General features: G+C 44.7%; 12 protein-coding genes and 2 long non-coding RNA genes across 20 annotated transcripts in view; 9 read left to right on the forward strand and 5 right to left on the reverse strand.

The window, feature by feature from the left end:
* Positions 1–5,907: 5,907 nt before the first annotated feature.
* LOC130250742 (cell surface glycoprotein CD200 receptor 1-B-like) lies at positions 5,908–10,438 on the reverse strand. Its single transcript, XM_056486771.1, has 5 exons — positions 10,213–10,438; positions 8,741–9,046; positions 7,355–7,609; positions 6,616–6,715; positions 5,908–6,441 (listed from the first exon to the last, which is right to left on the reverse strand). Exons 1-5 carry the CDS (start codon positions 10,349–10,351, stop codon positions 6,432–6,434), a joined length of 810 nt encoding a protein of 269 aa, XP_056342746.1. The 5' UTR covers positions 10,352–10,438; the 3' UTR covers positions 5,908–6,431.
* Positions 10,439–16,426: 5,988 nt separating this feature from the next.
* On the forward strand, positions 16,427–22,356 carry GTPBP8 (GTP binding protein 8 (putative)). Of its 4 annotated transcripts, none has more exons than XM_056486812.1 (7): positions 16,427–17,831; positions 18,221–18,319; positions 18,789–18,919; positions 19,245–19,344; positions 19,766–19,884; positions 20,326–20,449; positions 21,041–22,356. In XM_056486812.1, exons 1-6 carry the CDS (start codon positions 17,430–17,432, stop codon positions 20,408–20,410), a joined length of 936 nt encoding a protein of 311 aa, XP_056342787.1. In that variant the 5' UTR covers positions 16,427–17,429; the 3' UTR covers positions 20,411–20,449; positions 21,041–22,356. The 4 variants fall into 4 exon arrangements, with proteins under 4 accessions (XP_056342787.1, XP_056342778.1, XP_056342807.1 ...); XM_056486803.1 differs by having other exon boundaries at positions 16,428–17,831; positions 21,038–22,356; XM_056486832.1 differs by having other exon boundaries at positions 17,568–17,910.
* A 591-nt stretch (positions 22,357–22,947) lies between these two features.
* LOC130250790 (uncharacterized) lies at positions 22,948–23,586 on the reverse strand. Its single transcript, XR_008840046.1, has 2 exons — positions 23,284–23,586; positions 22,948–23,198 (listed from the first exon to the last, which is right to left on the reverse strand). It is a non-coding gene; the product is annotated as an uncharacterized LOC130250790 (long non-coding RNA).
* Positions 23,587–23,623: 37 nt separating this feature from the next.
* Positions 23,624–25,966, forward strand: TAF13 (TATA-box binding protein associated factor 13). Its single transcript, XM_056486845.1, has 4 exons — positions 23,624–23,735; positions 23,873–23,951; positions 24,390–24,487; positions 25,314–25,966. Exons 1-4 carry the CDS (start codon positions 23,709–23,711, stop codon positions 25,482–25,484), a joined length of 375 nt encoding a protein of 124 aa, XP_056342820.1. The 5' UTR covers positions 23,624–23,708; the 3' UTR covers positions 25,485–25,966.
* A 368-nt stretch (positions 25,967–26,334) lies between these two features.
* NEPRO (nucleolus and neural progenitor protein) lies at positions 26,335–32,177 on the reverse strand. Its single transcript, XM_056486792.1, has 9 exons — positions 32,034–32,177; positions 31,590–31,744; positions 30,753–30,829; positions 30,514–30,645; positions 30,088–30,165; positions 28,876–29,237; positions 28,120–28,181; positions 27,401–27,651; positions 26,335–26,955 (listed from the first exon to the last, which is right to left on the reverse strand). The coding sequence occupies exons 1-9, from the start codon at positions 32,143–32,145 to the stop codon at positions 26,559–26,561; spliced, it is 1,626 nt and encodes a 541-aa protein (XP_056342767.1). The 5' UTR covers positions 32,146–32,177; the 3' UTR covers positions 26,335–26,558.
* Positions 28,194–30,165, forward strand: LOC130250793 (uncharacterized). Its single transcript, XR_008840048.1, has 2 exons — positions 28,194–28,387; positions 30,038–30,165. It is a non-coding gene; the product is annotated as an uncharacterized LOC130250793 (long non-coding RNA).
* A 1,212-nt stretch (positions 32,178–33,389) lies between the features above and the next one.
* Positions 33,390–50,804, forward strand: LOC130250750 (protein spire homolog 1-like). Its single transcript, XM_056486783.1, has 16 exons — positions 33,390–33,630; positions 34,415–34,446; positions 34,892–35,056; positions 35,800–35,925; positions 36,210–36,275; positions 39,097–39,258; positions 41,580–41,648; positions 42,109–42,235; positions 42,674–42,798; positions 44,458–44,521; positions 45,077–45,228; positions 46,318–46,449; positions 47,776–47,840; positions 48,687–48,714; positions 49,113–49,255; positions 50,396–50,804. The coding sequence occupies exons 1-16, from the start codon at positions 33,390–33,392 to the stop codon at positions 50,565–50,567; spliced, it is 1,869 nt and encodes a 622-aa protein (XP_056342758.1). The 3' UTR covers positions 50,568–50,804.
* A 63,356-nt stretch (positions 50,805–114,160) lies between these two features.
* Positions 114,161–168,305, forward strand: BOC (BOC cell adhesion associated, oncogene regulated). 2 transcript variants are annotated; one of them, XM_056485324.1, is made up of 19 exons: positions 114,161–114,624; positions 145,242–145,403; positions 145,772–146,050; positions 153,768–153,914; positions 154,208–154,351; positions 154,767–155,060; positions 155,843–156,115; positions 156,656–156,954; positions 159,616–159,775; positions 160,348–160,458; positions 161,666–161,872; positions 162,696–162,877; positions 164,003–164,108; positions 164,297–164,419; positions 165,066–165,287; positions 165,658–165,884; positions 166,463–166,542; positions 167,100–167,293; positions 167,617–168,305. In XM_056485324.1, the coding sequence occupies exons 2-19, from the start codon at positions 145,319–145,321 to the stop codon at positions 167,799–167,801; spliced, it is 3,318 nt and encodes a 1,105-aa protein (XP_056341299.1). In that variant the 5' UTR covers positions 114,161–114,624; positions 145,242–145,318; the 3' UTR covers positions 167,802–168,305. The 2 variants fall into 2 exon arrangements, with proteins under 2 accessions (XP_056341299.1, XP_056341290.1); XM_056485315.1 differs by having other exon boundaries at positions 114,162–114,624; positions 159,613–159,775.
* A 1,042-nt stretch (positions 168,306–169,347) lies between these two features.
* CFAP44 (cilia and flagella associated protein 44) lies at positions 169,348–211,619 on the reverse strand. Of its 2 annotated transcripts, none has more exons than XM_056485297.1 (34): positions 211,494–211,619; positions 206,789–206,854; positions 204,534–204,711; positions 203,355–203,517; positions 202,246–202,348; positions 201,737–201,953; positions 200,276–200,390; positions 199,614–199,778; positions 198,456–198,611; positions 197,795–197,842; positions 196,302–196,401; positions 194,973–195,067; positions 193,158–193,364; positions 192,127–192,237; positions 190,337–190,486; positions 188,354–188,572; positions 187,769–187,911; positions 186,622–186,892; positions 184,630–184,685; positions 184,042–184,204; positions 183,586–183,716; positions 182,432–182,649; positions 181,859–182,024; positions 180,395–180,572; positions 178,855–179,325; positions 177,359–177,562; positions 176,766–176,961; positions 175,684–175,794; positions 174,079–174,209; positions 172,798–172,914; positions 172,003–172,204; positions 171,152–171,312; positions 170,278–170,412; positions 169,348–169,773 (listed from the first exon to the last, which is right to left on the reverse strand). In XM_056485297.1, exons 2-34 carry the CDS (start codon positions 206,829–206,831, stop codon positions 169,678–169,680), a joined length of 5,220 nt encoding a protein of 1,739 aa, XP_056341272.1. In that variant the 5' UTR covers positions 206,832–206,854; positions 211,494–211,619; the 3' UTR covers positions 169,348–169,677. The 2 variants fall into 2 exon arrangements, 1 of the variants encoding a protein (XP_056341272.1); XR_008839883.1 differs by having other exon boundaries at positions 169,685–169,773; positions 170,278–170,434.
* A 778-nt stretch (positions 211,620–212,397) lies between these two features.
* Positions 212,398–229,464, forward strand: ILDR1 (immunoglobulin like domain containing receptor 1). Its single transcript, XM_056485339.1, has 8 exons — positions 212,398–212,487; positions 214,834–215,004; positions 216,976–217,125; positions 217,745–217,864; positions 218,011–218,157; positions 222,234–222,365; positions 223,374–224,179; positions 225,321–229,464. The coding sequence occupies exons 1-8, from the start codon at positions 212,433–212,435 to the stop codon at positions 225,360–225,362; spliced, it is 1,623 nt and encodes a 540-aa protein (XP_056341314.1). The 5' UTR covers positions 212,398–212,432; the 3' UTR covers positions 225,363–229,464.
* A 1,549-nt stretch (positions 229,465–231,013) lies between these two features.
* On the forward strand, positions 231,014–234,374 carry LOC130255358 (apovitellenin-1-like). The gene is made up of 5 exons (XM_056495931.1): positions 231,014–231,263; positions 232,696–232,793; positions 233,164–233,323; positions 233,935–234,064; positions 234,166–234,374. Exons 1-4 carry the CDS (start codon positions 231,202–231,204, stop codon positions 234,032–234,034), a joined length of 420 nt encoding a protein of 139 aa, XP_056351906.1. The 5' UTR covers positions 231,014–231,201; the 3' UTR covers positions 234,035–234,064; positions 234,166–234,374.
* Positions 234,375–246,671: 12,297 nt separating this feature from the next.
* GPR15 (G protein-coupled receptor 15) lies at positions 246,672–248,936 on the reverse strand. Its single transcript, XM_056489797.1, has one exon. It carries the CDS (start codon positions 248,934–248,936, stop codon positions 247,836–247,838), a length of 1,101 nt encoding a protein of 366 aa, XP_056345772.1. The 3' UTR covers positions 246,672–247,835.
* Positions 248,937–256,214: 7,278 nt separating this feature from the next.
* On the forward strand, positions 256,215–264,299 carry CLDND1 (claudin domain containing 1). 2 transcript variants are annotated; one of them, XM_056490597.1, is made up of 6 exons: positions 256,215–256,272; positions 256,657–256,834; positions 260,659–260,957; positions 262,165–262,272; positions 262,658–262,795; positions 262,891–264,299. In XM_056490597.1, exons 3-6 carry the CDS (start codon positions 260,669–260,671, stop codon positions 263,109–263,111), a joined length of 756 nt encoding a protein of 251 aa, XP_056346572.1. In that variant the 5' UTR covers positions 256,215–256,272; positions 256,657–256,834; positions 260,659–260,668; the 3' UTR covers positions 263,112–264,299. The 2 variants fall into 2 exon arrangements, with proteins under 2 accessions (XP_056346572.1, XP_056346578.1); XM_056490603.1 differs by having other exon boundaries at positions 256,675–256,834.
* Positions 264,300–281,338: 17,039 nt separating this feature from the next.
* The window catches only part of LOC130252739 (phospholipase A2-like), a 12,452-nt gene continuing 11,719 nt past the window's right edge, over positions 281,339–282,071 (forward strand). Inside the window, exon 1 of the mRNA XM_056490614.1 lies at positions 281,339–282,071. This exon is cut by the window's right edge and continues 763 nt beyond it. The gene's annotated coding sequence lies outside the window, so the exon portion shown is untranslated.

Consider the following 282,071-nt stretch of genomic DNA (forward strand, 5'->3'; position numbering starts at 1 on the left):
CTGTATCCATCCTATCTACAAGCACTCACTCATGATTCTGCACAGGACTTGCATAAAGGCCTACTTGTGAAAAAAACATGATGTAGTTTCACCAGACTAAAAGGCTTTTCCTCCCACTCATGTTTCAGGGTGCTCTTTTCTAGATTAAAGCTTTTTAGCCTCTCCTTTCTAATCAAATCCCTTTCCAAAGTGACAAATTTCACTTAGCAGAAGGTCCTGAAGACACTGCTATGACTTCCATTAGGCCCACTGCATCAAAGATAAGGGTCCATGGTTTAAGATGAGATGCTCTGTAACCCAACCTAAGTTTAGCCTTGCTACAGATTTCAGACTTCTATTGAGCAGGTAATTGCATGCACCTTTCTAACTATAATCCTATGCATATTAGAAGTGCTATTGTGTGAGTAAACATGCTGAAGATGAAGAGGTGCATGCCTAGCAAGGTATTGCTAACTTAGGATAGATAGAACAGAGCTCTCTGGAGAGCTCACACACTGAAAATATGGGGGTGGATTTTTCATCATCATCTGATGGACAGATACACTGAGCAAAACTTAACCTGTGGTCACAGATTTTCTGCCTTGCAAATAAGCATGTGTGGCAAGGGAAGACTTGAAACCTACTGATCTCTGTTTTGGTAATGGAAAGTTAGTAGCAATAGCTCGTTTTCTCAGAAGAAGCTCCACCCACTCCTTGTTCACTTTGTACCATTAGTGTGAACATACTACATACTACATCAAGAACATGATAGGAAAAAATAGCAAAGAAAGTAATATGTTAAATGCACATTATTAAAGATTTGAAAATTAGGCAGTTAGAAGCAGTAGGAAAAGGTCCAAACATTGCATAGCATATATTCATTATCTTACAGTCGTTAATTATTCACAATGCGGCAGTGTACACAAACTACAGGGAAAGACTATGCAGAAAGAAATAACGAGGGACTTTGTTATTTTGACCATCTGTGGCTGGGCCTTCACTGGAGTGACCTGCAGCTGAGACAAACTGTGTCTGTAAGAGAAAAGAAAGTGCAGGGAAAACAGCTTTATTTGGTGATAGCCTTTCACTTGCTTGACACAGATACCATGCTGGAACTTGGAGTAGTGTCTTCTCCTGGTCTGAGGTGCACTCTCTTTCTTCCTCAAGAAAGTTCAAGAATGGATTACCTGCAAATGGGCAAAGCTCCAAAGTCTGTTTGTGATCCTGCAGTGTCCAGGTGTGATGCTGAGCCTCGCTGTCCTCAAGAGAAGCGAAACGTGGCTGGCTTTGTAGAAGGGAGCAGCTGAAATAGATGCTCCTGCTTTCTTTCCTCTCATGCTCTGGCTGGATACCCCCACCTGCAGTGATGATGTTACTGCTTCAGTCTCAGCCTAGCAGGGAAGGACTAGAGCAACTTGTCTGTGGCACTTGGGATATTTTGACCCAGACTAGTGATGGCTCCTAGCTGTGCCAGGTTGCTTGGACTCAAAGTTGGATGAAATGTCCAGTACAAGTACACTTTTAATGAGGTGTGTCCTGACAGTGTGTGCAATCTCAACTGATTCAAATCAGTTGAGTGCCTTCCATTGTGCTAGGTTTGTTTTCCTATGGAAACTTAACTCACCAGAGCCACTACAATATGTTTCTTTTATTTCTGCAAATAAGGGTGATGTAAAGGCTAGATTTGAAAAAGAAATGAAAGCAAATATCCAATTAAAATAAACTCCAAGATTCTAGATTTACATGGCAATTTCATTTGTCTCAAGTCTCAGGCTGTACATTCTTCAGAGCATTATTAGAAATGACTGTAACATAAGGAGTCATTCACCCAGGACTGCATTCACCAATGCCAAATGCTACATGAGTACAATATTTTGCAGTTGACATAAAGAATAATTAAGCATCGGGTGAATGTGGGGGAGAAATTGTCTTCTTTTCAACTCCAACAGTTTCTCTGCTTCAAAAGTGGACTGAAAATTCTATTTCTCTTATATTTGCATAGGAATACACTCCAGATTTTGGAGAATTTTTTTTTATCTCATTATTTATCTCTTGGTGCATGAGACCACATAGACTGGCCAATGTTCTTTCTCGTGTGTTTGTTACATGTAAAACCAAGGCAACAGTTCTAAAATACACTATCTATTCTTTAATCTCTACCTTATGTGTCAGACAAATAACAACACTTATCTTCAAGTGCAGACAGAGAATTAAACTGAGCCAAAACAGCACTTGACTCATCGTGGGGACTTTTTTTTGTGCATTTTTTTATTGTTCGTAGACTTCAGGAAAAACTCAAAAATCTTTCTAAATGTTGAATCTGAATATTTAATTCTAAGGCATTTTTGGTTGAAGCAAATTTAGTCAATTAGCAAATTAGCAAATTCAGAAATTCAATATCCATCACAGAGGTATTTCCAGCTCTGCATTTGTACATCAATGTCATTGTGCACTTATTGTGCCCACACTTTTCCAGCTTGTCCATAGGAAGGTTGTAAGGGATCATCCCAAAAGTCTTTAGGTCAAGGCATACAACATTCCCTGCTCTCCCTGCTGCACAGAGCAGGTCCAGTCACTGTCTTGGTTACACAGTCACTGCTCAAGCCCATGCTATCACTAGTGAGAGTGTGACACTGTGAAACACCAAAAAACCCTCACAGAAGTGAACTCAGTTAATTTTCTGGAGTGCACAATTTCTCGCACTTAAAATGTGCTCCTTGTCTTCCTCAGAAAACACTTTTATTTTTCTGTATGGTATCCAAACCTGGTTTGCCTTGTTGAAGGCATGTGACTTGGTCTGTCTCACTGCACAGGGGCCCCAAGCAGCCACTTGGATCTGCAGTCTGCTCCAGAACAACCTCCTTTCCTCAACTTTAAATGTCAGTAAAAAGCACAGTTTAATGCACATTGCTCTGAGCAGTTTCAGTTATGAGATTTTCATATTAAGAATCTTTGCCTACCTGTTTTTCTTGGTTTTTTGAGGAATATTTCATTATGAGTGCTCAAACAAAGAGAAATCATCAGTTTACATCAGGCCAAAAAAGTCACATAAGAGCAACTGGCATGTATGGATATGTAGTTGGAGACTTCTAGATTTGGGGCTTCTTGTTTTCCTAAAAAAAGATGAACATTCTCCTAAGCTGCTCCCTGCCACCTCAAAAACAAACCCCTGTGACATTCACTCCTTTTTCCCCATTTCTTTCACGAGTGGATGAAGACAGGTCATTGTAATACTTTCTCTGCTGCCAGTTTGCAGTGTGACCTGGTGACAAGGAAATCTGAGGAGCAACTGGCCCTGACTGTCCTTCTGGAAGACTTCCAATTCTTGGAGAACACATATCATTACATTGCAATATCATTTCATTATAGCTCCTGCAGTGAATTTTCTTCCCTTACTTTTCCACCAAGCTGCTGATTAGCAGCCTGTTCCTGATGCAAGTGTCCAACAGCAGTGGGGACAACAATGCTGATAAGCAATTGGAGTGCAATGCCCTGACCTCCAGCTCTGACAGCTCCTTGCTCCCAAACAGGTCTCACAGGGCCATGGATGAAATAGCAAGGGGCATCACTCTTGCCAACAACACTAAATTTTTTAGAACTTTTTTCCTTTAATTGGTATTAGGTGGTTTTGGCTAGTTTTTTTGGGTTTGATTTGGGTTTTTGTTTTATTTTGATTTGGAGTTTTGTTTCTTTTTGAGGAAGACAATAGCTTAATACTGCCATATGTAAAGAAAAGAAACAAAAAGGCAAGTACCACAAAAAAATGCATGAAATTTTTTTCTGTTGCTGTGATTTAACCCTGGCCAGCAACTAAGCCTCCTGACAGCCAGTTGCTTATTGACTACTTCCCCAGGTGGGATTGAGCAGAGAATTGGAAGTGTAAAATTGAGAAAATTAGTTAGTTGAGAAGAAGAGAGTTTAATAGTAAAACAAAGTTGCATGTATAGAAAAGCAAAACAAGGAATTCATTCACTACCTTCTATCAGCAGGCAGGTGTTCAGCCATCTCCAGAAAAGCAGGAATCCATCAGGCATAACAGTGGCTTGGGAAGACAAATGCCACAATGCCAAATGTCACCCAGGGTGTGCTGCATGCTGATTTACAGCTGAAGAGCAGTCATGGCTACAAACTCAATCTAGCACATTCCAACCAAATTTGTCCTCATCATTTAGTGAACACACCAGCAAGGTCTGGTGTTCAGTGAGAAGAAGGAAAGATGCTCTTGTCTGCTCTGGGAGTTGGCCAGGGTCCTGTGATGAAACTCTGACTCCAGAATGCTCAGATTGTTGTATGCTCCCTCCTGCAGAAGGATCTAGGATGGCTTTGAGAGCAAATAGAGCAAAGAATAGAGGTAAGGCTGATTACAGAACCCTGTAGACTCTGGTGTGTGAATCCGACCTCTTTTACCCTTATAGAGGAAAGAGAGATCCTGAGCTGTTTGAATAGAAACTCTAACAAAAGCTGTCAGATATTTTTCCTTCTGGCTGGAGACCTGACCAATCTGAAGAAAAGCTAAAGAAACACAGGAGGGGAGCTCACAAAGAATGTGTGCTGAGCACCGTGGACACTGGTGGCTGTGGTGGACCTAGGTTACATCTTTGTTGGTATCTCTGAAACTGTGACTTGCCCTGGAGCCTGTGAAGAGAGGGCAGGGATATGAGGTCCCTTTGTATGCAGAACACGTTGTGAGAGCCAAGCAGAGCTGCGACTCTGCGGACAGTGGGACTGCAGAGCGAGCCTGCAAGCAGAGAAGCTCTGAGCACAGAGGTTTGCAGGGGCAGGTGCTCAGAGCTGCTCAGCTGCTGCACAGAGGAGATGGAGCTGAGCACAAATTGTGGGCACGCAGCTGATGAGAACTGTGGAAACTCAGACACCAGGAAAGATACAAGTATCAGCTAAAGTCCCTGTGGTTTTCTGCTTGCTGGCCTCCAGGTAGTCAGGTTACCATAAATAATTAGCAGTATTTTTTTTTTTAGCTTCTGAATTGTTTATGCTTCTAGCTCTTATCTCTGGGTGCATTCACATTCTGCAGTGTGTGAGCCCTGCAGAATGCAGACTCTGCTGTGACCAAACAGCTCCATGTGTCATCAGATGGACAGAATGGAACTGGGTCTGCAAATGTGAAAGGAGCAGTTTCATGGTGCTGTGCCAGCAGAGTAACTGTCTGCATCCTGCTGGTGTCCTGCAGAAACCTCCTCAGGCAGAGATTTCCACCAGTTTATTGGCTGCACCAGGAAAGGATGAGAAGCAGCAGGGCAGAGGTAGAAAAGCTGCACAGGAGAGGGAGTGCAGTGACACAGCATTCCCTCTGAGCTATAAAGATGGGTAACTGCTGCATAGGTTAATGTGCTGACACTGAAAAGCAAGATTTTTTGATCCCTGAGGTTTAGACGAGGATTTTGGCCCTGACTCCTTCAGTAGCTGATTCACATGTGAAATGAGGCTCACAAAGCTTGAGAGATGGGGTCAGGCCTGGGTAGAAGCAGTGAAAGAACAACAAAGATCTAGGTCATGTTCCAGCTTGGACTTCTCTGGTCTCTGCCCTCTCCTCCTCCTTGCACTTGTCATGCAAACTAACTCAGCCTTAGACAAGTATTCTTCCATGGTTCAGAAGCTTAGCAAGGCACTGTCATCAGGTGAACAATGACACTCAAGGGGAGTAAGATGTAAGATGTATTTAAAGAAATTAACATTCAAGAGCTGTGTTTTGTGGGCTGCAGCTCTCTGGATTATGCAAAGAGATAAATCAGTGTGAGCCTTAGATTTTAGGATTGGAATAATCAAGCAGCACAGAAATAACTACTTAAGCTCAAAAATATTCTCTCTTTTTTTTTTTCTTTTTTTTTTTTTTTGTTTTGTTTTGTTTTGTTTTGTTTTGTTTTTTATTTTGTTTTTGTTTTTGTAGCTGGTGGTGAAACACTTAAAAATTTTTATAGCAAAAATGAGAATTGCTCAAATTTATCTTCAGTCCTGTGTGGTCATCCTGGGAAGATTGCTGCTCAATTATTACACATAAACTTTTTTTTTTTTTTTTAATTTCTTTTATACTAGAAGACATGCTACTTCAATAGCAAAATACAATGTACCTGAAATGGAATGACCTCATTTTATACAACATGAGTTAATTTCCAATTGTATATATGTTAGATTTGACCTTATACAAAAAGACTGGTACTTGCATGTGTGATAACAGCACCTGTAGTTGCACTTGAGAGAGAATGGAAGACAGAGCTGACAGGGTTGGGGAGGATCCAGCTTGCATGCTGTGCTTCTACACAATTACACTGGCTGCACTGCACTGCACTGCACTGCACTGCTTCCTTCTTCTAAAAGCTCTGGTACTGCCGAGTTCTTGCTGCAGGCCACATCACTGACACATAAGAGGACTTTCTTTCATTTCTGTTCAAGTCCAGATGCTCTGCAGGTGGAAGCTTTCTTGGTTTGCAGAAGTTTCACATTGTCCTAGGAAACAAGGCACCAACATTGTCTGAGGACAAACCTCCATGAACATATGTAGGACTGATGGGTTTGTGACAGACTGAGATGACCATGCTTGACATGAATTAGTACCAGAAGTCCTTCTAAGATTCTCTGGACTGGCCAAAGGGGTTTGTGTGTATTGCTTCCCATACATACCTATTAAAGAAGGTGTAGAGCTGAAAAGCAGCCATCAAGAAGAGGAGGGTTGTAAGGCTGGTGAAGCTGATGACACAGTGAAGAAAGCATTCACTCTTCTCTAAAGAGAAACAGATGCTGTTTTAGGTACATCTCACAGACCCTGTTTCTCTTGTGCCTCTGTCAGGATGGCATCTCCTGGACAATGCCCTCTGTGTGCTGTACTTCAGAGAATGACCTAAGGCAGCTGGAATATAGTGCCAGACACGTAACTGGGAAGAAACAATGTCCTTGATGGAGGAAGTTTGTCTTTTGCTGTATGGCCACTTCTGCCCACAGCATTGCATGTGCATCCCAGCAAATCTCAGCTCTGATTCTCTTCCAGCTGAGTATTTCAGCCAATTACCTATGGTGGCACACAACATCAACTTTAGCTTCACTCCCAGCTTTCAGTCTTCCTGTCACAACTCATGTGGAACCAAACAATTAGCAACATGTAATGGCACCACTGGATTACAATACACAGATCTGCGTGATCGTACCATTGACAGCTTTGTGTGTCATGACCTTTTGAATTAATCTCACCTTTCCATTCAGCCCTGGAGGTGGGTGGCAAATCCACTGCATTCATCTCCTTTCCTACAGTTTCACAAAGGGCTTTACAGTTCTGACAGCACTTGGCTGCAATCCTGCCAGCGCAGGTGAGTGAGCAAAGGGCTGAATAGGGCTCTGAACACCAAACACACAAAGGGAAGCTCACCTGAGGAGCAGCAGGCTATGGACTGGCTCCAGTTCCCAGCTGGGTGGGACACCATGCAGGTGGTCACATTGGTCACATTGGTGCTGCATGCTGTGAACCTGCTGAGAACAGTCACTGTCCCGTTGTCGTGGTGCTCCTCCTGTGCAGTGGAGCTGCTCTCTGGGCCCCACGAGAGCTGAGCCGGCGGCTTCCCCGCCGCTGCCTCGCACACGGGGCTGCCCTGCTGGTCACAGTACAGGCTCAGCCTCGGGGGGGCTGCAAAGCACCAGCAAGGGGAGACACACACGTCAGTCTGGCACAGCTGGGCTGGGCTGCTCATGTTCTCCACCCAAAATGAACCCAGTGAGGAGAGGAGAATAAGTTTGGAGGTGCTATCCCATCCCATCCCATCCCATCCCATCCCATCCCATCCCATCCCATCCCATCCCATCCCATCCCATCCCATCCCATCCCATCCCAGTAACGTGGGCCCAAAGCACAAGAGACCAAGAACAGGTCTCTTTTTCCCTTTTGCACAATTCTCCCCCACACTGGTGAGCCTTATCACAGCCATTCACATCCTCTGTGTGTACACGGGAAATTGCTTCACAACTGTCATCTCTAACTAGTGGGAAATGAAACAAGAAAGAAGAGTTTTGGAAAATAAAGAGAAGTGATATGACAGCTATTACCAATGAAATGCTGAGTTTATCCCAGCAAGAATTACAGAATTATTGACAGTTGAGAGAAAGAGTTGGGGACTACTGACTAGTGATCAGAACCTGAATTTACTGTGAGCTACATATGCGTATATACCATTTTTTTAGGAAGACTGGTAATTTTTTTCCTACATTCATTGCATTAAACATCATACCAACAAACTTAACATTTCTACTTGATTCAATCTTCTTTTCTGTTGCCAGTCTTGATCCAATCTTCTTGTAATGTTCAAAGCTCTGATCGTTCTTGCCAAGGCATCTTGGTTATCAAACTGCATATGCCAATTAAATCCACGTACTCTCTGTCTTAGCTCCCATACAGAATGGCTTAGGTTAAGGGAATTTTAAGCGACCTCAAAGATCCTCTAGTTCCAGCCTCACTGCCATGGTCAGGGTCACATTCTACCACCCAGGTTGCTCAGAGACTCATCCAGCCTTGCCTTTAAAACTTCAAGCATCCACAGCTTCTTTGGGCAAACCATTCCAGTGCCTTACCACCCTCACAGTGCAGAATTTCTTTCAAATATCTAATCTAAATGTACTCTCCTTCACTTAAAAAAAAAAAAAAGAAAAGAAAATTCCACTTCTTACTGCACACTTCCCCTGCTGCACTGGGAGAGGAGCTTTGTATGTCCAGGCCCAGACATGGTCCTTTGGATAACTGTAAAATGAGTAAGGAGTGCCTTACCCAGCACGGTCAGATTGTACATCCTGTGGAAATTCCCATCTGTTGATGCCACATTGCAGAAGTAAATTCCCTCCTGGGCTATTTCCACGTGCTGTATCTCAAGGGCAGGAACCAGACCAGCTCTGAATGTCAAGTTGATGTTGTCACTGCAGTTTTTTCTATGTGTCATATTTGTATCAATCCTGTATCGCAAGGTGCAAGGGTCTCCAACCTTAGGGGCTATTTTCCATATTAGCATACTTATTTGTCCTTTGATAAGGCAGGTGAGAACTGAACTGTCACCCACAGTCATCACTATCTTGTTCCCTGAATGAGAGAAAGATCAAGAAGAACATGTGAGACAGTGCCCAGGGATGTCACTCACGGCCTTGTAGGTCTGGTCTATAGTTCACAAAGAAATGTCTCCACTGGGACATTGGCCAGCATGAGGCCATGCCAAGAGCTGTGATTCTCTCCTTAGGCAGGAATACATCTCCAGTTTCATGGCTGTTTACACATGCACTGAGCCTTATTTTCACTCCCTCCCTCTGATAGGTCCTCTCCCTGGGGCAGTGGATAAAGAACATGACTGGCAAGCAGACTCTGAATGAGCTGCAGAGCCCATCTCTCTGTGGAGACCTCTCAGGTTGCCTTTTCCCTCAGCATCACTGCTGAAGTATGCTGAAGTATCACAGCAGAAGTATGAAAGACTGAAAACATTCACCCACTTTTGTTCTGGACATAAGCCACCCTTTTAGTGGAGTCTAGCACAAGGTGACAATTTCTGCCCTGACGCTCCAAAGTTCTAGGAATCAATTTCCCTGATTATAGTGGCGACAGATGAAATAGTTGAGGAGTACAGGGCATTTCACTGGAGAGAAAACATTCCTATTTGCTGTTAGATGCAGAGATCCTCAAGACACTCAAGATCACTGCTTTGTGACCTGTTCCACCTGTGCCAACAAAAGCAAACTAGAAAAACCACCAGGAATTTCCATAATTAATGTAGAGTAAGGAGGGAAAGGATTATAGCTGTATTCTCAGATCCCATATTTTTGGAATTTACTCTTTTAACTCTTACTGAAACTTTCATTTTGAACCTAGTGTCTTAAAATCTCATTATACTTCACTTGTCAGGACAAGTCACTGAGACCTAAGAGTAGAGCTTGACAGGGTGATCACAGTGATCATAAAACCTCTCATCAGTCATTAATAAAAATCATTAACAGTTTTCATCACAGCATTGAAAAGTCCAAGTTCAGCACCTCATAGCTTGACAACTGAAAAACTGAAAAGATCTATTTGCAGCAAGAAATGTTTTGATTTGCAGGTTATTGGTTTTGCAGCCAAAAGTCCCTTCAGCAATTTGTAAAGATCCCTTCTACCAGACTTTTCTTTCCCAAAGAAGGGTGGATTACATACCACTCTGATACCCTGCCTTTTCCTCCCCTGCCCTTAATAGAGAGGTGATGCCAAACTATCATCAGAAGTACCTGTAGCTCCTTTGACTGCAGTGATGGTGAGAAGGACAATGGTGCAAATGCCCATCCTGACAACTTTCAAAGTAGCTCTTGCTTTCATGGGTGAGAAGGATTTCTTGCACCCTCCATCTTGCTGTGAGGTCCCCAACATTCCCTGACAGTGCTCCTGAAGAGTCACTGCTCTTTCTCTGCTCCTGAGAGCCCCACAGTGCAGTTACGAAGAGCTGGTTCCTCTTCGCAGCATGAGGCTTTCTCTGATGAGAATTGGTGAGGAGAGAGGAAGTGGTGTTTATATCCGCTCTCTGTCCAGTGGCCTTCCGGCCCACTGTCCCCAGTGTTACTCTGAGAAGACAAAGTCTACAGCAGAACTTGAACAAAACCTAACCAGTGGGATTTTTCATGTTTGGCTTGGATCTCGCTGCTAACAAAATCTTTAACACGAGGCTCCCATCTGCATTTGGCAGGATTATTGGCACAGATCAATTATGACATTTGGCAGCTCAAGCTAGAGATCTCAAAAGAATCCCCTGGGCAATTATATCCTTACAATCTGATTCCCCATCCCTCACATGACAGTATGGACCTGCAGCAATATTAGGGTCTGGCATCTTCTCACTCTTCTCGCTCTCTTTTCATTACCAAGTGGTTGCTACATGGTCACCTTCATATCCTCCTAGATTGGTGTCAGTGGGGATTTGGGTTGGCCCCATAGTCTTGTTGTAATATGGTGGTTACTGTTCATAGCACAGAATCATGGAAGCAGGTTGGAAAATACCTCCAATATCATTGAGTCCATCCTGTGACTGATCACCACCTTGTCAGCTACACCATGGTACTGACTACCATGTCCAGTGGTTTCTTCACCACCTCCAGGGACAGTGACTTCACCACCTCCAGGGACAGTGCAATTCAACGTCTAATCACCCTTCCTGTGAAGAAATTCTTCATGATGTCCAACCTGAACCTCCTGTGGCACAGCTTGAAGCTATGTCCTCTTGTCCTGTGGCTTGTTGCATGGGAGAAGAGGCCAATCTCCACCTGGCTACACCCTCCTTTCACATAGTTAAAGACAGTGAAAAGGTCACCTCACAGAATTTTCTTCTCCAGGCTAAACAACCCCAGCTCCTTCAGCCACTCCTCACAGGACTTACTCTCCAGACCTTTCACCAGCTTTGCTGCCCTGCTCTGGACACACTCCAGCACCTTATCCATGGGCTGGCCACTCTTGCTATTAATATTAAAGTAATATTTAAGCTCCTAGGTTTAATAAATATTCAGATTATTATCTCCAAGTTTCACTACAATCCATCTTTGATTTACACAACATATTTGTATAGCTCAGATAAAGCTCAGTTTGCAGCTAACAACTCTAAATGTTTATTTCAAGCAAACGCGTATTTCAAATAACATAAAATTTTCAACCCTCGCAGTAAGAATTTTATCACTGGGAATTAGGGGAAGGATATTTTAGTTAACCACTTAAAGGTTGCTCAACATATTAAAAGCAAAATCTCTTGAAAAAAATTCCTCATTCTGCCTACTCTGTCCTTCCACACATATGTAACAGACAAAGACATTTTCTCTAAAAGGCACTGGCAATCACTTCTCCCCTACAGAGAGGGAGGGTAGCTGGTATGATGCACATATATATTACAGCTCCTTTCCTCTTGTCCTGGTTTGAAGGACAGGTGTCTGTCAATAAAGGCAGAAGCTTCTCTTTGAAATGGAGAATGTAAACCCCCTCCCTCCAAATTATTATAAATTTGAAATTAAGGGGCAAAGATATGGGAATTAGGAATAACAGTTCTTTACTAGGAAAATTAAAATAGAAATACAGTATTACAAAGAACAATCCCAAAACACTGACAGAGTCAGAATACAACATGACACCCTGTTAGTCAGGGTGTTGGTAGCAGTCCCATTAAATGGTGGCTGCATCCTCCTGCAGTGGCAGATGTGGTTCAGCTGAAGCAGTGCTTCTGTAGAAGGTGCAGTTTTCTCCAAAGGTCCAGTGATGATGTGGAAAGGTCTGGCTTTCCTCTGGAATCCAGTGGAAAGAAGGTATCTTTCTGTCCAAAAATCTCAGTTTTTTATCTAGGTATGAAAGGCTTGGCTCCTTCCCCTGGCTGGAGCATCTCCCAGTGGGATGATGTAATTTTATCAGTCATACAGTGGGACTGAATGGGCCAGCAGCAGATGATATCTTCCTAGAGGGGAGGATGGGTTGTGGAAAAGATAAAGATGACTACCCCAGCTGGTTTTAAAGATGGCCCATTAGCAGATGGTATGTGCCACTGAGATAAGGGTCACTGCCCCACCCAGCTTCAACAGATGGTGATAGAATACACATTTCTGGTCACATCCTGTATTGCAACCCAAGACACCTCTTAAAACAGTACAGTTACAGTTAGGCCAAGGCTGGTTTTTTCTGCACCACTGTTTTGTTTCTCAGTATATTCTGGTCCTATATTCCCCCACATACAAACACAAGTGAGCATTGAGCTGGGGGATTTTGTGTACAGACAGAAGAGTGGCTTAATTTATGCAAGATCATTAAAGGCCTTTTCCTAAACTACTATTGTCCGTCTTCCCATGTGATTAAAACTACTGCCTTATACCAGTAAAGACACCTTTCCTAGATGTTAGATGAACTTCCTTGGAAATTAATATACTGAATTTAATTTAATCAGGAAAATATTCACCTCCCCACACTCTGAAGCCACCAAGCTGAAATGAATTGATGATTATTTGACTGTTCTAAGAATAGAACTCTCCCCTACAACTACAATCAAAGCCGATGTATGTATTCAAGTGGCTGTGTGAAATGTGGTTGCAAGGGCTTCCATTTTGTGATCATATAGATGCAAGACACCCATGACAGCACTCATGACTACTGGCAGGCAGACAACCATTACCTCCTTGACCCCACTCTTCACCCAAATAGTGGGTGCTGTTTAACTGAGGGGAGACACAGCATCCATAAATGACTCCAAGAAAATGCTGGATGAGTCCAAAGAGAAAGTCAGACAACCTCTGTTTACACTTCTTATGAAAAGACAACAGCAGCAATATAATGAAACCTTCAACTCTGATGTCTTGTTGCTTCAGTTATACTTTCTAAAAAGTCATTGTGTCAATCTCAGATAGCAACCTGCACCTAGGTCAACACAGCTTCAGCTTCAGTGCTGTGTGGTTTAGCAGTGAAGTACAACAACCATTACCCACGTTTCAAGGCAGGTCCAAGATGCAAAGATCACATAAAGATCCCTGTGGTATGACATACCACAGTTTCAACCATAGAGTCTGTGGGTAAGGTAGTTCAGAACTGACTGGCAGAGGCAGTATGGAATAATGGTCCAACTCATGAAAATCAGAGGATTTCAGGGTTCTAATCACTGGAGGTTTGATCGGGAGCAACAGACCCTGGCACCTGGAGAATGTAGGGTCATTTTAGAAACTAAGGTAGGAAAACTGATAAAGGAACAGAATTTCTTACAGTATGGGATGCAACCTAGTCCAGTTACTTTGGGGAAAGAAGGTTTGGGGTCTGGGGCTTTTTGCTAAAGATTCTGCCTCATCTCTGATATTCAAAGTGACGGCTGGAAAATTCTGTTCCTATTTCTTTAATTAGCCTTTTGGGATTTAAGTCTCTGGATACAGTCTGGCCACAAAACAGCAACTTGCTGCATGACTGTGGACAGGGGAAAGGTTGCTCATGGGTGATTTGGCAAGGCGAGGACTGGTGGGAGTTTTTTGGTTTTGAAAGCCCAAACTCTCAGTCCAACACTAAAACTGAAGGCAGACAGCATGTCAGGATTGTGTCAAGAGGACCACTCCTGTGCCCCAGGCAGCAGATCCAAGCAGCTGTGCTGCTGGACCTGGTTGCTCTCCAGCCACAGCCCTGGAGCTCGTTTCAAGTGTCCTTTGGTGTTAGATTGTTTCTGTCTCAGGTCAGAAGGCTTCTGTGTTCTGAGACTCTGTTTTAATTGAATTCATAGCTCACAATCACCATAAACAACTGCATGACATCCTGTTTCCTTTATGTTATTTCTGGTTCTGGATGTACATCACACCTCCAGCAGATTGACTTAGCCTCCCCCTGCACTCCCCATAACAGACTTAACAACTTCTGGTTTTAACTACCCTCCTGGACATTTCAGAGCAAGCTGCCAATGGTCATTAGAGGTTCAGCCCCAAGAAAGCAGGGTTTTGCAAAGGTTGGCTTCATGCTGCTGTTGCTGCTGATGTTTCTGCTGCTACGAGGGTTTTTGTGAGGACTCATATTATAGCTGCATTTTCTTTTCCATCTCCTGTCCAAAGCAAGCAACAGCATTCATGCTGAAAAGTTCTTTTTCTTTTTACTTAACAGTCAAAAACCCCAAAACATTTAACTTTCAGAGATGTTAATAGGTTTTTTTTTTCCTAGCATTGATGTAAGTTTAGGTCCAGGAGAAAAAAAACTCATCACATTTAACACAGATATTGAAAAGGGAATTTCAGTTCTGTAAAACCAGTGGAAACAACTCTTCAGCTGGGATTAGCAGTGTTAGCTGCCACATGAACAATAATGATTCTTTCAATACTTTACTATTTGAACCTTTAAAAAAACCTTTTCCACTAATGTGAATGGTGAGTATTTTAAATTTTTTAGCTATTTTTTTTGTAATGTCTCAGAATAACCAGCCCTTGAGACATCTGTGGCCTTGAATTCCTTCTTGGGACTAGAGACATTTCTCCCTCCCCCCAGTCACATAGTTTATATAGAGGAAAATGTAGAGCTTCTTAGCATTTTATACAAATAATTTAGCCTTTAAAATTCCATACCCTAATAACTCTAGTTCCTAAACCACCTTCTAGGTGAAAAGAAGATAAGATGCACTTTAAGGGGAAGCACAGTTTCAGAAACAGTCAGTAGTGCTGTTAATGTCACAAAAGAAAACAGGCAGGCTGGTGCATTCACCCTGTCCTTTCCAGCATGCTTCCTGGTGACAATATTTGGTTCAAGTTTCTCTTGGTGGAAATGAAACTCAAGACCTCCGCTGCTTTTGGTTCATAGGACCTGAACCAACCATCCCAAATGCACCTCACTACTCTCCCAGAGCTCCATCTCCAGCTGGTCTCACAGCTACTCTTCTCACACAGATATCCGAAAGGAATGATGGTTTGACCTGTCTCACAATGCTGGGATAGACAAGATCAGACCAGACAAGACAACTGGGGTTGCCACTTCCTTCCAGCTCCATGCTCTTGACTATTGTTTGGGATTTAGGTCAGTGTCAATGGTTACAGATCTCCCTTTCAAACTCCAGAGGAATGATTGTCAGAGTTTTTAATGTGGACTAAATTACTTTTGTAGTAATTCCCTAACATTTGAACTACATAACCAGCAACTGAAAAGAGACATCTGCTGCCACAGACATGAGGCATAGGCAATGTCAGTGTGAATGCCTGATGTTTGGCAACAACAAGCACAATAGAAAGCAGTCTTTCAGGGCAGATACAAAGCAGGCTTAAATGTTGGTAATTTACCAGCTCTGTACACAGTAACCTGCCATTTTCCATCTCCATATGGTCTGCCCCAGAGAATCCAGACTGTAGTTTGGTCCAAGAAAAAAAAAACACCTTCTACTGAAATGTACAGTTCCAGTCTCCAGGTTTTAGATGTGGTTTCACTGGATGCCCTTGTTTATCCCACGCTCTGCTACAATTAGAAGTATTCAAAAGGCCCTATACCACCTTAATTTGTTCCTGCTACCTATGTAGTCACATTAAAAAAAAAGACTTAGTTAGTAGCTGGGAGCCTGGCCAGAGAACTGGACCCCTCTGTTCCCATCATCACACCTGCAGTTGCAGTGTTAAATGGGCTGACCAGTTTCTCTGCTGCCTTCCCTCCTGTGTCTGGCTGGCTGTTCTGGGTGTAATGTGCTGCAGAACGTGTGCCTGGCAGGGGTAACTACTGCAGGGTAATTTGAAGCAGGCAAGTCTGCTGCCTGCAGCTGTGAGCTGTGTGGGACTCTGAGGCAAAAGTAGCTAAAAAACTTCAGGGGTCTTCCTACTATAGTGTGAATACAGGTGCCAACAGTTTTGTGGTTGGTTTGGGTTTATTTTATTCAAAATAAAACTGACCTCTACGTAGTTCTCCTTGAAGAAATGGATTTTTTTTTCCCTTGAAATTACTTAATTTTTTTTACTTATCATACAAGCACTTGGAAAACTGGCTGCAGCTGGGAGGTGGATGGTGCTATAGGACAGGGCCCCTAAATACGGCATCAGCACATAGAGCCCTCAGCAGCTCCACAGTGTGGCTGGGCTTGGACTGAGAACACATAAGAAGACAGAGCTGAAGAGATGATAAAAAACTGGGAGGACCTGTTGACTCGCTCAGAGGCAGAGGCCCTGCAGAGAGGCCTTGATAAATTAAAGGACCTGGGTAATCACCAACAGTATGAAATTCAACAAGGGAAACTGCTGGATTCTGCACCTGGGATGGGGCAGCCCTGGATGTAGAGACAGACTAGGGAATGAGATGCTGGAAAGCAGCACCATGGAAAGGGACCTGGGGGTCCTGGTGGATGGAAAGTTGAACCTGAGTCAGCAGTGCCCTGGAGCCAGGAGGGCCAGCCCTGTCCTGGGGGCATCAGGCACAGCATGACAGCCAGGCAAGGGAGGGGATTGTCCTGCTCTGCTCTGAGCTGGGGCAGCCTCACCTTGAATATTGTGCATAGTTTTGGTCACAACATAGAAAGGATATAAAGCTATTAGAGAGTGTACAAAGTAGGGTAACGAAGATGGAGAATGGCCCTGAGGGGGAGCCGTGTGAGGAGGGGCTGAGGGCACTTGGTCTGTTCAGCCTGGAGGAGACTGAGGGGAGAGCTCAGTGCAGCCCAGAACTTCCTCATGAGGGTGAGAGGAGGCACAGGTATGATCTCTTCTCTGTGGTGACCAGTGACAGGAATAGAGGGAATGGCCTGAAGCTGTGTCAGGGGAGGTTTAGGTTGGATATTAGGAACAGGTTCTGCCCCCAGAGGGTGGCTGGACACTGCATCAGGTTCGCCGGGGAAGCGCTCACAGCACCGAGCCTGGCAGAGTTCACAAAGCGTTTGGACAACACTCTCAGGAACATGGTGTGATTCTTGGAGCGCCCTGTGCAGAGCCAGGAGTCGGATTTGACGATCCTTGTGTGTCCTTTCCAACTCGGCGCATTCTGTGATTCTATAAGCAGCCAGGCCATGGGAGCACCTGCGGCTCTGGGCAGTCGATGCGGACAGCAGGCGAACACGCCGTTCCGGTCCCCGGCAGCCCCGGGCTGGGTGGGGGCAAACCAGGGCACCGCCCCGCTATCCCTCCCCGCTGTCCCGCCCCGCTGTCCCGCCCGCCGCCTTCCGGGGCCGGCCGGACCCGCCTGCAGCCGCCGGGATGCTGCTGCTGCGGGCGGGCGGTGCCGCGGGCCGGGCCCTGCCGCCGCTGGCCGCCCTGTCGCAGGTGCTGCGGCTGGAGCGGAGCCGCCGCACCGCCATCGTGTTCCCGCTGCAGAAGCTGGAGCGGTACCTGGCTCCCGGCACCGACACGGCGCGGTTCCGCCTCTTCCAGCCCGGGCTGGCCGCGCTGCAGCGCGCCGAGGCGCTCTTCAGGTCCGACCGCGGGCACCCCATCGACTACGTGAGCTCCGCCGTGCGCATGGAGCACGCCCCGCCGCTGGCCCCGCCCGAGGTCAGGCGGCGCTGCCCTCGGCCGGGACCGGGCTGAGCTGCGGGGTGAAGGGTGGTGGTGTGCTTGTGCAGCTGTCAGAGCGCTGCGCCATATGTGGGGCACTTACTACTGCTTTTTAAAAAGTCGTTTATTTGTTGTTGCTCCCTGTTGTGCATCTCTGCCGCCTGCCATGTCCGTGGCACAGGACGCCGCTGTCCCCGGCCACTGGCAGCACGGGCTGGGAAATGACCAGGGCTGGGAAATGACCTGGGCTGGCTGCAGAGAGAGGTGGGCAGGTGCAGATGTGCCCTCTCTGCCTCTCCCCTTGTAGGTGTGCTTCATCGGCCGAAGCAATGTGGGGAAATCATCTTTAATCCGGGCCTTGTTTTCACTGGCTCCAGAAGTGGAAGTTAGGGTGTCAAAAACTCCGGTGAGTGACGTTTTTAACTTCCCTCCCTTTGGGTCATAAGCTGGTACCAGTCCAGAGGATAGGGTTGAGAAGGGTGGGAGGGAACAAGCTCTTCAGTAGCCTGAAATGATAGAAAGTGTCAGCTCTGCTGACCATCTTCTTGGCTGGCCTTGGCCTTGCTCTAGTCCAGGAAGAGGCATAAGGAGCCCTAGCTCTTCAGGAAGACAAAGGAGCTGCATAACCTGAGCAGGTGTGCTTTAAAGCCATTTGAGAAGAACCAAGCTCAGAGATCCATTAAGGTATTTTTAGTTTGTTTTATAGATAGAGCAATGTAGGATTGCTACATGGGTAGGCAGAAACTTGGCACTTTAAAGTGTTCAGGGGGGTCAGAGGTCTGGTATAGAGATGTTTTGTAGAGTATCTCCTAGTACACTGCTTAAAGCAGCTGTTTTAACAACCACCCCTGTCCTTGTCTAAATCCTCTCTTCAGGGCCACACAAAGAAGATTAATTTCTTCAAAGTAGGGAAGTACTTTACTCTGGTGGATATGCCAGGATATGGCTATCGTGCCCCGCGGGACTTTGTTGAGATGGTGGAGGCCTATCTGCAGGAACGGCGCAAGTAAGGGACCTACCTGTACCTCACACACAGGGACAGCCAGCCAGAACCCCTATACAGTGCTATGGAAAGGGGAGAAAATGCAGAGGGGTAGCTCCTTCCGTCCATTAGTTCTGACATAATTTTCCTGGAAGCTTCTGCAGTGTCACTTATTCATGCTCAGGCAGATCAAAACAGCTCTTTGCTGACCCTCAGTTTTCATGCATGTCTTTTCTTGGCTCTTTCCTATCCCCAGACCCTGTGTTACTTGTTTTTGCTTATGAATTTGGAAGTAGCAGAGCAGGCATGAAATAATAGTAACAATTACTGTTGCTTGTATTTCTGGCAGCTTGAAGAGGACTTTCCTATTAGTTGATGGTGTAGTTGGACTCCAGAAAACAGATCACATTGCAATAGAGATGCTGGAAGAATTTGGGATTCCTTATGTGGTAGGTAATGCTTCATTCTTGGGTTGGTTATAAGGTACAGGTAATCTGTAAAGATGTGTATCCTCCACCTGAGCTATGCAAGTTGACCTACCTAAGCAGTAACCCCACACCCTTTATTGTTAATAAAATATGTTTGTAATGTGTTGAGGGAGACAAGTGGGATTTAAGAGGGACTTTTGTGTAGTTTATTAAATAGATTTTTTTTTTTCAGTGCTCAGCTTGAGCAGCTTGAAAAGGCCTACTCCTTATGCAAGTCATAGAAGTGTTTTGGTGAACTGTGTTAGACAATTTTTCCCCCTAGATATGATCAGAGCTTTCAGACTGCTTTGTAAGATGGTCTAGGACTCTTACAGATGTTCCAGGTTAACAGCAAAATAATCTAACTTTCTTCTTTTAATCCTTCCTTTCTGGATCCATGGAGATGGTGTTAACGAAAATTGACAGAGCTTCCAGGGGAGTATTGTTAAAGAACGTACTGGAGATCCAGGAGTTTGTAAAGGAGAGCACTCAGGGATGCTTTCCTCAGCTGTTCTTGGTCAGGTAAAGCTCCTCTCCACTGCTGCTGTTTCCTTTCTGGTGATGAATTCAGTAGGGCAAGATACCTAAAACAAGTCTGTCTGCTCTAGAGGCAGCACCTCTCTGTTCCCCAAGGATAGAGGGTGGGCTCTAATGGGAGAATGTCCCTTTCCTTCTTCCCCCTTCTCTGCAAGTGAGTGAAGTTTGTTTCCAAGGGTGCTTCTTCCTTTGGCCTTTCTCAGAGTGGAGCAGCAGTCCCTGTGCTGCACAGTTGGGCTTTACCATTTTATTTGGAGTTCTGGTAACAGTAAGAGCTGTAATTGTTCGATTACAAAGCCAAAGTGCAGGCTCTTCCCAAAATGGACTGTGGGACATGTAATTGAACACAGCCAGTGGCTGTTTGCCTTTATTACTACAAGACACAGCAATATCTGGCACTGAGCATCTATGCCTCTGTTTCCACAGTTCTGTGGAGTTCTCAGGGGTTCACTTGCTCAGGTGTTTTGTAGCCCATGTTACTGGAAACCTGCCCAATGTTGAGGACAGCTGAAAAAACCTGTTGATCTGCTTGGCTCATGAAGAACAAAAGGTACCAAAACCAGAGGTCTGGGGGTTTTGTTGTAAATAACCCAAGTTACTACATGGTGTTTTTGAATAAATTAGTATTTATAAAGCTGAATTTTTTCTTTATTAAGTTCATCAGTTCAGGAAGTTTGCAGTGTGAATTAATCCAGGTTATTATACAACTGTTTCATAAAACCTACATGATTGTGCTAAGGAGAAAAGAAGTAGGGAACCTCCATAGAGAAGGGAAGTTTTAATACATAATTTCCTCTCCCTACACTGAAATGTTCAAAAATCTATTACTCCATGCCTAATCTCTGATATATTTAGGATACTAGTGACAGTCTAGTAATATCATTAATAAAGAGGCATTTAATCTAGGAAAGAAAAACTACAGCCCTAACATTAAGCAAACTGTATTGACCAGTTGACTGATACACAGAGGTTTACTTCTCTCAGCTGGGGTTAGGGTTAGGATAGCAGAGGCCAAAAACTACCTCCTGTGCAACCTACCTGCTCATGCAGAGTGGAAATAGCCAACCTGTTATCTGTGAAGGTGTGTTTGTTGTCTTGTATATTTTACTTTTCTAACTCTTCTCTGTCCTGTGTTCAGTAGGTGCAGCAGGATAGCATGCCTTGCTTGCAGACTTGAGTTGTCCCTGTTTGCCAAGGATGAAGGAAAGAACACATCTTTAAAGGGATCTGCTTTTCTATGAGTGTTGGCTTGAAACAGTGGAATAAAAGACTGACATCTAGAGGAGCCCTGTCCTGCACACTGTCACAAGTCAGTGCTGCAGCAATGTTCCGAGATCCAGCATGAATTTCTGCAGCTCCAGTTGGATGCATTGCCAGATCCGAGGCATGCCATCCATGATCTGTATCAGCTCTACCCTGGCAGCTGAAGCACAACACTGATGTGTCCTGTACGCCTTAGGGGAACTGCATCCCACAGCAGCTGTGTTTGTGTAAGAGCACCTGAAATTGTCCAGTTACAAGGCACAACTGGACAAAAGGACAGTCATCAATAGCAGCACTCATACAGGAGAACTTAGTCTGAAGCTGTGAAGTGCCTGTGTCAAACCCTGACACTCAGTCTTGGTTGTGTCTCGGCCAAATGTGATTATGCAGTTGTCAAAGTTACTTGCATTAAGTGTTTAAACCTCAAGAAGGGAAAGTTCTTTCCTAAACCACTCTGACAGTGTAAAAGGACTAGAAATATCACTTTCTTGCACTATGCAATTTCTTGTAACACACTAGACATGAGACAAGATATATTTTCAGCATACATGTAAGAAAAGGAGTGATTCTCTAGCTTCTGCTAGAAGCTTACACCTTCTGCTGTAATTCCGTTAATATTTTATCTCTAATCCCCAAATGCTGCAGGGCAAAACAGCCCAAGGGATGCACGATCCCAGAAATGCAATACTAGCTGTACAAAAGAAACAAGTGAAAGTGAACACTTCAGGAAGGATCTTCCAAAAGCATCAATCTTATCAAGGCTGTAATTTTTAGGGCCTCAGCCTTGACTAAAGAGTCTGAAAATAACCCTGAATATGTTAAAAAGTGCAGTTCTGGTTTTAGTCACTCTTCAGAACAAAAACTCCTTACATTACATTACCACCCCTTACAGTGCTAGGAAGTCTTTTATTAACCACTTAAACACATTAAATATGTCTAGTTAATTCATTTGTATAAACAAACTGGATGTGTGTGCATGGAACATTAGGTACCATCTTCAGAAGCAGCTTTACCTCTGGATACATACTGGTTTTATTCAGAAGTGCTTGAAATACTGGAAGAACTCCTGCATTTTGCTCAGCCATTTGCAAGAGAGAACACTACAGGTTTGATTCTTGAGTGTGACAGTGCCCCTGTGATAAAACAGTAAATAAAATCAAGTCTCTCCCTAAACAGTAAAACTTAACACTTACAGGCTTTGGGTAAGCAGGTGTCTTGACACACTACTGGGCTTTTTTTTGCCAGGTTCTTAAGGAACTGAGTTGCAGAGTGAGGAGCTGCACTTTCTCAGTCCAGGGACATGAAAGATCTCCCTTTCTTTCACCCTCATTGATGAGTGGTGGGTGGACCTGGCTGCATACTGATACAGTAGAGCTAATTTCAGTTTTAAATTCAAATGTCTTTAGTTGTTTGCAGTGTATAAGCTTGACTAAAGGCTCCTGTCATCACCTGGTAAAGCTTTCCCTCTTCTACAACTGTTATTTACAGAAATGATGTTGAGTATTAGCTTCCACGGAAAAGGATTTCACCTTGTGCATCTTCCTTGGTCTTCCAGCAGTACCTTCTCCATTTTCTTCCTCTACTGTGTCTGGTCTGGTTAGTCACCATAACCCTGACACTACAAAGGCAGTATTTTTGCAACAGTGTCCAAAATTAGGACATTGCTGTCTGGACAGGTGCACTAGTAGATCAGTAAAAACTGGTTGAATAATTGAGCTCAGTGGATAGAAGCGAATGGGTCATACTCCAGTTGCATGGCAGCTACAAGTAGAACACAGCAAGGAATATGTCCAGCTTAACATCTTTGTGAGTAACCTGGAGGAGGAGGTGCATTGCTGTCAAACGTCCCTGGGGCACCAAACTGGGGGGGAAACAGTGCACATGTCTCAAGGGCAGGGCTGGAGGAAAGGGGATGACAGCAACTGTATCAAATACAACACTGTATCAAATAGGAGCACCGCCCCTACAAAGGCAAGCAGAGGGCTTGTCCAGAAGGGTGGAAACCTCATAGCAGCCTTCCAATATGTGAAGGGGACCTAAAGAGAAGCCAGAGAGAGCCTCATCAGGAGCTGTAGCGATGGGACAAGGGGGATTGGGTACAAACTGAAAGAGGAGACTTACCTTGGGCAACCTGGTCTAGTGGGAGGTGTCCGTGTCCATGGCAGGGGGGTTGGGAATAGATGATCTTTAAGGGCCATAGTTCCAACTCCTTTACATTCTATGATTCTGTGCCCCTGCCAACCGAACAAACCGACTGTGAAGAGACACCCTTTCTGACCTCGTGGCTGACCCTCTTTCGAGCAGGGGGGTTAACAGACACGTCCCGAGCTCGCTTTCAAACCACGCTATCCCGATCTGACACCCCAACAATGAGCGCAGTATCCAGGTTTGAGCACCACCGGATCCACGCCGCAGCCGCCGGGCCGTGGCCTCCGGACGGGCAGGCCCGGCAGCCCCGCCCAGCGCGGCCGTGCCGCCCGGCGCAGCTCGGCGGGGCCGCGGGGCGGGGCCGCGCCGCAGAGGCTGTTCCGGGCCGCCGCGCAGCCATGGCGGATGAGGAGGAAGACGTGCCGGTGAGTGCCGGAGGGGCTGCCCTGCCCGGGGATGCAGAGCCCAGCCGCAGGCGGGGGCCCGGCGGGAAGGGGCCGGCAGGGAGGGGCCGGGGCCAGCCGGAACTGACCGCGGTCTCCCCTCCGCTTTGCCCGTGTAGTTCGAAGAGGACGCGGATGATGCCGGCGGGGGCCTGGACGGCGGGCAGGGCAGGAGGAAGCGGCTGTTCTCCAAAGAGCGTAAGTTGGGCCGGGTCACTCAGCTGAAACCCCGAGCTGACAGCTATGGGGTCCCAAAACTCACTTCTTCTTAGCAAAACAGTGCCTTGGCTGCAGTTATAGTAATCTGCCACGTAGACTCCCTCAAAAATACTGCTAGTGCATCCTCTGAACCTAGCTGTGCCCAAAGTCAGCTGCGCTGTCACTGTGCAGTGCTTTGCCGTCTAAATGCATATTCAGAGAGCCTGTCTTCAGACGTGCGTTTCTGTGTGTACAGCTCCTGTCCCTGCAGGGCTTTTGTTGCCTTCTGTTTATTTTCTGTCTTTCCTTAATAATTGTCCTGCCTGACAGACGAGAGTGCCATCCTGGTGCGGGAATGTGCAGGCTGGTGAGCTTTAACTAGATGTGTGCAGCACTGAATGGATGAAAGAAGCCTCATGCTGGTGTCTCTTTGTGCAGTAAGGTGCATGATGTATGGATTCGGGGATGACCAGAACCCTTACACAGAATCCGTGGACATTCTTGAGGACCTGGTAATAGAGTTTATCACTGAAATGGTAAGTCAGCTCTAGATGGCATGATCAAAACATCCGCACCAGAAATTTAGTTTTCTGAAGATTAATACCTCTGACTCAAATACTGCATTATCCCACGGCCCCAAATTCATGGCATTAGTAGGAGAAACATAAACTTGGATTTTTTTTTCCAAGATTAAAACAAAATTTATGCATCTTGCTCCATGTCGATTTAGGACACTGAAGTCTTTAAGCAGCAGATTATTGTAGGAGGGGAAACAACCACCAATTTTGGGGTTCATTGCAGCATCACAGAAGATAGATCACGCAGCTGACAGAAGATAAGGCTCAGATTTGAAAGTCTGTCAGATTTTTGTGTTTGCCAGTATCTGTACATGGATGGGAACTTAGGTCTGCTCTACAAAAGAAATACATTCTTGGGCCTGAGGCCATTTCTCTTCCAGACCTGGATACTGTTTCTAATTATCCAAACATCCCCCTTTCTTTTGAAAGGCTGGTCTTTCAAAATGCCCTACACTGCCCTCTGATATGGTTAATTCACATTGCTTCAAAGTTGTGCCTAACCTTCAGCCATTCTGCAGGCTGGGTGTCCTGTGTGTAATGTGGCCTTAGTTTTGATACCATTATGTGATATATGTATAGTGGTTATGTTCGGGGTGTAAGTAGCTTGGGACAGCAGAGTATGTCCATGGCTTACTGGGAATTTCCCTGACTAGGATGACGGTGCCCAGAACCTGCAATTGCTTACTTTTTTACTAGAAAATGTCAGGAAATTAAGTGGAATTGAGAGCTTAAAAAAACACCATGGCGAAGGGAACGCTGCTGACTTTTTTTTCCCCTCTAACAGACACACAAGGCCATGTCCATCGGGCGGCAGGGTCGGGTACAGGTTGAGGACATTGTGTTTCTAATACGCAAGGACCCCCGGAAGTTTGCCAGAGTTAAAGACCTCCTAACTATGAATGAAGAACTGAAACGAGCCAGAAAGGCTTTTGATGAAGCAAACTACGGGTCTTGATTCTGTACACAAGCTGCACTGGGGCATTTTTTGGGCACTTGCTGCTCAGTCAGAAGGAAGATTGTGTGTGGTTTGTAAGGGTTTTTCAGGATGGAGGTCACTGCTGGGATGTCTGCTCTCACTCCCAGCCTTTTCTGAGAAAAAGTCAAGCAGCTGAAATGTTACCTGATTGTATGTGGTATACTTAGGTATTTTTATACCATTTTATGAAATGAAGAAAAGAGCTCTAAAAATTCCTGCAATGGTAGGAGTCTGTTTGAAGTAGGCCTGTGTTGAATCAGATGGCTCGAGGGCTGATGATTCATGATTCTCTAAAATTGTTTCAGTTGTCACTGGGTATTCCTGTGACAGGAAACCCAGAAAATGGATCTTAGTTATCTGTATAAAGACCTTAAGCCCAAACTAGTATCAAAGTTGTGCTCTTTGCTCTGTTTATGCTTTTTGAATAAAATGTAAGTTTGTGTCCATGTTTCATAACTAAATGCACACTGATCAGCTCATACCAGGTGGGCAGTACAGGGTTTCTGTTGCAGGCCACAGCTGTACTTTTCCCTACTTCTGTAACAGCTCAGGGGAAGTAGGTTCAGTTAACTTCTCTTTTCAGAACAAGCATAACAAATGCTAAAACAGCAGTAATACTGCACATCAAGGCTGTCCCCTCTACAAGTAGCACAGAAGGAAGGGTGTAAGACTTGGAAAAGTGTTGGCAAGTCTTTTATCCAAAGCAGCAATAAATGATCAGCTGCAGCCTTTCTGCCATGGATGGCAATTATTTGCACTGGATTTGACAGCAGCATTTAACATGTGGTCAGGCAATAGAGAGGGGATGCTGAGTAAGGGTAAGTCACTGTTCCTGGACAAGACTACTCTGTTATTTATAACACCCATAAAAATACAAAAATCAGCCATTAAAAAAAAATCTGGTTTACAAAAACATAATAAAATGGTTGTTACTTTCTTAACAGAACTCAGGATGTGAGTTACTGAAACACCATTAGGGTTCAGAGGGGTTTACTTGCAAAACAAAACAAGAAACTAAAATGACTTGACACGTTTCCTCCTTCAAGTCCAGGGTCAGACACCTATTGCTGCAAAAATAGAATCAATATCTGTGTTCTCAGCAGCTTCTTTCCACACTGGGCCAGGGCTTCCCTCCAGCAGCAGCTGCTTAAGGGTCCCTGTTGTGCATTGTCTGACATGTCCTGTATCAGTGCTGGAATGTTCTTCCTGACTCAGAGACCCATCCTGGTAAGCCGGGAGGATGAGTGATGCATGGTTCTCACAGACCCCAAAAAGCTCAGGAGGCTTCTGCCCACCAGTCTTTAGAGCTGTCTTCAAGAGTTGCGATGATCTGATCCTCCTTCGGCAGAACCATGCCCTGAGCTGCTGCCTTGGCCAGCGCGTGTGCTGTGACCCGTACAGGAGGTATTTACGCACAGATGTTTTGACACAGCGCAGCTTTTTCTTCAAGCTTAAGAGGAGAAATGTGCACAAAACAACTTTATCAGCTGCTGAAGTGTGACTTCGTTTGGAGAGATTTCCTTATTACCCGTCTCTATAATTTTCCTTATTGTACCAAGGAAACAACAGCACCTTGTACAATAGTAGCCAAGTCTGAATAAAGACAACCCTTGCCTCATACAGTTGTTACCATAAAACATGCAGATGATTTAAGTTGCATTTTCATCTTCCCTCCTAAGTATTGTACATTTGTTAGCCTTTTAAATCCTCCTTAAATCACAACTGACTGAAGCTAAACAGAATGCCCATGGTCAGAGCACCCAGTAACCTGAACTAGTGATCCAGAGTTTTAAAAGAATAACTTAGACCACTGTGTTTCACTATACTATAGCAAAATACCTAATATTAAAATACAATGTGTTAGACTCAGAAATCCCACACCCATGCAAAACTACCTCCATCCTTGAGCCTCCACATGGTGCAGCCGATTGCTTTTCAACAACTTGTTACGCAGAAAATAAGCTTCTGATTTGAATTTGTTGTTTTTGCACCACAGAATAGCTTTTCTGAGTGCCTCTGACAGCTCCCCAAATGATGCAGCTGTTTGGACCATCTGTACAAGATATCCAGTGTGCTGTGATTTTGCTATTCGAGATGAAAGTGGTGATGATTTTGCTTTAAAAGATGTTGATGCAATGCTTAGACCCTGAAACAAACAGTAACAGAAACAGTGTTTCAAAAAGATGATGTGTGTGATCCTTTCTGCTGGAAGGGAGCAGAACACAGGGATTTTTGTGAGAACATTCCATATTTTCTAAGGGAAAAAGCAAAGAGCAGTCTTATTTTGTGGAATACAAAAAGAAGGGGCCGATATTTAGAATTTGTATTTCGCTTGACAAGCCATCAAATGCCCATATTCCTAAGCAGAAATAAGTATTGACTGATTTTCTGTGCAAACCTTCCACACTAGCCTGAGTTGTTAAACAAGCAAAAATAAGGCAGGAAAAGGGGACATTTTCAATCAGGGATATCATTTTTCAAGTGTTAGTCCTAAAATACAAAAAAACCTATTGTGTAAAAAATCCCCTAACTAGTCTTTAAAATACAAAAAAAACCTACTGTGTAAAAAAACCCCTAATCACCAACCTAACATGTAAAACAATACCATACAAACCTCTTGTGTTGGATGTCTGGCTGGCCTAAGCAAGCTCTTCACATCAAACCCTGGGTGCTTCCCTACAGAGAAAGAGGAGAGCTCCCATTACAACACTGGGATAGTTTATTTCTTTGCACAGAGATGCCACAGAGCTCACAGCAGGCTCACACCTATACTCAACATTTCCAGGCAAACTCAAGGGGACTACACTCGTCATGCATTGCAGCTGGCAAGGAATGAAGAGCATGCAGAAGTTTACAGATGGCTACAAAGGAGAACTTAATAGGTAAAAGCTTTCATACAAACATGTGGATGACTGCAGTCACTGGCTATAGCCCTGAGTGCAAAGGAATATTTGGGCACAGTTCGGAATCAGCAAGCACAGGATATTTCCTATGCATCCTGTACCTACAGCCTTACCTACTCTCTTAAGGACTGCAAACAGTGCCCATAGCTTCTTAGCTATGCAGAAGCAGGAAAGTACAAATAACTATTTTCAGGGCCTGTATACTGCATTCATTACCTGCTTCTCTCCAGGCTGTATCCTGTTTAAAAGAAACCACCCCTCCCCAACCACACCCCCCAAAATCATGATACTGACATTATCTACAGCTTTATAAAGGCAAGGGCACATGCAGCATTCTCTTCTTTCAAGGGCAGGGAGCTTATACTAGAACCACACTGTGCGTTAGTAGAAGTGCTTAGCCCTGTTGGACAGAAGTTGCAGTGAGTTTGTGAGATGTCAGAAACCATTACATTGGCACAAGGCTTTACCTCTCCTGGCCGTGGGCACCACAACTGCCTCTCCAATGTCCATGGCGCACGGGATGCTATGGTTTTTAACAGCACTTGTACAGGTCGCAGATTTTCTCTTTTTCCCAACCTTTGACACTGCCTCTGGCATTGCTGGGAAGAGCTTCTTCATCCAGCTGGTAGATTTTTTTGTTGTAAGCATTTTAGCCTTTTGCTTCTTTGCTTCAGAAGATATGTTAGCTCCAAGGAAGTCACCGATATCAGAAGGGAAGGTAAACCCCTTGATATAAGGGGTCTGTTGGGTCTCAGATACCAGATGAAGCACTGTCGACAAGGCACTGTACAAGGACATGAGGGTCTCTAATACACACCTGTACTGAATCCTGCAGACAGGGGAGAAAAACCAATGGAGTCTCCTCGAGCAAAACATGGTGCTCACTGAACAACTACCTTCAACTCAGCTGCTCTTTCCCTGTTTCCCCTTAGTACAAATTTACCTTTTTACACTCCATTGCCCTGCTTTCCTTAAGTGTGAGCTTTAAGGAACTGTTCCAGATCAGAATGCAGGAATAACTTAACTAGTAAATTCTGATCAAGAGCTCCTCCGCTTCTGTAGAGTTTTGCTGAGTGCCACACTGGACCCATCAGGTTCTTGGCTCACATCCAAGGTGCCATGAGGTCTTCCCACAAAAGCACCCTGCACCAACTCAGGCCTGATGCCGTAAAATTGGCTGCAGTAAGTTTCCTGGAGTTACAAGATTTCTTATGCCAAAGAAAGTTGTTCTAACAATGTTGTTACTCCTTCAGCTACAGACAGCAGGTATTCTCCCAGAATGTGAGATACCAGAGCACCAATTTCCCTGGAGAAATCAGCAGTATAATAGAACATGCTTATCCCAGCCTTTCCATTTCTGCATGAGGCAGGACTTAGTCCTCACTGCACAGAGTACCAAGTGTTAGTGGCACACTAATACTGTGATTTCATAAGAGGTACATACAGTTTGCTAAGATCCAAGAACAAAGCCTTCCATAAGAGCGTGTAAGAAGTCTCTCTCCACTTGTACAACTCTGCAGGTGCTAGAATCAAGTCGAAAGGCATGGAGGGACCCTCCCTTCTCCTACTCCCAACTGAATAAAACTTCCTTAACAGTGAGGCCTAATTACAAGCTCTTCTCCCTGACAGGCACATCAAACAGACAGACACAAACAAGACAGACTTTTGAACACACAAACCAGAGCCGGCTCAGGAGCCCTAAAGCCACAGTATTCAGGAGTATGAATTCCTTGGAGCAGAGGTGTTTAACGGACAAGCTGAAGATTACAGCAGTTAAGGTTAAAAAAATAAACACCATGTAATGAGACTTGCTGAACACACCAACCAGAGGCAATTCACAAGGCAATATCCTGGAATAATCTGGGAGATGAGTATCCAAACTTTGGACTGCTCAAGGCCAGAACAGCTGCCAGCCAAACAGCCTGAGGTTCCTACATAGTAACTTGAAAAGAAGGTGTTTGGCTGTCAAAGAAACTTCAAGTTGCACATATGAATTGCACTGTTGAGTCCATCAGCAATACAGGGCCTACACAAGACCTAGTTTTGGTCTCATAAGGTGCTACTGGTGAACTCTAAGAATGTTTTTTGTGGTGAAAAAAGGATACACAAAAGCTTTACAGCAACAGTCCAGTAGACGCAGTATGAGCTTGCAGCCTCCCAATACCTTCAAAGCCACCGTTTCCAACATAGGCTGGCTGGGAACCAAGCACTCTGCATGGGCTTTGGATGCATTGTTCCTGTGTTGATAGAGGGATGAAGAGTTGGTTATGATCTAGCATCCTCTTCCTTCAGCTCTGCAGATTGAGTTAATGGATAGTACAAGATATGGGACCATGACACTTACTTGGGAATCAGTTGTACCACAGTTTCCAGACAGCCCACCAGATTCATTTTCCATAGGCGCTTCAAGCATTGCTCTACCTAGGAGAAAATTCCTTTGACTGGTATTTATAGAGACTGAGTGTCCTGGTCTAAGAACTGTCACTATATTAAATGACACCTCTTTATCAGTTTAACAGCCTACACTGCAGGCTTGTGTGATGGGATGTTCTGGGACATTTCTGTATCTGCACTATGATGAAAAACATCCCTTCATCAGTCTACTGTAAATACAGAATTAAGTGAAGGATTGGAGTAGCCCATGTTTAATTGGTGTTGCATGATTTCCCTGCTGTATACAAGGGCCTCTACTACTGGATGTCAAGAAGGAAAACATATAAACAAAGCAAGAAGGTAAATACCATTCCTGCTCCATTTCAAAGCAGTTACTTGAAGATGCTCTTTCCTGGAAAACTGGCAAGGTGTTCACTTTCCATCTTAAAACAGAAAGTATCTAATAAGTAGGACAGGATTATTATTCCTCCCTCACATTATTACAATTAGTTGAGAATGATATCTCTGTATTATTCATGTGTTCAAAGGTATGGAATTGTACCTACTTCAGGTCTCAGTGTGAGTATCATAGACCAGGGCTGGAAAATGGATATTGCACTTGCTGCACAGGGCCAAGAAACCCATTGGGCTCAACCAAGAGAGAACAGAAATGCAGCTGCTCCCAAACTTTTTTTGCACGATGCTCTGGGCGCCAAGTGCTACTCCAAAGGCTTTTTGGGGAGTGGTGAGTGGGGCCCGGGAGCACCCAGGTGCCAGGTCCCTGCCGCCAGGCAGGCTTGGTGCTTACCTGCTGCAGGGCTAGGTAGGGCCGGTGCCGGAGCAGCCTGCTGTGGTACGCATAGAGCACGGCGCGCAGGACGCGTCCCTCGGCGGCCAGGCCCGGCCCCGACAGCCGCTTCCCGGCGATGTGGCACCGCCGCCGCAGCGCGGACAGCAGCCTCACTGCGGGCGAGACAGGGCACCGCCTCAGCGCCGGGGACCAGCGCCGGGCACCAGCACCGGGCACCGCCTCAGCGCCGGGCACAAAACCAGCACCGGGCACAAAACCAGCACCGGGCACCGCCTCAGCGCCGGGCACAAAACCAGCACCGGGCACTGCCTCAGCGCCAGGCACCGCCTCAGCGCCCGCCGCCGCTCCGGCCGCTCCTCCGGCTCCCACCGACCGACTACCCACCGCAACCACCCGGGAGCGGCTTCATACACCCCCACCCCCTCGGCACCGCGCCGGGACCTGCGGGGTGCTGGGCCGCCAGCGGCACCGTGGCGCTGTTCGCGGGCCAGGGCACGTCCAGCCGGTTCCAGGGCATGTCCCGCCCGTCCCACGCCGCCCTGGGCGCCGCCATCTTCCCGCTGCGCACGGCGAGCCCCAGCGTGGGCGGCACCATCCGGGCGGGCCGGCGGGGAGAGTTGCGGGCCGGACCAAGTCACCCCGCGGGGGTGCGTCGTGGCCCGGGGCCTGCCGCTGATGCTCTGCATTCCCAAATGCCATGAGCGAGAAAGGAAATAACTGTACATCATGAGTGTTATTCACACTTCCTAAACCTCGCAGTTCTCCACTGCGTGCCTCGGGAGCTGTGGCCGTGGGGAGCCAGCCCAACAGCGGCTGAGCTGCTCCGTGAGGCGGTGCAGGGTTGTTCATGGAGGTGAGCCAGTCCCCAGCTCTGCAGCTGTGCCCTCCCGTGTCACTCACAGCCCGGGAAGTGCTAAAAAAGCTGCGTGATCGGCTCCACACCAGGAGCAATTCACATCCCGACCAGAGCATGTAGTCTTTAAGGTACACCAGGGAAGGTTCAGGGTGGACATTATGGAGAATTTCTTCACAGAAAGGGTGGTCAGACGTAGGAATGGAGTGCCAGGGAGGTGATGGAGTCACCGTCCTTGGGGGTGTTTAAGGAAACAGCGGACATGGCACTCAGTGCCAGGGTGTAGCTGGTGTACGGTCACAGATTGGACTCAATGATCCAGGAGGGCTTTTCCCACCCAGCCGATCTTGTGATTCTGGGATATCGGCGTTCTGAGCAAGGAAGGGCCTGGCCATCCCGATTGCTCCGTGCTGACGGCCCCTGCTGCTGGAATTTGCTGTGGCAGGAGGCCATTGCAGGTGCCTCATGGAGTTGATTCCTGAAATTTATTAGTGTTGTTGGAATGGTTTGCTATCAAAATGATTTTTGTGGTGTTCTGAGTTCTTCTCCCTCAAGTAGAAGATATTTCCTGCCTCTTTACCTCCCTGCTTGAATTGAATTGAACTCTTTTCCTACTTGCGAACATTGGTGCAATTAATATATTTGATAGAAACAAGGGAGTTAAACTGAGCACAATTTTTGTACACTCCTACTTTCTCTTGATTCCATTTTGTTGTACACTTACTCTATTCTTTCAGGAAATTTTGTACGAATACAGGTGAAGTCATGTCCCTTTAAAAAGGCAGAGCAAAAATTGGCATTAATGGTTGCACCTGTAGGGAAGAGAGATAAGAGCAAACCAAGAGGGAGACCTGATAAAAAGCTGCTGTGAGCATTTGCCCAGCCTGGAAAAGGGACTTTTAAGCTCCCTAGGCTAAGAGTGGAGGTTAGAAGTGAAAGGAAAAATGGAATCTCCAGGGTGTGAGCAGAGGATTGCAAAGGTCTCCCTAGCTGAGCTTCTGAGGTGTTTTGAGCATCCTGTAAGTGAGGAGCAAGCCTGGGCTATCTGCTTCCAGTGTTGCAGAAAAATAGAGCAGTTGATCCAGGGGCTGTCCCCATCACTCCATTCTGTGTTCATAAAAGGTTCTGGGAGCATCTTTATCCATGCTGATGGTACTGCTTCCTTCAAGGTCTACCACAAGTCTGGTAAGAGCATAGGTATCTGCAGATGCCAAGGGTTGTTCCCATAACTGAAATGTGAGGACAAAGTAGAGGAAATTTTTTCTCCCCTGCTTTTTTTTTGGTTTTTTTTTTCCCCTTCTCTTTTCCATGTCTGCTGTCATGAAGCTATTCTCCTACATATACTTCATTTCAGATGTTTGACCTACTAATTTTTCTAGTAGTGCTCTGTTGAGTCATTTGGTTCTAAGGAATAGCTGTGATGAAAGCCTTCTACCACTTATGTTATTTGAAATAAATAGTCTGAGGCTTTGTGATATGTACTGCTCTGTTCATCTTCCACTGTATGGTTCCTTTGTTATGGTAACTCTCACAGCAGATTTATGATTGTTACTTTCCCTTTTTTTGGTCACTATGTGTAGCCAGCAAGTGGTAATAGCTCTGTATTGTGTAGGGCTGGGTTGGGCTGCAGCAGAGGTCAGTGCTAGACTAATTCTTCAGGGACTAGCATGGATAGTAAAGACAAAGATCCTGTGCCTCCCCTGGAGGTTGGATATCAATTAACAACAACAAAATGCAGCAGCTGGTACTTTGGGCTAATGCTCACAATAACATGAATCTCCTATGTTGTTTTCTAGGACTCCCCAGATATAGGCCTACTTTCCTCTAGTAGGACTGACTTTAGTCAGAGGAGTTAGTTACCTTATTAGAAACAATGCTTCCTGTTCCCCTCCCCTGAAAAGGTTCTAAAAGCTCTTTACCAATGCCTGGACAGCTGTTTTTCTCCCTGACCTTCATTTTTCCCTTTCAGATGTTGGCAGCATTCAGCAGTCAGAGGACAAGGTAAGCCTATGTCTTTACCTTCACTGTGTGTGCAGATACAATCCTGTTGTAGTAGAAGGCCTGCTCAGGAGATGCAGGTGTCTTGGGAAACTATCAAGGTGCTTGAATTTACTGTGCCCTGTGAGAGTGACTACCCTGCAATCTGGAAAAGCAAACAAAATGTTTGGACTGAACTCAAGTAAGACAATGGGACTGGGAAACAATGTGCACAGATGCTGTCTACTGTGACATGGGCCACAGTTTTGTCCTGATAACAGATATCTTAGGAGTGCCAGTTAAGGCCATTTAAAAACTTTAAACCAGCTTAAATGGGGGGTACCTCTCATCCTGAGAGATGTGCTCAGTCCTCAGGAGAAGAGGAGGGTGCACACGTGACTGGAAGGTAAGAGCCGTGATGTCTCAACAACATTTTGAGCTTCATTACTTCCTTGGTCTCTGTCTGCAGCTGTTGGAGTACTTGGGAATGGTGATCTATGAAGCCCTGGACTGGGGAATCGACAGCCAAGTGGAGAGAGAACTGAGTGATCCTTTGGAGAAACTGCTGTATCTCATGTTGAAACTGGATGACGAGGCAACAAAACCACCAGTCACCCTGCAGGATGTTATCAAGGTTTCCTTCTTCCCCCTTAGTAAATTTAGCAGCTTTAGAGGAGTTGATGGAACAATGCTGTTGACCAAGAGGGAAGACCATTTCTGGGAAAAAGCTGGATGGGCTGTTGGAGGGCAGAGAGGGAGCATTAGCTTTCCCATTAGAGGCAAAACCATTAAAATGTTTTAAACATCTTAATTCTTTCGGAAAAGAATTAAGAAGGAAGACCGAGCATGGCTCTCCCACAGCTGTGTCTATGAAGTCCTTCTCTACACAATCTTCAAATTGAATGCCCAAAATACTATGGCTATTGAAAAAACTCCCTTTTCCATAGTATTTGGCTTCTGCAAAGGCTTGGATTTGAATGTTTCAACTCAAACAGATATTTTTCTCTCAGCCATAATTTTAAAGGTATGAGAAACTTCTGATCAGGGCAGGGAAATAGAAAAGGGCAAGTGACTCCACTTGCTGTGGGTTGTTGCTCTTTGAACTGGAGGCTTCTCCTTTCAGGTGCTTGTTTCAAAGCACACCTTATGAAAAACAAGATATATAAATTACACAGCTACTTCCATTATTGTACATAAAAGATTTAACATCTTCCTTCTTTGTTCTTCTGTATCTGCAGTCGAAAAAAAAATAAAGGGGTAGTAAAGAGGATTATTTTTAACCACAGATTGAGGAAACAGAATCTTGCTTATTCCATCCTACCATATTTTATTTTTCAAAATGTCAAGATCTTTTTTAAATAGCTGCACTTCTTTCAGGCCTGTGAGGAGCACTTGTCCGAGCCTTCTGAGGCTACCAGCCATTATGAAATGACCTGCAGGAGTCTGTTTACTGAATATATGGAACTTCAGAAGCTTGTGACCATCATCCAGACCTCCAAAGAGGTACATTTAGGATTACCCATTAGCTGCTATTCCCTCTACCTTCACGCTCACCAAGTCCTAAAGTAACCTTCTTATTTCACTAGAAATAGAGCACCTGGATGAAGTTCTGTTTTCACAATGTGAATAGCTGCTGTCTCTGGACCTTTTTTTTTTATTGCAACATTTGAAAGTTTAGGTGTTTGGAGCTTCTAGGCTTTTCAGATAAGCATTAGTAATTTATACTGGATAGATAGGAAATCACTGAAGAGTGTAAGGGGATGACCTCATGTGCTTGCTTTTCTCAGAGACTGAGAAAAATGGATGTGGAAGATTGGCTGGAAAATCCCATTCAAAAGAAGAAAGCCCGTGATGTAAGAGATTTATTTTCTTCATTATGGGGGACTGGGTTTTTTTGGTTGGCATTGGCTCTCTGAAGCTTTCCATTGATTCTTCTATGAAAAATAGAGCTTGAACACAAATTAAACTGCTTAGGTTGTTCAGGAGCCTGAGTAGTTAAAGACTTGTTGCAAAACAAGCTGGGGAGTGAATCTGAAGTTAAACTGTTTCATATGTCAACCTCACGTGGACTTCTATTCTACCCAAAGATTGTCTTTGTGGTCCAACTTAAACCACTTCTAGAAATGAACTTGGAGGCAATCTTAGGAGTAAATGCGCACAAATAGTTACACTGGCTGTTTCTTCCCGCAAATGAACCCCAAATTCCAGCTCTTGGCAGGAACTGACACCTGGCAAAACCAATCTGTTCCTTTCTCGTAGCTGGACTGAAAGTTCACAGAAGTTTCTTCTGTTATTGGGTTATTAGTCCTGGGGTGGACTAGTTCACTCTTATTATGTGAGATCTCTGTTGGTCAGGACTGGCAGGAACTGAAGGCCAGTCTGTCCATCTTTGTGGTTGTGCAGCTCCAGCAGCTCAAGGGAGTGAAGGAAGGTGAGGAGATGTCAGTCCTACCTTCTGTGCACTGTCTGTCATGTCTTTGATTGCTGTGCTTTCATAGATGTTGGACTGTGTGTTTGGGGCAGGGAAAGCAATTTACTGTGCTTTTTTCAAGGCCCTGCACAGTCAGGGCTCAATCAGAAGCAAACAGCTTCAGGCTGGAGCTCTGCCCAGCATAAACAAATGCTCTGTAGTCTGGAGTCTGTGGAGACAAACAGCAAGCCCTGAGAGACTTGTGGACTCACTCCCTTTGTCTAAATAGCACTTGCTTTGAAGCGTGCTCAAACTATTCGTATGAAAATGTTTGTGAAATGTGTGTTTGGGCATATTCTCAATTTTGTGATCTATTAAAATAAACTGGCAAGCTATCTCAAACCACAAACTCATCAACTGCTGTAGCTCTTTTCTGCAGGGAATACATGAATAAATACATGGGCTTTGCCTTGTGGCCTGAAGGCCAGTGTATCTGGCCTCTGCTCCTTCAGAAGGCATGAATTCCAAAAGCTGGATGTCTGTTGTGAATCTTCTGCCTCTAGTTTCCAAGTTCCTAAGCACCAGTTGATTGCATTGCTCTGACAATTTCTTGAGTTTAAAATAACCAGGATTCCAGTTCTCTGGGATCCCATAGGTTAGAGCTGATGTCTTGAGTGGTGCTAAGCTGGTAATGTGCCTTATGAACCACACTTTTTCACGTTGACTGATACAAAACAGATCTTTTGAAATGCATACCACAGCCTGACAGTGTTGTACAGTTTCAGCAGAGCTTATCTGTACATACCCCAAGTTGATGTTCACCTTGAACATCTTAAGCAGTGAGACCTGTTAGAAATGCAGCTGTCTTGGCACTCACCTGTTGAACTCAAGGTAATGGGTTTAGTGTGTTGTAGCATTTTGTGTTGTTCTGCATAGGTTATGGAAAATTAAGGTGGCTTTTGACAATACATGGGTTGGCAAAAATAGGATTGCAGTGATCCAGTCAGTAGAGAACTAAAAGCATGAATTATAATGATGTCACCAACATCCGAAGAATGTTTTGGGTGTGTAAGTTGCTTTGAAATGGCCAGCTGAAGGCAATTCTTAACCCCAAAAAAACGTGGCAATATTTTAGAACAGAAGTCTCTTTTCAGGTCATGTCTCAGTCAAGTTCAGTCACTGTGTGAAATGCAACTCTATAAAGTGCAAATGTCTTGGGATAAGCTAATTCTTAAAAGTCTTTAGTACTGATGAGTTTACCCAGAGACGTTTGCGTGTTCTCCCACACAGTCTTATAGCCTAGGCAATATGGCAAGTGTCTGGTCATTCTTTGAGAATTCTAGTTTTCTGGAGTTGAGATATGAGTACCAAATCTAGGCTAAAACAATCCAACCAAAATATGTCTTCTAAAGGGACAAGTAGAGAGAAGATGCTTCATGCTATAAGTAGAAAAGAGAGAGAAGCCTAAGTCAGATACTTTGTTCTGAGGCAGTTTTCTAAAATGTTTTGCTTCCCTTTCACTGTTTATAATACAATGACTTGTTCTTACTCAATTTGCCACTGGGATCCAGATAAGCTGTTGATTTAGCACTTCCATTACAATGTTGTCTAAACATGCTATTGAGTTGATTACTTTTTTTTTTTCCCTGTCTTTAACTTTTGTTGGGTTATAATGCATGCCTGAACATCCTCAGATACTAGTACAGAAACAGGATAAGCAGATGTTGGGGTTTTTAGCTTGTGTCTCTAGGCTGAGACTGCTAACCTATGCTGCTGTTAAGTATGAGATCCCTTGTCTTCCTCTTTTGTTTCGGGACACTTCAACCCTTGGTTTTCTGAAAATTTGGAGGATTTTAGTGGTAAGATTTGGAATTTCATTCCCAATGTTTCCTAGGATCCAGTAATATGAAAACACTCTGGCACCTGAAACGCTTGCAGAAAGAAAATGGGTCTATTTATTTACCTGGCAGCAAAAGTTATATTTTGCTGAAGAACATCCATAAAGTTAATGACAAATTTTTGGAATGAGCCTGGTGAGCCAGCTACAGGTTTCCTTGTTGTAAATTAACTTCTGCAAAGCAAAGCAATTTTCTGCTGTGTTGCTGCACCCTGATCTGGAAGTGAGTAGAAGGTCATGTTAAGGACACAATTCTGTGTTTCTGAAGGACTTCAGCTGCTAAGTGTGCCCTGTTACATGGAGGGAAGGGATGCTGCTTTGGGAGTGCTAGCCAGCTACTGACTTGGCCCTTGCTGGTTGCTCCTAGGCATCGCCATGGCCTGATGTCATCTGTGAGCTGCAGGCTGGTGTGAGGCTGCGCAAGGCCGCTGAGCGACCACGGCGCTGTGCGTCGCCAAAAGAACGCGTTCGCTCTCCCTATGAGCTCCTTTTGGATGACATTCAGCACAAGAGGTACACCCTGCGGAAGGTGAGTGGCTGGAGTCAACAGACAGCTTTGGAAACATCCACTCCATTTCTGAGCAGTATGTCTTGAGACCTCTTCTCCAAAGGCATGTCTTTTTCAAAGGTACATTGAATTCCAGGAGTGTCTGGGATTTCCTCTCAACTGCAGCTCAACATTAGATCACCCGATTAGTCCACCCAACTACTTAATTTCCAGTAACTTTTTAAATCAGAGTATCCAGAGTTTCATGAATTGCTATAATAAAACTGTTCTTCCCCAGGGTCAACCACTCACTTCCCTGCAGCAGTTATTCTGCCATGTGCACAGCAGTTTCATGGAACACACTCTTGCTTCCTTGAACTTTCCACCTTGGACACTTGTGTCCTTCCAGGCCCCTTGAGCTGAGCTGTTCCTGGCATCTTTATCTTGTTGCTTTGCCTTCCCAGATGCTGTGGTGTGTGTGCAAGTTCGAAAGCACTTTTGAGACAGTTCTCTGCTCAGCCTCAGGCAGAGGCCTCTGGGCAGTGCACTCAGCTATTGTGGGAATTTAGTCAGGGTAAAAAATGTTGAGCCCTTCACAGGGAGGGGTAGTGACTTCCACCTTCACCACTTAATTGGTGAAGATGGCCAGATACAAAAATGTCTGGGGTGTCGCTAAAGGCTTGAGATGCTCTTTGCTTGCTGCAGCTTGAGCTGGGAATGATGAGCAGATCTAAAACATTGGCACAGGGCCTTGTGGCATTGGCGTGCTTTGCAAACAGACGTCTTGGCAGAAGATGAAACACCACTCTTTTTGTAATAAAGAGTGGTATTACAAAAAAGTGAAAACTTTGCATACTGCACTAGACATCAGCTTCTTTTCCTCTTTGTTGGTGCTGCTAGAGTGTAGCAGGTTTAAAAGCTTCAGCTAAACCATGCACCTCCATAAAATCCCAGCTCTTGCTTGGCTTGAATGTGGCTCCAGCCTCAAGGTAATGCTATGTCATGTGTTTGGAGGTGGTATCTTGATGGAAATGTAAATTAATAGTATTGGTAAGGAGACAGTATATCATAGCTAACTTGTATTCCTTGGAATGTACTGTGTATCAATGCACTGTGCAGTACAGAACTGTAACTCAAGGTGGCAGGATGATCTGGGTCTTGATTTTCTTTTATTTTATTTCCATTTTTTCTTTTTAGTAACTCTTTCTTTGGTCCACAAGAAGCACAAGCATGTTTGAAGAGTAGTAGTCAGAAATGCTGAAAGAAAACAGAGTGCTACTGCTCGAGTCTTTGTGAAGGCTCTTAAACTAGGATTTCTCCATCTGCAAAGCTATTTTAAAGCTTCTCTAGCAAACAGTGGTCTAATTTGCAAATGAATGAAAGCACAGCTAGTGTGGGGAGCTGTAGTGTTGTTCTACCTGCACTCCCACGTGTTCTGAAGTTGTACACACAAGTGAAAGTAAATGACATAGCCTCAAAATCCAAATAAGTGAACAAGGCAGCTAAAGACATTCATATGCAATTGACTTTTTTGCAGCAAGCACAGGGCTTGATGTTTCACATTAATATCTTCCCTGCAATTCTATCTTGCTATTGTTCCTAGTTTGTCGGGCTGTAAGCCAGTCTCTGGGACTCTGGCTTACCAACACAGCTGCCTGCTGCTAGAGTTCTTGTTACAGTCCTGTTAACCCGTTCAATTGCTGTCCTCCCTGGAGCCGAGCTTTTACTGATGAGTATATGACCATGGTGCTTGTTGGGATCATTCCTGACATTAATATCTGAGTACAGGATTTTCTAGCTGCTTGTCAGTTAATGAGCTGTTTGGGCTAGAAGGATTTGTGGTCCTTGTGCAAGCCTCTAAGGCCTGTGCAGTTCTGATTGCCTCTGGTTTGCCACAGACAAATCTTTCCCTACCAAAACCCCATATAAGGAAATGTCATTACTCTACACTTCACATCTCCTTGTTTTGTTTTGGAGGGGCTGTGGGTAGGATTGTGTTTGTTTGGGGCTGTTTTTTTTTTTTTTTTTTTTGAGGTGGGGGGGAGGGGTTTGTTTTGTTTTGGGATTTTTGTTTGTTTTGTTTTGGGATTTTTGTTTGTTTTGTTTTGGGATTTTTGTTTGTTTTGTTTTGGGATTTTTGTTTGTTTTGTTTTGGGATTTTTGTTTGTTTTGTTTTGGGATTTTTGTTTGTTTTGTTTTGGGATTTTTGTTTGTTTTGTTTTGGGATTTTTGTTTTATTTTTAATGCTTTCTCCACCTCCCCTGTTCCCAAATCCTGACTTGTATCATTCACTGTGCCACTGAATGGCAGAGTATATAAGGAGCAGAGAAAGAACTATTTGTTAAGCATCACTTCTCTTTCAGGTGACCATCAAGCAAAAGCACAGGGCCCTCAAAGTTGATGTAGCTGCTCTCAAGCCTCATCTAAAGCCGGTAGGTGACCTGGTGCTGCATCTGATGATGGCAAAACAAGGTAATTCTGGAGGTAACAGGACATTTTGAAGGAATATAAAGCTAACACCTTAGCTACTGGTTTGTGTTTGGGAGGAGATTATAGTAACCTTACTTAACTTTTGAATAGACTCTCCTGCCAAACATGGTACTAGAAAAATGGGAGTTGGCATCTTTGTAGAAGAAAGTTGATCTTCCTACTTATTCCACTACTTCTTTAATTTGCAACATTTTGTGATCTTGAAAGAACTCCTGGAGTTCTTAATTTCACATTTGAATTCTACTGTGCATAGTGCTGAAGGTTGTCTCATGTGCAGGGCCCAGTGCCCTCTTGGGTGACAAGCACTTGTGAAACAGTGCCTTTGCTGATGCAGTTGTTCTGTCACCACTGGTCTCTTTGCTCTGTCCCATGGCTCTTTGCAGTGCTATGCTTTGCCTGCAGATGTTGAAGGTGAAGCTGAAACAGTGTGTGCCACAGGAGCCCAGGTGGCATGAACAGGTCATGGCAGAAGTAAAACAACCAACGAAGCTTCAGGCAGCAGCACAGGAAAAGAGGAGCAGGCCCAAAGGTACCTGCTGTAGAGTGACCTAGCAAACAAGCAAGTGAAGCATTGGCTAAAAATAATAGATGGCCTTGGAAATGAAAGCCCACTTATCTTTTCAATAGTATTTGTAATGTAAGGGGCAGGGAGGAATACAAGTTTTGTGTAATAGAGTTGGTATGGCATAAGAATAGCTATTTCTAAAAAATCTGTTTGTGGTTTATTAAGGCTCAAAAGATATTTTAACTTGCCCTTCATTTTATGGATGTTCAAATTTCTGTCCACTAAGTGAGATTACAGGATTTTGACCATCACTTGAGAATAAAAGATTATGTAACTACCAGGACAAAGCCTGGCTAAATATCAAATTCCAATGTGTGGGAATCAAATTTGTCATTTTGTTGTCCCAGCTCTATCTCATTTAGTTTGTGAGTATGGGCTTTTTGTTCTCCCTCTCCCCTGCAGAAATGCTTGTGGCATCAAATACTGTCTTGAACTCTCCAAGTGACAATTTCTTACATCTCCAAGATGCCAGTACTAAGTTTCAAATTGCCAACACTAAAACACAGCAGCTGGGAGCAGGAGCTCAGGTAAGGCTTTATGTGAAAGGACTATGGAGAGGCATGTGTACTGCAGGAATTAGAGCTGCAAGCATATACACAGCCTGGAAGGGCAGGCACAAATCCTAGTGTAGGAAATCTTGTCTCAAAAGTGAATGTGGTACTGCTGGGTTCACTGAAGTCCTTTCCCCCACAGAAGCTCATTTCATCTTCAAACACTTCTGTTTGTGGCAGAACTGCAGCCTATAGGTACTGATCTCTCTGACCAGTGATAGCATCCAAGGGAATGGCCTGAAGCTGAGTCAGAGGAGGTTTAAATTAGTTATTAGGCGAAGGTTTTTCACCTGCAGGGTGGTTGGGCCCTGGAACTGTCTTACCAGCGAAGTGGTCACAGCACCAAGCCTGACAGAATTCAAGAGGCATTTGGACAATGCTCTCAGGCACATGGTGTGACTCTTGGGATGGTCCTGTGCAAGGGCAGGTGTTGAACTTTGATCCTTCTGGGTCCCAACTCAGGATATTCTATGATTCTACAGAACTGAAGTCTGCTCTAGTCTCTTAAAACCAGATCCTGCAGAAGTTAAAATAGCATGGGAGTCTGGCCAATATGGACCAGAATATTCCCACTCTTAGCTCACATTGAGGCATTTGATGTTAAGTATATTGACATATTTTGATTTCACGTGGTATGTGAGCTCACAGAAGGAAAACCTAATGCTACGGTTTGAGGAAGGAACTTAATAGGTGAATTCCCACTTGTCTGTCTGTGAAGTTATTTTGGGAGTACTGTTCTTCAGTAAACCACAATACACAGCCTTTGGGTTCTTTAACTCCTGGCTGTATCATTAAAAGCTTGACTGCTTGGTTCTGGAATTCAGTCTGAGCATATTCCGAAATTCTGTGGAACAGAACTTAAGCCCTAACACATCATGTCTGGCACAGATGCTCTGGCATACAAACAGGAATCTGTTTTCTGTAAATATTTCTTTGTGAAATGCAGTTGCCTAGCTGAGGAAAACAGATATTAATTATAAAAACAGAAAATCTTTGCTATATTTGCCCCAGTCTGATCTATTTGTAGGAATATTCAGCATTTGAGAACCCTGTGGTTGATGTATTACTGCTAACTAAAAGGATTTTCATATGGAGACTAATGTAATCAAATTTTTCTGCTTTTCGAGGCAAGGTAGGAACTATGCTGTTGAGATAAAGCATTGGGTTTGAGTTAATGAGTTGGGCTAGTTGTTGAACTGTTGGGTTAGTCTCGTGAACTGCTCTCCAGTGTTGCTACATGTGAGCTGGAGCCGAGAAAATGGTTCCAATGCATTCCATGGGTTGTGTGGGGAGGATTTTGCAAAGTTGGTTCCTGAACAGATGAAACTTTAGTACTAGTATCCACTCTTGGACTTGAGCAAGAGAGAAAACAGGTGAAGTGGAAACTTCACTAACTTGATTGGAATTTCTTAGCTGTGAAGTGCAGGGGGAATTAACTTTATATTCCAAGAAGAAATAGAAAGTTTCTGAATGTACTACATTTATTTTTCTCTCTACTCCACTTCTGGCTGAGCCTTGAACATTTCTGATCAGTCATGGGCATCCTGGGTTTTATTAGGCAGCAGTACTTCTGATGAAGTGACTTTGGTGTCTCTTCCATAGAGACCATGAACATCCATGTTCTCTGGTCTACAGGAAACCACTCCCAAGCTGCCTGCCAGCACTTGCCTTCCCTCCACCAGGCCATCAGGAGAATCCTGCATCAGCACAGATCAGTGCACTTCTGGCTGCACATCTAAACCAGGTGACAAAGCCAGTGACCTGATGGGCTCCCAAACCATTGGGCTGGGCTCAATGTACACTTATTTAATCACCTGAAGATACTTCACAGGAGAAGTTCCAATACTAAATAAAGAGTCTGGTGAGGTGCCCTAAGAAAATAATTTCTCTGCAGTTTATTGAAGCTTGTGTAGCTCCTGCAGCTTCAAAACAATGATTGCATGTCCCCAAAGGCCTGACTGGAATTTGCAGTAAAAGCTAAATGATTGGTTTGAATATTCAAGTAGAAAGTGCAGCACTTCATTTTATTAGACTAAATGGTGCTAATGAAGCCTCATCAGTGCTTACTGACAAACATAATTGCTGTAACCTCTGCTTTTTTTGTGATCTGAGCAGATGGGTTGGAGGGGGAGAGGTTTAAGTCTTGCTACCTTCAGAAGGCAGTGTAGTGCTCTTGAGTGTCCAGCTTTCAGGGTGAATACTTAGAAACTACCAGTGGGTTTTCTACACCCTAAAACCCTCTCTTCCTATCTAGATCTCGCTGCAAATTGCACATCTCCTCCCCTGAGTGCACCCACACCAGGAGATATTGAGCCTAAGCGTTTCCTGAGCACTGGCCAACAGCAGCTGCCTCCTCACAGAGGAAGGTCCAAATCTTTAGAGAGAGGCTTTCAAAGCAAGGAGCTTGTAAGTCTGGCATGTCAGCAAGCAATCCTGGTCTGATATATCTGGTAATGACTTGCACCTTGATCCTCATGAAAGCAGTAAGCATGCTCTATAGATTTCATCTTGGGACACATTGTATACCCACCTGAAGTTTGTATGTTATTCTCTCCTTGGAGACAGCTTAAGAGAGGACTGGATGCTGTAGTGTCCTTTTGGTGGCTTCCCCCTTTGAATGATATAAAATAAAGTTGTTTCTCATACAAGAAGAGAAAAATATCATGACATTACTTGAAAGTGTCCATCAAGCACTTTCTCAAACAGACTGTAATTGGGAGTGGGACTATCCTGCTTTCTTCATGTCCCTTCCTTTTCTCTAGATTCTAATATGTTCACAAGTATCTTTTAAGCTGCAGTAAAGGGCAATAAGTAGTTAACAAAATGTGGACAGCACAGCGTCAGTGACTTTTACATGTATAATATATGTAGAACTGAAGGTATCAGGCTCTAAATGATGGTTGTGGGATAAATACTGGGGTCTGTGTGCTTCTGTGCAACCCTCTGAATTGCAGCCTTACCGTGTTCTGCCCTGACAAGACATGTTGTTCCCTTGTCTCTTTCATTCCTTCTGCATCTCTCCTTGCCCCCCCTTGGCAAGTCTCTAACTGGCCTCTCTGATGCCTCTTTGTTCAGCAATGTGGTGGGGGATGCAGGTGTGTTGGAGATTAAAGCACAGTTGTCTCTCCTGGCTGACCATGAAACCACAGCTTCCATTTGTATGGGGCCAGTAGGTCTTGGGCAAGAGGGTATTGTGCCGTGGAAAGGAATTTTGTATCCAGGAGAGGCCAGGGTGGCATCTGTTCTGGGGCCTGTTCCTAAGGGTAAAATGTCTCAAAGGAATCTGCTTGAAAACTGTAGCAACCACTCACCTGCCTGTAGTAGTTTCTGTGCTGGTACTATCAAACAGCCAGTCATCTGATACTCCCCATCACATGCAAAGCAGGGCTTTGGAAAAAAATGCTCCTGATCCTTTGGGACCCAGTTTTGAGATGACCTCCCCAAACAGCTGCCTTCTTCAACTTTATCTGATGTTTAACTTCTGTCTGTCAATAGGATTGTCCCTTTCCTATCAAGTGGCCATCACCAACTATTGCTGAGCTGATTGGAACCAGATATGCAATGATGGTGCTGGAAGGACAAGGCCTCTTCCAAGGAGGTAGTGATGGTGTCTTTTCAAGAGCAAAGGTATGTTTCTCCTTCTTCTCTTCCTGCTGCCTTTGCCTTTTCAAAAGCTGGCTGGTTTCATGGCCCTCAGTGTTGAACTGCAGAGGCACCATCTGCCTCAATTTATCCTGTTCATAACAGCTGAACAGAGTTTGGCCCTAGGCTGGAAAAATTTTTTAGTATTTGTGCAGTGATGGCTTCTAATCTAGCTTAAGCTGTGTAAATTGCCTAAAAAGTAGCCCAGCCTTTGCTTGTTGCTTCTTGTCTGATTTCCATGCAAGGAGAGCTGAGTGCTGTGACTATTGGTCAGCTCTGAAATACCAAAGTAAATAGTTGGGATTTGGTACAGCTAAACAGTGAAATAGGCACTTGACTCAGGCTCCCACACCCAAGTTGTGCTGACTCAAACCACCTTGCCAAGTGGACATGAAGGTGGGGCAGATGAGGGGGACAGGGAAGGAGCTGTAGGAGCTGTGTAGCTCAGGGCTGTTGGTTGTTCACATTTCTCAACTTCTGGCTTATTCCCAAATCTCTTTAGTGGGGGTGTGGCAACCACCCCTCCAGAGCAGATGTCTGGAGTACAGGCCCTTTGCAACACAGATGTGATGAAATCTGTGCTTTTTGGCTTCTTTGGCTGTTTCTGCACCCATTTATTTAGCAGTATGGACAGAGTCAAAGGTTCTACTAGCAGAGCCATGCTACTTCCACAAGCTATCTGATGCTCCTGAGACTGAATCCTTGTTTTCTTCTCACCTTACTGACCCTGCTTTAGCTTGCCTGCTCTATGACTATTCTAAAATGGCTTTCTTACCCACTGCTTTTTTAGCTTTCTCAAGCTGTACTTCTCAAGATAATACCACTTCTGACTGCCAGCTGTGTATGAATGCGCTCTTTTTTATAAAGTTCAAGTGACTCATCAGCTTCCTTATGACTCATTTTTTGCTTCAGGATTGAATTCAAATTTGCCCTGATTTAATCTCTTTGGGATTGCTGCAGTCTACCTCAAAGAATGTCTCTCTTCTTCCTTCTCTCTTAACTAGCTACTGTTACACTCTTGCACAATACGGCTATTGTTTGCTCAAGAGCCTTTTTTTAAACTCCTGTTGTCTGGCAGCTGCCCCAAACCTCTGCATTATAAAAACACTGGCCTACAAGTAAGAAATTTTTTTTGCCTTTTTAGCTTTTAATTCCTGTGTCTTTGCTATCCTTTATTGGACCTCCATTATTGTATATAAAACTAAAGCCTTTAGAAGGTTTGTTTATGTGCTTGCTCTTTGGCAGGCAGTGGATACTGTTGGTACAAAGATGTTTCCCATTTGCATTCACAAATAACTTTCCTTCCCACAGATCTGTTTCAGCTGCCATAAGCAGATGTTCCTTAAGTGGCCTTACAACTGTTACCTCTGCAGCAGGTGAGCTGGTACAAAAGGACTGAATGAGGAAGAAGAAAAGAGTGAAAGAACAGTGCTGAGAATTCTCAGCATTCATTGGTTGCACTACTGGATAGGAACAGGTTGCTGAGCCCTTCAGCTCTGCCTTACTACACAAGCCAGGCTGAAGTGTCTACAGCTGGAAAGGATGTGGAAAATTTTGTCTCTGAAATAGTATCTCAGTTTTATTTCTTAGTATTAAGTCAGCAATAGCCAAATTTCCTGTGTATTAAATTAATTTCTCTGAGATCACCCTCTGTGTTTTGCTCTAAAGGTTTGCTGTAACTTCAGCTAAGGGCTTGAACAGGTTCTGGGAGAGAGTCTACACCAGAATCTTCTGTTGAGGACTGAAAAATAGAACTTCAGACCTTGTGATTGGGAAAGAAATGGAGCCTACTTGTATCCACTTATTTGTCAGAGGCTTTCTTTTCATGGGAGAGTGAGGGATGAACTTCAGGCTCATTAAGGCTCACTTAAATCTATTTGAAGCTGTTGTGAAGCACTGAATTGATTATAAGCAGCAAGTAAACAACCCCTGGAAATTGAGCAACTGTCTGGTGGTAGTGCTGGGTGAAGCATAATGAGCATTTGCAGATAAAGCCTTGAAGCTATGGATGTTGACACATTTCAGATGATTTAAACTACCAGAAATAGTTTAGGCTGGCAAACTGAATAGTGGAGTTCTCAGCTTGCTCACTTTGCCATCAAATGATTCTGCCACAATCATGAATTCAGACTTACTTGGGAATGTCCCCTGTAGCTGCAATAGTGGTATCTGCTGAGCTTTACTCAAGTGATTATGCTGGAAACTTTTTTTTTTTTTTTCAGGGTTGCCTGCTGTGACTGCTGCGTTAAGGCAAGTCTAGTCTTTACAACAGCATATGGGATTTTTACATTTTCTGCTTTCCCTCCTCCTCACCTAGTCATAAGAAGCTTTCCACTGATACCTCAAATCTACTCTCTAGCTTGTTTCTAAGAAAATAGAAGAGGGAATACTATGAGGTGTAAAAGTGGCCAGGGTGACACAGATATCTCTTGTCAAACTCAGCTAATGCAACTCCGGTTCTTCTTTCTTTCATCCTGTGTAAAGTGTGGGGGTTACACTGGACTCCTTTTATCCAAAGGTCAGAAAGTTCACTGCATTAATGTCTACCTTTTAATTGCACCAATAAATCAATTGCATGGCATGCAAACTGTCCTGCTAAGGAGGATGTGTTTCCCTGAGAACTCAGGTGACTTGTGTTTTGATTCTAGATGTCCATGCCCTTCAGAACATGCATACATCTCCCACTTCAATTCCTAAAATTTTTGAGACTCTCCAGAGAAGAGGATCCAGCTACTCAAGAGCAGAAGAGCTCTGAGTTGCTACATGAAATAAAGCACCAGCAGTATTTTGGGTAAGCTGGGACAGGGCTTTTCTACTTTTTTCCTTGAAAGATGTCACCAGTTACTTATGCAAAGATGCATACATGTGGACAGCAGTATGTAATACTGGGCTGTTCTACTAAATGTTCTGATGAGTTTTAGCCACTGGTCTAACTAGTCCACAGTTCTCTGGAAGTACTGTGGATTTTAGATGACCCAAAAGGAGGAAATGTAGGTGCTCTGAAATGCATTTTCTGTTTTGACTATCAGTTTTCTGACATGGATTTAGAAGTGTCCATATTTGCCCAGACATAAAAGGTTTCTTGTAGTAGCTTCATAGTATAAGAATTTCCAGACCCCATCACATTGTAGCCCCCACAGCTGGAGGTCTGTCACTACAGCCCAAGAGTAGCCCCTTTCTACTTAGACATGAAAGGTCCTAATTGTGGCTGAACAGTGATGCCACAAATGGTGTCTTGGTCCCTCCATGCACATACAAATCCTTTCCTTTTTGTCCCCTGAAAATGAATTATTCCAAAAAGAGCTTTTGACAGTTCTGGGTGAAAAAGACAGACAACGTGCATATAACTGCAGCATACAGGACTGAAAACATACATTATCTCTTCTTTGTGTTCTCTTCTTTCCAAAGCAGTTAAATTTTCTACTGGGTAAGCTGGTACCTTCTTTTGCTTCCTGTGAAACCATTCTTTAATGTAGCCAGAATAAAGACACAATAGTTTCTCATTCTAAATCTGGTACTTCAGCTGCCAAAAACCAGGAGTAGCATTCATTACTGAACTGCCAGTGGGGCAGGCAGTGGTTTGGTCTGTGTTGAAATGCAAGTGCTGCAGAAGAGGCCTGAGAGACTACATTACTGTCATACTGCAGGATGGCAAAAAAAATCCTGCTGCATGAGGATGCAGATATAACCTTGGACCAGACACAGATATCCATTAGCCCTTTGGCTGATACACTGTCAATAGAGAGGAGGTGTCAGTAAATGATGCTGGTCTGGTGCTTTTTAGCCTTTCTAAGTGGTGCTGATGGCTCTTTTGAACCTATGCATTTGGCTAAACCACTTAGCATTCTGGGGAAGGGTGGAAGAGCACCATGCCCTCTAACAGAAACCTGGGTCAGCTTTCCTGCTTTTGTTTTTCTCTCTGCCCCTCCAGTGTACCCATTGTTTTGGAGCCCCATGGCCTAGCACAGCCCCTGTGCTGTTACACAGGGACCATGGCAGCCTGGCTGACTGCAGACATCTGTACATGGTGTGAGCAATACCTGTTGAATGTGGCTTCCAGTCAACAGCACAACATCCCTCTCAGGAGAATTTCCTGGGCTTGAAGCAAACTGGATTGATTCTGCCCTACATTTCTCCTGTCACTTGTTATATACCTGAAATAAATGAAACAGCTTTATGCACCTTCTGACATAAAGGCCTAAATGAAAGACCTCCCTGCTGGTTAGTCTAAGCAGGAAGCATAGTTAACACTTCTGTATTGTGGAGTATTCTAAAGCTTTGTGGGTTTTAGATTTTAATTCTTTTTATGTGTCTTGGGGGAAATAAATGTTGAAGCACTATCACGCCTCTAGCATTTCTTTCTTTGCACCTGCAGCTCTCATTGTTCCGTGGCACTTTTTGCATTCATTGCTGAGCAGATTTCATCCAATATACTGAGCACAGGGAAACTTTTAACCAAAGACCCCCCCATTTGTGAGAGGCTTGGAAAGTGGAGCTCTCAGTTATGTGATCACATCACCCTGCATTTTGCAAACACTCCTTCCTGACTACTCATAGCACTTAAAGCTCACGGCTTTGGTGCATGTCAAGTGGCAGTGATGGCTGCTCTGTCTGCTTGCATTAGGAAGCAGGTTTGATTTAGGAAGCTTGTTTTGATTTTTTTTTTTTTTTTTTTTTTTTTTTTGTCCGTGCACTATCATGCTTTGTCACCAGAGCTTTCTGTGCATCTCACAGAAGTACCCCTCAATGCTGTCATCACCTAAAAGGCAGAGAGTTGTTCTTGGGAGATTCTTGCTCATTGTCTTGGCCTTAAGCCTTTGCCCTGGAATAAACTGGATTATTGCAATATTCCATAGGGTTTTTGTGTGTGTTTAAAACAAAAATTGAGATAGTGGCCAGTGTATTTATTTATTTCTCCCCAGGAATTGCCTGTGTGGAAGGGATATAGGGCCTGATGGAGTTTGCCTTGGTGAGTTTTGCAGGGCCTGGATAGACAGTGTTAAGTGGACTTGTAGCTGGAATGAGTCATTCTGGAGAAAATAATGGCTGGGAAGGGCCAGCTCTAGATAGAGGAGAAGGGAAGAAAGACATGTTTAAGCTGAGCCAGGGTCTGCATCCAAACTGCCAGAAGGGTCAACACCTCCAGCTGACTTGCACTGGCCTGACTCTGCTTCCTCCCAGCTGCCTGTCTGCAAGCTGATGCCTACTTGCAGGTTTGGGCAGGCTCTGCAAGTAAATGAAGTGGGGAAGCTGGAGCTTGAGCTTCCTTTTGGAGCAAGTTCAAGTGTTGCTGTTCCTTCAGTCAATTAGGAGGGGTGCAGCATGCCTGCCCAGGTCCCCTGCTGTGTGTGCCAATCGCTGCTGCTGCTGGGAGGCACATCCTTATCAAGCAGGTGGGCTCCTCGCAGGCTGCAGGGAATGGCAGCCAAGCCGCAGGTGCGCTTGCTGGCAGGATGGGCACAGCGTGGGGCCAGGGGCATGAGGCACTCTGGGGTGCTGAGTGAGGTAGTTTAGAGAGAGCCAGAAGTGAGCTGAGATCAGCTTTGAGTAATGTGTAAGGCTGCTCAGAGCCTGGCTGCAGGAGCAGGGAGCAAAGGTGTCCATATGGCATTGACTTCACCTGTGGAGCAAAGGTAGTTCTTGGTTCTGTCTCTTGCACCTCTGTTGTGGGGTCACAAGGGCTTGTTTCACTGTCTTTCCCTACTTTGTGACCATGACAGGGGTGGTGAAGTGCCCTCGCTTGCAGAACAGACAAGAAAAGTGTGTGGGGGAGGCGAGTTTGTGCTAAGGGCAGCCTGCCCTTCCCTGTCTGTCCCTGATGTAGCGCCCCGTCACTCCTCTCAACGACAGTGGTTGCAGTGGCCAGGGCACAGCGGCAGTGCCACCTCTGTCCCCGTGCCCGAGTGACACCGGTCCTTTCACCTCCCGTCCGCCAGGGGGCAGCGGCGGGCCGCGCCTCCCGCAGCCGGCGCGGCCAGTTCGGGCTGTCTCAAAAATAACAGACTTACCTCAAAAATAACACAGCTTTTACCGTCCTCATCTATTTTTATTTAATTTTGGCCTTCCCCTGGCACTTCCCCAAGCCAGCACCTTCTTGTCCAGGTTAAAGCTGGCTTTGAGGGGAGTTTCACCCTACATCTGATTCAGTTTGGCTTAATTTTCTTGTTATGTTTTGTTATAAAGGATAACCATAAGGACATTCATTCTGCACATTAGAACTGTAGATGTAGTGTTGGGCAGAATTAGAGTTTAAAACTGTGTGGGCAAATTGGGGAAATGCTCTGGAAGAAATAGGAGGCAGTTGAATAAGGAGAAGTGGTACATTTGAAGTCGTACACTTGAGCAACAATATGAACTCCCAGAGTACAGAGTAGGGAGTGATGGGTTAAGTAGCAATTCTCCAGAAAAAGGATCAAAAGCTGAATGCAAGTCAGCTATGTCATGGTGTTGAGGAGATGGAAAATAATTTAAGGGGAGATGTGGTGTAATTGGATCCAGCCCAGGATCCAGGGAGAACAAGCGGAAATGGAGAAAACCATTACCTACCTAAGAACTGAAATTCTCTAACCCAAAGGAGGAGAGAACTGAACACATGAAAAGGCATAATCATTGCTCCTTGTCTGTGATGGAGGAGAGGAGAGAAAAAAAAAAAAAAAGAAAAAAGGCTTAAATCACAGCAGGAAAGGCTCAATTTAGATGTTAGGAAAAACTTTCTAATGACAAGGATAATAAAGAATAGACTGCCTAGGGAGTGGAGAGCTTTAAGATCAAGTTAAGCAACATCTGTCAGGGATGTCCGAGGTTTAGGTGATCCTGCTTGGGTTAGTGGAATGGACTGGTCTGACCTTTCAAGGTCCCTTTCAGCCCTAATTTTTCAGTGGTTCTGCGGGCTGACATTAATCTTCTTAATGGTATTTAAACAGTCAGCAGCTTCTCTTAAGTAACTGCTAGCAAGTCTCTTCTCTTGCCTGCGGTTTAAAATTAACTTAATTTCCATGCATCACTTTCGCCCTCCAGCTCCCAAGTCCTGCATAGTGAACCAGCAGCTGAATTCCTTGACTGCTTGTCAGTACCTTCCTTGTGGCTCTGTAGCTACACATGATAAAAAAGAAGGGATAGAAACACTGTATATTGGTGGCTATTGGTGCCATCAGTGTGAGGGTGCCCTCGTTTTCTGCATTTATATGCAGGAGGTATGGTCCCCCTTCTTGAGACAGCCAAGTCTCATATGTGGGTATTTCATTTTGTGTGCTCCAGGGACCTGCATTTCCATGTTGCCTGCAGCCTTCTGAGGCAGTTTGTCTTGCCTTGCCTCTGGTTTTTAGCCTGGAGAAAAGAAGGCTTCGAGAAGGCCTTATCACTCTTTACAACTATCAGAAAGGAAGCTGCAGCCAGGTGGGGGTCAATCTCCTCTCCCAGGTAACAAGTAACAGAACAAGAGGAAATCACCAGAAGAGATTAGATTGGATATGAGGAAAAATTTCTTCACTGAAACAGTTGTCTAGTCCTGGAATGGGCTGCCCAGGGAAGGGGCAGAGTCACTACCCCTGGAAGTCTTCAAAAACCCTGTGGATGTGGCACTTGGAGTCATGGTTTAGTGGTGAACATGGTGGTACTGGGTTAATGGTTGGACTCCATGATCTTAGAGGTTTTTTCCAACCTTAACGATTTTATGGTTCTATGATAAGGTTTGAGTGTCCAAGTGCAGACACTACTCAAGGTGTGTGGCACTCCTGTATAACAATATGTACAAGAACAGGCACTGTAGTGAACACATTGTCCACAAATTATCTCTCTTCAAATGGTTCAGACTCCAGAAAGAAGTCTGAAGTTGGCCCTGGGGCTGGGTTTTCTGAAGTTAGTAATGAAGGTGAATTACATTTTTCATCTGCCAGCAACAGAGTAAGAGGGAGAGAAAACATCAAGCCATGATGAGCAGTATCTGGTTCTTGACTAGTGCTGTTGGAAAACAGGAGAGCTGGCAAGTATGTCCTGAAGACATTTCTTAGTTTTTTGCCTAAAACAGAAAAGATGGCATTTCCATAGCTGGCCAAAGCTGTCCCAAAGGAGAAAGGGAACCACTGCCTGAAAGTCCTCTCCTTTTAAAAATTACTCTCCACCAGGCACTGAACTGCATGTATGGAGTGGGGAGGCAGGGGCCGGAGGAAGGTATTGGAGGGGGTGTTGACCCTGGTCAGTTTTCAGTTTACCATGAAAACTGGGTGCATATGGCACCAAGAGGATCACAGCTAGGAGACCAGCAATACAGGAGATAGCCATAAACCAAAACAGGTTATCCATAGTCAGGAAAACACAAGGTTTCCAAACCTTTGTTGCATACTGCTTAGTTATTTACCTAAACCAGAAAAGGTGACATTTCTATAGCTGAGAAAAATCATCCCTAATGAGAGAGGGAACCACAAATATCTGCCCACAGAGAAGCAACTTCTCCCACTAATCTTATCCAGAGGTTTTAACCAGCCAAGGTAATTGTGGGCCCAATACAGGGGCCTTCACATTTGCTTTTGTTAACAGAGCAAGATCTGTCTTATCTCTGTCTGACAAGCATTAAGAACTTTATTTCATATGTGTGAGTAACGTGTAAAGAAACAGAGTGGCTGCATGGCAGCAGGTTGGAACACAGGGCCTTTCACTCTGGGCACTGAGCTCCTTCCTCCAGACCGGGCTGCCAGCTCCAGACGTGTCGGGGCTGTTATTTATACACGTAATAAAACACCACCTGAGTGCAGCTGGACTCCTACCTTTGAGCAACACTAGCACGCCAGGGACTTCATTTACTATTTCACTTTGCCTCTCTTGATGCTGGGAAGGAGAGTTTCAGGTGTGCTCCTCTTTTAAAAAAACACTGTGAAATATGCATATGTTGAAGTGGGTTGTGCTTTTGTAGAGTCTGTATCCCAAACTATATAGTAGCTGCTTTGTGCACAAATTTTACAATTCCACTCCTGTGAAAATGTATTTGTCAGAACCATAACAGTATGAATCTGAGTCATTAAATAAGACCTCATTTTTTTAAGGGAATGTTGGGAGTAATACAGATAGAGCAAGCTTATAGGGCCTTCACAAGAAAAGGGTGAAGCAAGCTTACTTCTTAACTGCTGCAATTTGGGAGAGGTGTTTTTGGAAGTGCTATAAAAACCATAACTTTCTCTATATATTCTGAATGCTGCTGTATCCCACAGGATTTGGGAAAAGGATGAGATTAGCCACTTAAATGTAAGTTTATTTGAACAAAGCAATTTATGTGAAATGCAGCAGGATTTTTCAAGGTAAAAGAAAATCATGACCTTTTTCATTTTTTTGCTCAGACACCTGGGAAACTCAGGACCAGTTACACTTAAGCACTGTGCACTTCAGGCATTGCAAACTCAAAAGTTTCCCAAGTGAGGGGTGCTGCCAGCTGCAGTGAGTTTGATCTGTGCTTAGCTCTAGAGCTGGAGCCAGATGGAATGCTGACGCAGGATAGCTGCAGGCCTTTCTGCTGTTTTTACTCTGTGGAGTTTTTATGAGACCATATCTGTCAAACGTATGTGTGAAGATAAATCAAACAAGCACAGCCACGGCTGTTAAATAAATGTGAAATCTGAGTGGCTTCCACCAGCCCCTCGGTCCCTCCCCCTCGGCTGCCGTGTGTACTGAGTGTTTTATAGACACAGCACGGCGAAGGATGGCTGGTCATGAGAAAGGGAAAGCAGCGGGGAGGCAGCTCCAAGGGAGGGGGCTGATCTTGCAGGGGGAAGCAGAGAGCTACAAGATAGGTTTGGGGCTCATGCTGCTGAAATATTTGGGTCTGGAAAGAGCCTGGTTTGAATCTTGATGACTTTTGAGGGAGAGAATCAATAAATTCCATCAGGGATGTGGTCTGACTGCTGTGAAGGCATCCTAAATGCAATGAAGATGGGGATTCAGCAGAGCAGACAGGAAGGCACTCCATGAAGAAGTATAATGAGATAGACACGTTTGGAGCTAATGCTGTGTGAGCACCACAAGGCTCCTTCACCTTGAATACCAAAGCATGAGAAGGATATCGAGCTTCTGCATGCCACACAGCCTGTCTTCTCCTGGAAAATGAAATAATCTTGACCTGATCACCATTCACATTTTCCTGCTATTCCCCAAACTTTTCTTCCCCAGGGAGAAGGATGGTCCTTCCAAGGTCAGGGTTGAGGTTACTGACAGGTCAGGGAGGGCAAGGTCAGGCTTGAAGCTGACTCTCTGTGCCAAAGCTGTCCCACATAGCAAGAGGGCCTTGCAGTTTCCAAAGCCATCAATCTCCTCCACACTTTCACCAGCTATTCACCTCTCCCAGTTTTAAGTGGAAGAAAATACAGCCAACCTCTTCAAGTCCTTGTGTCATGCCTCTGGGAGCTGCATTCCTGCTCTTGAGTACTCAGTCACCGAAACAGAGTAGCCTATATATCACTCCCATTGTTTTATTTATGGGTTGAAGTTGGATCGAGGTTTCTGAAGGCTACTGTAACCAGGAAATTATTCTTCTCATTTCTGACAATGGGGCTGCTTCTCCCTGGCTGCCCTGGGGTTTGGCTGAAGGTGCTTGTTTGCCCTGGTAAACAAACAGGGCAGAGCATCCTCACTGAAGGGACTCCTGTAACAGGAGTCCAGGCTCACAAACCACGTGGTAGCAGAGTGTACAACGCTGGTGCCAAGGGTGAAGCAGGAGGGGTTATGCCATGTGCTCTGGACATGGCCTGGAAAGCACGAGAGCGGGACAAAGAATATTTGATGAAGCTTCTACATCTGTGATAACATTGTGCCTCCCTCTATTTTTAATGCTGATTGACATTAGGAGAGGACTTGACCCTTAGGAATATAGTATGCTGCACACAGCAGCTTTTAGGGCAGCTTCTGGTCCTTCTGAGTCTATCACTAATGTTGAGCTGAATGAAAATAAATACTCAGAGATGGGTTTTGCCAGTAGAAATACACAAGGAAAGAGAAAGCTAGTACTAACAAGTGCATTTCTGATGAATTGCTAGTGCAATGCAAAATTATTAGCAATAATTAGCAATGTACATGAAACTGCCATTGAACAAATAATCTGTGAACGCTCAGAAGGGTGGGAAAAAACTTACAACAAATCTTTCTTTGAAAGTAAATAATTTAGATTGGATTTTGTGAGTTCATAGGAACAGGTTGCTTTGTTGATGTGCTGGCACTGTTACTTTCATTAAAATCTGAATCAGCCAGTTTACACAAGCTGAAAATCTTATTCCAAGTTTTCTATTGATCATCAGAGTCATTATTAAAGCTGAATGTTTAAAGGACTAGCTTTTCATTCACTATTGGAGTTGGGGTTTTTAAGACTGCTGTAGGTCCTAGTGTGTAGCATATACATGCAGTTCCAAATGATTCAGCTGGCACTTACCAGCTGAAAAGTTGAGTCTATACCATCATGTCAATGGGAAACAATTAAATTCTAATCCCAAATAACAGAAACACAATTCAAATGTCCCAAAGCATCAAACTCTGTTGACACTGCTGCCCTGCAGCCAGGGTAGGAACCTATCTGAGATCAGGCTCGAGGTGCAGGTTGGCTTTGACATCTGCTGTTCTGGCTATTGTGGTAAAGTCCCTCACACTGGGATGTGTAATGTGCCCTAAGGCACAAGCAGCACAGGCAGTGCTCAGGTGCCAGACCTGCCAGGCACTGGTGGTGACATAGACCATGAAGGCAAATCGCTGGTGTCTCACCTCCTACAGGCTTGTCCCTCCACTGCTGTCACCATGGGGGATGCTGGCTGCAGGCAGCTTCCTTCTACAGCTGCTTTCTCAGCCCATCTCTCCAGTGGCACTGGGAGCAGCAAGCCCTACCTCCAAGGCTTTCAGTACTTCCCATCTAGCCTTGCATCCTTCACCTTCCTAGGACAAGGTTGGTCTGGACAGGTGCCTCCTGATCCTCATGCATTCAGCAGCAGTTGGAGAAGTGCAGAAATCCCAGTGACACCTGCTGCAGATGAGGGACTGCAAGGGGAGTAAGTGGAAAAAGGCCCTGTGCAGAGGGAAAAGGAAGTTCTGGTGGGGCAGACTGAAGAAGGAGGAAGGAGAAACATCCTAGTATTCCTCCCTTCCTGTCCTAGTGAATACTCCTAACAAGGCTGCCACATGCAGTGGGCCCTTTTCCAACCTCCCCCTCAGCTCCCCCAGGAGAGATGCAGCCTAAACCCAAATCTCTGGTCCCTCTCCAAACCCCTGGGGCAGGACACTGCTGTCATTCCTGACAGCTACCCAATGTTCTTGAAGCTCTCCCCTTAGGGAGGCTTCATGCCTGGACACTTCATGTATTGCCTCCATCTATTTGCACAAACTTCTTTGTGACATCACGTTTGAATCTTTCTTGCTGCAGTTTAAGCTTGTTATAATTTCTGAACCTCTCTGTTTTGGGCAGGTAGAAGCAATTGGTGTCTTTCTCCCCTTGCTGCAATCTTTCATGAAATTACAAGACTTACTGAGTGCATTATAGCTCTTGTTTTCTTAAGGCTAGGCTTTACCAAGACTTTCAGATTTTCCTCCCAGATCATATTCTCTAGACTCCACTGATTCTTCTTGGTTTTGTCTGGATTGTATTAATTTAGCCCACTTTATTTTTTCTTTTTCCTTTTTTTTTTCCAAGAGTATGGCACTGATGACAAACACTTTGACTTTTAATCTTCATTAAGGCCTAACCCTAACCTTAAACCCTAACCCTAATTTTAAACTCTAAACCTTAGCTCAAGTAATTCCATGCCCATATTTATGCAGTTATTCCTCAGTTTGGACCCTCACATGGATTCCTACTACATCCTTTTATTTTTTTCCCTGATGGTTTCTTGAATTTGTCAGGCTGTTGTTTGCTTTTTTAAAAAATTCTAATCCTGCCTTTGATGTCCCTGCAAATCCTTCCAGCTTTGGGCATTCTGGAAATTCAATCATCTTTCTTCTTCTAGTCCACAGTCCAAGTCACCAACAGACTGCAGTTGCAGACAGAGACCTGTACACCTCTGTTCAATAGGCTCCTGTCTGTGGAGAGTGAAGTCTTGCACACAGCCTCCTGAGTACCAGAGCTGTGTCTGCTCTGCAGTAGATAGACCACACATTCCTTCCTGGTTTATGAGAATTTCATGCAAGACAGTGTCAAAGGACCCACTCGAGTCAAGATACTGACATCTGCTTCTCCTTACTGGCCTGTGAGGTCTGTCTGCTTGTTTTAAAAGGAAATTAGATGGGTTTTTCAAGACCAGACTATGAAGCTAATATTGGTTGCTACTCATCCCATTACATTCCAGTTTCTTACAAATAGCTTTTTTCATTACTAATTCCAGAATTTTTCCTGTAATTAATTAAAATTGAATATAATTCTACATCTCCTTTTTTTTTTTTTTTTCCCCCAAGGACCTCTTGATTTTAACTTCCCTGGCTTTTCTATGCTTTTATATTAACTCCTAGTAAATCAGCCCAGAATTACTCTGTATAGATGTCTTCTTTATGCTCAAGGTCAACAGCGGCATTCTAGTCAACCTATTCTTTTCTTGTAGTTATATTTCTTTCTCCACACTGGTGTAGAGCTTGCTTGGGCACAACCTGTCTTGCTGCCTTCCTAGCTCAGCATCTAGCTGGGTGCAAAAATCCCCTTAAGTCTGCTAGTTTCTTCCTGGCTTGATGGTTTGCAGGACACTTGTCACAATGATGAGGCCCACCCTCTGCTGTTGATGTTCCTGTTTTCTCCCTGAGTTGTATTAGCTGCAGAATTTAACCTGGCAGAAGTTCTGGGCCACAAACCTCAGCACTGGTGCCATCTTCTTTCTCTCTCTTTTTTCGGCCTTGTCAGAAATTATTGCAATGAATAAGACGACCACATCTCCTGCCATTCCCAGCAATTATCCATTCCAGCTGCTCCACAGGGGAGGGAAGAAATCACTGGCAAACTGAAATCTCCCCACTTAGTTACTTTTCTTACCCTTCGAAGTCCAGGTTAGATCTGCATTACCACACTGGCAGTGAAGTCCTAGTTGAAGCCAGCTTTGGATAATGTTTGCTCAGGTGTAGTATCTTGGAAGTGAAATCATTGCTGCTCCTTTCCCAGAAAATATAGTCATTGTTTGCCACATTTAATTAAGTTTCCCCCTCTGTTCACACAGCCTCCCCCACACAGATCTGAAGTTAGTTTTACAGTTTCCTCTCAGCCTTCTCCTTTGATCCTAAAGTAGCTGTCACCTCAGTACCTACAGCCCTTCCTTTCTCACCTTGGCCAGCATAAAATGTGTTTGTGTGTTAATGGCTTTCTCCTCGGGGCGGCTGACTCTCTTTAGCTTGATACTGGATGAAATCATTCTCTCTGCTGCTTCAAATATGTCACACATCTATATTTCCCTGCCTGGGTTTTATATTCCATCCTGACTTCATTCATAGGAAATGGTTCTGTTTCAGTTCATTTTGTTTTGGAAAGTGAATGTTGCCAGGGGAATGTGAGAGATTTCCAGAGACTAGGTCCAAGTTTAGTGCAGGAAGGTGCTACACAGACTTTGCCACCCACAGCCTGCTGCTGCTGTGCTGCAAGAAGCTGTTTCTTAGAGCCTTCTCAGCACCAGCCATACTCAAACCAATGTGTCTTGAGTTCTGTAGAGCCTCTGCTCTGGTCAGCTGTGTCTGTGACCTGCTGTCTCCACCTTATCTGGCTTCTGTTAGCCAACCTGTCCTAGACCAGAACTAGAAGTAACTCTCAGGTCTGTGCATCTGGGAAAAACCTGCTTCAGTAAACAGAGCTGTATTACAGCAACTGAAGCAGGGCAGGAGCAAGCCTTTAGCTTACAGTGAAGAAAGTTTAAAATAGCAAAAAAAAAAGGCAACCCAAACCCACTTGACATAAATAAATGACAAAATAACCCCATGCTCAAGATCTAAGTGCAATTATGAGTAGTACCATTTTTAGACTATTGGGATAAAGTTCTGCAACAAAAGTTATTAATAAAATGCTTTGCCACTAGTGTGGCTTCAATAGCGTGACTCAGAAACCTCAATCCAACAACAGCCTGTCTGCTGTAGAGCCTAATATGGATGCTGCATTTGGCCATGCCACAGCAGGCTAGATTCAAAGTGCTGGATTAGTCTGATAAACCCAAAGTATAAAGCAAACAGCATTTCCTCTGGTGTGCCATTGAGTCAGAGCTGTTCAGCTCTGGTGCTGGGATGGGACAGATCAACAGGATCAATCTTGTGAACATGATGTATGAAGACAGCTAATGGAGGAGAGGGCTGATTTGAGGAGGTCTGGAAGATCAAATCTGGAAGGGAGGAGTGACAGCATGTGAAGTGCCAGAGCAGAGCTGTGTGCAGTTAGACACAGGGACCCCAGTGTGCTCCCCTCTGCTCCTCAGAGGAAAAGCCTTAAGCCGCTGTAATCAGTGGCAGATGCCGGCTGCTGAACCAGAGCTCTGCTTCGTCTCAAGAGAGGAGAGAGAAGAAGGCACAAAGGATATGTGTTAGAGTGGCACACAAAGAACTGTTACAGATTGCAGCCTCTAAAATGAACAAATGTTGTTCTCTAGCATTTGCTATAGATTAACTTTCAATAAGAAAAGAACCCACATTTGTAGAGAAGAAGGTCTAGAGAAAGTCTCTGTGATTTTTTTTTTTTTTGGCATTTTGGTGTATTACTATGTCAACAGGCCCATTAAATCTTACTTCTATGGATCATTTTCAAATTCATGCTTACACTGTGACCCAAAAGAATGAAGGAAAAATGTACTTTCATCCAAAAATGGCTGGCAGAGGTTGAACAAAATGTCTGCTTTGGGAATGAGCACTGCCTCTCCCCTCTCATACATATGCACACATACTCTTGCTGGGCAGATCACTGCAAATCAGGATTACTAAGAAGAGTTAAGGCCAAATCTGAAACAAGGAAAAACAGTCAGTAGAAAGAGCTCCACAAATGCACATTTATTACATTCACTGCAGCAGCACACAAAACAAAACAAAACAAAACAAAACAATTTCTTGGTGCCTGCGTCTGATTTGCCTGCAATGACCTCTCTTTCCTTCAATCCAATTCCTTTCTTTCTGCAGATCTCCATGTATGGTTGGCATTCCACAATTAGGGAAGCATCAATAAATCAGTGACAGACAAGCAGAGACTTCAGCCTTCCCTAGAGCTTGCAGTGCTCAAAGTTCATCTCCAAGTGCTCCCTCTTCATTCCAGGCAGCAGCCAGGGTGCTTAAGGTTTGCAAACAGGAGCAGCATGGGCTCAGTGCTGGCCAGGCTCTGAAACTGGAGTAGGAGGGGGTGGAGATGCAGATAATATTGGGTTGAACTGAACACTGTTAGATATTGAGCTACACAACGAGCCAAGAACTTGGGTGGTAGCTATTGTTGTGAATCATGGTCAAGAAATGTTGTTATTACATCGGGCTTTACATTGGGTTGATGTGAACCGTGGGGATTCAGCTTTGCAGAACACAAAGACCAAAGAAAGGCTCATGGAACAAAGGGGCAGAAATGCCTGTATGAAGAGAGTCCAGTGTGGCAGAGAGGATCCTGAGTGAAGCATCAGTGGTGGGGCTCAGGTGTATTGGTAGCTTCTGTGGTACAGTATACCTTGTCACAGAACACCTCTGGTGAGACAAGACCTTGGCAGGCTCCAACTTTGGCCCCCACTCACAGTAAAGCTGTTTTCAACGGGTTGTGTTGTTTAGGCTCTGTTGTCCAGGAGTCTATCCAGTTCAATTTTGAAGACCTCCAAGGACAGGGATTTCACAATCACTCTGTGAAACCTGTTCCAATGATGAAATATCCTTCTGGACAAGATTTTTTTCCCCATAACTTCTATGAATATTTCTCTAATTGCAACCTGTGCCCATTGTTTCTTGTTCTCTCACTGGTCTCCTCTAAGAGCAGCTGGGTTTTGTCTTCTCCTTAACTTCCTTTAGCTAATTGAATACTGCAAGTAGATTCCCCTATATCCAGGATTCCCTTTTTCCTCCAGGTTAAACAGGTTCCTTTTTCTCAGCTGTTGCTCACACACTCCTCTGTAGCCTCCACATTTCTTACTGAACAGTAATTTTCCTCTGTCCTATCTATTTAGACAGCAAGGCCTTTGGGATGGGTATCATTATTTGGTACATGCATGGCAAATGGAGTGGGGAGGCAAGGGACATGGATGATCACTTTATAGCTTTCTTCTTGGAGTAATCCTACTCCCTTGCCTTGCTAGAGGTCAAAAAGGGGCTGTAATTAAAGCTGTGGGCTCACCTGGGGATTAGGACAGGGAAGGAGTGCAGCACTGAGTGCTTGGTTATGGTCATCTTCTGAAGCAAGATTTGTTGTACCTGCTCTACCTTCCTGATAAGTGTATCTCCAGCTCCACTTACATTGCACCCATGAATGAGAACCTGCAGTGTCCCTCATCAGCTCCAAAGTTTCCCTACTATTGCTCTGTTAGCCTAAATCTTTGCTGCAAACCAACCCCAGTTCTTCTCATGCTCCTTCCTTGGACTCTGCAGTCTTTAGGAGAAGCCCTTATGTATTGAAGGGCTGTTAGTGCTCCCTCTTAGTTTTCTCCAGACTAAACAAATCCAATTCTTTCAATCTGCCCTCATAATGTTTTCCAAAGCTTTTGTGGAGCTTGCTCCTGCACTTTAGAGGGCTCCCCAGTTTGTTTACCCATTTTGGAGAATGCTGTGCCCAGCATCCTCAGGGGCAGCTGCAGCACAGTCATTTTCTCCTCTGCCTGCCCTGTGAATCTCTCATTAATGGGTCCCATCAAGAGACTTGCCTGTTTTGAAACAGCATGACAATGTTGACTAATTTTTTGTCTGTAATCATGGGAGCCTTTTCTGCAGCAGTGCTCTTTATCCAATTAGTCCTCATTTTGCATCTGAGTTCCAACACCTCACTGTGGTATTTTGTGCTTGCTCTTGTGTGATTTCCATCCTGCTGATTTAAGACCAATTCTCCAATTTATCTAGATTGTTTTGAAATCTACTGCTGCTGCCTTCCCCTCGACACAGACCCCATGGCTGCAACTCCTCCCAGCTCAGTGGTGCACATAAATGGTATCCTGATTTCTCTGCAATATCCCTGACGCTGTGGTCCCTATTATCTCCAGTTCTGTGGTCAAGCAAGCTGTTGAATTGCCTGGGGCTTGGGGCTGAACACTTTTTGCAGCAAACACAGTTGTTAACCTTTTGGGGCAGTGTTGCAGTGAGCTACCCACCTGCTTGTACCAGGATTTCACACACCACAGGTTCCTGGTGGTTTATGAGGCAGTTTTCCAGCACACCAGAGGCTACTGGCTATTGCTGGGCCATGGTCTCTCCTGCTGGTCCTCTGGGAGCAGCACTGCTAAGTGCAAAGGATTGGGGAAAAAAGCTACCTTGTGGTCCACAGCTGTGAAAAACTGAACTGAGAAAATTATCCAGAGGGAAGTTTCAGGCAGAAAGATGCACAGAAGCATCAGGCAGACTTCCCTTTATATGGCTTCATAAATGCCTGAAATACCCTGGCCAGCTGGTGAGAGGGAGGCTATCCCAGGGTCCAGCCTCAGGTCCTGGGGGCTTTCAGCAGCCCTCTTCTGGCTTCATGAGCTCTTGGATGACCCCAGGAAGCAGCAGCTCCTGCCTGGGAGCAGGGGCTGCCCCACAGGCTGAGCCTGGATCAGGACCCCTTCCCTGCGCTCCCTTCGGTGCCTGCCTGTCTCCAGGCCCCGGCTGCCAGGCTGGGATGTGGGTTAGCAGATTTTTTCCACGCTGCTTCTCCGGGATCCCTGACAGAGCCCATCAGAGCTGCCTTTTATCAGCACTGCACGCCTTAGTGAGCCTGTCATGACTCACACACAATGTGCTCTGTGCCGGATTAATCCGGCTGGCTTTCATGCTCAGGATGTGGCGACGGGCACGGGATTGTGGGGGGAGGCACGGGGACAGATGCAGGGCTAGTGGGAGCCTGGGACATGGGCAGACTCGAGGGCCCTGATCTACTGAGGAGGAGGATTTTGTTTCAGTGGTATCTGGAGGGACAAAGGGACAACAAGCCCACAGAAATGAAAGGAGAGCAACAGGTGGCATGCTGCCTTCCAGCTGCAGGTACTTGTTGCTCTGACTTTTTAGCAGGAGTCATGCCAGGCAGTTGTGCAGAGGTGTTCAGCCCCATCAGTGAGTTTGTTTGCACTGCCACACCCTTAACTTCCTTCCCGTAGCTTTAACTTCCAACTTCCCGAGAGTATCCAAGTTTAAGCTTGAGGGAACCAAGGGTGGGAGGCAACTCTTGCCACATATCCCCATACAGAATGTGCTGAGCCGGAAAGGACCCACAAGGATTATCGAGTCCAGCTCCTGGCCTGTGCAGGAATCACACCATGTACCTGAAAGCATTGTCCAAACACTCCTTGAACTCTGTCAGGCTTGGCGCTGTGACCGTTTTCCAGGGGGGCCTGTTCCAGTGTCCAACCAGCGTCTGGATGAAAAACCTTTTCCTGATATCCAGCCTAAACATCCCCTGACTTGCATCTTGTTTCCTTGAGTCCTGTCACTGGTCACAAGAATTAAGGGATCTGTACCTGCCCCTCCTCTTTCCCTCACGAGGAAGTTGCAACTGCTATGAGATGTCCCCTCAATCTCCTCCAGGCTGAAAAAACAAATCAACCTCAGCCACTCCTCAGAGGTTTCCCCTCCAGACCCTTCACCATCCTCGTGACTTCATTTGGAGGTGTTCAAAGCCAGGTTGGATGGGGCTTGGAGTATCCTGGTCTAGTGGAAGGTATCCCTCCCTATGGCAGGGTGGTGGAACTGAAGGAGCTTTAAAATCCCTTCCAACTCAAACCATTCTGTGATTCTATGAGGAGCAGCAAATATAAGACATTGCATGCAGCTACTATTTATTTACAGTTTTACAGTATTTTATAGGTGGAATTGGTAGAAAGCAGAGCTAACTTTTTGTCCCAAAGCCATGAGCATGCTGCTGCTGTCTGGCTTTGATTGTCTCCTGCCACCTCTTGAGTCACTCCAGCCCCTGGCATATCCCATGCCATTTCTTCCACCAAATCATCCACTCAGCCAACCATAACTTATCCCCAGCTTGTGGGCTCATATAGTACTGAGCATGTATGGAAGATTTCCTGCAGCTCTGCTGCTCCAGAGACTAAATGTGATACCAGTCCAGCTGGGATTGTGCCTGTATGTTGCTGCAGGTACATGAGTATAGTTTGGTGTTCATCTCCATTACACCAATCCTAAGAGAGGAGGAGACAGATATTTGCTAATTCATGTACAAAAACATTCTTTGGGGCTGTTAATAATTTTGATTGAGATGTGACATTTTTTGATATCTAAACACATCTGTTAAAGCAGATCATCACTCAGAGGGCTTGTGTGCCTTTGAAACCGGTAGGTCTGAAGCCTTGGTCCATGAACTGAGGGAGGACAATGTTTATAGCTCATCTTTTTTCTTTTCTGAATTTCTAAAGTAATTAACATTTCTCAAAAATTGACTGTTTATGAAATGGATGTCTTCAGAAAGGGCTGCCATGACAGTCTTCCCTGAAATGTGTGGGAAGTTTGAGGAAAGCTCCTCACTTTCATCCCAGTTACCTGCATGCTGTGCAAATTTGGGATCTCTTTCTGCTTATTTGTAGAGAATTATTTGCCTCTGAAATAAAGAACTGTGAAACTGAGCTGAGAGAGTTACTTCTCCTACAGGCAAAAAATACCCAGTAATTTATGTTCCCTGCATAGTTAATTTCTGTAAGTCCATCATCATGGGCAATCAACATGTCTCCTAAATCATATCCAAACTATAGCAATTCAAGAAGAGTGCAGAAAAGTCAAATTTGTGTCTTCCAGACTCTCTTTGGTGCAAGTATTCCCATGACAAAAGCTGCAACCTGATTAGTGCCTTTTGGTGACAGTCACAACAGCTCAGCCAGGCACAGAGGAGGAAGCTCAACCTTCCTAGTGCTGATACACCTTTTAGGGCAGGTTATTGCTGCTGCCTTCTCTGCTGGCACCTTCCTAGTGGGAACACCACAAAGGACTGGGCAATTACAGCCTGCAGTGCCAAACACTGGCTATTCTGGGAGTTTTCCTACAGTACATCACATGAGGGTTTGGGGCTATCAGTCCAGCACTTGGTTAAATGGCCTGGTTGCTTTTTATATCAAGAGCTGTAAATTTGCTCAGGGGGCCCTGATCTGCACTGACATCTTGGTTAATGGTTTTGTGGTATGCAGAATGGAAATCAAACATTACTGTGCCTTTCTGAACAAAGACACATGCTTCATAACCTAGTCAGTATAAAGAAGAAGAAGGAAGGAAGATGCAGGAAGTGTACATATTTCTTGCCAGTTAAAGGTATTCAGTTGTGTAATATATTTCCATATAGCTCTTTCTAAGTGGTTGATCATTTCATCTTCAGTTACCAAGTAATAAGGATTTCCATTCATCTTCATAGAATGGAGAACCTAAAATGGTTCATTGTTCCAAAAGCTGCTCTTCTGTTCTGCTTTGTCAGCCTTTCCCTTTCACTTTCCTCAGGTGCAAGGCCATGATTTAGCAAGGTGTTTAACATCTCTTTAAGTTTAAACATATAATTAAGTTTATTCCTACCCAGCAGCGCCTCTAAGCATGTTCTTAACCATGTGCTCCAGTGCTCCAGTCTCAGTGAAGTAACCGAGCAATTAAGCAGGTGCTTTGCTGAAGCAGAGCCTAAATGACTACTTTTAGTCCTTTGTAAGAAGGGGTATAAATCCTCCTCCTGACAGGGGTGGGAGTGGGGAGGGATGCATTTTATTACCATCCTCCTCTTTAAAGCTTGACTTGGTCTTGCAGACTGCCCAGGTCCTTCCTTGTGCTGGTGACCAGCTGGTAAGCGGCTGTCACGTCTCTGGGAGCTGTGACTGTGTACAGAAAATTCAGATTTACAGCAACGTTGACAAGATCATCATCCCTTTTATGGAAATGCAGGCTGGTGGCAGGGTGTTGGGAGCTGGCTTGTGTTAACCCAGGCAGGGGGAGGACAGCAGGGCTGCCCCAGTTTACACCTGCTGTGGATGGGGCGGGAAGGGAAGGAAAGGTTTTCCCTGATTTTGTTTCACACCACCTTCCCACAGGGGCTGCAAAGCCCTTCTGTGGTCACTGTGCTGCTTGGAAAATGAACACTGTCTCTGTTTAATTTTAATGCAGCCCATTAACTAAGCTGCCTCACTGCACTTTGTCCATCTGGGTCATCCTATGCCTGCCAGAGTTTCCCTTTCATATTATTCCCCATCGATTCAGGAGGCCTTTTTGACTCACCCCCTCCCCTCCTCCTCTCTCCAGCCCATCAACATTGTGTTGCTCAGCCCTAAAGCTGCAGCCATTCCTTGTGTTCCACTGCCAACACAGAGAGGCATCAGCCTGTGCAAGGATAAATTGCACCCATGTTCCCCCTGCCCCAAGCAAATAGCCCTTGCTGTCATAAGAAAGGCAAGAAGCACAATGGAGCAAGGGACTACAGCTATAACAGTGCATACTTGTTAACCAGGAAAAAAATTGAGAAGGAGGAGGTGGAGAAAGAGGAGAATAGATGTAGCAACACCAGGGGCTTGGGCAGGAAGGGGGCTGGCACAAGGGAGGCAGCCAGACAAGTAGAGTCCCTCTGCTGATGCCATCAACCATAGGGCCCAGGCATGGGTTTGTTGTCATTGTTGGCAGCAGGGAGTGTTGGGGTTAGCTTTTTTACATTCTTCTTCTTTTTTTTCCTTCTTTTCCTGTTTTTGTTTGTTTGTTTATTTGTTTGGGTTTGGTTTTTTTTAGTTTTTTTTTTTTTTTGGTTTTTTTGGAGGGAGGGGGTGTACGTATGTCTGTGGTTTTTAGGTTGGTTTTTTGTTGCGTGTTTTTTTCTTGTGATGTCTGGGCTGCAGCTCAGCCAAGGAAGCCTGGGGCCGGGGAAGGAAGGGTGAATATGGGATTTTGCCCAATCCACTGATTCTCAATGGAGGCTCTAAGCAACACTCCAGGCACTGTGAGGCAGCACTGGCCCAAAGAAAGGAACCTTCATGGGCTGTGGGGGGAAGGCAGGCAATGGCAGGCATCCCTCCCACCAGGTGAGCGGGAGCCCAGCTGCTCTCCCCTTCCCCCAATCCTATTGCCCAGTCAAATCTCCCAGTGGAGGCTTTGGTCCCTGAGCTCAGGCCAGGCGGTTGTGCAGCTCTGTAAGATTGAAATGGGTAAATAAATAGAGTGTACAGAGCAGACCTTTGGCTGGAGGCATGCTGGTCTATGCCAACTGGGGCCATACGTGTGAAGCTGCACATATACATGTGTGTATGTATATAAAAAACACATTCCTGCATGGGCAGTAAGGCTGGTGGCAGTGGCAGCCACTGTGACTTTCCAGCTGGGCCCTGCACAGTTCCTTCCCTGGCTAGGTGATATCATCTCTTCCAGAAAAACATCTGGTCCTGATTTCAGGCCTGCCTGCGACCGAGCCACCGCTGGCCTTCTAGGCAATGTGCCCCACAGATTAATTACTTTCACAGTTGAAAATGTGCACCTTGATTTTCAGTCTGAATTTGTCTGGCTTCAACTGCTGGCAGCTGGTTCTCATAAATGCCCTTTTCTGCCAGATTAAAGAACCCTTTGATATCAGGACTCTCTCTCTCCCTTGAGGTGCCTGTAGATCAAATCACTCCTTAGGAGAGCCAAGGAGATCGTGCCTTTTTAAATTGCACACTGTGGGGTAGGTTGTCCAGACTTCAAACCTTTCCAGATTAAGCCATGTGGCATTAAATATCCTTTGGCATCCACACCTGTTCCTGCAACCCTCACCAGCACTGTGAAGGGCTGCCTGCCAGCCCAGGATGCTTGATGCCTTCAAGATGCAGACACAGCCATGCACGGATTGACAGAGGACTAGAGGTTTGGGGGAGACCCATCAGATGCATTTGGCCACGGGGGGGCTGCTCCTTAGGTGTGAAAGAAATTAAATGCAATCTTCTGCTGTGTCTGCTGCTTGAGGAAGTCATGGCATGCTGAGTGGGTCAGAGCAATTGAGGCTGACTCTCACTAGTGGGAGGGTGGGAGGGAGATGCTAAACTGGCCAGCACATTGTGTACCAGTAGCCTTGGAGGAACAGATTCATCTCTTGGATCAAAGGATGTTTAGCCACAGAGAGAAAAAAAAAAAAAAAAGTTGGTTTGCAACATTGATTTTTCAGATTTTAAACTTCTTGTGGTTGTATAGCATAAAAGTGGGAAAGGTTTTGAATGAAGCCTCGAGCTCACAAAGTGCAAATACTATCTTCCTGCCCAGTTTTGCAATAAAAAGATGTTTGTGTCAGTAATGGAAAGGAGAGCTTTTGTTTGTTTGTTTGTAAGCTCTGCAGCCCAGTATTGCTGCTGTGTTTACTATGCCCAGAGCTCATGCAGAATGGCATTTCCAGTATCCACATGTATCTCCACTCAGATGCTGGAGTGCCACAGTCTGTAACATGCAGAGTCTGAGATGCTGAGACACTGCTACTCTACCACACTCACAAGTGCCTGGTGTTATAGCCAGCTGAGATTACAGCCTGTTGGGTATAACCAGCCCTGGCTGCAACAGCTGGGAATATGAAACACTGGCCTTGGCCAAGTAATTTGCAAAAGGTCATCCAGAGCATCTGTAGCATGGCAGGATCTGAACCCTACTCTTTTAACTCTGGCTGATCATCACAGAACCCCCTCCCAGGTGAGGCCACTCCTCAAGTGCTTGAGATCAGACAGAGCTGTCTAGGCAACCTTTCCCATTAAACTGCATTTCTGAAAAACAGGATTCATCTCTCACAGTTGTGTATTTTAATCAGAGTGACAAGTCTTAAGCTGAGGGCAAATCAGGACCCTATGCCCATCTGATGAGACTGGGAAGTAAATCCATAGAGTATCTCAGGAGAGAGCACCACAACAGACTAGTCTAATGTAGACCACAAAACTTTCCATCAGAACCTGGATTAAAATTCATCTTTCAGGAAGATTTAACTTATTTACAGACTTGGTGAAGTCTCCCATTCTGCAAACTACTGCAAATGGGAGAAGTCTCTTTTACCTGCCCAAGCAGAACCAGTGGAATTCTCCATCCAACCAAGGTGCTGACTGGTAGAATCTTTGCTGTAGGCCTGTGTCCCCTTCAAGGGAACTAGGGAGAGCACTTTGGTGTTGTGGCATCAAACCTTTTTCTTCCTGTGTGGTGCTCAGTGCTAATGGGAATGTAAAGGAGAAGAAAGATCTTCTTTCTTGCCTTGAATCCTCCTACCCACCCCCCACCCCGTCCCAGTCCCAAGGGTCCTGTGTGATATGAGATGTCTTTTCCTTTCATCCCTGCCTGAGAAACTCATGTTTCAGCATTAGCATGCAAGATGGAAGAGAGCCAGCATTTCTGGGAGGATTTCATTCCCGAGATTGATTTCACCTTTTCCTGACTGTTTCTCCAACACTGACAGCAGCAGAAAACCCTGTCAGTTTGTTACCTGCTCACTCCCCGAGGTGGTGAGCTGAATCTCTTGACTCTGTCAGTGATGCACTTAGACATGGTGACAAGCACTTCTCACAGACATCCGAGGCTGTTTTGGCAGCTCAGGTGCGAGGTGCTCTACAGGGTGCATGGCAAAGGAGGCGTGGAGAGGGGAGGTTGCTTCTTGTCTCACCCAGCCAAGAGGTGTAAAGTGACTACTTTAACTTTTTCAGGCACTGACATTCTTTGTCAGCCTGATGAGAACACCCATGACCCAAGTGGCCTCCCAGGAAGTGCTGTGTGAGATCCACTCTCCTGGTTGGCCACTCTTCACTATCCCCCCTTCATCATCATCTCCCGCCCACCTCCCACCTCGGTGCTGCTAATGCATTTCCATTATTTATGAGATATCCCTCCGTGTTTCCAGCTCAGCCTTTCTCATTCTTACTGCTTTTTCTTGGCATGTTGAGGTCCATGGCCCAGAAGTCAGTATGGCTCAACACTCATCTACCAAACACAAATCCCTTGAACTTTTCCTTTCTAGCATGGTTTGTTTTAAATGAGCAATGTGTGATCACTGTACATGGTTGTACGAACAAAGCAAAAGTCACATATTTTGGATGAATGGCTATGGAAGCCAGTGCCTTCTCAGGCTGGCTATAAAATATGTAACATACCATCAGCAGTAACTTGGACCAGAACCATGTCAGAAGGATGGAAAAGAGAATTCATCTTTTCAGACACAGTCTGTTTTTTTGGATGCTCTCATGTTTTGATCGTTTATCAATGAGGGCAGCCAGCTCGTGCCATCATGATTACAGGTGTCTTCTGCCTTTCTGTGCACAAGGAAGTAATGTAAGACATGATTAGTGCATTTCTCAAGTGCCATCATCTGACAAATCCTTGGACATCACCAATCCCTTGCTCAGGATACAGAGCATTTTGTTAGAGTACTCCCTATGTGAATAACCCTTTCAGCTGCAGCACAAGTAGGTTTGAACTCCTTGTAGCGAGTTCACTCGTTGCAGTACTGCTCTGTAGGGAAATGGGGAATATATTATTCTTTTTTACAAGGCCTGCATTTGCACACTGACAGAGGAGGCCCACAGGAATGCTTCCTCACCAGACAGCAACCCGACTTTAGCTGTATGACCTTATGGCTTGCAGACAGCAGTTTTACTAGCACATCCAAAATAAACCTATCCTTTGTCCTGATGCAGAAATTGCACGGAGGCTGTTTCATTTAGAAGCCATTCCTTGGACAGCTTATTCCTCCAGTGGCCTGGGAATGCTGTCAGCCTCTCCTGTGAACTATTTACCACATCTGCCTTTTGTAACACCAAGTTATTTTGCTGTCTTGTTCCCTTTCCAACCCCCACAGCACGAAAATAATAGTGCACACCCAATTTAAGCCACGCACAACCCTCCCAACATCTTCTGCTGGCCTTCAAGGATGTCCATGGGTTTTCCCACTGCGAGTGAAGGTTTCTCATTCCCACTGTAATAGCCCAGAGCTTGTTGTCTAAATCTGATTTTGAATTAGGCAAGGGTCCATGGTTCCATGTCTATGCCAAGATGTGGGTGGGAGCAGAGGATTTTTTCCTAGGGATTTGAAATCTCTTCTTACGCTGTTTCTGAAAGATTTCATCTCTCCAGGAAGCACCAGTCTCTTGAGATGAGCTGTTTGTGCAAGATTCTGCCGTGTGGGCTTGAGCTGGAGCCTTCAGATGCAGCCAAACCAAAAGACTGCTTTTTTTTCTGGGTTGGGACCAGTCAGGATCCAAACTTCAGGGGAAGATTTTGGTCCAAGAAATTGAATCTGAACTGCTCTTATCTTCAAGTGTTTCAGATGAAAGGATCGTCTGAACCCAAGAAGGCATGTGAAATGCAGCCACCCTGACTTGGTTGTGCCTCCAGGCAGGAGATGTGATGGGACAGCAAGGGAAGCAGCTCATGTCTCGGGTGGGCGCATGATGAAGTGACTTGACAAGGGACACACAAACAGCCTGTAGCAGTTACAAGGGAAAAATTATCTAAATATTGTTTTGTTATCCCTCTTTGATCCATAGAGACTATTTTGGCTGGGCCAAATCCACAGCTGGTGTAAGACCCTCCATATTATCCAAATGTCTAGGAAAGATACAAACATAGAGTTAGGAGTGAGTGATCCCCATTTCTAACTGGAATTTATGACAGGAGCCAAAGCTGGAGTTCACATGAAACACATCCCATTTCAAATCACCAAAGCCAATGCCTGGGTTGGATTTTCTTCCATACCAAATATCAAGGCTGAAAGCGTGGGAATGCCTTCTCTTGAAATATATCTTATTTCCACGGTCTGGCTAAAGAGGTCCCTCACTCCCAAACCATTACAGCCTTTGTTTCTTTCCTAAATCTCATAGCACCGACGTTTGCCGTGAAATCACCGGGTCAGTATCCCCCTCCTGGCTTTACTCCCCCATTCTCTGTGAATTTGCTGGGTTACACTCCAGGTTACACACAGGGAGATGAGCTGAGAATCCCCAGAAGCGACAGATAAAATGCCGCCAAGTGAAACCCACACTTGTTGCAGAGTCGTGTTTTAACCTTGTCCCATCCCTCCCCTTCTAGAACGCCAGCCTGGGTGGGAAAGTCGAGGAGAAATAAGATGTTACGTTCATCCCGGGGAGCTGAGAGACGGGGGATTTGTAACTGGAGACCAGGATGGAGGCGGGGGAGAAAGAAACACACAGAGATACTGATGACCCCCTAGGCGGGCAGGCCGGCTGTCCCCGGCGCCCCTTTCTCAGCACGTTTGGCATCTCCCGGCGCCGCGCATCCCTCTACGTGCATGCTCCTGCATGCAGGCGCGGGCGGTGGGATGGGGGGCGGCTCAAAAAGCCTCGCTGAGAAAGGTATTTCTTGTGGGGAGAGAGACGGGAGGGGGGGAAAGAAAGAGGGTAGGCCCCCTCGCTCCCCACTGAGTCCATTTCTCCTGCTTTGCCGGAGCTGTCAGCCTTGAATCCCGGTGGCGTCCCGTAACTAATTGACAGCAATGGGGGCCTTTGGGAGCCGAAGAATACGCATCCTTGCTGGGCGAGCGCTGGAGCAGGGGCTGCGCGGGCAGCTGCGGGGGATATAAAGGGCGGCTTTGAAAGGCTTTGTGCCTGCCCGCGGTGCGTGCGTGTGTGTGGCGGCTCCGCCGAGCAGCGATGCGCGGGGGGAGCCGCCTGCGCCGGGAGCCGCTCCCAGGGAAAGGGCGGGGGGCCGGGAAAAGCCCCGAGCGGCGCTGCGAGCTGGGGTTCGCTCTAAAGCCAGGGCCATCGCGAAACTGCATCTCTGGTTTTCATCCTGCCCTGGCCCAGACTGTAAAATATGACCCGCCAGCACGGCCGCAAAGCTGCAGCTTCGAGAAACAAAACCCCCGCTGTGTTTTTTCTGGGCTTGGGGAACGGGCAAAGAAATCTCCCCTCCCAGGTGTAACCTGGCAGCTTTGTCCCTGTGCTCATCCTACTCCTTCCTGAGGATGCTTTGATACCCACCAGAGGAAGGCCTACTTCTTTTTTTTTTTTTTTTTTTTTTTTTTTTTTTTTTTTTTAATTGTCCCGAAGCCAGTTGCACAAACTGTTGCAGACAAAATATTGTCCAGGCGACATTTTTATGTTTTCGGCTTGACTCGTTCAAAAATGCCCCCATTGTCTGTGACATTTTAAGAAACAATCTCTGATAAAAGTATTTGCACATTTACAGCTGGAAAGAAATAAATTAACTGCTTGCATTTCTCCGGGGTCTGTCACTCTGGAATTTAATAACAGAAACGACCAAATGGGGACAAGTGTAGAAGAAACAGCTCCCAAGGCAGCTGGGCAAGGGTGCAACTATCAAACAAGCCCAGCACAACTGTAGTGGCAACAAGGGACACTTATATTTTAGACCTAATCTGCACCTAGTTTTTGAGAGAGAAACTGAGTGTTTGAAAGATGGGGCATCAGTTCATAGGTATGAAGGCCAAAAGATATAATTAGACTAGCTAGTCTGATCTGTGTTGTAAAGACCCCAGGATGACACTCAAGTAGATTTATATTGAGCTAAATTACTTGTATCTGACCAGTAGACACTTTTTTTTTCTTTGTCACAGTCCTTTGTCTCTTTATTTCAACCAGGCCCTATGCAAAAAATGCTTGGATTCAGCCAGTCATGCTCCTAGGCATTTGGCAAAATGCATTTTTCATTCTGCATTTGCCTCACTTAAGTAGATGCAGTATTTTTGCTAGATCCTGTATGGCAATACAGCATAGGAATGCCAGATCCTCACAGGTTTGCTGGCTGAGCAAGGCCAATTGCCAGCTCTAGGCTAAAAGAGAGAGGTGCCCAGCTATCTCCCAGGTCAAATCCAGAGGCCCTTGGAGGTACCCAGTTCCCAAAACTGTTCATGCTATGAGTGAAGTAATGAGTCCTCACTCTTTCTGTTGCCTGTGAGTTATACACTACAGGAAAGGGGAGCTGGATTTCCTGGGAATGATAAACAGCTTTGTGCTTAGCAATAGCCAGTGTGGGAAGGTTTCTCCACGAAGCCAGAGTGGGCATGTTAAATGCTGGGAGCAGGACATGCCCTGAGAGGTGGCTGGGCTTGCTCAGAGCATCCAGCCCCTCTGGTACCCATGAAGCAGCTCTGTCTTTGTCTAGTGTCTCTGCTCATTTGAATTAATGGTATTAAAAGGTGGCTGATCAATTTGTGCCGTTGAAAGAGAATAATTCCTTGACTAACCAGAAAAGCAGTTCCTTATGCTGTTGGGGTTTTTTTACAGAGGTAGAGAAAAGCATTGTTATTATTGTTATTGTTGTTGTTATTGTTATTGTTGTTGTTGTTGCTGTGGTTGTTGTTGTTGTTATTATTATTATTATTAAAGCTTATTTATCAATACTTTTGAAACTTTTTTTCTGTTTGTTTTTTTTTTGTCACATAGGTGATGGTGTTCGTTTCTCCATTTCCCAAAGACCCCTGGGGCCAATACAGCTCTCAAAGCTCTGAAAGATGATGTTTGATCCATCTAGTAACCGCTGGCTTGAGCCCAAGCTCCCAATGAACTCAGTAAAAAGATTGACTTGGCTTAAAAGGGAACATGACCTCAGTCTGTACCCTGAACAATAGTTCAGAAATGCCTGCCTGGCTGCAGGCTGCAGTGACCTGTTGCTGCTTGTGATAGTTGTGCTGCGAGCTCTGGGCAGCTCTGACCATCTTTGGGCTCCATGTTTGTAGAGCACTCAGTGTGGAATCAGTATCAGTTTTCTGATGGATCAGTTTTCTGTGGCAGCAGAGAAGTGATAGCAGAGCCTGTCAGTGCAGGTGTGAGCAGGGATGGCACTGCTCTCCCCCTGTGAGCTCTGGAATTTCAGGCAGCTGTTTTGTCTGCAGAGGGGTCGCTGGTTTGTGTGGGAAGAAAGACTGTGACTGCTGGCAGAGGCATCAGTTCAAGCCTACTGATTGCTCTCTCTCAGCTGACAGTAAAAATAATTCAGTTTCAGATAACACAGCATTGTTCTTTCCATGTGGAAAAATCAGAAAGGCATGCAAAACTCTCCCTCTTTTTTCCCTGCTAATTGCCTTGATTTCTGCTTCCACATTCCCAGCTGCCGCTCCTCTTCAGGTTGCCCTTTTTGACTCCTCGATTAACTTCTTTGTCCACCCGTTTACCACTCAGGACATGGCGACCTTTGGATGTAAATCTGCGCTGACGTCCCTCCCACTTGCGTGCTTTTGTCGGGGCTGACATCTGCGAGACTCCTTGTGGTGGAGATGGGAGGGAGCCGGGTGGATGTGGATCTGGGCAGTGCCCTCCCCTGCCAGGGTTGCTACCCACCTCCTCTCTGTGCTGCTGGCTCCCCATCCCAGAGCTCAGTGCCATAGCATGGGGTAAAAGAATCACAGATTTTGAGCAGTTCCTCGATGAGACATGAGTGTAGGTGCAGCCTTCGCCCACCGCTGTCTGCTGGCTCAGGAGTTCTGGAGTTGCTCATGGCACTGCTGGCTCTGACCTCCTCAAGACACAGACAATCTTTATTATCAGGTTAATTTGGACAGGCATTCTTGCTGAGAAAGCCCAGCCCACATACAGTGCCCCTTGTTGTGCCCTGGTGCTGCTGCTTTTTGAAATGGGAGGCTTGTTTGGAGGACACCCCCAGAGCCAGGACAATGCATTTGTTACTGCAGGGTGCAAGACATCCTTGCTGCACAGCAAATGTCTGACAAGCCTTGCAGCTATGAGAGGGTCACAGACCATTGCAGAGCCTGGCTGTGCACCTCACACCAGAGCTGACAGGTGGGGTGGATACAGCACCATTTTCCAGAAGCAGAGCCTTGTAGATTTTTGAAGCAGAGACAGCTTTTTCCCAAATTATATGCCAGACTGCAGCATAAAGGCCTTATTTGCTGAAAAGTAGGTTTTATTCTGCACAGAGTTTGACCACTGGGATGTGAAGTGCTGCCTCCTGGGTCCACTGTGATTTTTGGCAGTATCTCCTGAATCCTGCTCTGAAGCTTTCTGCTCTGAAGCTTTTCCCAAGTCCTGCCCAGAGCCTCCACCAGAGATGTGAGATGCCAGTTAAGGTTCAGCTTTCCAGCACTGCGTAGGGCTTTTGGCTTTAATTACACACAGCCCCCTTCCCCCAGCCTTCCTCTTGTTCCCAGCACAATGAGGTCAGACACCTGCAAAACTGAACTTTTAGGGAAATGGCCCCAGAGTAGGACAAAGGTGTTAGGCAGTGGGGGACGGGGATGTGAAGGGCAGGCAAGCAGCTGCAGCGGAGGAGGCACAGCTGGATCCCTGCACAGCCCTGCCTCCCTGCCTGCCCCTGCCTCATCCTTCTAGGGCCTGTTAGAGCAGTTTCTCCTTGAGAAAGCGGAGTGGTTTCTCCTTGAACTCCTTGGTAGCACCATAGCTGCCATGCAAGAGAGTCCCTGGACAAGCTCCTTGCTGAAGGCCTCTCTGAACTGTTAAAGGAAGTGGTCTTTGATGTTTTTTCACTGAGCCCTTTTCTTCTCAGTTTTACCCAAATAGAGAGAGACAACTTTGTGGTGGTTGGAATAAATGAGCTCTCCCCTTCAGACCTGTAGACACTAGGAATGGGCAAGCTCCAAATCCCTGCCTTGCCTCACTTAGATCACAGTCTTTCTTCCTTCACTGCAGGTGGAATGCAGATGGCATTGCTGAGCTGTGTCCAGATACTTGAAAGACTTGGTTTAAATACTTTCCTAAAGGAAAAGGAACAATAAGCATTGCAACAGTGATATGAAGTTGTACTTACATGCTCAAGAGGCCTGTGAGCTTTACAGAGCACTCTAGGCAAGCGAGTTTTAGTGAAATCATGCGTGGGTTGAGCTATACCAGGTTTTTGTTTGCCTCTTCCCACTCAAGAGAAAGGAAAGAAGCAGACATATCCATTCCTTAAAAACTGAGGGGAAAAAGGGATTTAGAAAGAAATACAGAAAAAGAGAGCAGGACTAATAGGTGACCTATGTTCCCAACACCAGTCTGCTTCTCTGTGTTCCTGTATGTAAAATGGGAAGAAAAACAATGAGTAAATAATGAAAATGGGATGACAGATAGGGTGGAGTAGGTGGATAATGAGGGGAGAAAATATTAAAAGGGTCATCAGTTCTCATGCTTATGGATTCAACTCAATATACTAAGTGCCAGGAGAAAATCTGTGGAGTTGAATCATTCAGCTGCTTCCAACAAGATTTCTTGTGCTTTCTATTAACATTGGGATCTTGCCCAGTGGTACCTGCTTTCATACAGCACTTCTTCCTAGGTCATGGAGGGGCATTGTATGAGCATTGCATGAGTATAAGAAAGCATCTCTTTAATCAGAGATGACTGGTTGGAAAGGCCAAATGAATTCCCCACCTCATAGAGGTCTACAGTACAGCAACTACAAGGCAGCAAGTTAAGCTGGACCTTCGGACAGTGTTGGGTTGGGGATTTCCAGTTTAGGCTCCCTCTCCTTTCAGAAGGGTCTGTTCTGCCCTGGAAGGATGAGGCTTAAAGTCTTCTTGCCTCGCTGTCACACTGTGGGAATGTTGCAGAGGGGGTTCTGTGCCTCCCACCATCTCTCCTGAGGTACGACCCACTGTGCTGCTGCCTGGGCTGAGAGGTGGTGGTGAGGGGCAGGGATGAAGGGGAGGGGGCGGGGGGAGAAGTTGGTGAAGAGGGTAAAGGAAGCAACTTTTTAAATAAAAAAAAAAAAATAAGTGATGAATAGATCGGCTAATCCCGGGAAACCTTGAGAATATAGAGCAGCATCTGTGGAGCCTCCCTTTTTTCTTTTCTTTTTTTTAAATTTTCCTTTCTTTAATTTCGCTGCAGCACGTATAATCAATTATGGCTTGAATTGGGGATAAGGGGAGGGAAAGTACTTCAATTCATAAATCAATTTTATACGGTCATCAGTCAGGTTGTGAATGCAAATACCTCTGTCGGTTTAGGTTATTCAGAATTAATTGACTCCCACCGGGCTGGGCTGCAGATGGAGAGAAGCTTTCTCACAAAGTCTGCTCAGGCTCAGCATGGGGGCAGGCAGGCGGGCTGGCTTCCTCCTCCTCCTCTTCCTCCTCTTTCCTCTCCTGGAGCATTATACTATTGGTGTGGAGGAGAGTTTTGTGTGTGCGTGTGTGTGTCCCCTCTGTGAGAGGGAGAGATGCTTGAAGAAAGAAAGGGATATGCAAAGATTAAAGTCACAAGCCCCCTCTTCAGCCCTGGCTTGCGCAGACACTTTTATGTGATTAGGAATGCTTTGCTTTCAAGGGTTTGCTTTTAAGCCTTGAGCTTCTCTTGAACTTCTCCAATAAGAAAACAAACAGCAGTGTCAAAGCCTCCCCTGTGCCTGGAATTCGAGCTCGAGTTGTGTCATTAAAAAGCCACTTCGCTACTGGGACTTTGGCATCTGAGTCACTGTTTCAAAGACAGTCTGGGGCAGGAGAGATCGAAAGTCATTAAACATCTAGTGGTTGTTTTGGTGGCCTATTGAAAAATGAGGTTTGGAGGGTTTCAGGGCCACCAGGAGGACACAGAACAAATGTTGCCACCTGAGTCCTCCCTCCTCCTCCTGCACCTTCTCTCCAAGGGCTGCATGGCTGAAATATCTGGCAAACAGGGGCTGTATGGAGAGAACCCACAGGATGGATTTGCTGGAGGGTGAAGTAAGCTGTAACCTGCAGCCCCTCTTTTCCTCCCCCATTAGCACTACCCAGGTCAGCACATGTCCTGGGCTAAACAGCAGGGCAGAGCTGGCAGTGCACCACAGAGGGGCTCTCTCAATTTGCTCACACACATCCCCACACACCCCAAGCCTCTCATGAGGCTGCACCCAGCCTGGAAGCTGTCACCCCACGTGTCACTCCTCTCCTGGCCCCATGGCCCTTTCCCTCCTCCCTGGCCAGCTCACTTTGTCTCACTGGTTAGCTGAAGCCATGAGTTCCCCCACGCAAGGGGCAGTCGTCCTGGTTTTTGCATTGTCAACCAACCAGTCCAGGCCTCAGACTGCCTGGTGTGTCCACCACATCCCATCGAGGTTTGTGTCTGGTGTTGCCCCTTCCCAGACATCACACTGATGGAATGGGTGGGGAACACCAACTCATGACACCCCCTGGGAAAGATAATTGGTATTAACACCCATGTACATGCCTGTCCCTCTTTGTTTTGGTTTGTCACACCTAGGCTTTTTCAGATCAGGACATCTCAGCTTCAAACTGCAGGAGCTCATCTAGAGAAGGAGGCCATCAGACATGCATCAGTAGCTCAATTGCAAAAGCAGTCAGAGTATGTAACCTTGTTTTCTGCTTGGGGAAACTGAGGCACAGATAAAGATGTGGCTCCATCCAAAGCACCCTGCTTTAAAAAGTGGCATAGTTGGGAATAAAGCCTAGGTCCTATTGTCTGCACTCTTGTTATGGTGCTCACCAGGACCCAGAGAGAAGACCACCAGAGCTGAACACGTGAGGCTGTCCATGCCCTCTGCTGTACTATGGGCTAGGCACATCAGCTTTCAGCAGGGCTGGAGGCACTGGTACATTAGCAGAGTGGCAGAGATGACCCAGTGGAGCTGATCCCCACGATGCCATGGAAACAATAGGAAACACCAAAAGCTCGGAAGGGACTGTGGAGGTAGCAGTAACTGGAGAGAGAGCTTGGCTATGCTTAAAGCACCCTGGGAGGAGGAGGAGGCTGTAAAGGAAGATGAAAGGAGCTGTCTGTAGCTGTCTGCAGTTAAGTGGGGAGGTGGGAAATGGCTTTGCAGTGCTTCAGCAGGAAGCATGGGGAGCAGGTCTTGGCAAAGGGAAGCAAAAAGGAGAAGTAGAACAAAAGAGCCATGCAACTTCCACTCAATGCTTTCCTCCATTTTGGGCAAATCTGCTATTTGAACAGCAACCAAAGAGCCAGGTGCTTTGGATGGTCTTCTACAAGGCTCTGCCAACTTCACAGCACCCCTCAGCTGCAAAATTCTCCTCTAGTTTTCACAGATGCAATTTTGTCAAAGTCCCTCCCCACGGCCCACTCTGCCCCCTGTGCCTCTGCTGCAGGCACAAGCACTCCTACACACACCATCCTTCCACCCCATTTCCCCTCAGTGCTTCCCCTTCATGATACACACTATGGACAGCATTGATAAGAATATCAGTGCCCCAAATTCCTCATCCTGTATTTTTGAAATTAACATGGCCCATAGTCTAGAGAAGGTAAACATGGGATTGTTAGCTCCAGCACCAACTTGGAAGCCTTAGGGAATTTACCACCCCTACCACACGCTGAAGTACAACCCATTAGGAAGGATGGGCCTCGTGTTTGCAAGCCTGCCAAGTCTTTCACACTGAAAATGTGAATTACACAGACAAGTCAGGCTCTCTTCTGCTGAGGCTGTTGCCTTGTAGGTTCTCCATGGCCAGCATGTTGTCTCTGCTGCACCTTCTCTGTATAGCAGTACCAGGGGGATGTCCTGCTCTGGGGCTGGTGACTGGAGCATGGGATGGGAGAACATTGCATGTTTTGTGCATGGTGTGGGAGTACCAAAAAACTTTTGCCATATGGCTCTTCACATGGCAACCCTGTGCTTCCTTTTCTTGTGACAAGCACCAGGGAATCCATGCATAAGATGAAAAAGTGCCATGATGCCCTTCTGCACATCCAAGCCCCATCCACCCACCAGCCTGACAGTAACCAGGTTTGACTCCTGCTAAACACACATCCCTGGGGCCAAAAGCTGGAATCTGTGCTGCCTCTGCTAAGCCTTGGCTAAATTCCCTGCTGAATTTCCCTGAGAAGATCTGCTTGGTGTTCATCAGGTTGGAAAGCAGTTTTAAAATAAAACAAACACCTTTTGGGATCTTCCAGCAAATCCGTAATATGTGAGAATTAACCTATTTTTAATGCACTGCCTGCTTTCCCCACACTCCCTTCTGGCCCGAGGTTGGTTCATCTTTCAGAGCTGAACAATGCTTCGTGTGTTTCTGTTTGCTCAACATTTAGAGGGGAGGCCTTCCTCTTTTCAGTGCTTTCTTAGCATTTTTTAATCATGTTTATAAAGTCAAATACCTAAGTGACCAAAAGAGCGGCGAGAACTGTTTCTCTGCTCTGCAGGGTACTGAAATCTCTTGGAGTCAATGGGGAGAGCCATGCTCTGCTGAAATCTTGATCAGAACTGGAGCTTTAGCAGAGGGGAGGAGTGAGCCCCTTGCTTTACTACACAGCTCCTTTCACAGAGGCCCGGGGAAGGAGGGGAGAGATGGGGGGGGTGGATCTTTACACCCGTGGTGGGACTTCTGAAGAATTTACAGTCATCTTTCCTAGAGACACTAAAGATTTTATAGCCTCGGTACCAGTGGTTACAATGCCCTATGGAGCACAGAGCTGAGTGTATGCCAGGGACCCCTTCATCTCACCAGAGGCTGGAAGGTGGCCAGGGGCTTCACACGGGGAAGTTTATTTCAGAGAGAGAAGGGAGTGAGGAAGCGGGAGGGAGAGAAGAGGGGAGAGAGGCCGAGCAGAGGGGGAGAGGGAAGGGAAAACAAAAGCATCTGAGATGGGAGAGTGAGGGAAAGAGGCAGGATGGAGAGCAAGGGTGGGGGAGCAGAGGGAGGCAGAGAAATGAGAGGATGCCAGCATGGGAGGAATGAGAGGAGAGACCTAGAAAGGAGGAACAGAAGGGAGAAATGAAAGGGAGGGAGAAAAACATTTTAGAAGTGGCAGAGGGAGGAAACGTGAGATGAAGGAATAACAGAAAAGGAGCCAGAAAGAGGGGAAGCAAGAAATAGCAAATACAAGTAAAGTTAGAAAGCAAAACAGGTTCTGAGAGCAGGTAGAAGAGGGAGGCTCAGAAGCAGCCTGCAGCACAGTCCCCCAGACAAACCCAGCACAGAAAATGAGGCTTTTCAGTGACTGTCCCCATTTCCTGCCAAGTCTTTAAACTGAGAGAGAAGCCAGGGAGCACTTCTGCATACCCAGTTCTGCACAGACCTGCACACCCAGGGTTCCCTTGGGCAGACATTCACAAAAATGAATATGCATCTATATATGCATGTGTGTGTGTGCACATGTCTATGTATCCTTACATATATGTAAACATGTCATATACCCAGTGCCATGACATCCATGCTTTCCTCTCTTCACACTTCTGTGCACCTGCTATGCATGTGCAGACTCTCCCTGTACCTTCACCTGCCTTCACTGCCATCCACACACCCTGCTTGAGCTCCACTCACTCCTCAGCTGGCTGCAAAACAAGGCTTACAATTTGTGAAAAATGCTGAGGTTTGGCTGCTTGAGCTTGTTCCCTGCTGGGGAAAAAATGAGCCTTTAAGATGTTGGTTGTTCTTTCTTTTTTTCTTTTTTTTTTTTTTTTTTTTTTTTTTTTTAATATAAGGGGGAAAAAAATCAGACAGAAAAATAAAGCAAACAAGTGCTCCACTCCAGAACATGAAATATGCAAGTACATTTAAGAAATAGTTTCTCTGACCTGGTGGTCTGTGAATGCAGATTTAATGATGATTGTGGTGGTCACTTATAACCTGGCCATTTACAACCCTATGAGTCTATGCTTAAAGCCCCTAGCCCAGGAGTTACAGTGCTGTCAGAGCATTAGAGAACTGGTTCCATGTTCTTTGTCCTATGTGCTGGCATATCTCTGGGTGCAGTGGGGTGATCTCTGAGCTCTGCATCTGCTGGGTTTGCAGATGGGGGAGTGTTTGCCCAGGGTTCCCACACACTGGTGTGCCTCCTGTGAGCAGAGCCAGGCAAACCTGGGGCTCTGGGGCCAGAGCGGATGTCGAGCTCCTGCCAACAATCCACTGCCCATCACTGTGTTTCTAAAGCACTGTGTGCCAGCTCAGCCTCAGGGAGGGTCAGTGGCAGTCTCAAAACTCCCTTAAAGTGAACATTGCCCTCATCCTGCTTCTCTCTCATTATAATGGACAGAAGAGGGCTGGTAGCAGGGATTTTCTATACTTTTATGGATGTTGCCAGAGCTAGAAAGGGTAGGGAACCAGAGGGTGAGAGACCTGGCAACTGTGCGTTGGGATGAAGAAGCAACAGTGGTTTAATTTTCTATTAAAATCACTCCCCACAAGCTGTGCAAACTTTCTCCTGTTAGAAAAATGTTGCACAAAGGCCCAGGGTAATACATTGTTAATGGGTCTCTCTCATACCAACAGTAACCACAGCTCCATGCTGCAGGACTCAGCAAACCACCAGAGGAGGTAGATGTGTGCATGCCACTGCTGCAGGAGAATGTCCTGACATCTGAGCACCATGGCAGGGCCTTGAGGATGCCAGGGGAACATCCTCTCCATGTCAGTGTTAATGTCAGACCTCCTAGGGGACAGCTGCATGCTTTTGGACACTTAGGGGCATGCTGTCCCCTGCCATAATTTGGCACCAGTTGAGTGTATTTGACTTAAGATGGATGAAATGTAAAGAGGCAGACCTCCAGTTAGACAGCTGTTGGGGAGCAGCTTAAGGAAGGGATGCTTTCATTTCAAGACCTTCTAGATGCACATTTCCCTCAGCTTGTAATTCAGCCTTACTCTTGTTTGGGGGTGGTCATTTAATGCCATTGGTTTTTGCAGCCTCCCTGTAAAATTCCACTGCTTCAGAAATGTCCTGTCCCCTCTCTCCCCACATTTTCTTTGAATTTTTTTGCTTTCCTATAGAATAACCAAGCAATGCATAGGGTAAAGTGCCTCTGGCAAGGCAGAGAAAGCATTAATCAATAGGATAACAGGAGTGTAAGTTGAGCACATCCTCTGTACCAGCAGCGGAAGTAAAATTTATTTTTTCTGTTTTTATTTGGCCATCAGAAGCAGCTGCAAAGACAAGGCCATCTGCTTTGGAGATGTGTGGTCATTTCTGCTAGGAGAGAGTACCAGTAAGCCTGCATGGCAGGGCAGGAATAGAAAGGAACTGGCCCTTGTGCCAAGACTTTCTTGGTAATCCAAGGAATTCACCAACAAAAAATTCTAAATTATTTCAAACTATAGTCTGGAAGGGCCCTGGCGTCCTCGAGCTATAAACAGAGAAGAGAAATGAATCTGATAAAAAGCCACATTTCTGGTAGGCTTGGAGGAATGCAGTGTACTCAGTACATGAAGGGAATCTGCATGGCTGTGCACAGGTCTTTACTCTGGGCCATGCACTACTGGTGGATTAAATCTTCTACTCCTGCTGGTGAATAATTATCTGCCTGACCTGTTCCACTGAAGGCAGTGAGAATACCCCATTAGTGACTTCTTCCCAAAAAGTGTGGGCTGCTCACCCCTCATCTGTCTCTGCCTGGCCTTTGGCAATGATGCTTAGGCCAGAGGTTTCAGTGCCAGGTGCTGGGTGCTGACACAAACATCCCCAGGTCCAGGGATCCCTGTGGGAGACCTGGCTCTTGCAGGTGAGGAGAGCACTGCCTCCCAAAGAAAGAACCTGGCACCTTGGGAGGTGTGGCCCAGGGCCTTAGTTCTGATGTTATTTTGTTCCCTGATTTTGGAAGGAGCAGTGGAAACAATTAGGTCTCTTAATTTCTCTGAGGCAAGATCCAAATACAGAAAAGAATACATCTCCCAGGCAGGGAGAAGTGGGGAATTAACTGCCTTTTTTTGGATGAGATCAGAGAAAGCTGATTTATGAAGCAAAGAGAAAGCAAAGTGCTTTTATGGGTAAAATGTTCCCTTGCTTATTTCCTTTCTGTCAGACTACGTTCCTCCCACGCTTCTGGCTGCAAGCTTGCTCCTTGGAAGCCTGTTTAAGCATTTCAGCATGTGATGATTTAACTGGGCATGGATTCTGACAGATCTTTGCAAATAGCATCACAGGAGTTGCTGGACGTGACAGCCCAACACCGACTCGGGGCACGTTCAGGAGGACAAAGAGAAACTCAGTCACCCCTGTGTGCTCCCAGCCTCTGCCAGGGCCCCTGTGAGCATCAGGAGACAGCCCTGGCCATCCTCTGAGCTGGGGTGAGCCTGGCAGCCTGCTCTGTGTGCTGTCCCCTGGACAGGAGGAGCTGCTCCGCGGCACAGAGGGCTCCAGAGCCGGAGCCTCGCGGAGAGCGGGGGCGTTTGGTTCCAGCTCAGGCAGAGAGAGAAACAGAACAGCAGAGAAATCCAAGACATTGGGTGTGGAATGAGAAAGTTTCTGCAATCGAGTTTCCACACACAGGGCTTGCAGCTCCTGCCAATGTACATATAGGAAGGGATGAACTCAGGAGAACTCAAGAGGCTTATTCCTACTAAGGGAGAATGTAGCAAGCAACTAACTCTGAATTACAGGGTACCAGAACTACATCTGGGTCATCTCAAGTGTTGGTGCCAGGCTGTGCTGTCTGCCCCAGTGGCATGGTTCACCCACCCGTGGCAGATGTAGCTGCAAAGCTGCATCTGCTGTGCCCACACATGCAAGTACAGCCCAGTTTTCACTTATATAGGTGGGGACATCAATACCATCTGCACTGCCCAGAGGAACCACAAGTGGAACCACATTGGTGATCTGTGGAGCGTGAATGTAGAGCACGGATGTAGCAGGTTTTGCATACTCAGAAGACCATTCTGGGATTGCTGGAAAGTTTTGGTACAACTGGCTGTCACTCCTGCTCAGGCAGCACCCTGTTGATGAGACATCAACCAGAAGGGACTCCAGAGCACCCCCAAGGACACCATAAGGTCCAGGGATGGGATCAGGCAAACACTTTACACACCTTCACAGGAGAAAATTAGCAAAGGAGGTGAAATGCAATCAATCCCCTTATGAAGTCAGACAAAACAGGAAAATATCGTTTAATAACCGATAATGACAGAGAGAAGCCCCCACACTCAGACCCCAAACTGCGGTAGGTTTACAGGGAGGAGGGGAGGGCAGGGGTGGGAGCTGGGGGTAGAGAAGAGAAAGCTGTACGAATTGACCTCTCTCCCCCCTGCCCCTCCTTTTTCTCTAAATCCCCACCTAGTCAGGAGTGCTCATTAAGGATGGCTCTCGTTTCCCTAATTAGGCTGCCCCCTTCCCTTCACAGGGCTCCAGACCTCTGCCATTCAGCAATTACAAGAATAACAAGAAACTCGTTATTTTACAACCTGGGATGGGGAGGAGGGGAAGAGGGAGAAGATGGCTTTGTGATGTGCTGCTTGGAGGAAAACAAGCTCAGAAAAACCTGGGTCGAGGGAGGAGTCCCTCCTGTTAGGGAGACCTTGTCTCCACTTAAACACTCTCTTGCCCTCCTGCGTGCCTGCACTAGAAGTAATGCTATAAGGAATGAGGATTTGTTTGGGGTGGTTTTCCCCTTTTCTGCAGGCTCATTCTGGAAAGTTATTTTTCTTTCTAGAGATCATACGTATGTGTACTTGATTTTACGTGAAAAGTAACCTCTCAGGACTCTGACAAGGCATGAGCCACCCAGCCCTGAGCTGGGGATGAGGAGGTGGCAGCAGTGGCAGTGGGACACTCCATGTGTTATGTGGTCTATATTTGGCATTTGTCAGTGTGAAGGAGGCTGTGATGGTTTGCCTCGGGGAGGGCAGCAGCAGAAGCCTGGTCTCATCCCAGCTCTCCCAATTCCCTTTCCCTCTCAGATGCTGAGGCTGTGCACACTCACCCAGTGGCCAGCCCAGCTGTGCCCCACGTGTGCAAGGTGCCCCCTCTAGCCACGCCACCCTCCCCACTGCAATGGCCCCTTGGCAACTTGGCCACCTCCATTCTGCACCCTGCTGCTGATCCCCTCTGGAATGGCATCCCAGCAAACCTCCTCACCAGCAGATGTTTGATTTCCAACGCTGCTGTGAAAAATCCCAAAAAAATACCCAAAAAACAAACAGACAAAGAAACCTGTTTTGTACCTGTGGAGCAGAGATGAAGGGTGAGTGAAATGAGGGCTCCCTGACACACTCCTTGGGTCCCCGTTACAAGACATGACCTTTCCTGAGCATTGTGTTGTGTAGCATCCCACCCCAGAAGCAAACAAGCCAAGTCAGCACGACCAAGCATGGGTTTAAGTGTTGTTCTGGATGAGAGAAAAAAAAATGCTCACCACCTTGCAAAATCAGATCCTCCCTGAGCATTTGGAATTAATTTTGTCAAAACCAGCTTATCATCTCCATAAATTGTCACAAATCCACTCTGTTTTGCAGAGCTAAACATTTCAACATTTTATGCACATTACCAGTTGCACCATCTTTGCTCAATTTATGCCTCATTTAAATAACTTATTACATCAGATATAGAGCTTTTTTATAGCTCAGTTTTAAGTCTCTTTCTCATACTCTCTTTAAGACTTGTCTAAGTCTTTCAAGATGTTCTTTTAAGCCCTCAGACCAAATTAAAACATCATTCACTGCAGCTTCAGCACTTAGCAGTTTCTCAGAGATCTGGAAAATACTCTTTGAAATATGTTGGGAAGAGAAGAAATGCCAAATAATGTCTGCCTTAGCTTACACATTGACATTTGAAGCATGAATGTCCAAAGTTATGCCTCAAAAGTAGGTGCAGGCATGTGAGTAGGGGATCGTGAATTTTCCTGAGGTGACAAATACCCCATAATAATGTCTTGAGGGATTTACGATATCAATTACTTGGATTTCGCCTCCAAGCCTTTCTTACAAATGATGGTTCATATTGTTTTCTAAATCCATGTTCATGTCTTAACTCACTTACATCTGCTAACGGGTTTGGATTGTCCCGATTGTAAATAGACAAACAAGTATGTATCTGCTGGGACTGAGATTCACTGTGCCAAACCCTCTTTAAATGCTCTTCTCTTCCTCCCACAAAAAAAGAAAAAAAGCCAAAACTCTCTAGATTTAGAGCAAGGAAAATTATTTCAGCTGAAACTGTTTTCTTGGGGTAGGACTTTCTGTGCTTGACTCCAAAAAACTTTGGGCCACCTGAAACATTTAGTAAATTGACATCAGTTTTGCTGAATTATTTTGTCTTAAAGAAAAGGAACCTTGTCTGCAGGGATAAGAAACATGCAACCACCTGCTTAGTTCTTCCCAGCATATCTGTCAGACTTAGCAAAGACTGTTGTTCAGCCTTTGGCTGTGATCAGCTTTCCCCCACCAAGAAACCCTTAGCGAGAGAGAAGGTGTGTTACAGCCTTCATGGACAGCTGGTCTGGTGGAGCCTCTTCCAGCCTATGGAAACATTCAGGACTTTGCCTTTTCCTGCTGGTAAAATACAGCTTTGCTTTTCCAGTTACCCTTGCCCTCCTGCCAAGAGGGGAACTTGGATGTTTTGTCTGTGCTGACCCTCCAGCTGGGGCCAGGACATGTCTTGGCCACAGCAGGAAGGAAGAGAATGCCCCGGATCACACATCTGGTTTTACATCTCCTCTCACTTCTCCTGTTTCAAGCAGAAACACATGGCAGGTATCTTTACAAGCAGAGGATATCTGCATTACACCAAATTGAATTGCATCTGGATTGCACTTGGAGGGGAGCCCCAGAGCTGCTTCCAAAGGCAGACTTGATGCCTATACTGAAAGTAGTGGACACGGGAGCGTGGGAAGGACCTGGTGAGCCACGTGCTGATCTGGAGGCATCAGTGTGGTTGCCCAGGGGCTGGTGGATGAAAAGCACCTAACCCCCTGTGTTGAAGCTGGGCAGCACAGCTAGCTAGACACATTCCCAAGAGGCCAGAGTCACATCTGTGCCAGTCACACATTTCATTTGCTCCTTAGTCCACTTGTTAATTATGTGCTGCAGTCACATCTGGGTGGACCAGTTGTGATCACAGCTCCTGGAGTGGAAGGCAATCCCAGCAGATCCCACATGTCCTAGAGGTGGAGTTGGAGGTGAGGGAGATGTTACCTACAGGCAACTGCAGCCCTGGGCTGTAGGGTCACCTATACCACAATGCTGGCCCCGCTGTCTTTCACACGTGTGAGCACAATGAGAAGAGAGGCGTTCCCAGCTGGGAAAAGACAATTTGCAGCTATTCTGAGCTGTACTGGTTGGAACCCTTTTGTGAAAACAAACTGAGAAAGACGTCCCTGGTCGCTATTGACTAGCACTGCTGGGACAACACAGGCAGCTTTATTTGGTGAGAGGGGGGATGGAGGAAAAAGCCCCAAGTTGTCCTTCCGCCCTGCTCTGCTCCATCCCTGCTGCCCTGGGGTGCATTGTCCTGCTTTGTCCCCGAGAAGCACGTGTGTCCGGTAGCACCGCGGTTATTTTTAGGCGGGCTTGGCCAGCATCCATGGTGCTGGTGGCTTTGGTGAGCTGGGAGAAGCAGACTTTTCTCTCTCTGCCTTTCAATGTTTGGAAACAGTGAGGCTGCCAAGGCAGCCTGTCTCCTGCTCTGCACTTCCAGCCTCTGGAAAGTGAGAATGAGCCCTGAAAAGCCTGGCAGGCTGTCCTGGAGAGCCTGCCAGGCAGCCGGCAGCACCCTGCCAACACCAACGGCCCTTTGCTGCCATCAGCCAGGGAAAACTGGAGCGGGGGGATGGAGAAGGGGAAGCAGCAGTGGAGGGAGAGGCTGGAAAATTGCACAGGTCCCTCTTGGGAAGAGCCTTTTCATTTCCTGAGCCTGACTCTGCATTTGTTATGGATGGGAGCAGCATGGGAGGTGGGAGCAGGGGGAGGTGGGGAAGGGAGAGGCCACTGCAGTCGCTCTGGGATTTCTCATACATGTGTTTAGGACTGGATCAGTCTTACTCTGGGGAAGGAGACTGCTGGCATTGGCCAGGCTTGGAGACCAGAGCAATTTGCAAGTGACAATGCAGATGGCCTAGGCCAGGACGCTTGTGGGGCTCCCCCTTGCTTCCAGACACCTGGTTTGGTCATCCCTGGTGAGAAGGGGATAAGACATCCCTAGATGGGACAGAATGAAAAGGCAAAGGACTGCTACACCAAGGGATGCTGCAGACCATGAGCAAGGCTGTGTTGTGGGCAGCCCAGCAACTGCATAATGGAGAGGTGTACTATATCCCTGATGGAGCAAAGACCAAGTCTAACACAGTCAGCAGACCACTCAGCCAGCTGACACTGATACTGCTATTTCTGCCCCAGCTACTCAAATCTCACCTCTGAATGAAAGCAATTGTTTTCTTGAAAAAGGAGCAGGAGGCATGTTTTTCTACCAAAAGCTTTGCAGATACCCTGTGCCTCAGCAGGAGCAGTTAGGCCCTCAGCAAGGCAGTAGTGGCAGCTGGGGCTGAGGAACAAGTCTTTCAGAAATTCTGGCATCTGTTTCACCAGACTCTTGTGGGAAGCCCACTCCATAGGGGCAGCAGCCTCTCCTCTCCTGGCTGCATGCCAGGATAGCAAGTCCAGGGCAGCGGCTGGAGCCCCCTTTTTCTCTCAGAGCCCCTCCATTCCTGGCTCTGAGCCGTGCCACTGCCAAAAAGGCAAAGGACTCCAGTGTCTGAAGGGGAGGGAGAAGGAAAAGAGGAGGTGCAAGTGCGTGCGTGTGTGTGTGTTGGGGGGAGATGGAGACATCGGGGAAGAACAGACTGGCTTTCAGAGTTTGGCTAACACCCTCTCCAGCCTCTTACTCAGCATACGCAGGGTCCCATGATCTGAGTAGCAGTCCCTCTCAAGCCATTGTGTGCCTGACCTGCTTAAATAAACGGTGTTATTTTAAGCAAGGGCAGTCGAGCATTTGCGGAAGGTCCTTCTCTTTCTTGCTCCTTTTCTCCCATCCTCCTTCCCCCCCTTTCCCGCTGCTTCAGTTTCCCCTCCCACCCCACTTTCCTTTACACAGCACGATTAATCCATCAAACCGAATGGGGGGGAGGAGGAGGGGCAATGAGCCCGCACTCCACTGAGCACTGAAGAGGCCCCCATTCATGGGTCAACAAAACCAGGGAGGACTCTTGGACTTAATCAGCCAAGGAGCGCTCCAGCCCTGGAGACAATTAACATCAAAGCAGTGCAGGAGAAAGAGGAGACGGGACAGCCAGGAAGCCTGGAAACCCACATACAAATCCCGATTAAAGAGGGAGGGAGGTTAGGGAGGAAGCAGAGAGAGGGAGGATGCTCAGCAGCGTGCGAGAGGAACTGATCCATGTCTGCCTCCACGAGGGGGAAACTGAGGTGCGAGGAGGAGGCAAGACTTGGTTGGGGCCGATGTGCGGGGCAGCAACACGGGCTTGTTAAGGGCTGGGCCCTCATCTCCTGAATTCTGCCAAAAGCCCCTTGCTGAGGCTGCCCTGAGGTAGGAGCCCGCATCCTCAGCAGCTGTGGCACGTATCCCTTACACCAGCTGAAGTTTCATGAATGTCAGTGGGGCTAGGATTTAGAAGCAACATGTGGCTGGGTGTTGCTAGCCTCCCACGCCTCATTTTGAAGGTTGTTTCCAACAGTCTTGTCATAGTATTGTCACGATCCACATAATTGAAAAAACTTAATAATACTTTATTGTTACTTTTGGGCACTACATCAAAGACTGCGTGCACCTAAACATAATAATCATATTTTGCCTTTGTACCAGATGGTCACTTGGCTGCTAATGTAAACTGGCTGTGGTCCCACTCAGTCCTAGGGAGCAGCAGGGGCTCTGTGGCAAGAGCCTGGTGCTTAGGCTGCATTGCCCATGGTGAAGGACAGCCAAGCCTGGAAACTCTCCTTGCACTGGAGCCTGGGGTTTAATTGCAGCTTCCTTTGGAAAGAAAAGTGGCAGATGAAGCTCTAGGTGAAGAAGGAGCAGCTCCTGCCCCTCTGGCTGTGGGCCCCCACACACACGAGTGCACTGAACTGAAAAGAAGGGGGTTACACACTGCTGAGAGGAAGGGTAATGGTGAAGGAGGCTGCAGGGCAATTTTCCAAAACTTTTCCTGCATGCTTCCCCCCTTCATGGGCCTCACTCTGCAGAGATCTTTCCACACCTCAGGAACACCATGAGGAAATGTTAGGCTGCTAGTGAGCTGTTGCAGTTGCAATTTACCATCTTCTTGAGTTACCATGGGATTATTGAATGGAAAATCAGATCCATGCCACAGCTTGCTAACATTCCCTCTTCTCAGCCCCAGACAGTTGGGATGTCTGCTCCTCAGATCTCTGCAACAGGTAGTGCTGTCGCCAGCCTGCAGCTGCAGCTACGGCCGTGCTGGGATCTTACAGTCTGTGTCAACATGCCAGCTATGATGGGGTTTGCATTACCTCCCCTACCATCACACTGGAAAAACACCATGGAGGTGCCAGAGCCCTCCTGGAGGGGAGCAGGGTCTGTGGGTGCTGTCTCATGAAACCCTGGCATTGCAGGTGTTCAGAGAGCAGAACATGTGGTATGTGCGGTGACTCCGCTGGCATTTCCCCCAACTGTTCTTGCCTGTTTGAACCAGTACTAAAATATCTGGGACTAGGACTTTCTCCTGTGGTGGGAAAGTATAAATCCTTAGAGCTCAAAAGCTGGCACAAACCCACATGATTTAAGTATATAGAGTGGAGTGCACGATGCATCATGATGGTCTTAACTCCTGATTTTAGGGAAGGGGACATTCCTGTTCATGGCTTTTGAGGAAACTCTTAAGAGGTACAATCCACTGAAGGCTGTGAACAGAAATCATGGAAAGCACAGTACCTGGAAAAGCTGGGCAAAAACATTGCCAACAGGACCTACCTCTTCTAGTTGAAAGATGACTTTCATATAAAGAATTGCTACAAAGCACTGTTTCCATACCAGTATTTACTTCGGGGTACATCACCCAATTTTCATATTATGTTTTTCAGTGTGTAAATGTTTGCTCCATCCTTCTGTACACTTGAAGCACTGACCTACACAAGTGTCACTGTCCAGGGGACAAGCTGCCAAGCTTGTCCTGATGCTTCCTGATGCTGATCAATGTAGGTTTGAACATGGAGTGAATATCCCTGGGTACAGGGATAGGGCTAAGTGCATCCCTCAAAAAGTGGGACCCTGAATGATGGGCTTGGGTCAAGATCAGGGAAAGTGGTGGTTCTGCAGGAGTAAGGGCTCTTTCCAGAGGGGTTGGGGCCACAGACAGAGCAGGACATGAGTCAGGTCCCACCATCTTATGGATACATAGGTGGCAGCATGAGCAGGTCCATGACAGTTATTCCTCACAGGAGAAAGGGGAACTTGGAAGCAGCCCACATTTCACACCACTAACATTCCTTGTCCTGCCAGCTGATCTGGCAAGGTTTGTCTGCTCTGGCTGGTTTGGTAGGCACACAGTAGCTCTGCACAGCTGGGTTCATGCCTGGCATCGTTGCCACCATGGGCAGACAGGCGTGGAGGAGGTGAGGGAGCACTGGCACAAGGGACCAGCTCTCGGTGTATCAGTTACATCTTAATTGCAGCTGTCTGGTTGCAAAGAAGAACAGGAAGGGGAGCAGAGAGACAGCCTTGGCTTTTGTTTCACACACTGAACTTTTGGGCTCCTCTTTCCTTTCTCCCCCCACCCTCTTTTGCTCAGATACAGCCACCCACATGCTCTCACTACAGTCACTCATGCTTTCTTGTTTTGTCCTGTCATGGCTCTTCTCCAAGAGTTTGGAGAGTCACTTGAAAAAAGGAAGGGGGGAGACAAGGTTGTGTGGAGGTAAAACACTATGCAGCACATTACTTCACCTTCCTCCTCCTCTGCGCTGTCTCCTGAGCATCCCTCCCTTTTCCTCAGCAGGTACCTATGGAAAGTGACACTGTCAACAAACCCCCAGCAGGATCAGCCTTTGCTCTTGCTCAGGCAGCTGGTTCCCATTAAATGCTCTCAATCATGGAAAATTCTTTCTCTCTCATCTGAAATATTTTATTATTGCTTTTCCTTTCTTTCATGTGTGCATGCAGTGAACTAAAGAAAGAGAATTTAGAACTCCATCTTATATGCTCATGTGAAAGGGTATGCATTAACCAGCTGCTGTATCATTTATTCTTTCTTACACACTCACTGAAATATTTCTCACATTTTCATTCCCCCACTGTCTCAGGTGGAGTCCCCAAGGATGAGATGCTGTTTCCTGAGCATGAGCCCCTCCATCTGCTTGTCTGCAACTAAGGGAGGCCAAGATTTAAACTTGGGTTGGGTTACCTGCAGTGGGAGGCTGAGAGGTTTCATAGGAGCAGCTGAGAGCTGTGGCATTCCCATTTTGCCCAGGTGGCACAGGCTTTGGAGGCTAAGAGGAATTACTTTGCTGAACAGTTTTTCAGCACCCTCTCTCCTGAGCTGCCACATGTAAGACCACTAGGTTTAACACATGTAAGCCCACTGAGAGCTTGGAGACACAGTCCTAGGGAAACACAACAGAGCTGAGAGGTAAAGCATCCCAGGTGCAAGAAAAGATGTATCTCAGTCTTTGCCCAGGGCATCTCAGTCTTACTCCTCTGCCTTGCACAGTGATTCTTTTGGCCACCAATCTTTCCCATTCACACTGGGCACAGACAAGTGATTTCAAGCCTGAGGCAGTTACTAGGTGATCTCTCCTTGCCCATAGTTCCCGGAGCAGTCACTTCTTGCTGTGGAGCTCCTGCATTCCAGGCCCTCCCCCAGGTCAGGAGCTCCATGCCCCAGTCCTGTGTGGGGTGGACCATGTCAGATCGCCAAGTCTGCCACAGGCTTCCAGCACTGTGGAACTTCCAGTTTCCACTGGGAGATGCTGAAAGGAGCAGTGGGCTCTAACAAGGAGGACCATGGATTTGGGTGGTTAGTAGACAAAGAAGGGCTCCTTAAGTAGAGAAAAATGTCTATGACTGCATACACCCAAGCTTTTTCTGAGACTGACTCATGGTCTAAATGGCATAGGGCTGATCCTAGGGCTTGTTGCAGAGCTGCCTCAGCTCCAAATGACAGAATGGGTTATGTAAATTTTCCCTGGTTATTGTTCAACCTCTGTTGCCTTTGAAAAGACAAAGAACACATGAAGCCCCCTGCTCTCTAATGAGAAAATGCCTGCACTTGGTTTCCTCCTCTGGAATTTCAACTCTTTCCCTCTGCTGTTTGTTTCTGCCCTACTGTCTGGCTGTGGCCTGGTGTGATGCCTGCAATCTTCCTCCTGGGACATGAGACACGTTTCTCCTCACAGCTCATTAGTAGCAACCATGGTATCATCTTCAGCAATCTGAGAAAGTATCCTCATCTCCTTGCTTGCAACTGGCTTGCCAACAATCTCCCCGCAGGGCTGGATGGCAAAGGATCCTGCAGCTCTCCTGCCTTAACATGGACACATGAGAAACAAATCAAGCCCAAGTGCTTCACAGCAGGGATGTAGCACTGGAAGGGATCTCCTATTTTACCATGCCTTGGCCCTTGCTATTGTCAGCAATCACATCATGCAATCTTCCGCACAAATGTGAAGATCCAAACAATCCTAATAAGTTTTAAGATTCTCCCACTACCCCAATTAGTAGACTCTTCCAGTACTTGACAGCTCTGAGGCTTAAACCATTCTTCTTATTTCCAGTCTCAATTTATTCCTGGCTGGAGCATGCCCACTTGTTCTCGGGCCAACATTGTTCCAAGGCTTAAATAGCTCTGCTCCCTCCCTGGTGCTTATCCCTCTGATGTGTTTACCAAGAACAATCATATCCATTCTCAGCCTGCATTTCACTGGGCAAAATAAATCAGTAGTCTCCTGCCTTTCGATAAGCATTCTCTTCCCCTGACCATGCTGCTAGCCTTTGCATCCCCTCTCAATGTTTCTCTTTCCAGTGCAAATTGTAAGAAGTGGAAACCATTCTCCATCACCTGTGCACTGAATCAAGTCCTGAGCAGCACTCCAGTTTTTGCTGGTGCCCCAGTGGCCAAAGAAAGTCTGAGTGTGAGGATTTTTATAGGCACAAATTGTTTTTCCCAATGGATTCTGGTTTTGACCCTTGAATGCTGAGTAAAGCAGTGCCTCATGGCAGTATTTTGACACCACTTAGGAGCCAGCAGCCCCACTCTGCTCTGAAGCTGTCATACATGATCTTGGTAAAGCATGCAAGACTTGCTTACAGAACTGTGGGGATACAGTCACTCTTGAGGTTTTGACTCATTTGGTGGCACTAGCTGTTGTAGTTGGGTCTCTGATTTCCCAGTGCAGCAAGGCAGCCTGAGATGTATCACTGGACAGGCTTAGCAGAAGGTTTTGTTATCTGATGGTTTTCTCAAAGTGCAAGAGGTCCACGTAGGTTTTGTTAGTGACCAAAACTGATCACTTTTGATCACTTGTCAGTGATCAAAATCAAACTTTCCTGGACATTCAGAACTCCTGTGAACATTATATTGGAAGGCCTAAATAAATTACCTGAGTGTGAGAGTGCTTTTCTCATAATTTAGTGTGTTTCTGACCACTTTATTTCTCACTTACAAAAAGTGTTCACAGTGCAGATGACAGATTTTTAGGCTAGGATATGCTGCAGTAGAAAGAAACAAATAGGCCTACTTTACAGTTAAGCCAAATCTGGACTTCAGGAAAAAAAACCCAAAACAATCAATTTCAGCTCCTCAAAGTATGGGAACTCAGCTTTGCTCCTAATTTTCCCTTACTGACAGCTGTCTTTCAGTTTCATTCAGTTCCATTCTGTAGATCTTAAACACCACTTCTTGTATCTTGGTGAAAATCCTGTTTTGACTTTGCTGGGTTCCAAGATCTCAGTAGACACATTTTGTATAGAAGCAGCACAGCAGAGTGATTTCTCTCTTGGTGGATTGGGTCCCTGCTTGAGAAAATGTGACTCTGGCAGAGCACCTGTGGCCCAAATTGATTTGGGTCCTTCTCAGCAGCAGACAAGTGCTGGTGTTGTACCACAGAATGCTTTGTGTCCTTACAGGGAGGCTGAGGTGTAACAGGGAAAAAATACTCAAAAACTTAAATGGTTTCTTCTCCCCACTAAAATCTTTTGTTTCTGAAACCAAAGCACAGTAAATCAAGGGGTTCTGCCTTAAATGAACTTCAAGTGCTCTTTTTTTTTTTTTAAACAACAACCCCCAAACCAACCAAATCCCCAAGTCCCTGAAAGGAAGAGGAGGAGGAAAAAGATGGGACCTCAGAGAGGATTCATAAATCACATTGCAATGGACTTGGTTCCTGCATTCAGCCCACCAGGCAAAGTGCAGCACCATAATGGGACTGATGGGCCACGTGTGCAAGCAGACAGAATGCAGCTGACTTGGAGGAGATGTGCACTCTCTGGTACATATAGCATATGCTCAGTCCCTGCCATGGCCTCACTCAGTCCCTCCTGCCAAAAAATAAACAAGCCAGATCAAACCTGCCATGGTCTGGAAGTCTTCAGCTCTCCCTTTATTTTAACATGGTCTGGCTTCCCAGTATTTAATGCTTTGGCATAGTGCTGAAAACCTGCTAATTCTCCACTTCTTGCACTGTGGCTTCCCACCTGGTTGTCCAGGGTGTGCCTGGACCCCAGGCAGCAAGAAATTGGAAGGAGGGGAAGAAAAGGGCCAAGCATTTATCCAAAGCCAGTCTTTCCAAGATTTTTCTTGGGGGACTTCTTGCAGAGTTGCCCAGGAAGCCCCAGGAGGGCAGCACCTGAAGTCCTGAGCACCACTGCATGACCCCCATGCCCTGCAGCAAGCAGCAAGGCTGAGGCAGCATTTGGCACACAGATCCAGCGAGGAGCACTGCAGGTGTGGGGCTGGGCATGCCCATTCCCACCTGGATCCAGAAGTGCAGTGTGCCCATCTCCTGGGGCACAGGCTGCTGGGTGCTGCCATCCCTTGGCCTGCACACCAACCACAGGCACGAAAGCACCATCTGCCCCCATATCCTCAATCCCAAAGTGTCCTCATTCCCACCTAAACATTTTGAAGCTTCTTCCTCAGCTCTCCAAGCAACCAAAAGGTCACAGATGTTAGAAGGTAAGGCTCACATGTCATCCAGTGGCCATGAACTCTATCTGGGAACAAGGGAAGTAGGTGGCAGGTTAAAGGGCACATTTTTCTGTGGTTTCCCTTAAAAAATAACTTCTCCTATTGCAAAGCCTGCCAAAGCCTGAAATGCTTCTGTTGTCAGAAATGGCCTCAGGATGTTCACAAGGGTTTTCCTCAGTGTCCTTTGGTGGATACCCACAAGAAGAAGATTGGAAAGGAGCTAAATCTAAGTCCTTACTGCTCTGCAACAAGCTGCAGAGCAAGTATACTTTTGTTTGCTGTGCACCTGGATACTGACCTGACAGTATCCCAAGCAGTGATGAGTTCAGAGACAGGCAACTCCCCTTGCCTTTGGCCCCCAGAGGCACAGAAACAGGGAAGTGTGATGTGATTTGGGCATGCCAGCATGGGATATGCTATTTTTCTTTTTTTCTTCTTCTTTTCTTTATTTGTCCTTACTTCAGGAGGAAGGAATCACTCTCATTGGGACTGTTTTGTCCTTTGTGTAAGGAAAGGGAAAGACAAATAGGGAATTCCAATGGGTTTTGGGGCAGCCAACACCTGGGTGGTACATTGTGCTTAAAATGGTCTCCAAAAATAACTAGGAGCACAGAAGGGGAAAAATTAATAAGGATAATTAACTGGTTTCCATCTCCAAGTGCTTCTGAGACATGAGCTAATCAGTCTGAAGGCGCATCCAAGCTCACACAATGTCTGTAATTAGTTTGCTCTTCTACTTCCTTACCCCTTCCCCCATAAGATTGCCCACCAAGATTCCTATCAGACAGAACAGGTCCCTTTCTGCCCTTTCTGCAGAGGCCTGACAGTCTTGCCTCCTCTTCTCAAAGTACACTGTCTCTCTGTCAGTCTGTCTGTCTACTTCCCTCCCCTGCTGGCCATGATCAAATTTCACTAAATGAATCACAGTCTAGTGGAAACTCCCTCCCATCTTTGCCAAGAATTGCAAAGTTGATGAAAATGGGACTTGGAGCCAAAGGCATTTGAGCACAGTGTCTTACCAGTTCCAACCAACTGGGTTCCCATTGCAGTTGGTTGCTTCTGGTTGTCCTGTTTCCGCTTTCAGCTTGGCACCTTTCCACCTGTAGCATCTTTCCCAGGATTAGAATGCTGATTTCTTGATGCTGCAACACACCTCCAGGGCCCTCGTGGCAGCTGCAGGCTTCCTTCCACCCCAGTGTTCCCTGGTTTGGGTTTTGGTTTTTTTTTCAATAAAGAGGACTTGTTGAGACCAAGTGCCCATCTATCCAGATCACTGGTGTGAGTTTAAACATCTTCTCTGTTCCCAGTTATCCAGTGCATTTCTGTCCTTGAACCTTCCTTCCCTCTCTGACAATGTCATGGCTCTGCTGGTTCTTCATGCTAGATCTTAATGGTCTAGCAGAGCAGGTACCCCCTGACTGACAACCACAAGTCTTCTCCCAGGTGGGACCTGGATTCTTTGTGGAACCCAAAGCAATGTTACTTCACTTTTCTCTACCAGTAAAATGAGTGTAATAAACTCAGTTTGGGGAAGACACTGGATTTAATGCTGGAGACAGCATCTCAAAATAGAGAGGAACCACTCCCAGCTCTCCTGGGGCTCTCCAGCACAGAGAAAGGAGGTTTCTTCATGCCACCCTTAAGCTAACTCCCAAGGACTTAGCAACAACCTTGTTCTCAAACCCAGGCTGAGATGCTGAAGCAAAGCCTCTTTGTGTTGATGTCATCCTCATGTCCAGAAACAGACCTGTCCTCAGGCAGTTAAGCCTGGTGAGACATTGAGGAATAGTCCCTAGACAGTTATGTGTTGATAGGAAGTTTTCCATCCCTGAGGCTCTGAGTGAGGTCCCAGGGACCCATGCAGGACAGCATGCACAGTTCCCTTTGGGGCTCTCAGAGTGGCTGCAGCCCTGTCTGGCTCCCCAGGCCACAGTGTGGCTGTCACAGACTGTACAAGCCTTCACTTCTTCTTGCCTTTCCACTTCTGCCCCTTGCTTTTTCCATTTGTGGTATCTACTACTCGATTCCTCTCCAGGCCTCTTCTTATCCCGCCTGCTATCACCTCCCCAGCCCCCTTCCCTCTTGTTTTCTCTCGTCTCCACCTCTGATCCAGATCCAATCACCCCAGCTGGCTCCTCTTCTCCTGGAACCCACCAGGGATGTGAGACAGATGCTCTGGATCAACAGGGAGCCCCGGCTCAGCCTCAGCCCCCAGCTGGCTCCCAGCTCTCCTATCCCAGCTTCCCCTCAGGAGCGCTCAAGCCCTACCAGTCTGGGCAGTGGTAAAGCCCAGGTGTGCCTTGCTGTCCCAGTGCAAGCTTTAGCCTTCCCACAGGAGCGGGAAGCAGCCCCCAGCACAGGCGTGGGCTCTCTGACAGGAGAAGGCAACGTGCCTCTGCTGGCCGCCATCCCGCACAGACCACCTAGCCTCGGGGACAGCCACAAGCCTTATCAGTACTGGCCCCTTGCTGTGAGGAGGAGGGATCGTTTTCCTTTCTGGGTCTCCCTGCTCTCCCTCTAACCCCCTGCTCTCTCCTTCCCTCTCATCCATTTCCTTTGACACGGGTCCCAGGCCCACTGCCAAGTCTCAGATCCATTAGCGAGGTGCCTTGCTGACTGAAGCACAAATCAGGAGGGATCCGGGTGCAATTAGCAGCTTCTAGCACCTCATCTGGAAGGCATTAGCGTGGCGTTTGGGGGAGGGGGTTATGGCTTGGGAGGAGAAGAGGGAATGGATATAGATGCCAAAGAGAATAAATAAGCTATTTCTACCACTCCTAGGAACAACCATCAAGCGTTCGACAGCAACGCACAAACACGCGTGCAATAACCATCTGTGGGTGACACAGTTACTGTACCTCGATGCTGGGACCCACAGACCTTCCCTCCTGGAGGGTGTGGTTATCATGTCCAAGAAGGTACTGAGATGGCATGAAGGTATGCACTTAGCTACAGCTTGTGGGTGATATCCCTCCTGCCTTTCCCTCACAAACAAAGGCTTGTGGTTATGGTGTCTGTGAGTGGACTTGGTCTACTTTGCCTTCCATCTGGCTCCCAGTGCATTACAATCCCTGATAACATGATGACGTGGTGTCTGTCTTACGTGTGAAGAGCCAAGATAGACTAGCAGGTATTAGTTATCATGGCCTATTTGTGTGGAAGACACAGTCCTCAGACTCAAGACCAGGATTCTGTACAAAATATATCTGCCTTAGTTTTTTTCACCCAGCATTGTAGATACCTTTTAGGAAAACCTTGGCATTGCTCTCAGCAGAGACCCAAGCCATCCCCTGCTCTCTTGCCAGCTTTTCCTAGGCTACAGCCTGGTGCATGATGCACAGGAGGCTGTGACTCTTAGGTGATCTCAGTCCCAAACAGCAGGACAGAGCAAACATACTCAAAGTGTGGCCTTTGTGCTCCCCAGAAAGGTCCTGCTCTTTCACAGGCACAACAGTGCTGTCACAGAACATGTCTCTGAGGGATTCCAGTATTACTGGCCATTAGAAAAGGTGACTGTCAGAGTGAGAGAACCAAACCCAGCTTGTTCATTACCTTTGCTTTACCTTTCTGCTGGATCTCAGCTTGGGGAGAAGGCAGGGTGCAGTGGGGGTCCTGGGTCCCTCTGGTGATTGAGCAGTCTGCTGGGACACAGGACCCTGAAGGAGAAAGGGGGCCGCTGGCAGCAGGTGGCTGGATGGCTCTGAAACACTGTGTGTTGAACTGGGAGCATTCCAGGGAAAAACCAAACACTGATCCCAGTCACTTCTTGCAGGAGAGCCCACCAGCCAGCAAAGCAAGAGGGCTGGCTTTTATTTATCCATCTGTGTGTGAACCCCATGCCCACACGCCAGATCCTCCTTGCCACAGCACGCACAGACCACTCCACTTCCCGGGGCCACTTGCTGATGGCCAGGGGCTGGGGAAGCCAAGGCTTCCTCTGAGCCAGTGATCTCATGTTATTTCTGTGCAGGCAGCAGCTGGAAGTAGCTGGAAATATCTCTAACAGTAATTTTTCCTACACCGGCTGTTGCCAGACGATGGTCTGTGAGGTTCTGCTGGTTAATGAGCTCGTGGAAAGTGAGCTGCACCTGGGCTTCAGGGCCAGCCATATTCTGAAGATTCCCAGCCCTGAAACTGTGGGGACATAGGTGTGGGAGTGCCTTGTTGAGGGCTGATGAAATTTGTTGGTTCAAAGAGTTGGGCATTTGCCATTGTATCTGTTCTCTGCTGGTTATCCCTAGGTACAAGGCAAAGGTCATGATGGTTTATCCTGTCAAGAGAATGGAGACTGGCAATGGATGATGTTGGGTTAGGTTAGAAGGACAGTGGCTGGAAGGACCCTGTGAGTGTTCTCTTTGGTTTTTGTACAAAGAGGCAAAATTGCAAGGCACAAGAGAAAGCCTCCTGCCCCATTTATGCCTCTTGTTTGCAAGCTGTGGCCGAAGGCAGGGATGGTAGAAACTGTGACATTGATCCTCTCAGCATCCTTGTTCACTGACCCAATGTGACAGGGAGGCAGCCCAGTGGTACTCAGTGTTTCCCAAAGAGCAGATGCACAGTGCCTGGAGGATAGTGCACAACAGCATGTGGGAGCCTCCTCTGGGTGATAAACACCAGCCAGATGGGAGGGGGCAGAAAGGGAGAGCGGGTGTGCAATGAAGGGTGTGAGTACTGGAGTGTTGGGAAGTGCATCCATACTGTGCCCTGGGGGTGCCACATGAGCAAGTGTCTGCCCTCCCTCTGGCTGTGAGTGGCTGTGCCTTGCCTCCATCCTTGGAGGCAGAGGAGGACACCCGTGCACGCTCTGCCGGTGGCTGCCTGCACGTACTCTCTTGTTTTCCTGGCTGAGGCAGAGGGAGAGGGCCTGGTTTCGGTTAAGCCTCGGTCACATAAAGATGCCTTTCCTATTACTCTTTTGTTTTTTCTTCTAAGCAAAGTTTCCATTTAACTCTTCCAACTCTCCCCTGTTAGTGTAGCCTGCTCTGCCTGAGGGCTGGTCCAGGTCAGAGATAATTCAGGAACAAAGAGGAGTTGTTGAACAGTGGGGCAGGAAAAACCCTTAGCCCTGCTGAGAAGCTTTGAGAACCTCAGCATGTAAGAAGGATAATGCTGTTGAGAAGATCTAGGAGGCCAGGATGAAGATACTCCAGTGGTGTAGTGCTGAGCATGACAGAAATACCTAAAGAGTCAGTCATGGCAATATCATGACTGAATTTGGCACCAAACTTCAAATCCACAGAGGGGGAGTGGGGGAGGCGGAAAAGAAAACATGCAAAGGCCTTTTCAAAACTCAAGACCACAAGAAAAAACTTCCTATAAACAAATCAAATGGAAATATTTTTTTAGTTCTATAAACATTTCCCCTTGAAGCGTTCAACCCAAATATTGCATCACTGTGCTAAGACATAAACAAATCTTGCAGTGAAAGAGATGCACACCAACAATAGACTGGCCTGTCTGCCTTGTCCAGGCTGCAAGAAGTGCAAAAAACAAACAAACAGGGCAAAGAGTGACAAGCAGAAGAGAGATATGTTAGGAGTACTTGTTTGAATATTCAAGGGAGAGAAGAATCACAGACCCCAGCCCCCCAAATCCCACTGAGCTTCAATAAGGAAATTAATCTCCTTCAGGGTTAGAAAATCACAGCTCTGGCAGGTCAAGGACACTGGCCAAACTTGTCTTCAGAAAGCAAGGCAGCTTCTGATTTTCCCCAATTATATTATTTAAAAAGATATATATACTTATACACGAATATCTCTTGGGTAAAGACATATTTATTTTTGCAGTGATTATAATGGCGGTATCAAGAACTAAACTGGCCAAGCTGTCCTATGTTTTACACCAATGCTGTACTTCCTATACAAGAAGCCAAGCCACACACCTCTTGGAAGGTTGTTGCCCTCTGAGAAGTAGTTAGCAGGACTTCAGCAGGAGGCAGGGGTCTGGGTCTGGCTTTCAGTTGGTAAAAATCTTTAGAGGCACTCTAGGAAGAAGAATTTGGTGCCAGATTAAAAAATGTGAAGTACCCCACAAGAAATACACCTCCAAGGAACAGCAGCAAAAGGTGATTTTTTGCTCTATCAGGACTGCCATTTTCTCTATCTTCCTCATGTGTAGGTACCTTTAATCCAGCTCTACCTTCTCCATTTGTCACATTTTTGGAATGCATATGACCCTGTAGACATCACAACTCTGAAAGCACATGAAGAGATGTGCCTCCAGTCCCTCCTCTTGCTCCTGTGCCAGGAAGAGTGCTGTCCCTCTGTGGAAAAGGAGACTGGACAAGGAGATGCTGAGTGGCAGTGGCAGTGAGGGACATGGTGTATGCACCATGGCACAGCTGTGCTCAACAGTTCTGGTGCTGCCTGGTGTCGTGTGTTTCGAGTCATAGTACTGCTGGGACCAACATTTGGCTCATACCTCAAACAGACACTGTAAGAGCTGCCAGAGACCTACTGGCTTTGTCTCTGTCATCATGAGACACAGGCGAGGAGCCGCACAAGTCACTTGGGTGGGAGGGAATTTCATTCTTGTTCCAGCTCACACAAGAGACACTGTAGAAAGGGCCACCAAAAAAAGCTGCTTAGCAGCTCAGTCTCATGGGGAAGTTTCACTGTCAAAAAGCCAGTATAAACTGAAACCTCTTGGGCAGGTAAACTGATGAAACAGAAACATGGTTATACACGGTTCTTCGGCTGGGATCGTACCGCAACAAGCCAAAACAACAATTTCTCTGGTGGCTTAATGTCCTCCTTCCACAAGCCCTCCTGGTGCTGAGCCATGCTGTGCATGGTCCTAACACTCCACAATCCTGGCCAAGCTGCCTGCAGCACTGCAGGGAACAGCAAACCTTCTGAGACCATTTGATCTCCCTAGACTCTTGACAAAACCTTCTCCGTGTATGCTTTCTTTGGTCTTGAGAAAATTACTTCAGGTGCTGCTGTGGGAGCTGATTTATGAGGGGAGGCTGACAGAACAAAGGGCCTCACACACTTCTCATGTTACATTGCATCTAGCTGGTGTGAATTCAGAGACATTTACACCCAGCTAACTGAGGGAGAATTGGGCCCAGACCCAGTTTATCTGTCTGACAACAGAGAGGATTAAAGACCTGTAAATGCTGAGCAGGGTGGTCCAAAAATATTAGAATCAGAAGTAATGGAATGAAATATACAAGAGTAAAATTTAAATTGTAGAGAAAGGATTACAGCTGACATCCATTCCCTAAGCCCAAGTGCTCTGCCGTCCACAAGATGCTTCTAGGTATGGCTTACATCAGTCAGAAAAGGGGCTTAAATGGGCTTTGGGTTCAGCGTGGTCTGGCACGCAGCAGGCAGACTAGAATGGGAGTATTTTGAGCACTGGTGTCTTGCAAGACTTCAGAAGGCAGTCTGTAAGTGGATTACAGCATCCTTCTCCAAATTCCCACCCATACAGTCATGCCTCATGCAATATCTAACACATGCAGTCAAATGAAATGGCGACAAATAAAAGCAGCTGGCAGAAATGAAAAATGAAGAATTTCAAAGCTTTGCCTGATTTTTATTTGCCTATAACCGCTGGCTGCTGCATCGTATCACGCCACGAAAGAATGTGTGGACTTCTTTTTTCCTCCCTGAAAGATTAGTTTGTTCTTTGGATTAAAAAACGATCAGAAACACTAAGTTACATAACTTTTTAAAGTTCACCTAACTCTTGTTCTTGGAGGCTGTAAATTCCTGAGCACCATGGCCTTGGCATCAGCCGTGATTATTTCTTGTAAGAGAAGACCTAATTCCTAAAGTTTCAAAGAAATGACTGGTAGGTGCTCTGCTATCCTGCTCTTTAAAATGCAGTAGAAGTGTATTTGTGCACAGCCTAATGAAAAGACAAAGCAGGGCATTTAGGCCCAGAGGCACGGAGATGAAAGACCAGCTCTTTCTCTTTTTGCCTTTTACTGAGTCTCCAGATTGCAGTAGGGTGATGCTATTCAGTGGACACCATACACAAGCAGAGTATTAAGAGAACACTGCAGATAGGCAATGCATAGCCTGACCAAAAGGAAAGGGACTTATAATGGTTCAAACATCAGTGTCTGCAAGGCTTAACACCAGAGAGCTGAAGATACTGAGGAAGATGATATTAAAGGGTCATATGAAAAATAAGAAAAAAATAATGGGGAAATGCAGGCTGGTTTTGAGAGACATGTCCTCCAAAAGCTGTCTTCTCCAGGATCCCCTGGCAGGGCTAGCCACTGGGACAGAGCAGGGGAAGGTAGGTTTAAGGAGAGTGACATCTCTGACATTGCTTTGGGAGGTCAGTAATGTTCTTTGGCCACATGGTCAGCTGGGGAGAGGGAGGTTATCCCAGGGTGCATCCTCACAACCTAGAGGCTTTCAGCAGCCCTCTTCTGGCATCATGAGCTCTTGGATGACCCCAGGAAGCAGCAGCTCCTGCCTGGGAGCAGGGGCTGCCCCACAGGCTGAGCCTGGATCAGGACCCCTTCCCTGCGCTCCCTTCGGTGCCTGCCTGTCTCCAGGCCCCGGCTGCCAGGCTGGGATGTGGGTTAGCAGATTTTTTCCACGCTGCTTCTCCGGGATCCCTGACAGAGCCCATCAGAGCTGCCTTTTATCAGCACTGCACGCCTTAGTGAGCCTGTCATGACTCACACACAATGTGCTCTGTGCCGGATTAATCCGGCTGGCTTTCATGCTCAGGATGTGGGCGACGGATGGGAGGGGGGGTCTTGGGGGGCACACGGACAGATGCAGGGCTAGTGGGGGCCCAGGAGACTGGGGATCCCCAGCCTTTTCACTTCTTGAAATTAAGCACTTGTTTGAGGGCTGCTGCAGAGGACAGAGTAAGCACAAGCCTTAAGCAATGAAAAGAAAGATGGAAAGGCAACAGGTGTGTGGGAAAGTGGTAAGGAAGGAGAGATTATAGGTGAATAATAGGTGAATAAATGGACTACAACAAAGAGAGAATGTGGTGTAAAGAGAGATCTGTGTGCCTTAAAAGGTAAGCTCCCTTGTTGACAGACGTGACAGGTAGCTATTTCCCACAGGTGTAATTATCCAGGGACTACACTCCACCTAAAGGGATCTTTTTAGTCTTCAGAATTAACCTGGAGCACCTTTCGGATGCCTCCCTATCTTCACTGTTGTTGTGTGTAAAACTGCAACAACCTACTACAGATTAGGGAATCATAAAAAGTATGAAATCCTAAACTCAGCAGAGAACAAGATTCCCATCAACTACAGTAGCACCAGGTTTCCATGCAGAGTCTTCACAGAGAAAACAAATCTCATGTGAGAAGAGGAAAACCTGCTTTTTCCAACAAACCTCTACAAAGCTAAAAATAGATTCTTAAAGAGCTGGTGATGCTGCAGTTTTATGTACATACATATAATTTGAATGCATATGCCAAAACATTATATACATCTCTTCTCCAATTTGAGATTCACAACCTTCACTTGAAATGATCCATTCTATCTAATGCATCCTACCCATTAAAGTCCTATTTTCAGCACATACTGCCCAAGTTCCCATCTCCACTTGGAAGGGTGAACTACTTTATAGCACTCCATCCTATCTATCCTCTGTACATGCATCCAGAAGTTTCCAAATCATTTCCCACTCAAGGGTGAGAATAAGCTTGCCTGCCACTGAAATATCGCTGTCTCTGGATAAAACACAACATCTATTTAACAGCACAGAGCAACATTGTCACTGCAAAAGATGACATGCGTGGTCTTGGTTTTACATCCTGTCCATCAGGGGAGCATTTCTTATCATTATTCTGAGATGGATTTTGGCAGTGAACCCAAAGGCAGGAGGGCATGTCCTATCTCTTTCTGCACACAGCAGGTTCATGGTGCTCTTGTATCTAGTCCCAGGACTTCCCACATCCAGCACTGGCAGTGAAGTGTGTGGTCATGATCACAAATGTGGTTACATTGGTTTTTACTACAAGAGAAGTTTGAAACTGTAGGAGAGTAGGGGCTAAGTTCAGAGGAAGGAAAGCAGGATTCTAGAGAGGGAGGGGGGGAAAGGCTACTTAGGGCATTTGTCTGATCTCCTTACTCAAGCAAAAAGTTTTACCAATTGCCTTTGATAACTTCTCATTAACAAAATGTTTTCTTAAAGACCCTGTCCTCCACTCAAAATGTTCAGTGATGTTGTAAAACACTTGCCAAACACAAGAGGATCTCTCTGACTGCTGATTCCTGAACATTTTAAGACATGGAAACAAATGGACCTGAACCAAATCTTCTCATAGACTTGGGAGCCCACTAACTCTCCAAATATTTCCTATCAATGACCTAACTACAAATAGATTGGCAGTTCTTTACAACATCCCCTGTGGGATGTGGCATAGAACAGGCACAGCTGTACCCACATATAACACATTTTATACCAATATATAACATGTTTTATACCAATATATGTATCACTGAAAAAAAAGAATGATACCTTGGTGAGGCTGTATTTCTTTTATGTTGTTTTTTTCATGTCTGAAACAGGAGCAGTACTAATAAAACTATCTTGCTGCCAACCCCTCTCTCAGAGGGCAAAGCTAGCCCTGGCTCACTGGAAATTTTTTTATTTCAAAATATGTATGTTATTCCTTGTGTGTGCTTGTGCTGGTGCATGAGGGGTAATGTATATATTTTGAAATTAAAGAAACGCCAGTGAATATATGATATTTCTGTGTGACATCAGGATGAGTTTGTCACAACCAAGTCTATGTCTCTGACTACTTACCCTAGTGGTAAAACTAAACTGACATTAAGTTGGTTTAGTTTGCACCAGCAGAGATTTCCTAATATAGGCAGGCCCTATCTCTTGTCCTTTGATCCCACCCTCCTCTTTAATTTGGCTGAGTTCTGATGACTGAATCACTTCCCCCTTTGTTTCTCTGATTTCTTTCCTAATCTTCTGCTCCTGAAAGATGCTTAGTTCCTGAATCCCTATACAAATACACTTTCCTTTCTAAGCTTCTCACCAGCCAAACAAGGTTTTATTTGTTTATTTAATTTGACATGCCAGAGAGAAATGATCCCGTTTCCTATGGATTATCGAAGTAACAAATAGCTTTACAAGAGGGTAAACAAAGTAAAACTCCTGCTGAAACTTCTTTGAACTGGGGGCTTTCCATTCACATCCCTTCATAATGTGAGTCTTTCACCTCTCCTGTAGAGGAGAGTACATAAGATGACGTTCTGATCACTTTGGACCATGGCCATTCCTGGAACTGAGCTAGTCATCAATTCCTCATCCATCCTTCCACAAACTTATCTTGCATTTCCAACAGCATGGCCAGACAGCTTTGAACTCACTCTATTATGGAGCATTATATTGATCTTGTCTTTGCCTCACAGAGCAATTCTCCCCATCAATTTTTCATTTTTGCAAAAATGAAGAGCTAGAGGAACCTGGCAGTGAGCCTGGGAGCCTCCATGGAGGCAGGAATACCACAGTGATTTTTATTGGGAGTTTTGCCTAACTCAGGCAGCAGACACTATACACCTAAAGCAGAACTCTGCAACACACCTCATGCAATGTACATTTCTAGAGAAAAACAGACAAAAAACAAAACTCAGATATGAATCTGGGCTAAAATTTGTAAGGACTCAGAGCCAGAGCTGCTGAAGAGCTGCTCCCAGGACAGCAAACCCCAGCAGTGTGCAGCTCACATTTTTTCAGGGCACTTAGATTTGGTGGCTGGGGCCTGGCTGGCTTCCCCCCACCCCCAACATCCCTTTCTGTTTATTACTCCTGCTGTAATTGGGAGGCATGTGTGGATGAATTAAACATAGCAGAACAGATGAGAAAACTCTCCCTCTTAGCTGGCTGAATGAGCAAATTTAACTGAGCCTGTTACCCACTGAGTATCGTGCCGACATGCCAGGGTCCGGTTTCCTTTGAGCTCGCCCTTTCATGCGGAGTCCCTCTGTGCCCCCTGCCTTGCTCCTCACAATATCAAACAGCTGGAGTTTCAGCAGCCCCAAGGAGAAGCCTTTGCATCCGACAGCAGCAGCAGTGGGAATTTTGTCTGAGATCAGAGAGCAACAGGGCCAATATGGGCAAATTGGTAGTCGAGGATCAGGGGGGCTCTGGCATCTCCAGGAGATGGGACACCCCCACATCCCAGCCGTAGGCTGTGCTTGGTCAATGCCCAGAGTAAAAGTTTCCTCACGCCTGAGGAACTGGGCTTAATGAGGGGGTTTTGGCTTTCACACTACTTTGAGCTTCAGAGAGGCCAGTGGCATCCAGAAGTTGGTTCTGGCAGGGAGTTTGAAACAAATGCATGCCAGTTTAGAGCAGGCATCCCCAGCACAGCCACAACAGAGCTTCCTGAGAGCAGGACTGCCACTGCTTTGTCCACAGATGCTAAGGGGACATGACGGCACAAACCAGCAACCTGCTTTGTTCCAAGGCATTTCTTTTGGGAGGCAGATGAGAAGAACAGCGTATGCTGCATCCCTGTATTCCTCAGCCCCAGGGATGAACAGGGAATGTAATCCTGCAGGGCTGCAATCTTTTCTTTCATACTGTTTAACGAGCCCTGGGGCATTTCTTTGCCCAAGGTAGCTCTAATTCTGCTCCCTCGCCTTTTTCTTCCCACCTCTGTAAGCCTAAAACTAGTCAGGGCTAATTCAATTCCTGCTTTAATTTAGGAGAGTTTACGACTGCTTTAAATTAGGAAACCAGCGTTTTTCAGACAAGGCAGGTGCTAGAGGTCTTAGCACTTGTAAAAATTAGGCCACTTAGTGAGGTGTCTACATATGGATTTAGCACCTGAGGAGTGTGTTAGTGAGCAATATAAAGAAAAACTTGGAATCTTGGAAACAATTCTTTAAAAGGTAATTAGAGAGCAAAGTTAACTTTTCAGCGGAAGGAAGTTTGTGTTCAACCTTATAAGTCTTAGTGTTCCACCTGATAAGCTTACCCACTGAAATAAAAGTTGAAGAAGCTATCAACACACTCTCCCTTGGAACTCAAAAAAACCTACATAAAAATCAGTTTTAATCTTTTCAATACCCATGTAATAAACCAAGGAAGTAAGAACCCCAAATACAAATTGAGAAATCCTATTAGAATGCACTAAATCCTTTGAATTATCCTTATGAGAAATGAATAAGCCAGGAGATCGGAATGCTCCTGAAGTGCCACTAAGCAGGAATAACTCTGAAACCCAATGATACCATGATGAACAACTTCAACTCTTTCACCTTCTTTGAAGACTGAAGGGCTTCATGTTTAGAAACTACAGATCATGTTTGTCATCTATGCTCTTCTGGACATGGCAAAATTTTGAGAAACCTATCCTGACCTTTCAGTGACATATTTGTTTCAAGATAATCTTTATTGAAGGACCTTGAAAGACCGAAGATTTCCCTGCACTCTGGGTAAATTTCAGCTTTGGGGCACGAATTCACTCTTTGGCGCAGGGAGACGCAGTGAGGAAGAGGTGGTGGGGTTTAACCTCAGGCAGTGGTGTCAGTGCTTTTCCTAGAAACTTGTACCCGAGACACTTTCCGTGAGAGCAAGCACCTGCTAGGAAGCGGTGGCTGGAAGAAACGACCTTTCCATCCTTTCGGTATTCATCACAGCTGACGACGGCCGAGGCTGGGGCGAGATGGCGGCCCAGGAGCGGCGCCCGGGGGCTCCGTGAGCCGCTGGTGCCACTCCAGCCTGCGGTGCCAGCCCGGGACTCCACACCCCGGGCCGGGTCCGCCTTCCCCGCCCACAACAACAAACTTTTCGTCCCAACTTTCCCGCTTCCCGGGAGCGTGGGGCGGCGGGAGCGGCCTTGAGGGCCCGCGGCTCCCGGTTCGCGGTGCAGGGGGGACGGGGACGCCGCGGGAGGGGGACGAGGCTCGACCGCTGCCGGGCTCTGGGGAAGGGGTTTTACTTGGAGCTTTTCTCCCTCCTCTGGCTCCTCCTCTTCTTCCCTCCTCCTCAGGGGGAGGGGAAGGAGGGAGGCTCTTGGGGCAGGAGTAGCCGGAGCAGGGAATTGTTTGGGAGTTCAGTCATCCAAAAGCCGTCTCCCGTATGGAGGGTCTGGCTTCCCGCATCCCGGCGCCTCTTCCCTCCTCCTCCTCCTTCTTCTCCTCCTCCCGCCGCGCCTGAGCTCAGCGCGGCCCCCCATCCCCAGCGCCAACCCGCAGAAAAAGCACAACCACCACCCCCAAACCAAGGGCCCCCTCACTTTTCCCTTGCCCCCAAAACAGACTTTTCCCCTCTTTTTCTCTCTCTTCCCCCCACCTCCCCTCTGTGTGTGCGTGCGTGCGTGCGTGTGTGTGTGTGTCTAGTGAATTCCTCGCAGATCCGGCCTGGAAGTTCTCAGCTCCTGGAGTTAAGCCTCTTTGTTGCTTCCCTTCGTTTGGGGCATCTTTGTGTTTCCCCCCGCCTGCTCCACTGGAGACCGCGGTGAGTGAAGGGAAGCGGGCCGGGGCCTAGTGGCCCTGGCGAGGGGCTGGAGGGACGCACGGTGGTGGCGGGCGGTGGGCGCAGGGCTTTCGCCCCATCCATCCTCAGCAGCGGCAGAGTTTGGGAAGTTGCTGTGGGGATGTGAGGAAGGGGTCTGCCGAGGGATGTAGGGGACGTGACAAGGGAGCAGTGGAGAGCCGCTCGTCCCTCCCGGGACGGGGCTTGTTTTCGCGCAGGCAGGTGAGGTGTGGGGGTCTCGGGTGTTTCCCTCCGGCTCTTCCTCCTCGGCGGCTCGGCCAGAACTAATGGAGGGCCCAGGGCACGCACTGGCTCCGCGGTGCTCCAGGGCTCTCCTAGAACTTCCCCAGGAGGCTGGTGCACTCCTCACAGATCGCTGGCTGGGCGAGGAGACACGGTGAGCAGTGGAGAGAGGGAGAAGCTGTGCAAAGTAAGCCGCAGATCCATCCTCCATTGCTCCAACTCTTGTCAAAAGCTGCTGGGAGTTTACAGGCAAGAGCTGTCTCTGGCAGATGCGAAGGCATTTGGGTTTGTGCTCCTTGAAGGGGCTGCTGCTGCTGCAAAGAATAGCGGGGGTGGGTTATCTGTCTGATAGTAGAATTTTTGTCTTTTTCTTTGACCGTAGAGTTTTTAACCCTGCTGCAAGGATGAGGAGTGATTTGGGTCAGGGGAAGTAATTTTCTGCCCGGCAGTGGGATGTTGTAGGATTTGTGCACGCATGCCTCCCTGCTTCGATTGCAACTTTGGCAGATCGTCTGGATGGTGACTGTAAATAGAAAAATGTGTTGGGGAGAAAGTGGGATGCTGAATTTGTGGCTGTGTCCGGACAAGACTTTATCAAGTGCTCTGAAGATACTAACACTTACTTTAGAAAATAATGGACTTGTAACCAATACCCCTGGCTGGCAGAAAGTACTTAATACAAATCTATCTTTGAGCATTTCCCCAAGTGATTCTGGTACCCCAAGTGTTATTTCACTGGCATTGTGTGAAAGGCAGTTCACATCTATTAAAGTTGGGCTTTTTTGTCCTTGTTTGTTTTAAAGAAACTCTCTTGACCTCTCTGCAGCATTATGTGAGTGGGATAACAGAAGTCCATACACTCACTCAGCACCCGCGTGTAATTCCCAGCATGTCTTAAATGTTTTTCTTGGTGCCCAATTCTCTTAATTGCTACATTGCTGCCATAGTGTCTTTTTGATATGTTCATTTGCAATCTGCCATTAAAATTTCTTTTCCCATGGGCTAAAAAACTACCATGGAAAATATTAGAAGAATGTGGGCGTTTTGTAAGTAGAATTTTATCTTAGTTTTCTTTTGAAACTGACTCAGGGAGCCTATGATTAAGAGGAGAGTTCCTTTTTATTTATGCCTATGTACTTATATGGCAGACACTTCAAGTTACTGGATTGAATATTGAGGTTCATGTCTTGGGGAAGGATTTGAGCAGAAACACATCATGGGTTTCCAGTGAAGATTTGTTCTGTTTATTTAAGTGACCTAAAGAAATGAAGGTGAAATAAATTCCCATGCTACTAGGAGTCATGTGGGGATCTTCTGAAGTAAATAGGACAATTAGGAATTGCTGTGAGCTCCCTGCTGGGTGCATGATATTCTCTGACAAGAAGTAAATGGAGTTTTGTTCCATGTCCTTTTCTTAATCCTGCCCTTCAGATACAGTTACAGTGACTCATCCTGCATATACCAAGCAGAAGAGGTGCCAGTAGATGTTTGCTGTGAGGGTTGAAGTCAGATACAGTGCAGTCTTCCCTACTTCCTGCTGGGAAATGTGAGGCAGGTTCATCTGAACGGTGCATAGAGGTCCTGTGTAGATGGGAAAGGCAAGTTCAGTTTTCTCCCACTCATACACACATACCCCCACAAGACCATTATTTGAGAGATATCCCTGTACAAGTAGCTGAATCCACACATTTTTTCTCTGCTTGGCACAGTGATTCTGCATGTGTGTGCTTCAGACTAGCATGTAAGTTGTATGAGTTCTATATATCCCTGCAGTCTGGAGAAAGCAGCTTTTCTGTGCCTTCTGCTTGTGTGATACAGAAACACAGAGCGAGAGGTTCTTTGAGATTGCAGAATGAAACCCAGTGTCTGGTGTTTGCAGAGGTTTTTCCAGCCCTCAGAGTGTGAGACTCCTAACTTGGAGTTTTGCTCCATTGAAGGACAGGTGAATCATTGCTCAGTCCACTTCACTGCTTGAAATTCTGCTATGTCCTCAAAACTAACACTATACAGATCTGTCCACATCTTCAGTACCAAACTGGCAGCCTTGCAATGCCTTCAGGATGCTGGTACAGCTCCTCCTGGGACTAGGGCCAACAGAATTGCCTCTTTGGGACCCAGCTGGAACCTCCTGCCGAGCAAGAAGCATCACAGGCAGGGCTATGAAGCAAGCAGCCTGCTTTGTCCCCATGGTCCCCAGTGCTGCAGAGGAGAAAGTTCCTTTCCTGAGTTATGAAAAGTTAATAATTTAGGGCAAACCTGAATTTTTGTCTTGTTAATGAAGCACTTGACTGAAACACCACCAGAACTACCTGCCAATGTTTCCTGGCCTATTCCTGAACCACATGTTCTTAGGAACACAAAAGCCTTGCAATCTGATAACAAACATGGGAAAAAAAACAGCTATTGCTTCTTCTAGCTGGCATGTGGGAGGGAGCATGAGTGACAGGACAGGAAAGGCACTTCAGTTGGAATCATGTTTGGAAGTAGAGGTGTTTGGACTGGGTCTTCAGCCCATGCACATGCCCTGTTGTGAGTTTGAATTTTCTCCACAGCCCTGTGCCTTACTATTCTCATGCAGAAAATGGAACTGGACCCTGTGGGGGCAGATATTGCTGTCTGTGTTGGCTCTTGCTCTGACCTGTACCCAGCCTCGTGTCTCAGAGCAGAACTCAGGTGCACTGGGGAGAACCCTCTGTGTTGTGCTGAGCTCTTCAGGACTACCACAGAGCTGGAGAGGCACCTCTGTGCCTCTGGAATCACTCTCTTCCCAGGCAAAGACGGGCTGTCTTCTAGCACCAGCACCTTGTGTGCCTCATGAAGCAGGGGAGCAAAGACAGGGGAGAGTGTGTTGGGGAGCACGCTGGTTGTTTTAGCCCAGGCTGCAGGTGGGTTTTCAGAGAGCTCTGCTGGGCTCAGTTTAGTCACTCAGCCTGCAAGGAGTTGCAACAGCAGTAGGCCAAGGTAAGTCCAGGTTAACAGAAGTTCCTTTGGCAGTAAATAATTGTGGGTTGTTCATTTTAATATCTGATGCTGAGTGCCTCAGAGTCATGAGGCACAATTCACTTGGACTTCTTTAATGTGCAGAGGTGACTTTGATATACTACTGCTGGCATGTTACAGACCTAGGCTTGCAAATCTCTTGCTTTAAACCGTTACCTCCCAGGCTAAAAATTTGCAGTGTGAATTCTACAGTTAGGATGGGATATCGCACAAGGAAAAAGTTCTCTTGCAAAATCTTTGGAGACTTCCTGTTTCTAGTTAGACTGAAAACATCCTGAGGGAGAAAACCTGCTGCTGTGTGTTTTGGTGCTCCTGTGGTCAGTCTCAGTTTAAGAGGTTGTTGTGTATTCCAGTTCCTAGGCCACAAGAACGATTTAAGGTGAATAATGACTAAATGAATTGCAGGTCCTTAGGTAGAATGGAGGTGAAAATCATCCTTAAGGTTTCTTAATGTGCTTTGGGTAATTGTTCAATGTAAAGTATCTCATGCATCTTTTTCTGTTTCCTGATACTGGGTTTAGTTCCTCTTGGCTCCAAATCATACGGCATCATATCTGCTTCTTCATTGTCTGATCAGAGTGCTTGAAGCTGATTCTCTGGAGGGAATGCTTGCAGAATAGGAAGCTTTCAAAATTTGCTTTGTGTGCATATTTGTGCACAAGTCTTCTAAAATCTCTCTGCAGGAGTGTATGCTCCAGCAACACAGCTGTTTGAGTATCCATGGGAAGCTAAGACAAAAGGAGTATGGATGCAGTGGGAGCAAGTTGGCTGAAAAGCTCAGAAAGATATTTATTGCAGGGAAAAGAAACCACTTGGTGCTTACACAGTCCCAGAGCTGCTGCAGGCGATGCAGAGCTTTCTGCTTAAACAGAGAGCAACAGATCTTTGCCCTGAGGATGTTGCATGTTCCTTTTATTAAAATGGCCTCTCTTCCCTGCAAAAGGACAAATGGGACAGGAGGCTCAGCTCTGGCTGATGGGGTTGAGGGGCTCTGAGGGCTGCCATTGTGTGTTGTAGGAGCTCTTGAGTAAGAGCAGTGCCAATTTATTTTGGCTCTGATGGCATCGATGGAGAGAAATGTGCGTCAGGGAGCGTGTGGGACGTGCTTGAGCTTCTTTGACCTCCTTGTGGGCAGTGTGCCAGCACAGAGGTGAGAGCCAGACTTTATCCTTGCTTTCTGCTCAGCTGCTCTTGAGAGGCTGCTGCCCTGTGTCCAGTCACCTTCCCTGAGCAGCCATTAGATGTGAGGATGGCAACTGCGCCCTGTCCCTGTGCAGAGTGTTGGAGGCTTGCTGGGCAAAGTCCACACCAGACCACAGTGTGTTACCCCTATGGAAATGCACTGTTGTCAGGTTTGCAGAGGTTTTGGGCTGTGGTGTCTCTATAAGTGTGTGTGAAAGCCAGATGGTGTTTTGGAAAGTGGTCATTTTGAATTAATTTCTGTGCCTGGCATAGGCAGTAAATCTTTCACCCCGAGCCCTGCAGCAGCAATGCCATTTGGGCTCTCTCAGGTCCACTCTGGCAAAGAGATTAGCCAGCAGGTTGTACTTTCATGCACAGCCATAGACACAGGGCCCTGCCCAATGCAGGGACGTTTTCACTGGCTGTAATGTCAGCTAGTCTATATGTGTATCAGAAGACTATGCATCAGGCCCTTCTGCTGTTTTTTAAATCATGAGTGCAGGGGAAAAGGGTGCAAAGTTCTCTGTTAAAACTGTGTTGTCAGCTTTCAAATACCAGAATGAGGTTACTTTTTATTTTCCTTTTAGTTGAGAAAAGGACAAGGTAGACAGAGCCCTGTGAATTACTGTGTTAAGTTTAGTATGGTTTAGAAAGCCTGTGGTAATACAAACATACTGAGGTAGTCTTTGAGAAATACACCTGAAGTATGGATACATTGACCTGGAATACAGCATTTATTTGCAAAAAATTCAGCTTCTTCTGATAACGTCTCTGTAATTTATCCTGGTACTTTTAGGGAGAGCAGCCACCTTGCTTAGTGATGCCAAGGTCTTAGAGTATAAGCCTGGGATGTGAGGGCAGCTTCATTTGATTCTCCTCTGCACCACAGATTTCCCCCCCAAGTTGGGGCAAGTTGCTCTTTGCCTCAGCTCTCCACCTGCAAAACTAAATGGCACTTCCCTGCCTCCTTGTGGTGTTGAGGATAGGTCTGCTGGAGATCAAGAGAGACCATAGATTTGCTGGCCCTCAGAAAACCTCTTGGATGAGTACCACAGTTGATTTCAGCAGAGAGCCTCCAACAGCACTGACAGCCCAGTGGGGCTCCTGTGGTTGCCTCTGGGGACATGTGCCCCTGCTTGCTGGGTGGATGTGGGCCTGTAGGGGCTGCAGGATGCTTTTGGTTTGGAGGGCAGGCTGGTGTGCAGCTACAGCAAAGGCCCTCTCTGAGTGTGACCCTCGGGGAGCCTCATGTAGGTAGCAGCAGTGCAGCTGCAGCGAACTTCTGGCTCCAGCCAGTGGTGGTACAGAGAGGCCATTGTAATCCTGTGTGCTGTATAGTGTACATCTCAACAGGCAAAGTGGCTCCAGGGTTGGTTGTTTTTTTTATTTTCCCCCTCCTCCTCTCCATCCCTTCAAATCTGCTTTATGAAGTTCCTCCCCTTAAATTGAAAATTTGGCCTTATCTTCAAAGAAGCCCTTTAGTGCCAAGCTTTTAAAGGTGGGGAGGAGGCGAGAGCAAAAACATCACATCCATTAACAGCCCAGTTGCCAGAGAAAATGTTTTTTAAGACATAATGTGAAACCTTAGTGTTTGGGAGCCAAAGCTGAGATTGAATACAAGTATGGGCCTTGTCCCTAGAGAGTGGCAGCGCTGGGAGTATGCTGGCACAAAGACAGACCATGGAGCGAGGATTCTTGTGCATGCACGCACACAAATAGACAATTATTTGGAAGCCAGTAGTGTTCTGGATGCTGAAGAAATTTAATCTAGTGCCTTCTGTCCCAAGTTGCTCCCTGAGCTGTAGCATTCTCATTGCTCCAGCACTTCTCTGGATGGCAGTCCCCTCTGGAGCAGAAAGATTCCTGCCATTTGTGGGCCATGGGTGGTAAAAAGGACTGGCTGGTCCAGCTTCTTTAGAGCCTGCTGCTGTCAGTGGGAGATTTCTTTGTGGCCCCTGAATGATTGGCATATGATTTTTATGTTTTATTTCTCCAGAAGAAAACTGCTTGTTTAACAAACCCAGGCACTGTCAGATTGAAGGGTTGGGTTTGATTCCCAGTATCAAGAGATGTTTTCAGAAACATGCTGGGTGGGATATTACAAAAACACCTGGGGTGACTTTGATGATTACAGTGGAGAGTCAGTGAGACTTGTGCATTGAGACCAGCTCCCCTCCTCACTTTTCAGTACAGGGTCACGCTTAGTGGGTTTATGGGACAGTCCCAATGTCACCAGTGTGGCAGTTGCCCAGATTAGTCCTGTCCACCTTCTCCTGCATGGAAGTGGACTCTGTTTCAAAAGTAGCTACTCAGGCATATCCTGGCTTGCAAGCACTTGAAGTGCAGCTTCTAAGCTAGAGTCATCTGGGCATAAAGAGAGTAAGATGGCCCCATTATCCAGTTGTAATGGGGTTTGAATCCTGTGAGGAGCACCTCATTACTAACTTCTCCTGGGCATGGCCAGCCAGACCCCAGCAGAGCTGTGAGACCCTTGCAGAAGGAGGGCTTGATATCTACTAGATTTTGAGTCCTTGTGGGGACTTCCCTACCCCTCAGTTGGCCAAGGAGGGTATCAGGCTTGTAGCTGTCAGGCATTTCTGCAGCTGGAGGCTTGTAGGGTGAGACTGTGAGAAGCAGGTGCATGAAGACCTCCCCAGAGAGGCATGCCAGCTGCTTTAGATGTATCCATCATCACCTTTCATCACCCTTACTTTACCCTTGGGGTGTCTGGGACTAGCCTGAGGGGAAAAGATGTTTGCTTTCCAGCAGATGAGGAGCTGAGCTTGTGCCTGAACACCTCTGTAATGCTGTAGAGAAAGAGTCCAGGGCCGTGCAAGGACTGGTTGCCTTTGAGGACCTCGCTGCTCTGGGTTCCTGAGGTGCTGTAATGTTGAAAGAGTAGTTCAGCTTTTGTCACCCCAGCTGCAGATCCTGTCAGAGGTGGCTGCTCAGGCAGCAGAGAGGAAGAAGGTCTTGGGATCATGATCAACTGTGCCGGATGACCATGCAGCCCGTTAGTTTGCTGATGGATGCTGAGAAGGGACTCAGTACCAAGGTACAGAGCTGGAGCTGCTGGAGTCTGGATGTGTTTGCTGACCCTGCTCACCTCTTAGTAGGGAGGTGTGCAGCCAGTTTCAGGAAGCCTTAGGGAAGAGTGATCTCCTTTACATGGCCACAGCAAGACAAGCCAGCCCTGTGTCTCACAGGACAGGCACCAGTCTACTCCTGCTACCACTGGAGCTGGCTGTGCTCGCCTGGTGCAAAATGTGCAGTATGGGCTGTGGGATCCTGCTGACAATATCATGAAGCCTGTTGTGGTCTTTTCTGGAAGGAAGGGTCTGCAAATTACATCATGTAGCAATTTAGGCAGGAACATAGTTGCTAAATATACAGTTGTCTTGTTTTCCTCACAATTGCCTGGGCTGCAGGTTTGGGAAGAAGGAAATAGGAGCACAAAGAGAACAACATCAAGAGCAAGTGGCAGGCTGTGTTTATCATTGATGCCTGAACCCTATAATCTCCCTGGGGATAGCTTTGGACATCCCTAACCTCTGAGCCACTTGAAAGAACCACCTTTAAAAAAATTTCCCAAACTAGTGACCAAGCAAACAAGTGCAAATTTCCTCAGCCACAAGAATGTGAGTATAACCCAGTTTTAGTACAGCTTCAGCAGTGAACATAAGTACAGGTTTCTTGACTCTCTGGATGAAGGCCTGAGAAAAGCCTGCTGTGCCCTCTTCCTCCATCACCATATTCCAAAACCTAAATTATTATTTGTGTTACAGTTGTGTCTACAAGTTTTAACCAAGGTTGGGACACAGCTATGATCGATTCCATGTTAACTTGTAGTGGGAGATTGTTCCTACATCTCCATTCAAAACGGTGAGGCAAATGTGAAGATAAAAATAGAGCATGAAAAGGACACATGTGCCTTGGAGTGACTTGGCAGGTCAAGACCAGAGCTAAGTACAGACCCCACAGTGCCTGATACTCAGTCTCGTGCTCCATCCTCCACCGTGCCCTGCTCAGAAGAGATCAAAGTCAAGTGTCACTAAACCTTGGTTGGAAGTTGTCTGCCTTGAAGCTGAGAGTTGTCCATAGCAGAGTCTCATCTGCCTTAGCCTCAGCTCCCATCAGTGGCTGCATGTGCTCTGGTGAGTGATTTCCCAAAGGGGTACTTGGCACTGCAGGTGGTGTTGGTATGGTTCTGCTGCTGTGCATGCCTTACACTGGGGCAGGCAGTGTGTGTCTTGTGGAGCTGGGGAGCTGCAGGTGGAGAGCAAGAGCTTGTGGCTGAAGGGAAAGGAAGGGAGCCAGTTATGGCTTTAATTCTTTCCTGTCAGCCAGTTTTCAGCTGCAGCATTGTGCTTTGAAAGGTAGCTGGAAGAAGAGAGTGCCAGTGTAATAACTGTGTTTTGCTTGCAGCATGCAATCTCAAGTTAAACAGTACCATTACACAAATACTGTGTGCCTTCTTTTCACAGGAGGTCTGGGACTGTACTTCTCCTCTGGAGGCATTGCCTTTCAGTGCACAAGCCAAGAATAAGCTGTAACAGATGCTGCTAAGGCCAAGTCCATGGCTTGTATTGTGCCCAGATGCAAGAGATGTTCAGGTCAGCAAAGAGGTATCTTACAGTGTAAGGAGGTGCAGGAACAGCAGGGTTACAAAGAGCTGCTCTTCCCGAGCACATTGAGCACGTGTTTGGGGACATACAGGGGTACCTGAAAGCTAATCTCAGCCCTGCAAACACAGGTAGCCCAGTAGGGAGCAGCTGTGTGGACACAATAACAGGACATGAGCAAAACCTGGCTTGATGTATTAACTGGGAACTATCTCTCAAGGAGGATAGGATTGCTTCACTGAAACCTGGGCAGGTTCTTTCCCTCCTTTCTTGTGTGACTTGGAGCACTTTTTGAGGGAGCAGGTAGGGATTCAGATGCATCTTCTTCTGGTATCTATTTGCAAAAAGCTGCAGGGAACCTGTCTTGGGGGGCTGCTCATGGCCATGCCCTACTGCTATCTGGGTAACAGCTTGAACTTCACTCAGAGGCTTTTTGCTCAGTGGAATGCTTTGAAACATTCTGTTTTTAATGGCACTCTGTGCCAGGGGCTCTTTTTGTCTGCATGAAGAGATGACTCTGCTCTACTCTGCAGGAAGAGGAGCCTATCTATAGCAGGACTCCTGCATTTGGCAAGTGTTTTGATCTGCTCTCTACAAGCTAAATAATTGACTTACAGAAGAGATCTCAGATGGGGTGTTTGTGCCCTTGCAGTCAGTGCCTTGGGAGTGGAAGAGTGGTGGAAGATGTCAGACAGCTGCACAGTTACAGCTTTTTCTTCTCTGTTGATCCCAGGTCACTCCCAGTGCATGAAAGACTGCGAAGAGGCCCCAACATAGCTGCTGCCTTCACTGCTGTTCAGCTGAATTAGACAGGGCATGGGATGGAAAAGGTGTTAAAAAATGAGTTGGTGCCACCCATCCCTCCTCATGCTTACTGAGAATAATCTATTCCTCTCTCCCAGCACACAGCGCCCTTTCAGTTTTGCCTCAGACCTCGCAACGAGAAGGGAGAACGGGATTGCAGCTGAGGATTGTAGCGTGCCCCTGTTCCCTGCGTGCATGCTGCCTCCCAAAGGATGTGGGTGCCTCTGCCAGGTCCTTGCAACCCCTTTTCTCCCTGGTTTCTGCCTTTAATTTCCCCTCCTCTGCCTGAGGTCCCAGTGCTGCCAGCAGCAGTTGCTGGGGCTGAGAAAGGCTTGTTGGGCCATATCCTGGGTGCCCCTGCCCTTACTTGTTTTGGGGAAGGCTGATAAGGAGCAGCTAGGGGTACCTCCCCAGGCAGCAGCCCACTGCTGCAGAGGTGCTCCCAGCCCTGGCTGACCCGAGGCGAGTGCGGCGCTGCGTGTCGGAGCGGGCCTGGGCAGCCCTTGCCCGGGCACGGTGGCTGCCTGCAGACACAGGCAGGGCTGCTGCCTCCCATCAGGTTGTTCTGGAAATGAGATCCGTGTCTCTCCTCTTCTTTCCCCTCATCTGGTGGATTGAGGCTTGAGGGTTCGAAGGCAATGTGTTCAGGTCCCCACCAGCGTTTCTGATCTCGCAGGATGTTGCAGACTGGGAGGGTTTTTATGCTGACCTGTCTCCTTACAGGCAGCCAGAGAAGCAGCGGACATGGCGTGTGCTGAGGTGCCAGCATCTGCAAGGGGCATGTAGGAACCAGGCCAGAAAGGCTCAGTGAGATGTTAATGAGCCACAGATGGTCAGCTTTATCCTGGAGCCTGCCAATTTGGGCTTCTAGAGCTTTCTGCTGAAGCAATATGTGAGTAAGAGCTGATGGCAGGTAAGAGGTGGGAAGGAAGATCCTAAAATAAAGATCCTTAGGCATAGATGGGGGACCTCAAGAGATCATCTCTGCTAAAGGCTCACTGTATTTTTTCTGAAGGTCTCCTTAGCTACTTGAACTACTTGAGGGCTGCAAAAAACAGACTAATTTTCCATGGAAGAATTTTGTATTCCATAGGTATGATCAGCAGAGATTTATCTGTAGCTGTTACAGAGGAGGAATTCTAGAGGCTTTCCTTGAGTACAGAGCCCCAAAGGCTGCAACGGATGTATTCCTGTCTTGCACAGGGCAGGATGCTCCCGACAGATGTTTGTTATCAGCAAAGTAAAGCAGAGAAACAGAAAAACTTCAGCTGGCAAGAAATGCAGAGGGAAATTTTAATTGTTTCCCTGTTGGGCTTGCGGAGAGAATTCTCGAAGCTGCTTTCTGTCCCAGTTTAACATTTTATGTTTGTATAGCTTTATCTCTTTCATGAGGAACTATTAGATCCTGCAGCATGTTGTGGATGTGACTATATGAGAACAGCTTGTTTTTACCCATCCCAGGGCAGAGTGTGCCAGCTGCACAACTTGATCTAAAATCATGGAGAAGCATTTTCACAAAACTGAGTGCTTTTCTTCCTGAAAGAGTTTATGGTATTTTCAAAGTTAAGAAATGATGAATAATTTCCCTAATGGTAACTCTGAGATTGTATTTCCCTTATATAGGTGAGTTTTCACAGTTGCTAGAGGGAGTATAAAGACCTTATTTCTTCCCACTTCTAATGCTGCACTTGTGGTCTGTAGCAAGTGACATTATTTAATGTAATTTGGAGGGTAGGTACTGACTGAGCTGATCTACAGATGAGTTTGCACTGAACAGTGAAAGGTTTTTCTGTGGTATTTAGTGCTATGGGACAGTCACAGATTTCCCTTCTCAGAGAAAGCACTGACAGTCCCTGTAAGCAATTAGAGATAAATGTCCTTGAGGCAGAGGATGGCTTTTGCAGAGCACCTGAATTCTTAAAGGAGTCTCTGTACGTTCTTTGACTGGACAGTAATATCAGGATTTTTGGAAAATTCAAAGAGTTCTCAATTTATTTTTCCTGGTAGGCAAGCAAATGTCAGGGATTTGCTGTGTCCTCCCAGCACACTGCTGGGTGAGTCTTTGGAGAAGACGATCTGATCTTTTTGTGAAACATTTGCTAATACCTCTCAAGCAAAGGTCTTTTCTGCAGTGAAAAGACATTTTAAAATGATAAAGCAATTCACAACACAAAAGCTTCTTAGTCCTTTGCAACAGAAGACAAGGTAGACTTCTTCACATTATTAGCATATTAGACTTAGGTTTTAAAAATGTCTTAGGCTGAGCAGAATATATTGATAGACGGAGAACAGATTAGAATCTCCTGTCATCACCCCCAAAGCCCAGGAGTCATTGTTTATTCCTGGTCTCTTTACTGCTTATAGTTTTCTCCAAAAATGACTAAACATATAAAATGAGGATTGGGTTTGGGGTTAGAGGTTTCTTTTTTTTTCCTTCCCCTCTTCTAGGCCAGACTCTGACCACAGTCATGTATTTGTTTTTTTTTCTCCTTTACTTCCAAATGCAGTCACATAACAATAGCCTGGAAAAAAAGTACTGGAAATGATTTGTTCATGAATTTATTTCCTTTTTTGGGCTACAAGGAGTGGGTTAGCATTTGGGTAAGGAGGCTGGGAGCTCCAAGCCATCTCTTTCAAGGCTGGAGAGGGTTTAAATGGGAACCATCCTGTTAAAATGAGAATTGCTGAAGAAAGGCAGCCATTCTGAAGCAAGCATTTCCATTGCTCCATGTGCAGAGCCTCACGCTTGGGGCACCTTTTCTCAGCTGAACTTTATTTGCTATTTATGTAATAGCAGGGTCTTGTACAGACACTACTAGACAGGCTTTGTCTGCAACAGGCAGGCTGGGACCGACTGGAAGAGAAATGCTCCTCCGGTCTTGGGCTTCTTCAGAAGTGGGTGATTGTTTGCTTTCCTTAACAGTCTGCTAATAGGAGGTAGTGGGTGGTGTTGTCTTTCTTATTTATGTAGGGTGTCATAACAGATGGCGATTTTGACTGTTGTCCTCAGCTGTAGAAACTGCTTTCTAAATCAAGCTAGCTATGATAGAGGCATCATAGCTGGATGATCTGTGAAAGAGCAAAGCCTATCAGTGATGTCAGATTCCCAGCTGACTCTGTTCTGTCATCTCTCTCCTGAGGAGCAGGAAAAGAAGTGTTTTGTAGACAGGGTTAGGAGATACATTTTTAATGTCTGGATCTTTGGGTCTTGGCAGGTGACACCTCTGATTCCAAGGAAAATTAAAAATCACCAGGTGGGAGAGCAATGAATATGTGATTGCTATGCTGGTCAGGAGGGTGGCTGTCAAAATATCAAACAGTGAAATCTTGGTCTTTTATTTCTGTTTCTATGGATTTGCTTCTTACTGGAGAGAAAGCAGAAGCAAGTAGAACTTACACATACTGGAGAGGGAACATAATCTGATAAAGGCTAGACCAGTCAGTAAAGTTTTCAGATCGCAGGAAATTTCCTCAAAGTATTTATTTATTTATGGCTTTGCTGAAAAATTTTCAACCAGCTGTGTTTAAAAATATAACAGTAATGAGATACTTAAAAAAGGAGTTAATCTCTCCCTCTCTTTGACATGCTGCAGAGCACCAGCTGTAGCACAGGCAAGCCCTGGGGAATCCAAATGGGCTAGCTGTGCAGCCTTCGAGCCAAAGTCACACCTTGGGGATCCAAAGCCTGGAGGGAAGCACTGGCCTGTGGCAGGTCATAGGGATGCTGGAGGGTGGCCTTTTGGCCAGGGGCAGCAGGTTTAGCCTGCACAGCTCTTCAGCTCCCCACGTCTCCCCAGTTCTCTTAGACCCCAGCCACTTGTTCTCAGGGCAGCAAGACCCAGTTTTGTCTGAAATACTGGGAGGCCTTGAACTGTCTCTGACACCCCCAATGGGGAAATGCTGGAATGAGGAGGAGGGGAAACCAAGGGCTTTTGTACTGAAGGAACAAAAAACATGCTCTGCATGTCCCTGGGTTCAGCTATTACGGACTGCAAACCAGACTGGATTTTTTTTTTTGTTTTGCTTTTAAATGCTTCTTTAGCCAATGTGGTTTTTTAAATTATTTTTTCTGTCTGTCTTTTCGGGGGACAGAGCCAGTCTGGAACTCTTCATTTGGCCCATCCAGGCTATCCACAAAGCATGCATAAGCCATCTTTTCCAGGTTCATTTCTTCTAGGATTCACTATGGCTTTGCAATGGCCAAACCTTTGTGTTCAGTATCAAGGTGGAAAGGGCAGGCCAGCTGTGCGGTGTCCTCCAGTCCTGTGCCAGCAGGGCTCAGTGCTGGGTGCAGGAGCTCTGTGAGAGTGGTCAGAAATGTGTGAGGTGATTGGCAGAAATTGTTTTGAGGAAACAGATACCTCCTCTGATGATGATGGCATGGCACATGGTAGACTGGAAAGGCAAAGCATGTTAGTTTTTGTCCTAAGTGGAGGATTGTGTGTGAAGTCTTGTCTCCTTTGGGCCTACTGGTTTCAGCTTCAAGGTGCATATCACAACAGAAAAATCTCCTCTCCCCTGTTTCCTTTTTTTACCACTGGTAGCTAATCAAGATTTGATTTCAATAACTTTCCTCTCTGTTTTCTCTCCCCCTGCCCCACACATGCCTTTTTTATATTTTTTTATGCATTTCTTTTTGGCAGAAGTTGAAACGCAAGAAGGATTTGGACCAAGATGAAAACAGTGGAGGAGCATGTTGGGCAGTGCAGTGCTTTGTTCTGAGTTCAGGGGGAGAAGAGGGGAAGTGAGGGGGGACAGAATGTCATTTCCCAGATGGGGACCCTGCCAAAGATGTTCTTGCTTCAGAAAGCAATGAGTGATTTTTGAGGCTATACCAGGTTTAACCCTTTGTTGACCCGCTTCTGCAATTCAGGGAAACAGCAAAGGCCTGGACCAAAAGTGGGGTGGTGTTGTGTTGTGTGGCCCAGGTGGTGTGAATGGTCTCAGGCCAAAGTCTGCTGTTGTGACTAAATGCTGTCAACAGTCTGAGGTACTTGTTCTCGTCTTGGAAACCTTAAGGAGTGGATGAGCAGTCCGCAGTTGTGTATGAGTGAGGGTCCAACACTAGTGTGATTGCTTTTGGGAAAATGAGATCAGCATGTTCCTTACAGGGGTTAGGACTGCTGTGCTATCTCCTGCTCTGCCAGAAGCACCTGGTTGGATTTGGGATGCTGCTGAACTCTGCTTCAGCTGTTCCCATTGCAGGACAGGGAGCACTTTTGCCTTGTGATGCCTGGAAAACACCTTGTCCTGTGACCAAAGGAGCCCTGCAATGCTGGGACTGCAGCAGCAAGCCCCAGGTAGCTTGTAGTTGTGCTGGGTACCACTTGCTGGTCATAGCACTGGTTCCTCCTTTCTGTTTCTACCCAGTCTTCCATGTAAAAAAATTGCAGGTTTGGAGGGTATAGGGGGCGGAAAACCTCTACAGGCATATATTTACTTCCATGTTTTTAGCTCCTTGGGCATTAAATACTGCATCTTGTGTGTAGGGTGCTAATTTAACTTCCCAAGGACTATTGCACAGTAGCAAATTGAATGTGAGGATACAGGAGGGGAGCAGAGAAGGGAAAGTTAAAGCAACTCTGCCTCTTCATTAATGTCTCTTCCAGGTTATAAATACTTGGAGCACTTATGTCAGGACTCTAGAGGAGGTAATTTATCTCCTGATGAAAAGAACCTCAAGGGTTTTTTGTCCATGGTACTGTGCTGCTTCTTAGTATGGAGGTTCAGCCCTTTAAATCTGGATGGGGTTCTCCTGTGGAAGGCCACTCTCTGCCGTCAGAGTTGGAGTGAACCAGTGCTGTATGCATAAAATGCATCAAATCCCTTTGTGCCAACTCAGAGTCACTATTCACCACAACTAAACCTGCAAGCCTCTTTTTCTTTAGGACCAGCAGCCTCTCTGGGCCCTTTGATTTCTCACCGTACTCCTTCTCTAGCTAGGAGGATGATAACAGCTTTCCTAACCCCCCCTGTGAACCTCCTGAACATTAACACAGCCTAGGTACAAAAGTGTCAGTAATTTTGGGCTGCAGAACCACAAACTTTTATTCCTAGCACCTTTGGATGCAGCATGAGAGTTTTTGATCACTTGTGCAGAATGCAGCTGGCTACAGACATGCCAAGGTATGGTTGTACCAATACTACTGTGAGTGCTTCCATGGCCAGTGACTAACAGAGAAGTGATGCATCCAGTGCTAGCCTTGAAACATGCCCTGTGTCTCTTACATTTCTTTCAGGCAGCCAAGAGAGGTCTGATCTATAGGAAATGAGTATAATGCCACTCTGGTATCATTTTTGGGATGAGGTGTAGAAGAATAGTGGTATGTAGACAGAAGATGCGTGTGTAGAATTGCCTGTGATGCATTTCAGCTTTATTTTTGACATGTTCAATCTTGAGTGCTTTCCCATGGAGGTCAGCAGACCTGGTTGGAAATTCCATGTGCACATCTTACTGCACAGCATGTCTAAACTTGCATATTTTTCATCCATTTTCTTGGATCCCTTAAGTCATCCAGGTATGGTCTTGTGAATCATGGGAGGGAAGCCATGACTGATGGATGGGCACTCAGGTGGGAAGCAGTGTTTCCCCTCCCTTGCCCAGTGCCACTAGGCACCCTTGGCTTCAGAGCTGGGATCAGCTGGTTTGCCCTCAGATCTTTCACCCTGGTCTGTGGCTCCTCATAAACACAGTAAATACCACTGCAGGCTTTTAGGTAAAGTGGGACTAAAATGCATGGTACCAGACTTGTTGGTTTTTCCTTGCTATTTTGGAGGACTCCTTCCAGCTTGGACTTTGGCTTTATTTCGCTTGCCCAGGTGGTTGCATGTGTGTGGTGCAGGAAAGTGTCCACTAAACCCACACAGACTGCTATAGTCACACCTGCCCAGTTCTGCAAGTCCTACTCTGGATGAAAACATTTTGAAGGTGTGAATGGCTCATTGTTTATCCATCCTGGTGGTGGGTCTTCATCCCCTTGGCTTCACTAGTGCCTGCTGAGGGGCTCAGTTGGCTTGTGACTGATCATGGGTATTTGCAAATGATGCCACATGGGCTCTGCTCTTCTCCTTCTCTGTTTACTTAGTTCTTGGCAGCTGGATGTTCGAATGTTTGCTTGACAAACACTTTCCCTGCAGTCTCTGATTACAGAAAGTTTAGTCTGACAAACCCCAATGAATTATCCTGTTTTTGTTGTCAGTGGTATCTCTCTGTCTCCCTTAACCACAATATTTTGTGTGTGGTGCAAATTCATATTTCCTCCTTGTTGCAATCAGCATGCCCCTCCCTGCTTGGTTCAGTTACTGAGGCAGTATCCCCATGATGCTGACATCTGTATTTTACTGATCCAAAAATCCTGGGGCTACCAGGAAGCTGTACAGATAATAACACTACATACCTGTCTAGCACCTTTCATATGAGAATCTGAAATTGTCTGACTCATGTTCATCTCGTTACTGCTTGTACCAGTTGGAGTTTGCTGTTCCTGTTTTTGCAGCCTGGAAAGCTGAGACACAGGGTAGGGGTATATTTTGTCCAGTAGAGAAGCTGATTCCAGAAATGTGGCATCATAACCTCCAGGACTATGAATTTCTATCCCTCTCTGTCTTTCTAATTTGCCTCCAAAAGGGAAAGAGATCAGAATGAGATGGTTGGTTTTGAGCAATGCTTTATTTGCAGGGATCCATGGCTTTATTTGGTGTCTCAGTAAATTCCACCCAAGAATAAAAAAGCAATTGCAGGATTTCTCCAAGGTAAGTTACCTTACTTGGCTGTGATCAGGGGTCCATAATGCAGTTCTCAGGAAGAAAACTATCCAAATACTGTCTCTTGTCAGTTTAGTGGTCTGGAGTGATGCTGAGGGACAAGTGTTCACGGCTGGCCCAGAGAGGGTAAAGTTCTTACAGTATTTCAGGGGTGGTAATGAGACTTGTGAAAACATGTCTGCAGGTGTCTGGGTGGTCAGGTTGGGCTGTTAATCCATCCAGCTGCTGGCCTGTTTTGGACAGGGTCCAAGACCAGGTAGGACACTGCTGCTTTTCTTACAGCCTCCGAACACAGCTGAGGACCTTCCAAGCAAACCTGGGCTGGTTTATGGTTTTGGGGGGAAACCACACACAAACCATGTCAAAAAATTGCTGGATTCTGCCCCAAACGTATGCAGAGTGCATACATTTCTGTTTCATTTTGCTTGGAGAGGGAGGAAAACCTGCATGGACCCAGTGTTGATGTAAGGCCATGGGTGATCTATTCCTAAAGCCTTCCAGTGCCATTTCCATGGCTAGAGCAGACTGATGAGGGCAGAATAATAAATAATAGCCGAGCTAGGATCTCCTGGGAGCTTGGGTTTAAGAGGAGGAATATTTTGTCTGAAACCTTTCCAGAAAGGGACAGTTGGGAGGGGGATTAGTGTAAATGTGGACCTTCAACATATGTAATCTCAGCCGAGGTGGTGGGCAGTTGGGTCAGGGTTTCCTGTGCTGTGGGGCCCTGAAGCATAATGTGCAAGGAAAGTAGAAACCCTAAGAAAGAAAGAAAAGGGGGAGAATTGCATACCCTAAAGGGTAAAAGTGCATTTATTTTTCACGTGTTGTGTCAGAACACACTAATTTTTGCCTGGGAGGGAGGGCAAGCACATGCAAAAACAGTGCAGCTCACTAGGAAAGGGGTGGGAAGTGTGGTGCCAGATAGCTCAGGAGATGTGGCTGTAGGACTGTCCCCCCTCCACTTCCAGGCAGGGCACAAGACCCTCCAGCAGGCATGTGCCAGGGCTTTGTAAGGGAGTCACATTCTCCCCTTGAGCCCAGGGTAGCCCCTGCTCCCCACTCTGTCTCCCTGCTCCCATTGCCTCTTCTCCCATGTGCTTTTATTCATTTTGCAAACAGTGTATGCCAAATCCAACTTCACAGCTGGCTCTGCTCCACGTGTTTGTTTTCTATGCCTGCGCGGCGCTCGCCAGCTCCGCTTGCGCCAAGGCTCAGAGGTGGAGGCGGCGGGGGGAGAGCAGGGCTGCTGGGGAGGGAAACGGGAGCAGGCTGCTGCTTGCCAAGCCCTTATTTGTTTAAAGCTTAAGCCTGTTTGAGAGAGCCTTTTTGGAGTGAGGGGTAAGTGGCAGGGGTGGGATGTGGGGGAATGGAGAAAGTAAACTGTGCGTCAAGGAAAGCAAACTTTACAGCTGGAATTGCTGCTGGTGCTTGTTGTGTGAAAGGCCTGGGGAGGGGCCTTGGGCTCTGAGCTCGTGCTTTCAGCGTGGGCTCGAGTGCAAATGGGCAGGAGTGACAAGTGGGGAGCCAGTGGCAGGTCTGTCTGTGCTGTGCCCAGTCATCAGGAGCGCTGCTGCTTGACAAGCCTGGCTGTGGCACTTGCCACTGTGTCCTAGGAGCTGGCTGGGGCATGGGCAGGTGAGTCTCCCTCCCCAGGCTCTGAGGCAGCAGCATTTTGCCTTCCTTTTGTTACAGAGCATCCCCTTGTTGACAGGGAGAAGCCATATGCCAGCCCTGCCCATCTGTCTGTGCCAGGCAACCTGTGGTCTTGCTTCATCTTCTGCCGTGTTTGACTCATTGTCCTCAACAGGACCATCATTTTTGGAAAGGCATGCTTATTGTTGTGATGATAAATGGGGCAAATAACATACAAACACAACCTTTAGAAAAGCCCAAGCAATGCAACCCTCTCCTCTTCATCTCTGGGAAGAGGGGAGATCTGTCACCCACCCTGACACCCCACTGTGAGTGTGTCCCCCATGATTTTTCATCTCGGGGTGGGCCCCATGGGGTTTTGGAGCAGCGTGACAGCTGCTGATCATGGCACAAAGTAGGGCTCTGGCACAGCCCAGCTGGGTTCTGGCACTCAGCACTAATCCCCACACCCCACCTTAGGCATTTGGTACAAGCCAGAGCATTTTCTATGGACAGTCATTTCTGTCCCTTTGTTTTGCTAGCCTTGGGCTTCCTCTTGTGTTTTTTGGAGTAGTGACATGTCTTCCAGGGGAAGTTTGTCCCAGCAGAGAGTTCTAGAGGTTTTTGACCTGCTCCCATAACGAAAATTATTATTGTTAGTGAAAAGCAATTTAGTGACAGCTATGGAGAGTAAAAACTCTCATTTATTCCCAAATTTATGAAAGAAAAAAAAATCCCCAACTTTTAAATGCCATCTTCAAAGGACAAGAAAAAGAGGCTTGTGCTCTTTTGCATCCCAGCAACAAGTCATTGCTGAAAGGAGTGCAAACTAGAAGGCAGTTTCTCTTTATGGTGGTGATGGGGATGTCTCTAAAGCCAGCCATCTGGGGATTAAACTTTGTATTGACGTTACTGGCAAGTACTTTGTCCTGTCTCTTTTGTGTGCTCTTCTGGATTTTGATGTCAACTGTGTTAAACTAGCCTTGTGCTTGTTAATGCAGTTTCTGGGCCTGCTCCCATTGAAGTCATGGCAAAGATCAGCCTGATTTTGGTAGCAGTAGAATCAAGTCCTCTGTTATAATCCAGAGGATGTGTTGTTTTGGCAGGTATTTCTCCTGTGCCACTGGCTCATCTTTATGATAAGCTTGGTCAGTTTTTTATGGCAACAGCTGTAGGCACCCTTGCTCTTCAAGTACACACTGGAAGAAGGTTCAGAGCCTAGAAGAGCTACCCAAGTCTTTGCTCTGCCAACAGGAAAATTTCCCCATAGCAGCTTCCCCCAAGGAAGGCTTAACAGTGTCGCTGGCAGTTTCTGTGGACTTTTCTGGTTTGTGGTTTTGTTTTTGTTTTTTTTATTCATGTATTTGTTTCACTCTATTTCTGTTTCTAATTGGACATGGACAAGATTTTTCTATTGTTCCTAGACAAAGATTATTTGGATTTTTATTTTTTTTTTCTAATTCAGTACTTAAAGGTAGGGTCATATTTAAGCATATGAAGAGGTGGGCTGCCCTTAAAAAGCATCCACATCTGCTGTCTCTGGCTTGTGATCTACTCTGTGAACAAGAGTTTCTGAGTCTCAGTTTGCAGGTGGCTATAGCTGACTGAAATGTGCTTGCTCCCCAAGCACTCCTGCTGTGCTCCATGCAGATGCTGACTGGTGGGGTTTGTCCACCACTCCTCTGTGCTTTGGTTTATGTTATACAGAGAGAGGAGTCTTTCAGCTGGTGGTTACCAGCATGAATGGATGCTGGGATATTTATTGTTGCAAGCTTGACCCCATCATGTGACAGAAACAATAAAATGGAGATGGGTCTTTTCAGGGCAGCTCCATGTCACACCTTGGCCATGATTTGTGGTCTTCCTTCCCACTATTGACCACTGCTCTGGCTGCAGAGAGGCTGTAGGGTGATATTCGGTAGCCTAGGATTTGGGGTTTTTAGCATTGCTGCCACATCAGTGGCAGAACAGTTGTTCTGGTCAACATCTTGATGTCTTGTAGTTGAGGAGTGAGAGTTGTCTGTGTGGGTTCCCCAGGAGCTGCTGGGGAAGTGATGCAGAGTGAAAAAAGCTTTGGAAAATAGCATCCTGTTCGGGATCCCCATAGAAAAATGCTGTTTCACTGGGACCAGAACATATTGTGGAAGTGTATCTGTTGATTAAGCTTTTGTCTTAGAGCAGCAAGAAGTTTCTGGTGGAGAGCAGGAGTGATTTTCCTGCTATTCTGAGCAGGCCACATTTAAATTAAGTGGAATAGTGTCAGCTGGGGAGAGAGAATTACTTGAGAGGTGATTGTATGAGGTGACAGTCCCTGCTCGGAAGAAAACAGGACAAGGACTTGAGCCTGGATACACATGTGGCGGGTGAGCTGTGGCATTGCCATGTCCTTGCCCGGAAGCAGTGGAGACAAACACAAGGGTATCTGTCAAAATCCCAACTTCTCTAGTTCTTGTTTCTTGACCCTCTCATCTAAATAAAATTTTCTTCTTTTTCTTTTCTGTCACCTTTATTCCACACTTCCTTTTAGTGTCTCTGGGGGCTTTTGCCCCGCATCACTTCGCCTGCGTCTGCCGGGCTTGCCTTCTCTCTGACCTCTCCCTAACCCAAGAGCCAATTAGACTCTCAACATTAGATTTCAGGGTTTGGGGTTTTTTTGTTTGCAAAAGATGAGAAGGGAAAAACAAAAGCAGTGCCCTGAGTAATGTAAGCTACCCACAGGCACATCTGTTCCTGTGTGATGACAGCTCCTGGTGGGAACTGCCCGTGGCTCCTGGCGCCCTCCTCCACTGCAGCTGCTGACAGGGAGTGAACAACCTGAGGCCTGGCTCATGTTGATGTAGGATTCAGCAGGGTGGAGCCCAGAGCCAGCTGCATCAGCTGCCACTTGCCACACATCCTGTGGGTCCCACTGCATCAGTTGCCAGCAGAGCCATTCCTTGGGCTTTTCTTGCCCAGCTATACACTTTTACTTATTCCCAGCTCTCTGTTACATGCTTTTCCTGTTCGTCCAAAGAGCAGACAGGTATTGACAGGTAAATTTTGTTAGTGCTTGTATCAAGCATTCCTAAAGTAACTAACTCTTCTACCCAATGGTGTGAAGTCTGGAGGACATTGGGATTTTTCTTCTGTGTTTAGTACAGCATCTGCCTGCAGCTCTCACTGTATTGACACTGATCTTCAGCTTTAGTTGTGATGGGAATGATAAAGTGAGTATTGTTTTCATATGGCAAGAGATAGAATACTCAGGCAAGTAATACAGTGTACTAAATCCATTGTTTCTAGGACTGAAGTTTTCACATCATAGTGATATCAGTGGGTGACCCCCTTCCTGCTGCCTCCTCTGAAATATTTCTTAGCATGAAGATTCAGTGTTGTCCCATAGCAAAGCCTAAGAAAAGCAAGGCTTTGTTGCTGCACCATCAGCTGAGTTTGTAGCAGTTGTGAGGAAAACTGAAAACACTCCAGAGCAGATAACTAACTCCTCACAAGTGTGTCACTACATTGATGTAATAGGGGATTTTTCTTTGCCTTGGCAAGAGTAGGTTTGAGCTGCACCTCTGTGGGGCCTTGATCTTGCACGACCTTGATAGCAGCAATTCTGCTGGTTCTCTGACATTTGAAGATTCAGCCCCTGAATGCAGACCTGCACCCTTCTGTGAGTGCTGCAGATGTACACCCCTTTCAGATTCCTCAGCTCTCTAAACTGGAACCTTAGCTGCGAGGCAGGAGAGTCTACAGGTGGATTAAGAATGAGAAGGGTGAAGAGGAAAAGTTGGTCTAAAACTGTGGCAGCGCTCCCATTTTGGGAGTGAAGCTGGACTGAGAGGTTTTAATTGGAGAGGCAGCATGTCCCAGCCACGGGGGCAGCCCCGGCAGCTGCTCCAGGGCCACTTTCTCCCTGCACGCACTTGGGAGAAGGAGACAGAGAGCAGCCAGTAGTTCCAGGCTTGTTGCAACAACAACATCTGTTTCCTAGGTGCACTTTGTTTCTGAAGAGGCTGTGCAGCACGCTCCATCTGCGCCCTTCTCTTTTTTTTTTTTTTTCCCTGCTTGTGCCACGATAGGGGAGGCTCTTAGGGGAGGCAGGCGCTTCCCAGGGGGACCCTGCGCCAGCTCCGTGCCAGCGCTGGCTGTCGGGTTCTTTGCACCCCGAGCAGTATTGTCAGCATCTTGACAGCTGGCCAGCTGCATGCTTATTAGTTACTACTTTCCTCTTGCCCTCCACCTCTCCTTCGCCTCCCTAACCACCTCCGCCCTCTGCCTTCCCCATTCCCGCTCCTGCCCCATCGGCTGGCCAGCCCTTCGGGGAGCCCCCAGCCTCTCCAGATTAGAGCTCTCCAGGGACTTCGTCCTTTTGTAAGGAAAAAAGAAGGAGGGAAAAAAAAAAAACCCAGAAAAAAAGGGAGGGGGAGAAGAAGGAGGGGAGGAAAAAAATTTATTAAAAAAAAAAAAAAGAGAGAGGGAAAAGAAAGAGGGGGAACAGAAGAATGAAAACAGACCCAAGGGGCAATAGTCCCTCGAGCCATTTCACTGCATTACAATGAATATGGACTCTATTAAGCTCCGTTCTGCCTGTTAGTGTTTCCCAGGGCAACACAGCTCCCATATGGCAAGCATGCAGCAGATTAGGGTAGGCCTCCGGGCTTCATTGAGGGCCCGAGGCTTGACTGGCAGTTGAACCCCATCCTTCCCCCCCCTCCTCACACTTGACACTGCCTGTGTTTATCTAAAGCAAAAAGGGCCCGGGTGGGAGAAGGGGGCATTTGGGGGGTTATTGTCCCGGGCAATGGGAGAGGGCAGGGAGAGGGGTGGGGGGTGATGAGGGAGGGAGGTGGGATGGAGGAGAAAGGGGGTGGGGGGGCGCAGCCCCTCATACATATTCAGGAGGGGTCTTGAATGGGCAGAGGAGAAATAAAGCAGATGGAATTCATGTTAAAGAACAGCCACAATCGCCCTCCAAAAACAAGGAGAGAAAAGCGGGCAGCCTTAAAGGAGCGTAGGGAGCAGCGTTTATCCAATTAGCAGGGTTGTCAAATTGAATTTACTCAGAATGGAGGGGGAAGCTGGGTGGGGAGGGGGGGGAAGGAGGGAAATTAAGTGTCTAGGGCATGGGGGGAGCATGATATTGAAGAAAGGACGTGGGTTTTCTTTTTTTCTTACGCTTTAGCCTTGTCTTTCCAAGGACTGGAGCTGCTTTCAGGGCACGGCAAGGGGCAGCAAAAGCCAGTGTGTGTACTCTGTGTTTTAGCACAGGGCTCCTCTCCTGGTAACTATGAAAAAAAGGACGTGTATCCTGTGGGGCAAGGCCATCCTTGCATCCATGGCCTGCCTGCAGTGGGGCTGTGCCCTCTAGGGAGAGCTTGGCAGGTCCAAGCACCCTGGGACCGCTGTGCCAGGCAGTGCCCAGGGTGAGCCGCGCTCGCGGCGGTGCCACCGCCACGGTGACACTGGGAGCCCGTAGCAGGTGTGAAGGTGGCATTTCGTGCTACAAGTGGCCTCATGCTTGCTGGCTGACCAAAATGCCAACGTGAAAGGCTTTGCTGGGTCTCAGCAGAGTCAGCCTGATCAATGCCAGCTGGAAAGTGGCGCTCAGTTCAGAGGAGCTGTTGGATGGAGAGGTGCCAGAAACTGCAGGCATTGGGTCCTTAGGGATATGAGCAAAAGTCAGACAGGCTATGAGAAGGCTTTGCATCCTGTTGCTAATTCAAAGCCAGCATGCCCAGTCCTCTCCCTGGTGATGCTGCAGGCTGTTGTGGAAAGGAACTGCTCAGGGAAATAGCTTCATCTTGAGGAAGACAAAAATGTTACAAAGATGTTTGCAGTTTGATTTGTTGCTGGTTTGGTTTGCATGAGCAGTTCTGTTCAAAGAAAAGAGATGTTTTACCTGTGAGTTTAGTTTATTTTTTAAAGAGGTGTCTGTTGCTCAGGACTTGCTTGAATTAAAACTGTGGTTCATTTTTAGGGTTACCCAGCTGCGGTTTTTAGGAAAACTCACTGATCTGTGGTGGTTGTGCCATGCTGGATTTTATTCTGGCTGTTTTCCTTCTGACTACAAGCATGAATTTATCCCAGAGTTTCTCTGTTGTGGCTTTTTGAGGGACTCTTAGCTCACAAGCAGGCACTAAGAGGGTCTTTTTTCCTAATCACTTCTAAAAAGGGAGGAGGGGACCCCCTCATACAGTCAGTCAAGGGTTATGTTAAAAGAGCTAATGCACTCCGAAATCAGCAGCTCTCAGTACTGCAGAGGGAAAAACAGGCAAGCTTTTATCCCTGTTTCCACAAACACTCTGCTACCTCCTTGACTTCAAACATGGTGATGTAACACTGGGTTCTGCCTTTCAGCCCTCTCCTGATACCAGCTGCTTCCCATTTGGGATCCTGCCACTGCCTATGGCACCTGCACACCCATCCCCATCAGCTGCCCATGCTGTTCCACGGGAGGGAGAGTTCTGTCCTGCACCAACTTCTACTTTTCCCAAACCCTTTCAGAGAAAATGAGCATAACTTCACAGTGTGAAATTAATACTTTGAAATGGGGAAGGTGGTTGGGTAGAGGTTAATTTTGCCTTGTGGAATGTTACAGTTTGATGGCTTGGGGAGAAGCAGTCATGGATGCCCAGACTGCTGTCCATGGCCAGGAATCATGCAGGGACTTTGCAGCTGATCTGCTCAGGTATGTCACCTGGGCAGTATTTGTGTGGCTAGAGGATTATACAGTTGTACAGTGGTATTTTTCAGAGGGGATGGAAAAGATTTGGGATCCAAGAACAGCTTGCTTGGTGGGATGGAAGTTCCAGTCAGAGAGCTTTTGATTTCCAGCCCTTCCTGCTACTCCCCTACTGGATAACCTTGGGCCAGGTTGGCTTCCTCTTCTAGCCCTCAGATTGCTCAGTTTGTAAAACAAAGGAGTACTGCTGCTCTTTTCTCTTCCACTTATTTTTTTTTCAGTGGTTTTTGCTTTATGGGGGAAAAAAGTACTGTTTTGTATTAAAAACTAATGATTACAAGTAAAATTGGCTCATAATACTGTGTAAGACATTGCTTTTTCTGAAAAGCTGAGGTCTCAATGTATGAAACAGAGAGCTGGGAGTATCACTGTCCCTACTTGACCTGCTGGAAACAGAGAGCAGCTGCAGTGAATTCTCCAGAGTCACCCAGGGTGTTCCCAGCTGGTAGCTGGGCTGAAGTTGCCGCAGCCTTTCCCTCGGTGCAGGGCAGTCCCTACCCCTTCCCACCGTTCATCCCTTGCAGGAGGAAGTTCCCAAGCTCTGACACAGCCCTGGAGCACAGCCATGAGCATGGGTGGCTCTGCAGCTCCTGGTGCTGTGCATCCCTGCAGCTGCTGGTGGGGCTGGGATGTGGAGCGGGGATGCTGCCCCAGAGCTGGGGCACAGGCTGGTTCCTATTTGGGAGCCTTGTAAATTACAGGCAGTGTGGCACTAACAAGGGCTGCTTGGCTGGCCCTTGTTAAGCAGGAGGGGGCTTGGGGCTGTGAGCTGCATTTCCTCAGTAAAACCTTCAGTTTCTAATCAGCAAACACCTCTCCTGCGGCCTGTGCCTAATTCAAATCCCTTTTTCCTTTGGAGCTTTGTCACCCCCCCGCGCAGGCGTGGGTCTTTCTTCCCTTTTATATTTTCACCTCTGGTTCTCCTTTCTCACTCTGCTGCCTGTGCAGTGCCCTCCATCACAGCTGGGGCTGCAGGCAGGGGCCTCGCTGGGCTTAGGTGTGTGGTGGGAAGCCAAGCCGACAGATTTTACACCCCTGCCACCCCTCCTTAACTGATTAGGCTCTCGTTAATTTTGTTCTCTTAATGGCCCCTCTTTTGATTTAGTGGGCTGTCTGAAAGGGACTTAGAGCTCCACCGACAGGAAATTGTTATTTTAACCTGGCAGGAAAGAATTTAAAAGAAATAAGCAAATAATTTTTTTTTGTTGTTTTCTCTCCCTCTGAAAGCTCTTTAAATTACTTTAACTCTTTCTTTTCCCAGCGAGCAGTTAAGCAGGAGCTGTCAAGGCTGGTATTAGCGGTGGCTGCAGAAGTGTTGGCAAGCAGGGGCACCTCACAAGGTACCTGCCTTGGGGAGGGGAGGCAGCCCTGCAGGACCCTATCATGCAGCAGCCCTGCAGCCCCTGGTGCAGCCCCTGCCTGGGACCATCACCTCTGGGAAGTCAGCTGGAGTGCCTGGGGTCTCCCCCATTCCCCACCTCTGCCTCCTCTCCCACTGCAGTCCCCTCTGGTGCTGCTGGCAGGGACACGAGGCAGATCGAAAAGCTGCCTGATTAATAAAGTTCCTTGCTTTGCACTATTGCAGGCTGCTTAAGGGCAGCATTTTCAAAAGAGGTCAGCTCCCATTTAGGCATCGAAATAAGTTGGTTGCCTATTCAGGAGAGCTCAGCATGTCAAGAACTGAATGCTTTTGAAAATCTGGCTTCAATTGTGGAAGCTGAGAATTTCAAAATCTGGCCCTGGATCCTAATAGTTCTTTTGGAATTGATGTTTTCATTCATTTTTCTCATTATTTTCATGCTGGCCATTTACTTTTTGTACTTCACTCAGCTGTGAAAGAAATGGCCACATGTCCCTATTTAGAGCTCGTACTCTTGCCTGGAGGTTTGGGGAGGTACCATACATACACTTGTTGCAACACACCTTCTCTCCTCATTCTTTGCTCAATACTGTTCAATCTGCCCAGTACTGCGGCCAAATTTTCTGAGCTCCCCTTTTTTTCTCCCCACCTATTGCTCTTCATCTTTTCACAGACCTGGGGGCAGCCAGTTCAGTCATTGCATCGATGTGCCTGGGTGGTCCTACTCACTTAGGGTCTCATGCTCGGTTCTGTGCCTTTGGCTTTGCCCTTCTGGCCAGAGGCTCTGTGCAATGCAGAGCTGCAGGGAGGTCTGGTTGGGAACGTCTTTCCCTACCCCCTACCTCAGTCTGGGCTCCAGGGAGCAACTCCTTTCTATCCAACATTTTTCCATCCTGCTGCAAAGCTCATCCAGATAGGGGAATGAGTCAGCTTTGCTCTGTAGGCTTCCAACACTGATGAACCAGACAGCAAGTCCTACCCCAAAATGTTTCTTCTATATCAGTGAAAGGCTTTCCATCTCCAGTAAACCTTAGGGTGTGAAGTGTTTTTAAGCCTGAGCTACCTCAAATGAATGTAATTAGTGGGACCTTAACTTGTGCATCAGCAGTGGTGTCAACACTGCATGTTCTGATGTGGACAGACCCAGGGCACTTTCAGAGCCATCATTAGTGGTGACTTGCCATGGTGGCTGTGGCATAATGAAGGGCGCCTTGGTGGCTGTCTTACATGGAGAAATATACTTGAGCACCTTGAGATGAGTTGCCAAGTCAGTCACTAAAGTATCTTGTACAACACTGTGGTGGTTCGTGGGGGAAATTTTGAGTCTCTTCTCAGATGAGGAGAGTGAATACCAAGAAGGATGAGGTGTGTGGAAGTTTCTGCCTTGTCTCTTTGGTACTGAAGGTTACCTACAAGGATTTTTACATGTAATGGGGCTGTGCTGCAGTAGCTGGAGTATGGCCTGACTGTTCTCTCTGGATGCCTTCAGGATATGCCCAATGTCTGAGCTCTGTCCGTGCTCCTGGATGCCTGGAAGCAACATTGGGCCATGCCAAGCTTGATTTAATTTACTCTGGCTCTCATCAAGGCTTGTCATCTTGGCCTCACAGCCGCTCTACCCATGACTGTTTTAACTCCTGGAAAGAGCTGCCTTGTGTAGAGACACTGCACTGAACTCATACTGGCCTGCAAAGGGCCATGTAAAGATGCCGTTTGTGGCCTTTCCAAAACTCCAGCAGCATATCTTTTTACTTGGTGTTTCTTCCTTTTGAAATTACCAGCTCAGAGGAGGCTTTTCTTCTCTTTGGAGCTTTATATTAATGTCTCTTCCATGACTTCTTCAAGCAGGGCTCTGGGATAGGAGGGGAAGGGGACAGCTTGTGAGGCTGTCAGAGGATTAGCCCAATTTGCAGAGAGGTGTGCAAGCCAGCCTGCTGGATTCTCGCTGTCTCACAATGTGGGCCTCAGCTTGGCTGGCCATGGACATTGCCCTGTGCTGCACTTTTGCACCTTTGCTGTCACCAAAAGCCAACAAAGTCCTTTCAGAGTAGCTTGATGAATTTCCCCAAACGCTGTGGTCTCCTTGCTAGCAGTAATCAGCCTTGCCTTGAACAATTCACCAAGCATCTCAGCGGGATTATGTGTCAGTCCTTACCTCAGGAGTTAGGAAGTTTAATTTTGGAGGTTATGCTTGAAGGGACTTGTGCTCTCTTTTTGGCTGAGATGGGTATGGAGAGCACATGCTCAAGCAGGTGATGGCTCAAGCAGTGACCGTGGTGGAAATAGGAAATAACCACCCTGTAGAGTCTGGTGCTCCTGAGGGTGGTGATTGTGGCTAATGAGCCGATTGCTGCAGGGGGAGCAGGCAGTATAACTGCTGCTTGGGCTTGCTGCTTTGGGTTTGGTCTTGGGTTTCTTCCCTGTAGACACAGAAGCAATTCTGCAGTGCCTTAAGACTTGCAGGTCATCTTAGTGCTGCAGCTGAAAGGAGCTCAAAATCCTATCACAATGCTAGTAGAGGGAAATCTCCTCTTGCCTTCAGCCTGTTGCCTTTGATTAAAGATGAATTCAGTCTGACATCTGAGGTGTCTCTTGGGGCAGCTACTGAGGTCTTTTATCCCCCTGATCTTTAGTGTTTCTTCATGAGTCTCCAAAGCAGCTGCTCCAGTGTGCAGCTCTTCACAGCAACCTGGGTTGTGACAGGTGGCCTTACATTTCTAGTTTTTGGAGCTAGTTGATGCTTTCAAGTATGAACCTGGTGGTTTGTGTAGACATAAAATAGGTGCTGTGTTTCAGGCAGAAGAGTTATTCTGAGGTATTTTCATAGGTTGAGTCTCTTAGTTAGAATGGACTTGTACTGCTCCTTTACTTTAGTGTTCAAAATGGAATATATTTTAGACATAGCCAAGAAGTGGCGGCATCACTCAGTGGATATCTTCAGTGACACTTTGCTGGAAATGTTTGTGTTTTGCTCCTGAAAATTGCCTGGTGTGCATCACTGTCATTCACTGTGCCTAGTATGAAATGGGGGAGTGTGTGTGCGTGCATGTGTACTTGGGGATGGGATGTCTTGGGAGTGAAGGCACAACTGTGCCTGGGGAGAGGCTGGAGAAAATAAATGCTTGCATCGGTATCTGTAGTCTCCTCGGGCCACTGGCTTGGTGAATCTGTGGCAGTTTAGGGATGTTGGTAGAGACACCAGGCAGGGCTGGAAAGCAGAGGGAAACCTGAGAGTTTAATCCATCATGTCTCTTGTCATCCACAGGAATCCACAGATTCACTGCATCCCCTGAGGCAGCTTATGGGACCGTTCCCTGGGCGCCCCAGGTCACACTGCATGGGATGGCAATGACACGTGGAAGGAAGAGGCCCATGTCCCCCATCCCTTGCCTCGTGCTTGCAGCTGCCAGCTGTTTTGCCAGACTGAGTGAGTGTTTTTTCTTACCCATTCTGGTTTGCCATGATGTTGTTTAGCATAACCATGCCTCAAGGACAAAGAGATTTTCTCTCTCTGCTGTTCCCTGAGTAGCCTTGACCAAAGGTCTAGGTTCAAACCCTCCTCCAGCAGGAGAGAAACATTTGGAGTGGAACATTTCTCTCAGTCAGTGCCAAGAAGAAATGGGGCTGGTGTACGTCTCTAAAAAATAGTGTGGGTGTGTGAGGAGTTGGGGGGTGGTGCAACACAAGGAGAGGCTGTGAGGAGTGCAAAATGTACAGCACTGCAGCTTTTTCCTCTGTCTCTTCTATTGCTGAGTCTCACAGAGCTTTCTTATCCCATTTTTTCCCTGTGTGCAGGTGAATCTCTGCAGGTCACAGTGCAACCTGCTTCTATTGTCCAAAAACTTGGGGGCCCAGTCAGCCTGGGGTGTGTGGTGGAGCCGCCCCACGTGAACCTGAGCTGGAGACTGAACGGGAAGGAGCTGGCTGGATCAGACGAGGTGCTGGGTATCCACGTGGAGCGAGGGAAGCTCGTCATCACAGCTCTCAACAACCGCACCGTGGGCCGCTACCAGTGCATCGCCCGTGTGCCTGAGGGAGTCCTTGCCAGTGTCCCTGCAGTCGTCACCTTGGCTGGTGAGTAGCTTTAGTTCTTCCCAGCCCTGCTTTGCTTAAGCCATCACTCACACCTCTTGAGAGGCTCCTCCATTCATGCTTGTTCATGCTGGCATCAAGGGATGGCTCCTTTGGCATAGGCCCTTTTGTAGCATTTTTGATCATGGATTGGCTGACATGGTGTGGCCCAGTCTGACTCAAGCTGTCCTCCTCCTGCATGGTAGGCTGCAGACCTGTCCTGCAGGCTTTTGCAAGCCTGAGCTCTGGGATTCGTGTGTGTGGTTGGTTTTCTGACAGTCAGGCTGCCTTCTCTGGTTCCTGCATTATTGATGGAGTTTATAGATAGTACCTGCTGGTGCTGATTGCTCAACTGCTGCTGTGGCTGCTGCAGGATTGCTGCCAGCACAGAGTCAGTGTGTGCTAAGTTTTACTGCCTTCCTGAGACGCAATTCTGAGCAAGGGTCTTTGCTCCTATCCTTGAGCTTACGTGCTCCTCACTGCTGCCCTCTGGCATTGGGAGACGTGTGGCCAGAGGTCTTAGGTGGGCAGTTTTTCTTACAAGCACCTGGTTTTGGCCAGATCTTGTGTATATTTGGCCAGAAGGTGCTGTATCTGCATGCATCTGAAAAAGAGCAGTGGGGAGCCCCACCTTCTCAGAAATCCACAGTGTTTGGTGGAGCAAGTGTGTGCAGAGGAGGCTGCCATTGCCTTGCAGTGACAGTCCCTGAGCGTAGAAAGGGCTTCATCTTTCCCAGCAAAAGGGAGTTTGGGACTAAGTCTTAAGAAAATGAAGAAGTGAAGATGTTTGTGCAAAGTGGGGCCTGGCTTTGCTTTAAAGCCAAGAACTTGGCTTGTCGCTGATACATTAATCAGGAGTGAAATGTTTAGGCCAGGCTGGGTGGGAGGAGGAGGAGGCCAGGGAAAGCAAGGAGAGAGTTGCTGAACTCTGAGGCAGGGTGGGAGGGGGTTGTCACGGGGCCGAATCTGTCGGGGGATTTGGCCTGAGCCCCATGCTGAGATTAAGTTTCGGAGAACACATTCCAGAGCAGAAAGGGGGCTGTGTGTGCTGGTGGCCTGATAGAGAGAAGGAGAGGAGGGGAGAGGTGGATGGGATTACCAAGGGCATGGTTTGCATTTAGGAGAGTAGGGTGTGCACCGTTCCTCAGCCTGACCAGCTGCTGCTTAGCTGATCCCCTTTTCTCTGTTCACTCACACCCCAGCCCACCACCACCAGCTCTTACCTCCTGGGAAGAGAATGCCTGACCCATCTGACTGATTTAGTCTAGCATCAGTGGTGGATGGGAGACAGGTCCTGAAGCACCAGAAGGCCCCACTATGTCCTTCAGGACAAATCAAAGCCACTGAGTAGTACATCAGCCTCTCCAGGAGCCAAATCACCTTTGCCTACTGGATTGCAACTGGGGATGTGCGTGCAAAAGAGAAGGACTTGACCATTGCTGTGGCCCCTGTCGTGGCAAATGCATTTCTGAGAGGAAGTCAGGAGCACCGTTCAGTGGAGCTCACAAAACTAGAGCCAGAGGTTGGATGATCAAGCAACTGATCCATTATGGAAAACGCTGTGCTGTGCTGTGCTGTGCTGTGCTGTGCTGCGCTGTGCTGCGCTGTGCTGCGCTGCATGGGTCCCTCATCCTCAGGGGTAGCTGGGGATGGCAGAGGCTGTATCCCACACACCTGGATAGCCTCGGGTGATAGACAACGCCCAGCTGGGGAAGATATAGCAGTCAGTGAGCGAAGAGAGAGATAGGGCATCCCAGTAAAGGTGTGGGACTGAAGGTGTGGGAGGAAAACCTGGAGGGGTTCAAATAACCAGTCTCACAATCATGAGCTGGAGGCTGCTTGCAAGAGTGGCATTGCAGTGGTCTGAAAGAACAGGGAGCACCTCTTGGTAGTGGGACTGAGTTTGAAAGCTGTGATAGCAGGTGTGCCCCAGGCTCTCTCTCTCCTGCTCCAAACCTCCTCTACAGGACCTTGCTCAGAGCTGATTCAGTGGCAACCAAGGTGAGAGGAAAGCCCCTGACAGGTCAGCATTGCAGTTGATACATCTCCTCCAGATAACCTTCAGGACTGAAAGAAAACTCTCTGAAAGTGTTCGTTCCATCCAAAAATTATTTGAGGGTGGCAGGGGGAAACTGAAACTGGAATGTGTGAATGAAAGCAGTAGGGGGAAGGAGGGCGATGGAAACATTTTCAAGGCTTAGGTTTACTTTGGAAGAGGACCTGGAGTCATTGGAATAAGTGACTTGCTACGTTTTGAGGAGTGTAGGTAACATTGTCTGGCCAACTTTTAGGCTATTTCCCCTCCTTTCTTTCGGCCTTCTTTGAAGGAAGCACTCTGGAGTGCCCCAGGTTCTGTGTGCCCAGTCCCCCAGGGCCTGCTGTGCTTTTCTGACAGTCAGCAAGAAGATAACCATCACTGCAGTGCTGGCAGCCATGCCTGATACCTCCTTCTCTCATCTGCAGCACAGAGAGGCCAAGGCCATCTCTCTTCCCCCCGGCCCAGAGAGCTGTTTGAAACTTGCATTTAATTTCTTCAGCAGAGATAAAATAGCTCTTGTATATCCAAGAGGTGGAGGGAGGAGGGATTTGCAGAAGGGAAAGATTTCATAAAGTGACAAAGAGAGCAGCACTTCCAGCATTACTTGGGCACCTTTGAGTCCAGTTAGAGCTGAGCTGGTGCTGCACACAACCTTGGCAGCCCATGGCAAATCATGCAGGTCACTGCAGGTCACACCTGCTGACCACTCCTCCTCTGGCCATGATGTACAAGATCAGCCCTGCAGGCCCCCGGGCAGCACTGCAGTCGGCTTGTATGGATAAAACAGGAGTATTCTGGTTTTCCAAGCCAGGCTTTAAGTCTTCACATGAATGACAGCTGCAAAGAAGAGAGAGCTATTTTCTGATTCTAGGTAGCAGAGTTGCCATCCTGACAGAAAGCCCTGCCCCAGCCCCTCTCCTGGGTAGACATGCTGTATGTAAAAGGCACGACAGCAGTGGGTTCTGGTGGGGCCAAGTAATTCCACCAGGGACTTGTAGATGGTGCTGAGGGCTGGTTCTGTAGCAGCCAGAGGCTTGTAAGGTCAGGAGTTCTTTGTGGAGCTCACAGGGGCAGCTGAAGTGCAGGGCTGGAGCAAAGCTGATGAGCAGAGGTAGCGAGATCTGTGTAATTCCCAGCACTGTATGCATAGATAATCTGAGTAGCAAATACAGTGGCAAGCCTGACCTGGATAGATACAACATTTGAAAACAAAATAAAAAGAAAAATAGATGAGGGGTGTAGCAAAGAAACTGTACCTGTTCCAGTGTCCCTGTGGCCAGGGGTGTGGGATTGCAGGCACCTGTGTCTGGGAGTGCTGTGGGCAAGGGAGGCTCGTTTCCTGTTCCCTCCACCGGTGCCATGGGTGAGGTCAGTCCCCGGCCTTGTGGCAGCACGTGTGGGAAGCTGGGCCTCAGCATGCGCTGCTTGCAGGCAGTGACCCTGCACGGGGTCAGGCTGGGCATCCCCCAGGAATTTGCAGCTGCTTTCTGAAGACAGCCCCATTCATTTTCCTTCACCCGGGCCTCTACTGATACTCCCCAGAGGCAATGGCAAGAGGGAGGGAGGGAAGGAAGGAAGGGGATGGCTGCCTGTTGGAAAAGCATTTGCAGAGCTCTGCCCTGGGGGCAGAGGCAGTGTGAGGAGGGGAGAGAAGGAAAACACAGGTGGTTTTTGTGAGCCAGAAGAGCTGTGGCATGAGGGCTGTGAGATGGGCCCAGGGTGGGGAGATGTTCTGGGGGGTGTGAGTCCGTGACACTGTGCCTGTGTCAGCCGGGTGAGAGGAATCTGGTGTCACTGGTGACAGCACCAGTGCCCAGCTCCTGTGGTGCTGGCTGGGTGGGGAGCGAGAGCCATAGCGCTAGGCTGCTCTCACAGCTGAGGGGCGAGTAGTGGAAGGTGCCTGCCCCCAGGCTGGAGGACACCATTCCTGCCTATTCCCCTTCTCAGGCTCCCTCCCTTCCCTCTTTCACTCTTCCCCATGGCAGTGAGAACTTTTACCTTGGGGGCCGTCATTTTATTTACTTTATTTTATTTTATTTTATGTTATGTTATGTTATGTTATGTTATGTTATGTTATGTTATGTTATGTTATTTTATTTTATTTTATTTATGGCCTCCCATTCATTTAATCAGCTCTGTCTCGCCTGCCTCGTTGCTTGGCCCCCAGCCCTGGGATTCAGCTGGTTTCCCTCCCCAGTGACAGCAGCACAGTTGGCTGCAGGGCTGACCCTCCCTGCACCCCGGTTCACCCCATCACGCCTCGGAGCTGGCTGCAGATGGACACAAGCAGTGGCCTTTGGTTGCACTCCCTCCTAAACAAAAAAAAGTGGAAAAAAAATAAGCCATCTTATCCCAGCACGGCTGGGATTGGCAGTGCTCAGTCTGTCTATCCACAGCACCTCCCAGACAATGGCTGATAGATGAGGGCTTGCTTCACTGTGGTCAGGCGTGTCTTTTAAGGACAAGAACATGGGCTGGCACGCTGGGTACTGCCATATGAGAAGGAAAACCCAGCCAGTGCGAGGGGATGTGGTTTCTCCCAGCTGCAGTGGTTGTTAGACTCTGGTGCAAATTGCATGTTAGATGTGGGGCCTGGCTGCTGCCGGCTGGGCAGCTGAAGGGGCAAGTGCTGTGTACTCCCCTGGCATGGATACTCTCCTCCACCCCTCCCTGCTGGGGTGACATGCATGGTCCCCCCACAATTCAGGGGCAGCTTGTTTGAACCCCCCAGGACAAAGCTGGTTGTCCCAGCTTGGCACTGTGCCCTCTGTTTAGCTGTGCTGGGGCCAAATGCAACAGGATGTGTGTGGGGGAGCTTGTCCCATGCACAGAGGGGGACAGGGGTGACCCTGACCACCCTTCACCAGCTCTGGCTGACCTGTCGGTGCTGAGGGATGGCTCTACATGCCCATTCCAGTGGCAAGCGGGGCAGTAGAGATTGCCTGTGGCCAAAATCCACTGGCAAATAAATCAGTCTTGTTCTCTGTGGGGAGCAGGAATTTAGGAGAGTAGTTTGGCAGGAAGCTTGTGCACTTGGCATATGAGAAAGTAGTTTGTCCCAGTTCTACAATTTTTCCCCTCTCCCCTGCCAGTTTCTCTCTGCTTCTCCAGAGGCGCCTCATTCCTGCTCCCCCAGCCACCCCAGGATCCCTTTCCTGAGTTCTTTTCCCCTCTGTTCACAGTTTCACCCCTTGTCCCTCACTTCTGAGTGAGGAGAAGCCATGAAGAGCTGCAGGTCCTGCTCCCTACTGTGGGGCTGCAACACCCACAGCTATGAGATGTGGGCTGAGCCTCCATTTGGGGGAGCTGCATGTGAGGGGTCCCCATGTCTGCCCAGCCCACAGTTATCCCAGGGGGTGCCCAGGCACAGGGTCATAATTTTCCATCTTCAAGATGGCTCTGCCATGCCGGGACCTTGGGTCTGCTCTTTTTCCAAGCTCTTGGGCCCCTTCTTCTCTTCAGGGTGCATGTGCATGTACACGTACACGTGTAAGTGTGTGTATGCAGATCCCTGCCAGCATTGCTGGAGCCTGTGCCTTGGCTCCAAAATTTTAATTTGGCTGTGATGAATCCAGACCACCAAGGCGCACATTAATTTTCCTGATGCTCGTTTATATTTTGTTGATCAGAGAAACATGCGCAATGTGGGCAGGCAGACACTGGGCTTTCGCCACTTCTCCACCTCTTTCCATTTCTGTGGCTCTCACTATTTTATTCCTTAATCAAATATAAAAAGCAAAGAGGAGAAAATATCCATCATCCTTCCTCTCCTCAGCAGTAACTTTCGTTGGAGGAGGAGTGTGAGGCGCTGCCAGCTTTTCACAAGTTAAGAGTTAATTTTCATCTGGCTTTAATATCCAGTGGAAACATGGCTCCCCTCCTCAGCTTGTCTTTAAGGATTAATCACATTTCTGAAGTTCACCCGTATTCCTTCTTTTTATTTTTTTTCTTAATTGAACAATGCCAAGAAATTCCAGAAGTATTAAGCATGTTCACTGCAAATCATTTTTATGACATTGCAAAACCTCCCCTTTTCTTTTCAACCTCTTCCCCTTCCCTCAGATCTGGGCCCGGGACCGCTGGCTCTCCCACCCGACAGCCCCTCCGCACCGCGCTCGGGGAGGCTTTCTCCTTGCCTTGCCAAGAGAGATGGTTTTTATTTAAACTCCATAAAGGATCTTGGTTTAATCAGAAACTCTGCTTGAGAAATTTCATGTCACTTTTCCATGACTGTGGGTGGGAGAAGCTTGGAGCCAGAGTTGTCTTTTGCTCTTGGAGTGGTGTTGCATTTCCCAGAGAACAAACCCCACATTTTTCTGCTGGCTGGGGCTGCCAAGGGAGGCTGCCTGCCACCAGCCCTCCTGCTGCCCCCTGCTTCCCCAAACTGCCCGAGGTCACGGGTGCCGCGTCCTGGGATGGGTTTCTAGGGGTGAGGGAGCTGTCGACAGCACGTGGCCATGCCGTGGCTGTAGATGCAGCACACTGCCTTAGAGTGGGATTTTGCAAAGGAAGTGTGGTCTCTTCCAGATTTAGTGGCATTCCCTTCAGGAGATCTGTTAGCCATGGGTCCTGGGAAGAGGCACCAACCTAAGCCTTGATGTGACAGTATGAACCTGTCACCTGTGATAACCAATTGCAGGGTGTGCCATTTTCACTAGTGGTCACCTGGGCTGATGTAAAGCCTTGTAAAAATGCACATGAGGGACTTTTTTCCTGGCACAAAACCTCCTCACTCATAGCACAGGCTGTTGGAGACAAAATTCAAGCTTGCAGTGCCTCAGCAAGATTTGCCATCATGACCAGAGAGAGTGGAAACCAGTTTTCTCTCTGGAAAGTTTGGTGGGGCCAGGTTGGCATGCTTGCTCCCCTGCCAGATCTATGGGGTTTTGCTGCACGCCTCTCCTCCTGCTTTAAAAAAAAATCAGGGAAAAGAAAACAAAAAGTCAGGTACCCCTTCCTCTTAGTTCCTGTGCTTCCAGTCCTGCTGCCCACATCAGCTCAGCCGGAGCGGGAACTCCCATCACAGCCTGAGGGACAGAGGGATGTGGTGAGACGGGGTTTTCACAGCTGCTTTAGGGAAGGAGCAGCTGTGCCATGTAGAGGAGGAGCTGGCTTTCCCTGCAAGTCAACTGGATCTTGGGCACACGTGAAGCGTCGTGGTTAGCCAACTTTCATCTGTGCGATGTTTGATGGGAGCAAGAGTGCCCAGAGCAGAGACGCTGATTTCTCAGGTGTAGGAGGAGCTTAGGGGACATCACACACTTCATCCCACCTGGCATCTGTACTACACCCTTGAGTTATGACTACAAAGTCAGCTTTTCAGTAGTAGGACAGCAGCTGTGTGAAATAGCAGGCAGCAGAAGGACCATTTTTGGCCACTCTTCAGTGCTGCAGTAAATTGGCTTATTTTTTACTCTCAGGCCAGGATTTTTCACACCCAGTTTCCCAGCCCTGGAGCAGGCGATTTCTCCAGAAGCTGTGTTTTAAGTTACTCATTTTGAAGGAAAAAGGAGGGAAAAAAAACAAACTGTGAAAGCATGCCAGTTTCCCTAGCTGCTGGGGTCAGAGCGGTCCTCTGCCAGCACCAGGATGAAACAGCCCTGAGTCCATGGGGAGAGGATGAGCTGACACTGAGACGTTTAGCCAGCCACTGAGATGACTTGTCTTTCGCTCTCTTGGCAGATCTCAAAGACTTCAAGTTCGACGGCCAGCATGTGATCGAGGTGGATGAAGGGAACACAGCTGTGATCGCCTGCGACCTGCCCGAAAGTCACCCCAAGGCTCAGGTCCGCTACAGTGTGAAGCAGGAGTGGTTGGAGGCCTCCCGAGGTGAGTGCACAGGGGTCTGTCCCAGCAGGTTCTGTCACAGAACCCTTGGTTTCATCTTCTTTATCAGCAGCAGCTGTCCCTGCCTGCTGCCTCCTTGTCCCTTTGCTACCTGTCTGAGCACAAGTTAGTTTAGGGTCTCTGGCATGGTCTCTCTGATGTCCATGCTGCCTAGGACATAATGGTTTTTTCTTTCCTCCATGTCCACCTTTTCTTCAGGACACTGCATGTCTTGCAGGAGGCTGGACAGGAGCATATCTTGTGACCATGTGCCACTTTCTCTTCTCTCTCTACAGATAATTATCTTATTATGCCATCTGGGAACCTTCAGATCGTTAATGCCAGCCAGGAGGATGAGGGGACTTATAAATGTGCTGCCTACAACCCTGTGACACAGGAGGTGAAAACCTCAGTCTCCAGTGAGAGGCTCCGTGTGAGACGTAAGTCATTCTCCCTTCACTGCACCTCTCCAGCTCTGGGGGCACTGACCAGTGCTATAGCAGCTGGTTTTCTATGTGAACCATTATCAGTTGCTGAGAAAACTCCTTTCCAGCAGCAGAAGGTCTGAAGGTCTGCTCCTGGAGTATGTGTATGCAGCCCTGGGATTGCCATACTTCCTTAGGATTTGTTCTTGGTGGTGGGTGGGCAAAGGCCCGTAGCTCTTTGGCAAGGTGGCTTTGTTGTGTACACAAAACCATTACAGAGTGCTCCTCTTGTCCTGCATTGCCATTTATCTGCCCCAGCACAGGAAAACAGTGTGCCCTACCATTTTCCCTACCTACCCAGCGCATATGGTGCTCTCTCACCAGCCGCCTTTGTTCCCACACACCTCCTTCCTCCATCTCTCCTCACCAGGCTCCACAGCGGAGGCAGCCCGGATCATCTACCCTCCTGAGGCTCAGACCATCATTGTCACCAAGGGCCAGAGCCTCATTCTGGAGTGTGTGGCCAGCGGGATCCCCCCGCCGCGGGTCACCTGGGCCAAGGATGGCTCCGGCGTCTCTGCCTACAACAAGACGCGCTTCCTGCTCAGCAACCTCCTGATCGACCCCACCAGCGAGGAGGACTCGGGCACCTACAGCTGCACGGCTGACAATGGCGTTGGGGAGGCCGGGGCTGCCTTCATCTTCTACAACGTGCAGGTGTTCGGTGAGTGCTGCTGGAGCCATGGCTTCAGGAGGAGCTTGGACATCTCATCTTCTTCTAGGGGAAGATACTAGTACTGAAGCACTCTTCCCCCACCATGTAATCCAAACCCCTGCTTGTGGTTCCAGTTTCCAGGAGGCCAGACTAATTCTTTCTTGAGGGTAGTAGTTCCTCCTTCTTGGCTCCCACCATGGACTGGAGATGATGGATCCTTCCTTCCTTTGCAGAAACTCTTCTCCTGTCATTTGTCACACTGCTTTTATTCTACTACATTCTAATGGAAGCCTGGTTGCTTTTTAGACATATTTGACATTGGCATAAGGAAGACATTGGAATGTCTTGATTTTGTTCTGTTTGTAGGGAAGCTCTCTGTGGAGTAGAAACCATAAGGGATAATACACCTTAGATATTTCTACCACACATACTTCTCATTCTCACAATTTTTAGGGAGGCTAAGCCTGTGTTTCACAGATTGCTTATCGAGTGCTGATGTGTTGTTGTGGCACAAGCACAGTCTTTGCAGAGTAGCATTTCAGCTCAGAAACATGGGACTTGTAGATGTCTGATGTCATGTGAGAGGGCAGATGACTTTGGGCTACCTCCCTTTGCCGTTTATGTGGATGCTGAAGGGGTGGAGCATTGAAGCAGACCCATGTGGGCCCCCACAAAGGGACTTTAGGGTGGGGAAGGATCCATCACTCTGCTGTTATCCCTGCCAGAGAGGAAAGTGCAAAGCCATGACCGTGCCATGCTCTCAGCCAGGTCTGTGTTTTTTCCTCTTACAGAACCCCCGGAGGTCACCATGGAGCTGTCCCAGCAGATCATTCCTTGGGGCCAGAGCGCCAAGTTCACGTGCCGGGTGCGGGGGAACCCGCAGCCCTCGGTGGTGTGGCTGCGGAACGCGGTGCCGCTGCTGGGCAGCCACCGGCTGCGGCTGTCGCGCCGGGCGCTGCGGCTGCTCAGCGTGGGGCCCGAGGACGAGGGCATCTACCAGTGCATGGCCGAGAATGAGGTGGGCAGTGCCCAAGCCATGGTGCAGCTGAGGACAGCCCGCCCAGGTAAGCCCCTCTTTCCAAAGGGTCACAGCCTAACACACAGGACAAGGACACGGGAAGCAAAGGAAGAAAGTTGGTGTGTTGCCCCTGCTTCGTATTTAACCTACGCTGCAAGTGCTGCTCTGCCCGAGGTCTCCGTATCTCCCTGTGGGAACACGTGACACCAGTTTTGCTTCTGAGGGCAGGGCCATTTGGGTTTTTAAGGGTGTGCACATTTGAGCAACCTCTACGTGAGAGACACAAGACGTCTGGGTGTAGTGGCTCACCCCATGGCTTAGCTCTGCCTCTGGACTTGCACTGAGCAAGAGCTTAAAAACTGAATTCACCTAGGGTAAGAGATTCCTTGGACTGTATTGAACTTACACAGGGTAAGAGGGACTTCAGAGAGACAGGGAACCCTGTGGTTTATAGCAGGGGAAAGAGGATTGTTGCCAACACCTTTTTGAGTGGCACAGCAGGCAGCACCGCACAAGGGGCTCACAGCTCTGCCTTAACCACAGATTGGGATGAGTGTTCACCCTGCTGTGACACCTTGTCTTCCAGGAGCTCCACTCAACCCTGGGAGAGATGCCCAGCTGTACTCTGCTCAACCTCCAACACCACCTTCCAGGGACAGCGCCTTAAAGCTGCCCTTGGATAAAGCTGGACTGCCAAAGCCTGGGACAACCCCTCTAGCAGCATCTCCACAGTGTGCAGCCAACAAGGAGCTGGTGACTCCAGCTGAAGCCCCCATCATCCTCAGTTCTCCACGGACATCCAAGACGGACAGCTACGACCTGGTGTGGCGACCCCGGCCTGACAGCAGAGCCCCCATCCTCTACTACATGGTGAAGCACCGCAAGGTATCACTGTTTTGCCCAGCTCCCCCCTTCCCTCTGCACCATTCCATGGGCAGCTGCTGCCCTCACCACACATTTCACACCTTGTGAGCAGGCGCCTTGGGGCAAGGCTCACGGTGGCACTGGTTAGGGGGACCTCCTGAGCTGTAGGCTCACCTGTTAAGGTGTGATGGATACAGGCTGTGTGTGACAGAAGGTTCTGGGCTGTCCAGGAAGAGCCCAGTCGCAGTGCCTGTCTGCCTAAGTATGCAGAAGGCACATGCACACACTTCTCCAGTAGGTTCCTTGTCCAATACCCACTTGTGTGCTTGCACAGGTAGGAAGCCCTGAGGACGGGTTGCACACACAATGACTTGCTCTGGAATGCTTTTGTCTTGGCACAAGCCACGGGGACACCTCTGCCTTGAATGGCTTGGGCTGCAGGACATGGAGCAGCAGCTTCTCTGCATGTGCCTGCCCTGCTCAGCAGCACCGAAGTGCCCATGCTCAGTGAGTGTGAGGAGCCAGCAGAGAGCTGTCATAGCCATCCTAAATCCTCTAGGAAGGTCATTATCCCCCAGTTTTATTCTGGAAACTGGAAGGCAGTGCACTGTGGAGTACATCACTTGCAGGTGGCACAGTGTGAGCACACAGTGCACAGCCAAGTCCTGCCCAAGCCAGCACTCCCTCTGGGGGCTTCATGGCACAGTGCAGGCACAGCTGTACCCAGCAGTTTCTTTACATGGTGAAGCATTGTTGAGGCAAAAATTCTGCTTTTGAGGTCTGAAGTATCTCTTTCCATTTTGCTGGGGATAAGTGGAAAAAAGGAGCTTAAATTTATTTGTCTGTTGCTTTTCTTTCCTTTGGGTAGGTAGGGAGTTGCAGTAGAGAGGCAGTTTTTGCCTCAAACCCCAGAGGGTTTGAGTATATTCCAAAAACATGCCGGATTGCATGTTCGGGATTTCCAGCCACCATTGCAAGGCACCATTTTCAAGTACATATGAATATATGTATCTATTTTCCTGGAATTATGTGCTTTTGTGAAAATATAGTGTAATAGAAGACTGCCACAATTCATGATTTCTTTCTTAAAAAAAAATTAAAGATGCAGATTTCAGTTAACCATCTTTTTAAACAGCCCATTTAAAACAAAGGCAGAGGATGCCAACACAGGAACACAATAGGGCAAGCTTAAATACAAAACAAAGATGCCAAAAGCATCTCCAGACTATTGGCTCTGGTTGTCTGCCAAGATGAAACTTATTCCCCAGTGGTGTATCATGTAACTAACAATTCTGCTTGTGATCTTAACTTGCAGCCTTGGAGTTTGTCCATATTTGATTTGTTTTTCAGCGCTTCACCTGGAAGGGGCCATGGGGGAGTGAAGGTCACCATGGGTCACTGCAGTTTGCAGTAATATGTTTTCAGTGTAGTCCAAATTCTCAGCTGGAGACTCTTTCTTGGGATGCTTAAGGATTGTGTGGAAAGGAATTAGTCCCAATAACCCTTAAACTTGTTTAGAAAGAGTCTTTCTGTCCAAGATCCTTAGGATCAAGTTAAATAATGATCTGGTTTTGACATTTCTGACTGGAAAAGCATGTGTGTGGAGAGGGAAGCATCAATTCAGCAACAAAAGAAAAGGGTCTTTGTCTAGAAGATGGCTGTAAGGAAAGTTAGACCTACTGCAGGAGACCTACATTTGTACTGGGCAAGGTTCTGCCACTTCTCTAGAAAACATCTGTGAATGTCTCTTTTTACGCTGTTCCTACACTGCCCCTAAACTTCTGTTTCTTAAGAATTTCTCTTTTCCTTTCCTGGATATTAGCAGCCTTTAGGGCTCCCCTCCCTGGCCTCACAACTTTGCAGGCTCAGGAATAAAAATAAAACAAGGCAGGCATTAATCAGTCTGTGTCAAACGCTTGGAGAAGATAAATGATACAGCAGAGTCTTGGCATTTCCGTTCTGTTGCATTGCCTGCATTACTAATGCTCTTTTCGGCACCGGGTCACTTCAGTGTCCTGCCTATTTGCCTGCAAAAATATTATCTTTGCAGCTGGGGAGAAGGAGAAAAGTTCTACCTTCCCTCCCTCTCTGCATGGGGCATCAGGTTATCACCAAGTAACAAATTGTGTTTTTCTGAGGGCTGTGGCCATACACAGTTTCTTCCCTGCAGAAACTTTTGCCTCCAGCATTATGGTTCTTCATTTCAGCCTCAAAGTGCCAGGGGTGAGGCTGGATAAAAATCAGTAAAACAAAGTTGTGTCTGGGCACCTCATCCCATGGAAATGCCCAGTACCTAAATGAGCATTTCTGCAGCTGGGCTGCTGGAGAGATTTGGCTCCTAAAGCAGCTCAGTCCTATGGCTGATGCTGCATTTTGTGGGGCACGCCCACTCAGGAGATTTACAGACATTGAGGGGTGGTGGTATCAAAGAGAAACAGAGGACAGAACAGGGCTGACTGAACACTGGGGTTAAGAAAACACTCCAGGGCTTGGGTGAGTTGTCCTGCTTATACCTGAATTGCTTTGCAAAATCAGGCTGGAAACATCTCCTTCCTTAGCAGAGAGAGAAGGGAAGGTAGATGTGGTCAGTACACAACTTACTAATAAAGTTTCTGAGCTCAGTGCCCACAATAAGCCCAGCCTGCCCCGAGCTCTGCAACCCCTGCACTGGTCTCTCAGCAGGTCACCAACGCCTCGGACAGCTGGGCCGTGAGGGATGTGCCAGCCTCGCAGCACCGCCTGACCCTCACCAGGCTGGACCCTGGCAGCCTCTACGAGGTGGAGATGGCTGCTCACAACTGCGCTGGCGAGGGACAGACGGCCATGGTGACCTTCCGCACCGGTAAAGGGCACACCTGTCCTTGGCTTCCCCTTTGCTCTGAGTCAAGGGAGGGCCCCTCTGAAACATCCTGTCCCAGCCCTGAGAAACATGGAACCAGCCTTAGGACAATGAGAGTGCTTCTGCTCTGGAAACCCATCTGCCTTCAGCTTAGAGCAACTGTCAGAAGGGAAAGTGGAGGGTAGCATGGGGAAGATTCCAACCCATCCTCTGTGTGGGTTGGAGTAAATCCCTTCTTCCCTTGAACACTTACAGAACTGTAGAAAATGTGTCTAGCATAAATGTCAAGAGGTTGTTTAATCCAACCTCTGCCTGGAGACAGAAATCTAGCAACATTTCAAGAAAACAAATTAAAAGTTACAGAAAATTAAATATGAGGGGGATCTGCTAACAAATCTGCTCCTTTAGCCTTAGTTCCTGCCATCAGGCTGAGTGCTTTGAGCCCCTAGGGCAGTTAGAGTCCAGGAAATACTTACTCTGCATCCTGTCTGGGAATATTTGCTTTCCTTGTCACAGCCAAAGTTAATTCTGAGTGCGTCTCTCTGTTGCTGATTCCACTTTTCCCTTCTGCACAGGCCGGCGCCCAAAACCAGAGATTGTTGCCAGCAAAGAGCAGCAGATCCAGAGGGATGACCCAGGCACGAGCACTCAGAGCAGTAACCAGGCCGACAACAGCCGTCTGTCCCGTAAGGCCCTCCCTGAACTGCTACTGGGGAGGCTGGGGGTACTGGGTCTCTTGTGAGTGGCAGTGGCCAGGCCATGCTGGGGTTGAAGTTTCTGCTGGGTAAATCAAGACTGCAGTGCTGGATGGGTGATTTCTAGCTCCTGACAAGGAGAGGTCCTTCTTGGACACTCTGGCTACTGCCATTGGCACACAGTCAGTTCTGGAGAGCAGGCAAATCCCACTGTCTGGCCCCACCTTTAATGCAAGGACATCTTAGCAACTCTTGTCTCTTGCTGAGTTCCACATGGAGGGTTCAGAAAGTCCTGTCTTGGAATCTGTGACTGTGGGGCACAGGAACAACAAACTGCACTGCACCAGTAGTGCTGATGGGAGTGTGAAGGAGGAATGGGGACCAAGTCCCTGCATGTCCTGGCATCCTCCTCTCTTAGCAAGCCCTAGCTAGGGGCAATTAGTTCCCATTCTAGGGGTGCAAAGTGCTCCACTTGGGTATCTTGCTGCACTGAAGAAACATCAGATCCTTACTGGTCAATCTAATTTGTTGTTTCCCACCTTGTCTCTATCATTACTATTGCCTTTATCATTTCTGTGAAATTCTCTCCTTCAGTCCTAATCCTCCTGTGAAGTCCCTTCAGTCTCCTCTGTAACTCATTCATTTGTTGTCTTTATTTTCATATCCGTAGGTCCATTCATCCCTTTCCCTGCCATCTTTTGATTGTTTTCCTGTCAAATTGCATTTCCACAGTTCAGAACTTTTCCTTACTTTCTTCTCAGCTGTTTCTTCGCAATCTCTCCTGTTTTCACCTCCTACACTTGGTTGTCCCCAGCATCAGTCTCCCTCTGCTTACTGCTTCCACGTCACCCAGGTTTTTTGCTCCATCTCCAGTCCTGCATCCACCCCTCTCACTGCTTTCCCTCGCAGTGATCACACCTCAAACCTTGTCTCATCCTGTTTGAGTTGGGAGTGGAAAAGGAGCAAGTTGCAAGCAGGAGTAAAAGCTGTTTGTGGGCACAAACTGAAAGGCATGAGGATTTAGGGGAGCCAGCTCTAGTGAAGAGACAGAAGGAAGAGAGCATTCAGGAGGTGCAGAGCATGTGGCTGGGTGCAATGCAGGTAGTCCTTCTCCTACACACCTCTGAGCTACAGGATCCTCCAGACAGGGTGAGAAGAGTATGTTTTACATGCTGATGTCCTTCTGGGTCCCTTGCAGCTCCAGAGGCACCAGACCGTCCAACCATCTCCATGGCCTCAGAGACATCTGTGTACGTGACCTGGATCCCCCGTGGGAATGGCGGCTTCCCCATTCAGTCTTTCCGTGTGGAGTATAAGAAACTGAAGAAGTTGGGTGACTGGGTCCTGGCCACCAGTGACATTCCTCCCTCTCGCCTCTCTGTGGAAATTCCAGGCCTGGAGAAAGGTAGGCAAGTGCTCTCCTCCCTGCTTCCTGAAGGTCTGTAGGAAAGCTGCAGGGTCCCTGTAGGATGGTTAACCATCTGTCACATCCTGCTTAGCCCTGGCATCTGTGAGCAAAACAAAGCTTCCCTGACTCCTGCCTTAGGTGCATGGGGAAAAAGCTGCAAATTCTTCTCCAATTTCTCCAGCTGCAGAGACCAGCATAAGTTTGACCTCCCTCAGGGAGGCTTAGGCATGCTTTTCTGTATTACAGGGTACAATTACTAACGGCATTTGATTTTGCCTTTTACAAGAGGGGACAGAACTTTCCTTAGCCACAGGCAAGACAGATGGGTACACAAATCTCATTGCACTTCCATGAGAAAAGATTTCATCACTGAGCTAGACAGTGAGAAAAAAGGGCACATAACTACCCCAGATTAAAGACCAGTAAAATGAAGTCTGGGTAAAAATTGTGTAGGCTTTGAGCTTTGAACTGATGTTTATGTACTTAATTCCCATGGAGTAGAGAAAGAACAGCTTTCCATACCTGCTTTCAGGTCAGGATATCCTTTCAGGCCATTTCTTAACCCTCTGCACACCTTCCAAAACTGCTGTCTGACCTTTGGACCATCCAGACAGGAATTGGGGAAGGTAAATAAAAGCAGGCTCCATCTAGGACATGGCTGAAATGTGGCCATTTAGTGTTTGTACATCTACAACAAACCTGCAGCAGGCTCTCTGCCTTCTGGAGATGTAGCCCCTCTTCACAGTCAGGGCCATGCTGACAGTAGAAATCTTGGAAAAGTCCAGTCGCTGCAGCTGTTGTATTTCCCATTTTCCCGTAGGCACATCCTATAAGTTCCGCGTGCGGGCGCTGAACATCCTGGGCGAGAGCGAGCCCAGCGCGGCGTCGCGGCCGTACGTGGTGTCGGGCTACAGCAGCCGCGCCTACGAGCGCCCCGTGGCCGGGCCCTACATCACCTTCACTGACGCCATCAACGAGACCACCATCATGCTCAAGTGGATGGTGAGGCTTGTGGGCGGGGAGAGTCTGCAGGGGAGGAGGTGTGAGGGTGCTCCTTGCCCAGCTTGCACTTCCTCCAGATTACCACACTTGAGCCTGTACCAGCACAAATGGATCTGGGATCCAACAGCCACCTCCACCAGAGGAGAACTGGGCTTGAGAAACATAGAAGGGCAGGAAGTCAGAGAGCCTAGGAGACCCTTTCTATTTGAATCCAACATTGTATACAGGAAGATTTCAGTAGAAAACCTTCAGGTCTTGACCATTTTGTTCGATAAGCACAGTTCAACAATGCATGGGGTGGGTGGCTGCTTGCTCACCTGGCCGAATTCCTGGAATCCATTAGCACCTCCTTCTGTCCCAGTATTTTCTAGCAGATATGTCCTTCACTCTGATTTGCTGGGTAACAGTCCTAAATGCTGATAATCATTTATAGCAGTCCACTCCAGAGGATTTTTAGCAGTGAGTAGGATCTTTTGGATCACAAGCTCAGACCCAAGTGTTCTCAACAGCTTAGAGCTTACTCGGAGGGATGCTCTCTCCTAGCTCCTTCTAGCCAGAAATTGCCACAAGGTAGGACAGGTACGGCGGTTCATTTAAACTCAAACAGTAGCTGATAAAATCTTGGGGGAAAGACAGCAAGAACACATGAAGCTGGGACAGTACTGCCCTGGGTGTGGGGGAGGAAGAGAGCTGTCTTTAGAAACACCAAGCTCCTGCAGAGACCAGTTCATGGCAAGACTCAGTTTTCTGGAAACCATGAGCCTACCATGTCAAGATGATGGTGTGCTTGCCCATGCCCAGCTGAGTCACTGTTGTTCAGGAATTTTTTCCTTTGAATCATTGGCTGTGGTTACTGAGACAGGGAGCAGAGCACTGGATGCCTGGAGTGACAGGCCCAGATTCACAGCTTGTCTGTTACCTGACAGAAGCAAAGCTTGAGAGTAGAAAGTAGCACTGAGCTTTTGTAGAAAAGCCCTCATTGTGCAGACCAATGTCAACATGAGGAAGATCCCTCTGCTAGATTATCTTCCTGACCCAGTCCATTTATCCCAGCTGCTCCTCACCTAGTGCAATACTAGCATGGACATCTCTGCTAATTTTTGCTCTCCCTCCCATTGTCTGCAGTACATCCCAGCCAGCAACAACAACACTCCCATCCATGGATTTTACATCTACTACCGCCCCACTGACAGTGACAATGACAGTGACTACAAGAAGGACGTAGTGGAAGGTAGGAGAAATTGAGAGACCGGTCCTAGCTTCTGGTTCCTACTGGAAGACAGCACAGCCAAAAGGAGCCCTGTGTACAAAAGGCAGCAGCTGTCCAGGCTCCTTTACTGGTCACTGCTGCAGAGCTGGGCCAGCTGCCTGTTCCCTGAGGAAGTTAAGAGCTCCATGTGCTCTTTGTTCCCTCCTTAGGAGATCGGTACTGGCACTCCATCAGCCACCTGCAGCCAGAGACCTCGTATGACATTAAGATGCAGTGCTTCAATGAGGGAGGCGAAAGCGAGTTCAGCAACGTGATGATCTGTGAAACCAAAGGTAAGCATCTTCTCAGGGCAGCTCTGGGAGCACAGCCTGCTGCCTTCTCTGCCTACAGCTGTCACAGCAAACAGGGCAGGAACCATCCCTGCCTGACAGTTCTTCACTCAAGCTCCAGTAAAGTGATGGAAGCAGCACTGGAGAGAAGAGAGACACAGGCTCATCCATGCTGATCAGGGTGACTGGTCGCTGCTCACCCTTTTTGCAGAGTCCATCGCTGTCCCTCAGAACAGCAGTTACCTCTTGTTTTCCTGACTACCACATAGGTGGTGACTGGAAACAGAAGGCCTGACTTTCCCTTGCTGTGCTGAACTCCATGTTGCGTTAGAAGCAGGCCCCACGTTGTCTTCAAAGCTGCTGCGCTGTCATGACAGGAACCCCATTAAGTCCAAGTGTGTGCTTTGGAGAAGCTATTTTGGATTTACTTCTGCTTGAGCAGTCCATGAGCAGATCTGGCAGAGCTGTGAGCCAAGCACAGAGGCCTTGTCTGTGCTGCCATATGCCTAGGAATCCTGTCACCCAGTAATGCTTCTTTAAAGCCACCATAGAAATCTGGCCACTCCACAGCAGCATAAACCTCCCTGGACTGGGCTGCTGTGCCACCTGCCACGTCCTGTCTAATGTTCTCTCTCTCTTCCTTCCACAGCTCGGAAGTCTCCTGGTCTGCCAAGTCGTCTCCCACCTTCCACAGTGCCCCCTCAGCAGCGTCCCCCACTCAGCGGTGGGCACGGTGGCCTGGGCACAGGAGCCATGGTGGCCCGTTCCAGTGACTTGCCATACTTGATTGTAGGCGTTGTGCTGGGCTCCATTGTACTCCTCATCGTGGCTTTCATCCCCTTTTGCCTTTGGAGAGCTTGGTCCAAGCAGAGTAAGTGTTGTTTCTTTGGGGCAGATATACTGGATATGGTTTGCCTGTGGATTAAATCTGACCCAAATTTGTTGCATCAATGCCCAAAATGTGAGGGAATTCTGGGAAGCAGGGAAGGGGTGGTCAGAGGGCAAGTCCCAGATGTGGTGTGGAGCCCCATAAAGACAAAGACCACTGTCCCTTGTCCTGCTTGCCGTGTTGCAAAGGAACCTCTAGGAAAGGGCCCCTTTCCACCATTTATCTCCAAGAGTGCTTTGGGTGCCAAAATAGCTGCCTGATAGGACAGCCCAACCCTGTACATGCTGAGCTTCAACAAGCTTGACTTTACCTCTCATTTTTGCTTCAGACTTTCTTTTCCTTCTCTCTGCAGAGCAAACCATTGACATGAGCTTCCCAGGAGCTGGGCTGCTGGTGTCGTCCTGCCAGTACACCATGGTGCCTTTGAGAGGCATCTCTGCTCCTCGTGCCAATGGACATCCCTTTGTTAATGGGCAGCCCTATGCCAGCAGGGCACACCTGAATGGCATCTGCACCTCTGCAGGAGTGGGGTACACAAGCACCAAGCCCCGAGATTACAGCCCTGATGAAATGCCACAGGTGAGTCCACACTTGGGATCAAGAGCTGGTTTGTCATGAGCTGGAGGCCACACTTGAAGTGAGAGGGCTTCTCCAGGCGTGGCTGGAACACTTTGCAGCATGTAGAAGTGGCAACGCTGGCTTCCCAAAAGAGATTTCCCCTTTGTAGTGAAGTCTGAGACATGGGAGGAAGAGCAAGGTCTCCAAAACACTGGTGAAGGGGTGATTTGTTGGGCCAGTGCCTCTTAAGTATGGAGGAGGCAGTGAGAAAAGATGATTCTTATAGGAACAGTTCCTGTGTCCCCTGAGCAAAGCTCACAGGGACTGACAGTGCTGAGGACTCTGTAAAAAGGTAACAGGCAGTGCCAGGGCTGAGACTATAAATTGCTTATCCCCTACTGATTCAGCAGTAAGTGTAAAGTGAGTTTTTCAGTGCTCAGTTCCACTGCCCTCAGTAGCAAAAGAAACAGTTTCAGCTTTTTCTGCCTACTGCTGTAAGACTTCAGCAGTCTGCCCCAGGGCTCTGTGTCATACACCAGCACCTACTTCTTAATGCTGCTGTGTGCCGTTGCCTTGCTAAAAATCCTCTCTCCTTCCAGTCACACGAGGAGACCAATGCCTTGCTGCAGGCAAGAGTGCTGCAGAATGGGAGTGCCCAGCAAGAGTACCAGCCCTCCAGGTTAGTCCTGGCATGTGGAGAGGGAGGGTGGAACAATGCTCCATGCTCACAAAAGCCTGCCCTCAATACACTCCTGTGTGTCCCTACTCTTGGGAAACAAATCCATGCTCCAGCACTAGGACACCTTGGTCTAAATTCTCTTTGCACAACTCTTAGGATTTCAGAAAGGAATTTAATTTAATTGTAGAGATTGCCAAGATCTACTCCCCTCTTTTCTTCCTCCTGTTTCTAAGTGAGAGACTTAAAAGCAGGATGAAAGAAGCAAACATCTGTGATTGGTGCTGATAAACAGTTGCTCCAGAATCTGCCTGGTGTCATGTTGTGATTTGTGTTTCACTGTTCAGATATCTTCATTACCAAGCTGCTGGATCATGGATACCAGGTCCCACATCACCTCATTCCCATCCCACAAGTACATCCCTATTTCTGCTCTTCCCCTCATTTAGGAATGTTGTGTGTCACAACATTGATGAGCTGGCTGAGACATGACACAAGTTACATCTTTCAAGGAGGAAGGATCTGTAAACAGTACTAAATCTCTTTGCCTGCTTCCCCAGATTGCCCAGCTCCAGAGTAGAAGACAGTTCTTTCCTCTACAGTCTCCCAGATGATTCCACTCACCAGCTTCTTCAGCCACAAGATGACTGTCCTCACCTTCAAGAGCACTTTGTTGGCCTTCATCATCCAGTGATGGGAAGCAAAGCTGGAGGCCCTAGCCTAGATGCTCGACGGGATACCCTCTTCCACCAAGGTCAGTGGTTTGGAAAACTCCATGCCTCCTTCATCTCATGGCTGCCCTTGAAGGGAAATCTCAATGCAGAGCCTTCCTGATGGTTCATGTTCAGGTGATGTGAATCCATCTCCCTAGAACCTAATCCATTGATCCACCACTGTAGTGCAGATCAGACTTGTTTTGTGTGAACATGGCATCAAATTCCCACACATTCAGAGTGCAGATCTTCCTCTCTGATCAGAGTACCTCTCCTCACACAGTGAGCTGTTGACTTGAAACCTCCCACAGCATCTCTAATTCCATTGTGCATTGTAATAATTTCTTGCTCCTTTCTCCCTCAGGAAGCCCGTGCTGCTTAGGCCTAGTGCCAGTTGAAGAAGTAGAAAGATTAGATTGCTGCCAGTCCAGAGGAGATCTCCATGCCCAGAATCCAGTGATCACATCTTTGGGTCAGGACCTACCAAGACATCTGAACAGCAGCCCTCCACCACTGAGACCCTTAGAGACTCATCCTCCCACCAGCTAGGGACCAAGCTGCCTTTTGCAAAAGACTTATTCTAAAGAGAAAAAGAGAAAGGGTATTTATTTTTGTATAACACCCCTATTTATATATTTATGCACTTGTATATAGATGTATATGTGCCTTTTATAATGCTATGGAGACAGAAGGCATCCTCAGCAAGGTCACAGGAGGACCCAGGCAGCAGCTCTGGATAGCACCATCAAAGCACCCAGTGGCATCAGCTGGACAAGGGACACTGTGGGACATGAGTCCAAAGAGAGCTGCCACCACCAAGAGCCAGCACCCTCTTGCAGCGAGGGCTTCACAACAAATAATGCTGTCAAAAGGTCTTTTCCTCTGCCCCCAGGAAGGTTTGTTCCAGGAACACACCCCTGTGAATGGACTGGAGTTATGCACTCTGCCTGATCAACTTAAACAGCCTTTCACATACACGCCATCTGCAGCCGCCTATCTGTAAAGACAAATCCATGCTTTAACATCGAAAATAAAGGCTTTAGTCTTGCTGTCTTTTGTCTAATCTAATGCTGATCTGTCACACAGAATGAGCCTTCTCTTTCTTTTTCACTTGCAGACGTAGAGCAAGCAGGACACCTGGGGAAAGGTGACATTTTCCTGCAGTTTGAATTTTCCAAATAATCACTGGTGATAATTAGTCTGGGGTCTTCTTGTTCCCTGTCTCCAGCTGAGTCTCTGGATGTCTGGTTACCCAGCTGGCACTGGATGTCCTTACTCTTTGTTAGGCAAGGGCTTGGTGCTAGACAGCCCCCTGCCTGGGGATCCAGCCATTTCCCACCTCCCAGGACACAACCTGCAGCTGCACAAGAGTTCCCAGCACCAGGTATGTTCCTCAACAGGGACCCCCTGTAAAGGCAAGGAGGGTGCACAAGCATCGTTCACAGGCTTGTGCTGGAACCAGCAGAAAGTTCTTGTGCCTGGCTAGGATATGGCTGGAGTTCTGCTGAGCCTACACCAGACAGAGACATAAAGACCTGTGGCAAGAGGTTGGAAGTGGAGAGAAACAGCAAGAGAAGCTGGAGGTTGTTATTCAATTAAAAATAAGCACCTCAGGAGCCTTGTATGGGAAGAACACAACCCCTCCATGAAGGAAGGTTTCACAGTCACATAGGGTGAGTGCTGTAAATGATCACATACTGCCACCACACCAAATGAGAGAGGCAAAAAAGAGCAACACATGAAAACACTCAGAGCTTGGCCCTCTCACTGATCAGGCAGGTGCAAACCAGGGGAATTGCAGGCTGACTTTGCATCATTACACCCTCCTCCTGCCAGGTAAATGCCAAGTCCTGCCCTGAGGAGAAAGACCCCTTTGCTTTTTCCTGGCCAGTAGTAAGTCCCTTGACTCTAACTAGCTCAGTTAGTAGAGCAGGGCCACTGCAGCTCAGCAGTAACAAATGCTTTATTGAGGCAGACTTCTTTTAGCATTTTTGAGAACACGGTATTAAACCGATGTTTGCCCCTGTGAAACTTCAAACCAGCTTTCCACAGCCACTTGTTTGAAGAGTAGACATAGGCATAAAGCACACACAAGGCACCTTGTCCAGTGCAACCCTCTGCACTGGACTGGTAACAGTAGTAGTTTTATTTGCTATTTTATGTTGTTACATTCATATTTTGATAGAAAAAAAAAATATAACCCTTTACAACTAAACCCCTGGCTAGCCAAAACAATTAATTTTGCACTTCCAGGCATGACTGCTGCCACAGTTAATTTTAAGGCTGACTTGAATTGTTAGTTACTATTTCTGAACAGGGAGTTGGAGTCTAAGAGTCCTGTGGTAGAAAGAGGCACACACCTTTTCTGCTAAGGAAAGTGAGTTCTTCTACCTCCCATCAAGTCTGCCATATTTGATTTCCTTTCTCAGAAGGGCCGCTTCTTACTCACGTTCATGAGCCGTGACTTCAGCCTGGCTGTCTCCTTGATGTCACTACTTTTGCTGCCCTCAAATTCTCCACCCTGTACAGGAGAAAAATGGAGAGAGAAAAAGATGGCTCCTATAAAACATGGAGAATGAACATTGAATGGAAATTTATTTCAAGCAGGGAAAGTGAAGCTTTCCAAGAACTAGGACATATCCATAATTTCTCCACACCTTAGTCAGAACTATGTGAAAAAGTGAAGGTTCACTAACTTAGACTTACTTCATGGTACAGAGCCATAAATCTACTTCTCATTGTAATGCTGCTACATGATTGTAATATGACTGTTTCCATGCAACAAACGAATATTCTTTTAATTCCTTCGAGGCATATTTTAATTAGAAATGAGTTTGTTTCAGTGTTAGAAAGCAGCTGAGTAAGAAATTACAGAGATGCTAACATATAGAGCAGCCATGCAGCCTGTCCCATTCTTAGCCCAAATTGCTGACTGCAGATCAGGATTTGATACTGGAGAGCTGGTGAGGGACAGATAATCCCATTTCTGAACAGTCCTAAGCATTGCAGTGGCTAAAAGGCTCACCTTACTAGTTGTCAGTGATTCTAGCTCAGTTTCAAGCTGATGTTTTTCATGGCAAAACCTATTCAGCTGGTGCAGCTTGCTGGTGTTTTCTTTCGTCAGTGTTGTTAGCTGATGCTGCAGGCTTACAATTCTTTCCTAGAAGTTGCAAAAAGTTGATCTGGTATGAGAGAGGACAAAAAGTGTGGAGTGGGGAAGAAGTGCTATTTACAATGTAAATGTCACAGGTAAACAACAGACTGATCCTGCCCCACCACCTGATCCCACAGTACCTTTACTGCAATGTCATCTTTTTGTTTTTAATACATATACATTACAAATGCCTAAGTAAGCAAAGCAATTAGGCAAAAGTGTGGGGAAGAGAAATCCATTAGGTACATAGTACTTCTGTACCCTCCTGTGCTCTTCTGTAAGGGCAGCATAAGCATGTTTCCTGCTTGCACCACAGCAGCTGAGCCTGAGGCCTCACCAAATGGAAACGAACTTTCCAGACTGCAGAGATTGGCATCCCAGGCATGAGCCAGAGCCAGCCCTGTACTCAAACAGTTTGTCACTAAAGGCACTGAGAGAAGGCAGGAGGTGCTGAATGCCACCTGAGAACCAGAAAAAAGCACTCTGCAAGAACTAGGGAATGAAGTAGAACAATGTGTTTGAGGAAAGCAAAACAGGATGAAAAACAGGATGTGCACCAGCAACTGGAGCAGAGGAGGAATGATGATGGGAAATTGGAGTTGAATGCTATGGTCTTTTAAGGACAAGCGAAAAAAATCAAACATGAGCATGTTCACAAAATATTTTAGTGTAACTTTTCAGCCCCCAGGGAAACAAAGCCTTAACAGATAATCATAACATGTGTCTTCCTCTTCCTGCTGCTTACCTCCCATTCTTTGAGCTCCACAAACTGCTCATACTCTTTCTCCATTATTCTCACTTTCATTTTCTCCATGGGTATATTAATAGAGTGGGCTTGAACTGCTTCAAAATCAACCAGCCGACCAAATTTCTCCATCATCAGATGATTGCACCTCTCCTCCAGTCCTAACAGAGGGACATTGGCACAAATGACAGCACTGTCATTCATTGGTTTATAAGAATTTCTGCCTTACCCCAGCTTTTTGTTTGAGCTCTTTGGTGTTTGCTCTGTAATAAATAATACACACAAACTCACACAGAGCTCACAGCTGAGTCATGCCATTTGTCCTTGCCCAGAATCATGCCTGTGTGGTCACTAAGCCACCTCTAAGCCAGTCCTAGCAAGCCACTCTCACACTGATAGGCTGTATAGGACCTCTACAGGTCTGGTAGTGCTAGACACAGCTTTGGGTTTGGTTCTTGGGAAAGTGTTTCGAATAGGGCTTGGTTCCTTCTTCAGATGTTCCAAAGGGGAGGAAATTACCAGAAAAAACCTTATCTATCTTTGGGGAAACTCCTTTTTTTCTAGGAGTTCTGGTTTACAAGTAGAAATAGCAAACGTGTCCAGATTTCCAGTGTCTCATCTCGGTCAGCTCTAATTTACTAAGTTCCCAAATAATTTCGTACAGCCTGATGACTCTGCAGTGCTGGAGAACTGCTACTCCATCAAAACAGTCCACTTGATCTATTTTCTGCAGTAACCCTCTGTGACATCTGTATGAGTATAGAGACAGACATGGTGAGTTACCCACACCCTGTGAGAGGGACAGAAGGAACAATAGCCAAGCTGTGTTGTTCAGAGTTTCTGTTACTCACGTTGAATCTCCATCTCCATCTCTTTTTTGTCCTGGAGAAGCTGCTTATGTTGCTCCCGGGCCTTTTTATGGATCTCTCTTTGCATTCTCTTTTCATTACGTAGGTCCACAATTCTCTTCTGCAGGTACTGCAAGGACTGGTTGGTAAATACTAAAGTCTGGGAGAAATCGCGGGGCATCTCCCCATCAACCAAGCACTGCACCTGCAAAAGCAGCCAGAAATAAGCAAGGCTGGCTTTAGTTATTAAGGGTGATGGAGATGTCTCTTTATATCAGATGTGTGAGCAATAGAGAACTAGTGAGTAAGATAATACTAAGCATGGCACAACTCTTTTTTTGGGACAGAGAATTGTGTGAATGAATGCACTGTATCCATTCTGGCATTATTGAATTGGACAGAATTCCCATTATTTTCAATAGTTTTCGGGGCTTTCTTGATTTGGTTGGTTGGTTGGTTTTTTTTGGGCGGGGGGGTGTTTTTTTTTTTTTCCCCAGGAGAATATCAGTAGGTATGGACCTGAAGAATACCATGCCAAACCTATACAGCATTTGAAGACTATGCACATTTCAGCAATGGGCCAGCCTGCCTGTTCTTACCTTCTTTCTGTCAGTATAGGAGAAGGGAAAAAAAAAAGGGAATTCTAGAGAAAACAGCAGCATGAAGTTCAGTTAATGGCACTTCCCTCCCAGGAGACCACAGTGAATCAGGAATTATGGGCATCAAAGAACAGTAACACCATTGTTTAAATGTACACAGGCCACTCTGCATGTGCAGATGCACAAAATCTTGAATTACCTGATGGAGTCTCAAAGGCACAACTACATACAACTCATTCAATCTGTGCAGCTTTTCCCACTGAAAGGCCTCCAGTTCCTTGTTTGCTGTGTCCAGACTGGTTTCTACTTCTTTTGCCTACAGAAAGACAAAAATTTGTGGACAAACAAACAAACAAACAAAAAAAAAACCACAAAAAAAAATTGTGGACAAACAAAACCCTGTGAAACTTACAATACATAAGGCAACAAAGTTCTGTTAGCCTTCCTGATCCAAAGGAAAAGAAGTATATAAAAATATGCTTTTCTTGAACTACATATGATAGGTGAGTTTCACAGGCAAACCCAAGGATCATCTACATATATTCAAGCAAGATTCTAACCTGAATACCTCTGCACACATATACACTCATGAAGGTCTCCTTAGAGAAGCCCTGTATGTATCAAGAGACAGCTGCTTTGTTTAGCATCTAAAACACTTGTAGATCTACAGAGCCTGCAAGATGATTTTTATTGTGTTATGCCTGGAAATGCTTATTGATTCTGCATGAGAAAGAAACAATTCAGACTCAAATGTCATGCCCCAGGGTGAATGTGTGGCAGCTGGCACTTAGAAAAGCCTTTAAAAACTAAAATTGTTGTATGTTAAATATGCTTGATGGAACATTTTTGAGACAAAAAAAAAGTGCAAGACTTGCATAATGTTATTTTGGTAGCACTCTCTCTTCCAAATAACCCTTCAAAATAAGATACTTTTAAATTAATACAAATAAAATTTCTTAATAAATGCAGGAGTTCAAAAACGCTAAATGGAAAATTTGTATCAAAATAGTTTATTCAGTGATTACTTGTGACAAAGAGCAAAGGAAAACAACAAAAAAACCAAAATAAATAGATGGAAGAATAGAACTTTTATGCATTTATTTTAACCTGGATTTATGCTAAGCTAAGTGTTCTTCAATCTCTGTTCCCATACACACACACAGAGGATAGGCCAGCCCACACCATGTGTTTCATCCAAACCAGAGAATCCAGTTCTTGTTGCTGCACAAGGCTAGACAGCTGGGAAGGAACTGGACCTCAAGCCCAGATCCAGCCCCATAAACCTAAGGTTGGATCAACTTGATTTACCCTTTTCAGGAGAACAGGTGACCCATGTCAAGCTGCCTTCTTCCTCTGTGCTACCACAGATATATCTTCCCAAACAGGCCTCTCAGAGGGTTAGGATTTTGTTTTTAAATCTAAGACTAGCACTAATCACTAGCACTACATTTAACATGCTTGCTGAGAAAACACTACATACCTTTATGGCCAAGGCATTATACTCCTTTTTGAGCTCAGCAGCAACTTTCTTCTCCTCTGCTAAAGCTTTCTCAACGCTTATTCGCTGCTGCCGGAGCTGGATAGTGTTCAGGAAGAGATCCTCACTGCAGCCTGAGAGGAAAAGAGTCAAAGAAGAGCTTACTTTCACTGTGACTGCACTGGAGTTACTGGGTAGAGCAGGTACATTCTCCTAATGTGCACCTTCCCAGCATTTCCCATAATAACACCATGGGTTTGGTTCCCCAGAGCTTCCTTAAACATAAACCAATGGGCCACATGCCTCTATGACCATGTATTGGATCTTTTTCTTCTTCACATTCAGTCAAGACAGTTTGTTTCCAGAAGCCAGATTAAATGCATCAAAGCCAGCATTAAAGGCAAGTGCTCAAAATTAGGTTTTGCAAGCAATGCAGTCCCAGTAATTAATATGTGTTGCAGTAAAATCTTCAATTATGTGAGCACATAGTTGTTTCTCCCTTATAGCACCCTTCACTTTAAATTATGAACTTCCTGTAGGGATCACTTATAGCTCTATTTGTAAACAAAGCTCTATTTCTTAGAACCTGCGTCATGGTAAGGAAGATCTGTGAATTTCTGATACTGTGATTTCAGTAATGCTAAACAAGTGCATAATTATGCCCAAATCAGCAGCATAATAATAATAAAAAAGAGCCCAATAAAGGAAAAAAAATCCACATAAAGAGACAAATATGGACTGGCTAATGCAACATGTAATTTCCCTATTAAATTAGCAATTTGGACTTTTTAAATAAGTTTAAATCTTTATTTCTTCCCAATATTCCATTGAAAAATGAGATGAACCAGAAGTTAATAAAAAATTCAATTTGTGGAAATGATTATAAAATCCAATTGCAAGAAAAGGGAAGGCGAATTGTTGGTAGATTTGAACTTGAAAATGAAGCAACGCTATTACATGGTCATTGACACATCACTCAGAGATCTTTTTTTCTAAAACAATAACATCCTAAATTAGCTAAGCTTGTACAAAAGAAAAGAAGGGAGAGAGGTTGCCTGCTTTTTTTTGAATGTGCAAATGAAGAGAATTTTGCAAAGAAAAGCTCCTAACTTTTCAGAGCAGCCTAGCAACAGGCAATTGCTGAATAAATCCACGAGGTGGTAACAAAGAGCTTCAATTAACAGCATGAGGATCCCCTGAGAACTTCCATGAACAGGGAGGAATCCAGCCAGGCCAGACAGCCTGGTTTCCAGACAGCAGCTACAGCCTTGCCACTGCTCCACTCCAGAGGAGACTTTTCTCTCCAGACAACAGCTGTGAAATGGCAAATGCTTCTTTACACAAAATAATTCATTCTTACTGCTTAGCTAAGTTTTATTTTTCCAAACTTTTTTAATTGGGGTAGTCTACAGTAGCAGCGGTTTTATTTTCTTGACCAAAGTTTCCTGGGGAAAAATGCTGCACACAGGAGGGTACACACATTCCAGCCCTTCATGACTTTACCATGCAGTGGATAATTTAAAAAAATCTGTGTTTTCTTTTCAAACACATGATGTTTCCCATAGAGCTAAACAACTAGTTAACACAAGGAAATAACAACTTAGGTACCTTCTGGGCAAAGAGAGTCATCAAAGGCTGCATCTTCAGACCCAAAATTTTTTTCATCAGTCTTTAAGTCAGGCTTTTCATCACCCTCCTCTTCATTCTGATTTTCTTCATCTGAAAGAAACAGACACTAGCTTGCAAAACACTCCAGACACACCAGCTATGCATTATGCCAATGCCTGGTGAACACAAGCCCAGTAACCCATGAAAGATCCTTCTGGTGATACATGAATCTGGGGACTTTGTGCCTTTTGCGTTGATCTGATGCAATGTTTTCACAAAAAGGAAAAAAGGAAAAAGAGGAGAGGAAAAGAGAAAGAGATCACCTAGCAGTAGGACAGGCACAGGTGCAGTCCATGTTTTTGGAACTTAACTTCAATATATTTCCTCTCTTTATATGCATTAGGAACTTAAACAGTGTGGGTTTGCTGTTCTACTACAGAGATTAATCAACCAAGCAGAATATGGAAGCACAAATCTGTCATAAAAGCATCACCATTGTCTGCACTTTTTGCTAATCATGTCCCACTTGAAATCAAAAGCAAAGTCAGAGAGAGCACAAGTATCTTAGCTCAGTAAGACTGTGTAGCTTTAACAGCTTAAAACTGAGTCACTAAGAAAAATTAAATCCTTTTGTAATATGTTTAGTTCTGTGACTAATAGATGATTGCAGATTAGGTTTATGATCTCTCATTAGTCAATGGACAGATTAGAGCATAACGTCACGAATGTGACAGACTAATCACTTATCCATAGCTCCCATTGGTACAGCATAGGAAGCGCCTATTTAAAGCTTTGCCTCTTCCTCTTAACAATTATCAGTCCTCAGTATTGACTTACAGGATGTAAATTGCAGGAGCTGTTATCACACCAACTGCAGTCATGTTAGAAACTAGATTACATCATTGTTATCATTCAAGATGACAGCCACAGAACACACTGTCAATCTATAAACAAATCTGGGTAGGTCTGACCTACAGGTTTTTGAACTGACTGGAGGGTACTCTGAGAGACATGTACTTGACCACATGGAAATATGTATAATAAATCCATAAAGCAAAAAGCATAAAGCAAAAATCTCCAACCTGCTTCTCTTGCCACTTTTTCTTTTTCCACACATTCAACTTCTGTCTTGAAAATATTGGTCAGAAAATCAGCAAATTCATTGTTTTCTCCAAGGGAAGCTTCAAAGCTGGCATGAAGAGCTTTCTCACGTTCCTGAAGCATTACAATCTCACACTTTCTATCCTCTATTTCTGCAAGGTAGCTCTTCAATTTTGACTAAATAAACAAAAAACTACTTCAGTTAAAAGTACAACCCATGAGTATGTATATAGGATGCATCTGTGAAGATCTGAAAATGCTAAACTTGTCTTTCTTGATTAAACCCACAAGCATCACCTAGGAGTATGTTCTTAAAGCATGTGATTAGTCACTTATCTATTAAAATACAAATGTTAAGATTATTTAAAAATTAAGTATTGGAAGTTAGAAGTGACCATCCTATTGCGCTGATCATCAAGAGTTTCTTGGTTTTCAAAATTTTGCAGTAGTCACTGGATCAGTGCTGAAACAAAGCCAAGGGATGCCATCCTTTACTTCATGGTTTGCTTTTGTTTCAAGCCATGCATTAATGGTACTGTTAAATTTAAATTGATGGTACACATGGCCTACTTACTTGTACGTCCTCCTGTTCACTGATGATGGCACAAATTTGCTCCTCAAGAAGGTCCTCATGTATCTCAAGCTTCTTCAGGATAAGCAGCTCTTCACAGCATGTGATGCAGCGCAGACTGGCACTTTTCATCTGCACATCCATCTTCAGTTTCTCGTGCCGCAAAAGGCGAAGTTCAGCATCGAAGTTGATCACCAGTGTGTTGATCTGGAGGGAAGGAGTGTCAAATCAGGAACAGGAAAAGTATTACCAGTGCAGTTAAACATGCAAAGCTAGAGAAGGGAGCGGAATGCAAAAATTCTCTGCCAAATCAACAACTCAGATATGCTGTCTCCTGGAGAGTACTGATGCTCTTAGAAAGACAAAGTAAATCCCAAATGTGTCTTTGTTCTCAACACAACTGTAAAAGAATCACCAGGGCTTTACAGGAATCTTTCACTGCATCCCCTCTATCCCTGAAGTATTTTACTCTTCAGAGAATGTTTTAGAGTAGTCTAGTTTACAGTAGTTTACATAACAATCCCAGATGTATCAATAAATAACTCTTCTGCCTTGACAGACTTCTTTTGAAATAGCTGCAAACTCTTCCCTTAGACATTTACAGCTAAATAAGTGCTAGCAGCTGGTAACATTAACTTACAGGTGTGTGGTGTTCACAGGAGAATTTGGGTATTCCCCCTGAAAACCTTCATACACATAAACACAAGACTATTTGTGTTGAGGTAGACCAAAAAATCAACACCCAGAAGAAATTAGAGGAGCGATGCTAAGAAATGGAGCAAACCAGTGAACAGTGGCACAGCCTCTGGTATATAGCTCTCTGTACCCTCCTAAGCTTAGCCTGTTGTTGGATAGGAAAACTATTTTCATTTGCATGTTTTAAGCTTCCTATGTGACCATTTCATTTGACATCTCTCCTTTTAAGAGATGATTCCCACTCTCCTTTTCTATGATATTCAGAATTTCATCACATCTCTAAAACCATTTCAATTGCCCTTTTTGCAGGCCAAAGATACTTTATCCACTTAGATGCACCTGTTAAAGAATCTTTTCCATGTCTAAGCATTTTGGTTACTCTCTTTTGTACTTTTTCTAATCCTATAAAGTAATTTTTGGACCAAAAAGTTGAGACTACTTTTATTTAAGAACTGAGAACCTGGATCTACAAACTTGTAGTGGTGCTGCTTAATTCTGTAATATTTCAAGTTATATCTAACATTTTACTTGTCTTTTTTTTTTTTTTTTTTTTTTCCTTTGGTCACTAAGATTCATGGCACGATCAATAAGAAATCTAAGATCTGTTCTTCAAGTGATAATAGTCAGAACACAGGTTATAGTTACAGATTTATATTGATTTACACTGCAAATTTGCAAGTTAGCATTTTCCTGGACTGCAGAAAGGCAAGACTAGCTGCAACCCTGAGACAGAAGGGGTTTTGGTTTCATTTATGATCCAGTAAGATTCTTTAATCTTACAAAAATAACTTTCAATTTCCTACCTTTTTAATCAAGGTCTCCTGCAAGTATAGATTTTTTATCTTCTCCCTCTTTAAAATTTCCAATTCCATTTCTGTTGGCTCTGTTTTCTCCATCTCAAAAGCCTCCTCTGTGACCACAGCTCCAGCCTTTGCCATGGGGTCACCCTCTTCCACTGGAGGAGTTTGAAGAAACACGTGCCTAAATGCACGAGATGAGGGACATCCTTCCAGTGGTTCCGTCAGCTCTGCCTTGGCCTCCTGCTCTTCTTTGAACTTTAGAAGGACGTCACTGTTGTACTCAACTATTTTTTCAGGAACTTCATCTGGGTGTAACTGAGGGATCAGGGGAATAGGGAGATGTTCTGATATATCTAAGCTGGCCTGTATGGATTTCACTTCCTTCACTAAACTCTTGATTTCATCAATAATAGAAACCTTGAGATCCCGTAAAGACACAATCTCTTTGTTCATATTCACTTTCATATTATAGATCTGCAAAGGAAAAGAAATTTTAGGAAGATTCTCCAGCACAGGAAGTAGTTTTACCCAACTCAAGAAGACTAACATTAGGATTATTAATCATTCTGTGATAAGGAGACACTGTATTAGTTCACTCTTTTTACGTGAAGTAATAATTGAATGCAATCTCTCATTAATATACTTGGCAGAAACTTCTCTGATCTTTATAAAAGAAAATAACACACCACCCACCTGAAGCAACTGGAATTCCTCATCTGTATAAACCCAGAATTTATAACAAGAACTATTCCCTTTGTCCTAATGAGTTAGGTTAATCACTGGATATCTGGTAGCATCAGCACGACAGTGAAGTGCTGAAGCCCAAGCATGAGACTAAAATGATCCGACAAACCCCTGAGACTGCAGCATTGCTTCTGTAATGCTTAGACCTTGCTGTCAAAGTTATCCAATGTCACTCTTTTGCACTCCAGCCAAATACAATGAAAAACCATTCCTATGAGAAGGATGGGAGGAAAGAAGTCAAAAGGAAAGCAACAAATATACTGCACAACATTTGAACTTATTGTGTCTTTGTGATTAAAAGATGTGTGGTAACTAGGAGTTATTATAGCAAGGCAGCTCCAAAAGACCTGGTTTCTCAGGAAGATTCCAATTCCAGAAGCAGTGATTGCCCAAGTGCAAATACAGAGAGGCCACACTAGAACACTTGTCCTTGCTCACACTCCTGTTTTTTTTGTAAAGGTATTTAATGGCAGGGGTTATTTAGCTCAGTGTTTTACTAGATTATAAGATATATAATTTAAAAAGACAGGTGCTTCTGCTGAAGTACTAGTAAAGGTAAATTCTCTTTCTCATTTATGAAGAGCCACCCTGGATTGATTCAGGTTTGGGTTTGGTGAAGCCCAAGACAGTTCACAAGAGAACGGTTGATTTGTTAATAAATCTTACTCAAAACAGTGGTCTGTCCTTCAAGGCCTATTCCCACACTCACTTTGAATTACTTTCAAAAAATTTCTTCAGTGAGTAATACACTATCCTCACTTCTCCCCAAAAATAGGGCAATATACACAGTTTTACATACCAAGTGTTCCAGGGTTGCAAGTTGCATCATCTTCTTTTCAGTGCTTACACGCTTATCTTCAGTGAGTGTGTAGTCAGTGGCAGTCTTCAGCCTGTAACATCCTATATTCTCCCGTGCTTCTTTGATCTCCTCGGCATCTTTTGAATCCTCACAGATATCTTTAGGTTTGCTCTTGTATCTGGTAGGTACAAAATAAAGCTGAACTTCAAGACAGAAAGCATACAAATGAACAAATAGTCATTTCATACTCTCCAACTTGTGCAGCAAAGTTTGGGAGGTGAACGAGTGATACATTTCTTTCAGAAAAGAAGGACTACTTTGGAAAGAATATCCTTGCACGTTTAAATGAAAGTCCCAGATTTTTTTTCCCCCCCTAAGAACGCTTAAAGCATACCTCTGTCATGGAAAAGTTTAAACCTTCACATTCTGACCGAGTTCTGGTTTAAGTGAGTACATGCTGCTATCAATTTCAGGGAGCTGCACATCAACAATCTACCAGCCTGTAGCACAGAGTACCTGATCCTACTCGACATTGTTAAACACTCAATAACCTTAAAAAGCTTTGTATTCTGACTCTACACTGGTCCCATTCCTGGCCATTCATCTCCCGAGGAAGAACTTCTGTACTTCCATAGAGCATAGAATGGTTTGGGTTATGAGGGACCTTAAACATCATCTTGTTCCAGCACCCCTGCCATGGACAGGGGCACCTTCCACTAGACCAAGTCACCCAAAGCCCCATCTAATCCAGCTTTGAAAAAGAAGTAATTTAAAGATATGACTTAGGTTAGATATTTGGAAAAGGTTCTTCACCCAGAAGGTGGTTGGGCAGTGGAACAGGCTCCCTAGGGAAGTGGTCACAGCACCAAGCCTGACAGACTTCAAGGAGTGTTTGGACAATGCTCTAAGATACAGGGTGTGACTCTTGACGTTGCCATGTACAGCGACAGGTGTTGGACTCTGATGATCCTTTTGGGTCCCTTCCATCTCAGGATATTCTGTGAAAGATGTCCCGTCCCCTTTCTTGCTTGTCAAGATAAAGACCAGAATGGAGCTTGAAGGCATATCACAAACACTCACATGATGGCTGAGAAGCTAAGGCTGCTGACCTAACCCAGCTGTTACAGTGTCTGCTCCATGCAAGATTCACAAAGAGTTGACTGTAATGGCGTAGGTATCTCTCAGTCATGATCAATTTAGACATATTTTACTCCCTATATGAAAATGCAGCTACTCAGCTGAATTCAAATTTGATAATATTTTAGAGGAACCATAGAAACTAAATATATTTTAATATTCTCTTGAGACTTAGAGATACATGAAAATTCATCTGTTTTAATCGTAACCCTTAGGAATATAAAAACCTAAGCAGAGATTATAGTGCCAAGTGACAGCTAAATAGCATTCCTTGTTCTCAGACAAGAAGCAGAACTTAAAGGGAACAAAGTCTAGTTTAAGACTCACAATTCATGCCACTCTGCCCTTCTCTTCATAATCTTGGCTTTCAGTGCATCATATTTCTCAACAAGTCTTTTGATTTTCTCACGTCTGTTTTCTATATAACGCGTGGTTGGCTTTTGGACCTCTGGTGTCTCCAGCATTTCAGCCTCTTTCTCAAAAGCTGTACTTTCTGAAACAAAACATAGCTATTTGAAGATGTATTACCTCACAGCACAGTGCAGTCTCAGCTACTGGAAACTCCCTCAGACAACTCCTGTAGAGCTGATGTAAATCAGGATAGTTCCATTGTAGTGGATGTTCAGAAAGTATTCAGGTTCTTTGGCTTGTCTTTTAGTCACATTCTACCCATGGGGCTGACAGACAATAGCTGACATTGATCTAAACATGGAAAACTATGTATGAGTGTTACACTGTATGTAGGTACTAAAAAAACACATCACAGCTATCTTTCTTTACCTGCATTTACACATGTATTTCTTTATCTTGGACCATGTGTATTTCTTTATCTTGGACTCAGGAAAACAAACTGAGATGAAAGACAAAAACCATATTGCTGAAAGATTTAATTATCATTACCTCTATGCACAGGCCTTGTCTCTCTGAGGATTTCCTCTTCTGGTTGTTCCTCCTCTTTAAGTGCTGTCCACTTCTCTTTAAGTAATTCCCACTTGCTGTCCCCATGTTTCTTATGTTGTGTGTATTTCTCAGACACTGTTAGAAGGCTGTAGGTGGAAATCTGATGATTGCTTTGAATAGCATGAACAGTGAGAGTAAATTCCAGAAAGTCCCGAAACCTGGAATCCCAAATTAGACAAAACTGTCTGATGTCAGTGGGCACAACATACCATTTTGCCTTGACCAAAAGGGCATGAATAGTGTAGTGAACTTATTGCACATGCAATCATTGCATGTGAATGCACAAGTCAGTAAGTAATTGCATAGCATGATTATATCTGACATTATCTATTGACTTTTATCCAATCTAGGAATGGAGATGCTCAAGAATAAACTCACAAAGACCTTTCCCAATATCAAAACTTACATCAGGTTCTTCATGACAGTAGCTTTCATCTTTCTTTAAGGACTGATTAAAAACATGCTCATTCTATCCTTTTTTCCAGTCACATACTCTGTGTGCCTAAGGTGGGTTTTTTTTATTGTGCATTTATTTTATTAATTCATCTCTTGCTCTTACCTAGATCAGTGAAAACCAACTCAAAATGCACCACATACTGAAACTTATGTTCTTGAAAAAGTTTGTTTTGTAACTTCAAATTGTATAGAGAACATTGTATTAGCAATGACATTAAAATATCTGACAGATACTCAACATGTCTTAAAAACCAGTGTTTATTTCACAGGTTGTTTTTCAACATTTTAGTAGGAGTTCTTGGTTCTTATTGAACTTATTGGCAAAACCCCAGGCAAATAGTCTCAAACAGCTTTCTTCATATAGAAGTGAATCAGAATGAAGTAATTTCCTTCATTTGACTATCTGAATTTTTACCAAAGATTCAATAGAAGTAATTACACATAAATATGAACATATACTCTCATGTATGTTCCAAGTAAAATATGAACAGAATAATAGCAGAACAAATGAAATACTGATTATATGAGAGAGAGAGAAAAAAAAAATCACACTATTTTTCCTTATGGGAAGTACAACTTCATAGACAATAAGCCCCATAGAAGGTCAGGGAGATAAGTAGAAGAAAAATAGTAATTACTGTGTTTGTAGTTTCTGCAATCCAATCAATTGTTTCTCGTGCTCCCAAGCCAGCTTCTCTCGCACTAACTGGATTCTCTGTAGTGTCTGCCTATCCAGCTCTTCAAAGATCCTATGGTCCATCTCAAACTCCTGCAGGAAGATGGAAAACCCAGCATCACATTATTTTGTCTACTAGGTCTTGATAATAAATATTTTTACCTAGGTGCCACAGTTGCATGTACATCAACACAATCCTTTATTTCAGAATCTATCTCCACAGAGAACCATATTTTTTCCTGTGCTTCTAAATTGGCACAAATCATCAGATGTGATTCAGGAGTCCCAGCAATTTATATATTCTTAAAAGTACCTTAATCCAAAGCATTGGACATCTTTGGCCCCAACATGATATGTAGCAACAGTTTAGAAGAAGGTGCCTGTAAAAGTAAATGACCCTCATAAAAGCCAGGTGTACCTCTTTGTGCAACTGCATGTGCTTGGGTAACTCCTGATTCTTTTGAAGGAGAAAAACAAAATCTTTTCTCAGTGCACTTAACTCCTCTCTTTTCTTATTTTTCTTTTCTTCAGCTTCCTTCATTTTCCGCTCATATTCCATTTTCTGCTTGTATTCCTCAATTCTGAAAATGCATAAAAAGGAAATGACGTTATCTCAGTGCAAGAGAGGAAAGATTATAGTTTGTACAAAGTTTTATATTTCCTTGACATTCTTAAAATCCCAGTGAACTCAATAGCTCTTATGGTAACTTAGAATAGAATCATGCTCCTGTATATTTGTACACTCCTAACACCAAGTGGCTTTGACCTTTTATTGTCTCTGTAGTCTGAAGTTAACTGCCTCATAGTACAATTTGAATTACTGCCAGAGAAAAATAGATGAAATGGAAAGAAAGGCAGAAAAAACTGTGTGTTTCACAAAGAAATGACCCAAATTCAGGCTGATCAACTCATCCCTTCTCTTTGTAGGCAAAAAGAAATACATGGGCTGAGAAAAGAGCTACCAACACTTGAAAATCTCTTTCATCATTATCTAAGCATCTCTTACGTGTCAGCATTAGGATCCTTAATGTCTTCAGTAGCCTTCTCTTTTTCAAGACCACTCTGGAATAAAAATATTGTCTTGTCTTTAAACAAGCAGTTACAGTTTCAACAGACAATAAAGCTTCTATAAACACTAAGGGCTCCCACCACCTTTCAAAAAACCAAAAGAAATCTTCATTTTCAATATTACTATTTGAGCCTTAAATATTACGTTGTAATGTTTCAAGCAGAAAAAGCAATGAAGCTGGTTTACATGTAAAGGAGCTAATGAAACATAGTCCTTGGGGACAGAGAACACAAATCCTACAACCTCCCCAGTAGCATAAATTGTTATATCATCGCTTGTTCTAACTTCACTCAGTCCCATAACATCACTTCTCTACCCACCAGCCCAATTCTCTTGTCTCCCCTCACTGCCACATTGACAAGAGTCAGAGTGTCACAGACTAATTCCAAGTCACATCTGTAATTAATCTGGTTGGCTTTTGCTGACTGCATAATAGATTCACAGTTATTAGCTGTGAAGAATGACAGATGGATGGACATTGCAGTAGCACAAGCCTCATTTCCCCAGGCAATCATGCTCTGAAAAAAGAGGGGTAACTATCACCCAACAATCTAGTTGTACTTAACTGATCTGTAATTTAACTCAATTAGTTTCGGATAATTTGTATTTGATTCTCTAAGAATCTCATTAAGTTTAATGAAGATAGAATTTTTAAAATCTTCCACATGACTTAAAATGAGAATAGATACTTGATGAAGATATACTTTGAAAAGGGAAAAACTCTATTAGGATGGTCATTAAGCAATGTTGCTAGCTTGAACAATAGAACTGACCATAAAGATCTTTATATAGAGCTACTTACATATTCAAAACTATAAATCTGTATATATGCTTTATAATTGTATATTAATCACTTCTTGTAATACTGGACTTAGCAAGGCTCGATATGAAAGGTTTTAATCGTTCACTTATAGAAAATATCTCTGGCTCTATTCTCAGTGTTATATATTCTTGTCATACTGGTAAAGAATTCCAACTAATCATGAACAATTTAGCTGAATGATCAAGATCACAATTTCTTCTGTCTCTGTTGCCAAGCATCCTTCAAAATGTAGTTACCAACTGGTATTAAAACATATTTAAAATTTTAATTTGTTTTATGTTGATACTTTCAAGTTTTTTAAACTGTACTGAATATATATTTACTGTAATATTTATTGTGCACAATGGACCTTCTTTACTCAACAGCTCTCACTGTTTTTTTCAAGTTATATTTATTTAATTCAGGCACTCTCAAGACTTTTTAAAAATTCAGTAAAGTCTGAACATTTTCAGCGGAGGAGTTGACATCTGTCTTTTGTGCATTATCAGTGGAACTGCTTCTGAGTTCCAGTGTCATCTGTTTAAACATGCTAGAGATAATCAGCTCTGCAGTGAGTAAAGGACACCTGTAAATTGGTAACTACTAATGCTGTCCAAGAGTGAGAGAGCAATGGGATCAGCATCATGTTGTGCTATTCTGCAAACGTAAAAAATCCATTGTGAATTTTAGATGAATGGTACTAGATGTATGGAAAAACTACATATTTGGTATTCTCCAGTAGTATTTCTAGAATCTCCATCCAGAGCAGGATATACTTTAATGGAATTAAACCCAGGAAAGGTATGAAGTATGAGAAATCCTTGCAATTCTTTCTTTCCAGGAATATGTATGACTACACCATTGAGCAGGAAAGCACTGGTAGAATATTACATATAAATAACACATACTATGTTTATTTGGAGAAAAACACAGAACACTGAGAAGGAATAGTGCAGTCCCAGAGCCCATTTATTAGGGAACGTTTTGCAAGAGCTATTCTTCTAAACAGTTTGAGAAACTTCAGCTTTTGCTATGAAAGATCTTGAAGAAAAATTGAGCCATGTTTGCCCATCCAGGTAGTTTCATATCAAATAGGCCTAATTCAGTGAAAGAGGGTACTAACTTACCCTAGGAGGGGGGATTATGACTTTCAGCTCTTTGGGAAGCTCTTCCTCTGACAAGAGGTCAAATGTAAAAATGTTCCCATCTCCACCACAGGTAATCAGACACCTCTCATCATGACTACAACAGATCCCCCGGATCTGCCCATTATCATTGTCGTGTACATTCATGTACCAGTAGTCCTTCAGGACATCTGCTGAGAGGTCTTTAACACTGAGAGGATAAGCACGAAGAGAGCCATCCTGCATCCCACAGAACATCAGTGGGTTGCTGGTACTGTTAAATAAACAACAAGAAATAGTAATAGCAGCAAATTCTAACAAGCAAGCTCAAAATATGAAAAGGGCTAATCTAGCTTAATAGAAATCATTTTCCCAAGTTTGGAAGCTGAAAACAAAGTATTTGGACCATTTAAAGTATGTGTGATTCTACTACAAAATGTTTTCCAGCTAACTGGCTGCTCAGGAACATTCCAGCACTTGCAAGGTATCTTAGAACTACTCTCAGCCCTGAGGTGGGCAGTGTAGCAGACACCAACTTAAAAGCTAGAAAAGCAGTTTTTTCCTCCCTGTGCCTCATTTAGTACAGATGGTGGTGACTGCAGCCAGCAGTAGATTAGCCTAAAATTAGAAAGCCTAAATTAGACCTGCTTCCTTTTGATGTAGAACATGCCTACTCTTACAGGGAACCTAATACTGGGAGTCTGAAAAGAATCCAGCCTTTCCATTCGTACAGTTCACAGAATATCCTGAGAAGCCTACATTTTTAGCACAAGAGAGATGGACTGACCACCCCATGTTCTAATTCTCTTTGTTAACTGGTTTGCTGTTCTGGTGATCACTATATGCAGGGACTTTTAAGGGTTCTCCTGGAGTTCTACAATCTAGGGTGTTGAGTTCTAGTCAGTACTTTCTTAGAAATCCAACTTTTTCATCTTTTAAGGTCTTTTAAAATTATTCTGTCAGACACATGGCCCAGCTATGTCCATTAGGAATTCTAAGTGAAACTCAGTGCCAGGAAAGCCAGAGAGAGTTCGTGTATACTGGTGTTGAGCCACAATTAAAAAGGACAAAGGAGCATAGGCTCCTCCCTTCCAAGTCCAATTTCATCAAACTTTATCCCAGAGCTATTTGTTACATTACAGTGTTTTACCAGAAAGAGATTTGGTGTATGGGATTGTCGTTGGTATCCTTCATGGGAATCACATCAAAGGGTTCATCTTTCCTCTTCTCAGGGTCTTCTTCATCATCATGTGAGAATTCACAATGATACAGAAACCCTGAGTCGTACCCACCCTGAAGAAGAGAAGGACCATAAGGAAATGGTGACAAAAGAAAACTTAAGCAGCTTACCAGGTAAATGCAAATTTCAGAATACTTCCTTTCTTAAGGATCTGTGATAGGTTGGAAAATTCTACTTTCAAACACCCAGAGATCTTATTTATCCACAGACAGAAGTCTGTCATGATCACTGGCATTACAAACCATTCTACCACTATGTTAAAATTCTACCTTCTGCTTGTGAGGGAACAGCTCAGTCTTTGTGCTCATTCATGCACCACCAAGAGGGGCACCTACTGGAAATCTGCCAAACAATCCGCATTAGAGTGACACTACTGGCTTACTTCACAAAAACCACTGAATTTGTCAAGGAGGAAAGGAATTCAATGTCCTATGGATGATAGGTTTCAAAGGCAAAGGATGTCACATCATCAACATGAAGTAAAAACTGATTTACCAAGGAAAGCCAAAATTTTCCTGGTGCTGAATAAAAGCCACAGAGGATGGGACTGGGCTCTTCTGGTATGTAGATAGGTGGCAATGGCTCTTCTTCTTCTTCTTCCTCTTTGGTTTCATCTACCTCAAGTCCCATCTCCTTTTGCTGCTTTATCCATTCAAGCCTTTCTTTCTCCTTCTTCTGCTTCTCTTTCTCTCTCCGTGCAATCTCCTCTTCCAGCTATTACAACAAGCAGAGAAACACCAAGACATGAAACCAAGGCACTCCACACATCACTGACTGAAGGAGTCTCATAAATGAAATCCGAGCTGGTCCTGGCCTTATACATTCAGAATATCTACAGAAATCTCTTTCCTGCCAACTTAGCAGAGATCAACCCCACTTCATGGGAGTCTCCAGTGAAATGCCCCCATTTCCCTCCTCTAAAGTATTTATTTTAGTCCTTTGAAACAGAAATAATTCCAAACGACAAGCAGATTTCAGTATTTCCTCAGAGAGACTATTCCAAATCTCCATCACTATGCTTACTCCTGCAGAAATCCTAAATCCTGTCCCCTGCCTGCCCTGGAGAAAGAAAAGCACTGAAAAGCTGAACTCAAACAAGTTCTAGTGCATCATTATATGCATATAGTATAGTATAGTATAGTATAGTATAGTATAGTATAGTATAGTATAGTATATAGTATAGCATAGTATAGTATATAGTACAAAAGAGAGAGGCTGTAATGAACTTAAGGAAAGATTTACCAAACCTTTAAAACCCTCTTCCATTCAAACCTACTGTAGCATAAACAAGTATCAAACATTCCCTAAAACAGTAGCTTCCTATTAGATAGCCAAACCAGCAAACCCTTAAATACTATCAGTAAACCTTTGTCTGATTTCCCTTTTAAAACATCTCTTGTTCTAGGGACTCCACAAACTATAAAAAGTACTTTAGTGCTTCACTGTGAGAAATCTTTCCTTGCATTAAAACACCCTTGTTGTAACTTATTGATCTATTTCCAGAGGAAAAAGAGAGTCATTAATATTCTTTCTCTCTGTAGAAACATTCTTTATTTTTAGCGATTTAGAGTATTTCTCAACATTATTCTTGTCATTTGACTAATAAAGAAAACAAAACAAAAAACAAACAAGAAAACCAAGCAAACACAATTATTTTAATCTTTCATATACATGCCTTGTGCTCATTCTTATAGATGTGAAAAAACACCTAGAGGTCTTTCTCCTGAATGCTGACTTCCTCCAAGTCATAACATGAAATGAAGTTTTGCCTGACATTCAGTAATACAGGAGCAGTTAACAGAGAAGGCAGAGAAATCACAGATTAACAACAGAACCAGAGAGGCTGTTGGATTGTAGTGGATTGAGTATGAAACTGAGTCTGTTCACTGGAGTTCTCCTTCTGAGCATTCTTGCTTTTCAGTTTTACAAAACTAACTATAGTTGTGAGTTTGCATAACTCTTTTCCATTGGCCCCACATATTCTTTTTAAATAGTAAGTGTCATTCAGAAATTAAATGTGCACCTTTAAACTTAAAACATTTTTAAAAGTCAGAAATACTGCTAAAAAAAAAAAAAGCATATGTTTCATGTTTGCTTCAAGGTGACTACCTGGGAGTTTTACATCTGTTGAAAATAATTTCCTGTAGGGCCAACATCAACCACAAGAAATACTCTTTTTGTGAAAATTACCAAAATTAAAATATCTTGAGAACTAATGCAGTAATACTACCTTTCCCTTTCTCTAATGCTGTCTTCTAATTATAATCAAAATTCACACCACACTTTCAGTGTGATACAGGTTTGAATAAACCAAAAATAACTCGTAATTTCAAGCCATAAATGGCTTCTACCTGGTACTCCCTTTCAAGGAGCTTAGCAAAAACCCTGTGATGAAATACAGGGAATAGAAACTCTTTTGGGTAGTTTGATCACCTGGCACAATGAAGATGAAATTCTGCCAAAGGAGAGGCTTTTTACCTTGATTCGGGATTTAATACTATAAAAATGGAAGTACTGTGTTGGCAGGTTTTTTATGTGATATGTCGCTGTATCCTGCTTCTCAGGGAGAGGGGCAGGAACCTGGACAGCAAAGCCATTCTCACAAAGGATGAGCAGCGTGCTCTTGTCCTGTATCAAAACACAAAGAATACAATATAGGGCAGATGTATAAATGGAATCAAGACAAATGGGAGGAAAAGCAAGTTAGGCAGATGCACAGGCACAAAGCCAAACTCCAGCCACACTTACCTGTGTTCTTATTTTTGTGGACACTTTTAAATGCACAACAGAAATCAGTGAGCTTCTTTTATGCTAGGCAAAGCTAAGGAATTGAAGAAATCTTTGCTGCGTCCAAACCAGCTGTAATTCTAATACTGCCTAGCTTGAAAGTAGCATGATGATATTTTGGAAATTTGGTTAAATTAAAAGATGGATTTGACCCAAGAGTTAGGAGGGTTTGGGCTGATAATTTCATAATTTCCATACTAATAAATCGTTTATATCATCAAGACTTGACTCAGAGTCTTGCCAAATGCTACTTACCTCTCTGTTTGTTTGTTTTTTCTAGTACCTGACAAGTCCTTTAAAATGCGAAGTTAGGAAGAACAGGTGAGAGGAGAGTAATAATTATACAGTGTTTTGAGATTTTAAAAGTCTGTATTTAGTTTCAATTTTCATAAGCTATCTGGAGAAAAGAGAGAGAGGTTTATTTTATCTGACCCAACACTAAAAATGCACAAAGAGGGCATATTAGAGTTGCTATGGAAACCCTAACTAGGAATAATATGGTTCCTGTGTCTATAGGATCTCAGTTTAAAAATGCATTAATTAAATGTAATCTATTTAATCACCAATGCTTCCTTAAAACAAACAAAAAAAAGTAGTAGTGACACTCAGATGCTGGCACTTTATTAAATTAAATGTTCTCATCTAGCAATGGAGGCCAGATACTGGTAGAGAAAATTACTCAAGCAGAATCTAACACATCCAAGACACAATGAGTGCTTTTTTTAGTAAGGAGGAGTGCATTGTCTTCAAGGAAAGGACTCAATATGCAACTGTCAGATCAAGATCTGTTGTTTCTGCAGTAAGTTACAATTCATATCAACAAGACTTCTTTTCCCATTTTTAGCAATTTAAATTAACAAGTGAAAATACCAGCATTTTGCCACTATGCACCTGTAAAATATATCTTGCTAGCATCTAAATATAATGAATAGTCTCTCCTCTAAATAAGGATACTGAACCAAACAAAATTTCAGATGTTTCCCTAATCCTAGAACATTTTTAAATATTAGCAAAAACCTATTTTGATATGTCCTGACACATTTCAAGAATGCAAATTTCAAGAAGCACCCAAAATCTTTCTTACTCTAGTCAAAAAGCTGTTCAAAAGCCTGTTTTAATATGGGCAATAGTCACAGACAATAATGCCCAAATAACTTCTTTGTCAAAGAGAATCAGACCTCCCAAAACCTAAGGAATAAGATTGTTCCTTCAAGTCAAAAAGCATACCAAAATCTTGTGGTTTGCATTATCTGAAACTCCAAATATATTCATAGTGATTGAACCAGAGATACAGCTACATAGAACCTTTTAGAATCTGTCATGCAGAAGAAGCACGAAGAACAAAGTAGTAAAACATTTGTATTATCTATAGAGTACATGACTAGGGTCATACATCTTCATCTATTTTCATTGGAAATTCTTTTCTAAAATGATATGCTAACACTGCTGTGAAGGAAATAAAACAAATATGTACTACTCACATGAGAAGGTGGAGACCACTGTAATGCCTGTACAGGCCCAGGGACAGAGATGAATCCAATTGGCTTGTATTCATCTTCAACAGCAAAAAAGAAAACTGTTTTGTCTTTACTCTGAGGAAAAACAAACAAACAAACAAACAAAGATGATGACTGAATCAAAGCTGAAAAAAAATTCACGACTGTAAGCACTTTATGACATAAGCATATACTTCCTTTTTTGTGTATGTGTTTAAACAGGGGAACTTAGGACTGGATTTCCATGATGATTACTGGAAGGAAATAAAAATCCTGTCCGTGTTGCTCCAAGAAACATATTACACCCATAGCTCTTAATTGTTCTCATGGTCCTCCTCTGGCATCCCCAGCCATGTGCTTTCTGCCCATTGCCCCAGGAGTTCCTTTAAATCTCAGGCTCAGGCCTGATTTTTCAGATAAGGTAGCACAACCTGATTTCCCCAGACAACAAGAAAATGCAGAATTGATATACAACATGATTCATTGTAGCTTAAATCCTACATTAAATGAAATGCATGGCAATTCAGCCCAAGGAACATGTAACTGCAAATGCACTGATGATGGTTAAGGACTAGCTTTCTAAAAGAGACACCACATTAACTGGAAACCATCTCAAAGACTACCAGGCATAATGACAAACTGACTGACCCTGTGGCAAGGCCAAGCAGTGCTGGGTAGCAGCTGGATTGTAGCCAATGTCATGTATCAATGGACTTGTTTTTACTAATTCCAAGATCCTACTAAACTAATTCCAAAATGAACCAAATCCTTCTTCAAAGGGGATTACAGAATTCACACTGAACGGACCAGTAATTACCAAAATGAATTGTGTGAATTGCATGGTTGCTTTCCTTCAGAAAAACAGATGTGAGTGCATACAGATCCTTCTCCCAGCATAGAGAACTACAACAAGCAGTCAGCATGAGCAACAGAAGTAAAACTCTGTTGTCAGTAAACAAACTTTACCTTATCTCTTTTTGGCTTAATACAAAACAACCAAACTAAATGATACATACCCCTGTGGCAAACACATCTCCCTTTTGTTCATATGCCAGGGCTGTAACTGCCGCAGAGTGAGGTTTGAAAACTTGTTTCAGATTTATCTCTGCACTCTCCTTGGCCTGTCCTTCACGACCGGGCAGCAGTTTGGGATCATAAACCTCAATTATGCGGACAACACCATCCTCAAAGCCCACAGCAATTAGACCTCCTTCAGGATTCACCTTTAAGTGAAATTAAGAAAAAAAAATCACAGCGTACATCTGAGAGCTTAGAAGAATAATCCAGATGGCACATGCTTTGCTGTTTACCTTTACACTCACCTTACATGAAAGGGTTGCTAAAGAACAAAGAATATTTCATACATGGGAAATGTTTATTCTCTCTAATATGGTACCATAGAGGAAGAGAGAGAACTGGGGCCTGTTTTTCTGCTTGGATTGTGTTCTGCTATTTTTAGTGATAACATGCCATTGAGACTGAAGATGTTAATGAGGATGTAGTTGTAATGTCTGAGAAAGAGGTCATTCATACTGACATAAAGATCTATCAGTAACTTGTTAAGCAGAAGAGTTGGAACTCAAAAGAAGGAATTATATTACCCTGAATATAATATGGGGCACCAAATCTAAGTATGATTTTTGAAAAGGCCAGGGCACAGGCTTGGGTCTGACTAACTCCATATTGAGTCAACAGGGACTGCTACTTGAGATGGAAATGAGGAGGAGTCTACCATAAGTCCTGTAGGTAAGCCAATTGCAAACAATGAACACAGGCTTGAACTATGAGAAAGGTTAGCAGAAACAGGCCTGTGTTTAAGCTGGATATAGCTGGACTTGCAGATTTAGCTGATATTTGTCATCTGAGTGTCTTGAAGTCAATTACAAGCTGACTTGTCAGTGTTCACTTATCTAACAAGAATACTGCTAGCTTGCCTATGAGGAAATTATGGTATACAGATGCTTCTAAGTTTTCTTAGATTAATAGGACAGATTTTAAAATACATTTGCACATGTTAAACTGTGACTAAGTATCTAATGCAATTTTAAATGCAGCTGGATAGACTAAGTACCCTTTGTTTTTCAGACTGTGTTTACTAACAAGTTTCGTAAAGCTGAACTGAGTCAGTTTTGTGATACTGTACAATTTATTATGGCAGACAGCTTACCTCATGAAGGTACAGGTCACCACTTAACAGCATCTCTGAAAGCCTGGATTGGCCAGAACTATATTTTTATTTTAAAAAGGCACTCCCCTCGTGGAACTCTCACCTTGAACATTCAAGCAATTATTTTCCTCCTAAATTTGCTTTGTAATTAACCCACCAGGCTTGCTATGTTTTTTCAAGAACATAACTAGACACTATTTTAATTAAAATTAGCAAATATGTCTAAAAGTGATAGACTCCACACTCCACGAATGATCAGTTCTGGCAACAGTTTTAAATGATTTATCTCCAAATGTTTGTGATTTGTCTGGGCTGTCATTTCAAGATGTGTTAACTAACTCATGTTAATTGACAATTACTTTGTGTGGGTTAAATAGAAGCTGTTAGTCTACAAACTCAGACTGCTTCCCATACTGCACACTGAGATCTGATTTTAAAATCTTAGGAAGGCACAAAGTAGGATACCTGGTAATCCATAGTAAACTGTTCCCATACTGTATAAAAGCACACTCCCCACAGACTTATCTATACATCCCACTACAGTAAATTCCACCATGGCCTAACAAGTAACCTCTAATATCTTGCTTGGTGTGCAGCTTCCTGGATGCTGGCAGGCTTATAAGCTCCTTGATGAATTTTTGCTAACATGCTAGGAAAAACTCACAACAGCCGGTGCCCATGTCAATGCTGTTCCTCCCTGTTTAAACTTGATTACACTCAGTTGGCTGTTGCTGCCAAAATCATAGATGCGCACTGACCCTGTGTGGAAAGGAGACAGTAAGAATTTATTTCTTGCAATGCCACTTACATAGTTAGGATTTATGGAGAAATGTCTATTTATTTGAATTAAAATCTGGATAAAATGTATGTTTTCTCTTTTGAGTAACAAAATGCCTGCCTGGAAATATGACTGATGGTTACTAGCATGGTGCTCATGGTGCTCATGAAAATATATGGGGTTTTTCACTATTTGACTTATACAGAGCCAAGAGTTGTCAAGACTGAGGGTTGTAATAAGTCCCAGGCTGACAATCCACATATAGTTTTCAAGTGAGCACAGAACTGTGGCACACTCTGAGGAAAATCTGTAGTGACAACATAGGAAAAGATGACAGACTACTACTTGGGACTGCCTAGGGAGGAAAACATTTAAAGGGAGGAAAATACAAGAGATTGTCCACAAAAGATCCAATTTCATCAGAGGGAAAATTAGCAGATTCATAAGTATACATACTGCTTGCATAAAATTTCATTCCAACTGGCATATACGTGAAATGCCATTTGCTCAACTGGTAGGAGTTTGTCTTCAGGCTAGAAGAATATGAGCATTGTATAACACAGACAAATTACAAGACAGTATTGACAGGAATTGAGTTAAAAGAGCTTGTAGTGTTTTCTGAACACTGTGAATGACACTGTTAATGTTCTGGCCAGTAGTTCTTCTTTCAAAGCACAATAAAGCTAGCAGTGAGAGGTCTAAACAGCAATATTTACACAAGATAAATGAATATGTCTGCAATTACTTGTTATCTGTTGTTGAGAGCATAATAGCTATTGCATTTTCTAAGAAAGGCAAAAACATTAATATTTGCAATGGCTTACACAATGCTGGAGGTGTTTGTAATTCCTTACAAGATAAAAATCCCAACAATTATTAATCCCCAGTCCTGAATACAAGTGCTGTTACTCAAACCAGATGTCTCACCTTTTCAGCCATTCCTTCAGAACAATTTGCAAAGTTTCCCATTAAGAACGTCTGTTGCTAAAATCCCAGGTTTTTAAGATAAAGTAGTCTTAACACAGTAGTCTTGGTTCAAAATATTAATGATTTGCCTTAACTATTAAAGAACTGATCCCTGGAATAACAACTGTGCGTAAAGTGACTTTGCAAGAGTAGATGCCCAAACACAAAACAGTAGCTCCAAACCAAGCATCATTGCCCTTCAAAAGCAGTAATGGCAGTGGCATGAGAGGAAAGGAACAGTGTACTTACGGTCAAGAGCTGTGGTGGCCATCAGGTATGTAAAGGGAGAGACACCGACTGCCTCGATCCTCCCAGAGTGGAAGGTACACACACGCTCTGGGTCGTGGGTCTGCAGTTAAAAACAGAAGAGAAATTCTGCTGCATTTCATACTTGTGCTCTCCACTTTGGGTTTATGCTGCCTGGGAAATAATTTCATCGCCCAAGGAATTACAGACTTTGCTATAATTTTTTTACATGTGTTTGTATAGTATGGGTCTTTTATTTACCATAAAATTCTTGGAACATATTTTGCTTTTCACATAAAAATTTTATTCCCTAGAAGGGATTGTTCCTACTTACTCTATTTTGTTCCAGAGCAAAAATTAAATGCCCCCATTTTCACCTCTGTCATCTATTTCTCCATCAAAAACATCTTCAGCAGTAACATTAGTTACTTCAGGTGTGTTTCATCTTCTCATTTTTTTTTCTATCTCTTTCTGTCATTTAAAGACTACAGTAAGGATTGGTTCAAACATCTATCTGGTAACAACACTCCTTGAACTAATTTCCTGCATCCATGCAACTTTCATTACCAGTTTATCAGAATCAAACTCCTTTAAAGTAATTTGAATTTGGCAGCTGAAATTTCAGAAATCAAAAATCAAATTCCTCTTTATCATCCTGCACAATCATTACAATCAATTACATTTGAAAATTTTTATGAAATAAAACATCTGTTTGTCCTGGGGTGACGTTCTGGAGCTTGTATCCCCAATTGTGTGTTTTCTTTATGCCTGGTACTATGTTCTGTGCTTTCAGGACTGACTCTGAAAGTGAAGGTTTGTTTTGGCTGGTTATCAGCCGGCTCACCTCCCCCATGGTCTGTGCTTAGGGGAGGCTAGGCTTACTGGCTTGCTGCTTGCTTGCTTGCTGCTTGCTTGCTTTTGCTTATTAGCTAGTCTAGCTAGGCAGCCCAATTTCTTTCCCTGGACTGTTTTTTTTACCTTTCTTTCTTTCTTGAACACCATCTGAACCTGTTCCAGACCGGGACCTGGGAGATACTAAGGAACTGGAGTCTGCATTTTGAGATCTGCAGCAGTCATCCCCAGCGCCAGAGACCGATAACTGGCTGACCACTCGCAGGAGAGACTTTCTGAGTTTGTCATCCTCTCCGAGCAGTGAAAGAGGTATTTTTTTTTGTCATCTGGGGCTGTTCAATTTTTTTTTCTTGTGTTGGGGAGTGTTTTGTTTGCTAAATAAACAGGTTTTTTCCACATTTCTCTGAGGAAATTCTTCCCAAACCCGGTGGTGGGGGGAGGAATTGTGGGGGTTTATTTTCTGGAGGTTTTTCTCAAATTTGCCCTAAACCAGGACACTGTTTCAATGCTAGTTTTCTAGTGTGAAACTTCATAAAACAAAAACTTAATTCCTGATGTAACCAGTATAGTTATGGGATGTAATAGGATATGGTTCCTACTGCAAATGAACTGAAGAAATCAGAAGAAAGAAAAAACAAAATTACCATATTTGAAAAAGTCAAATCCAGCTTCCATATTGTTCCACTCGTATCCTGAAGAAGAAAAAGCATTAATTGAATATTTACAGAAAATAAAACTGCACATGGTGACTTCTTAAAAACTCCTTAATGATTATTATTGTGAAACAGAAATGACTAAATGCAATGATGTTGGTCTTATGAACCCCATCCATCTCTTTTAGGTAATAGAACTTGGACAATACCCTCTGGCATTCTCCTGTTCTTCTTCCACAGTCTCACACATTACTGTACACTAGAAACACAGCACAGCATAACATAGCAATTCAGTTGGAAAGATCCTGCAAGGATCATCTCATCCAATTGCCTGATCACTTCAGGCCTGACCAAAAGTTTAAGTTTAGTATTAAGGACCTCTATTATGTGCCTCTTAAACCTTCACAGGCTTGGAACATAAACCACCTTTCTAGGAAGCCTGTTTCAGTGTTAAAAAAAATAAATCTGGAAGTAGGCAGGGAGGGAGGGAGGGAGGTAGATACGAAGATGATTTTCTATATATCCAGAAGAAGACTGAATTCTATCAAAAAGAAATTTGTAATGATTTGTAATGGACTCCTGCTGTTATTTACCATCACCTCCTTCATTCTGTGTTTCTCCGCAGGGATGCATGTACCTGAGCGTGTCTTACCTGAGCATACCAAAAGGGCTGTTCATGGTCAAGAATTTTTGTCATGAAATTCAGGCTGACATTCTTGCCAAGCCGAAGTTCATTCATAGGCTCCATCTCCACTAACCCTGTGTCATCCACAGGATCAGCAGTATCTATTACCTCGAAGTTCCACATCTTCATTGCATTGGAAGTATTAAAAAAAAAAAGCACCTTTTTAATAAGACCAGGTTGTTTTCATACACAATAAATACGGAAAATAATAATTTTAAGAAAGCAAAATCACTGCTTGAACATAAACTAGAGCAATGACAGGAATAGAACTATACATGGCAGCTTTAGAATAAATGGTATCTGTGGGCACTCAGCATGGCTCATACTGAGGCAGAACAAAATAATGGGAAGTCTAACTGTTCCATGCTCTTCTCTGAGGGTAACGACAACCTATCAGTTAGTACTCTTATAGTAAAGTGAATTTTCTTAAGGGGATAACACCAACCTATAAAACAAAATAACAACAGTGTTTGAAACTCTCCACTGCCTATAGGTCAGTTTCCCATTGATTATCTGGCTCATTTTACACATCAGCAGAAGACACATCATGTCCTCTCTTAAAGAGCAAGGAAATAAGATTGCAAAATTCTTGATCATTGACAGGTGAGATCAGAAAGTGGTATTATGCATAAGGAAAACATTATGGCCTTAATTTATTTGTTAACTTCAAGATGCTTTTTCTTTCCCTATTTCAGGATATATATCTCTGAGATGCTAGTTAATTTCTGTGATATTTTAACATTAATAATCTGAGCTTCTAAACACTCAGAAAATTAATTTCAAATATTCCTCTAGTTTATTATTTATCTTTTAGATAACACCACGTGTTAATACGTCTGAAAATCATAAAATGTTAGAATGCAGTCAAGAACAAAGCTATTAGAAAGCCACAGAAGATAATTTTGATTTACTAAAGTAAAAGCTGATTTATTATTACTATTAAACAAGGAAAACTGAGTGCCACGCTATCCAATTGAAACATGTACACTGTGGAGATGTGCTATAATTTTCAGAAAGAAGCTGCACTCCAAAATTTCCTCCAAAAACCTGGTAAAGGAAATACATGACATTTACCTCCTGACCCTATATTTGCACACCTAAAGGCACAGCAAAAGAAACACTCACCCGAATGACACCATCTAGTCCAACAGAGTAAAGTTCTCCTTCATCAAAAATTAATTGGCTGACAGGACCCTTGTGGCATGGCTTGCGTCCAACCTGACAGAGCTCTACTTTAATGAGGCCACCTTCCCAAAGAAGCAAATTGCCCCACTCAGTTCCTGAGACAACCTTCAATGCAAATGAAGATAAATATATAAGCACGTGCAGGAACCTTGTGCAGAAATCCAGGCAAGAAACCAGTTAATATTTGTGGCTTCCTTCCATGAAAGCATTAAATCAATGGCAAAGTATAGACATTTGCAAGAGAAAATGTAAAGGGTGAGGAGGTTTAACTTTTTAGCAATTTGTATGCACTGAAATGGTCGAAGATTAGGACCAACAGTCTCTTTGTATTTCTGTACACTGTTTTCACACTAGAAGACACCCAGCTCTAAGCCAACACAGATCTTTCTCTGTGAATTACCACACTAACTATTTTCCAATTATTACAAAGCAAAACATGGTTTGGGCAAATTGATGTCAATATTTTCTTCTCAGAACAGTGCAATACGGGCCTCATTTTTAAAAACCTTTTTAAGCAAACAGTAACTCTCTAACTTAAAAAGCAGACTTTATTTAAAGCCTAAAAGGGTACATAATATTTCTTCTTTTTTATTCTTACTTACCTTCCCATCGGGCAGCTCCACAAAACTTAAAATGTCAGATACTGCTGTTTTTCCAAACCTGCCCAAAGCTCCTTGTAACTTGAGACCAGTTAATGTGAGAGCCACCTTCCAGAACCTGAGTACAGAAAAGCACACCGCTTTCTGATACAAGATTTCCTAAACACCGTTCAGTCCCTCTCAGACTTTGCAATACTCTTACCAGCCATGCACTGCCATGAGACAAGGGCTGCTCATGGAGTACTCTTTTTTGCAGGAGAACTTGGAGTTTTTTCTTTTGAAAATAACATAAAGCTTTACAACTACACATACTACTCCTATGAAAAAGCTAGGAAAAGGATTTGGAATATGCAGAATGAAGATTAAACTACTATTTAAAATTAAGAAGTGTAAAATCCACAGCTACATCTTTCCAGCTACAACCCATACACATAGGGATACCTATTTCATTCTTGCTGTGGAGTGTATGATGCTCAGTTTTGTAAATCCAAGGGACTGATGTCTTTGATGAATGTCATCCAAGTCCTCTTGTGGAATTAAACTATATTATAAAATCTCACTGAGCCAAAGGTTTTATCCTAAATTAAGATAACTATTGGAAATTGTAATTTGAGTCCACATTTGGGTGAAAGGTCACATTTATCATGCAATAAAAGCTATGTCAGAGTTTATTTGCAGTATTTTAGCCCAAAAGAAAGTTTATAAGAGATTTTTTTGTCAGATTTCCATAAATAATGCATTTAAACCACATTTGTTCTGTGACTAAATAAATCATTTGCTATTTCAGACTACCTTGCAACAAAACTATAAAGCAAATCTCAGATTTTTATCTGATTTTTCCATTAAAATTCAAAGAAACTCTAGATGCATTCTAATTTTAAAGATACCATTTTTATTACAACAGAATCCCACTCATAGCATAAGTCTCTGTTGTGTGAACATTTGAGTACTGGATAAAAACAGAACACAAATCTTTTGTTTGATCCTTTTTGATAAAAGAACCCATGAACATAGCAGGGAAGGGAATGGATGGAGACATCTTTCATAGGCTTTTGGTGCAATCAGAGGGTTTCTGATCCATGACTTGGCAACCAGCTCTAATGGCTGTCCATGAGCACAAGAAATCAAAGGCAGAAAACCCAGAATGCATATATCCTACATTACCAGCTAGAAGACATGTATATATAAGTATTTTTCATTATTTCTTCCCAGCCCTTGTTGAAATTACAAGACTGGAGCCAGAGGTACTGACATTTAACATGAAGCATCATCCTATTTGGACAGCAAACATATTGAAAGATTTGTTTGACTGGCTGAAGGATTTTCAATTCCCCCTTTTTGTAAGTGTAAGGGCCAGATAAAATAGAATTCCTCATTGGTACATTTTTGCTAATGATACATTCTTGTTAGTCATCTCCTATGTATTATGACTGCAGAGGTATTAATCCTAATCAGCAAACCTACTTGATGTGTCCTGATCCACCTGTAGTTAGATGCTCTTCATTCTCAGCAGAAAACATGACCTTGTAAACATCCTGTGCAAAAGCTTTTGACCTCAGCAGAGTGTCTTCTTGTTTCCAGTCCCAGATAGTCAACATGTAGTCAGGGCTGCTTCCAACACTGGCCAGCAAAGTGCCAGTACGGTTGAAATCACCAAAAACATAGGCTACCTCTGTTCCACCTAGAGAAATGTACAAGCCCCAATACACATACACAGGAAAGAGGTAGAAACAACACAAAAATGTATTCAAGAGGAGCTCAACTTTCACTGAAATTACTTTTCTTTCAGTAAGTAATGGCTTTAGGTTGGCTATCTCAATTAAATAATGCAATAATGAAAAAGCTTGAAACCAGTGTTTTCTATCAAAAAAATCTATTTCCTTCTAAACTAAAAATGATCCACTACTCCATCTGCTGGGATTTTTAAACACTAGTCCATCTGTATAAAATGAAAATATAACTTTTTACACTACCTTTCAGTATTCTGTAGGGCCTCACCGAAGGATATGAGTAGATGACAATGTTTGGCTTCTTTCCTTTTTCTCCTACTGCAAAGTACTCCTTACTAGGGTGTGCCTTGAAAAAGCAGAAGTCCTGTTGCATGCTGTAATAACACCTTTGTCTTTATCCTGCTAAGTATTGAGTTATTGTATTCACTCACTCATTAGTCAAAACATACTGCCATAAATACTAGATTGCATTTTCCTGTGTGTTTATTCTGAACAACTGCTAACCTATTGCTCAGTATCAGAATGAAGCCACTAAGCACACAAAATGCTGTATCACACATATATTGTGGCATTGGTAAAACAATCTGCTTTGTGATGCATCCTTTTACTATTCCTACCTAACTCAACCCACTAGTTGATCTCTCCATAGCAGCATTTGTGTCAGCAGCCATCTACTTCAGCAGACAGCTGGAGAAAAGCCATCCTGAATTACACTACTCTGAAGGTGTAAAAATGTACACTGATTCCCCAGAAAAGGCTGCTAATGATGAAGTAGGACAGTCTGAGGCTGGTAGTCTGAAAGCCTTACTAATGTGCAATAAAATTACGAGACGGCAGAGCTTTCACAGGGTAAGGTGCTTCAAATTCAGAGACAGAACTTGAGACTTCAAGCTCTTGATAATTTTATTAGAGTGAAACCAGATACTTTTTCTCTTCATTTGTGTGGGAGCTTGATTTTCTAAATTTTAATTGCAAGTAAGACTCTATATTAGTATCAGTTATGATTAGGACAGATGAAGTGTTGAAAAAAAAAATAAAAGAATTGCTATGAGCCAAAAGATTTAAATAAGAATGCAAAAGTGCTAAAAATTAATCCCAGCTGGACTTGTCAGTCCTTTTAGGTGTTTGAGCCTGGGACTAAGGTGTGCAGATACTTGTCCTCCACCAATTATATTGATGAGATGAGAAGCCAATCCTGCATGGTCCACACATTCCTTTAATCCATACCACACTTTCTTATGTATATGCATGTGCAACTGTAGAAATCTCCCATATCTGAAAACTACAGCCAAGCAAACATTTTTTTTCCTAGAAAGCAACTGAAGTTCTTAAACAATAAACAAAAGCCATACTGTGATAAAGCCAATTCCACCACCACAGCTGCTTCGGACGTACGTCTGATTCTTAGTTCTCAGGTTCTGGAGCATCACCTGGTTGCCTGCTATATACCCCACAGTATGTGTATCCATCATCATCAAGTTTACAGGTCTGGTACAGTCATATCCAAAAGAATGTCTGGGAACAGTCCAATAAGGAAAAGATTAGATACTGGCTTTCTAGACAGTTTACTAAGTGGATAGAAATGCTTAAACTGAAACAGAAATGAGAATACTGAAACTAGTGACTAAGCCGATAGCAGGAGATAATTTTTCTCAGTATACAGTGAAAGTAAAATATATCTGAACTCTATAACTGAAAGGAAGGCAAAGTAAAGGCCTTCTAAAGTTCATATTCCATCTTTTCATTTCCACTATGGGTATGCCTCTTGCTTCTACTGGATCATTTGGAGCTGCAAGAAATTAATATTCTATCTGTGTTCTATTTTCAAATGAAATGCAAATGATGTGCATCAGATTACCAGGAACTGTTCTACAGACAAGAGATCAAACCAAGGAAATTTTCAAGCTCACTTCTTAATTGTTTACAGGCACATATAAAAAAGGGGAAATCCAGTCTTCAATAGCAACTGAACTGTGTCTGCAGAGAAAACCACCAGCATATATGAAAGTCACATATCATATCCTACCCTATTTAACCATACCTACCAAAGAGTTTATCATGGCTCTTTACTGATGGGCACCACTTCTTTAATTCTACCTGTTTAAATCTTCCGAGCACCAGAATACAAATCTACCTTGTTACTTTCCCACTTCTCCCTTACAAGTTACACAGGAGCTCTTCCACCCTCCTCCCAGCTTCTTGGGGAACACCAGTGTGGCTACAGAGAAAGGGAGAGCTTTGCAAGGCATATTCTTATGCCAGTATTCTGCCTGGTCACATTAGCTTTTCTATGATCTAGTTCTAGAGGAGTACTTATGATAGTACTTATGCCCAGTAAGAAATCTTTATGAGGTCAAGAGAACACTTAAAATTAAATTCACCCAGAACCATACTGGCCAGGACTTTTATCTGTGTCTCAACCCATTCCACTAATGCCACATAGGCTACTCCAAATATGACCAATACAATTTTGAGAGCATATATTAAATTTCATCAGGTTTGAATTTGCACAAGCTCAACAGAAAGGATACCTAAAAACAAGAAGGTCAGTGGGTATCTCAAAGTCGTCAGTGGAATATGGTCCTGAATATACATCTTCATACGTATAGAAGAAGGTTTCCGGGATTTTCTTTTTTACCTCCTCAGGCCATTTTTGTGATTCTGAGAATTCTTCACTATTATCTTCTTCGTCCAAATTGCCTTCTGCACCTTAGAAGTGGTAACATAACAGAAATTTATATTCACTATATGTTTTGGGTTACTTGCTGATACGTGCACCTAACCATAAAAGGGAAGGAGCCACAATTCTTTGCCCCCTTTGACAGAGCAATCAATACTTCATTGCTCAAAACAAGGGTCCCATGGCTTAGTAACTACTTGTCCTGGAACAGTCTGCAACAAATAGTCCCACAGGCTTTTAAAACTTCACTGTAAATATTCAAAACTGAAGAATTTAAACAGGAAAAATTTTGAAACCATTTTAAAAATACTGGTTTTAAAACTTTAAGACAAACTTACCAAAGCAGTTCAGTTGAGGTTTGCTTGATATTTAGGTCTCCACTTTAGAAACCAAACAAATTTTAAAGTATACCTTTTCAGTAGCTATTGAATGTACATTGTTACACGAAACAATTATTAAAACCACATATAATGGACCACCAGAAAACACCACTGTCCTCAAGAAAGCAAACTGTTAATGTGTGACCCAGTGTAGTTCCTCACTGGATTGCAATGCACAATACTGTCACCTTGATTTCCAACTAGTCAAAAGCACCACTAAAAGTAGTTTCCAGTTGTTTATCTCAGGTTAAATTTATTTTATAAGCATTTCATGCTGTTGTAACTGCTCTCTCCTAGGCGTGCCATGAGAAACAAGCAAAGGGGTCAGAGAGCAGCCAAGCAAAGAGCTAAGTTAAGCCAACTGAAAGGGAGCAGAAATACTCTTTCACTGAAACTGATTACAATCTGAGGTTGTTATGCTGTTCCTAATAATAACAGTAAAACGAATGAAAACTAGAAAGTACTGGGGGTTTTAATTTTGTGCCAACATCTCCTCAGTGGACACCAGTTCTCAGCAGTGCTCTCAATGTCTGATTCCACTTGCTCCCCTTCTTCCTCTTGTTCCTCTGCAGTTGGTGATTCCTTGGAAACACTAGTTTTATTTTCTTTTGTAAACTATAATTGGGATCACCCTCTTAGGTATGAATTTCTTTGACTAATTTGCTCAAACACGCCATATTAAATAAATATATATTTCTGTAGTAGTAAAAGAATCTCCTCTGTCCAACAACAGACATCCTGCTGTTTAGCATTAAGTGTAGAGGAGAAGCTTACTTCAAAAATATAGTCATTTAAAACTTAGTGGAAGGAAAGAAACAAACACATCATATAACAGAAAAAAGGTGTAATAGGAATATCAAACAAATGCCAAAAGTAATGCAGCAATGCATAGAAAATTCTTCCAAAGTGGATTTATTATTCATGCTACCCATATCTAGTGTGTTAGATGACATGCAGGACACCTGAAATAGACACTGGACAGGCATGTCAAGATGAAAAATATATTAAAAAGAAAAATACTGGCCTCTGACTGAAAGAGTCCGGTGGAGTTAAAAACCTGGTTTCAGTATTAGCTACAGAGATATGTCTAAGCAGCAAAAATTTTCACGGGAGGGACTTTGAGAGCTAGTGCACAGCAGGAACAGTAGGCACACTGCTTAGTCCAGAACTTATGACCAGAGTAAAAATGAAATTTTGTCACTATGATTTGTGTTAGAGATAGACAAGATACACACTTCTTTAATTAGTGAAAAAAGGAGTCTTTGTTAACCACAGCTTGAATTTATAAGGTTTTTTTAAAGTACTGTGCTTAACTGTAATTGGTTGGTACTAGTTGTTACCTCATTTGATTAGTTAGTTTGTTAGTGGTGGCCATGTGCTTACTATGGTTTCTTTCTTTAGAGGTGTTCTTGTCCTAACAATCCAGGATCATTTTCGCAAGTGCTGTTAACTGCCACAGTTTTAGAATTCCTTACGAGAATATGCAGCTTTACACTGTCATGAGATTCTATTCTCATGGGAAATTATCAGAATAGCTGTTGGTTTAGCTGGAGTAATAAGGCCTAAAACATAGTTTTTAGGTCTTTCTTTTATAAAGTTTTACTTACATGTAACAAAATTTGGCAACATCAAGAGCAGGAAGTGGAAATGAAGTAAGAAAGGGGTGAGTGGTGGAAGAAGCTGGAAGTTCAGTACTGAAATCACAATGTTACAGGGAAATACTCACCACTGGGATCTTCCTGTGCATCTTCTGCTGGTTCCTCTTCCATTGGAAAAGATGGATGTCCTCTCTCTGGGAGTGGTAAAGACAAAACTTCAGTATTGTTGCCTTTATTTGCCATTTAGACCATTTTCATTTCCTCTCAAATGATTTGGGATTCTCAAAGATGCTATTTGTCTTCTGCCTGTACACAAATACGGATAACCCAAAGATATGTCCTACTTCATAGAGTGAATTAATTGGCTCAGGTTTCAGGACTTCAGACTCTGAATAAACCACTACAGCAAGACTTTAATCTAAATACTGTGTAATGTATTTACTGTGTAAGCACATGAGTTAAATGTGTTGAGCTTCTCCTCAATATACTGAGATGAGATCTGCTTTTGAGACAACAAGGCTATTCCTTCACCATTGTGGTGGACTTCACAAAAACAGCTGGAGATGGACATTTTGAGATCATCTAATATCTTGAATGGAAAAGCAAGAGAGATGAATCTTTAAGAAAAAAGGACTTTCTTCAAAACATTCTATAATGAACAACAAATTTTAAAAGTTGACACAATTTAAAAGAAAAGGGAACAGCTTAATAACACCCGCCCCTCACACAGACTGTCTTTTTCAGGGTGCTACAATTTTCACTAGTTACTATTGTCCTCTGAAGTGGAAAAGGTCTATATTCGTCATACAAAAACCAAACACATTGACCATTTTTACAAAAGCCTCAAAAAGAAGGAAAAAAGCACAAGCATTGCTCTTATTCTAATTTTTTCTGCCTCTTGATTTCATATGCGTTCTCCACTTCCAAATGAAACTCCTTAAAATGCACATTGGAGCAACTTTGTATCAATATTACAACATTAAGAAAACTATCCGAAATCAGAAAATTCAGAAGTTGTATATAAAGAAACATGAACACTCAGAATAAGAAATATGGGCAGGATGCAAGAAAATCTCTCTTCACTTGTAATCATGATTTTGATACCACTAAGAAGTCCCTAAAAATGCATTTCCTGTTTCCAGCTTTGGGTCAGAATCCATTTGGAAATAGCATTTTGAGGAATTTCAGGCTTTTCTGAAATTTCAAGAAAGGCAAAGTGCCCTAACATAATGCCACTCAAGGAGGACAAAGAAATATTTCAGATATGTCATTCCTGTTGTTATATAGCCAGACTTCACCCAAAAGTCCTGAGTATCTGACAGAATCTGACTTCCCTGCAAAATTTCACATAAGAATTACAAATGAGCTCTTCCTCCTTAGGAGTGCTGAGAAAAACTTGAAAATAGACAAGCAGAAGGTTTTACATTTAGAAAACAAAGTAAAAGAAAAAAATTGCAATATATCTCAATATATTCAAATGGAATTCATGAGTTTTTAATGGGGTAACACAGCTGATAGCACTGAAGTTGAAGAAGTAGTTATAGAGTATTTGCATAAATAGATAGTGGAGTGTTCAGAGACCTGAATTCCAATTCCAAACCCAGTAAAGACGTGTACAATTTGTATCAGCCATTTCACCTCTGGCTGTCTCAGTTATCTCCTGTGAAAAATTAGATAATAATACTTACCCATCTTAGAGAAGTGTTTTGATATCCACAGAGAAAAGAGCTATAAGATTTCAAATTATTATAACTAATTAGCAATCATTTATCTTCTAAAAATTAAAACTATCATAGTTTCCATTATAAATTAATTCCTATCTGGAAAATGCTTTAGGCTGAAAGAGGATATGAACATTTCCACTTGCATTGATATCTGGATTCTAGTTAAAGAAAGATACTGCAATGTCCACTGCGCACATTTTTGTGGAGGCATTCAAGCACTGTGCCAAAGCAAATTTGAATTTAAGGACTCAAAAGAAGCTCAAGCAGGTAATGTGTCCACTTTGGCTGCAGATTCTGGGTTTCATGAGTTGGCTGATCCAGAAAACTCTTGTGTAGGCTCACCATGACAAAGGCACGCATCTCTCTGCATGATGATTTCGTTTTCTGGAGGGGAGTTGGCAGGTTTTTTTCAACAGATATCCTAAATCAGAAAGATTTAAGCCTTTTGATACCAAAAACTGAGATAGTGACAAGTAAAATTGGTGTGACAAGTCTAGTGAAAAAAAGAAACAAGTCAGCAATCATAATTTTTTTGCCAATGCCTGACCAGGGCAGTGTATTTTCCTCCTGGTCCTAGTAAATCAAGACACTGACTTGAAGTACTGTACCAGATCCACATCAGTTTCATCATTTCCAACAACTCAGGAACTCCATTCCAAGTCAGGACTGAATTCAGGTTATCCTTGTGGACAGTGCTACAAGCTGAGAATTTCAGCAAAGATCCATTTTCTTTCAAACTGCCTTTTTATGAGTTATGTTCTCAAAAGCCACAGACTGGAGAAATCTGTTCATTCAGGTATATTACCCCAGTTACTTCAAAACTAAATTTTTTTTGTCAATTTTGCTGCCACACAGAATCTTTATATTTGGAAGCTTCTCAAAAATTCCCAGTCAATTTGGACATTAAGTGATTTCTTGTCACAGACAATTGTCTCATTTATTCAAAATGTAGCATAATTAAATCAAATGGGTGTTTATTTCTTAAAACATAAACAAATTCAGTGAGATGACACCACTTTCTTTCTATTTTGTCATTCTACACTTTTCTTCTTTCCAGAAAAAAAGATGCTTAAATGTGTAAGCCTCATAAATGCAGTTCTTGCCTTCATAAACCCTGTGAATACACTTCAACTCCATAAAGTACACTAAATTAAATAATTATCAAAATGCTGCCTACAGTTTTACTTTAGAAAACAGAACATCTAACAGTTATTTTAAGCTGTCTCTGCCCCACCATTAACTGTTTAAGAGTGCTTAAATGACATCACCTATCAGATTTTATATCCACAGAAGAGAGCTCATCAGTTCTGAACACTAAATCAGTTTATGTAGAAATAGGGAACTATTACTGCAGAATAAAAGTGCAGTGCTATAAATACCAGCAACAAGCAAGAGATTAAAAAATTATCTCTACATTGTACTACTTCTGTAGGATTTTATTTTTTTGGTTCATTCCAAAATGCATTAAGGTTTGGAAAGTTTGTTTTAAAAAACTTCACCCACTGGTGGGCTTTGTGGGGAAAAAAAAAAAAAAAAGACACTTGGCCTTTCTTTCAGGAGATATTGTTATTCCTTTAGTTGTTTACATTCCACATGAAGGTACTCAGTTTGTCCCAGGACTTCCAATCCTGACTCCTCTTAGCACTGCACTTGCAGGCTGCACTCTCTGTTCTTTCTGACCTGGGGGTAGCACTGGTCTAAAACATAGCTGCAGCATTTGGGTATCATGAGGGGTGTTTTGCCATAAGGAGCTCCATACTGATCATCTCTTCCAGGGTGAGGCATCTTCTTCAAGTCTAGCTCTGCTTTGGATATGTCAGGTTTCTTCTCATCTGCCAAGTTTTGTTTCTTTAACTCACTTTCGAGCACAGTCTCTCCTCAGCACTTTTTTCTGAATCTTTCATTTATTTGTGAAAAACAGCAGACCATCGAACATCTCTCTCAGTACTCCTTTTTGCCTTCAGACCACATCAGAGTACATCAGCAATTTACTGGGACACTGATGAGTGCAAAGTGGGCAAACAGAAGAGTCTTGTAAAGCTTCCTTTCATTTAAAAAAAAATTGAAGTCTTACAGCGTTTATATACAGAAAAAAAAAAAAATCCAAGCGTAAATCAGGCATAGAAACCAGTGCTGTCTGTATATAATTATCCATCAGCACTAGAAAATTAGTAATAAAAGTCAGTTTAGGCAATCAACCCACGATCCCAAGGAAAAAGAAAAAGTACTAGAGAATATGGCTGCTCTTACAACAGCTAGAGAACTTGAGAGCAAGGAGAATAACAGAAGATATCAATTCTCACAGCAGTTAAGTATATAAATTATTTACTACTCAGAGACCAAAACAGCAAGGATAAAGCTACAAAGCAGGACCTAGACACATTATCTTTATCATAGCTCCATCGTCTCTCTTCTCCCTCATCAGAAAGAGAAAAGACACAGACCTGAGCCTTGCTATTGTTCTCCTCGCTGCTATAATGTTGCACACATGTGAAGTATTTTCCTATTTCATTAGGAGAAATAAATCTAAATCGAATTTACAGTCTTACACCTAAAGTAGCCCTCTGTATGATCCACATATCCTAGCTGTGCCACATGCAAGCAAAAGTTTCAAGTCTATTAAAGCCTGCCCTGTGAATAAAGGTTACTAGGTTTTTGCTAAGCAAAATAAAAGCAGGTGACATCACCAGTTACTTATTAACTTACAGCATAAAGAAAAAAACCATAAAAATGAGTATGAGAGGAGTACCACAAATGCAACAGGCAATAAAATTAACTGCCTCACGCACGGTGAAGAAAACCCATCAAGTCCCAGGTTTCAGATGAAGTACGGGACGGTCCTGCTGCAGGACCTGTTCCTGTTTAGCTGGGATAGCAGAGGGCAGGCAAGGGACACCTGGCGCTCCGCGGGGCGGGCAGGGTGGGAGCCTCAGCGGGGCCCCGGCGGAGCGGGGCTACTGGGAACAACCCACGGCACCCGCAGGCCCGCCGGGGGCGGCTGTGCCCGGAGCGGCCGCGGCCTCCCCACAGCCCCGGTACCTGTGCCCGTAGAGGCTTCCCCACAGCCCCGGTTCCTGTGCCCGTAGAGGCTTCCCCACAGCCCCGGTACCTGTGCCCCGAGCGGCCGCGGCCTCCCCACAGCCCCGGTACCCGAGCCCGCGCCGCCGCCGCGCTCCCGTCTCCAGGTAACCGCGGCGGCGGCGCAGTGCCCGGGAGCGGAGCCAGCGGTCGGGCCCGCGGCGCTACCAGGCGAATCGCAGGGACTTGGTGTTTAACTTTGGATTGTTCGGGTTTTTTCTTTAAAGTAACCTCTGTTTTGGCCACGGTTGCGGTCCTTTCAGAACTCAGCGGGAAAATTAAATTAGCGACAGGTCTGGCCGAGACGGTGTTGAGCTGCGCCAGAGGAGGTTTAGGTTGGACATTAGGAAGAACTTTTTCACAGAGGGATGATTAGATATTGGAATGGGCTGCTCAGGGAGGTGATGGGGTCACCGTCGCCGGAGGTGTTTAAGAAAAGACTGGTCGAGGCACTCAGTGCCCTGGTCCAGTTGATATGGCGGTGTTCGGTCACAGGCTGGACTGGATGTTCTCGGAGGTCTTTTCCAACCGATCCGATTCTGTGATTCCGTGAATTCTCCAGGCGTTCTTCCCGCCCGCAGTCTTTAGCGTGCGCTCACGTGTGCGCCTCGCTTGAGGCGCGCTGCCCCGGGCGGCGCAGCTCGGGTAACTTCCCATACACCTGTGTGCTCAGGATACATTATATATATATATCTAAACCTTTTATATTGATACAATAAATACATGCTTTGGAATACATATTTTTCATTTTACATATATATCTTAAAAGCAGTTCTTGAAGCTGCCGGCTGGTAATTTGCCTGGCGTTCCGGCGGAGGGTGCAGGTAGAGAGGGAGGGGACTGCAGCCGGCGGCAGCGCCCGGCCCAGGACAGGTGCCACGGAAGGGGAGGGACAGTGGGCGCGACGTCCCCGGGCGGAGGAGGAGGAGGAGGAGGAGGAGGAGGAGGGGGAGGAGGACGAGCGCGCGCCATGGCCCCGCGCGGGCGCTGCCGGTGGGCGCTGCTGCTGGCCTGGCTGCCGGCCGGTGAGTGCGGCTCGGGGCTCACGGCCTCCTCCGGAACCCCGGCCCGCCCGACCCCGGGACACCCCCGCGGCGCCGGGACTCGGGAGGTGCCCTCGGGTTTCGCCCTCGGTTAAGGTGGCGCGGGGTCGAGGGAGCGGCGCCGGCCCCGCTGTGAGGGGAAGGGGCGGCCCGGTCCGCGCGGGGGCGCTGTTCCCCTCGGGGCCCATTCCCGCCCGCGGGACTTTCCCCAGCTCGGTACGGAGCCGTGCGGAGACGAGTTTCGCTCTCGCCAAAGGTGCGGCTGACCTCTCTCCTAGGAGGAAGTGGCCTCCTGCTTCCTGGCAGCCTCCAGTATCGGTCGCGTGTTCTTTCCAACCAGGATAAGAAAGATACTGTTCTGCAGTGGAGTAATGCAATCCAGGTTTAGGAACCAGCCTTAATTTCATGAGTTTTCTTGGAGGAGGTTAATGACAAACATTGGAGGTGCAGTAACATCTGACTGTTCGCTGGGGAGGAACAGTAGAAAATAAGGAACTTACCCTTCAACTTTGGCTGTTTTGCAGAACAGAGGTAATGAGAAAGCATCCCTGCCATGAAGAGATGTGGGTTTTGTTAGTAAAAAGCACACAGTGATTTTGAATGCTTTATTCTTGCCAGAGAGATCCTGTTGTAGGAAATCCACAGAAAACATTCTGTTCCCATGAGCCTTGACAAGTCAGAATACATATGGGGTTTAATTTAATTGACAATGAGATCAAGGTTTTGTCAATCTTGAGAGTTTGAATTGGTTTCTTGTGATTTTCTGCATTAAGACCCCAGAGTCAGCTATTTCACAATGAAAGCTGAAACAAGACATGTTGAACTACAGTGCTTTTAAATAACAGCAACTGTATCTACCTGTCAGCAGTCTGGGCAAGGCTGTGCTACAGCATTGTAAAAACTTGTTTTTTCTAGAGCTTTGCACAGCTGCTTTTTTTTCTATGTTTAAGTGCATGTATATCTTATTTTTCATAAAAGCCTTGGGTTCAGGGGTCTCCCTGGCCCTCTCTGTGTTTATGTGTTATTAAGGCAATTGAGTTTACTCGGTCTGTGCTTTCAGTCGGCTGACGAGGAGTCCCATTTCAAACCAGAAACTGAGCAAGTACTGCATTGACAATACCCTGCTGCAGAATGACTTTTTGAAGCAGCATGCACCTCTGCAGCATCTTTTCTACAGTGTGGAAACTGTGTGAGCTCATACTTGTTTGGAATGTAATGTGGAGGTGGAAGCCTTAGAGGACGCAGAATGATGCTTGACAAAGAATGATATTTGCAGTTGTGGTCCAGATGTTACTACATAATAGTAGCAACTTGTTCTCTTGCTCTCATCCTGAAAACATGGACTAGAGGGAAAATCTTAGAATATCTGATAAAAATAGAGTGTTGGTTCACAGAGACCTGTACAGTTGGTACCTTCAGGTATCCCACTTTCCTTCCTGCCTTTCCTGCTGTCATGCTCCACAGTTAAGAAGCAACTAGTATAGAACTGCAATCCCTGCCTGGTTCTGTGGCATGTATTCCAAACAGGGCATCCCACACTTGCCCTGCACTGTTTGTATTCCCTTATCAAAGGCAACTGGTGATTACTTTGCTATTGTTAATGACAAGCACAACTTACTGTACTATCAAAGTTTAAATAAGATAGAGATGTTTCTGGAGTATAGCTGAACTACAGCATAGCTTGTGAGAAACTTTGTAAAACCTCCCTGAGTGCGTGCAGCTGCTTGGATGGGAAGTGGTGTGGAAGTTGTTAGGATGAGTACGTAACAAATACATAATGATAGCTTAATTTAAAAGGGAGAAAGGGAGTAATTGATGTTTTGAAGTGTTGATAAACAATTAACTGCAGCGCTACAGCCTGAAAGTTGTATTGTCTCAGTCCTGGTCACCACTAGATAATATTATGATGAGTGTCTGAACAAGACCTTGATAAGATTCCTTGGTGTTTATACAAACACTGCAGAACTTTTCTAATTAGGATTAAAAGCCAAGGGAGTCCCATCCCATGTGCTTCTGGGACAGTTTTCCCCATGTAGAAGGAGAACACTGAGTGATGCACTGCATAATGGCTGCTCATGCTTTGGAGAAAAAAAAATCAGTCCATAAGGTGGGCCAATGAAGCTTTCCTCTGTCAGGGAAAGATGGGGCTCATGTTCTAACCAGAGTTTGTAACCCTGGATGACTTCACTGGAGGGGCTGGAAGGTCTATAGGTACAGGTCCTGGATGGGGCCCTAGGAGATGTACTTGGGTCATTGGTCTGGTGCAGATGGTGTGATGGGAGGCCTGAGGAGTCTGTGGCTGATGGCCTCCTGTGTTCCTGTTTGCAGGTTGCCTCTCGCTTCTGGTGACAGTGCAGGATGTTGAGCGTTACACCACCTTATTCGCCACTGTCGTCCTCAAGTGTGACTACAGCACCTCAGCACAGCTGCAAGACGTGGTGGTGACCTGGCGCTTCAAATCCTTCTGCAAGGACCCCATCTTTGACTACTACTCAGCCTGTAAGTGTCAGGCTCGTTTTCCAAGTAATCCCCCTTCAAGTGGGAAGAAAGGGGAAGGCAGACTCACTGGGGTAGTACAGGGTTTTGATCCCTTCCTATGCAAAAACCAGGTGGTGGCATTTCCGTGCAGTCCGAGGAAATGCAGGTCCTGTCTGTGATTTCCTTTGAAATGTCAAGGCCTTATCTGATCGTAGAAATCCCATCCAAAGCAGCTCCTTGGTCCTACTTTGTCATCAACTCAGAATACAGGGCAGTTCAGCTGTGGTTGACACAAGTCAGTCTTAGCAGCCCCATCTTATGCTTTAGCATGTTTGAAAGCAAGGGCCGTGCAGCAAGTGGGCTTCAGGATTCCATGGGGGACCTGTGGTTGGAGCTGGATACCTGTGACCAGATGTTACTGATTTTAGGAAATAGAAGAAACACATGCATTTTGAAGGGTGTGAAGACTTCTAAGTAATAACATTTGGTAGTGGTGGGAGCACTTCATGTGCAGACAGTCTGGTGCCTTAATTCAGAGGTGTTTAATATGGTACACAAACTGCATTTTAGGATAACCACTTGATCCAAAAAGATGATGATTCCTCTATGTTTAGTGTTGGTGTGGCCTCACTTGGAGTATTGTATGTGGTGCTGGGTCCCCAGATTTAAAGATACTAAGGTACTTGAATGCATCCAGAGGAGTGCAACAAACCTGATAAAAGCCCTGGGAGATACATCCCGTGAGGAGCAGCTAAGAACTTCAGGCTTGTCTACTTCAGGAAAAAGGAGACTGAGGGAGGAACCTCATTGCTCTCTACAGCTTCTTGAGAAGCGGAAGTGAAGAGGGAGGTACTGATCTCCTCTTCCTGGTACCCAGTGATAGGAATGGCTCAATACTATATCAGTTGTTTACTACTTTACATTTTAGTCAATCCTGAAGTGATCAGACTGTTGGACTAGATAACCCTGCCAGCTGAACTATTCTGCTCTGTTCTATTGTTTATAAACCCTGCAGAATGTTTAGTTAGCCAGCTATATCATAACTGTACACATAACTGTACACTTACTTACCACTTACTGTTGGTACTTGGTGCCCAAACTCTCCTTTATGCAGTCTGGATGGGTTGGGTAGGCATGTTACCAAGTGCTCTACAGCCTAGTCCCTAAGCAGGTGTGTCCCTGGCTCAGCTGATCCCAGCAGAATGTGAGTGCTTTTAGCCCAGGCTCAAGCTAATAGTCCTGAAGAGAGACTTCATGCTCCATTTTAGATATAGCAGTGAAAGAGCCTTCAACAAGCTTTGTCCTCATCTCTCTTCACTGTGAGCTCTTTGCAAAAAATGCTGACTGAATCAGCTGTTTCCCCAAATCTCAGCTTCTAAATACTTGGAAGTTCAATGTTGGTTTATGATGTGAGTCTGTCAGAAGAGTATTGTACAGAAATTGCCTCCAGTCCTCCACTAATTCTCCTGTGTGTCTTTACATTTAATCCTTGGCTGGAATCAGATAATGGATTATTTTCTGTCTTTATGAGCTCCACAACATGTAATTGGATACAGGAGGGAAAGGGAGACAATTCATAGAGCAGTTCATGTATGTCTGGAGATTTCTTTTGGTAGATAAACACCCTTTTGTTTTAGTTCTAGTACTCCTGGGTGTTCTATTTTATGACTTTTCTCTTTTCAGCTTCATATTGGGAGCTGCCTTCCAGCCTACCACCATTAGCTTCTTTTTACTGTTGTTCTTTCACTTTTGAGTACAGGAGGCATCTCCTCTGCAGCTCCCATATTCTCAAAATCTCTGTCATTCCTGTGCCTCTACTTCTGTTTGGTTTTGAGTACTCCAGAGCAACTTCCTGGTTTGAAGCCATAGTTTGTACTGCTAAACCAAAGCAATTGCACACAATATACTCAAGAATTTCTCTCCTGCTCACAAGAGGATAGAAATTGGTCTTTTGAAATAACTTTTGACACCTCTGATGATGTGTGTTTGTAGCATACCAGGCTGGTTTAGCCCTTGGCCAGGACCCCTCTGACGACTGCAATGACAGCCAGCGGAAGGTGCGCATTGTAATCCAGAAATTTGGGCAGAAGGACCCTGTGCTGGGCATCGACTACCAGCAGCGAAAGATCACCATTCAGAACCGTGAGTGACCTCCCAGGCAGGCAGTGACCTCAGGAACTGCCCAATATCTGGGTCTGCTAAGTGAGGAGAAACATAACATGGCTAATGTCATCTGTAGTTTATATACTGCACATGGTAATGGAATAAGAGCAGTGAAGGGCCCTGTCCCCAGCTGGCCTGAGGGTGTTGGAGGCACTTCAACCTAAGGCTGAGCTGAGGATGCCAGTGCATTTTGCTGAAGGGCACAACAGCTGACGAGCTCAGAGGCTATAATACAGTTCATTCTTCCAAGTACTGCATAATTGTCCAGATGTGCTCCCCGCTGTCCACAGAGATAGATATTGCTCCTGCCAGAAGAGCTATTGGGATTGTTTGCCTAAGAGGGCCAGCGATCTGTATTCCAAAACCAGTAGGGTTGGCTCCCAGCAATACAGAAAACGTGAAGTGGCAGTGAACGCTGTTTGTAGAAGCTCTCAGTGGACTCAAATGAGATTATTTGAAGGTGATGGCTACGCTTGGGAAGAGGGAGATGCAATTACTCTGTGTCTCCCGTAGGCAGAGGGCTGTTTTCAGGTGGAGCCTGAAAGTAGTGTCTGTCAGTCACAAATTGCCCACTGACCTCTCAGTCTCTCTCCTACAGGAGCAGACCTTGTCATCAGTGAGGTTATGTGGTGGGACCATGGCATGTACTACTGCACTGTGGAAGCACCAGGAGATACCTCAGGTGATGCGGACAAAGAAGTTAAGCTGATTGTTCTCCGTAAGTACCTGTGCTTTGTTGCCAAGATACTGCCTCCTGTTCTCCTCCATACCAAGACATCTCCAGCAGTGGAGAGGTGCTCAGTAAGCTACCATGGCCAGATACATCAGGATCAATCATTTTTTTCTCTCCTTTTTTCCCCACAGACTGGCTCACAGTACTCCTCATCATTCTCGGTGGGCTCCTCCTCCTTCTGCTGATCGGGATATGCTGGTGCCAGTGCTGCCCCCAGTATTGCTGCTGCCACATCCAGTGTGGCTGCTGTCCTACACGGTGCTGCTGTAATCAGAAAGGTGAGGTTCAAGTGGATGTGCAAGACAAAAGCTTGGCTGGGAGCTTGCTGAGCTACGATTTCTGCCTTTTGCTTAGCATCCATATAAACAAAGAGACATTTCTTTGGCTGGTGTGACCTCCAAGACCAGCTAATCTGAAATTAGAGGAGGGGATCTCAGATATGTGGAATCTATCTTGCTCCTCTGTGTCCAACTATCAGAAGTTTCTCCTCACTCACACCTCATTACCAGCTTCTCTCACACCATCTAGGGTACAATCAGTTCCCTTGTCTGGGTAGCTCAGGACCTTTCTTTCCTGTCTTGTAGTTCATATGCCTGTGCATGTGAGAAAGGCAAGCAAATGCCTTGATACTAGTCTCTAAACTAGCATTACTTTCAAGTATGTTGCTCTGAGAAGAATTTCTTAAAAATTGGAAATTTTTTATCTGCATGTTCTCTTCAGAGCTGTGCCTTCTACTAGAAAAAGGTACTGTTTAGTTTTCTTTGGGGAAGGAAGTAAGAAGAAAGTGGAGAAAGATAGTCTCTCTTGCTGGTCAGCCTTAGAAGTGCATTCTGAATTTTTGAGGGTTGAAAGAAACTTTGTTTTGTTTGCTTTTTTCAGTAATAAAGTTTCTGCAGCCAGACCTTGTTCTTTTAATAAGGCTACTGTTTGAATTTTGGCTGCTAATTTCATATAACCTCTGCATTCCTGTAACTGAAACTTGGTTAGCAGCAAGTAGACTAGTCCCCCTGAAGCTTACACAGTCTAACAGTAACAAAATACAACAAATAAATTTATTTATCATTGAAATCACCAGGTTCTTCCCTAGATACTACAAGGAGTGGATTTATGAACAAGGATCTCTGTTTGAGGTTTACCTTCAAAACAGCTATTTAGTATAGCTGTGAGAGTTTTAGATTTAAGCTTAATTTGCTTAGCGCTTGCAGAACATCTCTTTTATTGCTAAAACCAAAACTAAACATTGGAGTTCTTACAGGTTGTCATGTAAAATGGGTAGTGCCGAGGAGGCTGTGGAAATCTGGCAGAAAAATAAATTTCTGTGAAGGGAGAGAGAGGTGATGGAGATGAGAGACTCACACCTCCAGAGTTCCCAGTTCTCAGCAAAAAAAGAGATTTGGAGTTTGTGTAAGCTCCTTTCTGTTTTTCTGTGTTGCAGATTATAGCTCGCTCCAGACTGCTGCTGTTATTTCCTCCTGTTAACGAGGAGGGATTCTTGCAGGGTTTTCTAAACCTCTCCATGTTCATGAGAGAAGGTACAGACAAGCCCAGCCTCCTTGACTAGATGCTGGATTCTGTCTCTGTAATTTCCATTGAAGCTGCCTGCCCTTTGTATCCACTTTGCAAAAGATCCATGTGCCTGCTCCTCTCCACTAATAATACACTCTTTACTTCATCCTGCCTCTGACTTACTTTTTTGACACTCCAAGAAATGAACTGGAAGCCTTAAAATCACAAGAAGATAAAGTCAGGGGACATCTTAAAAACAGTGCTGAGGAATAATATTCCATACAGCTGTAGAGAAGGCAGAAATCCTCATCTGGGTACGGTTGCAGGGTGAGTGTGGATGCTTCCTTGCCCATCGTTGGCCACTAGAGGACAGCGTGGATCTGCTGAACAGTTACAGGTCCCAGTGAGTCACGATAATCCTGGGTGCTGTGAATCATGCCATTAACGAGCATGGGTCTGAACCGAGAAATAAAAGGGGAGTTGCATTGTTTGAAATATTCAGGATTGATGTACAGAAATATTAGACATGCCCCAGGAGCAAGCAATTGCATTCCCCATGGAAAGCTCTGAGAAAAGCCCATCAGAGTAAATATACATAAGATCTCCTTCTGTTACTATTTGTTCCTTTTCTGCTGTGGACTTCTAGTAATGAATCAGGGAAAAATAGGATATACTTGCACCTGGGTCTCACTAAGTTGCAAAATATTTTATTTTTATAATTGGCCCAGTAGCTGTTAAAATCTGCCAAAGATGAAGAATAGATTTTTCCAGCAGAGAATAAGTGGAGGGAGCAACACAACTTTCTGGTAACAGGGTAGGAGTTTTGGAATTAGGGTGAATCTGACCTTCCTCAGATAAAAATGTTCACTTTGAAAAGCTCTGAAACTTCTGTTTTGCAGATGGGGAATCAGAGTATATATTGGATTCAAATTGGAAGGCAAAGTATCTGGGGAAGGAACAAGCGCTGGTAGTAATGAAGGAAGAACAGGGCTAATTCTGGATTTTTTCAACTGTAAAGAGAGATCAGAAAATGACAGGGACAGGATTTCTTTGGTCCTAGTGGCAGTCTTCTTGCCTTAAGAGGGAGAATGCTAAGCAGGTATGCCCACAGGTGCTGGACCTTTTACTCCTCAGGACCAAGGTCAAAACACCACTCAGCAGGCTCTAGGACATTCTCAGGGTAAAGTTCTTGGAAGCTGTTACCTCAGACCACGCGGCTTTGAGGATACCAGATTATTAGGATTAAAACTCCTGAAGTTTCCAGCTTTGTAGTTCCCTCTGTTTGAAGCCAGACTGGGGAGGAGTAAGGGGTTTGCAATGGAGAACTAAGTGAAGCTGCGTGAACTGTGGAAAAAAGGAAGGATGTGTTGAGAGGCATGTTCAGTTCCTCTTCTGCTGCAGGTGATGCTCTGGATAAATCCAGTGAAACAGCTGAAGAAGGACATGTTTAATAACTGGAGTGCTGCCTAAAGTGGAGAACTCAGTCCCAAAGAGCATGCAGTCTAAATGCTGCCTACTGCAGTGAACCCAGGGGACAGAATTAATTGGAGCTTAGCTGTAGCCTGGTTTCTTAAAGAAGCAAATCTTATGCAGTCAACTTGTCTGTCTCTCCCTTGATCTCTTTCCCTCCAATAGCTTTTAATTTCATCAGCCAACTTCAGCCAGATTGATCAGAGGGGTAAAAGTCTCAAAGGCAATTATATTCCTATCTGTTTCTTTAACTGTAATGTTTTGTTCATGCCTGACCAGACAAGAGGCTGCAGTAAAAGTCTGTAACTTCTGAAACCCAAGGAAAACCATAAAAGAGAAATTTTTAAAGGTGCTGTTGCTGAAAAGCTTCAGCCAGTAACAACAGACAAACCAGGCTTTGTAATGTCAGGGACTTGCAGAATTTACTTGCTTATAAGCTTAAGTTTAGATGGTTTGTGGTAAAAGAAATAAGTTTCTGTAAGGTGTTTTTAGGTATTCCCCCAAAAGAAGCAGCAATGAGCTATGGTTTGAAGGCAAGTGGGCTTGTCTGTATTGAGGAGGTGAGATATTAAAGCTGAAAAAAGGAAGGTAAATTTGGAGTCTGACCCCATGAATAGGGGTCTGAGTTAGCAGCGGTGGAAACCCTGTGAAAGAAAGAAATTTCCGCTGTTTGCTCTTTTGGTATGCTGGACATTGCTGTTGAGAACAGGAAATTTAGTTTGTTCACCACTTCGACACACTGTCTTAGAGGATTTAATTTTAGCAGTCATTCTGAGGTAAATTATGGAGTGGCAAAAAGAATGGTCAAAAAACTAGAAAGGGAAAAGCTGGACAGTGCACCTCTGAGTGCTGTCTTTGTGAAGCAGAGAGAAAATGATGGAGTGCAGAGTGGAAAATATTATCTGGACAGAACCCACATCATGGTGGCAAGGAAGGGTCCCATTTAGCAGGAAATCAAAGCCAAAAGGGGAAAGGAACAGTGATGAGCTGAAAGAATTTTGAGAGATAGAAAACTGTTGCATGTGTGGATGTATGAAACATTATTTCTGCAGCTCTACTCATAATGGCAGAGCAAGTAGAAGCCTTAACTGAGTTACGTGCTGCATACAATCATTGTGCTATTTGTTCCCAATTGCTGGGACTGGAATCAGAACGTTGGGCAGTAAAATTTTTCTTCTGTTTTAGGTACTTTTTTGAAGATGTACAACTTTGCATTGCAATTTCCTGTGCTCTGTTTTTTACCTTTGTCATAGGGAGAGAGATTTTAAATTTGTGAACTTCCTTTATCCAAAGGCTACAGCCTGTGAAGCAAAATGGTATGTGATTTGCAAGCTGTGCCCTCTGGACAGGTGCTGTAAGCTTTCTTTTTCTTTTACAGTACTGGAACGGCACCAGTTCATGAAGCGGGCTCAGGCACTTGCACCTTGGTTATCGCCCAACGTGTTCTACGGAGCTGGTGACAGGAACTCAAAACTTTCTTCTTACCAGCTGAACCCTCTGCTGCAACAAGGTGAGACCATGGGCATCATTTCAGAGGGAAATCAGGATGAGAAACAGGTAACTTCTTTGGGAAGTTCAACATTGAGGCTTTAGCCTCTCCACCAGAAAAGAGAGAAAGATGTTCCTAGCATAACTGCAAATCCTAGAATGGCAGCTCTGCCACATCTGCAGCACACCATAAACTCATCTAGGTGCATAAAAACAGCCTGTTATCCTAAGTGTCTTGCTCGGCTCAGTGCTGGGTGAAGCAGTTTAACACTAACTAAGGTGTATCTGTGCTACACCCCAGCAACTCCAGAGTAAATATACCCAGCTTATCTTGCTTTGTGTGGCAGAGCAGGGTACTGTCCCTTTGTTCTGCTGTGCTGGTCACGGTCAACTCCTTATAGCCAAAACTGACAGGACAAGTGAGGTGCAATTTGTTTGAGTTCTTATCAAATGTCTAGTCTTCAAATTATTCAGGGCAAAATGCCTTCTGTGCAACAGATCTAGCCTGCATGCAGCAAAAAAAACGGACTCTTTAATGAACCAGGGAAGAATTTCCCTCTCCATTTGTTGCTTATATCTGTACATACGTGTGTGTGTATGTGTGCATACATATAAAAATTTTCATTTTTTATTTTCATTTTCTTTTGCAGTATTTCTTCTGGTTCAATGAAATGTAAAATGAAACACTATGGTCTTTTTCTGATTATTTGTAAATAAAATACGGTATCAGTGCTGTAGGAAAGAAATGTTCCTCTAAATACACAGACTATATTTCCAGGTATGCTGGACTTCTTACCTCTATACTGCCTAAAACATGTTAGATTATGCTACAGCTCATTAGTTATTACTCTTTGCACCATACCTCATTTGGTCTGGATGTGCTGGTTGCGGTGCCTGAGACTTGTGCAGCTCTTGCACTGAGGAGGAGAAGGAGAAGAGAAGCAACTTAGCCACGATCATGAGTGCAGAATGGCCTTCTCGTCAGTGTTTCCTCTTGACTTGCTGTGTTCCCCTGTGCTTTTCTCCTTAGATGTATCTCTGCAGAACAGTCTTCCACTGGTGCAGCCACAAGCCCAGCTTTCCCGTAACAATGGTGTTTTGGACTATCTGGAGTCTGAAATCCATAACCTGAACATGTCCCAGCTGCGGCCGCCCTCCCACCAGCGGCAGGCTGTGCAGCCCAGCTTGCTGTCCTCACTGGGCTCTGACATTGTGCCACCTCCTCTTGCTGACCACATCTCCTCCATCCATGGGAGCAGCAACTCCTCACGGCCGCAAAGAGCTGCCCGCACCCCCAGATCCTGGGAATCTGCAGCAGAGGACAGAAGGGAAAACCGGAGGTGGCCCTTGCCTTCCAGTGGGGATTCTCATTCCAGCTACAGTCAGGAGCCCTGGGACAGGCAGCGAGAGGATCATCCTCAGAGGCAGAGGACAGGTGGCTACAATGGCAGGCCCCAGCACTCCAGACGGGATGTGTCACCCCCACGCCAAGCTGAGAGGGGCAAGAGCAGCAGCAGTTTCTATCCGGAGGAGACCAAGGAGCACTCCAGCCACCATCGTGGTGGGAGGCAGGAGCCTGGGGGAAGGCGAGAATATGAGCACCATGCTGGGAGGAGCAATTACTCTGGCCAGAGGCGGCACAGCTACTCTCCCCCCTCTTCTCGCAGGGGCTCGTGGAGCTCTTCAGAAGAGCAAGTCCGTGTCCCGGTGTCGAACCGCAGGCGAAGGAACCGCAGGTCCCGGGAGTGGCCAGAAGAGAAACCGCCCAGTTATCGCTCCTTAGAAATCATCCCAGCACAGGACAAGAAGCTCAAAGGCAGCGCAGGGACGCGCTCGGTGAGTCAGATGCCTTTGTGCATCTAAGGGAAAAGGTGGGGTTTAGGGAGTCAGAGGGAGTGTTTGCTACTTTCTGTAGCCTGTTGTCTTTCAAATAGAGGCCAAGGAGCAAGGAGTGCTCTGCACAACATGGTTATGAAGAGGCTGCTGAGTACCTGCCTTTTGATAGGCATTGTCTGGATGTAGTGTGTTCAGGGGCAAAGTAAAAAGTCAAATCCCTGGAAGTGTTTAATGCCATGTTGGATGGGGCCCTGAACAACCTGGTCTAGTGGAAGGTCCCTGCCCAGGGTAGGAGAATTGGAACTGGGTGATCTTTAAAGGTCTGTTCAAACCCAAACCATCTATGATTCTGTGATTCTGAAATAAATTAAATTCTCTGAGGGTGACATGTTATATTCCTGTTTTCATCCAGAGGCTTTTGGGATTCTGTGTATATATTGGTGTTAAATAGCTATTCTAGTACTGACTGGAGAGAAAGCACTTCCAGACTAGGCAACAGCATCCATCCCTCTGTAACCATCTCTGGTGTTGGTTTACTTCTGATTTCTTTTAAAATGTGCATGATATTTCTAAGATGGCACATATGGGAAAACATCCAGGTCAGATGGCTAAAGCTACATTAAGTAGGCTATAAGGTCATAGGTGGCATGGATGAAAAATGTGTCATTCTTCAGACAAGCTGGAAGAGGATGACTCCCTTCTTTGGAGCTCCTGAGAACTGAACATACATTATGTGGGCAGTGAACAGCTACTGTTCACAGCTCTGCTTGTCAGTTTGCACTGGAATTAGACTTCAGGTAGCAACCTAAGTGTGAAAAGCTTCATATCCAATTGCTAATCTTCAAATTAGACAGTGTATTCTGCCTGGAAAAAAATGAAGATTCTTTTAAATTGAAAAATGTGAAGTGTCCCTTATCACACATATGCAGAATTTTACCATGTGGGAATATTTTGAGGGGCTGTATGTTGCAGATTACCATTTTCCCTTCTGTGTTGTGGAAGGAAGTGCAATTCTAGTTCCAGCTAGAATGTGTATATGTATGAATGGTTTTTGTTATGGTGCTCAGAACAGAGCAAGTAGGAAGACATAGGATTTTCATTCATCATTCCTTCTTCCTGAATCTTTTATTTTCTCTTGCAGGACAGAGGAAGTTCCCACAGTGGAAGAAGCATAGTCATTTAATGTCAGTACTGAAAGAACTAAGATTCCCACTGGATGACTCCTAGTTTTTCTGCTATTTCGATTGGGATGACTGCTTTTGATTGAACAGAAAAACAGCAATAAAACAGATGAAGTAGCTTCCCCTTAGACTTACAGCTCTGAAGAATATGTATCTAGTGCCATGAAAGCCATACATAACCTATTTTTATTGCTGTGATTTGGAAACTTAGGTTGGGCTAAGTTCTAATGGGCTGAGGTTCATTGGAAACATTCTAGTAGAAACAGCAGATATTTCATGTAAACAGTGTATTCCCAGTCTTTAATGAGAGACACCAGTTCTCTCTAAGTGCAGTGGCACTGCAAGGAGCCCAGTCTGTAGAATGCTGGTGCTTTGCACACCAGTTACCAGAGACAGGTTCCAATGTTCACAGAGTTGTAAAGTCACAAGAAAGCAGAATAATTTAGGTTGAAAAAGGCCTCTGGAGGTCATCTGATCCAGTCCTCTGTGAGCTCTGTGGGAGGAGGCACAACATCTTTGTTGTGCTTCAGAATGTATAATGTTTGTTGCTTCTGCCTGGCTGCCTAACATAGCTGGGACAGTTGCTTCCCCACTAAGCCTCTCTCCCAAACAGGAGGATCACAGTGTTGGGAGAACGTTGAGTGCCTTAATAAGGTTTCACTGGCATGTCTGCAAATTGCCAGCTTTGCTCTTCTTTACTGACTGAAAAACCTGCTTCACTTTGAGCTTAGATCTTAGTGCCTTAAAAGATACTTGTTGAAGCCTTTCATCCAGACTTGAATTTATTTGTAAACTTAAAGGGCTAAAATTACCAAAGTTGGTCCTTCCCTATATGGACTGAGCAAGTATGACTACTCTCCTTTACACAATGGACCAGAATTTCCTTCAGCTCAAGGAAGCATGGTTTTGATGAATATAACTTGCCTAAGCCATGTTCTCTTTTCCATACGTTTTATATTCTCCCTTTCCTCTCCATGCCATATACATGGGTGGGATAAAGGGCTCTGAAGAAGTCCTACAGTTGCCATTTTTACTACTGACACTTACACCAACCCTGCATGTGTGGTGTATCTGGAGCTGGATTGTAGGGTTTCCTCAGTTTTCACCCTAGAATACAAAATTTCTATATCCTTTGAGACCAGTTGTGGAGGAGAACTTGTCATTTCTCCTTGATGTGATTAATCCACTATTTTAATTTAAAATGTGCAGAGAAAGAGCTTTCTGGATGCTGGCTGCTTCTACGGGAAACTGTCCTGCCAGAGGTACTTCTTGGATTTAAGAGACTCCACAGTTGGCAAGGAGCTTTTGGAGAATTTTGTGAATTGTTTTGTAACCCAGAGGCACTGGAGATTGGCCAGTACCAATGACTGTCTTGCCTAGCTTATTTCCCAGACGGTGCCACATGGGACACTTGCTACTTTAATGTTTGTTCTTTAATGTCCTAATTACTGATGTGCTTATGCTTTTCCCTGGAAGACTTGGAGAGACTTACTTTGTCCACCTCCATTTTTTCTTTTCTTTGGACAATGATGGGAAACATCACACTTTGAACAAATGGTCCCAGCTGGATATCCAATGCAGTTGCTGGTCAACCCAGGGCTACTCCAGAGTGCCCACCTTCCCACAGTTTCTTGGCTGAACATGCTTATTCATAATTCCAGCCTATGGAGATAAAGCAGGAGGACCAACGAGCCTCTCTGGTTCACTTTGTTTCAGAACTGCCAGCCTACTTTTTGAAGACAGAGGGTTTCTTTACTGATTACAGCTGATGGGTCTCACAAATTTTTTTTTTAAAGAGCTAAAAGAGTAACTCCAATGTTTGAATTCAAGAAAGGAGGGCTGCAATTAGCATAGTACTTCTCTGCGTTAGGCCCAGACTGAACAAGGTGAATTGACCCATGAGTCACATTTGAAATATAGGGAACTGTGTTTGCAGAACTTGCAAAGCTAGGATCATTCTTTAATCTATTAGCCACTCTCTGGAATATTTTTTTCTAATTTTATGATATGCTTAGGATTTTATGAGCCAGCTTTTTTTATGATGGACTGGTATTTTTATTAGTTAAGATGCGTTTATGATGACTGCAATGACAGAAAATTATATGGAGCTGCTTCTTTCAAAAGTAGCAACCAGTTTTTACATTAGCTTTACCCTGACTTTTAGCAGATAGACAGGGCCCTGGAAGCTGAATTGGTAACTTGGAATTTGACTCTCTCCTTGTGCCTCCAATAGGTTCATTCATTCATAGGCTCATACATCATGCATGACAACTTTTTCCTGTCCTAGCCCAAATGTCCAGGCTTCAGGAAAGGGCTGCCTCTTTCTCCATCAAAGAGTTAAGGCTATTTGAGACATGTGGTGAGATCCCAAGATAGTTGCAAGGAAGGAGTTCACTTTCCTTCACATTCAAGTGTGTACAAGCGAACACGTACCCAGCAAGTCTTCCCAAGAACAAGAAGCCCCTCGCACTGCAAGAAATCCAAGATGATTGTCTCTGTAACAGGAACAACTGTTGGAGTTGCTGGAGTATGAGCATGCTAACAGCAGATGTGCTTTTTTATCTCCATCCTATGAAGGAGCCCTCCATCTTTATTTGTCCTGTAGTGCCCATAATTGCGCTAGGGTGACTAATTGTAGATTTGTGAACACAATTCACAAATTGTGAAATCTGAAGGGTTTTATGTATATTGTACTGGATTTCCTCTTCAGTCACTTCGTTCATGTTTATAGAAACATTAAACAAAACTCTTCAGGGAAAATTGATCATATCTCCATGTTAATTCTGTAACTTCTTAAATTGTGACAGAAGTAGATTGGGTGATCCAGCAGGGAAGCAGAAATGATACCAGGCTTACTGGTTTGCAAACCACTGTGGTTCATAAAGCACCAGTTGGTGGGCTGTGAAATAACGACAAAGGAAATCTGTCTTTGTGTGCTTCTTCAACTGCAAGCAGACAGAAAAGTGAGAAGGAAATAGGCTCTGCTTTGGGTGCTTATTTCTGATTTTAGTTGGCTATAAATGAAACCCATTGTGTTAGTATTGCACAATACAATATGCACCCTTTTCCAGTAAGATCACAGGGTCTTTGACTTTTTAAGAGAGAGAAAGCTCCAACAGAGCACACTGAAAGAAATAACAGCAGGAAATATCCTAGCTTCATTCTTTCTAAATTTCAATTTATTCATGCTTAATTTTTTAGCTATTCCAGAGAGCTGGGGTTCATATGTCAGCCCATTCATGATGGAAAAATTTGAATATTTCACATAGGAGAGTTATTCCTCTTCTAGATTTTTGTTTTCTTGTTCTTGCCAGAAGAACAAGGAATATACCTTACTCCCAAAGAATGAATCTTCTGTCTCAGATAAAGTGCCTTCAAAGCCAGTGGCATTACCCTAATTTAAAATAATGTCATGAGTAAATGGCCATGCCATGCAGGGCTAGATAAGGTAACCCATGCTACAGTCAGCTGCTTTCTACCTCAGAACAGAGATGCATAAGAGAGATAAAGAATCGTGTCATTTTTCTTTGATTAAGAAAGTACTTTGCAATATCTGGCTTTCTTGCTTATTTGCAGAGCACCCTGCCATTCTGGAATGCCATTCTAGGAATGGGGGGGAAAGGGCTGCTTCTGTGCAATCATTGATCTGGTCTTGGCAAGTGCTTGTTTGGCACTAGAAAGTGCTGAAATGCCCAGTTGCTATCTCTGGGATTGTATTCATGATACCACTGCCTAAAGTTAGGCTGACTTCAGGGCTGGGGAACTTGCCTTGTGTGATAACAGCCACAATGCAAAGCTCTTCAGCAGTATGAATTACCACACAGGGCAGCTAAGTCCCTTCTGTTACTACCTCCTGCAATACATCAGTTTAAAAACCCACTTAAGAGCCTCCCATTTGTTGACCTGACATTAGAAAGAAATGACACTTGAGGTTATCTTAAATTAACCCCTGTAAGTAATGACTGCTCATTCCTATTTCTACTAAGTTTTAATGCCTTGTGATGGACTTCTGAATGTTATTCCAGCTGTAAAAGAAGATGATAAATGTGTAGCTTCTCTTCAATGACTGTCAAATATCTAATTGAAATATAAGAAAACTTTCAACCTGTTGCTCTAGTGTGTTCTTCCTAGACCACAAATTAGTCTTTGCACCAGAAGTGGAACTGAAAAGTCTCTGTTCTTATTTCTCAAGTTAACCTTTTTACACATCAGTAAGAATCTTCCATTAGTTTTTTGGGGAACTTTTTTGAACAAAAATGCAAAATGTGTTGCTTGCATGTGGGATTTAATTTTTTTCTTATTTTGGGAGACTTTTTTTCTTTATTTTTCTAAGAAAAAAGATCATTTGGATCAATATCTAGAGAGTGGGAAAATGTCTGGAAACCACTGGCAGCCCTCTTCAATTATGTACTCACTGTAGCTTGGCTGCTGTGTCTGTAAAATGAGAACACTTAGTGTTTGGTTCTAAAGCACTTGGAGCACCATGAGAGGTAAAGTCCTCTAGAAATCTTGTTTGGTTGATAAATGAAGGTACTGGTTGAGCTTTTCACACTTCCCAGATGTGAGAATCACTTAATAAATAAGTGGTTGACATAAGAATGGAAATCTGTTGGGTCTCAACATAGTATGCCTAATTTCTGTCCTCCCATTCCTCCATCTGATATCCTTTGTGGTTCAGCATTGCAGCCTTTTTGTCTCTTGCCCCTGACTGCACATGCCAAACACAGGTGACAGAAGCTACTGAAGACCCAAGGGGCACTTGGAACAATTGTAGGGAAAGCATTCCCTACAGCAGCAATGCAGCTACTTTTTGACTGGGACTGGGGAGCCTTGGGAGGTGTTACCATAGAATCTTAAGAATGGTTTGCATTGGAAGGGACCTTACAAGATCATCTCATCCACCCCGCCCCTTAGGTAGGGACACCTTCCACTAGACCAGGTTGCTCAAAGCTCCATCCAAGCTGGCCTTGAACACTTCCAGTATCCACAGTTTCTCAGAGCAAGCTGTGCAGTGTGTCACCACCTTCACAATAAAGAATTCTTCCTTCATCCAATCTAAATCTACCCTCTTTCAATTTAAACCTGTTTCCCTTTCACCTGTCAACACAAGCCTTGGTCAAGTCTTTGTGTTTCTTATAAGAACCCTTTATGTATTGAAAAAATGCAATAAGATCTCCCTGGAGCTTTCTCTCCAGGCTAAACAGCCCCAGTTCTTTCAGCCTTTCCCCATGGGAAAGGTGTTCCAACCCCATGATCGTTTTTTGTGCCACTCTGGATCTGTTCCAACAGCTCTGTGTTTCTTGGGCTGGGGATCCTGGAGCTGGATGTTCCTCCTGATAAGTTTGGCACTGTCTCAGGTGTATTCTCATCTACTCAACCTGGGCAAAAAGAGTTGGTCACAGGGAAACAAGTGTGAGAGGGGTGCTCACCTCTCTGCACCATTTGGTTAATACATTTGCTGTAAATGGAGAGGAAACTGGTTTAACAACTGCAGGTAAGTGCCAACTGTCAGAGCAGTTGGGATTTGAGCACAGAAAGAGTGGGAGCAAAATTTAGCCCAACTCTAGCTACTACTAATGTGGAGTTTGGTCAGTTTATGGAAGGGGCCTCTATGACATGGTTGTCTGCAAAAGTAGGGGGACTCAGTGACCCAGAAGCTGCCTTCCACATCACTTGGGCTCAGGTCAGATTGACCCTCCATTACCAAATCTCAATAACAGGTCCAGAGTCCTCCACAGCTTCTTGCCTGTCCCACTGAGCTGGATGTGCTTGCAAAAGAGCAAATGGGGAAACAAAGCAGGACCTTTGACCCCTTGCTACCACTATATTAGCTCTGCATAAATGCCGGGGTCTCATAAGCACCCACCTCAGCTTGGACCTGAGAAAGAGAGAAAGCAGAACAGGTAAGAGCTGAACTCTCTGTTCTGGGTGGCATGGACTTTGTGACTGGTGTATCTAGATCATAGACAAAATGAGTGGAGGTAGTCTTCTCTTTTGCCCCATCTCCTACTGCAAACCAAAGTGTGAGTCCTCCTCACACTCCATAGCCAGGAATGGTGCTGAAAGAGAGGAGGGTGGGAGTACCTGGGGTGACCTGCTCTGATTCTGAGTGATGGATGCTTCATAAGACATTCATAGGAGGATCAAGCCCATGGTGGGAACTGCAGAATTTCAGTGTTGGGAGATACATGAGATACGTAAGCCTTCGCCAGGTGCCTTCACCACAGGAACTGAAGGTTCTAAAGTGGGTAAGAGCACCTGTTCATGCTCCTGGGAAGCAAATTTCTGCCTTTTGTACACAGAGAGAAACTGGCTCTGAGATTAAAAATCAAGGAAGGGTAATAAAGGAGCAACTGTGCAAACATCCAGTTAACTGGTAGCTTTTGGAGGTAATCTGTGCACAGAAGGAAATAAAAATGGATAGAAATCTCCTTACTGTGGGATAAGACGGAACATTGACTTGTGACTACCTGGTACAGGATTTAGCAAAGCATTCACATATAATAGACTTTCAGCCTATTTTGCCATTTCAATTCCTATGTTCAATATTTTCTTCATGTTGCTCTGGGTGACGCAGCCCTCTAATTTGGGGCATGAAATAACTTTTATTTCTAAACATCTTTTTAAGTGTGGTGTGTTTGAAAGCTTGTTGAGATGTAATATCGTATCTTCAGTGTACCAAGTAGCAAATTTTCAATTCTCCAATTCCGACTTTTTTAAAAGACGAAAGTAAAGGAAGTCAGGTGAAGCTAAATTTTGCACTCACTCTCTTTTGGGAACTTGTTCTGCTTGGTCTGCTGCATTAATCCCAGAGTGAAAAAGACAAGGGAACCTAGTTAGAGACTTGGGACTTTCCTCAACTAAAGCAAGATGAAGTACTCAAATGACAGGGTCACTAAGATGATCATTGTATGTAACATACTAACAAGCACAATGCTCTTTACAGCAATTTACCAATACAAACAAAATTAAGAAATCCCACAATATGAATTTTTCAGTGGTACTTAAGCATGGAGGAAATCTATTCTGACCTCTGGCAGAGGTTTGCTCATGTGCTGAAACAAAGGATTTTAGCTCTCATGTAAAAGAACTAGCTTTAACTGTTCATATTTCTTTGAGCTCTGAAAGTTTTAATTGTGGATATTTGTGATTATACAAATAAGAGGTCACCTTCATTTTTATACTGCCTTTTCCTCGCTTCTTCAGAGGAAATGCATCATGATTTTCTATTCTTGTCTTCATTTATTGGTTAGGTTTGTTGCAAAAACCTGGTGTTAAACCAACATGTTTTATTTCTCTGAAAACAACCCAAACATTGTATGCTGATTCCTGCAGGTCTCTCTGTGTAGAGAGCAGAACCGGTACTCAAACCATGCTGCAATCCAGGGCATTGGTGATAGCTCTGATTCTGCTCCTTAGCACCACTCTCCCCGGTAAGTCTGAAAAGCTTTGCTGTTTGCCTGAGACAAAGCTCAGCTCTACAGGTTCTCATGCATCGTGAAGTAAGACTGAAGCACAATAATTCAGTTGAAGACCATGAATACACAGTGCTTGGCAGTGTGGAACAAGTCAGTAGAGAACTGGCATGAAAACTGCCCATACTTTGTGCAGATGCTCTGCCATGGAAGGTCTATGACTTAGATACCCATGACTGGGTGAAGAGGGGGTGCTGAATGCTGTAGAGTGAATTCTGGGAGAGGTTCTGAATCTCAGAATTTCAAATCTCTTCCCTTGCACCTGGGGGAAGACACCAGAGACACTAGTGACATGAGAAGCCTCATGGGGTTTTGTCTTTTTTCACAGAAGTGCAGTCAAAATCCATCTTTGAGAGAGACCGTCGTGACTTGCTGGCCATCCCTGAAGCTATTGTATCTTACTGCTATGAAGCATTTAACAAGGTGTCTCCTAAAGTCAGTCAGTTCTTGTTGGATACTGTCCAGAGTCCAACAGTTATTGCGGCCAGGTATGGAAAGCTTGTCTGTACTAACCCTCCAATATACATGTGTGAAAAGGGAGAGGGAGGTGTGGGAGAGATTAATCAACTGTCTTTATGGGAAGATCTGAGGAGAAATTAATCAGCAACCAAAGCCTGATGTACCAAGGGAGCAAGGTGCTGGAAGGTGGGGTGAGGTGATACAGTCTCCTCTGAGCTCTTCCCAGGGAGGCACATTGTACATGACAATATTCACAGGGATGGCTGGTACTGCTCTTTATCCATCAGTAGTGAGGGAAGAGGCTGCTGGCTGGTGAGGAATCAGCTCCTCTGGAAGAGTGTTGCAGTGCTGTGAGGGGCTGAGTACTCAGTATGCCAAGATCACTTGGTGCAAATCACAGAACTGGCTCTAGATGTGCATATGTCTTGCTCAAGTAGGGGAATGAATTTCCTCACAAAAGGAAAAGCATGATCACCCTACAGATAGTTTCATGTAAATCATGGCACACACTATTCCTGTCTTCTGAGGAAAGCCCCTCTAGGACTGCTGAGGAGCTCTGCTCTGTAGTGGTAACTACAGCAGATGGGGATTACCCTCACATACTTGCATATCTTACCATATACTCTTTTGTCTCCTGCAGACAGAGAATCGCCAAAGAAGCAACTAAAGTCAGTATAATGCTTGAACAGCTGATTGAAAAAATAAAGAACATGTGGTACACAAGAATCCTAGGCTATTAGCCAAATGAAGACAAGCCAGTGTTTCCTGATGTGAGTGTGTAACACCCTGCAGTGTCCTCTTTCCCCCTGCCCCTCCCACGGACTGTGATCAGTCAATAAGACAGAATCGATGCTCCTCTTAATGCCACTAGAGGGAACCCACCTTCAAAGACCAAAAGATGGAAGGCATCTGCTGAAGGCATCTGCTGAAGCTTCTCCGGAAAAAAAATCAAGCGGCTGGGCGCGGAGAAGGCAATATAGAGATTGTAGAGTTCTTCCGTAGCCAAATCTTGAAAATTAATTCCTCCTGACTGGCTTGGTCATTGCCCCTCTAATAAAAAAATGTTGGTTGTTACACTTCCTTAAGTTTCTTATTTGTATTAACCATTATGGAATCTGACTCACCTTGGCATCCCATTCTGCTGAGAATGTAGCTGTGATTCACATGAAGTTTTTGCAGGCAATGCTAACAAATGCTGAGTGTTCAGGCACTTTTAACTAAGCTCAGATTCTTCTTGGGTGGAGGAGGCACTACCAGAGCATCTTTCAGAGTAGCCACGACTGTGTAACTGATTGTGTTCCTTGGTTAGGTAGGAAGCAAGTAGATGCACCTGTATCGTGAAGCTGAAGATTTCAGATAATTTGGGAAAACATGTGCCAGTAAATTAAACTGTCCATCTAAACAACATCCAACCTAAACAGGGCTTTGGAAGTGTGTTTCATTGGCCAGCCAGAAAGGCTACTGAATGAGCTTTTTAAAAGGAGAAATGAGTGGAGAAGTGCTCAGTATCTTGACCAGTTTATGAGAGGGACACCTATGCCCAGCACTGTGCATGAAGACCTGACAGGTCTTCATCAGTGCTGTGTAACTGCATCAGCCCAGATGTGCACACTGGACAAAGAAATCCATCTTCTTTCTCACTAAGCAAGCAGAAGCAAGTAGGCAATTTTTCTGAAATCATAGTGGGAGACAATGGCATAGGCTAAAGCATGCCCATTATTTTGTTGTTTTGTTTTGTTTCTTTAATTATCAATCAGATCAGCTATAAGCTTGCACTTAGCCACTTGCCTGAAATAAAATCCCCAAATTTTCCATTTCCTTTGTCCCAGCAGCTCAGTGTGCAATTACAATAAAATCAGTGTCCCCATGCAGAACAGCAAGTTCTTCCATCTCCAGTGACTTCACCACTTCTGCAGAGCCCTTTTGCAGGTTATTCATTGCTGCTTGTTTTCCTTAGGCAGTCTGTGCTTCTCTGGCCACAATGAACGAACATGCATATTATGTAAATGCACCAGTATTTAGGAGGAAAGGCAGAAGTTTCGGCTGATAAGAACAGCAAGAACATTTACCACATGAAAAAGCCAGGATCTTTAGCTCTTTTGCTACAGGGATGATTTCCTTCCTTCTTGTTTTGCATGTGTCTGTTCAATTTTTTTTCCCCCTAAATAATCACTTTTAAGGAGAAGCCCTGCAACTTAAATCCTATCTTATCCCAAGGAAAAATTCAGCATTCTGAATTTTCTCAGAATAGAGCTTGTTTTTCTGGCATTTCAAAAGCTGGTTTTTTTTAAAGAACAAAAGTCATGAGTTATATGAAAGAGCCTAATATTCTCTTAAGAATTTGGTTTCCTGGAAATTGGTGCTTCAGCCTTTGCAATTTATTTGCATGCACTGCCAAAAAGAGTAGGAAAAGGTTTGGAAAATATAGGGGTCCTCACGTTGCATTTTGAGCCTATTGTGTGACTTCACCAATGCAACACAGTGGCATTTCTGTATTGCATCACTGCCCAGCTGGAGCAGCGCAGTAGCTGGTATGAATTCTGTGCTAAAACTTAACAAAGTTGACATTTTGTTAAGTACACTTAATTATGTCCTTTTGCTTCTTTTCAATGTAACCTCCAGAAAATCCAAGGCAGACGAATCCTGATTAGCAGTTTGATGTCTGATTTTAGTAGATGAACAAAACAGAATCAGACTGTAGATCTCTCTGTTCATTTGTAATCAATCTCCTGATCTGTAATTAGTTATCTATGCATTTTTACACTTGAGAAAAATAAGTAGAAAACCTTCCAGGTAGTTAATCTCTTGTACAATCTGTGACGTGGGGCAACCTATGAAGAGCAAACTAGACAACCTTCCACTGCCATTTCTACCCCTGATGTTACTGGCATCCTTTGAGACAGACTCTAGCAGCTGAGATAGCATTCAGGCTGGGATTGGGTAGAGGAGAAAAAATATTTTTATCCTAAAAAGGACCCTGAGGCAAATTCATGAGACATGTAATGAGAGAGCTTTTTTTTATCTCAATGTTAAAATACTTAATATATACTCTCAATTTTCAATTGGAATAAACACGTTAATCTGTAATTTCTTTTTAAAATATGTACAGAAATCACTTCCTATGTGATGTCTGTTGCAGAGTTCACGGAGTGCTTCAAGATTCTTGGAGAGGCTTTGTACGAGAAACATTAGTTATAGTGAGATTCATGTCATAGAAACTCTCTTGCTGAGTAATTATAATTAACTTTTCAGATTTGGAAAAGCTTGTGGTGCAACTGGTTCAACTGAGTCAATTAAAATGAACTCTTAAGAAATGTCAGTTTTCTGTTGTTTCTGAGATGGGGGAATAACCCTTCAGGTGTTCATGACTTCTGCAAAAAAACACCCTTTCTTGGAAAGTATTTGTTATGCTGGGTACTTTACACCATTTTCAGTGGCTCGGAGTTTTGATGGCTTTTACACTTCCTAGCTCCCCTCATCTCTTTAACACTTGGAAAAATTAATGCTAAGAGAACACATGCCTCGGGCTCCGTGCTGCTTTGAGCAGTGGTTGCTGCCCTTGTCGACGAACAGCCCAAGTCCTTCGGCACCAGAAAGTCCAGCGCAGGATGTTTGAGAAGGCAAGGACTGGAAAAAGTGTTGTAAAATATTTGAAACCTATGGCTGGTACTCACGCCAACACGCATTCTATCTGAGGGTATCGCAGTTTTTGTCCTCTAGTGAGGACCGTGTGGGCAGGCATAACAAGGCGAAGGAGCAAGCTCAGATGCCAGACGCGCACTATGGCACAAGCCATCGTTCTGAAGGTTCTGCCCTTCCCCACGGATTTCAGCAAAGAGGCTTTTCCGGATTTTAAACGTAAACGCCAAAACCACAAACGGGGCGCTTGTGAGTGCATGGGTACGTGAAGTCAGTAAGGAAGAAAAGGCACAGGGATGCAGCGGGTGTGCTGGGCAGCGCTCCCCCGGCGGGACCCCGGGCCTTGCGTGCCGGCAGGGCGGCCGGGATCAGTCACCTCCCGCTCCCTCACAGGGCTCGGCGGGACCCCGGGCCTTGCGTGCCGGCAGGGCGGCCGGGATCAGTCACCTCCCGCTCCCTCACAGGGCTCGGCGGGACCCCGGGCCTTGCGTGCCGGCACGGCGGCCGGGATCAGTCACTTCCCGCTCCCTCACAGGGATCAGCGGGACCCCGGGCCTTGCGTGCCGGCAGGGCGGCCGGGATCAGTCCCCTCCCGCTCCCTCACAGGGCTCGGCGGGACCCCGGGCCTTGCGTGCCGGCACGGCGGCCGGGATCAGTCAGCGCCCGCTCGCTTTCGCTCCCCGCCCGCGCTCCCGGCCGCAGGGCGGGCGCTGACTCAGAGCGGCACCGCCGCCGCAGCCGCTTCGCACGCGATGTCTCAGGTCCCCTCATCCCCCTCACGGGGAGCGCAGGCACGCTCGGGCGGCGGGAGCCGCCTGGGGAGGACAAGGGGGCCCCAGCCCAGCAGGGGATGCTCGGGGAGGCGGGAGTCGGGCAGGAGTGGCTGGAGGAAGGGAGGAGCAGTTTTACAGCCATAATCTCACTCTTTGGTGAGGCTGGGACAGGTAAATTACCCGCTGCTGGCCGCCTGACCCCGTGGAATGGGATATGACCTCGTGTTTCGGCATGGGCCGGGTTGGGTTGAGAGGCTGCAGCTGGGGCCGGGTTGGGTGGGGAGGGTTTTGATGTTGTTTCCGAAATACACAGAAAGTTTTTCGCATGTGTTTGCTTGTTTACCTGCGTGATCACCAGAGAGGTGGGGGCTTCTTTCATCTGGGTGTGTAGTGACCGCGCTGTGCTTTGCAGTCACGGTTTTTTGTGGGAGAGAAAGGGTGTGCCGAGTTAGATGCTCCCATGTTGCAGATTTCTTTATGTTTAGATTTGGGGGTGATACGCAACTAGACCACTTCTCAAAGTGTTTCTTTGTGAAATGTTTCACAAAGTGTTTCTGCGTTTCCTATTCAAAAACCCAGAAAACTGCAGCACAAGTCCAAGCTAACTGTTCTGTCAGTAGCTGTGATAAAACTGCTTCATTACATTTTCCCAATGCCATAACATGATGGTGTTCCACCACAGCATCAGGTCCCACCAGTGTCTCATGGGAGAAGCAGTAACCTGCTCACTGCCCTATGGGAGTGTATCTGGGAATGGTTTAAAGAACATTTGCTATCAACCCTGAGTTGCGCTGATGCCTGAAGAACTTAACAGAAGAAATATTTACAAATACAACTGCTGTACATGTCAGTGAAGAGCACAGATCCTTTATATTCACCTTTGTATTCACAGCTTCCTATCTCCAGGTTTACCATAGCATCCTTGTTTAATGGGTTCAGATGTTGGTTTTGGAGCTGTTTTAGTCTCGGTTCACACTTCTGTCTCTTGAGAGACAAAAACTTCAGATATGAGGGAAAATGTGTGAGTGACCCAGAGTTTGAAAACAACTGGCTTAAGTTCCATGCCTAGAAAAACTACTTCAAGATGGTTATTTTTTCCTGATTGTAACATTTTCTCTTCTTTCCAAAGGTCTTACTGGCTCTTGCATTTCTCTGGGGTGCCTGATGTTAAAAGTCCTGCCGGTGAAGGATTGCTCCCTTCCAAGTGGAGCACAGACCCTCCCAGGTAACCTTCCCTTCAGCAGCAGATTCCAAATGCTGTGCTCAGATCAGCTTTGATACTTGGAGGGCACAGAACTGTAGAACAGCCAATGGCTGTGTGACCTGCAGGAGTAAGCTGTTTTCAGTTGTGGTTGATTAAATCCAAAGTTTTGTTGTTTTGTTTTTGGTTGGTTTTGTTTTTGTTTTGTTAAGAAAGGAAACCCACATAAATCAATCTTCTTAATGGCCACAGGCTGTGTCCTTCGTTTAATCCTGCCTTTTGCCAGTTAAACTGGCACTGTGGCTGTTGGCTATTTCAGCCTTTTAGGTTGCCCACATTTCTGAACTGCTTTGAAAGTGAAAGTCTCCTATTTCTTTTTTTTTGGGTGGCAAAAATAGTTGGAGCTACGTACAATTATTTTAGCAGTCTAAGTAACTAATTAAGCCTTTTTTGGTCAGGAAAAGGCTTGTGGTTTTTAGATTTCAAAAGAGCTTTTATTATTCTAATGATAAGGTTGACTTGATAGAAATACTATTTTCTAAAAGTAACTGGTAGATATTGCTGGAGAGAGAAAATGATAATTTTATTTGGAGTTACTAATTTTTCCAAATAGTACTTTGATACCCTAGAAAAATAAAGATCTATATAAACTTAGATTATTTGATTTTATATTTTATATAAAATCAACATACATACATATGACACGTAATACTTAACTATTTATTGAGAAGCAATGCTTCATTCAAAACAGTCATTAATCTGATTAACTGTGTTTCTAAAAACGTCCTTTGTTCATGTAAACTCCATCCTTCTTCTGAGGACTTCTTAATTGCAGTTAGGTTTAAAATTTTTCCACTTCAATTGTAAGCGCCTTTTGCTTCATCATATATTATTGTAGAGGGTTCATTGTGGGGGAGAGAGGAAAAGAAATATTTCTCTGTTGAATTGACTCACCATAGGTCAGTAATTTTTGCCAGCTCATGTGCAGTGTTAGAAATATGGTGCAGGCAATTGTCATCTGCTAACCTAGAGGAAAAATAATTGTATCAAAAGACGCGAACAGTAGGCACTGTTAGAAGTTTTTTGGGCAGCTCGTTGGCAGCTATTCACCACAGAGGGCTGACAGGTAATGCAGACATTGCAGACTCGTGTCATAACACATAAAATCAAAAAATGGAGCACGAACGCAGAAAGCACTTCAGCTCTTGACACACATTTGCTCCCACAGGGCAGCAGGGTTTATGACTGACTCCCTTGATGAAGCAAATCTCAGACCTGACTTAAATAACTGAGTAAATAAAAAAGCCTGGTTTTGAAGTACCTAAATTGGTATGTGGCAGCATGTCTGTTCCCTGAATGTACTGACTATGTGTGACACTAATAGGTGGTTATACCCTCAAAACCCTTCAGCTTTCCTTTTAAAGGAATGTTTGTTTCCCTTCCAGTATGTGCAAGGAAAGTGTGTGGTTAAAGACTAAACCTACAGTTCAAGAGCAAGTAAAAGGAATCTCTGAATAGATTTGCATGGCATCTCATGACTTTCAGTGAATTTTGTGAGCTCTGAGGATGAAGGATGGCTATCCACCCTTGCAGGTTTTGGCAGATACATATGAAAAATAATCTGTTAAGTGTTTGCTTTTAGTGAAGCAGACGACTGGCTGCAGTCTTCTCCAGCTGTGCTGGTAATGCCACTTGTTAGAGCATGAGTCAAAACACAGGCTTGCTTTTTTCAGAAAAAAAGGAAGAAGGTGCATGTCACTATTTGCCTTCTCCATGAACATGAGACACTCTATGTCAAAGCCCGGTAGTTATCCTACCGCCATTAGCAGGCACTTCAGCCGTTGTGTCCTTACAGTTTATCCTGTCCTTACAGCCACAGGAGAAGAGCAGGGAACAGAGATGCCTAAATCTCTGTCACCTTGCCCTACACTTTATCCAAGTTGCTTAAAGGCTCTTGAAGGAAGGTGCAGCCAGCAGCATCAGGAAACCTAGTCCAGCGGTACAGCTGGGAGCTGTGGCTGAGGCCACAGAATTATGAGTTTCATAGGTCTTCAGAGCTTTTGGAGATGAATCATTAGCATGAATTCTAAAAGACACACTAATCCAGCTGGGTTCACTACTGAGTAGGTAGTCTGTGAGGTAGGGTTTTGTCTTCTCAGTCAGCCAAACCCCAGCTTTCTTGAAGTTAGTAATATAAAATTCCAGTTGACTTTCAACAAAACCAGCAGTTTCCATACTGACTTTAGTTAGTATTTATTTGGTCAATAGCAGAAATAAGGACCTATAAGTATCATTAGTCCAGTCGCACAAGTATTGAAAAATTAGAAGAGTAGGAGGGTTTCCACCCCTTTAGGAACCAGCAGAGATTTCAGACATTTTTAATAGCCTCAGGAAGGTCGCAGCCTCTTAAGTGGCTGTGCAAAAGTGTGTGTCACAGCACCATCAATGCAGTTGTCAAAACACCAGCCCTGGAAGCTAGGGGATTATAAGGGTTGTTCAAGGTTTATTCTTCTCTTCTCTTCTCTTCTCTTCTCTTCTCTTCTCTTCTCTTCTCTTCTCTTCTCTTCTCTTCTCTTCTCTTCTCTTCTCTTCTCTTCTCTTCTCTTCTCTTCTCTTCTCTTCTCTTCTCTTCTCTTCTCTTCTCTTCTCTTCTCTTCCCTTCCCTTCCCTTCCCTTCCCTTCCCTTCCCTTCCCTTCCCTTCCCTTCCCTTCCCTTCCCTTCCCTTCCCTTCCCTTCCCTTCCCTTCCCTTCCCTTCCCTTCCCTTCCCTTCCCTTCCCTTCCCTTCCCTTCCCTTCCCTTCCCTTCCCTTCCCTTCCCTTCCCTTCCCTTCCCTTCCCTTCCCTTCCCTTCCCTTCCCTTCCCTTCCCTTCCCTTCCCTTCCCTTCCCTTCCCTTCCCTTCCCTTCCCTTCCCTTCCCTTCCCTTCCCTTCCCTTCCCTTCCCTTCCCTTCCCTTCCCTTCCCTTCCCTTCCCTTCCCTTCCCTTCCCTTCCCTTCCCTTCCCTTCCCTTCCCTTCCCTTCCCTTCCCTTCCCTTCCCTTCCTCTAGATTTTTCCAAAGCCTTCTCTCTTTTGGTGAGATTTCTGAAAAAGTTTTTCAATTATTGAGTGTATTCCTAAGTGGTCGGAAGTACCATGTTCTTTGACTAGATTTCATAATATCTGACATCTTATCTAGAGCTGAGGTTTTGGGCGTGTGACTACACTTTGTAGTGCATTTGTTGCCCTCTCTGCTTCTCAGCACCTGTCTATCCATAGTGCCCTGGATGGTTAAGGGGAGAGCAGAAGTTTACATACATATATGTTTTTCTTGAAAGCTGCCAAGCTTCTACTCTTATTTGCAACCCCTTTTAGGTGGTGTGATTTTACCCATGGTGGGTTACTCCCACAGGTTCAAACACAGGCAAAACCAAATATGCACCTGTCTCTTTTCTCTCTCTCTTTGCATGTTTTCTGTGTGTGAGGCATGGGTAGAAGTTTCTGTGGTTCCCAGAGGAGGAGGGGGTGAGGAGTGGGTGACAGGGGAAATGGTGGTTGTAGTCATGAAGTTGTTTAGGCACTGCATAGAGAGAAGTCATGTGAGCGGTCAAGTCAGGTGCATGGTACTATATGTGGCAAACATTTGTGCTGTATTTATTTTTACATGGTGTTTCTCAGTGCAAAAGCTGCTCTTTGCATTTCAAGTCTGACATTTTGGATGTTTTGTTTAACAGTTTTAAAGCTAGACTGAAAATCTGGACCAATTTTAAAACCACTGACCAAGTTTCATTCTCTGAGCAGATGCCACATAGTTTCACAGGCTGGTTTTCTTTGCCTCAAATTGAGGGTTAAAGAAAGGGCATCCTTTGAGAAATAGCTGTTCTTTTATATTCATATTAGCTAGTTTTATCAGTGTAGAAAGAAAGGGAGCATTGAACTCCATTGCACAATAAAAGACAGGGTTTGGTTTTTTTTTCCAGAATTGAAAAAGAGTGACTTTTGGATGCATCCAGTTATTTCCTCATATTTTTGAATCCACTTCACTTTTGAAGGATCTGCTGTTTAGAAAGTGAGTATTCACCTTTTCTGGATATCAGTGCTTTGCAAAGGGTCTGAACTAATACAAATGAAAGCCTTGTGGGAAACATTTTCTTTGAGATAGGATTCTCACCTTACCTTTCCTGTGACCTACTGTAGTCCCCAAAGCAGCTAAATGCAGTCCAAATTTCAAGATAAACATTTGCCTTTTCTTTTTTGAGATCTGTTGCTGAGATGCCTCTTGTAAAATCCCATGTACTTTAGAAAATGAGGGAAATAAACAGCAGAGGATGTGTGTTTGCTGACTAGACTTAGAGGAAAATTCTGAATTAGAATGTGGTATCTTACTAATAATGGAACTGTTTTGAAGTTTGCACATATGTATTCTAGTCACAAAACATTATTTAGGTGATTGATATTGATAATCTTAATAATCATAATCATAATAGGTGGTCTCAATTTCCAAAGCTGCTGCAATCTGTTACAGAAACATAGATGAGGTGAATTGGGAAAAAATGCCTATGTTTTAACACATAATTTAATAAAAGTATCAACATAAGCAGCCTGGCCTTTGGCATGAATTTTTTACCAGCTTGGAGATGGAAGACTGCCCTTCTTGAAGGCACTTGGTTTCCAATCTACTTGCTTTTTCATCTCCCACGTTTTTCATTTTTTTACTTCATTATGAACTCGGGTCTTAGCTACCCAGATGCTTGGGGCCAAAGCCCATCTGTCATTTAGTGAGACTGGACTATTCCAAAACCTCCTGTCACTTGCAGGAGGACTCCAGCAGCGTACTGAACACCTGCACCTGCAAACTGAGCAGCTGCTTGGGTTGTTATTGAGACCTAGTGTGCAGTAATTGCAGGCTTTGTGGCATAATATTAAAATGTTTGATGAGATAACATGGCTCTTTCTGGCATTCTAGGGGTTTCCAGCCACCTCTGTGTGAGACATTTGGTGGCATTGTAATTACTTCTGAGGCTACTTAAGGCATGGCCAGAGCCTGTTTCCATCCATGGTGGATTTAGGTAGCTCTTCCTTTGTTCCTATTTATAAACTGATCTCTTTCCCTGACAATATGCAGAATGCTGACATATTTGGTAAACAGCTTGAGGTGGTGGATTTTTCATTTCAGGATTGTGGTCACTGCTTTCTGTTCTTCACTTGCTGTGAAATGTGCTCCTTAACTGGATGAAGTCTTTTAAACCAGAGAAGAATCACAGAATCATTTTGATAGGGAAAGACGTTTAATAGCATTAAGTCCAAGTGTTTCAGTTAGACATTTTGGGCCGTGTAATGATTTGTGCTCACACCTTTCAAATGTACTCACAAGTTACTGCTGACCTCACAAATGTGGGGCTAACAACTTAGTATTCCAGAAGTAACAGTGCATCTGTTAGGAGTATGTGTCAGTGTCCTCACCCATGAGCTGGCATCTCTTTGTACCATATGTCCTGCAAGCACCTCCAAAAGGTTGAGGAAAAATCCCCAACCTTCTTTTGTCAACGACCTTATTGTTCCTGTGTAGCAGTAGATAAATATATCATTGCAACATCTTTGCAAAGTCAGGAAATGTTCTTTTTGTAGTCCTCCCTATTAGAAACCTGAGGCACAGACGTGCTGCGAGGGGCTTTTTGTCCCACCAGTCTGAAGGAGCCAGGACAAAAAGCTGCAGATGAAATCAGGAGGCATCTAAGTCAGTGGAAGTTCTCCCCTTGACTTCCAACACCCAATCTTCACTGCAGTACCTGTGGGGGGTCAGTCCACGCAGTGACTACACCACCTTTCTTGTTTTGAGGGCTGCAAGTTTGCCCTGCTTATCCTGAGTCTGAAGCTGTTCCCTGTGTGACTTTCTCCTCAGTCCACTGCAGCTCGAAGTTCCATTTAGCTGCAGAGCAGTTGTCAGTGTTACCACATCTGTGGCTGAAATTAAGGTTACAAAAATTCTTTGTCTATTTAAGCAAGCATCAGGTCTGGGTACAATTTTTCTTTGTGTTGAGATGAAACGCTTTATTTCTGAAAACTGCTGATTTGTTCAAGCCAAAATGGAGACCAAGAGATGTATTTAACAGGATCCTGATTTATATAAAGAAGGAAAGGCACTTCAACTTTGATTGTGCACACCTCAAGAAAGTGCACCAGTCTCTAGATTGGGGATGGTACTGGTGGTGTAGCTGTTTTCGTTAAAAACCTCAAAAGATCTTGATTTAATTCTAAGGTGATATAAAAGCATCTCTGAAATAATGAAAAGTTTTGTGGGATGGGCAGATGAATGTTTCCATCCAGACACACTTACAAATTTTCTATTAATGCTTTGCTACTTTTTTATGGCAATGAAAGCAGAAGTTAGATTATAAAAAGCCAAACCATATTTATTAGCTGCAGTCACACTGGATTTGTTTTAAAATAATAAATGTTGTAGGGAAAAACGTCCAATCCAAATTACTTGCCAAGGTCTTCAGCAGGTGTAGTATCAGAATTGCACTATTTCCATTTTACACAGCAAACCAATTTACTGTCATTCAATTTTTTTAGCATAGATAAAATAGACATCCTGTTAATTATTCAAGTCTGCCACATTAAATACTTTCAATCACAATAATTTTGGTATCATCCTAAGATATGTTAGTGCTGACAAAAAAAAAAAAAAATTTAACATGGAATATTAAGCGTTCCTGAAGTAAAGCATAGGTTGTCTTTTCTTAAAAAAAAATAGTATTTACTATATTATGAAAGTGTCAAATGACCTGCAGTTCACAAGAAAATAAGTTACACTAATTTGGCTGAAAGTCTGAAAGAATCTGGTGAGTTTTCCTTTGCTGAATTAGTTGCTTCTTGTATATTTTATTTCTTTGCTGATGTGGAGCATTTGCTGTGGCATTTATACCCGATTCTCCTCAAACCTGGCAATATTTATCAAGTTTATTTGTTATTTTCCAGAAACTAAAGCTTTTGGCATGAGATCTAGATGGAGTTACTCAGTAATTTTTCCAGTTTGATCTGGTATTTTGAAGTATTGAAAAAAATGAAAGAAAGAAACCAGCAGCTCTAACTAGAATTATTAAAAGTTTTGTAGATTGGATGTATTCCAAAGTATTGTAGTGCTTTGGGCAGGGATTGAGAAAATAATGAACAAATCTGAATTACTGATTTTTTCTATAATAAAAATCACATCGTAGTTGAAATACAAATCTTAGGCTTATTTTTCTAAGAAAAAAAAGCATCTCTTGTTATAGATAGAAACAAGGTAAGGGGTTGAGAAGACACAGCAGTTTCTGAGGGTAATTTCAAATAAATGTAAAACTTTATAACTTTAAAATTGGAACTGATACTGGCCTTATTCTCAACCACTGGCAGGTCTCAGAACAGTTGATGCTCTTCATGTAGCTGTAAGCCTGAAAAAGGAGTTTGGCAGTTAGGTGGTGGTGGGAGGGAAAGTCTGTCATGTGGAGGAAGAAAAACAAAATCTTTTAGAAGAGGTAGCGAGGGATGAAAGAAAAACATGCAGTGAAGGGAGTGGGGAGCAAAAAGCTTGTGTGTGTCTCTGCATATCCCCGTTTTAGCTCCGGTGTGTATCCCAATATCCCACTGTGTACCAGAGAGCACTCTGTCACCAGCAATTGCTGAAAGGCACTTCTGCCTCCCCTGAGCCTGCAGAGCCAGCTCTCCACCTGCTCTGCTAGCCAGTGGTCCATGCGGAACTGGCTGGGGAGCTGAGCAAGATGTGCACGCCTTGCTTTCTAGGCTTGCACTTCCCTTGCGTGAGGTCCGCTCTTGTTTCCCTGCGGACATTAAACAGCTCAAGAGTTCAACAAGGCTTGATACAAAATGCAAATGCCAGGATTTATTCATAATACTCAAAAGAGTTATTCCCATTTACAGTTGTTTAGAAAATACAGAGGTGTGAAAATAAAAGCCATAGTGAATGCACACATGCTGCAGTTATGTCAGAAGGATACCATCCTCCAGTCTCCAGGCTTTTTTTCTCTGCTGTCCAGACAGTTTTTTCATGAGCTGTGTTAGGTGACATGGCTGTCTTCCCTTTGAAGCCTTTTAGCAGGTTTGCATGTGTTTAACCTTTCACTCACACCATGTCGTTTTCCTTAGTTGAAGGCAGTGGCTCTTTAGTTCTGATCCAAGCAATCAGAAATTATGTCAGGTCCTCAAAAAAGTCTAAAAAAGCTCAAATGTGCTTCTGTTGGTCTTCTTTTCTTTAAGAGAAAGGTTAAATGCAATGTTTTGCTTGTCTCCTGGTTTCTCTGCCTTCAAGTTCTGTTTTTTTCTGAAATCGGAGGGACTAAACACTTTAATTATTATGATTAAAACTAAAGATTTAATGCTGTAATAAGAAGCTGAGACTTAAAATGCACAAGACGCGAGTTATGAGAACTGGTAACACACAAATTGATTAAAATATTGGATTTCTAAGTTCAAAAAACCTCCAAAAACCCAGAATTGATCAGGTCGGTTTGAGGACATTGTGAATTATTTGTGGGCAAGCTAGGAAGCGAAAAGAAACATTCGGGTTACTGTTTTTGCACAGAATAAAACCTGTATACACATAAGTTCAAAGCTTGTCTCGAAGAGGCCTTGGCTGAATCACATGGTTCTTTTATGTAGTTTGCAGCACTCGTTCTGGGGTTCCAGCATAAGCATTTGTAGTTCGGTATGATTTTCTTGGTATGATGGTTTCACATTTACACCATGCATTGTCACAGCAATCATTGTGAAGTAATTCTGTGATTAAGGTTTCCTATTCCATCTCCCTGCGTTTAAAAGGAAGCAACATCCCTCCCACCTGAAGCACTGGTTGTGTTACACTTGCACCTGTCCCTGTTGCTTGTTTCTCTTTTTCTTTTCCTGCCAGTTTTGGGGAAGAAGTTCCTTCGTCTGCAGTCCCAGCTGGCAATCAGAGGGACACAGAGCGCTTCCTCTTCCTGGTGGCATACTCCCCTGCCACAAAATTGGATAAGGAATGACTCAGGTGGGTGTCCAGGGTATCAGAGCTGTGGCTGCTGATTTTCACCCGTGGGCACAGGCACTGGAGCATGGCTCTGCGGATGTAGTTGTCAAAGCAAAAGTAAATGAATGGGTTGGCACAGCTATTGGCAAAAGCAAAAGGGCTGCTCACCTTTATGCCCAGCTGGACAACCCTGCCAGAGAAACAGTCAGGCTGCTTTAGGAGTTGCAAAAGGATGGCCATAAGCTTGAAAAGATTGTAAGGAACCCAGGAAACCACAAAAGCTGCCACTACAATGAAGACAATCTTGATGGATTTTCTCAGTTTCTTATCTTTTTTCCCAGCCTTCTGATAGTGCATGCAGAGTCTCTTGGCGATGGAGCAGTAAAAAGTTAAGATACTCAACAGTGGGAAGAAGAAGGCCAGAATTAAAAGCACCAGTGACATGATCTGTTTAACTTCTGTCATGGCTTTGTCTGTGCAGTAAGTCTTTCCATATTGGTTCTTCAGTTCTCTAGACAAAAGGGTTGGCATCCCTAAGCAGAAGGATAGTAACCAGATACAGATGCAGAGTATTCCGGAATAGGATCTTTTCCTGACCCGTCGTGCAATAGAGGGATGCATGATAGCGAGGTACCGGTCAGCGCTCATACAGGTGAGGAGCAGGATGCTGCAGTACATGTTGACTGAGATGACATAGGAGCTAGCTTTGCAGAGGAAAGATCCTACCCTCCAGTTCTCGTCCGACACCTCCATGTCCACCCAGAAAGGCAGTGTGATGAGGAAGATGAAGTCAGATGCAGCGAGGTTGATGATAAAGATGTCAATCAGCCTCTGGACCCGTCGCTTGAAGACCAAGGCTGCTATCAGAATTGAGTTGCCAGCAACGCCCACCAGGAACACGACACTATAAAGGATAGGGAGGAAAGTAGACATATACTGCAGGTGCTGGGACTGGCACTGGTCATCGTAGTAGTAGTCATAGTTGAAGGTGACTGTAGCCATGGACGACAGCTGGGGGAGTTCCATTTCTGGCCCTGCTGTCCTCATCCTCTCTCTGTGGGAGGCTCTATGCTTCCCCTACCCTTTCCTTCAGATCTTTAAAAGCATTTTATCAGTGAGGGTGGAGGAGGGGGAAAGGGGGGAGGAGGAGAAAAGTGGTTTTGTGGGGAGGTAATTCGCATATGTTTAGTCAACTGTATAGGCAAGCAGCAAGAGTATCTGATTAGTTAAAACCTTGCCTTCAGAATAAATGTGTGTGGCTTTTTTAAAAATCAGGTTTAGTTTTACTGATTCTATCTCCATTTTGCATTTTCCGGCTTCAGGTTTTGCTTTTCTTTTGGTGGAGGAAAGTATATTGGTAGTTTGAAGAAATTTGAGATTGTACCAGCTTATAAGAAGCCTGAGAACAGTGAATTCAGGTGCCCCAATCTTTACCTATATTCAAAAATTTTGTATAAATTGCTTGTCAGGGCAAGTCTGACTTTCCTGAGGCTTGGAGGCTTTTACTTTACTTGACTGTTTATGATTATTGTTTTCTGTTTGAAAATAATTATCTCATATGAATATATATAGGGAGAAACATTTAAAATCCTCTATCCATTCTTCCCTGGAGGTGGTTGGTGTTTATCAGTCCTAGGTTCTTGGCTGCCCTGCCATCCTGTCCTGCAGCCCTGCCAATTCCCCTAGATCTGGACTCTCCACACCCAACTTGAGGAATGTATTAGAAACTTCAAGAAAACTTCGAGTTTTCCAAAGTCTTGTCTATTCCTCTGCCATTTGAAACTTGACTTGATGCTCCCATCCCCCACACAGGCTTCCTTGTCAGCCACAGTCCTGGACTCCAGAGCAGTGGTTTGTTCCTTCTCCTTCTGGCTGCACAGCCTGCGTGGCTCTTGAGCTGTTCTTTTATATACAGCACTCACTTGGTCTTAACACGATCTGATTTCCTTCATCTTTCATTTGCAGTATCAGTATTGCTCCAGTTGTGTCTTAGCTTACAGGCAGCCCTTTCAGTGATGCATAAATCAAACAGAAATTCTCATTTTTAAAACTACTGAATTCATTACAGCTTTTTCAGTGCATACTAATTTGAAACCTGCACTATTGGTCTTCATCATCCTTCCTCTCTTCTAAAAATACATTCATTTTCGCCTTCCTCTCCCTCCCACCAGCACGTTCACAGACCAGGCGGGCCTCCAGGATTCTGAAAGCTTTGAGGAAATCGCCTCCTGGTGCATGCTCCATCCCTGGGCAGACAGATTGCATCTGTATGTGCCTCCACATGCAAAAAGCAACTCCAAATTGTATGCACAGAGAGTCCCACCAGTGCACCCTGGATGCACTCAGATTCACTCTCCCAGTGCTCAGGTTATGTGCTCCTGTGCAGCAGGTGCCTGGTAGACTTCCAGACACCTGGAAAAGAAGAAGCTGCTGTAAAATGACTGGCTGCTGGATGGAAGGATATTTAGGTGTGCACTGGCTCCTGTGTAGATATGCTGATATTTAAAAAGTACCCACTTATACACATCTGCCTTCCTATCTCTAGGGCACTAGTGGACTCTAGCTGACTATTTTTATGGAATGTGTAAGCATTAACTTAGTGAGTGTAATTCAGCCATCACAAAATCTGAAAAAGGATCAAGGTGTATAAAAACACCCCAGCTAAGATTATTGATTCGTATGCCACAGATGTGAACGTGAACCTGTAACAAATAACAGGCTAAAAATCATCTTCCTGCCATCTCAAAGTGGGTTCTAAGTGTTCACCCTAGAAATCATTATATCTTCTTCTAAGTAAGAGGCAGTGACTCTGTTTAGTTAATTCACTCATGAATCAGAGTAAAAAATCTCTATAGATTTGAAAAATTCCTTGTTGTTATTCTAGAAATAATCTCCTGCACCTGATTGTCTAAAACACAGTTCTTATTTTCAATGAACTGTAAAAGTCTCTTCCCTAGTGATTAAAGTGCTGGTGCTGCAAGTCTTCTTCTTTATGAGAGACTTGCCAGTGGTCAGTTACGGTATGGATTTGGTGCCAGCTTATTTCTTCCCTGGCAAATCTGGGAGAAGGAAACACAGAAGCAAACTCCTAAAACTCTGAAAATCAGGTTGTGTTGAGGACATTGCAATTTGTATGCAAGCAACATCAAGTGTAAACCTGCAAGAATGCATAGGCTAAAATCATCCTCTCACCATCTGAAGGGTACAAGAATATACTGAGTTTTCAGCCAAGACTTGTGCCCAAGTAGCTTACACTTTACAAAAATGATGTTTGATGAATTCAGTGCAGAAGTGAATTTTCTGTGATCTTTGTTTATTTCTGTTTCAAGGAATGTGTTTTAATTTTGTTGGTTTTTGTGGTTTTTTCCGAGAAGCACTGGGAAATAGAGGCAATCTTTTTCTATTAGTACTAGTGCAGGAGACCAGCTGAACCCTACAGTCAATTCTATACTACTTCTGTCTCTCTTGCAAAGGTGGATCTACATGTTATTTTACTCTGCAGTTAGAAAATAACAGCTTACAAACAGTTAGTTACAAGCTTTAGAAATCAAATACAAACTTCTCTTCCCTCCATTGCACACTACTTCATACTCCTTAAAATTCACTCCTTCCCTCTCCATCTCAGAGCAAACAAAAAAGTGAGTAACTTTAAAAAGCGTAAAGGCATCATAAAGATAAGTTTATGTCTGTGTATTCCCCTGTTTGTGGTTCCTTACTATGTTGTCTCCCTTTAGATTAATAGCCTTATTCACTAAAATAAAATTTAAAAAAAAATTGTAAACCTTTTCCAGTGGGGACCAGCTCTGCTCTTCTGAATTTTCTCTTATTTCTTGAATGTTCTAAGCAGACTTAGGGACGTCTCACTGCATGTTGCCATATTCCACATGTGAACCCTTCCTTATCTGGGCAGAAGATTTGCAAAGATAATCTAAAGCATTGTTGTGAATAATAAAGTGATCTGTAATTATCTGAGTAGAGCAGCAGCAGGCATATTTGTCAGTAGTCTGGGGTGTTTTTATGTGATAGTGATTCACTTAGGGCATCATGTAGGGTCTTAATCTTCCCACAGCTCTCTTTCCTGAGACAGAGCCAAGCTATCAGAAATACTAATTACATGGAAATTCCTTTCATAACACTCTTGCATAGATATTCCAGAAAACTCAGGAGGAGTTGACTCCATCTTCTCCTCATCCTACTCCTATATTTCCACAGCATTTTCCTCCTCCTAGGCTTCCAGATACATGTAAACCCTTTTGCCATAAAAAAAACTCTGCTGAAGCAAGCAGCTACTGCTTTGGGTTGGGTGTTTGCTCTTCCATTTGGGATACCCATCTTGTCCAGCCCTTTACACAGCTCTGAAAAAATGAAGCTTCTGGGTGCTGAGTAGTTTTGAACCTGAAAAACAACTTAACTTTTGTACCCAGACATTCAGAGCAGGCACTGTGATGTGATGTGATGTGATGTGATGTGATGTGATGGTGGACCTGCATGTAGCCAAATCTGCTTTAAATTGTGTGTTTCTCTGACAGTTCTGCCTCACTCAAATGCATCTGTGAGATCTGCCAGGTCACAGTTTGTATCATTCCTTAAATATTCCTGATACAAATGTGGAGGTATTTCTAACAGCAGCAAGGGAAAAATCTTTCATGTCTTGGTTTAGGGTTCTTACAGTCTGATACACGTATCGTGGTAGGGAGTCACGTAATCTGTGGGGAGAGTATCTGCACAGGAAGTAGGCAGTGTTGCTGATTTACTTTGTTACACAGACCACCTCACCCTCACAAATTTCTGCAATTGAAGCATTTCAGGTAGCAAGGTGTGGGTTTGGTTTTTGGGGTTGTTTCTTTTTTTGTTCCTTTTTTTGTTTTTGTTTTACACCCTCTGTTTTAATGATAGTTTAAATGTCATTTTATTCCAGCTTGTACATGCATTTTTATATAAGCACAGGCATCTAGATAAAAAAAGCTGCATATCTGTAAATTATTAATAGTGATAAATGCTGAGAAGGACAGAGGATCATTTGGCTGTAAAATAAAATGTAGTAGTTTCTGAATGATTTTACTTAAAAAAAACTTGTAACAAACAGATCAAATTTAAAAAGAAAAAAGAAAAAACCCACAATAAATTGGCTGAAACTGTCCTACTATGCTATGGTTAGTTGAAGGCAGGCTCAGAGGAAACCACATGAAGACTCACCAATGGAAGTTTCATCATTCACAGGGTTGGAACCTAATCAGGTAAAAATGTGGGCACTGAGATAATGCATCAGGATAGACTGAAATAGTGTCATGCTGAGAGCAGTGGTCTACAAAATGCAGTGCAGGAAGAAGATAATTTTGTACACCTAATTTTCAAATACTGATTATTGTTTCTTGCCATTTATCTAATCCTTTTTTAATTTACACTTTTGTGTATGTTTTATAATGCACATTACATATTGGTGCTGTAGTACATGTGTATAATTCTAAAATAACATTTACATTTCATAGGGGTGCCTGCTCAAAAAGTTTTTACTGACAAAGTACATGATAAAAAAGTTTGGAGACTGATGAGGATGAGTATCATTATAATGCCCCAGTGCTATTCATGGTATTTGGGAGAAGCACATCTAGAAGGTTTTCTATCTGTGAAAATTATACTACTGTGTCCTGTGCTACAAAAATATTAAAGAAAAATAAAGAAGACAGAAATAAAACCAGACAAACTGCATAAAGAGGTCTGAGGGGAATCAAAGGGAATCAAAGGGATTTCCTGCTCACTCAGGCTCTATAAAATGCTCATAGATTGTGCCTAAAATTAAAACTGCCCTTTCTATTATTGCAAAGAGAATATTTGTTGGGGAAGATGACATCTTGTAAATTAACTAGTAGTTTTGGAAAAAAATGGGCAGACTTTTGAATACCTTTTTCAGGTCTGAATCAATAACTCCTGATGTTAATGTGATATATGCAGAAGGTTTTGTTTTTTTCCATCGTATATCAGCTTCATTTAATATAAATGGTGCCACCTTCTAAAAATGTTTACTTACGTCCTTAGATTGTGCGAACTAAAATTATAGACATTTTGTACTAAACAATTTTTTTTGCAACATATTGGGGTTTTGGTTTTGTTTTGTTTGCAGCACTCTGACATTAAACTCTCTGTCAGTGCCTGAGAAGTTAGTAATGCTCGTGATCTTGGTCTGCTATCAAAGAAGCTTCACTTTTCCAAAAAGCAGGAACAGCATTTATGCTATAAACCTGAGCATTATTCCCTTTATGCTTTTCTGTACACAGTAAAGCAAACTTTTACTCTTAAAACCTTCTCAACTGATCCTGTTCTGAAACTAAACTGATCAACCAGCGGTTCTGCTGTGGCATGTTGAGAAGGTGTGAAAGTAAGAGAAAAAGGAAGAAAGTTGTTGGCAAGGAAGGACCCCGTGAATTCCAGTTTTTGGGTTACTTAGTATACAGAAGGGTATTTTTCCAGCAAAAAAAATCCAGGTGAAGTCTGTAGAGAGTATTTGATTTTAAGTAAATAAAATGAAAATGCTCCGGATGCTTTTGAGCAGCTGCACACTTCACAGTGATCAGGGCAGATTAGGAAAAAGAAGAGGCCACTGTAGCCTAATTTAATAATGGAAGTTGTAATGGCTGCAAAGTTTTCAGAATCCATTTTCATTTTTATGAAATTAGATCTTTTAGGAGAAAAACTGAAGATGTGCCAGTGTTAGATAATTCACTGCACTTTACAGTAAGTGGTTCAGATTCTGTTTTTACCATGGCTTAGAATACACAGGGGGTTTGTTGACTTTTGTTTTCCTTTAGTATTTTCTGGCTTCAACCTTTGATAGCTATTCCAGGTATACAGAAAGAAGTTCCTGATATTTTTTTCTTCCCTATTGCTACTGCATGTATTTTATAGTCTTGCAAGTCGTTAGTTCAATAAATTAACTCCTTAAATAAACTCCTGTAAATAAAATTGACTGACCTTCTGTGATATACTACATTGAGAAAGGTTTTCTAATTGTTCAGTGATTTTCATATCCCTTTTCAGGTTTATCTCTACTTTGTCAACATATCAAAACTAGACATGCATGCCATTTCAGAACCAGCAGCAATTCTAGATGTGATGCCACTTCTTTCCTCCTTGTGATTTCTCAGTTTGTACATCCAAGGTTACAGGAAGGTTGGGGGGTTTTTTGGGGGCCACATCTTGGCAGTTGGTGCTTCACCAACATTTTCCCTTTTCATTTTGTGTTTCCCAGGATAAAATCTTATGTCAGGCAAGTATAGCCTCCAGTCTTTGCTTTTAAATTAATGAGCTCATCGACGACCTTATTGAAATGCATGTTTGCTTGCCCTGGCTATGGTTGTGGCATAATCAGGTCACCCTGTCCCAGTGCCTTCTCCATGTCATTATTTACCCTTCCCTCGTGTCATCTGTGAGCTTTATCAGCAATACTGTGCTTTCTTCCAGGCCATAGATAAAGATATCAAGTATTTTAGAGTCCAGGAGAAATCCCAGACAGATCCCAAAATATATCTTTGTAGACAGTTACATTATGAGGTGGTGGTGAGACAGCTCCATGTCCCACAAAGTGGGGCATATAGACAGAAATTTCTTAAATTAAATGGAATTTCTATTTTTTTTAAATTAAAAAATTGATGTTGCATTAAACCCAAGAAGTTTCTTCTATGACTGCTTTCATCTTTACATCCTAGTTTCTGACCTAGCTGCAAAAATGCTTCCTGGCTGTTTGGCAGACGAGTTAGTCGGGATAATTCCCCAGAAGTCCTCAGAAGTGTGAAAACCTCGGATGTTTCTGGGGTTTTTTTCTGAACTTTTGCTTGTTTGGAGTTTTGTAAAACCAAGACTGGGTGGGCTGCTCTCTCAGCCAAGGGAGTCGTTAACCACTCTTAAAAGTCCTCTCGTAATTTCCGTGATTTTTTGTACCAGGGATGGAGGGAAACGGCCAGTTTGGGCATGAAGCCAGTATTACCAAGTTTTGCAATGTTTCCTGATTTTTATTTTTTTTCTCCTTACTTGGTGTTTTCTCGAGTCATTCAGCCAGGCAGTCATGTCACTGTTTTTTACAAGCAATCAAGAGAAACAGAAAGAATTAGAAAGGATGGTGTAGCCAGGTGGCGATCAGCCTGTTCTCCCAGGTAAACAGCGGCAGGAGGAGAGGACGCAGCGCCGCGGAGGTTCAGGCTGGACACGAGCACGAATTTCCCCTCAGGAAGGGTGAAGAGCCATTGGAAGGAAAGCGCTGCCCGGGGGGCTGGGGCCAGCGCCTCCGGAAGGGGTGGCAGAACTACATCGCCCAGCGTGCCCCGCGCGGGCGGGCGCGGCGGGCGGAAGCGGGGCCGGGCCGGGTGCGAGGCGGCGGCGGCGATGGGCGGTGGGTGCCGGGCCGGGCTGGGCCGGCGGGCGGGCGGTGAGGGGATATTGGGCAGAGGTGGGAGCGGGGCTGAGGGCTCGGGGTGTTCCCCTTGGGTTTGCTGTCGGCCCATGGCTGTCGCCCCCCGCGCGGGGCTGACGCCTGGGAGGCCCGAGACCCCCGGGGGCGGTCGCGCTCCGTGGCGATGCCCGGCCCGCCCGGCCTGGTGCTGGGCTGCCCCTGCGGGGGCAGGTGCTCTTGGCCCGAGGGCTTTTCGAGTAATTTCATCTCTCCCTCTTACCTTGTTGGTTTTTTTTCGTTAATGATAGCACTGGGAGATGTCTGTGAAATAGTTTCGGAGTAAAATGATGATATCCAGATATTCGGTTTGCTCTTTACTTGTAGATCACTTGTTGTGAACAGGTGGTGTGGAAGAAGCTGAATGAATGGAACAGTCGGGGCAGAAGGGAAGTTTGCGTTTCATGCTCTCCGCTGGCCACAGAACACAAACAACACTGTGCCTCTGAAGAGACCTGGAATCATCGGAGCTGTGTGTTCTGAGGGACTCTGAGCATCTCTGAAGGTACAAAAGTATTTGGTAGCAATCTTTTAACCTTTTGTTGCCCTGAATATCGAACGGACAGTCCAGCTTGGGGCTGTTCCCAGCCCTCTCCCCATATTTGCACCCTCTTGTAGGCCTTCTGCCTGATCCCTTTTTGATTGCTGACATGTTTTCTGAGAGAATGGCAGCGAGGGCAGCGGGGACTCTAGTGATGTCACGTAAAAGGAGTTTTTGAAATGTGGTGACCCATTGTTGGCTGAGAAGAGTGACCACGACAACAAGATAAAAAATGCTTGTTTTTGTATTCCCTTCAGCCATGGTACACTAACTTCTTACAAAGACTGTCCAGTCTTCAGTCTTAGAGTTGATTTTTTGCCAGAGTACTTGGTTTTGTTCTGTTCTCTGTTTTTCTTTCTTTCCCAACTCTACTGACTTGTCCACTTTGTTTTTTTCTTCTTTGAAGTACATGCAATCTAGGCATTCTGTTGAATATTGCTTCCAGTTTGGCCTTTACCTTCTCTTTTTTGGGCTATTTTAAAAATTTTTTTGAAAATTTAAAAATTTTATGTGTCTGACTTCTTTTAAAAAATAAATGTAATTGCAGTATCTCATTAAGCACTTTTGCCTGTTTACAACCACCTGATGTTATCTCTAAAATTCAGAGCTATATGAACAAACCTGTTGAAACAATGAAAGCTCTCCTTGACAGCCTGTAGATACAAAGCATTTTTATTTCTTATCAATCTTTGTGTCTTTATAATTAGTGTTATCTTTGGTAGTAGTAATGTTGTTTTTTCATAAGTAAGTTTATTCTAAAGCACCTCCTACACATTGTTCTGCAGAGAATCTTTTCCAAAGCATGGCATTAATCCTATAATCACGCAGTGTGTTTCTTCGTGGACTTCTCTGGTAACTACTTCTTACTGACTGCTCACTGCTCCCTTTGAGCTTGGCCTGGGGCTGACAGGATGGTTCTCCCTTTTGAAAAGACACCTCATTTAAGGGGGAGTGTGTCTCCTGTAAATGAAGATGCAGTGGATATGCGCAGTGAATGGGCAGGGCAGTCAAGTCTACTCCACTGGCAGGAAAAACTGGTTCAAGCTTTGCATGAGCTGTTGTAGAGTTCTTTTCTGTAAGTACTTCAGGAGTTAGGCAGAAGCACTGAGGGGACCTTATTGTAAGGAATTGAGGGTCCAGTCTTGCCTTGTCACTGTCCTGTCCATACTTGAAAGTCATTTTGGGACAAATGCCACACAAAGCCATCTGCTAAATTTTGGGGTCTGTAGCCCCCTTGGCTGCTCTCTATGTATGCCTGCCTGTAACTACAAGGATTGAGTGTCAGTAGATTGCCATGTCCCTTTTACCAGGTGGATAATGAACAATGGGCAATGCTTTAATTTGCTGTTTGGTGATTAAGCCTTCATTTTGCTTATGAGCTGTTCTTGATTGCCAGCTGCCATCAACTCTGCTGTGTTCACAGCACACAGAAGGCTGGTCCAGAGGTGTGTGGTTGTTTTTTGATGGTGATCTGGTAGGGATAGTGCTAGCATCAGTGTTCTGTACATGGCAGCAGGGATATATAGTTGAAAGTAAGACTTTTGGGCCAGTTTTTTTCTTTCTCTATGTTAGGTATAAAGTTGATACAGCTTTGTTATTGTCAGCATTTATATTGAAAGGTAGTGATAGCAGATCAGCTGCAGGTTGCATTCTGTCCTGGTTACATTCTTTTTCACCAGACACTACTCTGAGGATGGAGCTTGTGATTCGCTGTGATCTTTCCACCCAGAGAGCCATTCCTAAAGAGAGGAGTCTGTTGCAGAGGGTTCCTCTTGCAGTAGATGTGATTGCAATATAGTGGAAAATCCAGAGAGGCTTGCTCAGCAGCCTGTTCTGCTGCTTGCTCTGAGAGTGATCTGGTCAGCTCTGAGCTCAGCTGGGCAGGAGCTTTGGCCCTGCAGGTGTCACTTGCCCTGTTTACATTGGGGGCAGTGCGTGAAGGGACAGGAATCCCACAGTTAACTGGGTAGGGCTGAATGATGAGGTCAGATCTATACAGCAACTTGCTCTCTGTATCTCATATCCTGTGTACCTGGAGCAACACACTGGGATATTGAAGGAGAGTGGAAGTACATAACCGGGAATTAAAGACTGCACAGGGAATTTGCTTCCAAGTCTGGGCTTGGTTCTATGTTTTCTGCATAAATAAACCTGGATACAATGTGTTCTCCATCTCAATATTTCTATTATATTATAGAAGTTCACAGCTTGTACATTATTATTTAAGTACAGTTGTGGTATGCAAACTTTGCAGTATTTTAAATGGGTGTTTCTTGTCATGTTCACAACAAATCAGTTCTATTCTTTCTCATTGCTATGGATGCAGTTCAAGGATGGATATTGCAGAGAGTGTGCCTCATTTAATATGGAAATGAAGCATAGGAAATTATATGAGAACACATAATTTCTCCTTCTTGTTAGCCAGTTTCAGACAAATAGAGCAGCAGATGGAGAGGAAGAAATAAGAATGGTATTGTTAACAGCAAGCATGGATGCCTTTGATATTCCCATCTTCAATCTGCAGCTGGTTTCTTAGTTCATAATTTCTTACTGGCAAGTCTGATTTGAGGCACTTCACTGTTTTTTCCTTGTTGAGGTTTAAGGCACTCGCTGTTTCCAGTTGCGGTTCCTTCAGTTGCAAAGAAAGTAGACCAAAATATTTTGATTAAAGTGTGTGGGAGAAGGGAGGTAGAGCAAGCAGGAGACAAGAGCTGATTAGAAAGTAGCTCCTGCCACCAGCCTACCTCTAGCTGCTGAGCTAGTTACAATTTTTTTTTTCTGGAAAGTGCCTGAAGCCTGATTCTTAATAATCCATAAATTTAATTAAGCACAGAAAGCACATGAGAAAAACTGGCATCTGAGAAGAGTCCTCTGGTGTACTGCAGCCACAAAACAACTTCTTAAAGTCATGGTATTGTCATAAGCCTGTGTGATATTTGTATTTTTCCCGTGCCTTCTTTGACCCTGAATCTATGCCATTTGGGAGCATGTCCCCACAAAGGAGGGCATAAATGACCCCTAAGGGAGGGACACAAAGCAAAGTCCTTGTGGGAGCATATGAAGGCTTTTCAGTTTTGTCACATTGTTCCCATGGAACAGGGTACCCCCCCCTACATTGTTCTAGGTCTTCAAAAATACCATGGTATATATTGTGGCATTATTGCAGCATTTATCATAATTTCCAAACTTGTCTTCCAGTGCTTCCTTAATGTTCTGTCTCTAGTGCCTAGATACATTTCTCTCTTCCCTAAAGGCATTCCAGCACCTTGGCATGGCTGCCCTTTGTGAGCAGCCTGGAAGGGCTCTTTTGGCATGCCTGTTGTTCTTATCTTTGCTGTAAACACAAGCTGAGAAAGCCGTATGGGGTAGCAGGCTAAAAATAGCTTTTACCCTTGGTAATCTCTTAAGGAAAGCTAAGTCTTCTTCCTGGGCGTTGTGGATGGAGTCTCTGACTTCCCTTACAATCAAGTGGCAGTGAGCTGTGTCATCTGCTTTGGGGACGAGTTGGTGTTGTTCTGTCAGTTGCTGCTTTAGGGTGAGCAGCCAGTGCAGTGTGGCTGGGAGAGCACACTCTCCAAGATATTACCCTGACTTGGAACTTGCAGATCCAGTGGATGCTGGCCAGCACTGCAGATTTGCTCAGTGTTCCTTTAATTCTAGCAGGTAGGAAAAGAAAGGCATGCAAATCCTGAGAGGACCTTGCAGAAGGGGCTGAGGTCACAGGTATGGCACTGCTGGCATAACACTGTACTTCCAGAGGTGTTGCTCACTTGTCCCTGTGTTCCCAGCGAGGGCGCCATGATGGATAACCGGTTTGCCACAGCACTGGTGATCGCCTGCGTGCTCAGCCTCATCTCCACCATTTACATGGCAGCTTCCATCGGCACCGACTTCTGGTACGAGTACCACACCCTGTCCCCAGCAGAGAATGTTAGTGAAGCTGGGAGAATCATCTGGGAGGAGTTTGTCAGCAAAGATGCAGATGAGAAGACGTACACAGATGCGCTCTTCCGGTGCAACGGCACGGTTGGATTGTGGCGGAGGTGCATCACTGTACCAAAAAACTCTCACTGGTACAGCCCACCAGGTATCTCCAGAGCAATTATCACTTCCCTAGCTTCCTTGGGGTGCTAACTTCCTCAGAACAGACTCATGCCACTTTGTTCCTCCAGAAGGCTTATTTCTAGCTTTTGTTTTGGTTGGTTGGGTTTTTAATAAAGACAGTCCAGATTTTTAAAGAAGCAAGGGACAAAATGGTCTGTGGCTGTCAGTACTGCAGTTTCTGGTTTTGACATGTGATACTTGATCCAAATTTAGTCCTACAAGCATGATTTTTATTTTGCCTCAGCTGTCCAGTTGGAGATACATTTGTAGTTGCTCTGCCAGTAACTGTCTTTTTAGGACAGATCCTTGGATCCAGCGATCTGATAAAGACACTACTTTATCAAGGAGGCACTCATTCCTTTTAGCCAGTTGTTCACTTTGTTCATGTCACAAATATGCTATCATTGCATCAGCACACCTTGGATTGCTTGAATGGATATCAAGTGAAATGTTTGTATTATTTTTTTTAATTATTGGGGGATAAAATATGTGGTATACAATTAATTGCTTCAAAGTCAGTTTTGGGTACTTACTGTATGTGTGAACTCCTTCATTTTGAACGCTCTTAAGGATGTACTTTTGACTACATTTTGCAGAGCAAAAAAACATATGTGAAGTATTTTTTCCCCCCCATCTCCTGAAAATGCTTACTTTGAAAGACACTTAAACCATTTCTGCTCAATAGTATTCTCAAAGTAAAATCTGAGGTAGAAACTTAGTGTAAAGAAGCAAATCCTTCATGTTCTTTAAATAGACCTTTCTGTCCCATTTTTGATATAACTGTTTGTATGAGACCACATTCTGCATATGGAGATAAGCACACCTTAGTTAAGAGACTGTAAGCTCAAGAGTATGTGACAACATAGTTGAGCATCATATGCCACCACATTGCTTTACCAATCTGTTACACATGGCATAATTCTCTGAAGGAGAATGCAGGGAATCTTGAAGCTTCTGCATATTGGAATGCTATCCCTTAGTGTGGTGCCTCATAACAGACACATTGTGCCAACTACATTGTAGGAAAGCATCTACAGATTTGTTTGGAGAGGTAATGTTTTGGTTTTTTTACAGATGGAGCTCTGAGGAGCTTCCTAGCTCAACTCATTGGGAAAGGAGGATTTGAAAGGGGAGAAGGAGGGTTGAGGGGAGACACCTAAAGGCAACTTTTTCTTTTTTTCCACCCCCAGAAACTGATATGACTACAAACTGCATCAGTTTTTCCCTCTCTGATCAGTTTGTTGAAAAGTACATAGAACCTGGAAATCACAACAGCGGCACGGATTTGAATCGGACTTGTAAGTGGTTTTCACTTCTGGCAGATAAGCAAGTAGTAAAAGAAGTTGTTTCTCAAATTCAGTCACTAGTGAGAAAAGCTTCTGTCTTTCTTGGTCTTGCTCACCATTTATTGTTTTTTACAGTTGTACAGGCAGTAGGTCAAAGTTTAAAAGAAAAACATAAGATCTGTTAGCAAGGGTTTTGTCTATGAATGCAGTACAGGGATTTGTGAGTTAACAAATTTGGTTCTTTCTGTTTCAATGGAATCTTTGGTCCTTTTTGACTGTGAATGTAGACTATCTGATGAAGCAGAAACAGGGTAGAAAGGAATGTGAGATGGTGGAAGAAGATCTTTTTCTAGCCCATCTTCAGCAAACTCGACTTGTGTGTTTCTTTCACATATAGATCTCTGGCGATTGCAGTTTCTCCTGCCCTTTGTCAGCATCGGCCTCATGTGCTTTGGGGCTCTGATTGGGCTCTGTGCTTGTGCCTGTCGAAGCCTTTACCCGGCCATTGCCACTGGAGTCCTGCATTTCCTAGCAGGTGAGTGTCCTGCCATCCTTCTCCAGAAGCTCAAGAGCACTCCTGGAGCCCACACTCCTTGGGTGACTCTCTTGCTTTGCTGCTTCCTTCCCCAGGGCTGTGTACACTGGGCCTCGTTGGCTGCTATGTAGCTGGGATTGAGCTGCTCCATAGGAAGCTGCCTCTGCCGGAGGATGTGAGGGGGGAATTCGGCTGGTCCTTCTGCCTCGCCTGCGTGTCAGCACCTTTGCAGTTCATGGCAGCTGCTCTTTTCATCTGGGCAGCTCGCACCAACAGGAAGGAATTCACTCTCCTGAAAGCCTACCGTGTGGCATAAGTGCTGCTACTGCAGTCTGGGCTTTCCATCTTAGAGCCTCTTCTCCCCCAGCCCTTACTACTTTTTTCTTTTAGTCAGAATTTTATCATCTTCTGCATGCTTCTTGCCAGTCAAGACAATTTAGCCTGCAGGCCCTGAAGATGAAAACCGCTGGGCTAAATGACCAAAGCCTGCCAGAAGTCTGCAGAATGTGAACAGGTTTTTTAATTGGGTTTTTTTAAGAATTGTTATTATTTTTTAAGCTATATTTGGTTGTTGATAGTTCCCCTTATGTGCCCCTTCGTAATTTTATTGCTCTGTCAGCCTGGAGGAAGTAGAAGTGGTGTTGTGAGGTGGAAGAGAGACAAGAAAAGATGCAGGTATGCAAGAATGGGAACCTCAGTGCACAAATGATACATAATCAAGAGCTGTCTGCTATGTGACTGAAGCAGGCAGTACCTACAGGGAGCACCCAAGAGACATGAGGGAATTCAGAAACCTCTGTTATGGAAATACTGTAGCTAAGTCAGTCTGTAGCTCAGCTCTGGGTCTCCTATAACTAGTTTGCTTCGTTTTGTGGCATCTGCCAGAACTGCTGGAGGCAGAGCAGGCAGCTGTGGTAGTGCCTGTACAGCACACCCTCCCAAAGGCACACTGTGCACTTGCTTCTGCCAAGGAGTGGGATAAGATGGCCTTCATGGAGCTCTGTCCTGCTGTAGCTCCACTGCTTCCAAGGACCCAGGCTAGTTTGGTATCTGCACTACATGTGAGTGTGCACTCTAATCTTAATTTGTGGTGCTTTTGCTTGATGTGGAATAAGGCTTTCTTCTTTCTTGTTGAAAATGACCTCCTCACAAGTTTTTTGGTTTTAATTTGGTTTAGTGTATGTGTGTATATGTACATATATAAAATTAACTTTTTTTAAACCTCACCTGTTTATCCTGTATAGCACACAACAGGGTTTTTTAAAAAGGTGCTGCTCTTTTCCCATCTTGTTTAAATTAAATAATAATAGTAATAATAAAGACTGAAATTTTCAGCATTGCATTAATCTGATGGGAGGGTGAGGGAATGGTCTAGAGTGGATTTTACATAGGGAAAAAAGAACCAGTGTCTAGATCACTCTCTAGTTTCATGGAAATGTCACCAGAAACAATGATGTTATATCAGATTTTTTAAATTAAATCTTGAGCTCCTGCTAACTTTAAATTTTCTCCTGCTTATCAATGGTGGTCACAACATCCCATAATTTCTAATAAGCTCAAAAATGTTACATTTATTCTAAATCACTGCAACTCTAGCCAGACTGGGTGACATGTCATGTCTAGAAAACAATGTTCCAAGACTGAACTGTTTAATTCTGAGGCCTTAACTCACCTTATTTCCTTACTCCAGGCTTAAGAAAAGAAGTATGCCTTAGGAGAAATAATTCCTGACAAAATGAGTGATGGCGAGGATTCTGTGGAATACTGGTTGATGAGAATGACACAGAAAGAGGCATTTTTAACTTATGGCTGTTTTTCTATTGTGCCTTTGTGGGGCTTATTTCCAGTAGGTGTTTCTACCCAAGCTAGGTTTGCTGGGTCAGCAAACAGCCCTAGTCATGATTTCCCTGAAGATCATGTATAACTGCTTGTGTAATTTCTTTTGATTTTTTTCCTCAGGTGTGTGATAGGGTTCTTTTATTATCATCATTGGAGCCTTTACAAAGTAACACAAAGATAATGGTGAAAACCAGAATCACTGAAAAAGCAATGGCAAACCATTCAAGATAATCCTCCTCCTCCTCCTGCTGTTGAGTAATTTTTTATTTTTCTTCCTTAAACAGTCTCTTCTCTTCCTTACAATGTCTGGGCCGCTTGTAACCTCATGAGAGGGGGTGTGGTGGTTTTGTGCAGAATCTGAGAGTAAATGAAAATCTGTGCTGCCTGATCTGTACTGATAGGTTGCTTTTTCAGAGTAATTATCCTGACTTAGGTAGATAAGGCCTAACTGCTTAGCTTGTCATGTTCCTTATTTGCTAGAATTACTGGGGCACGCAAGCCTCAGCTTGGGTCAAAAGGACTGAAGTTGCTATTCTGCAGTTTCAGAGGAAACACTGCTGCTGATTTTATCTAGTACAGTTTATGGGGTTTTTTTCTTCTTTTTTTCAGGAGCTGGCAGAATAATTGTATTGTGTGAGTAATCTGAGCAGTGGAAATCCCGTGCCCTCACTCTTTCCTCTTGTATGGGACAGTTATTTTTCTGAAGTGTAAATCTCAGTTTTCAAATGCTGGCTCTTTTGCTTCCAAAAGAATTGTTGTAGGGAGAAAAGAGGATCTTAGAGGTGCTGTCAGTTCTTTCTTCATCATTTTAAATACCAGCAAAACTAAGATTGCCTGCTTGTGTCTGTGCCTGAGACAAATGTTTCTGGTTTGCTCTGCCCAGAAATGAAGAAGCTTTAATTGATCCTTGATTTGGACCATTTTAAGTAAAATGAGAGTTGCCTTTCAGATTTGCTGGGGGATATTTTCTGTTTTACCCTTGTGTAAAGATTTCTTCATCAGACCTTGGTGAGAGGCACATCTCTCCCAGAAGGAGGGCTGGCCCTCTCTGTTTGAAGTGGTGGATCTGTGTATCCCTATCTTGCTTTCTTTAACTGCATGTTTTGCTCTAGGTGAGCAGAAGGGAACAAGAAGAGTTCTGGGCTCAGGTTCAATAAATGGCATTGGAGAACAGAACAACAGAGGAAATACTGAGGATGGAGTAATTCTGTAAAAGAGATGATTAAGCACACTAACAAATACAGAGTGTGTGACATGGGCCCTTCACACTGACAGAGCCTCATGCCTTGTTCAGAGGCTGCATTCAAGAGGAACTTGAGGCATGTGTGTATTTTTGTGGTCACACACGTGTGCGAATGCAGACACCCTTGCTCCAAAAAGCAGAATTGCTTCAACTCAGGAGGATGGATAAAAGGCTATATTTGTGTTCCTCAGTCTTTTGTGGTCTGACTATGGAATATGTTTACTGATACTGGTTCAGTGCTGAAGGTAGGGATGGGGCAGATACAGTCAGCTGAAAATAGGTGAAAAAGGGGGCTATTGTGTGTCTGTGTGCACAGGGAAAATGGCTCACACCTCTAACACTGTTGTATGGGCTGGTGAAAGTGAATAGGAGGGATATCAAAGGAAAAGGAGAAACAAGAGGAGGAATCTGGAAATAGTGTAAGAACTGAGGATTCTTGGCACTACATGGGAGCAAGCTCCCAGGACTCCAGCATGAACTCCCTATGTGATATTGTGTAGCCAGTATAGCAAAGGCCAACTGCTGCTCCTGCACCACTCACAGCTCTGTCACAGTGGTGACTTGTGGGTGAATCGTCCTCTTGTGCTTATGAGAAGCTCCTAAAGGTTCTGTCCCCCAAATCTGAGCTCAGCAAGTTGCATTTCAGACATGCCACTGTATGATGTTGTTTCTTCCTCACAGCTTAGGTTTGTTTTTCTGAGACCTGTGGGAAAGCAGGATTAGCAAAAAGCTTCACGGATCAATAAAGTTTTTAGTCTAGGTAGCAGCCTCTTATTTTTCTTTCTTCAAATGGATGTTTTTCTCATTCTCCCCATGCTTCAGCAGTTCTGAGAAGGGACTGATCAATGAAGGTGCAAAGAGGGGGTTTATTACTGAGTTTGTAAGAACATCTTCTGGTATTAGAGATGACTGAAAACAGAATAGTCAATCCCATTTCCTTACTTTAATAAAAAAGTAAGGAAATAGAAAGCAGTATAGAGCAGACACAAAATACTGGTTTGTTGTGTAAAGAGGATAGTTTGCCACATACAAAAGTAATGATATATTTTGGGTGCAAGTGGCAGGAGAGTCCAGGATGACCCAACAGGCACTTCTAAATCTTGTCATGCCAGAAACTATGTGTCTTGATCTGGTTTTCCTTATGTATCATGCTGGCCTGATGATCCTTTCCTCAAAGCAGGTCTATTGCAGTCTTTTTGCTCTGGTGATAATGAATGCCTCCTTTCTTCTGATATGAAGTACTCTGAAGTATTTTTTTTTTTTGAGAAAGGTGTTTGAATTTTATTTGGGTTTTGTTTTGTTCTGTTCTGATCTTTGCCATGTAGGACTGGCACCAAGTTATGTACCAGCCTGCAGTCAGACTCCTTCAGTGTTCTGTGATTCAGGGCAGTGACTTCTGAAAAGCTCTTTCCCAGTTTCTAGTATTGTGTGTACTCAGCCAGCACCTGTTATTCAAAGCAAAATTCTGAAATGTCAGCAGCTTATCATTGCATCTCAGACTGAATATCCAACCCTATTTCTTGCTTGAGGGGACTGTGTGTCTCCACATAACATTTTGATAACGTCTTGAAGCTGCTTTTTTTTTCTCATTTCCACAGGAATAGCTATAGTTTGTGCTGTAGAATTTTATAAATTGGTTTCAAATAGGAAAGGATTGAAAGTTTGCATGCTTCTCTTAACTTTCCTATTGCCCTGTGTTTTTAAACTATGGTTTTCAGGACTACAGAGTGCCAGATGAACCCTTTGTTCAGGAGATGGTTCAGATGTATGGCAGTGGAAGAGTGGATCCTCCATAACTGGAAGATTGCATAGGTGTCTGGATAATGGCAATAACAGCCATATGCAAAATTAACACTAAACAAGCACTTGCCTGCCTACTGATACATGCCAAGCCTTTGTACAAACCCATGAGCACTGAAAAAAACCTGAAAGTAATCATATATTCCACTCCTTTGTCTCCTCCTTCCTTCTAAATTTACCCCTTTTAAAAATAGCCTCAGGGACAGTGTGTTATTTATTCAGCCATGAGTGTCAGGTGTCTCTGTTCCATGCTTTCTGTGTACAGACAAGGGTAAAGAAAATGGCTGAGTTTTGTAGGGGATCCAAGCATCTTTTACATTTGGTTTCCTGAGGTGAAGGTTGGAAATCGTGAAGAAAGCTAGGATGTTTTGTTTAATGACAATTGTTATTTAATCAGAATCCTCTTTCAAAAAAGTTAGGGATTTTTTAGCAATCTTTTCCCCACCTATCTCATGTCTGTCATGTGCCTCTTTTAAAGTCTCTCTAACATTAAAGTGTTTTAGAATATTATATATCTTCCTGCCCCTGGAAGCTCAGCTGTGGGGAGTTGCATTGGATGTGTTAGTATTGACTGTCCTTGGCTCCATGTCAGGTGAGTGTGATGAGAGTCTGTCCCAGCAGTGTCCAACCACCATGTGCCATCAGTATTTGTACTCTTGGACTGAGCTACAGAGTCAGCACTGCAGTGAGTTTTGGGCTTTTTTCATCTCTGAGGCCAAGTACAGCTTGCACCTTTAGGTGATTTGATTTTTTGGGAAATTTCTCTAAAGAGCCAGGTAGCTGACACTGTTGGCTAAGTCACTATGACAATCAATACCTTTTTACATGAAATGGTTTCCATGTGAATTCCCTGAGAACCTTTCTCATTTTCAGAGGGTTGGCCTGTGATAAACATACAAGAGCACCAAAGGTGGCCACGTGAAGTGTTTACATTAATGTTGATTTCATTGTTGATTCAATCCACCAGTTGATCACCGAGTTGGGGGTTTTGGAGCACTGGCTGGGTGACAGCAGGAGTGTGCTGGACTGGCAGTGCAGAGTGGATGCTAATATTCTGTGGTGCCTCAACTCTGCCAGAGCCTTCCTGCATGCTGGTGATTTAGATAGCAGATGCTGGAGAATTGGTTCCACAGCCTTTTCCAAATCCTCCCTGCATCTCAGCCCTGCAGTGGACACTGCTCCCTTACCCACTGCTAACTCCCTAATTTAAACAAACTGCTTGTCTGAGTGATTCTGTGGTCCCAGTGACTTTACTCAAGTAATTTCTCCAGCCCTCCTAAAATTGCTTTGATTAAGAAAAGCTCTTGCCCACAAATCACATCTGCTTTCTGAATGCCTTCTGGGGCTGTAGCAGTAGTTTCTTTTGCAAACAGATTCCTTTTGTCTTGTGCTGAAGTGACCCATTTAACCAGCTAGCCTTGATTTGCATTTTGATGTTTACTTCCACACAAAACAACAGCAGCAGTGCTGTAGAATCCGTCACGGTGTCTGCCTAGTGCTGGGACTACTCGGGTTCACTGAAGGTCTTGGAGTTCTGGGAAGTGGTTACCCACCCACAGATAATGAGGATGTCACAAGCAGTGTCAGTAGCACGATGCTGCTGGCAGAGGCACCCCAGTGTCGCAGTGCAGAACTGGGAGGTGAGGCAGGAGAAGCTGCTGGACTGGCTCAGGCTGCAGTGGGAAATGAGCAGCTCTGGAAAGAATGTCCCAGGTTCTGGAGCAGCTTCACCAATCTGCTTGAGCTACCACAGAGCTGCCCAGGAGCAGCACTGGGACAACTGTATCAGTGGGGTGAGGAGTGGACAACATGGACCATGCTCTAGGATTTCCCCTGTGCACCTGCTGGGGGTTGAAGGGGAAGTTGGAGCAGCCAGGGCTGTCCTCTGCCGGGAGCACAAGGAAGTGTGCAGCATTGTGTGGAGAGGAAGCCAAACCTGTTTTGCAGCAGATAAGTGTGCTTTACCTTCAGCCGCCTTAGTGAGCTGACAGGAGTGGCATCATCCGGGTAGCAGACTTGTTACTCCCCTTCTGTGTCTCCTTGCTTCCTTCTCCCAGCTCCTGCATGTCCCTTCACTGATTCCCTCCTCCCTGCTCTCTCCCTTTCACCACAATAAATAAACTAGCTGCTCGCTTCCAGAGGCACTTTGGGCCATCCTGTCCACATCCCCATTCCACACCCAGCTGGAAGTGAGTGCATCTGGAAGCCTAAAACCAGCTAATTGGAAATGTGAGACAGTGGGACAGGTTAGGGCTGGCAACTACAGCCACTGGTGCTCAATTTAACAGGGCCTGGATGCTGTTGGCTCTGCTCTGCCAGTTGCTCAGTTTAAACTCTTTGAATCCACGGTTTACACAATGAGAAATAAGAGCTTAATTTGCAGTAAGAGATTTGCACTATACAGTCTAGGCTCTCTCATTCTGTTATGCTCCCTGCCCTGGGTCATCTTCACCCCAGGAAATGCCAGCAGGCAGCTGATAGCTTCTTGATCCATGGACATTGTTGGTGTTCAACAGGCTATCAGGGAAACAGATAAACTGATGGAGCACTAGAGAAAATTGCCATAGTGGTGTCATACACAATGCAAAGGCAGTAGGGATTTTTTCCCCCATTTTTCAGTGGCTGTATCATATGTTTAGTTTGGGTTTTTCCTCTACTGCAGGTAATTTATAGATTACCTGGTAGAATGTCTAGAAATTATAGGAGTCACCTTTGTCTTCTCATTGAAAAGGAATGTTTTCAACAAAGATATCACAAGATTTCAATCTCCCCAGTTTAATGAAAAATTATGAAGCTGAGCTGAAGCAGCGAGAAGTGGACTAAGCAAGTCACTGAAAATGAAAATTCAGAAAGTTGAATTTCAGACAAAGATGCTGTTTTCTGTAGGTTCCCTATTCTGGGGCATAGTAGATTGGGATATGCGTAAAAGATGCAGGAATTAATTGTTCTTCACTTGACCACGTTCAGCCTCAACTGTCATTGTGTCTTGAAGCTGTAAATAGCTGGGGGTATCCTAAGAAGAGTGAACAGCACCTCTAGAACTTTTAGAAACCATAACCTACAAACTGGGGAAGGAGGGACTTTTTGTGTGGGCCAAGTGACGTTCTTTACAAAGGAAATTACTAGAGATAATGGCTGGTAGTTGTCTGCATCCACTGGTGAGAGGACAGGAGGTAACCAGTCTGAGGAGGAGCACTAAGCTGATGGACAGAAAAAAAAAAATCTCAGTCTCAGCGTGCTTAGTTCTGGGTGGATGATTCTTTGTCCTTTCAGCCCTACATTGTTCCTCTTCCAAGCCGTCTTCAGGAAGCTGCATCATCTACCCAAGAGCTCATCTACTGAGTGTTAGAGAGAAAGACACTATTTCTGTGGGACTTTCTTTATTCTGTCACAGAATTATTTGTGAAATAAAAATACCAACACCACTAATTGAATATGGACTCTCAAATGAGTGTTCTGAAATTTGGTGAAGATTCAATTTCTTATTTTACCTGAAACACTGTCTCAAGATGTGTTCAAAAAAAGTCACTTATATAGGTGTTTCCTAAAATCTTAGTTTGTTGTATTTGTTTGAGATGTGTTTAATTTGGGGCTTATTTAATCTAGTTGCTCAGTGAGACAAGCCTGAGAAAACTATGATGTCTATGTATTTATGATGTTGTCCTTCCTTCCCCTTTAGAATTTACTGGCCAGTTCAGCCAGAGATGCTGAAATACTGGTTCTGTTTCTTGTAAAGGAACCTCCTGGAGGACAGGGACACTGTTGGTGCCTCTATTGAAGGTGGTATCTGAGTGCTTATTAAGATGTTCTAAGCAGAATGATCCTTTGTCTAGATGACAGTTCATGGTTATCTTGCCCTTCTTTTTTAATCCCTGATGTAACTTATTCGATGAATAAGAGGTATTAGGTATCTAGACTTTTTTTAGGTGATTTTGAAAACATGAAAGAAATGCACTGGGGTTTGCTTTCTTGAATTTAGAACAAACAAAAGACTAGCCTTGAAATCCTGCAGACACTTGAGTGACGCCATGCAGACACCATGGTCTGTAAAATTCATAGTAACTGCCACGTAACTGTTCAGAACCTTGGTGTAGCATTTTAAGAAAGTCTGTCACTTGCTGTAAATGAAGCAGCTCTGTTTGACTCTACATGATACAATCTCACCATATTTCTGTCCCATTTATGGCATTTCCTGTAGGGCTGAAATGAGACCTCACATGTTATTTGTAGCCCAGAACTGTTGCCTCTTAGACAATGCTGGAGTAATTCATAGGGAGTTACATTAAAATTTTGTCATAAATAGCAGAATAAGGGCAGATATTTGATACGCATTGAGATGTCTTTCTGATGTTTACTGTGCTGAGTCTGGCTGAAAGTGATCAAAGGAAAGCATCAGAAGTCAGAGGTGACAGAGAATTAGACAAAATCAAAATCTAGAAAATAAATCTGAACTGTGAATTATATAGCTGATACTCCTTCTGGCCTTGCAAGAAAGCTGCTTCATACTAGTGACACAGTCATACCTGTTCTGGATAGTATTCTTCTTCAGCTTGTTCACACAGAAGTACTCCTCAGCAGTTTCTTTGGAATTTACCTCTGAAAATGATGTTTTTTCAGCAAGATTTTTTTGTTATAGATTTCTCTTCCTTTTCACAGATTTCTAAGACAGAATTCTCTTTCAAATAGGAAATAACTTCTCATCATACTGTTCTTCTAACAAGAGATTCTGCCCTCTTTGAAGTAATTGTGTGCTTCATTCTTGAGCTCCTCTTTGTTCTCTGTGTCTTTATTTTTTAATGAAAATTCTTTCTAATGTGTGACTGACTTCTCTCAGATGAATCCTTTGAACTGTTTCCAGTTCTGTTATCGAAAGCTACACGAATCTTCTCATAGTGACAAAATTTAACAAACAAGAGGAAAATATTAAAATCATGAGCAGGTAAGCCCATAGAGAGAAGAGCTGGTCCAGCTGGAAATAATGAAATTTGAAGAGAGTTTCTAGCATCTCAATGCCACAAAGTGTTGGGCACTTTGGGTCTGTGACGCTGATGTAATAGGTCTCGTATTCAAAACTTAGAAGGAAATGCTGTGAATTCAACTCTGGTAAAACCAGAGTTGATCACACACTCTTAAGGTTTTAAATAAAATTTTAAGATTTTTAGTGTTAGATATTAGTTTTGTTTCAACATATTGTCCTAAACTTATAGGAAAAAATAAGAAGGGATTTTGGGACTTTGTTGCTTGCCTAGACTCTGTGGTATAGGGAATTTGTTTCGAAACCACGTTGTGGCTTTCAGCTCATGGGGTTTGCTTTGCTTTGAGGTTTTCTTCGTTTGTGAGGCAAAGAAAATCTTACTAATATAACTGTCTCCCCGGAGATCACTGCATCAAGTTTTAATCTCTAGGATTATGCTGCTTTATAGAATGTCAGACTGCTTCAAGGTTGACAAATTTACTTTGTCTGGGCATTATCCTAAGAAGACCTACAAAAATATTAGGTGAAGGGAAAGTGTCAGCCAGCTGAACTTTTCCAATCCCTACTTTTTCACAAAGCCTGTTAATATCAGGCTTCCAGTTAAAGCTCTGTAGGATAGTACAGAGACAAGCGAGCAAATTGCATAATGAAGCCCGGAATATGCAAGTTAAAGTAAATGCACAAGCACACAGTTACAGCTGTGGGCAAAATATCAGTCTTGGCACTTCTTACCACATGTAGGTAGTAAGAAATGCAAATCTTCTTTTACCAGCCAAGTACAGTAATTGTAGCCAGTAAAGGTCTGCAGAGAAAAAAATGAAAGAAATCTTTTCTTTCAAAGAAAATAAGATGTGACTCAGAAAACAATCTTTTGGTCATATCCGGCAGTAACGTAAGCTGATAAGCAAAAATTAATTCAGCAGTAGTCTCAGAAAAAAAAATGCCCTCTGTACAAACAGTAAACAAAGCACCAAACACATAACTTGGCAGTGGTTGGAATGTGTGAAGACGTGCTCAGCTCTGTGCGAGAGGGGATAGCAGACTTGCCAAGCCAAATTTAAACTAAACAGTGGCCTAACTATCGCTCTGCCAGGGAAAGCCAAACTGCAATGCCAAGGAAAATATAAAGATTAAAATATCAGGGAATACAGTGATTACTGAAAAATATGTTTTGATTGATGGATGTATATATTTATGGTTAAACTTGCTAAACAAGTGGCAAGTGATGCCCTCAGTAGATCTACAGACAAAACAATTGCTAGTGGAAGAGTTTGCACGTGATTTTTGGCTTTTCTCTAGCAAAACTGCAGAAAAATTTAATGTTTTGGAAACAAAACAAAAGCATCTTCTGGATAAGTTACTCCAAGAATTAGACTGCTTGTGTCACTCAGTCCAGCAGAGCTTGATGGAATTCTGTTTGAAGAAAAAACCCTACAATAACCTGTGTTTTTAAAGTAATAGAAGAAATTGGCAAATAGGCAGAATTCTTGTAGTGAAGTGCATAAAGCCAAGGAACCAACTGACCAGTGCCTCGATCCCTGGCAAGGTAATGGAGCACCTCACTCTGGAGACATCTCTATTCACATGGATGAGAAGATCAGGAGTAGTCAGCATGGGTTCACTAAATGTAAGTAATGCTTCACCAGCCTGATTCTGTTGTTCTACAATGCAGAAATCACCTGGGTGGATGGGAGGAGCAGTGGATATTGTCCACATTGACTTCAGCAAGGCTTTTGGCATTGTCTCTCACAGCATCCCCATAGGCAAACTCAGGGAGTGTGGACTGGATGAGAGCACAGTGAGATGGATTGAACCAGATGAACGGCAGATGCCAGAGGGTCATAATCAGTGACACAGGGTCTAATTGGAGATCACTCATGGTGACCCCAAATACTGGGCCTACTATTTTTTAACTTCTCCATCAATGACTTGGGTGAAGTCCTCCTCAGCAAGTTCATTGATGGCACAAAGCTGGGAGGAGTGGCCAATACCCCAGAGGGCTGTGCAGACCTGGACAGGTTGGAGTGATGGGCAGAAAGCTGTCACAAAGAAGCCCATGTTTGGAGCTCTTGTCACACTATAATACACTGCCTGCCTAGCAGAGGAGTTTGAGAACTGAAAAAATCTGTTTTCTTAATTCAACAGAAGCAGGAGGAAATATTGATGGAGTTGCCCTGAGCTAATTTCCAGGCAGAAGCGAGAGAGAAACTGAGTAGACAAAGTGGCACAAGCTTTACCAGTGTTCACACTCATTCTGCCTGGAGAAAAGAGAAGCTTTATCTTCTCATATGTCCCAAATGGATTAAGTATCCAGCATAGCTTTGCTTATGGAGATACTGAAACCTTCAATAAGTCTTATGTCAGAAAGTTCATGAGCTGATTGCAACACATATCAGAGCTGTTCAGAATGACAAGAATGCCTTCAGGCACAGATGAATGCTGCTTACCGTGCAAATATGACTGATAGAGATCAGGGACTTGATGTCCAGTGGGATATACATGGATAGGAACAAGATGCAAAAATAGACAAAATACACAAGTTCCAAACATACAACGGAGCGAAGTGGGAAGGGTGAGTGTCTAGACTGTGAGAAAATGCACTGAAGTAGAACAGAGCTGTTTTAACTAGGGCTATCTGGAGTTGACCTACTCTTTGCTACCCAGCCTAGAAGGCCACATACCCTGTATCAATTTACCCAATTTATCGTTGCAGATCCTTATTCTGCTAACTATTCAAACATTACAGTCAGTTTCTTGGTGTGCTGGGGACTGGGTAAACTCCTGAACTCCCAAGAGATGACTGGCATCCATGAAGTGATAAAACATTTCATCAGGCACAGCCTGTTATCTCATTCCACCACCTCACAACCAAAAGCATTCTAATCATACATTAGCACTTAAAATTATAAATATACTGTGTCCTTCAGTGCAGTTTTAAATGTTCTGTAAGTACTATGTCTAGTATGAGAAACAGACAAGAGAGCAAGGTAGAGGTTGAAAATTTCCTGTACCTGTAAGCAAAAGGCTAAGTGAAGTCATAATCAAAATGTCTCACCTGAATTATTTGCTGAATATAAAAGATGCAGCTTGACTGAGAATTTAGATCTCCATGCACCTGGGGGCTTCCTGAGTGGCAGTTCCTTGCTGTGTCTCAAGGCACAAGGCACTAAGTTCTTCAGCATTCAGAGCACACCAGCATCCATCCCTCACCAAACCTGTCCTTTGGCACAAAGGTATGGGCTTTGATCTGATAAACCCTTGTCATGTAAGGGAGGAGAGGACTGGTATTGGGACTGCAAAGGTGGTCATTTATCTGCTACAAGAACAAAGTCTGAAGAGGAGATGTAGTACAGACAGCATGCCCTCAACTAGGGGCTGGCCAAACAGGAAAAAACCACAAACCTACTAGAAGACCACAGTGACCAGAGTACTGTGTATCAAACTGAACAAATTGCAGAGCCATCTCCTTTCTTTTTCCTGAAGGGTAGAGCTCTTTCCACTGTCCTGATGTTTTTTCCTTGTCTTTTTTTCCCCAAAACCTTTTAATATACCCTATATGGAACTCAGAAAATAAGTTTCCAAAGCAGCAGAGGTGGTGAGTCATGTAACAAAACAAGATAGCAGTGGTGAATATGAATGTTGGTACAGATGTGTATATATCTGTAAAGAGAGAGGTTTTTGAAGTGCCTGTGGAAGGATATCCACAGTGTGAAGTACAGTATTTGAACTTGGGCTTGATAATTCAGATAGTGATTATGGAAATAGCAAAGAGGAGTTTCTAGGGTACTTTAACCAATATAAGCTTAATTATGTGTCTCCATGTAGGTTAACAAAATCCTGGATGCAGAGGGATTCCAGGAATGATTAAAAGCTTGCTGTCATGGTTTCACTTGCCAGATGCAACATTAGTTGATGTCAAGAAAAGAGAGCAGGTAAACCTTTGCTATCCAGTGTTTCTTCTAGTAAGTCTGTAGCAGTAACCTTGAGCCTATGGCCAGCCTTCAGAAGGGCTACAGGAAAGCTGATAGCAATCATCATAGTAGTGTCTTCAGGGGGTGATTCCACATTTTCTGTAGGAGCAACACCACCTAAAATTTAGCCTATTATTGACTTATTATTTATATACTGATACCAAACATAGAAGACATTAGTCTGTACACTCAATGCATCCTAATTTAGCAATCTGAATAATGGAGTAGAGGTAGTGTAACACACATCCTCTTTTCTTCAGGAAGTCTCTAATTGCCCTGCCTCTTAAAAGTAGAAGACTCAGAGCTCCCAAATGCTCCCTGATTTAAAGAGGACCCACTGCTGTTACAAATGGAAGCCTCAGTAAAAAAGCACTTTTCTGCATCTCTTCCCACCTGAGGCTGGAGACAGCTACCAACATGAGTCTCCAAGCTATTTATGCCATTGTAAGTGGAAGTAGTAGGTTGGGGAAAAAGGCAGAAGGAGAGAGATATGAGATGGCAAGTGTAGAAGCAGGAAAACTTTTAGCAATTGAAAAAAAGTCTTAACAGTGGGCAAATGAGAAACTAAAGCAGACAATTCACAGCAGGGTACATGGATAGGCAGCACAGGAATATACTAGCAGAGCTGAGTGAGGGTAGTGGTCTAGAGTTGTCAGGGTTGAAATGTACTTGGAAAGGTAGAATAAAAATTTTATGTGCTGGTTGGTATTATGCTTTCCCCACCCTGGCCATCCCTTCCTCTGTCTCCCAGGAGGATCTATGAACACACCTCTGTTTACATTAACTTTACAACCAGAAAAAAAATTACCATTTTCTCTGTTGAGAACTGCCCATGAATTTAAACAACAGACTTCAAAACAATGACACATCAAACCAAGTATTTTAGTGGGCTTCTGAGTCTTGATTAGTATCATGAATCTTGGTGTCATTGGTATGAATTTAAGTCATGGGTCTTTCAGCTTTGTCTGTAACAGGGGTTCCTGTTAAAAGATCACAAACATTTATGTTAGTCATTCTTTTTCAGGGAACTCAGTGGCATTCCAGAAGCTTGTTTTGGATACCAGACTGTATGTTCACCTCCATGCTTGTGGGTGTTCCCTGGTCTCTTGGATGGAGCAGCCAAACCTCTTGGTGGATCTCACAGGTTAAAGCCGCTTGAGGGGGTGTCAGTATTTAAAGAAGACAGCTTTGTTCAAACTGTACCCATTTACTTTATCTTTTAAGTGGGAAATGTCACCAAGGCTCTAAATTGAAAGCCAGCTATCTCAGGATTCTCAGCTGATCATGTATTCCTGGCTTTTGCTACAGGTAATGCTCAATGTGGTTCCAAGGAACTCTGAACTGGCACTTGTCCCTGGTTTGTATCAACAGCAAGGTCCCCAGGTGGTGATGGCAGCAGGTTCCACACTGCCAGAGCATGCTGTGTTTCTGATTTCTGACTGTCTGTGGCCAAGGGACACTGACTGCAGTCTTGAAAACCTTTGGAGACATGGCCCTCTTGCCCTGACAGTTGCAGTTGGTTATGTGAGTTCCACCAAAGCCCAACACTTCCTGGACCTCTCAGGACCAGGACTGACAACCTCTCTGCTCCTGAGTGAGCCTGTCTCAGGCAGCCAGCCTGCTGCTTGCTCTACAGCAAAAGGGCAGAACAAAAAAGGAAATGGCTGCTCCTGAAGGCCTCAGCATAAGAGTGTCACTAACACTTGGGAGAAGAAGGCTGGGAAAATCTTGATGTTCCCAGTGACAATAGAAGAAGGCAGCTGGGGCTTGTCACCACCTGCAGTGACTGCACAACAATGGGGCTCCTGCACCCCATCTCTCTTCTGTGGATTGCATCTCCTCTCTCCATGGCTTGTGGAAGGAATGTGTGAGAGAATGCCACTCTGGGTTTCGTGTGCAATGAACGGACCTTGCGTGGTTACAGATCCTCGCGAGGGCTGGATGAGGCAGCCATGAGGGAACAAGGCAGCCTGCTGGGGTGGTGTAGCTCTTCTCTAGCACACAGCCCACAGTGTTTACCCCACATTTGGCAATGCTGATAAGGAAGAAGCTGCTGCTCCCTCAGCATATCATAATACTCTCCTGCTTCAACCCCCCTATCATTTCCTGGCTCCTGGCAGCTCCACCTGCCTTCCCTCCAGCAGGTTATACATGCAGACCATGAGGCCCACTCCAGCATGGGAGGAGTGCAAGAGAGTGTGCAGAAGGGGAACAACAAATGTAGAAGTGACTTCAGAAGGTCCCCCACAGTCAGCTCAGGAGACAGCGCCTGAGAGGTGGTGTTTCACCTTTGTCACCTGAGGGAGGGGTGTGTGACTATAGACAAAAGCAGGCACTGACTTTGAGAGGGTGCTGCAGACTGCAGCCATCCAGCTTCACTATTCAGAAATACCACCAAGAGACCAGCACACAGCAGCAGTGAAACTCAAGGAGATGCATACCAGACGCCCTCAAACCAGGAGGCACTTTTAGAACTCACTTTGGGGCTGACTTAGAAACTGGAAAAAAAGAAAAAAAAAAAAAAAAAAGAAAAAAATACCAACAAACAGTAATAATAATAATAATAATAATAATAATAATAATAATAATAATAATAATAATAATAATGTATTTCCTCATTAAATATTGTTCGGGCTTTTTTGGCCTTAAAATATGTCCCGACCTTCCATGCTAGACAATATTAGGCAAGACTGTTTACCTTTTATATTACTGTGTTAACTCTATAACTGACTATGTCGCCAGAAATCATGTGGCTGTCTTAGATTTGTTTTTCTTCCGCTAGACAGGTGATGTGGAGATTGTTTCCTCTCTTTAGAACTGATTTTCTCTTCTAATTCTGACTACCCAAACAATCATTCTGTATCCTTCAGTCTCCAGTCTCCTGGTCTTTGGAGGGGCAGATCCTTTAGGGAATCTCTAATGCTCATGGTATTGCAAGAAAGCTTCTTCTGCCACTCATAGGAAAACCCCTTGGCCTGGACAGCAAAAGCACCATTGATTCTGCTGGTGCTGGACAGAGATCTCTTCTTGAGGCTGGTGGCAACATCCACAGAAGTGACTGGATATTTCATTTGAGGAAGCACAGCCTCTAGGAGATGAAGGACATTCCACTTTCTACAAGAAGATCTGACATCTTGAACTTCCTTGGATATGCCTTGTTAAATACTGTGGATTCCTTAAAAATTTCTTCTCCCCTTCAACTGAAGACTTTTCCCAAATACTGTTTTTCAACAAGCTCCAGAGTATGAAGAGCTGCCACCCCTGAGGGCCAGCTGGTTTGGTGCTACATATCAAGGGAACTATTTTCAGCAGAGCCAATTTATCTGAAGAAACAGTCCCCCAACAGTGCGGATCGATTGCCCCACACAAGTGACCTGAGGCTCAAAGCAGGTTTATTTTGTCTGCAGTTTTGGACAGACAGTAGTGTGAGTCTGAGTTTGATGAGATGACCTCCAACACTCTCATGTACTGCCTCTTGCTGCATGTGAGAGTGGAGCTCAAACAGGTAACCTGCAAAATTCACATGAACAAGCAGGATCAGAGAATTAATTTTATTTCCCTGAACAGTACTAGAAATGCCCTCATTATCCAAGTGCATTTGTTGTAACATAGTAAGAACATGATTAATTTAATAAATTTAATATTTAATAAATATGCTGGTTAACCTAGGCCACTGTAATCGTACTTGCACAGATTAACAAACTTGACCAGTCAGTGGTGTAAAACAACCATGAGGATATGATATATTAACTCTGCTTTGCATTTTAAAGTTGAATTTGGGCATCCCTTCCTAATACCCTGAAGCAGTCTTCTTCCAAAACTGAAGGTACATTTGGCTATGACAGGAGTCTCTATTTATTTTGTGTTTGTTGCTGAATGGGGTGGGGGAGGTATGCAAAAAACTAATCTTTAATTTGGGATGTTGTGAGAATGGGAAGAATAGAATTAATTTGTGATCTGAAACTTTATAATATCTTTTTTGATCAGGTTTATAAATCAGCAAGGCTTTGGAAGAACAAGATTAAGTGTCTGCCAACTGCATCCAGGGCTGCATCCAAAGCAGTGTGGCCAGCAGGTTGAGGCAGGTGATTATCCCCCTCTGCTCTGATCTGGTGAGACCCCACATGAGGTATTGCACCCAGCATAAGGATGATGTGAGCCTTCTGGAGTGAGACCAGGGGAGAGCCATAGAGACGAGCTGAGGGCAGGAGCACCCCTCCTATGAGGATAGAGTCCTGGGGCTGTTCATCATGGGGGGAAAAAGGCTCCAGGGAGATCTTAAAGCAGCCTCCCAGTACCTAAAGGGGGCTACAAGAGAACTGGAAAGGGACTTTTTACAAGGGCTTGTAGTGACAGGACAAGGAGGAATGGCTTTTAAATTAAAAAGAGTAGGTTTGGATTAGATATTAAGAAGAAATCCTTTACTGTGAGGGTGCTGAGGCACTGGGACAGGTTTACATAGAGATGTTGTGGATGCCCCATTCATGGAAGCATTCAAGATGAGACTGGATGGCACTTGAAGCAACCTGTTTGAGTGGAAGGTATCCCTGCCCATGGCAGGAGTTTCAAATTATTTTTAAGGTCCCTCTCAACCTAAACCATTCTATGATTCTATGTTTCTGTGATTCTATGATTCTGTGTGATTTGGCATTATGACTTGAATAAATGAATAATTACTGAAGGGGGTTTCCAAGGGCAGAAGCTTTGCAACTCCTCCCAAGCTCCTCTGAGGTAGTGCAGGGCAGGGAAGAGCTGGGTGAGTGGTGTGCTCAAGTTGTCCTCCCTCCTCTCCTACTGCCAGCACATGGCCCATCCCTGGAGTGGTGGTAGGCAGAAAATTTCAGGCTGGTTATTGTAATGAGATTTACTCTGTCCTGCTGTCTCGTTTGCCCTGTATCACAGGCACCCAGGATGTACTGTATCTTGAAAACTTGCTTGGCAAGGAGTGACAGCAGTTGCACTGGGGCAGGTCTCAGCAGAAGGGAGCCCCATAAACAACTAGCTGATGACCTTTGATTTGACTACCAATGTGTAGCAAGCAAATATTTAAACCCATGCCATTCAGAAGGGAAGCAGAGCTTTAGCATGGGGAACTCAGGCAAGGGGTGCTGCTATGATAGTCCTGAGCTGTGCCTAGGAAGGGGCAAACAGCCTCTTCCCCTCTTCCACTCCAGCAGAGCAGCTTGCCCTGCCCATCATGCTCACACCAGGGAAGGGGCAGGTGCTCAGACCCCAACAAGTCAGGTGCTGCTGTACCAAGGAAGGCAGGAGTTTTAAAACTGTTTCAAGCCCAAAGACAAAATACCTGTGGCCATTCCTCCTGCCCACATTGCCTGTGACCCCATACAAGCAGAGGCTGTGTGACAGGGAGGCCATCTCTGGATCTGGCTGCCTGCTGTGGCCAGAGGCCCAGTGGGCTGGACCCAACTGCTGGTCTTCTGCCATGGC

Source organism: Oenanthe melanoleuca, chromosome 1 (genome assembly GCF_029582105.1).
Source record: "Oenanthe melanoleuca isolate GR-GAL-2019-014 chromosome 1, OMel1.0, whole genome shotgun sequence".
In the NCBI taxonomy this organism is placed as follows: Eukaryota; Metazoa; Chordata; class Aves; order Passeriformes; family Muscicapidae; genus Oenanthe; species Oenanthe melanoleuca.

Bases quoted from the DNA above. Each gene is read 5' to 3' on its own strand.
- CFAP44 (XM_056485297.1), bottom strand. From the start codon at position 206,831: ATGGAAGAGGAACCAGCAGAAGATGCACAGGAAGATCCCAGTG. The intron at 193,365-194,972 runs GTGAGTTTTTCC...TTTCACTTAAAG, and splicing joins TGACATGGGCACCGGCTGTT to GTGAATCCTGAAGGAGGTCT. The intron at 182,025-182,431 runs GTAATGATAATT...GTTTTGTTTCAG, and splicing joins GACAAGGCCTGTGCATAGAG to AAAGTACAGCTTTTGAGAAA.
- NEPRO (XM_056486792.1), bottom strand. From the start codon at position 32,145: ATGGCGGCGCCCAGGGCGGCGTGGGACGGGCGGGACATGCCCTGGAAC. The intron at 30,830-31,589 runs GTAAGCACCAAG...ATTTTCTCCTAG, and splicing joins CCTACCTAGCCCTGCAGCAG to GTAGAGCAATGCTTGAAGCG. The intron at 26,956-27,400 runs GTAGTTTTGCAT...TCTCCTCTTAAG, and splicing joins GTGGAGGCTCAAGGATGGAG to CTTGAAGAAAAAGCTGCGCT.
- TAF13 (XM_056486845.1), top strand. From the start codon at position 23,709: ATGGCGGATGAGGAGGAAGACGTGCCG. The intron at 23,736-23,872 runs GTGAGTGCCGGA...TTGCCCGTGTAG, and splicing joins ATGAGGAGGAAGACGTGCCG to TTCGAAGAGGACGCGGATGA. The intron at 23,952-24,389 runs GTAAGTTGGGCC...CTCTTTGTGCAG, and splicing joins GCGGCTGTTCTCCAAAGAGC to TAAGGTGCATGATGTATGGA.
- LOC130255358 (XM_056495931.1), top strand. From the start codon at position 231,202: ATGCCGGGGTCTCATAAGCACCCACCTCAGCTTGGACCTGAGAAAGAG. The intron at 231,264-232,695 runs GTAAGAGCTGAA...TGATTCCTGCAG, and splicing joins AAAGAGAGAAAGCAGAACAG to GTCTCTCTGTGTAGAGAGCA. The intron at 232,794-233,163 runs GTAAGTCTGAAA...CTTTTTTCACAG, and splicing joins CCTTAGCACCACTCTCCCCG to AAGTGCAGTCAAAATCCATC.
- LOC130250742 (XM_056486771.1), bottom strand. From the start codon at position 10,351: ATGTTGGGGACCTCACAGCAAGATGGAGGGTGCAAGAAATCCTTCTCA. The intron at 9,047-10,212 runs GTACTTCTGATG...TCTCTCATTCAG, and splicing joins TGCAGTCAAAGGAGCTACAG to GGAACAAGATAGTGATGACT. The intron at 7,610-8,740 runs GTAAGGCACTCC...GGTGCTTTGCAG, and splicing joins GTACAATCTGACCGTGCTGG to CCCCCCCGAGGCTGAGCCTG.
- CLDND1 (XM_056490597.1), top strand. From the start codon at position 260,669: ATGATGGATAACCGGTTTGCCACAGCACTGGTGATCGCCTGCGTGCTC. The intron at 260,958-262,164 runs GTATCTCCAGAG...TTCCACCCCCAG, and splicing joins TCACTGGTACAGCCCACCAG to AAACTGATATGACTACAAAC. The intron at 262,273-262,657 runs GTAAGTGGTTTT...TTTCACATATAG, and splicing joins CACGGATTTGAATCGGACTT to ATCTCTGGCGATTGCAGTTT.
- GPR15 (XM_056489797.1), bottom strand. From the start codon at position 248,936: ATGAGGACAGCAGGGCCAGAAATGGAACTCCCCCAGCTGTCGTCCATG.
- BOC (XM_056485315.1), top strand. From the start codon at position 145,319: ATGGCAATGACACGTGGAAGGAAGAGGCCCATGTCCCCCATCCCTTGC. The intron at 160,459-161,665 runs GTAAGGCCCTCC...GGTCCCTTGCAG, and splicing joins CGACAACAGCCGTCTGTCCC to CTCCAGAGGCACCAGACCGT. The intron at 162,878-164,002 runs GTGAGGCTTGTG...CATTGTCTGCAG, and splicing joins CCATCATGCTCAAGTGGATG to TACATCCCAGCCAGCAACAA.
- ILDR1 (XM_056485339.1), top strand. From the start codon at position 212,433: ATGGCCCCGCGCGGGCGCTGCCGGTGGGCGCTGCTGCTGGCCTGGCTG. The intron at 217,126-217,744 runs GTGAGTGACCTC...TCTCTCCTACAG, and splicing joins AAAGATCACCATTCAGAACC to GAGCAGACCTTGTCATCAGT. The intron at 217,865-218,010 runs GTAAGTACCTGT...TTTTCCCCACAG, and splicing joins AGTTAAGCTGATTGTTCTCC to ACTGGCTCACAGTACTCCTC.
- GTPBP8 (XM_056486812.1), top strand. From the start codon at position 17,430: ATGGGAGCACCTGCGGCTCTGGGCAGTCGATGCGGACAGCAGGCGAAC. The intron at 18,320-18,788 runs GTGAGTGACGTT...TCCTCTCTTCAG, and splicing joins TTAGGGTGTCAAAAACTCCG to GGCCACACAAAGAAGATTAA. The intron at 19,345-19,765 runs GTAGGTAATGCT...GGATCCATGGAG, and splicing joins AATTTGGGATTCCTTATGTG to ATGGTGTTAACGAAAATTGA.
- LOC130250750 (XM_056486783.1), top strand. From the start codon at position 33,390: ATGGAATCTCCAGGGTGTGAGCAGAGGATTGCAAAGGTCTCCCTAGCT. The intron at 36,276-39,096 runs GTAAGAGATTTA...GGTTGCTCCTAG, and splicing joins AAAAGAAGAAAGCCCGTGAT to GCATCGCCATGGCCTGATGT. The intron at 39,259-41,579 runs GTGAGTGGCTGG...CTTCTCTTTCAG, and splicing joins AGAGGTACACCCTGCGGAAG to GTGACCATCAAGCAAAAGCA.